At 41.5% G+C, this 288,358-nt stretch overlaps 12 protein-coding genes and 1 long non-coding RNA gene across 30 annotated transcripts in view; 4 read left to right on the top strand and 9 right to left on the bottom strand.

Moving 5' to 3' along the window:
• The window catches only part of LOC127352673 (NACHT, LRR and PYD domains-containing protein 12), a 42,460-nt gene extending 33,664 nt beyond the window's left edge, over positions 1-8,796 (bottom strand). Inside the window, exon 1 of the mRNA XM_051381256.1 lies at positions 8,667-8,796. The gene's annotated coding sequence lies outside the window, so the exon portion shown is untranslated. The remainder of the gene's footprint in view (positions 1-8,666) is intronic.
• LOC127352676 (NACHT, LRR and PYD domains-containing protein 3-like) overlaps positions 1-14,748 on the bottom strand; it is a 17,614-nt gene extending 2,866 nt beyond the window's left edge. The window contains 9 exon segments of the mRNA XM_051381261.1: positions 51-224; positions 665-838; positions 1,066-1,239; positions 1,606-2,834; positions 2,837-3,450; positions 8,060-8,122; positions 8,813-9,132; positions 11,976-12,207; positions 12,845-14,748. Coding sequence (XP_051237221.1) covers positions 51-224; positions 665-838; positions 1,066-1,239; positions 1,606-2,834; positions 2,837-3,450; positions 8,060-8,122; positions 8,813-9,101 — 2,717 coding nt within the window. The 5' untranslated portion in view covers positions 9,102-9,132; positions 11,976-12,207; positions 12,845-14,748.
• A 468-nt stretch (positions 14,749-15,216) lies between these two features.
• On the top strand, positions 15,217-32,818 carry mark1 (MAP/microtubule affinity-regulating kinase 1). Of its 2 annotated transcripts, none has more exons than XM_051381279.1 (18): positions 15,217-15,644; positions 20,066-20,269; positions 22,139-22,192; positions 22,467-22,515; positions 22,868-22,933; positions 23,030-23,100; positions 23,488-23,544; positions 23,652-23,786; positions 24,707-24,808; positions 25,156-25,275; positions 25,620-25,719; positions 26,200-26,312; positions 26,513-26,654; positions 26,732-26,865; positions 27,758-27,843; positions 27,922-28,071; positions 28,148-28,414; positions 29,167-32,818. In XM_051381279.1, exons 1-18 carry the CDS (start codon positions 15,618-15,620, stop codon positions 29,507-29,509), a joined length of 2,220 nt encoding a protein of 739 aa, XP_051237239.1. In that variant the 5' UTR covers positions 15,217-15,617; the 3' UTR covers positions 29,510-32,818. The 2 variants fall into 2 exon arrangements, with proteins under 2 accessions (XP_051237239.1, XP_051237238.1); XM_051381278.1 differs by having other exon boundaries at positions 15,218-15,668.
• A 22-nt stretch (positions 32,819-32,840) lies between these two features.
• Positions 32,841-44,535, bottom strand: zgc:172076. The gene is made up of 9 exons (XM_051381319.1): positions 44,466-44,535; positions 43,654-43,700; positions 42,887-43,085; positions 42,359-42,516; positions 41,759-41,891; positions 40,510-40,672; positions 37,481-37,604; positions 35,689-35,890; positions 32,841-34,890 (listed from the first exon to the last, which is right to left on the bottom strand). Exons 1-9 carry the CDS (start codon positions 44,479-44,481, stop codon positions 34,730-34,732), a joined length of 1,203 nt encoding a protein of 400 aa, XP_051237279.1. The 5' UTR covers positions 44,482-44,535; the 3' UTR covers positions 32,841-34,729.
• Positions 44,536-47,296: 2,761 nt separating this feature from the next.
• LOC127352667 (NACHT, LRR and PYD domains-containing protein 12-like) lies at positions 47,297-207,949 on the top strand. 8 transcript variants are annotated; one of them, XM_051381229.1, is made up of 18 exons: positions 161,318-161,449; positions 161,631-161,688; positions 162,612-162,714; positions 187,652-187,762; positions 194,504-194,617; positions 194,802-194,880; positions 196,219-196,435; positions 196,513-198,310; positions 198,630-198,803; positions 199,809-199,982; positions 200,537-200,710; positions 201,170-201,343; positions 202,044-202,217; positions 202,701-202,874; positions 203,047-203,220; positions 203,372-203,545; positions 206,793-206,839; positions 207,065-207,949. In XM_051381229.1, exons 3-18 carry the CDS (start codon positions 162,626-162,628, stop codon positions 207,598-207,600), a joined length of 4,383 nt encoding a protein of 1,460 aa, XP_051237189.1. In that variant the 5' UTR covers positions 161,318-161,449; positions 161,631-161,688; positions 162,612-162,625; the 3' UTR covers positions 207,601-207,949. The 8 variants fall into 8 exon arrangements, with proteins under 8 accessions (XP_051237190.1, XP_051237191.1, XP_051237192.1 ...); XM_051381236.1 differs by lacking the exons at positions 187,652-187,762; positions 194,504-194,617; positions 194,802-194,880; positions 196,219-196,435; positions 196,513-198,310 and adding exons at positions 163,696-163,809; positions 163,945-164,023; positions 164,116-165,926; XM_051381234.1 differs by lacking the exons at positions 198,630-198,803; positions 199,809-199,982.
• On the bottom strand, positions 70,857-84,822 carry LOC127352691 (atlastin-2). Of its 2 annotated transcripts, XM_051381295.1 has the most exons (14): positions 84,686-84,822; positions 81,615-81,907; positions 79,687-79,821; positions 79,429-79,533; positions 78,794-78,844; positions 77,828-77,884; positions 77,578-77,670; positions 77,231-77,369; positions 76,263-76,390; positions 75,801-75,857; positions 75,025-75,096; positions 74,502-74,933; positions 74,047-74,061; positions 70,857-73,532 (listed from the first exon to the last, which is right to left on the bottom strand). In XM_051381295.1, the coding sequence occupies exons 1-14, from the start codon at positions 84,744-84,746 to the stop codon at positions 73,422-73,424; spliced, it is 1,749 nt and encodes a 582-aa protein (XP_051237255.1). In that variant the 5' UTR covers positions 84,747-84,822; the 3' UTR covers positions 70,857-73,421. The 2 variants fall into 2 exon arrangements, with proteins under 2 accessions (XP_051237255.1, XP_051237256.1); XM_051381296.1 differs by lacking the exon at positions 74,047-74,061.
• Positions 90,733-105,915, bottom strand: LOC127352696 (heterogeneous nuclear ribonucleoprotein L-like). 2 transcript variants are annotated; one of them, XM_051381305.1, is made up of 13 exons: positions 105,494-105,915; positions 99,425-99,543; positions 97,770-98,007; positions 97,286-97,373; positions 95,880-95,974; positions 95,677-95,749; positions 94,637-94,696; positions 94,264-94,361; positions 94,043-94,164; positions 93,017-93,215; positions 92,508-92,565; positions 92,229-92,327; positions 90,733-91,337 (listed from the first exon to the last, which is right to left on the bottom strand). In XM_051381305.1, the coding sequence occupies exons 1-13, from the start codon at positions 105,656-105,658 to the stop codon at positions 91,282-91,284; spliced, it is 1,470 nt and encodes a 489-aa protein (XP_051237265.1). In that variant the 5' UTR covers positions 105,659-105,915; the 3' UTR covers positions 90,733-91,281. The 2 variants fall into 2 exon arrangements, with proteins under 2 accessions (XP_051237265.1, XP_051237264.1); XM_051381304.1 differs by having other exon boundaries at positions 94,264-94,514.
• On the top strand, positions 110,589-122,763 carry slc22a7a (solute carrier family 22 member 7a). Of its 3 annotated transcripts, none has more exons than XM_051381298.1 (10): positions 110,589-111,065; positions 112,160-112,263; positions 113,836-113,990; positions 114,364-114,532; positions 114,619-114,742; positions 115,025-115,134; positions 115,232-115,446; positions 115,561-115,669; positions 121,164-121,370; positions 122,538-122,763. In XM_051381298.1, exons 1-10 carry the CDS (start codon positions 110,712-110,714, stop codon positions 122,668-122,670), a joined length of 1,680 nt encoding a protein of 559 aa, XP_051237258.1. In that variant the 5' UTR covers positions 110,589-110,711; the 3' UTR covers positions 122,671-122,763. The 3 variants fall into 3 exon arrangements, with proteins under 3 accessions (XP_051237258.1, XP_051237259.1, XP_051237260.1); XM_051381299.1 differs by having other exon boundaries at positions 114,619-114,736; XM_051381300.1 differs by lacking the exon at positions 122,538-122,763 and having other exon boundaries at positions 121,141-121,277.
• LOC127352736 (uncharacterized) lies at positions 124,089-126,548 on the bottom strand. The gene is made up of 2 exons (XR_007881172.1): positions 126,036-126,548; positions 124,089-124,836 (listed from the first exon to the last, which is right to left on the bottom strand). It is a non-coding gene; the product is annotated as an uncharacterized LOC127352736 (long non-coding RNA).
• LOC127352670 (NACHT, LRR and PYD domains-containing protein 12) lies at positions 131,027-146,829 on the bottom strand. 3 transcript variants are annotated; one of them, XM_051381239.1, is made up of 14 exons: positions 146,278-146,829; positions 143,043-143,325; positions 142,124-142,192; positions 138,947-140,807; positions 138,462-138,635; positions 137,596-137,769; positions 136,934-136,974; positions 136,645-136,751; positions 136,195-136,241; positions 134,780-134,994; positions 134,298-134,563; positions 133,668-133,787; positions 133,385-133,526; positions 131,027-132,766 (listed from the first exon to the last, which is right to left on the bottom strand). In XM_051381239.1, the coding sequence occupies exons 1-14, from the start codon at positions 146,320-146,322 to the stop codon at positions 132,450-132,452; spliced, it is 3,861 nt and encodes a 1,286-aa protein (XP_051237199.1). In that variant the 5' UTR covers positions 146,323-146,829; the 3' UTR covers positions 131,027-132,449. The 3 variants fall into 3 exon arrangements, 2 of the variants coding, with proteins under 2 accessions (XP_051237199.1, XP_051237200.1); XM_051381240.1 differs by having other exon boundaries at positions 146,241-146,829; XR_007881159.1 differs by lacking the exons at positions 131,027-132,766; positions 134,298-134,563 and having other exon boundaries at positions 133,387-133,526.
• LOC127352726 (uncharacterized) lies at positions 153,379-153,887 on the bottom strand. The gene is made up of 2 exons (XM_051381359.1): positions 153,574-153,887; positions 153,379-153,477 (listed from the first exon to the last, which is right to left on the bottom strand). Exons 1-2 carry the CDS (start codon positions 153,868-153,870, stop codon positions 153,397-153,399), a joined length of 378 nt encoding a protein of 125 aa, XP_051237319.1. The 5' UTR covers positions 153,871-153,887; the 3' UTR covers positions 153,379-153,396.
• Positions 207,950-210,637: 2,688 nt separating the features above from the next.
• LOC127352675 (NACHT, LRR and PYD domains-containing protein 12-like) lies at positions 210,638-224,334 on the top strand. 3 transcript variants are annotated; one of them, XM_051381260.1, is made up of 11 exons: positions 210,638-210,756; positions 211,317-211,637; positions 213,805-213,894; positions 214,858-216,724; positions 216,903-217,076; positions 217,318-217,491; positions 219,993-220,166; positions 221,257-221,430; positions 221,771-221,944; positions 223,263-223,309; positions 223,535-224,334. In XM_051381260.1, exons 2-11 carry the CDS (start codon positions 211,364-211,366, stop codon positions 224,116-224,118), a joined length of 3,732 nt encoding a protein of 1,243 aa, XP_051237220.1. In that variant the 5' UTR covers positions 210,638-210,756; positions 211,317-211,363; the 3' UTR covers positions 224,119-224,334. The 3 variants fall into 3 exon arrangements, with proteins under 3 accessions (XP_051237220.1, XP_051237218.1, XP_051237219.1); XM_051381258.1 differs by lacking the exon at positions 219,993-220,166; XM_051381259.1 differs by lacking the exons at positions 216,903-217,076; positions 217,318-217,491; positions 219,993-220,166.
• Positions 224,335-246,290: 21,956 nt separating this feature from the next.
• LOC127352672 (protein jagged-1a) lies at positions 246,291-272,577 on the bottom strand. 2 transcript variants are annotated; one of them, XM_051381243.1, is made up of 26 exons: positions 272,252-272,577; positions 270,402-270,704; positions 263,566-263,623; positions 260,229-260,486; positions 259,720-259,780; positions 259,436-259,566; positions 259,198-259,317; positions 258,647-258,760; positions 258,443-258,556; positions 257,006-257,119; positions 256,454-256,500; positions 255,640-255,813; positions 255,124-255,274; positions 254,337-254,501; positions 254,143-254,256; positions 253,944-254,057; positions 253,445-253,558; positions 253,244-253,360; positions 252,912-252,939; positions 252,374-252,459; positions 251,560-251,673; positions 251,239-251,348; positions 250,763-250,993; positions 249,953-250,084; positions 249,376-249,526; positions 246,291-248,875 (listed from the first exon to the last, which is right to left on the bottom strand). In XM_051381243.1, the coding sequence occupies exons 1-26, from the start codon at positions 272,312-272,314 to the stop codon at positions 248,361-248,363; spliced, it is 3,699 nt and encodes a 1,232-aa protein (XP_051237203.1). In that variant the 5' UTR covers positions 272,315-272,577; the 3' UTR covers positions 246,291-248,360. The 2 variants fall into 2 exon arrangements, with proteins under 2 accessions (XP_051237203.1, XP_051237204.1); XM_051381244.1 differs by lacking the exons at positions 270,402-270,704; positions 272,252-272,577 and adding an exon at positions 266,910-267,018.
• Positions 272,578-288,358: the final 15,781 nt, after the last annotated feature.

Here is a 288,358-nt window from a genome sequence, read left to right on the forward strand (position 1 = left end):
ATAGTCAGTGTGACAGAAACACTGTGTGAGCTCTGGTTGTCTGTTCATACCTGAGAGTGTCCAGTCTCCAGTGTGGATCCTCCAGTCCAGCAGTCAGCAGCTTCACTCCTGAGTCTCCTGGATGATTGTAGCTCAGGTCCAGCTCTCTCAGATGGGAGGGGTTGGATCTCAGAGCTGAGGCCAGAGAAGTACAGCCTTCATCTAAGATCATACAGCCTGACAGTCTGGACACACACACACACACACACACTTCTTTAATTTTTTTTCCTGTTCCACTATGTTCACCACCTAGTGTCTAACTGTGTGTGTCTGCTGTTTGCTGCTGGGCAGGTAGTGTACAGTGAGTTCATCAGAGCTGTTTGATGAAAACAGCTGCCTGCTGCTGCTGAAAAAGGCTCTGATGAGAGCAGTGAGAGTGAATCAAAACAGAAAAACATAATGAGCAGAAAGACTCCTCAGGATCTGAGGGGACGAGCAAAGTCGTGATAATTCTCTGTGTGTCTGTGACTATGAACAACAGCAGAATACATTATGAATCTTGATTCTTAGAACTGTTACTGCAGTGTTTTTATTTTCGATTCACGCATTGTAATTCTATATGGTACATTTTTCAATTATCACTTACTTGTTTGTCAACATTTAAACAGTCAAAGCTAAGCCTGACCTGAGAGTCTCCAGTTTACAACGTGAACTCTTCAGTCCAGCAGAGAGCAGCTTCACTCCTGAATCCTTCAGATTGTTGTTACTCAGATCCAGCTCTCTCAGAATAGAGGACTGGGAGCTGAGAACTGCTGAGAACTCCTGACAGCATTCCTCTGTAAGCCCGTTGTGATTTAACCTGATTAAAAACAAAACACCTTATATTTTTTACTTTAGCATCCCGTTTATGGTCAGTAATCAACAAATCAATCGGTAATCAAGTGAATTTGTGGAATATTTTTATCATCCAAAGTGCAGATAATGATTATCAACAACACAGTAGAAATCAAAGGAATTCATGTCTGTCTTATGTTTGTTTTACCAAAAAAGAAAAAAGTGTTAAACAAAAGATCAGTGTGATCTGACCTGAGTGTCTTCAGTGTACAGTGTGAACTCTTCAGTCCAGCAGAGAGCAGCTTCACTCCTGAATCCTTCAGATCGTTGTTACTCAGGTCCAGCTCCCTCAGACTAGAGGACTGGGATCTGAGAACTGAGGACAGAGCTTTACAGCTTCTCTCTGACAGATTACAGCCACTCAGCCTATAGAACAGTTAGAGAGGAAGACAAGCACTGATACTTTTGTTATCTACAATGTAAAAAAACATCAAGTTTCTATGGTTGCCCTTATTGACTTGATAAGTGAAACGATAATTTGTTAGGATCCCAAGAGACGAGAATGTGTCTTTGAATTAATGTTTTGAGTAAATTACTGGAAATTAAAGGCCATCTATCAAAAGTTTTAAAAAGAAATCTGAAATTACCTTCAGTGCTTTTTTTTACTTGCATATTCATCTGTACAGGAAACACTTTACAAGAAACAACTGGAAAGATTGTTTGAACAATCACCAAATTAATCAGCCCCATACATGTGACACATTTAGTATCTGCAGATATCTGTGCACTTACAGAGCTTTGTTGGAGGCTTTGACCACTGGCAAAGAGTATTTCTTCAGGTCAAACACATCCAGATCTGTTTCTGATGACAGTAAGATGAAGCCCAGAGCTGACCACAGAGCAGGAGACAGTTCATCTGTGGAGAGACTTCCTGAACTCAGGTACTGTTGGATCTCCTCCACTAGAGAACGATCATTCAGTTCATTCAGACAGTGGAACAGATTGATGTTTCTCTCTGGAGACAGATTCTTATTGATCTTCTTCTTGATGTACTCAACTGTTTTCTGATTGGTCTGTGAGCTTCTTCTCTCTTTCAGTAGGCCTTGAGGGAGTTTGGTCTGATTGGTTGGCAGAGAGAGACCCAGGAGGAAGCGGAGGAACAAGTCCAGGTGTCCATTTGGACTCTGTAAGGCCTTGTCAACAGCAAACCTGTGGACTGCTGTCACAGATTTTTTAAAAAATGCTCGCAGATGTTCACCAACAGTTTGTGCTACCTTAGACATCACATTCTTGTTTTTGTTGATGAGCGACATCTCCACATATAAAGCTGCCAGAAACTCCTGAACACTCAGATGGACGAAGCTAAACATCTTGTCTTCATCATTCTTCTTCCCATGTTCCTCTTTAAAGATCTCTGTGAACACTCCTGAGCACACTGAGGCTCCACTGACATCAATGCCGCTCTCTTTCAGATCTTTCTCGTAGAAGATCAGGTTGCCCTTTTCCAGCTGGTGGAAAGCGAGTTTTGCTAATGACTTAATGTACTGAATGCACTGTTCTTGGTCATACTTCTCTTTTGTCTGATGAATCTGAAACACCAGGAATTCTACATACATCTCAGTCAGGGTCTTGGGCAGCTCTCCTCCCTCTCTGGTCTTCAACACACCATCCAGAACTATAGCAGTGATCCAGCAGAAGACTGGGATGTGGCACATGATGTGGAGGCTTCGTGATGTCTTGATGTGGGAGATGATTCTGCTGGCCTGCTCCTCATCTTTGAACCTCTTCCTGAAGTACTCCTCCTTCTGTGGGTCAGTGAACCCTCTGACCTCTGTCACTATGTTAACAAAATCAGAATGGATCTGATTGGCTGCTGCAGGTCGTGTGGTTATCCAAAGGCGAGCAGAGGGAAGCAGATTCTTCTTGATGAGGTTTGACAGCAGCACATCCACTGAGGTTGACTTTGTCACATCAAAGTCTGTGTCCTGGGTTTTATTGGTAGAGCAGTCCAGTTGAAGTTGATGGACTGGCTCTCATCCAGTCCATCCAAAATAAACAGAAGTTTGTATTTACTTCTGTCATAGTTGGTGTTTCCTGATGACTGCAGTGTTGTAAAGATGTGATTCAGAGCTTCTTCTGGGATGTCTTTGGTCTCCCTGATACTTTTATGAATGAGCTCTGCCAAACAGAACTTTTTTCCCTTCAATAAATTCAGCTGGCGGAAGGTGAAGGGAAATATGAGATGAACATCTTGATTGGCTCTTCCTTCAGACCAGTCTGACACAAACTTGAGCACAAGAAATGTTTTGCCAATTCCTGCGATTCCCCTGGTCAGCACTGCTCTTATGGCTCTTGTTTTTCCAGAGGGGGGTTTGAATATGTCACTGGGTTTAATTGGTGTCTCTGTTTCTGCTGGCTTCCCCACCGCCTCAATCTGTCTGACCTCATGCTGTGTGTTGATGTGTATGTCACCTCCAGTTGTGATGTACAGTTCTGTGTAGATATCAAGCAGAGGTTGCTCATCCTTCATCTCCAACCACCCCTCTTGTGCACACATAAACCTATCTTTGAGGTTTGATTGAAGGTTTTGTTGGTAATGTGAGATGTGGCGTGGTTTTGGTACAGGAACAATCTCATCTGTGTGACATAAACAGAAAGTAAAAACAACTAAACTGCAGTCAAACTTTCAGTTGGAGCACATTGCCTGTGGACAGTATTCTATTAGTCAGTGATTTGTAAAGTTAAAGTTTATTTTCATTTTTATTTTTTATTTCATTGTCCTTAATTGATAGTGACAGCTGAAGACAGACAGGAAACGGTTACAGAGAGAGGGGATGACTAGGTAGGCAGGTAGGCCTTAGGGCTCTTTTGAGACTTCAGTCATCCTTCATGACAGATACATTTGTTCACTAAGTGTCACTACATCACAAAAAGGCTAGATGGCTACATATAGTTGTCAGTACACAGATACTGAGTACAGGTTCTGTTTGCTGTTTCTTGCAGGTCATGAATTTGGTGAGGAGTGGTGCTGGCTGGCTGCGGACGAGGAAGTAGGGCAATATATACATGTGCACATACACGTATATGAGAATGCATATCTATTCAGAGCTGTAATTCATGTCTTAGACTTTTTCACACAGCTATAGATCATTATTTTATGGTTTCATAATGACTGAGTCACCGTTACAACCAGTGAGTTTCAGCTCTAATGCTGCTACTGTCTGTAATATGTTTCTATTTAGATTATTTGTCAGGATATTTTGTTATTATTGTCCGAGTCTGGTTTTAACTAATGCTGGGCTTACACCAAAAGATTTTCACAGTCACAGACTAAAAACTGAAAGGGTAGCATGAGGGTTCTTCCCGTTAGTCTCGTCCCACCCCTAGTCATGACATAACTTCTGTTGTGATTTGACACTATAATGAATAAAGACTGATTGACTGATTGCTATAGCTGTCAGTTTTAGTCCTTGAGTTCATAGTTACATGCTTTATTTGTTAACTGCTATCAAGGAATATGACTCTCCTTTGTAGTATGCATGAGAGGAGATGCTGCGAGATTTGTGGACTTCTATGTAGTGACTGCTGATAATGTAGTGGGCTGGTCTCGACACAAAATGCCAGGGCTGAATTTTTGTCCCAGTCCACCCCTGCTTGAGGCCATGGTGAATTTCGAGGTGTGTTTAGGATCATTATCTTTATGTAGAAGCTTTCCTCTTTTCAGCTTTGGCGTTTTTACAGATGATGTGATGTTTTTCTTTCAGAATTTGCTTGATATTTAGTGGAATCCATCCACATGTGCAATGTTTCCTGTGCCAGTTGCTGCAACACAACCATGAAACATAACAGATCCACCCCCATGCTTAACAGTTGGGGAGGAGTTCTTTTTCATGAACTGCTGCTCCTTTTTTCTTCAAACATCCCTTTGCTGATTGTGGCCAAAGAGTTCTATTTTAACTGGACATCAGTCCACAGCAGTTGTTTCCAAACATATCAGGGTTCTGTAGATGTTCTGTTGCAAACTTCTAGCACTGGATTTAATGTTGTGGACATAGGTAAGGTTTTTTTTTCTACAGACTCTTTTATGAAAGTTTTGTTTGCACATGCAGCTCTAGACAGTGGAGTTCCTATCTGCTAAATCTTCCTGCAGGTTTTTTGTATTCCCATGTAGGTTCTGGTTTCTCTTTCTAACATATGAGCAGTAGGGGTGAGTATTGCCAAGAACCTCACGATACGATACGTATCACGATACTTTGGTCACGACACGATACGATACGTATCACGATATCACAATATAAATAGAGATGAAATATGCTGTATATGCACATCAGATGATATTGATCAGAGGACAAATTGAGTCAAAGCTATTTCATTCAAAACAGCCTCTCCCTTTTATTAATTTAACAGAACATGGACGCTACCAGTGCAGCAGCTGTGTTTTTATCGCTTGTGGATCATCTAAACAAGCTCAATGTGAAATAATAATGTTTTTCTACAGAAATATTTCAAGTAATTCCGTTATTGCAAGTCTTACATTTCAATAATATTTTGCCATTTTCGCCTATTTCAATTTCAACAAGTGCTGTGGCATTTGTCTCGAGCCACCAGGGGCCACCAGGGGCCTCCAGGGGCCACCAAGGGTAGTGGCAGGCTAGTGTTATTGTTAGCTACATTAGCCTATTTAGCAAACCACCTCGAAAACAAAACTTCACATTGTATTGCAGCACAGCAACACGGTGCAATGCATAAACTGGTGACCGGAGTAAAGCAGCAATGTAAACAGTGTGTAGGAGCACTTAAAATCGACATTAAAACGACCAACGTAGTCAAATACAAATAAAATACATCTCAATATGGGCACAGCCATCTTTGTTTTGCGAGTCGTACGTGTCCCCCCCATTTAGCTTGGTGCACTCTGAGGAGCCCTGAGTGGGACGGCTGAAATGAATTAATATCTCGGCGTGGTGTCTTGCTAGGTGAATTCGCAAGTTCGTTGTGTTCCCATAGTATTTCACGGCAGCGAGACAAGGCTTACAAACGGCATTATCTTTATCCAACTCGTTGTTCTTACTATCTTTTTTAACTTGGAAGCCAAAGTGCTTCCAAACGTCGGCTTTAAACTGCGGAGGCGTTGTTATTTTGATAGCCATTTTGGAAAGTCCTCAGCCACTCTCTCTAATACAGAAATACATCCGCCGCACAGCAGAGTCGCTCTTCGGCGCCATCTAGTGGAGGTACGGAAGTTATGCTGTATTCACAACGTGTCTAAACATGAATCATTATTCTTTAAAAAAATCGATCTTTGGAGTTGAAAAATCGATATTGTATCGGGCGGCAAAGTATCGCGATATATTGCAGTATCGATATTTTTACCCACCCCTAATGAGCAACTCACTCAGAGTCTCCTTGGTCTTCCTGATCTCATCTTGACTGCCACAGTTCCCTTAAATTGCCATCTCTTAATTACATTTCACACTGTGGAAACTGCAAGCTGACAATGCTTTGCTATCATATCAGTGGGCATCAATAACTTTCATTTTCAGTCTTACACAGCTTCTTAGAGGAACCCATGGTTGCTTAGTGTTCACGGACAATCTGGTGAAATGTTGATACTTTTTTTGTAATTCTTTTAATTTGTTTTTGTCTACAGAGTGCATTAATTGTTATTGTCTTATCTACAGTATATGTGTATTACAATGTGTCATAAAAACTGTGCGGACCTCAGGAAGAATAACGACTGTTATACATAACAATTGCACGAATGTTTGCTACAAATATTGTGTTTTATGTGTTTACATCTTTTCAATTAATAAAAACATGTATTCACTAAGTCTGTTTCCATTGCACTTTTCCTCCTTTTCCGTATTGAACTCTCTAAATCTTCATCTTTCATGAGCTGAGTAACAGTGTTTGCAGGCCCGATGTTGCTGACTGAAACTCCTTCAGCTCAATCCACTGTCACAACAATTAACTTAGGTTCATAGATATCTAATGTCTCCCGACAGCTGCAAACCACAGACAAAATACATTTTCATTCAATTTCTATTCTAGCCAAAAAAAATCCCCAAAATATTGTAGATGTTTGAAAATGAATGTAAGACCAGAAATAGCTTCTGTGGCCTTTTTTGAGAGATTTAAGATAGAATGCTTTCAAAGACTGAAGCTACTTCGACTAAATCTCATCACATTCTCATAGCTTTGCTTTCACTCAGTTATAATGAACCAACCAACAAACCAATGAAAGGTGTTGGGTCCACTGGGATGTTTTAAAAATTAATTTGTTCACCTTGGTGCAAGAAAGGAATACAGCATGGTACATGGACCTATCTTTCCCTTAAATGAGCCGAAGTTAGCGGCCATGGCTATAGACACACAGGAGTGACCCAAAGTATTAGCGCAGAGAGGTTAACTGCTAACTCAAGGACAATAGGAGTGAACCAGCAGCCTTGACACGCTGACACCGCACAGCAGAGACTTTCTGACATCGGAAACAGTGTTCGTGGCTAAGCATAGGACTGCTTAACTTCTGTTACTGTTCATGTACATGCAGTGTTTCCCGTTAATTACCTAAACTATGGCAGCCTACCATGGTCTAATTTGTCCCGCCATAGTTTCATAATGAACCGAAAATATTTTTATACAATAACAAGTAATGGCACAAAACATTCTCTCACTCCCATTAAGTATCCACAGTCATTTAACTAGTGGACAATCTCCCTCACTCTGCCCCTCCTGTACTGTATGGACCAGATAAAGCCAGAGCGAACAGCAGTAAACTCATCATATACATAGACTGTTTCTATTATTTTAGTATATAATACAATATATACTATAATATAAATATTATATTATTTGTTATCACACTGATGTATGCTGAATTGAATCGTTTCATGAGTTTCTTTTTAATTAGTGATTTGATGCTATTAATGGTAAATGGACTGCATTCACTGCATGTAGTGCCTTTTAGTCTTCAGACTGTAAGTAAGTGCCTTACACTATATGTCACATTTACTCACATTCATACACTACTGGCAGAGGGTGCCACCTGCCCATCAGAAACAGAAATGTGGGGTTCAGTAGCTTGCTCAAGGACACTTTGACGTGCAGCAGGTGGAGCTAGAGATCGAACCACCAACCTTCTGATTAGTGGACGACCTGCTCTACCTCCTGAGCCACAGACAGCCTATAAGAACTACACTTTGTCTTTCAGGGCTTCCATACATACCAGAGAAAACAGCAACTTTACCTTCACACTGAGAGGAGGAAGGTCCTCTGGTCTCTGAAGTTTCTGCAACATCACTGTTATCCACTGACAGAGAGATTGTGTTATATTTCAAATCTGAATGAAAACCTATGTATCACATTATAATTCATATAATGTCCTACAATTACAAGACTCTGAGAATATAATACTGAAACACTCAGTCTGTTGCTATAAGATATAACCCATTACATACGTCTCTGGATAAAGAAGATCATTACATTGTCATTTTGACTCAGATGAAACCACAGTAGTGTCCAAACATTGGTTTGTTTGTTCAGTTAAAGGCTGTGAATTAATCACTGTGCTCCATTCCCCTCAGTCCTCTGTATTATAATCACATTTATTGTGTTTTATTTAGATACCAAATGTTCCCGTAGTATTTAGATAGGGCCATAAATGTTATTGATGTATTTCTGATCACTGACTTTGTATCCATTCAATATCTCGTGTTTGTCTAGCTGCTCCTGAAGAAACAGATTGACTTCTTTCAGCCTGAATAATCCCAAAGATTGTAGATCTCTGTGCAATGTTCACATACTAACTGTTCATCATCACTCTGTGTCTAATACAAAAACTCTCCAACAACAACCTGCAGGATACTTCTGCTTTATTTTACGTCACATTTCACATTGGATAACATTTTCTCATAGTAACAGGCTATAATCAGACCGCCATTTGTTTTTCTTTGGTGAATACAGTGAGCTTCTGTATTTAACAATTGTGTTGTCAACCCACCCAAGTGTGACTGACCTTCTGGTCCTGAGCTGGTGTCTGGCAGACTCTTCACCAGATCGTTCCTGTTTATCTTTTCTAAAACCATCTTGGTCACTTTCAGAGCTCCGGGAAGTTTATAGTTGTTCACCATCAGGTCCACTGTGTCCCGCCTTTCTGCTGTCTCCAGCTTGGATTCTTTGATGGGTTTGTTGCCTTCCAGGATGACAGGCTGCTTCAGATACCATTTGAAGTCCTCGAATTCTTTAAATTTTAAATTCTCTAGAGTGTTCAAAAGGTCCTCTGCTGTCATTGTGGCTCCCTGTTAAAGTCAGACCATCAACCTGAAGGAAAACAGTTACACATATTTATCAGAGCAGCAACAGGAGTTCTGATTGGCCGACACACAAGCTGTGTTAGTGTAATTTGTGTGCATAATGAAATTTAAATTAAAAAAAAAATTAAGGGGGCGCCTGGTTAGCTCAGTGGGTAGAGCTGGCGACCCATGTACCGAGGCTGAGTCCTTGCTGCAGCGGCCCAGGGTTCGAATCCGACCTGCGGCCCTTTGCTGCGTGTCATCCCCCCCCTCTACTCCCCCTTCCTGTCTATCTTTAGCTGTATCTATCAAATAAAGGCAATAAAAGGCCAAAAAAAAAAAAAAAATTAAATACATAAATGTGTTATTAGATGTGTCATTAATTCATTCAAATAACGATTTTTTTTTTTTATGTAAAATACATATATAATTATCTCACTATTTATTTAATTATTTCATGGTCCTGCGTTGCAGTGCTTCATGAATTACTCTAATCTGTCAAACTGACCTATCAAAGTCAGTGGGTGGGGCTAACGTGAATCTAGTGTGATCCATTGCTTTGGTCTGAAGTAGAGTGCCTGGATAGAGACGATGGAGGATCGTCATGAACTTTCTAGGGCAGAGGTTGCTAACAGGCAGACCGTGGTCTGAGTCGGGACCCAGACGCCATCCTATGCGGACCCAGACCTATAATCAATTATTTATTGAGGGATTATAAAGCCCTTTCCTCAGGAATACGCGGCCTCACCCAATAAGATATCGTTGCTAAAGAAATCTTCGTAAACACGGCGTAGATTCCAGAAAGATCTGGTCCATACGACAAAGTATTTATCCGGATTCGTGAAAAACGTATTCGTGAGGACAGGCCCTACATTTTGATAGGGCGCTTCTATTTTAACCAGCACAGCTTTTTTAGTCTTTACGGCATTTGTTTATTGGATCAGGAAGCTTACAGACCAATCGCATGCGAGTTAAGCCATCCCACGTGATGCTGCTCAGCCAATCAAATCTGTGTAAACAACAGCGCGACTTTGAATACAGAGATGAGAGCGATGAGAGGCGAGTGACAGACGGAAAGAGAAGTTAGCGATACATGGAGAGGAAACAGAAAGATGAGTGAGCACAAGACAACAGAAGATTTATGGCGCTCTCTAAGAAGAGAAAAGTGGATAGAAAATAGAGCTTTTAATGGACAGATTCATTCTTCCCACTGGGAGCACATAACCAGTGTGTCTCATATGTTCAGAGACCGTGGCGCTGATTAAAAGTGCCAGTGTGAAACGCCACTATGAGACAAAACAAAGTTTTCATTAAACATACCCACTCAAGTCTGAACGATGTCACAGAAAATAAGCAGGCTCAGATCCCAATATGATCACTCAACCAGTATCCTGACCCATTCATTCACTGCCCAACAGGGGAGAGAGGTTAGAGCTCAATTCTCTCACTGAAGAACAGAAAGCTGCTGCTACACTTTATTTTTCTAAAGTTAAACACTTTATTTTATTTTTTAGACTTAGCAGAGGATGTGGAAGCAGGAGCTGCTGACCCAGAGCATGTAGCGAGTAAAGCAGAGGCACTTATTGAAGTTCTTGGAGTTATTTCCGCACTTTCTGACCGAGATATTGACCACAGAGTGACTGCAGATTTAGAAGAAGTAGTCCAATAGCGCCACCCAGTGTATTGGAATGTGTTCACTAGCTCTGCATCAATCCATTATCTGGAATTGATTTGCCTTGGCTTGATCAATCAGGCGTTAGGATCCGCCTTCCAACTTTGATGGGAGAGTTTGACAGATTAAAGTAATTCATGAAGCACTGCAACACAGGGCCATGAAGTACTTAAATAAATAGTGAAATAATTATATATGTGTTTTACATAAAATGCTGGTCTTATATTCACTGCTGTGTGTGTAGTTATGTACAGTCAGAGAATAAACAGCTGATCAAGTTTCAGTCAAAAGTAAGTAAGAAGGTAAATTTAATTTACAAAGCACATTTAAACACAGCATAAACTGACCAAAGTGCTGTACAGTGGATAACTAAAAAGACAAATAATAATAAAAAAAAACCACATTGGACCAATAGTCAATAATTCTATAAAACATGAATAAAAAGGAAACATTCAATATCAGAGCACACAACACAGAAATACATAGGATGAGCAGGAGTACAGGGTTAGGGAACAAGGAAGGCCAGGGAATAAAAGTGGGTTTTTAGCCTGGATTTGAAGGCAGAAATGGAGGGGGCAGATCAAATATCCAGGGGGAGCTGGTTCCACTGAGGTGGAGCAGCAACTGTAAAGGCTCTATCACCCCTCTGTTTGAGCCGTGAGTGTGGCACATGTAGAAGCCCTTTATTTGAGGATCTCAGGGACCTTTGAACAGAGTAGGGCTGTACAAGGTCAGCGATGTATATTGGGGCCAGCCCATTAAGTGCCTTAAAAACTAATAACTTTGAACTGAATCCTAAAATGGACTGGGAGCCAATGCAAGGAGGCCAGAATGGGGGTGATGTGCTCAATCCTCCTGGTGCCAGTCAGACCAGCTGTCAGACAAGTTCTCCCTGAGTTCTCAGCAGTGACGTCAGATCACATTATAATCTAACTTGTTTCCTGGTGCAGATTAAATCAGACTAAAGTGAACATTAAAAGGCTCATTTTGTCCAAAAAGTCACATATCAGAGAATAATCAGTGAATGAATTCATGAATATTCAGACCTACAAACAGTAAATAACAATGCTGAAAGAATTCATCACTGCTCTCATCTACAAGTTTATTATGTAGCCCCAAAATATAACCAATGACAGCAGAGTTCCTTCATCAAAGCTTTGTCATGTTAAAGTCCAGATGAGCTCAAAGAGACTTTCTACCTTCGTATGCAGACGCTGACAGTCGCTGCTGGTGTCTGTGTTCATCTGACAGCCGTCACACCCTCATTCCTTTAAACCAGAGTCCAGAAACGTCAGTCTGACGTCAGAGCAGAAACCCAGTCTGAGCTGTAGTGCTGCCAGTCAGCAGCAGGGGTCACTGAAAGGTCTTATGGGAGAGTAACAGCAGCTTGAGACACTGACAGAGCTCCAAAAAGTCCAAACTGCAGGAAGACTGAAGCCCCAAAAAGAGGAGAAAGAAAAACAGGTAAATGGTTGAATGTGAGAGGGAGAACAGTCTGTAAACTCAACACAAACTGGATCAACAGAGAGACCGAGAGGTTGACTGACACTAACCAACAGACAGCTGACACACACTGAAACTCTCAAAGATTTATGATCCTTCAGAACACAACTGCACTGTAATAAATGGAGGACAAAGTCCACAGTCCTCATTCTGTGTAAAGATGTCTCATAAAGTTCAGCTGAAGATAAGATGAGATTGAGTCACACAGGTGAACTGGAGACCTACAGTCCGTTTTAGAAGAAATGATTAACTAGAAAAATATTTTTATGGTTTTAACATCAGTTTACTCTCTTTTGGTTTCCAGTCGTGGAAAGTAACTAACAACATTTTCTCAAAAACAATTGAGGTACTATCATACAAAATAATCAACAGATCAATCTTGGTGTATAATTATTAGGGAAGGGGACTCTGCCTTTACCAGCTGCAACATTAAAGTGATGAACACAAGACTGCATCGATAATTATAATTCAATAATATATTCTGCAATGGGCCATTCTGCTTAATGAGTACTTTTACTTTTGGTACTTTAAGTATATTTTGATAGAAATACTTGTGAAGTGGAACCTTATTCTCAGTCTCCTTGGGTTCCGTCTGATCAACCAGGTTCGGGTAAGGAGATCGGCAGTAGCACTGAAGCACGAGAGCAATTGATCCCCAGCCCACATAACACACAACACAGAATGTGGTATAAATGTATATATTCAAATATTCACACCAACAACATTACACTCAGTAAATGAAATGCAGTTCTTTCCACATAAATTAAATTCACAGTATGAAATAAAATGAAAAATAAAATTAGCTGACCCAGGTAAGTACCAATATAGAAAACAAATATAAAAACCTGTTTCTTTCCCTCCTGTAATGGGTTCAATTGTCCTTATTCTTTCCTGTTTTCCGTTGTCTGTCTTCCAGGGTTCTCCAAGGAGAAAACTGTTCCTTAGGTTCCTTTGTCAGTTTGTTTTTTAACAAAAGATAAAACTAAATAAACTAAAAATACTGAGACTGAGCGTTGTCCTACCACACTGATGTCCACACTGCGGTCCGATGAACCAAGAGTCTCCATGCAGCATGGCGGGTGATATGGATCACAGTTGGTAAACGGTAAATGGACCTGTACTTGTATAGCACCTTTCTAGTCTTCCACTCAAAGCGCTTTTACACTACGTGCCACATTCACCCTTTCACACACATTCACTCAGTGATGGCAAAGTCCATCGAACACAAACTAATCATACACACTCACACACGGCATCGGGAGCAATTTGGGGTTCAGTATCTTGAGAAGCTCGAGGAAACTCTCAGTCGGAGTCGCTCCGTCATCGACTACCTTCCACAGGTAAGTATCTCCTCACACTCCCTTTCTAACGACAGTTCATCGGTTGGTCGCCGAATGAGGTTTCTCTCTTTTCCTTTTTTTCTTGTCACTCACCTTCTGAGACACACCGAGAGCTGCAGGTGATGCATTCAGGTAAGCTCAGAAGTTCCATTGCCAGACGAGAAACAACTAAGACGCATTCAAAGGTTCTGTAAATTACAGTACGATAAAACTGACCAGGGTTACATGAGCATGTAGCTGAGAGCTGTCAATCAAAGTCTTTTGAGTGTAGATGAAGGAGGAGGAGCCTAATTAAAAGTCTGTAGTAACTAGACTTTCAAGGACATTTGGAAAACTGTGAAGGAAATGGGAACAATCTGCTGCCTTATTGAGAAAATATGTTTCACTTTCACTGATAATGAAAATAATAGTTATTTGTCGCTATTACCCACTACCAAATAAAGAACCTTTAGTACTTCAAAAAACACATAATGTATGTGAAGAACCATCCACTGAGTAAAGAGGTTCTTCCGTTGGTGATGGTTCTTTGAAGAACCTTTTCAGAACCTTTTTTTTTTATCTATTTCTTTTTATAACCTTCATCATTAAAGGACCACTGTGTAGGATTTAGTGGCATCTAGTGGTGAAGTGGCAGATTGCAACTAATTAAATAACCTCAACAAATCTAGAACAAGTGTTTGTTTTGTCCGTTCTCCACCAGAAGAGAACCCACTCCCATATTTTTGAGGTACAGGAACTAAAATTATTGCGCACAAGAGTTAAAGTTTCTTTAATCTGAAAGAATGAACAGAAGTGAACAGACCACCAGATGGCAGCAGACTACAAAGTAAAAACTAATTTATTGCCTGAATGACTGAAGTGTAATCTACAATCATCTTTATAATGCTAAATCATATTATAAAGGGTACAGTCTAGACCAGCAACCCAACCCGTCTCCTTAAGGGAGTCCTCATCGGTCACTGAGTAAACTGTCCACATTCAACACAGAACCGCTGATTAACTGCACAATGAAGATTTGGAAGAATTTTAAGCATTTGTTTGAGATTATTTTCCTGTAAATACGTCATCAAAGATCCATTTTTCTGATATTTTCACTATTTCTTTTTTAATTTTTTCGTAATCATACAGACTTAACTGCCTCCTTTTTTAATACATTCAGTGTTTTCTTCTCCCTGATACTGGGTCATTGTTCTAATAAAGCTTGTGTTCATGTGATCACAGGTTAGGTATTAAATAATACGCTAAACAAACCAGAAAAACTGTTGAATTGATTTACATTGAAAGTCACACAAACTCAATTTTGTAAGTTAAAAAACATTTTTTACTAGTTTTTTTCACACTACAAACACAAATGAGTCCGTATATATATATATATATATATATATATATATATATATATATAAAGTAATAATATAATTTACAGTTCTAACTGTTTGCTTCCGTTAAAAGGCTCAAACGTTACAAAATAAAAGACTTCCGGGTGACATCACTATAATCCCATCCAGAGCGTGGTGTGTTTCAGAGGAAGCAGCTGAGGATGCTGGGATATTTTTAGGATGACGATGATGAAGATGATGATGACGGGGAGGAGCTCTGACGTCACGGTTTTTTCAGGCGCAGTGCTGCTGTTTGAGTCGAGAATCCACCGGAAGCTGCGGGAAACATTGTTACACTCTTCTTTCTGCTCACCGTCTTCCTCCTTTTCTTCCTCTCTCTCTGTCTCTCTCTTTCTATCTCCCGCTCTCTCTCTCCCTCTCTCTCCCCCTCTCTCTCTCTCTCTCTTTGTCTCCATGCGGGTCTCTCTCCCGCTCCAGCGCGAACACCGGGCCTTCCCGTAGCCACCGCCCCGGCCTCCCTCTCCCTCCGGCCGGCGGAGCCTCCCGGCTGAGCCCCGCTGAGGTGGCCTGGTTCTCGGGGAGAGATGCTGTAGAGCAGCCGGCGGAGGAGATGCTTCTTCCGGACTGAGGCGAGCAGACAGCCGCGGAGGGAAGCAGGAAGATGTCCGGCAGGATGCCTCTGACCCCGGTGAGCGAGAGAGAGTCCGAACAGGTAATGCTTCGATTATTGATTATTGATGGAGTTGATTGTGTTATTAATGGAGCCGTTTTTGTCATGGATTGTGAGTAAAGGTACAACGCAGGCTGTTATTAATGGAGTTGAATGGTTGTAATGACACTGATAAAGTGGCGTTATTATTGATTATTGATTAGGGCTTCAGAAGGTCAGTGCCTTGCTCAGAGGCAGCAGACTGCTTTAACTCTGAGAGGAGGCTGTTAAAGGGCCCCCCAGGTGTGGGCCCCTACCGACCCCCCTTTATCCAGATCTCTGTGAGAACCTCTGGGGGCCTTACGATGGTTGTCAGTCCTATAAGACTGTTAAAGAAAAAGGGCCCGAGGAATCATCTTTTACTGTCTCATTACCCACAATGCAACTCTGACAGCCTGGTGGGACACTGGGGTGTTTTATGCTATTAGCTGCTTTTTTTTTTTTTTTTTAATGAATTAGTGCTTTACAAATCAAACTGAACTGAATGTAAAACAATGATCTATAAATCCAGGTGAACTCTGCTATAATACAATAATCAGACTTACATTTACAGCAGAGTGCTGTTATTATTGGATTGTTATTATTTGAATGTGAATGTTAAAAGTTCTAGAAGTGTAATAAAAGTCATTATCTGTGAGATTACAGTAATTATTGCTGTTTACACTGATAACAACTGTATTTGGACAGTTTACCAATGCTTATACACTGATAAACAACATTTATTCAACTTCCATCATTATACAACATATCTGTCTGTTCACTAACTAATACATTAAAATTACACAACTAATACTTTATTTACTGTTAAGTGTAAACAGTATTAAACTTGAATTGAACAGTTTAATCTATTAAATAAACAGTAAATATCTACGTTATACAAAATGTATTTGACTTTTTATTTGAAAAAAGGACATTTTCCTGTAAGTTTACAGATTGTTTTACAGTGTACATGCATACAGCCTTTTAATGATGTGTTTTAGTGGTTGATAAATACAATATAACCTAATTTCCTCTCTAATAAAATCAATTCTACTTGATTCATTGATTTGAAGGTAATTGTAGAGACCGCAGCAGGACAAACCTTAATGCTTTAATCCACAGAGACACTGGAACTACTTCTACAGAAGAAATAGTCCCAGTTCCACAGTGCTTTACTGGCTGTTAGCACACAGAGACTGAAACGTTTCTGTCCAGAGCACTCAAATCTCCCAGTCACCCTGAACTACCCACCTGGTTGTTTTTACACACCCGAGTGAGTGACAGACTCATGTGTGATTGAAAACCTTTGGCTAGCTTTAGCTTTTAATGCTAACTCAAACTCAGCTGAGTCAGTGAACATGTGACCATGTTTGTCTCTGTCGTCTTACAACCATCAGTTTTGTGCAGGTTAAATGTGGGAGGAGTAATCCCCTCCGTTCAGTGCTGCAGGAGGGGGCGAGGAGGCGGGTATAGTGCTCACTGTACTGTACCTGCCTGAGGACGAGGGGACAGTGAGGGACACTGTTGGTTGTGCTATAGATAGAGGACTGAAGATCAGCGGGGCGACGTGGTGGTTGTCTTTGTGTCTTTGAATCTTTTACCCTTCAGTCCTGCCCGACGTACGGACGCTCCTCCCGCCTCCTCCCGCCTCCTCCCGGCTCCTCCCGCCTCCTCCCGGCTCCTGCTGTCTGTTCACGATTGATTTTTCCCAGAATACAGTGCAGCATGTGATATCCGGAGCACACGGTCTTCTAGAAGTCACATTTAAAATGTCGTCATGTGATCTGTGTGAAAACTCTTCAACCCCCTCCCCCGGTGCGTGGCGTGACCTTTGACCCCGGTCACTGTGTCGGTGTGCAGTCCATCACAGTGGGAGTATAAAGAGACACTGAGCGTCTCACTTGGTGAATCACTGTGAAATCAGCTGCTGGAGGCTTTCTCTGTCACCATGGCAACGGATAGGCTTACTATGGGATTCCCCCAGTGGGGGTGGAAACCCCCTCCACCCACCCGCCCAACATGAAGCCACACAGAGAAGCCACCTCCACCCTGCTGAAGAGACGCTGACACAGAGTCCCCACCACACCCTGACCTCTGACCTCTGACCTCGCTGTCGGGGTCAAAGACACACTGGCAGGATAACAATCCTCCTGACACATCCTGGTTAGCACAGTGGCTAACCAATGCTAGTTAATCATCAAGGTCTGTTTCAGGCTCCATATTCAAGAGATTCAAGTTCCTTTGTTGTCAAACTTAGAAATGACCCTAAAGAGAAATCACAGTGTGTCCTGTTGTTTGAACGTTAGACGTTTGAACCAACAGGACACTGTCTCTGCGCTCCCGTCTGACTCTGCCTCCGAGCTGGAACCAACCAACCACAGGCAGACCTCTGCAGCTGCTGTAATCTGTAACCTGAGCCATCAATAAAGCAGTTCCTGTTTTAAACTGCTGCTCTGTTCTCCTCTGAGGAGGAGCCGGTCGCATTCAGACAGCAGGCAGTGAGGACAGACAGGAGCCAACCAACTATCTGTTCACCTGTAGTCAAAATCTGCAACTTTGATGAACTTTGACCTCTGACTTGCGCCGTTGGATGACAGCAATAGAGCTGAGCTTTGAGCTAACAGAGAGTCCAAAGCAGATGAAGCTAGCGTAGCTCATTAGCTGTGTCACCGTCCAGTTTCATTTCAATCTGCATAATATCAATATAGTCCAGGATAAGTGGAAAATCCCAGCTCAATTCATTCATTTGTTGTTTTGAACAACAATGAGGATATGAAAATAGATAGAAACTTCTGTCTGCTTTTTTATTTTCCTAAGTATGATGTTAGTAGTGGAAATATTCAGAATATTGTGCTTTCTTGTGGAACATTGAGGAGATCACAATACCAGCAGTGACCCCGAGTGGGTTTAAGTTTGCGACCCTTGGTGAGTCTGTTCACGCCATCGTCCACCAAGACGAAAGCCCCAGTGCGTCCTCTCCTCGCCAACATGGCGGCGAGGTGTTTCTGACAGTAGACATGGCGTGCTCAGACCAGGAGCTGCTCTTTAGCACAGAGAAAGTAAGCTGGATTTCCATACAAAACAAACATTGTCATACAAACATCGCCCGGGCACACAGACATGTGGAGGCGGCTGTGGCTCAGAGGCAGAGCGGGCCGTTCCTTAATCGGAAGGTTGTGGGTTCGATCCCCGGCTCCTGGTGCCACATGTCGAAGTATGAACCCCAAATTGCTTCCGATGCCATGTGTGTGAGTGTGTATGATTAGTTTCTGTTCGATGGACTTTGCCATCACTGAGTGAATGTGTGTGAAAGGGTGAATGTGGCATGTAGTGTAAAAGCGCTTTGAGGTGTCTTTTTTCATCTTTGGAATTAGGCTGACTGTTTGTTATTCATGTTATTTTTATTTGTAGTTTTTATACTGATGTTCCATCAGTCTCTTCACTTCCCAGACCTTTAAACAGCAGAGTAATTGTACCGTGAAGTAATTTTCTTTTGTTAAAATTAGTTTTTATAAAATTGGTATTATAAAATTCAGGAACCGAAACCCAGGCCTAGTGAAGATGCACTGATGAATTTCAGTGGGACACATAGTGTGGTCCTTTAGCAGCAGAACGGCCCGTTGTTCCAGAGCGAATGTGACTCACTGTAACTGGCTGTTGTTCGGTCGGTGTTGAGTGTCAGCAGCGGTGCCGTGTGATGTCATGGTGTAACAGTAGAGGTGTTTGTCTCCTCAGTGTCGACTCCTCCAGCTGGTTCAGACGCTGTCAGACTGGTTTCTGTCAGCTCTGGTTCCTCTGGCAGCAGATAATACAGTTCACTCCGTCATTATTGTCCTGGACTGAAACCACAGTGACAGTCCGCCATGTAACCCCCATAAAATAATGAATTTCTCTTTTTGTACTGATTAAAGAAACAGCCAACCAGCAGCTGACCGTAGCGTCACATTCACAGCACAGACATGAGAGTGGAATCAATCTGAAGGTGTAACTCTCAGAAACAAAGCAAATAGTGTTCCTTGATCATCATACCTGATCATATCAACTCTATTTTGGTTTGTCCTCAGAGGAACCCCAACATCACGTCCTCCCATTACATACCATTAAGAACACCTGAAAATACCTAAACAATGACTTTGTGGCCTTTTTGGGACAGATATTGGAAGACAGGAGATGTATAGAACAAGACATATGAGATAAAAACACTTTAACATCCATTTTGACTTCATGGGATCTTTTAAGGTTTGCTGACAACGGACTAAAGAACAGCTATGTCAGAAGGTCGTTCTTGTGTATTCCAAACAGTAAAGATCCAATCTTGTCTTCCCTGAGCCACAACGTACCTGCACAGGGTAAAGCTGGATAGTTAACATGCTGACAGAAATATTCATAATGAATCTATTCATGTATGTTGTCTCTTTCAGCCAAAGACTTCAGACGGCCTCCCCGAACCCCCGATCCCACCCACTAAATCATCCAGCCGCCACAGTCTGCCGCCATGTCGCAGCTCTGTGACGTCAGCCACAGACGAACAGCCGCACGTCGGCAACTACCGCCTGTTAAAGACCATCGGCAAGGGCAACTTCGCCAAAGTCAAACTGGCCAGACACACACTGACCGGCCGAGAGGTGAGAACACAACGCAGGCTTTAGACTCAAGCGGGAAGACTTTTACCGGTCAATAAGGCGCTGTTAGAACAGGAAGTCAGTTATTATAGTTTGACTGCTTATCGGTCAGCAGGTGGCGATGTAGCAGAGACCGATCATTGAGCTAAATAAGGCATTTGAAGGATAATTTCACTATTTTTCAATCTGGGCTGTACATCCACTCAAAGTTGTTTTTACCACTGATGGGCTCAGATTATGGAAAGGATCCAGATACAGAGACAAACTGTTTGTCAAAGAGTAAGCTCCTGTTATATCAGTCTGTTCAAAGCCGCCAGACCCCATTCATAAAAACTGTAATTTCACAGATATCCAGTCACTCCTCTGCCAATAGTCACACATCGATAATATTAATGCTTAAATGTAGGGGCCACAAATAGAGTAAGAGTAAGTAAAAAGATAATCATGAAGTAAGTGGTTCTTTTGTTCAGTAATCAGGCCTCACTCGGCCCTCTCCGCTCTGTCCAACAGCGTCATAAGAGAGGAAGCGTTTAATTGGACCCAGCATTAGTACACGCCCCCGACTGCAGGATGAGTCATCAACTACTTTATATTGATTATAAAGAAAATACCTTTAAGAACACCTGAAAATAACTAGAACCTGTAATTGTCGGACACATACTGCAGGACAGGAGACGTACAGCACAAAGACAAATTAGATAAAAAACACATAAACCTCAATGCTGACTTCATGGAGACTTTAATCATTAGCTATGCTATAAAATTTGAATCAAAAGAATTTAATTTGTTTCCTGGTAACTACTCAGACCTTTGCGTCCCTTATTGTAAAGTGTTGGTGATGGGACAGTGCAGGATTATTGCTGCTTTTATTTGTCTCATATTTTGAACGAGTCACTTTTGAACCCAGCTTGAGACCCTTCCTCATCCTTTCCTCAGTCAGAGGGATAAATCTGAAACGTAGCCACTCGCGGCGGCTTCAGAATGAATAATTGATGCTGCGGACGTCAGCAGCTCCGAGCTGATTGGTTAGAAGATCAAACGGTGTGTGTGTGTGTGTGTGTGTGAGATGTTTTATTTTAAGGTTCGTTTTCTGAGAGGAGCCGTCCAATCAGCTGCTGTCCCTCTCTGGAGACGTCAGACTGTGCAGGAGGTTTCCAGCTCTCCACATTCTTCTGCCAGCCGATGTCCTGTGTTTCCACGCGTCTCTGCTGCAGTCGATTTTAATCTCATTGATCATCTTTAAAGCATTTTTTGGACTCGAGCCTGAACACAACTCTGAGCCTTTATCCTGCTGACTCAGTTTTTTCCCACAAAGCACTTTTCAATCGGTCTGCAGTCAGTCAATCTTTGTATGAATTCTTCTGTGCATTTAACACTGTTTGTATTTCAGTTCTGTTCTGTGTGTTTGATACCAACTCAGCGTACATGTTAAATTACAGATTGAACGTCTACGTACATTGACTGTTGATCCAGTCTGAAGCCACATTGTTACCATCCACTGTTTAGATCTTGGTGCTTTTTAACTCTAGATTTGAACCGGATGAAGGATTTTAGTCATCGGACGTCTGGATCTTAAGTTATCAGAGAAACAAGCTGAGCTAACGTTAGCAGCAGCTCGGCTCAGTCCGTTAGCATCATATCATAACCTGGGACCTGTTAGCTTTAGCCTCATTCTGTTAGCATGATACCATAACCTGGGACCTGTTAGCTTTAGCCTCATTCTGTTAGCATGATACCATAACCTGGGACCTGTTAGCTTTAGCCTGATTCTGATTCAGTGTCATCATATAGAGGTCCAACACAACCCGGCCAGAGTTAAATGTGGTTATCAACCTGGGAGTTTTGATGTTTCTGTGTCGTCTCTTCCGGCAGGTCGCCATCAAGATCATTGACAAAACTCAGCTGAACCCCACCAGTCTGCAGAAGGTACGCTGACCTCTGACCTCTAACCTCTAACCTCTGACCTCTGTCTGTTGATGCTCCACATCACTTTCTTTGGGATTTTAGAATTGGAAGTGGCACAGATCAGATTCCATGTGATTTGTGCTCTTCACCAAGTCACAGTGGACACCGGTCAGACCAAATAATGATCCATAGAGTTCCTCTCTGTGAAAATGTGTTCATGACAATATTACATCATAAACTGTGCAGATGTTGAGATGATGAACGATGAAGTCTCTGAAAGTCTGTGTCTCTTCAGCTCTTCAGGGAGGTCAGTGTGATGAAGATCCTCAACCACCCGAACATCGGTGAGTCTGCACTTTATCCTCCTCTTCCTCTCCTTTGTCTTTCACCTGATTCATCAGAGGGATTACTACCAAAGAGACAACAGATAATGTCACCATCTGATGAAAGGAATGATAGAAATAAAATATATAAAATATAGAGCTCAATATTCGGCAGTAATAGAGTTCAGTGTTTGGCAGTCAGAGAGTTCAGAGCTCAGTATTTGGCAGCAGTGGAGCTCAGTATTTGGCAGCAGTGGAGCTCAGTATTTGGCAGCAGTGGAGCTCAGTATTTGGCAGCACTGGAGCTCAGTATTTGGCAGCAGTGGAGCTCAGTATTTGGCAGCGGTAATATATTTCTCCTGCTGTTTTTCAGTGAAGCTGTTTGAGGTGATCGAGACAGAGAAAACTCTGTACCTGGTGATGGAATACGCCAGCGGAGGTAAGACCAGGTCACCTGTCTGTCCACCTGTCTGTCAGCAGGAACACTTCCACCTCTGACTGCATGAGTAGTGACGTCTGTCTGTCTGTGTTCAAGGTGAAGTCTTTGACTACCTGGTTGCTCACGGACGAATGAAGGAGAAGGAGGCAAGAGCCAAGTTTCGCCAGGTGAGATGATCTCCGAGACTATCTGGTCCTCAATATCCCATAATCCTTGTCTTCTAGTTGCGAGCAGCAAAAGCTTTGCAGATGTTTTCCCATAATGCCCTGTAGTATTGTGTCTGTCGAGCAGCTCCAGGATGCTCATCCTCCATGTAGGGGTCAGACAACAACACCCCCCCAACCCACAGTCTGCATTAGTGTAACCGCTGATGAAACACATCAGTTTCATTATGGTCCATTAGCGCAGTGGCTAACAAACTGCGGGCTACTGCTGGTTTGAGCCACTCCAGTGTTTTCACTGAATTCCTTCTGAAGGCCTCACTGGTGAGAACAGCTTTTATTACTATATTCTGTGTCTATTTTTACTGATTTCCTGTGTGCTGTTTGTGTCAGATTGTGTCAGCAGTGGAGTACTGTCACCAGAAGAGGATAGTACACCGAGACCTCAAGGTACACAGAGACACACCGGTATCCCTGTCTGACGTTACTGTCCACAAACATGTGAACATGATACATGATAACAGTAAAACCAGTGAAGTGTCTTGTCTGTGTCTCAGGCGGAGAACCTGCTGCTGGACGCCGACATGAACATTAAAATAGCCGACTTTGGCTTCAGCAATGAGTTCACGCTGGGCAATAAGCTGGACACGTTCTGTGGATCTCCTCCGTACGCTGCTCCCGAACTCTTCCAGGTCAGTCTGTCCGCCACCAAGAATTGTTTGGATAATTATGACAGAATTTCACACGGATGATTGGTGGGATACAGCAGTGACTGGAACAATTGTTTTCCTGTGGTACTGCTCGTCTAGAGCTGATATTCCCAACCAAAGCTTGGAGTCATGGCATTCATCAATGTCACTCTTGGCCCGACAGCCAATCAAAGCAAGCAGTAGGCGGGCTTTACTACTTTACCGCTGCCTTCCTGTTTTGATGCTGGTAAATAAGTGTGTACCCTATAAAACACTAGAGTATAATTCCTTCAGATTTACAGAGAGAGGGGAACAAAGTGCAGACTCCCGACCTCTGAAGAGGTCATACCGTACCGTACGGTCTGTGTCTGTTCCTCCATCATTTATACTCCTTTATAGTCCGTAAGGGTCCACCATCCAAAGAATCAAAGGATTTCATTCAAATGAATCCGAGTCTAAACATTATCATGTGAAGTCCACTACTCACTGTCTGTACGCTGGTTGCAGTAAAACGACGATGATGTTCAAGTGTCAGAGAGAGTGAAGAGAGAAAAGAGTCTGTGCTCAAGGAATCAAAGCACATAAAGGCAACGAGAGCTCAATGATCGAAGTAAATATTAGAAGTTTTACGGTACTTCCTCCTTTTCCAACATGTCAGATTTAATTTGTTTATGAGGATTTATTCACTGAGTTTGTGTATAAGTTTATTGTTCATTTCATTTAAATATTTTTTTGTCTTGTTTTCTGTTCTTCCTTCTGTTAAATGTTGTATGTAATAAATAAAGAGTGACGGGAAGAGTTTAAATTCTCTGTAATTGTTAAAATGAAAGAAGTGATAAAACTGTATTCGCTCTGTAAACTGTGTGTGTCAGTGTGTTATGAAGCAGTGGGCTGCTGGGTAATGTAGTTTTGTAACCCTGCAGGGGAAGAAGTACGACGGGCCGGAGGTGGACGTCTGGAGCCTGGGAGTGATCCTGTACACGCTGGTCAGCGGCTCGCTGCCCTTCGATGGACAGAACCTAAAGGTACGTCAGAGCGTGGACGAAATAACAGAAACACCTGTCAATAATGTAAAACTACATCTACCGTCACAAGTGGTTGGAAGTGTTTGGACTCAAAGTCAACGTCCAGAGAGTCTTTATGTCTGTTATCGGTAGATTATCAGTTAATCTGCTCAAATAATCAAAGAAAATAGTTGATAAATCCAATTTAAACCCCCAAATATTCCCTGTGTGTGTGTGTGTGTGTGTGTGTGTGTGTGTGTGTGTGTGTGTGTGTGTGTGTGTGTGTGTGTGTGTGTGTGTGTGTGTGTGTGTGTGTGTGTGTGTGTGTGTGTGTGTGTGTGTGTGTGTGTGTGTGTGTGTGTGTGTAGGAGCTGAGGGAGCGTGTTCTCAGAGGAAAGTACCGGATTCCTTTCTACATGTCGACCGACTGTGAGAACCTGCTGAAGAAACTGCTGGTGCTCAACCCGGGAAAACGAGGCAGTCTGCAGGTAAAGTGATATTAATAATAATGATGATAATAACTTTATTTATCTTTTCTTAACAGTGTGACAACATGCTTCACAAAATGATAAAATTCTATTAAAAAAAAAGACAAGGAAGGAGGGGGATCCGCCCCCAGTCACTAACAAACCAAACTCTACAACGGTGTGTTCAGAATGAAGCGAGTTACAGTCGATTACAGTCTGAACCTCTCAGTATGCGAACTAACTGACCGACCTCCAATATGGCGGCCGTGCAGACGCATAGCGGCGGCACACAGCAGCGGCCAATGAGGTATCTCCGTTTCTGTATCAGCGCTCCCAGTTGTTCATGTTGTTTGTCTGTTTCTCAGCAAATCATGAAGGATCGATGGATGAATGTCGGCTACGAGGACAAAGAACTGAAGTCATACAACGAACCAGAACAAGACTTTAACGACGTCAAACGCATCGGTCAGACACACACACACACACACACTAACACACACTAACACACACTAACCCCATCGCACACACTCACACCATCACACACATGCACCCTCTTCCATTTTATTTGATTTGTATGGCTTCTATTCTGCTCTCATTATGGTACTTTTATTGTTTATTATATTTAATCACATTTCATGGCTCATCACTTTGCTTTATCTGGTAGACCACTTTGAACTCTGGTTTGAAAAGGTGCTATATAAATAAGAAAAAAGACAAAATATTTTTTTACAGTTCCCTCCTAAATGTCTCAAAGTTAAGCCTCAGGGGAGTGTATGTCGTTGTCCATGGGTCAGTCCACGCCAGAACTATAACGACAGTGGCGACGAGTCACCGTTGATTAGTGCGGTCGCTCACGTCGCCATCGTTCTCGCTGTGGACGGCCCTTTAAGTCTTGTTTCTGCACCAACCAACGCTGAGCATGCTGTGTGTTTTCTGACCAATCAGAGCTGATGGGGGCGATGGGATTCCCTCAGGAGGAAGTGATGAAGGCGCTGGACGGTCCGAAGTACAACGAGGTGACGGCAATATACCTGCTGCTGGGGAGGAAACCTGCTGAGGTTTGTTCACTGAAATCCTCTTGATTTCTAAGGTATCAGATTCATCTCTCAGTCTAGTACAGATCAGGATGTGTTTAGCCTAGCTTAGCACAAAAACTTAAACCAAGGGGAAACTGCTAGCCTAGCTCCGTCGACTGAGGATTTGTCCTCATCTCACCAGAATCCACCGAAACCCCCTCTGTTGTGTCTCTCTCCACCAGTTTGAAGGCAGTGCATCTTTGTCCAGCAGTAACCTGCTTCAGAGGACACGACCTAGCAGCGAGCTCAACGGCTCCGGTCAGTCCCCCGCCCACCCTCGCAATGTATCAGCCAATCAGAAGCAGCGGCGTTTCAGTGACCACGGTGAGTTTCTGTCCACGCAGCATTTACACTCACATATCAGGAGAAAGTCTTTGAATGCCCTCTGTCTTGTTTCTTAGTGGCACCCTCTATTCCCCCACCTGTCTCCTACACCAAGCGTTCCCACGCCAACAGTGTGGAGAGCGACAGGAAGGAAGAGCCGGCTTCACCAATGGGAGCTCCAGACCGCAGGAGGTCAGCCACAGCCTCGGGGGTGAGAGTATTCAGATTCTGGTTTAAACCAGGTCCTGGTATGGATCCCATGTTTCCGTCAGGGTTAAAGGTCAAACAGCACACACATATAGAATCAACACTTTCTCACCTCCACCTCTTCCATATGGACAGATGAGTATGAATCTGCTCACTGTTGGACACCTTCAGGCACCCAGAGGACCTTCAGACTGTAATTAGCAACGTTATTTGTACATTTCGTACACCTGGCCCTCACTTCATCGTACACTTCATAAACCTCAGTGTTGATAGATCAACCTACGCCAGATTCCGATCTATAAAAGCATGCAGAGCACACCAACAGTTTGACCTGCTGCTTCTAATTTTTACATTATATTTAGTTAGAGGTGCCAGCCAGGTCTCTCTCCTTAAAAGGTTTTTAATCAAACTGCCCTTAACACAAACACAAAAGTCAAAATCGAAGTTATCTTTTTCAAGATTTTGACAAAATAACCCAGAAATCCAAAAACAGAAATAATCCAACTCAAAGTTCCACTACGAGTTTATTTTGCAGTCCATTTCTCCCAGTGTCCTCCCACAATCACCCATAAATATCTCATGAATATGCCGACGTGTTTACGGAGCCTTTGTTGGACTCTCAAAGAGGGAAAGCCGAAGCTGTTTAATATTACCGGAAGGTTGGCATATTCTTTCCAGCAGTTTAAAAGGAGCTTCCAGCCGCTGCATCTACAGCTGGCTTCTAAAGCTCTTTTTATAGCTGGATATAACTTGTAGCATCTTTAAATATGGATGAGGACAGTGAAAGTGAGTTACTTGCTACAGTTGCATTTTATTGATGAAATGGCCAACACGAGGTACCAGTACAGAGTCCCGGCACTTCTGTTTTTTGACTTGTTGCTGCTGCTGTGTTACAGAGCATAACTCGGAGGAACACATACGTTAATGAGAGGACGAGTACTGAGCGCCACTCGGCTGCTGTTCCCAACGGGAAGGACAGCAGGTGAGAAGAATTCTGGGAGTATTCATTCATCACAGGTTGTTACTCTCCAAATCAATAACTAATCCATTTCTGTTTCAGTCTACCTGAGGTACCTGCAGCATCCCCCTCCCCATCGCCGGGAGCAACTGTCTCCTCCACGCGCCCCCGTCATGTCAAGTCCATGTCAGCGTCGGGACATCCCATGAAGTCCTGCCTGCCCCCCATCGATGACAACGTAGAGTATCAGAGGTGAGTCAGAGGACCGCCACTTTCTTTCTCCTAAAGCTTTAATGCTCTGTTAACATCCCCCTCTCCCCCACCTCAGCTCCCCCCAGCAGCCTCCGTCGTCACCCTCAGCCTTCAGCATCACCAGCAGCAGCAGCGCAACGCCTGACCGAACCCGTTTCCCCCGCGGTTCTTCCAGCCGCTCTACCTTCCATGGCGCTCAGCTTAGAGACCGGCGACCCGCCACCTACAATGGCCCGCCGGCCTCACCCAGCCTGTCGCAGCACGCCACAGGATCGCTGGCTTCGCCACGCCGTGGCACCTCTACTTCCCTCATCGGCAAGATCACCTCTAAGTTTGTACGCAGGTCAGTAAAAGCTCAGGGAGTCCTTCAGATCCAGTGTTTTTGATTTGAAGTCACTTACTTGATGGGGTTCCACATGAACTGGCCAAACATTCCAGTATTGGGTTTATACAGATATACACAGATATAGAAAGGTAGATACCGCGTTCTCGATTGGTTATAAATGTGAGGAATTGAATGCTTTGGGCCGACTCTAGAGATGGTTAATCTTGGATGCAGCTCAGCACAACTCGCCACGTTTAAACCAAGCCTTGCAGAAAGAGTGCCGGCCTTTGAGGCCAGTGTGACATAGCGGATGAACCGTGTAATGACAGCAGTGGTGTCACGTGATGCACACTGATCCAAAAAGACTTGTTCCCATAAGGTTGCATTGTGAAACAAGTGATTGTAAAACAGTGGATACAGTTTTTGAGCATCGACACCGTTTGGAATGACTTGTTTCACTGTCATAATTTCAACCATTCGGTCAGATAACATTTGGAAAGTTTAGAAGAGCCGCACAACTAAATAATCGTATCCCCATTCCAGTTAGTGGAGGGCTTAACAGGAAGCGAGCAGCTCAGCCTCTAGTGTGAGCCGCATGATGCAGGCGATCCAGGTAATTGGTCAAATTTGTCTGGCTTGATGCGCCACTGAGCAGCTTCCATAAGAATGAAGGTGGTTTAAACAGGTAATGGAAACACAAAGAGTGCAGCATGGTTGGACTGGATGAATATCTGTTAATGCTGTCAATTTGTTGGGTCTATTTCCTCCAGGAGTTTATCAGGTGAGCCCAAAGACGAGGGCCGGGACTCCAAGCCTCGTTCCCTGCGCTTCACCTGGAGCATGAAGACCACGTCCTCCATGGAGCCCGGGGACATGATGAAGGAGATCCGGAGGATCCTGGACGCCAACAACTGTGACTACGAGCAGCGCGAGCGCTACTCGCTGTTCTGCGTGCACGGCGACGCCCGGCAGGACAGTCTGGTCCAGTGGGAGATCGAGGTGTGCAAGCTGCCCCGCCTCTCACTCAACGGCGTGCGGTTTAAAAGGATCTCAGGCACGTCAATCGCCTTCAAAAACATCGCCTCCAAAGTGGCCAATGAGCTCAGGCTGTGAACGACTTCCAGTTATTCTGAAAATATCTTCAAACACTGCGAGGAGAATATCTCTGCTCCTCGTCTTCGCAGAATGACGCCTCACATAGTGATGGCGGCCATTTGGTGTCCAGCACTACTCCTCGCTAACTGCTGTATGACTCAGAGAAAATACACCTTATTATACTCAACACACTTACTATTTAATGTTATCACTAAGTGTTTGCCAGTTAAAAACCAAATATTAAAGCGTGACGGCGCAGATATTCAGCCGGTGGTGGTCCCTGAGTGATCCACCGACCCAGAACAGACACCTAGTGAGTGTGAGACATTAAAATCCGTCTGTCACTACCTACTGACTTTATGTTGGTTTATCACTGTTTACATGCACTTCAGATTTTACAAAATCTAGGTAAGTTTGAAACACTGACATGGAAACTTGATATCAGGTCGAGGGGATTAAAGCTGATTTGCACAGGTATATGTTTGGGAGGACTAATCAGTTTGCTTAAGAAAGCCAGAATAAGAAAGTAGCTGTATGCAGCAATATGTTGGGAGAAATATGAACAAGCTGCATGTAAACTGACTTATACTATTATTCCAGTGCATATTATCCAATGTTTTGCTTTAACCTAATTGCTAATCTGGTCTATGGAGTGCAAGTAAACAGTCAGTGAAACATTACCTCTGCTCTACCTGTGCAGCTCTAATGCTCCAACAGCGAGCTTATGTAGCATTATGTAGCTACAATATTCATCAAACATTAACCTGCTCATTGCTTCACGATGGTGTAAAATGTGTTCAATTTGTTGCCTCAATCTCCAAGCTAGTTTGCTTGCTAGCCAGTTAGCTTAATTGTTCATCTTAAACATACAGTCTGTAATTTCTGCCACTAGGGGGACTCTCACATCAAAACAACAAAAGATGAAATTTGATGAGGTGGTGAAGCAGCGTGGGATCATGGGAGTTGTTGTCTTCACCACCATTGGTGTCATTGCAGTCAGCTTCTCCCGGTTAGGATTCCTTCAGTGTTCATGGTTCAGGAGGTTTCTACCGGGAGCCCAATGATCCACAGAGGTCTCCTCCTCTCCAACACAAACAGACCCGCTGATTAAAACCACTAAACACACTGAATAAAGCAGTTCCACCTTAAACACACTGAATAAAGCAGTTCCACCTTAACAATCACTGCTTCTCCCACACTGTTGGACAGACAAAGGACGTCCCGGAGGGGCTGCGAGCCGAGCTGCTGCTAACGTTAGCTCAGCTTGTTTCTCTGATTCAAAATCAGGGAATCATCCGGTTCAAATCTAGAGTTAAAAAGCACCAAAATTTAAACAGTGGATGGTAACAATGTGGCTTCAGTCTGGATCAACAGTCAATGTGTGACAGTCTGCTGCGGTGCCATTGCATAAATTCAGTGCTAAGACGTGAAGACAGCCCACTGAGGACAAGATATATTTGCTCAAGTTGAAACTGTTTCAATTTCATTTTTTTTACTCCAAAAAAGCTGCACAGCTCCCAGTGGAGGTAATGAGTCACGGTGTATGATGAACAATCAAGTAGTGAAACATGATGCCTGTGACCTCTGACCTCCTGAAGCAGCGAGCCCTTTTACTCCCCCTGCTGGCTGATGTTGATATTGCAATAATACTGGAGCTCTTGGGAATGATGTCAGTACTCAACAACTGTTTCAGGTGGTTCAAACACAAACTGTAAAGCTCCTTAAATCTTTTTACACATTTACAGCTGACAGAACCGAATGTGTTTTTATTTTATTCTTTGCTGACTTATTGTTGCGGTATGAAACGATATCTGTCCAGGTGAATCTGTGCAGGTATAGTATAGATTAGTTTGTGTACAGTTTTTATTTGGTCTACACTGTGTACATTCTTTGTTTGTTTTCCCCTACTGGAATTTATTTTTGTCTTATTTCTCAAAACTTTTAGCAGTGAGATAAAACCAGAGCTGCAACTTGTGTTTTTTTTTATTTCCTGTCACATTCAAACTTAAAGGACCAGTCTGGTGTTTTTCTATCTTTATCACTACCATCCCTGTGCTTATCTGTAACTCCAAGCCCACTGGTTCCTACAGAGGACACATCTTTAAAAAACATCTCACAGACATAAAGTCATTTTTTTCTACGTCTCTCAAACATGAAGAAATAGTGCATTTGTTTGGGACTATTTTCAGTGACGGATGAATCTACATTTGGTCCTCTGGTACGGTGACCAGGCGTCCCAGTTTGGGTGTTCCCAGTCCCAACAAAAATCACTACAATGAGATTTATACAAACAAATAGTTTGGAGTAAAGCAGCCATCAGTTGGCAGCAGAAATGAATGAATATGTCTCATTGATCTGTTTCTGACACAATGGGGCTCTGTGGCACTGAGGAAGGAGATGTATCAGGCTTCCGTACACACTACCTGTTAGTCCACTGTTAGTTTGAGTCTCAAGAAGAGAAATATAGAAAATCACCAGACTTTCCCTTTAAAATTGCCCTTTGAGCCTGTTTGTTGTTTCCTCAACCTCAACCACTCAATGCCTTCTCAGTGTACTGCTTTGTATTTCTGGTGCCAGAGGAAATGAGCAGTTTGTGGTTTTTCTTTTTCTGTATATTTTGACTTGTGTTCCCACTAATTTTTGGCTGTACATCAGTAGAGCATCTCACCAGCTCTGCTCTAATAGTGTCGAGGTCCCAAGGGTTCACCGTGCAATGGTTCTCCATCGTTACTGAAACCCGAGAACGCTTTGTACTGTATGTTGTAGCACTTAAAACCAGGAAGGGAACAAACAATGCAAACGTTTCCCCTCTGGCGGAGACAAATGAGAGAGGTCACCCCAAATTCCACCGGGCGCAGCTGTCTTTGATGTCGCATTTAAAATTTGAGGTTTTGTGTTTTGTTTGTTTTTACATTGTGATCTATTTTGCGACCCACCCTCGTCGAGCAGCACCGAGCAGATCACGACGTAGAGGTTCCGCTCAATTTTTAACATAAAATCCTCCGTGCAGACTGCACAAGTCGATGCTGCTGGGCAGGAAGACGCTCTGAAGACGCTTCGCTCCTCAAATGCTCTCGCTGGGGTCCACGTCATAAAGCCGCACCCGGTGGAATTTCTGGTTTAGAAGGTGTGAATATTGGCGTTGCCTTCATGTCCCGAGGGAAAGACTGTAAATCTGAGCCTCTTACTTGAAAATAGCCTTCACCTCAGCTCTCAGATAGAAACTTGTACCAGGTGACTGACCCCGATGCGTCACCAACAAGAAAGTAGCAGAAGTCCAGTGTAGCCATGACGGATTCATTTTAAATAAAAATCACACAAATTAAACATTTCAGCCATTTGTGTCATTTTGTCATCACAGCAGTTCAATTTCAGTTTATTTCAGACACATATGTACGTCCATGTTAGCGTAAACAACCAAATACAATACGAGGACAACATAGACAATTACTGTCATTGCAGTTCACAATTCTTATCAAAATCATAATATGGCCAAATGCAATATCCAAATCACAGAAGCTGCAATTTTTTGCTAAAAGGTAAAATATTATATATTAAGTATATAGCAGTATTGGCCAATATAATAAAACACTCAGATATAAAAAACAAACCTAATTACTAACATTAGTTGGTGATTCCTAGCTAAATAACCCGCTGCCAGATCAATGTATCTGGTTTATTGCTTTCAATCTTATCCAACATATTGATGCGTGACCTGGTGTATTCTGTTGGGGTACATCCAGGTTACTGCCGCTGTTCTCTGTACATAAACCGATCTTTTTTGTCAATTAAAATCGGACGTAGGACCATTGAACCTTTGCTGATAGCTATGTGACATTTTTAGATCTGGCCCTTGGACTCTGATGATACAATCTATAACTGATTGTGTGTTCGCACCAAACACAAGTACAATTATTTCCGTAAGTATATTATGTACAGAGTCAATGCAGACGTTTGTGCTGGGTGACACAAAGTGAACATGATATAGGATCCCACTTCATATTGATACAGAGAGCGGACGGAAAAGCAGATTGTTGGACAAAAGGAAGAGAGGAAGATGGAAAATATGTCTGTTATTTGATTCCAGCTGTCAGTTTTACTTCACCATAAACTAAGTTAGCATAGCTCTGATCAACCAAACTCCATTCAGAAAACAAGCATTTTGAAAGTTGTTTGCTCGTCGTCTTCCAGACAGACTTCAGACTTTTTACAAATTGAATTTGTTGTGATGTATTTATTTCACCATCTTTTTGGTCTCTTTATTGACATTAAATCACAGTTTAATAGGTTTATTTTGGGCTCATACTGCTAGGGTTAACCAGATTAAAGGGCGACTATTCACCTCGTTTCGCCTGCGCTTTACTAGTGCAAATGATCCCATCAGTAACATGAGGCACTTTGCCTTTGGTGGAAATGCACGCATGCATTACACCCAAACACATAACGTGAGTAAATATTCTGCCTTTAATCTGGCTTCCTGCTGTAGTATAAACCGAAAATAAACCTATTTAGCTGTGATTTAATTGCAATAAACAGATTAAAGGGATGCCGAAATAACTAATCATGAGCCCGATTTGTATTTTATCTGGTCTGTCTGCAAGACGACAACAAAAATGCTTTGGTTTGGTTTGATTCTCCTTTTCTCCAACAATCTCCTTTTTTGTACGATCTCTGTATACATTTGAAGAAGTTTCATAGAGCTCTTGTTGCACACAGACCAATACAAGATAATTCCGCTTTTTAATCCCTAAAGATAAAAAACAGTGTAAATGTCAGAGCAGAATCCGGTGTGACTGGGTGTTTGCTCCTCCAGAAGCACCGACAGAGCGGCCCAGGTTAGGCTCTCTGTGGGCATCAGCAGCTCTGTCTCTCACTCCTCCACATGCAGCACTACAAAAGCCCCGACATTCACACACACTTTGTACCATTTATTTGTCACATTTTTGTTTATTATTTCACTCACACAAACTGAAATTCCTGTCGCCTGGCGCAAATTTGCATCTATTCACATCTTTGCATTGACTTTGTATGAAATCACATCGAGCTGAATATTTATTTCACTTCTCATGAAATTCTGAATAATGGGCTGAGAAACCGATGAGGCAGAAAGAACACATTTAAAAACTGCATGATCCCATCCAGTACCTGTAAAGGCTGTTGGATTCAGGTAGCAAACCCAGAACAGATCACTGTGGCTGTCTGACTGGGCTCCTCGGGTCAGCAAATCATCATCCAGATCTACTTCTGTGTAGGAACCAGCTCGTCGATGTCACGGCCTGCCTCCAGCCTCTTCTCCATAGAGATGAGCAGTTTCACCCCGTCCACCACCAGCTGGGTCAGTCTCACCTCACTCACGCCGAATGTCGCCATGTTGCTCACTTCATACAGTGTTGGGGATTCTGGGAAATGAAAAGGCAATTTTGAAACTCAAGCTGAAGCCTTCTGAACTGTGATTGGTTAGTTGTGGAGGAAAAAAATATATAAATAGTAATAAGAGATTTTATAATGTCTACCTAAATCGAATCAGTGTAAGTGATACTGTGGGTCAGCTGTGATATGTAACATTTCCTCATTAAACAGTCTATAAACTCTAGAGCTATGTTCTATATATAGTTGAGTTGTGTACTTACATTATCCCATACATTGTCATTTTATTCAGGTAACGCTGCGTTTCACCGGTCGCCTGTCGATGGCGTCATACCCCCTTTGTGCCTGTGTCAGTGGTTGTCTGCCAGAAGCTGTCATACATTGACTGTTTATCCAGTCTGAAGCCACATTGTTACCATCCACTGTTTAGATCTTGGTGCTTTTTAACTCTAGATTTGAACCGGATGAAGGATTTTAGTCATCGGACGTCTGGATCTTAAGTTATCAGAGAAACAAGCTGAGCTAACGTTAGCAGCAGCTCGGCCTTGCAGCCCCTCCGGCACACCTAAAGAAGCAGTGATTTTTAAGGTGGAACTGCTTTATTCAGTGTTTTTAGCGGTAAAACCTCCTGAGCCATGAACACTGAAGGAATCCTAACCGGGAGAAGTTGACTGCAATGACGGCAATGGTGGTGAAGATAACAACTCCCATGATCCCACGCTGCTTCACTACCTCATTAAACTTCATCATTTCTTATTGTTTGGATGTGAGAACTGAAAAGTAAAACACAAACTGACCTGCAGTTCTACAGACAAATCACATCCCGTTACCTGGTGAAACATCCGGTCTGTCCATGCGGATCCTCAGTCTCTTCAGGACGTCCTGCAGCCGTATATGTTTGGGCAGGTGGTGCAGTCTCAGATGGACTCTGATCCTCAGTCCCGTCCCTACGTCGGCCGGAGAGCTTGTCACCCATCCCAGCTGCTGCTTCAAGATGAACGGGTGTCTGAGCTCTCTGTAGAATTCCTCCAGCTGGAGACACAGAGACGAACAAACAATCAAAGACTGAAAGCTCCTGAAGGTCAAAGGTCAAAGACACTTATCCACTGTCAAGAACTGAAGCTAACTTTTGCTATGTTAGCTAGTTAAAAGCACAATCAGACAATATATTCCACAAGCTTTGCAGTAATGTTTGACTTTGGACTTTGTGTTGTGGTGGGTGTCGGACAATAGCGGACTCCATTTAAAAGCTAACGTTAGTTAGTGTTTGCACACTGTAGGGAAGCGGAGAGAGAAGGCACTAAAGGTCACATCCTTTGACCCTCATCCCTACACAGAAACACATGTACAAAAAATGTAAAATGCTTCATAATGTTAAATATTGAACCTTTAATTTTTTAATAGAAACAATCTTGATATGAATGAAAGTATATTCAGAGTGGGACATTTTACAGTGTAAAATCTGAATAGTTAAGCCAACGCAGAAGTGTCTTAAAACCTATATTCTGTGTAAAGGCCAGCTCCATTGGATGCAATAACACATATCCTTCACTCTAATGGAGAAATGAGCCGACTTCTCAGTTGATTTACGAGCTCAGTAAACAGTTTCCTGATGAATTTGTAGTCTCAGTGTCTAGTTTCAGTCTTCTTCCATACAGCATGATGTTCATTTAGTAACTGATGGTCCCATTTAGAGTAAAACAGACCATAAAGCAGGGTATGCTTTAGGACGGGGCTACCTTGTGATTGACAGGTCATTCTCAGTGAGTCCGTCCAGCTCAACGCACCAAACTCAGATCAAACTGTCAAACTAGGCAATGCTGATCAGATATGGATCCAGATTCTGTTACTGCATTGAAAAATATTTTTTATACAAGATTGTGTGTGAGCAGGCGACCCGCCATTGTTTCCTTCTATGGACGAGTTAAAACTGTGCAGCCAGTGAGCGTAGATCAACTCCCAGTACGTCACCTCTGCTGACTCATGCTGGCTCCATCTAACTACCATGGCGCAGCCAAAAAGCTAAATTCGAGGCTTCAAAACGATTCTCCACAACCCAATGGGTGACGATAGGTTCACACTTGACATAAACAGAGAAAGGATACATCTGCAATAAGATAATATCGGTAGATATATATTCAGTCAGTCTGTTGGTCCAATTCTACAGGACACTGTCAGTACTGCGTTCCTCCGGATGATACGACCTGAGAGTTATATTAAAAGAAATCTGTACATTTATTGTGATGATGATAAATGTTTTCTTCATACATGCATGATAGTTGCTTTGTCTTGATAAATTCCAGTCTGACCAGTTAAAGACACTGGACATGACTGTGTGCTTGGAATGTGAGTACATTTAAGGTCTTGCTCATGGTGGTACTGTTGGTCTCTGTAAATAATGTTATAAGGAGTTCGGTCTAGACCTGCTCTATTTGAAAAGTGTCCTGAGATAACTTCTGTTATGAATTGGCGCTATACAAATAAAATTTAGGTCTGAGAGTTTTTATAATGTTAGAAATGTATTAAGTTTTAGTTAGAGTAGGAGCAAACATTGTTTATAAAGGATGCATTGATTATCATTTAATATAAAAAATCGTTCTGAGAATCTGACCAATCACTGACCTTCTGCAGGTTGAGGCAGATGCATTTAAAGGCCTCAGCAATGTTGGTGTCATCTCGTGTGGACACAAGTCGGAGGTGGTCCTCTATGTTGACCCAGACGACTAGGCTGCCATCTTTACTCACCCTAAAACAAGAAATCATGGGACATTATCAATAGGTGACTAAAATATTTTACTTAGATCAGCCAACAGAGCTCTATTGTGAACCCAGAAATGTTGAGTACCCCAAACCCCAAAGTTAGAAAAGAAAATACAGTTGGTATATATATACGGTCCCCAGCATTGTGCCCTACCAGATGCTAACTTGGATATGTTGGGCAATTAGCACAATTACAATGATTAAGCATAATCGGCTATACGGATAATATTTCAGCAACTTTTTGGCAGGCTTGGATAACATAGGACTGTTTTTATTATTATTTTTTATATGTTGCTAAATCCATAGCTGACATTTTCAACCGGTTAGTTTGATTTTGTGGTCATTTATATACTTAAAACATTACCAAAGCGGCAAAGTGATCATTTGCAGTCAGGGCCGGCCCAAGGCATAAGCAAACTAAGCAGCTGCTTAGGGCCCCATGACCACTAGGGGCCCCCAAGAGCAATTAACTTAAAAAAGAAAAAAGTAATTAATTATTTTTTTCCATGTGTGAGTGATGATGATTCATATATTATCAAATGTACATTCTTGTCCATAAAAAGCCAACAACAATATGATGTTAACAGAGTGTAGTTTCCTACTGACTCTCTGCTCCAACTGTCAGAGCTCCGTTAGTAACGTGTGCAGAGCTCCCAACCGTACAGTGCCGTGTGCACTGAGCATCCAGGAGCTAGGAGCAGGTGAATGATGTCACAATAAAGGACCTAATGTTACCTTCAGGGGCAGAAAGAGGAAGAGGAAGGAAGAGGAAGAGGAAGGAAGAGGAAGAGGAGAAACAACGATAAAGGTATGTCTTGGTAATGTTACATTTGGTGTCAAGGAGATTTTGAAAAGTTCCCTGAAATTAGGAAAGTCCTTAATTATTGTTGATACTTTGTTCCAAATACATTAGCCTATAATAGCAAATTTGCTAGCTAACATTAGAAAAACGTCTTACTACTTATGGGTCGGTTAGATAGGATTATATAGGATTATATAGGTTAGATAGGATTATATAGGATTATATAGGTAAAATAGGATTATATAGGTTAGATAGGATTATATAGGTTAGATAGGATTATATAGGTAAAATAGGATTATATAGGTTAGATAGGATTATATAGCATTATATAGGTTAGATAGGATTATATAGGTAAAATAGGATTATATAGGTTAGATAGGATTATATAGGATTATATGGGTTAGATAGGATTATATAGGTAAAATAGGATTATATAGGTTAGATAGGATTATATAGGATTATATAGGTTAGATAGGATTATATAGGTTAGATAGGGTTATATAGCATTATATAGGTTAGATAGGATTATATAGGTAAAATAGGATTATATAGGTTAGATAGGATTATATAGGATTATATGGGTTAGATAGGATTATATAGGTAAAATAGGATTATATAGGTTAGATAGGATTATATAGGATTATATAGGTTAGATAGGATTATATAGGATTATATGGGTTAGATAATTTACTATTCAAGCTAACATTGTTGTGTTTGTGTAATACTTTGAATAAGTTGATTCTCAGTGTATATATATTATTCTGGGTCGCTTTTTGGCATCAAAACAACCTTTTTGATAACAACGTTTGATAGCAAATGTTTAATAACTAACGTTAATTACAAACGCGGTGACGTTTGCTAGCAATATGGTTTTACATTAATGAATTCATTTAGTTAACTTATAGTTTGAGGTATGTTGTTTGCAATCGTTTGCTGCAGACCACAGTAATTTATGTGAGTAAATAAACATATTCCTTTTACATCAACTCCCTATTGTGCTCAAACGTTATATGAAACTTCCCCAGGAGCACTGTTAAAGTTTTTAGGAGGAGGCACTGACTCAGCCCAGGAGCAATCCACCTCCTCAGGAGCAGCCAAGGCTGATGAATCAGGTGATCAAACACTGTCACCATATATATTTAATTTCTAGTCAAATGATCTCATTAAGATATACTAATATAAGATATAATCATATGACAAGGGACGTGTTTTTCATCTCAGGTCCATCTCTATCCTCTGCTCCATCCACTGTGCCCACTGTCCTCTCTGCAACCTCAACTGTACCTGGTAAGTTAACAACAAAACAGCCTTTAATTGCTCAGTGCACTGCAGAACATACTGAGATGAATTTTTTAAATATAAGATAGAAGATATAATCATATGACAAGGGACATGATTTTAGACAAATCCATATTATTTAAAAACTTCTCAAGCAATTTTCAGTTGTTCCACTGGCAGTTTGTTTTCTTATTACAAGCTATAGCTGTACTTTTTATTTAGAAAATAAGATGCATCATTTTCAAGTGTAATATAACTATAACATGGCAAACTTTTGTATTTCTTGTTTTTCATCTCAGGTCCATCTCTATCCTCTGCTCCATCCTCTGTGCCCACTGTCCCTACTGTGTACCTGGTAAGTTAACAACAAAACAGCCTTTATAATTGCTCAGTGTACTGCAGAATATTCTGAGATGAATCATTTTGTCCAAAAATATTATTTTAATTTCCCTATAGGTCCTTCATCTTTGGTCATGGAGATTGATGTGTCTTCTTCAGCATCCAGTTTGGAGCAGGGATCAGCAGCTCCGCCAGTTGAGAAAGGACTGAACAGGTATTAAGAGGGCCACTGCCTATAAAGGACACATTCACATTCCCAAAAGACACATGGCAGTAATAGAGGGCCCCAAAATCAAATTTTACTAAGGGCCCCATGGAGGCTTGGGCCAGCCCTGCTTGCAGCATTGACATTGAGCTTTTGTGCCTGCTGAAGGACAGTTTAAGCCACATGACCACCTGAGCCATTCTCTAGCCAGAAGAAACCCTGTAAATAAAGAGTAATTGGAGGAAAACCAGACTGTTTTAGACTGACCAGACTGCCCTGGCATCAGGCCAGTCCCGGGCCACACCGGTACGGAGCTGGGAGGAAGAGGGAAGGTTCAGGTTCAGATTTAGCTCCCTCTGCTGCTCCTGGTTCAGCTCCTCCAGCAAGAGGAGTCGACCTGGCAGCTCGTTCTCGTCCAGACGCTGCAGAGCTGAGAGAAAGGAGGAGGTGCTGGTTTTCAACAACTGGTCACACTCAGGCCATTGTAACACTGCCCCTGCTGGTTATTATTACTACTGCACAAGAGCTTCAGACCAACAGCTGGACCAAAGTAATCACATTTTAAGAAGAGCAGCTCCCAGATTCACAGAAACGGCATAGAGAATGCAGTCAATTAGTAAGTAAAATACCCCGTACATACTCTGGATCCAATTTCACACTGCGGCACCAGGTTTGACAGTGGACAAACACACCATTATGTTTCAATTTTATGGACAAAATACACAACAGCATCGTGACACTTCTGAAAGCAGCTGAGACACTGAAGAGTGGACAGCAGGAAACAAAAATGTGATCTTAAAAGAATAACACACCTTTGATTCTGGCAATGTATCTTATGTGGAAGAAAGAGGCTTGCTTAACATTTGCTGCTAAAGGATGAATTTTTCCAGAAATTCTGTCAGGGCCAGTGACCAGGACAACTGTTTGTTGGAGGAAGTTGTCTTAATGGCTTATATCTTGCAGGGTAAAGAGCTTAAAGAGGTTGTTTGAATTGTTTGAGGTTGTCTTAAATTGACTAAATGAGGAACCTAAATATAGAAGCCACTCTGTGGTTGTGTGTTGTGATACTCTAATCTCTCTATAAAAGCAAGAAATCTCTGTCTGTCTGTCTGTCTGCAGATCAGGATCAGACTGACCTGAGAGTTTCAACATGGCTGCTGTGTGGTTTAAGGGTGTGCAACGTCGGCTTTGTTTGGACTACAAAGATACTGTTAATAAATTATCAGTAGTTCAGCTAATTTTATGGATCGTAAAAACCTGACTGCTGACTGAACGGTCTATTTTAGCAAGTATATGTTGAATTTGTTTGGAGTTGTCTTAGCATGTCTGCTGTCTAGGTGAGTTGAGGAAGTGACCTTGTTTGACCTGGATATTTATGTGTTGCATGGTTGGATTAACTATATATATATTTTTTTATGACTACATTATTCATAGTTTATTAAAAAAAATTACCCTGGGTTACAAAAGCATTGGGTTCCATAATCACACGGGTTCTGAAAAACAGACAGTACGCTACCTCTCCTGGCCAGTGTGAGGAGCTGTCTGCGCTCTCCCCGGCTGCAGTGTGTTGGGAAGCAGAAGTCTTCAACACCTCGGACAGCACTCACCTCACAACGTACAGCGTATGACCTGTCCAAGTCATCACCCCCCTTCACACACACACAAACAAGCAGCATTTACTGCTCTGTGAGCTCTCACATTTGTTTCTTTAAACTTCCTTGTTCTTTGAATTAAGAGCGATCGGCACCAAATGCTTGATGGTTTTCTCTGTTTTCCCGACTGACTTCAATAAGAGGGATGGAAAGGTGGTTCATCCAATCAGGTGGCCTGTATTTTTTGAAAGTGTCTTCCCTTTTCCAAACAATTTCCAACTATGACTTTCCAGATGGTTCTGTGTTACAAACCATCTGTCAAAGTTAGACTCCCCTTTCCTGGGAAAACACAAATTGCCCCACTCAATCTGTCATCTTGGCTTTGTTATTAAATCATTAAAGTGCATCAAGCTGTACCTCAGTTATCTGCATTTGGGTCTTACTGTATTCCTGAACATTTTCTGTACATAATTACTCGGCAATTAAATCATCATGAGTAAACATCGCTCAGTCTGACTCACTACCTTCAAGTTGTCGTAGTTGAAGTCGCTCTCTGGCGTCTGGCTGGTGATCTTGTGCTCATGATGTGCCTCGATGACTCGGTCGAAGAAGTCGCAGAACAGGATGTAGGACTGGGCGTCACCTGCGACACATCCCACGGATACGGGACCTGACAAATCACCTTCAGACACAAACATTGATGGATACAAGCAATCATTATTATTTTACTGACTGTGTATTTCTTTCACTTTAAGGTCCAGAGTGTACGATTTAGGGACAAACACAGTTTAATACAACAAAAGAAGAAATACATGACAAAACATTGTCGTACATCAGCAACCGTAATAATAACTGTTACAATCTAAAATATATCCAAATGTAAACTTAATACTTGACTTCCATAATTTAATGGAGCCAGCCTCTATTGGCCATTAGAGGAACTGCATATTTAAATTAATATGTAAGTTTCGAGTTTCGTTAAAATAATTACTGCTTGAATGTCCATTAATTCTTTGACAGCCAGCATCACTCTGACATCATCCTGACATCACCTGGTTCCTCGAGGCCTGGGCGAATTATATCATCGAAGATGACTCCGCTTTGGGTGCAACGGTTGAACTGTCGGTGGTACATTGCCGGCGTGAGGATCTGTCCCATCCAGGTATAGTTCCTGCAGAGGTCAGGAAACTCCTCGTCAGGAGAACCCCTCCTCAGGTGGAACTGGGACATGGGGTCAGGGGGAACCAAATTCTGAGCAACAGGAAGTTGTCATGGAAACAGGAAGAGCTTTTAGTCCGAATGATGCCACCAAGGTTGGAGATTTTAAAATGTGCGACTTTGGTTCATCAAAGACACTGGTGGGTTGAGATGGAAAGTTCGGTTTGCTTTGCGAACGTTGGGTAAAATGTTTAATTTCAGTATGATGAGCACAGAGCTTCTTTAAATGTTCCGTTACAATAATTTCCTTATGATTACTAAAATGATTGCAATAATTAAAGGACCAGTGTGTAGGACAGTGGCTGCGACACATGCAAAAACGTGAACTCCTCTTTCTAGGCCACTATAGAATAATGGTGGATCAACATGGTGGAAGGCGACCCGTGTCAATTGAATATTATATCCAATTCTGCCAATAGATCCTACTGAATGTTACATACTGGACATTATTAAATAAATAAATACATTTATTATTGTATTAATAATGCTTGCAACCAGGCTTGGGAGTTACAAATTACATGTAACTGAGTTATGTAATCAAGATTTTAAAAAAAGCTATGACAGTAACACTAACTGTTTCATGCTGAATCGGAATTATTACCTCTAAAATGGGCCGGTACCTTGTCTCCATAGGAAACACAACTGGAGCTGCAACAGAAAGCAAAATGCTCAACATATCACGTGGATGACAATGTGTTTCTACAGGGCTGCTTTAAAAATCTTGAAAAAAAGGTGTAATATGATGTCCCCTCTATGTTTAATATATTATTTAATTTCAAAATTCACATGAACAATTATAGGCATGTGATGGATGAGCTGATAAATAAATGGTGTCTGTAGCTGATTTTGCAGGGCTACAGGCTACAACATCCAAAAATTCCAAAAAATCTAAAAATATACATAAATTGTCTAAGAAATGGTAACAGATGCAAAGATATAACCAATATTCACTTGAAAAAATGGTAATTGATTATCTAGCAGTGAAAACATGTCTTTCTTATCTTATCTCAGTGTTTCGTTCATTTCTCAGAAGTAAACAAAATTCAGAAGAAAACCAAATTAAATTGTTTTTCTTTAAGTTTATTTAGGTTAGATAAGATGTATGATAATACAGGCAGTATAGTTTTTTCTTGCATAAATAGTTACTAAAAATATCAAGAAAACTCATCTTTGATCAATATTCACAGGAAATAATCTGCTCAAAATTAATCAGAACGGCTAATTTTACACAAGCTTACTGCAGTTGTTCTGTTATTGTCATGCGATAATCAAATGTAAAATTAATCTGATGTTGAGAAGGAGACATTAAGGACTAAGACCCACAGTAATCAGTAATCACCTAACAGACCTGGAATCAGTGCGATGAGTTAGTTTACTGCGTGAAAAACAGAGGCATGCAGTGAAAACACTCACGTTTGACCTTCCACATGTCGTCAACGGGATGGCAGACGGCCGTCAGCAAAACAAAAGGTCTAAGAATAGTAGTGTTGGTCCTGAGCAGCTCATTTGGCAGCATGCAGGAGTCCAGTTACAGGCTTTTTATAACCACACGCAGCAGCTCTGCTGTGGACGTTCATGCTCTCATCCGACCTGTTTCCACCCCGCCCCCATTAGACCGGACTGCACGGATAGTTTAATTCTATGTGGAGTTCAGGCCGATTGAACTTCTAATGCTCTCTATTTGTTCAGACATTTTAAAGAAAGAATTGTCTGTTTATGTTCTTAACTGCAGATGATCATGTTGGGAAAAGTTGGTCATGATTAAAATAAAATTTGTGACATCCGTAGGCTGAATTTTTGTCACATTATGTCACATTGTAAATTGAATTAAAAGTAAATATATTATCATTATGGACACTGTTATCCTCATCTGACTGAGATCATAAACTACAGCAGTATTCTATACGTTACAGGAACTTGTGGAGAATACACACATTAATGCAACATAGTTTATAAAAATAATAACATGCAAACAAAAAATAGACAGTAAATCTTAATATTCAGGCATAAATAAGAAACCATGAGGAGCAAGAATCTGAAAAACAAAACAAAAGTGGGTCATAAAACAAACAGCAAAAAGCGTAAAATATTCCCACAAACCTTCTGTGCTATTTTACTACAGTGGTTCCCAACCTGGGGGTCTGGACCCCCGCTAGGAGTCACCATGGCTTCATGGGGGCTTATATTGGATTGGAGGCCTATATCTCAGTTCTAGGAAGAAAAGTAAATGTAGACTAAAATTTTAATTAAATAGAAGAATGGAAATCAGGGACAATAAAACACTGAATCTGACCTAAAAAAAGGAGCCTATGAAGATTGTGTGATGACTAAAAAAAATACATAATACAGACGAATTGTATAAAGAGTTCCTTAAACAGGAAATAATCTGCTCAAAATTTTTCAAATCACTCATGTCAGAGATAGATTTTTAAAAATTAAATAAATATAATTTAAATTGTCTGCATAAAATACATGGAGCTATTTGTTTAACTGTGGAGGGATACTGTGGGTAGCTGTGCTATTGTTTATTTCCACTTTACAACACCAGAACCCTGCTGGGCCTGGTGTAGAATACTGCAAAAAAAAATGCTCTAGTCTAAAACTGTGAGCCTCTCTCAGCTGTGATGTTCTTATATCAAAAAACCACCACTGTCCTGGTTCCCAAGATGTCAACTCTCTGCCTGACACCCAGTGGCACATACTGTGTGCTCTCAACAGTCAGACAAAACTCCAAATCCCCCCCAAAAATACTCACTGGACCCACAAGAGTCTCCATACAGACAGGTCAACAGATGACACCATCTCTATAGACCTCCACTGCCCTCACACACCAGGACCAGAAGAACACATATGTGAGAATTCTGTTCGTCGACTACAGTTCAGCATTCAACGTTCAATTATTTTCGAGTTTTATTTGTATATCACCACATCGGAACAAAACGTATTGCAGGACACTTCAAATAGAGCAGGTCTAGACTGTACCTCTATTAAAATTATTTACAGAGACCCAACAGTCCCCACCATGAGCAAGACTTTGGCGGCAGCGGCAAGGAAAAACTTCCTTTTAAGAGGCAGAATCCTTGAGCAGAACCTGGCTCTAGGTGGACTGCTGTCTACCTCCTAGCTCATCATCAAGTTCAGAGATCTGGGACTGAGTTCCTCGCTGTCCAGAAGGCTGTCTGGACTTCCTCACCGGCAGACTCCAGGTTGTGCAGATAGGCACCACCACCTCCACCACACTGCCTCTCAACACTGGAGCCCCCCAAGGTTGTGTGCTCACCCCACTTCTGTACTCCCTGTTAACACACAACTGTGTAGTAGTGCGTAGTGCGACATCTAGTGACCACACATGGCAGGCTTTTTCTTCTCCTTCAAGGATTGCAAATGCTGCAGCTGTCTATTTTATTATCTATAATGTAAAGTTCTTTTAGTTAAATGTCCTAAACAGTATGGATGTGTTGTTCTTAGCTAAAATCTAGCGCTGATAAGACACTGGACAGCTTGTTGTTTGTTTGTTTCACCCGTGGTCGTTCTGAAGACAGGACCGTGACATCTGCCTGCTCTCATCTACTGATCACTCCCAACATTACCTTTCAAAAACTCCATGAAGCTCCTCCAGATATTTTCAAAGACTTCCAGCTTTACTTCAGCAGTGTTTGTTCATGTTTCCAACACATGATGATAGATCCTTAATATAATGACTCAGATTTGGTCTGTTGACACACACACAAACACAGACAGAAATAACATGAGAGACTTCAGAGGTGGATTCAGAGTCACATTAAAACCTGTTGAGAAGTCAGTTTGTTGCACTTTCTGTCAGGTTAATGAAGCTTTTAATCTCAACTGATGGATGGATTAAAAACACTGTGCAGCAGCTGAGAAACATTATTGAAAAAGACTCTTTATTTTACTGAATGGTTGGATGCAGGTATCTGTATTCTGTTTAAAATAAGCTTTTAGATGACTCATATTAAATAGTTGATGTAATGATAACTGCATATTATAATAATGTAATAACTCATTGAGAGGCAGACTTACCATAGGGCCCAAGCTACTAAGGGCCCCAAAAAACACCTAAAAAACTGATGGTTAAGAAAGTTTTTTAAAACTTTTTTTTAGTTAATTATGTCCTAAGAAAAGTTCATTCATGATTGTCCCAGTCCCCTAAGTAAGAGATCCACACTGTTTCTTTCTGGGAACCAAACTCTACATGCACATTTCCTCTTTTCAGAACTCTTCGTCATGAAGAGATTCAACTGTCAGTCTGAAGAGAATCAACAAGATTTAGTCAGGGGAAAGACGGTGAGTGTTAAATGCATTTCTATTTCTTCTTCAGTTGCAGAATATATATGTATATATACTGTACATATATATGTATACATGAATATGATGGTACGTAGGCTGTATAGCTACTGGGACACACAGACAAACCCCTCCTCACACACACAAATCGTCACGGGCGTTTGCAGATTGCACAAGTGAAGCAAAAGTCACAGTTAACAAGAGTCAATTGAGAGTTGTGCCTGAGTTGTAACTGATGAATTGTCTGTATTTCCAGCTCTTGGAGCAAATACTTAGACTGCTCTGTCATTAATATGATTGTCTGCATTTACAGATGTGTGTAAACATTACCAGAAAATGGGAACTGATTATAGCAAACAGGAACTTTAGTCAGTTTCTAATTAACATTTATAATGAAAGTAAGAGAAAAGAGAAAAGCAGCAAAAAAACACACACAAGGGTTGTCTGTTAAAAGAGGTGAACACAGATTGTGTTTCAAACACACACAACAACAGTATGTTAAGAAATGAAAATCTTCTGTAAGAACAGTGAAAATTTATTTAGGAGGACTGAATCTGTTCTTACAAACACACTTAAGGAAGGAAGGAAGGAATTACAACTCAGCATACATATGATATATGAATATTTGATAGAAACTTAAACATATTTGAGCCTATCCTTTTAGATCAAGAACCAGTTCAAACTAGACAGCTCAAACTTCCTCTATGATGAAACTCTTTCCTGTGTGAAACAGAAGTCATTACCACACTTCATGGTGACACAGCATATTGTCTGCCTTCAATCAGTCGCATATTTTTCTGTTCTCAAAGACTTAGATTAAACTTTTTTTTAGAGCTGAATATATTTATAATACTTGTTCAATTTCAGAATTTCTATACTGAGTGTGTGTGTGTGTGTGTGTGGGGGGGGGCAGTTAGCAGTTAGCAATTCAGTGCTAATGTGCTTTGTTGCTCCTCTAGAGTCAGTTAGTCAAGTTACATTAGTTGAGTTATCATAATATATTCTCCTGAGTTGATAAGTCATGTTTTATGTATGTGTGTATATGTACGTGTATATATACATATGTATATATATTTTGTGCTTTGCATAGATATGTATATGAACACTGCTTTCTTCTACTATGCATTATTATGCATTTTTGTGCATTGCCTCTGTAAAGCACTTTGTGATTTATGTCTGTGAAAAGCGCTATATAAACTTCACTTACATGTGTAATGTAGTGTTATTCTGATGAACATACTTTTATTCAGTAGAAATACAGACCGACAGGCAAAAACACAACTGTTACACAACTGTCCACAACAACCAGTATTCTCTGATTTTACCAGGGAGCAACAATGACAAAGGAGGTCCTCTTGAACACTCTGGACGACCTCGGAGAAGATGATTTTAAGCGATTCAAGTGGTTCCTGAAATATGAACGACTGAAAGACTCCTCAACCATCCCAAGGAACAAGCTGGGAAAGGCAAAGACGTGGGAGACAGTTGATCTGATGATCCAGACCTATACACTTCCTGGAGCTGTGGAGGTGACCAAGCGGGTTTTAAAGAAGATCAACAAGAATGATCTACTGCAGAATTTGGAACCAAAAGGTTAGTGACAGGAAGAGAAGAACATTAAAAGACAAAGTCATGAAAAACAAAAAGATAGTATGGAAATATATCCGTTTCCCAGACTATTGCCCCTAGTCCTTTTTCTAAAATATGAATATTTTGAATTCCTAAATATAAATTTCTCATTCAAACAATTGTTATTTTTTATATTATATTATTATATTATATTTATTAAATTATATTATTATATTATATTTATTAAATTATATTATTATATTATATTTATTAAATTATATTAATATATTATATTTATTAAATTATATTATTATATTATATTTATTATATTATACAATTGTTTTTCATGGCCTTTGGAGCAGTCAGTCAGAAAGTTCCAAATGTGTGAGAAAGTGGCCAGAACGAGCTAAATGTCGTTGAAAGCAAGGCAAGAGTGCGTTCAGATGGGGCACTGGGATGGCTCGCCTATCAAAAGTAGTCCAAAGAAGGAAAAGAATCGGAGACAGGGTCATGGGGGGCCAAGGCTCATTGATGCTCGTGGTGAGTGAAGGTTGGCCCGTTCGGTCCGATCCAACAGACGAGCTACTGTAGCTCAAACTGCTGAAACAGTTAATGCTTGTTCTGATAGAAAGGGGTCAGAACAGTCAATGCAGATCTGCTGTTAGCATAACGCTGACCAGATCCGGGACATTGACACTCACTGTGGCTTCCGTGTGTGTTAGGCTTTAGACTGAGTAAGCTTACAAGTGGTCGAAAACACTGCTGTCAAAGTCTGCAAAAGGTCTCATGTAACACCAATATATAATAATTCTGATGTCTTTACATTGGCTTCCCATCAAATTCAGTATCCAGTTCATGTTTAGAGACTGGCTTTCAAAAACCTTGATAATGAATTTTTTGGGGTTTCTGTACTAAACAAGATTTGTAGGCTGTAGCATCTCTTTAGAACTACAGCACTCCATTTTAAAGCTGTCTGTCACACGATTTGGATCTTGCACTTATGCCTGCCTTATTGTGATTTCAGGAATATTTCGATGAAATGTGCAGCTCTACATTAAATATAATACCAGTAGGGATCTGAGGCATTTACTTACCTGAACGCACTCTTGTCAATATTTTTTTCCCCCCTTTATTAGATAGTGTAAGAACCCATGGCTCTTCCAAGTACTGACCTCTGCAGACCGTGAACACCCCACAAGAGCTGCAAGGGTTTGGAGATGCTCTGACCCAGTCGTCCATCACAATGTGGTTCTTGTCAAAGTGGCTCAGATCCTCAAGCTGCCCATTTTTCCTGCTTCTAACACATCAACACTGAGCACCAAATGCTCACTGTCTGCCTGATATTTTGTAAGCCAATCATGTTGTGAGGCCATCATTGGTTGAGTAGTTGCAGGCTCACAGTTTTCTGCTCAGTTTGGAGACTCTCAAACTGCGGGAGTTTGTTTCTCTCCAGGCAGCTTTCATGTCATTAAATGTAATAACAGTACATCCTTTTTGGTTATGTCCTGTTACTGTTTATAATAATTACTGAAACATCAGTAATTTATCAGTTATAGGAGTTTAAATGAAGTTATAGTCATAATAACTTGTTTTATAGTTGATCACATTCTTTTGATCAATGATTTCATTTGTTCACTCTAACTAATCAGCTACCCAAGTTGAAATTATATGACATAAGCACATAACACAGAAAGATTTAAAACCACATGGAAGTCTGAAGTAATTGACAAGCTAACTTATTGGTACATGATTAGTAATTAGTCAAATGGAAAGTATAACACATAATCTTTCTCTCTTTCTCAGGGTCAGTGGATGTCAGTGATGTTGGAGAGACTTCAGAGAACAGAGGACCTCCCTCCTCTCAAAGTGAAGGTAAAGCTGCTGTATTCTCTGGTATGTATGGAAGCCCTGAAAGACCATATCTAGTTTTTATATTTGAAAAAATCTAATGTAAGTAAGTTTTACTTTCTATGTGAGACACTGTGTCTCTATTACAACTGATTCAAATATTATCTGCCCATTAAATTGCTGTTATCAGTCGTTGTGATGCTGAGTTTGTTTGACCCATCAATCCACCCCAAACCTTATACTGCACCCTACTGAGTCATTCATGAGGTAGAGTACTACTCATAGTACCTCACATCTATGCTCCTGATGACAACTGATAATGGCCATTTACTTGGCGGTTAACATTTAAAAGTGAAAGCAACGATAAGAGAACATAATCAGATTTAGTTGCAGCAGTAACAGTCTGAAAGTCATAAAAAGCCTTAAATTTAGTTCCTTCAAAAAAAAGCCATAGAAGAAATTTAAAAGTCCTACATTCTTTTGCACCCAAATCACTGCAGGGAAAGTACCTTCATCGCAACAGCCCTATTGTCTGTGGCAATAGCCCCTAGTAGGGTAAATTAATTCAGACTGACTCCAAGCTCAGTGCGTGGTTTTCAGCAGATCGGTATCTGGGGCTGACCCGGACGTGGAGTGGGGTGTTTCATACTGTGGGAAACACATGGAGTGATATTGGAAAGGTAGCTGAGCTGACCTATGGTTCCGGTAACACATCCTTTTCTGGGACTGAAAACCAAAGAAATCAGGTCAATTTTAGTAGCTGGTATGACCATAAAGCTCAGTGGAAATTAAATTCCCTAGACCTAAAAACAAATCACTTAACCAGTACCAGCCATGACAATGGAAATGTTCAATCATTTGCATTTTCCTTTGCAGCTTTTCTGAAAAAGTTTTACTACATTTGGATGCAAACATAATACAGATGCAAGCTAAACAACAGTTTAGCAGCATCAGCCCTGACCTGTCGAGGACTCCACTAGACCTCTGAAGGTGTGCTGTGGTATCTGGCACCAACACGTTAGCAGCAGATCATTTATTTAGAGTCCTGTAAGTCGTGAGATGGGACCTCCATGGATTGCACTTGTTTGTCCAGCACATACCACAGATGCTGGATTGGATTGAGATCTGGGGAATTTGGAGGCCAAGTCAACACCTTGAACTCGTTGTGTTCCTCAAACCATTCCTGAACCATTTTTGCTTTGTGGCACATTATCCTGCTGAAAGAGGCCATCGGGGAACACTGTTTCCATGAAAGAGTGGACATGGTCTGCAACACTGCTTAGGTAGGTGGTACATGTCACATCCACATGAATGGCAGGACCCAAGGTTTCCCAGCAGAACATGGCCCAAAGCACTGGCTTGCCTTCTTCCCATAATGCATCCTGGTGCCATGTGTACCCCAGGTAAGCGACGCACTACCCAGCCATCCAAAACCATGGTCCAGTTCTGATGTTCACATGCTCATTGTAGGGGCTTTCTGCAGGGGACAGGGGTCAACGTGAGCCCTCTGACTGGCCTGCAGCTACGCAGCCCCATACACAAAGGCAACTTTTTATTAGCAATTTGAGTAGCTTGTCTGTTGCTACACAGGCCAGCCTTCACTCCCCACATGCATCAATGAGCCTTGGTTTATGACCCTGTGATGAACAGTTTGATGTCTTACTGATAAGACATTCTTCACTCCAAGCAGTGAACAGGAAAGCAAAGCAGTAAAAAGTAAAAACCGTTGGGTCCAACAAATGCAATAAAGACAAAACGTTGATTTTGATCCATTATTATTTTTGGAGCATTGAGAGTTTATTCCAAAAAACATTTTAACCATAGGTCCCAAAACGGTCCTTCATAAAAGTGCAATAAAATGTAATACATAATTTTTCTTTTTAACTCACTGCATCAAATCTTTTCAACAACTTCAGACCAAACCATTGATATAAGGTTTTTTTTCATTTTTTAATATTTTTTTATGATTTCATGCCCTTTTTGTCATAAGATGTCGTGTTTTGTCATGTGCGTGTGTTCACAATTCAAGGCATAAACCACAGATCACTCTGAGGTGCATTTTACATTCATGTGCTCCATATTTGGTGCACTGGTTCCACACTTTTCTGCGCCGCGGGCGAAAGACACACTGCCTTTGCTTTCTGGAGGGCTCTGGCTATGGTTCCTCCTCTTCCTCTTCCTCCTCCTCTTCCTCCTCCTGACCATGGTCCTGGCCCTGGGCTTGTCTTCTGGGCAAATGGCAGGGACTCTTCATGTGTGGGAGACCACAGGATTTCCCCATTTCTTGATCTCCATGGAGAGGTGTTATCCTCTATTGCCTCTTCCTCTTTTGGTGCAGAGACAGAGTAAGTCGTCCCCTAATCAGAAGGTTGTTGGTTCGATCACTAGCTCCTCCCGCCACATGTCAATCCTTGAGCAAGATACTGAACTCCAAATTGCTCCAGATGCTGTGCATCGGTGTGTGAATGCGTATGAATGTATTCGTTTCTGTTCGATGGTCTTTGCCATTGCTGTGTGAAGGGGCGAATGTGGCATGTTGTGTGGTCGGAAGACTACAAAGGCGCTATACAAATACAGGTCCATTTACCATTCACCATTTTCCTATTCCTCCTCCTCCTCCGAGCTGCAGGGCTCCTCTGTGCCTGGCAGGAATTCCTCCCTTGATCCCTCCTGGCTCTCAGATGAATCCTCACTCTCCTCAGATGACTGCAAGACTGCAGCAAGAGCCTCCCCTAGTTTCAAGCTTCTCTTCATGGCTGTCTGCTGGAAAAATGACCAGCCGGGCAAGGCTGCGTCTGTGGCTCAGAGGTAGAGCGGGTTGTCCACTAATCAGAAGGTTGTCGGTTTGATCCCCAGCTCCTCCCGTTGCAAGTATCCTTGAGGAAGATACTGAACCCTGAATTGCTCCTGATGCCGTGCATCAGTGTATGTTAGAGTTAGTTTCTGTTCAATGGGCTTTGCCACGTGTGTATGTGTGTCAAAGGGAGAATGTGGCATGCAGTACAGTCTCCTGCGACCCTACGTCCTCTTATGAACAAATTTTTTTTATAGTAAATAAAGTCCTGATCTCCTAATCAGGAGAACAGGAGTCTCAGGAGGGTAAAAGCGCTTTCAGTGGTCGGAAGGCTAGAAAGGCACTATACAAGTACAGGTCCATTTACCATTTATCATTCCAACTATTCTCGCAGACTTCTAACATGCACCTGCATAAACAGGCTATACCAAGCATCCAATATGAGAGAGGAGGCTCTCTCTAGATCAAGAAAAAACATAAACAGAGCCTATTTGGCCTTTGATTTTGAATTTCACAAACACACACACACACACACACACACACACACACACACTCTTTTATATCAATCCCAACATACCAAGACCATGTTTATGACTGAGATATTGAGAATCAAAAAAATTAAGTAAGCATTGGTGCTTCTAACATATCATTTCTCCATTACAGTGGACACCAGCAACACCAGAAGCTGTTTAGTGTTGACCAGTCACAGGCTGTAGTTGTATTGGAAAGCTCCCAGTGGTATATCTATATGTTGTAAAGCTGGGGTGTATAAAAGAGAATAATGTGTTAAACCTAAACTTCAACTGTATGCAATTACTAATCACTGAATAATAGAATACTGTCCACCGGCAATCTGCTCCAACTGAAACTGCAAAATTCAATTTGAATACAGTTTAGTTGTTTTTTGTTTCTATTTATGTCACACAGATGAGATTGTTCCAGTACCAGAACCACGACACATCTCACATTACCAACACTTGCTTCAATCAAACCTCCAGGATAAGTTTATGTGTGCACAAGAGGGGTGGATGGAGAAGAAGGATGAGCAACCTCTGGTCGATTTCTACACAGAACTGTACATCACAGCTGGAGGTGACATACACATCAACAAACAGCATGAGGTCAGACAGATTGAGGCGGTGGGGAAGCCAGCAGAAACAGAGACACCAATTAAACCCAGAGACATATTCAAACCCCCCTCTGGAAAAACAAGAGCCATAAGAACAGTGCTGACCAGAGGAATCGCAGGAATTGGCAAAACATTTCTTGTGCACAAGTTTGTGTCAGACTGGTCTGAAGGAAGAGCCAATCAAGATATTCATCTCATATTCCCCTTCAGCTTCCGCCAGCTGAATTCATGGAAGGGAAAAAAGTTCTGTTTGGCAGAGCTCATTCATGAATTTATCACAGAAACCAAAGACATCCCAGAAGAAGCTTTTAATCACATCTTTACAACTCTTCAGTCATCAGGAAACCCCAACTATGACAGAAGTAAATTCAAACTCCTGTTTGTTTTGGATGGACTGGATGAGAGCCGCCTTCAACTGGACTGCTCTACCAATAACAACCAGGCAGTTAAGTTTGATGTTACAAAGTCAACCTCAGTGGATGTGCTGCTGTCAAACCTTATCATTGGGAAACTGTTTCCCTCTGCTCGCCTCTGGATAACCACACGACCTGCAGCAGCCAATCAGATCCATTCTGATTTTGTAAACATAGTGACAGAGGTCAGAGGGTTCACTGACCCACAGAAGGAGGAGTACTTCAGGAAGAGGTTCACAGATGAGGAGCAGGCCAGCAGAATCATTTCCCACATCAAGACATCACGAAGCCTCCACATCATGTGCCACATCCCAGTCTTCTGCTGGATCACTGCTATAGTTCTGGAGGGTGTGTTGAAGACCAGAGAGGGAGGAGAGCTGCCCAAGACCCTGACTGAGATGTATGCAAAATTTCTGGTGTTTCAGATTCATCAGACAAAAGAGAAGTATGACCAAGAACAGTGCGTTCAGTACATTAAGTCATTAGCAAAACTGGCTTTCCACCAGCTGGAAAAGGGCAACCTGATCTTCTACGAGAAAGATCTGAAAGAGGGTGGCATTGATGTCAGTGGAGCCTCAGTGTGCTCAGGAGTGTTCACAGAGATCTTTAAAGAGGAACATGGGAAGAAGAAGGATGAAGACAAGATGTTTAGTTTCATCCATCTGAGTGTTCAGGAGTTTTTGGCAGCTTTATATGTGGAGATGTCGCTCATCAACAGAAACAAGAATGTGATGTCTAAACTAGCGCAAACTGTTGGTGACCATCTGCAAGCCTTTTTTAAAACATCAATGACAGCAGTCCACAGGTTTGCTGTTGACAAGGCCTTACAGAGTCCAAATGGACACCTGGACTTGTTCCTCCGCTTCCTCCTGGGTCTCTCTCTGCCAACCAATCAGACCAAACTTCCTCAAGGCCTACTGAAAGAAACAAGGAGCTCAGAGACCAATCAGAAAACTGTTGAGTACATCAAGAAGAAGATCAGTGAGAATCTGTCTCCAGAGAGAAACATCAATCTGTTCCACTGTCTGAATGAACTGAATGATCGTTCTCTAGTGGAGGAGATCCAACAGTACCTGAGTTCAGGAAGACTCTCCACAGATGAACTGTCTCCTGCTCAGTGGTCAGCTCTGGTCTTCATCTTACTGTCATCAGAAAAAGATCTGGATGTGTTTGACCTGAAGAAATACTTTGGTTCAGAGGAGGTTCTTCTGAGGCTGCTGCCAGTGGTCAAAGCCTCGAACCAAGCTCTGTAAGTACACAGATAACAGCAGACACTAACTGTAGGGTGTAGGGTTTTTCTCATATAATGATAGTATTAGTCAACTAATAAGATCTTACAACTGATATCATTCTTGATTCATTAAACAATCTTTTAAATTAATTATTTTACCTCGTCAGACAAAAATGCAGTACAGTTATTTTGTTTTCAATTAAATTAATTTCCATAAATGATTTTAATCCCAGGGATAAGTTTGTAGGTTTTGAAATTTTGATAAGTGCTTTTAGTCTCCAGTTTTAAACTCAAAAAACACAAATTGTCTAAGTATATATTTTTTGTTTTTTGGGATCCTAATGAATGATTGAACCACTCATTATAGAAATGTGAAGTATTTTACATTGTAAACAACAGAAGTATCAGTGTTTGTCTTTATCTCTAACTCTTCTTCAGGCTGAGTGGCTGTAATCTGTCAGAGATAAGCTGTGAAGCTCTGTCCTCGGTTCTCAGCTCCCAGTCCTCTAGTCTGAAAGAGCTGGACCTGAGTAACAACAACCTGCAGGATTCAGGAATGAAGCAGCTGTCTTCAGGACTGAAGAGCTCAAACTGTACACTCGAGAGACTTAGGTCAGATTACAATCTGTGGCTTTTGTTTGTTGTGTACTTAAAACATTAAATGCTTTATGGCAGGGGTTGTCATTATTTGTGGGGAGCAGCCATCTCGCAAGAGTCTCACTGACTAGTGAATTACTTTTAAAGATCTTTTCCAGACATGTTCAAACACATAAAAATAATTAAAAACTCTCCTACTTCAGTGAAAAGTCCACTGTGTGCTGGAGGCTTAAAAACAAAAATGCTGCATATACATTTTTTAATGAGGAGGGACCTTATGGTATAGTAAATGCTTTTAGTAAAACTTTTAAAGAATTGATGAAGAACATTTTAATCAATTTAATTCTATTTAAAAAGTTACTTTTTTGTAAACTTAGTGTTTTTTCGATGGTTTAATTTGTCAGAAGCACAAATTAAGTTTTATAACCAGGTTCGGGAACAAAGACCACGCCTTGCACTCATTTAATTTCAGCTCAAAACGAACTTAAGCACACTTTATCCGTTCACTCCCTCCTCGACTCCTTTCCACATGATTGGCGTCAGACAAGAAACCCAAAAACGAATACCTTGAACCATGGAGAACGAGCTCATCCTCAACCCTTCAGAAAGCGACATGTTTTGAAGATGAATGGCAAACTCCCAAAATCTCTGAGTCCTCTTTTCTGCCTACCATTGCTTCTCGTCAGCCACCTCTGCTCCGCTCAACAATCCACGTCCAACGACGCTCCCAGCCTTCATCCACCGACAACTCCAACACCATCGAGCCTTTGCCCCCCAACAGGTCCAGGGGAGTCTTAGGTCTTCGGCTTCCGAAGGACATCCCTCCTTCCAGCCGCCTCGGGCGAAGCCACCGTAACCTGATTTCAACTCATCGTCTCTACGTCGCTTTCTCTTCAGCCCTCTCAGACGGCCAGGCCGTATCGAACCCGGTATCTGCCATTTCAGCTTCTCATCCATCTTCTTCTTTACCACAGACTTTACAAACAACCCAGCACATGCATCCTTTCATCTCAGCATCCTTTTCCCTTCTCTCATTTCTAACTTCCCCGTCCTGACTTCTTTGGCTGCCTCCGCTCCTCCCATTCCAACACCTTCTCAGCCACACAGAGCATGCCCACAAATACAATCCATGGCGAGCTACCAGCCAAAAACCCTCGTCTCCCTCCCGTTTCTTCTTACGTAGCTGGTGTTTCTTTTTCTTCATTTAACGCACCTCCTTTTCACAGGTCCCCAAATTTCCACCCATCCTCCCATGCATAATAATTTCACCCTTGCCCCCATGTCACCCACTCTGGGACAACAGATTCTCGCCTCTCATTATGTCGACCTCGCCCATTTATTTCTCTACGCTGAATTTACCTTCTCTCCTTTCGGCCCATCAGGACCTGGTCCTCCCTTTGTTTCCAGGGTCTCCTCTCCATCCCTGTTAATATTTATTTTACGATAATTAATCATCTTTGGCAAATTCTTAAAATGTACATGTCATATATTTTATATGTAGTTTGTTTTAAATACCGGTTTGCCTCTTAGTCCAGGTAAGCAAGGAAGCCCTGCAACAGTTAGTTTTATTTCAGAGTCATCATTGTAACATTAGTTTACATGCGTATATGCGTCGACCTCGCCCATTTAATACATCCGTCCACATACCCTCGTATCCCCAGAGTACTTTAAACCGCACTCGGTCCAATAGAATGCAAACAGCCACGTCTACCCGCTCATTGCAGTAGAATTCACCTTCTCATTCCGCCCGTATCGTGACATAATTCATCCAGCCTTCCCTGACTGCAGGTCAGAGCTGGATGGTTACATGTCTCTGATACATGACCCGGTTCAGTTCATTCTACACATACCATATTCCATTTGCATCCAAAGTTGCAGATTGCCTGCAACAATTCAATCAGGGAACTTACGGGGGCTCATTAGATCCAGAACTCTACCGTTGTGTTCTCGCAGCTTGCTCTTCCCTGAATCGTGATCAACGCGGCACTGCGCTCCAGATCGACAGTTCTAACTACCTCATACAAAGATTTACACATGGTTTTCACCTAGGTTTACAGGTCACGCCAGATTCGTCCTTCTGCCATCTGCGAAACGTACTCAGTAACCATAGCAGCTATTCTTTGGGGTCACAAATGGTCCAAAAATATCACCACTACCATCCGACACCATAAACAAGGGACCAGTCCCACTGTCTTGATATAATGCAGTTTATACGGAAGCTCATCCTAGCTTCAGCCCAATATCAATTCATTATCCCAGCCTCTCACATCCCAGGTTGCAATAACAGAATCGCCGACGCACTCTCTTGCTTCTCGTTACAGAAATTCAGACAATTGGCCCTAGCCTTCAACGCCACTCTGACTCCAGTCCCACCGTCTTCAGCCACCATCTTCTACCGACTCCCCAGATGGATAATCTGGTCGCCGTTTGCTTTCACTTGATGTCCTTGCACCCCTCAGCTTCATCCTGTTCGGCCGTTCCATCGTTAAGATTATCATACCCACATGAAATCGGTTTCGTCACTTCCGGCAATTCGCATCCAAATCAGGAATGTCTCCAGAGCCGTACTCGGGGCGTTCCCTCTGCATCCGAGCCACCTTCACTGCTCCCAGGCAGGGAGTCCCAGATAGCATCCCTAAACTCTTCTTCTCAAGCATATCTCACGTACATCCGTAACGACCTGAACAGCATCAAATGTCATGCTTATGAGTCGATACGAAGTTACTTTGGGGGTTCTCTACAAGAGATACGAAGAGAGGGTTCCCCCACTTAGAGTCGCACTACCCACTCGGTTCCCTCTTATCATCTCGCCGAACCCCTCTGTCTATTCATCCATCCGCCAACAAAACCACCTTTCTTCCATCCGTTCATCCCTCACCCTTCCTTCCAAACCTTTCATCCCTCAACCTTCAACCCTCCTTCTCTTCTTCACTCATCCCTTAATCCCTTCATCCCTCGACCCTCATCCCTTCATTCCTCCTACAGTACACCACATCGGTTTACATTTATTCATTTATTACAATATTTATTCATATATTAATATTATTTTATATTCATTCATTACAATAAATTATCATTACTTCTAACTTCCATACGTTCATTGGCGTGGTCTTTGTTAGTGAAACAACATTGAGCATGGACAGAAGTAGAGAAATGTGCCAATTCAGTTTTTACTGCAGTGCTGATATACAGTGGGTCAACACTCAGGTTTGATCCTCAGCAAAAAATATGAGAGGATGATAAACTGAATTCATTCATATTCATTATCATTCCTAATCATGTGGCCTTCACTGATTTATTATTTCTCCAGTGTTCCTTTGTTTCTTATTGTGTGTAAACTAACGTATTTCAGACTTCTGCTGTAATAAACCATACTAAATGAGACCAGGATCAATAGAAAATGTTATTTATTGACTGAAAAAGTGAATTTAGTGTTAAGTTATTGGTCAAAGCAAGAAAATATAGTTATATAGAAATTCAATTGTGTGAAATCTAAACATACGTTATCTGAGGACACTTATACACTTATAGTGCCGATCTAGACCTTACTCCTAATGAAACTATAAAATATATATTTTTAAACAGCCTGTTCTGCTCATTGACACAATTTTAGGATGCTAAACTGGAACATAGAAGTAAATATTTTTGTTTTCATTGATTTTTATCAGGTTAAATCAAACCAGCCTCACCAAGAAATGCTGTCTGGAGTTTTCAGCAATTCTCAGTGCTCAGTCCTCTAGTCTGAGAGAGCTGGACCTGAGTAACAACAACCTAAAGGATTCAGGAGTGAAGCTGCTCTCAGCTGGACTGGAGAGTCCACACTGTAGACTGGAGATTCTCAGGTCAGATCTTGCTGTGATTGTCTGTGTAATGCTTTATTTCCCTGTTTGTAAAACAAACATTTGACAGACATGAATTCCTTTGGTTTCTACTATGTTGTTGATAATCATATGTCTGCACTTTGAATCAAAAGAATGTTCCAAAAATTCACTTGATTACTGATTGCTGGATTGATTACTAAACATATATGGTACAAAAAGGTAAACAATAAAACAAAAGGTGATTTATTTTGTTTTTAATCAGGTTAAATCAAACCAGTCTCACAGAGGAATGCTGTCAGGAATTTTCAGCCATTCTCAGCATCAAGTTCTGTACTCTGAGAGAGCTGGACCTGAGTTACAACAACCTAAAGGATTTAGGAGTGAAGCTCCTCTCTGCTGGACTGGAGAGTCCACACTGTAGACTGGAGATTCTCAGGTCATATCACTCTGTGATTGTCTATGTAATGCTTTATTTCCCTGTTTGTAAAACAAACATTTGACAGACATGAACTCCTTTGGTTTCTACTGTTTTGCTAAAAATCATATGACTTCACTTTGGATCGAAAGAATGTCCCACAAATTCAGTTGCTTACTGATTGCTGGATTGATTTCTGAACATATTTGGGAAAAATAAAATAAAATGTGTTTTATTTTGTTTTTAATCAGGTTAAATGAAACCAGGCTCACAGAGGAATGCTGTCAAGAGTTCTCAGCTGTTCTCAGCTCCCAGTCTTCTAGTCTGAGAGAGCTGGACCTGAGTGATAACAACCTGCAGAATTCAGGAGTGAAGCTGCTCTCTGCTGGACTGAAGAGTCCACACTGTAAACTGGAGACTCTCAGGTCAGGATTCAGCTTTTATTTCACATATTACTCTTTAAATGTTGACTTCCAAGTTAAAGATTATTGAAAAACATACCTTATGTCAAAGGATTGTACTGTATAGATAATTATATATTATAATTAAAAACACTGCAATTCTAATTACACTACCAGTCAAAAGTTTGGACACACCTTCTCATTTAAAGGTTTTTTATTTTCATGACTATTTACATTGTAGATTCTCACTGAAGGCATCAAAACTATGAATGAACACATATGGAATTATGTAGTAAACAAAAAAGTGTGAAATAACTCAAAACATGTTTTATATTTTAGATTCTTCAAAATAGCCACCCTTTGCTTTGATTACTGCTTTGCACACTCTTGGCATTCTCTCGATGAGCTGCATGAGGTAGTCACCTGAAATGGTTTTCTAACAGTCTTGAAGGAGTTCCCAGAGATGCTGAGCAGTTGTTGGCCCTTTTGCCTTCACTCTGCGGTCCATCTCATCCCAACCCATGGGTTTAGGTCAGGTGACTGTGGAGGCCAGATCATCTGGTGCAGCACTCCATCACTCTCCTTTTTGGTCAAATAGCCGTTACATAGCTGGATGGGATGGCATAATGCCGCAGGATGCTGTGGTAGCCATGCTGGTTCAGTGTGCCTTCAATTTTGAATCAATCCCCAACAGTGTCACCAGCAAAGCACCCCCAGACCATCACACCTCCTCCTCCATGCTTCACGGTGGGAACCATGCATGTAGAGACCATCCGTTTACCTTTTCTGCGTCGCACAAAGACACGGTGGGTGGAACCAAAGATCAAATTTGGACTCATCAGACCGAAGCACAGATTTTCACTGGTCTAATGTCCATTCCTTGTGTTTCTTGGCCCAAAAAAATATCTGCTTGTTGCTTTTCCTTAGTAGTGTTTTTTTAGCAGCTATTTGACCATGAAGGCCTGATTCGCGCAGTCTCCTCTGTGCAGTTGATGTAGAGATGTGTCTGCTACTAGAACTCTGTGTGGCATTCATCTGGGCTCTAATCTGAGGTGCTGTTAGCTTGCGATTTCTGAGGCTGGTGACTCGGATGAACTTATCCTCAGCAGCAGAGGTGACTCTTGGTCTTCCTTTCCTGGGGCGGTCCTCATGTGAGCCAGTTTCGTCATATCACTTGATGGTTTTTGCGACTGCACTTGGGGACACATTCAAAGTTTTTGCAATTTCCCGGACTGACTGACCTTCAGTTCTTAAAGTAATGATGGACTGTCGTTTCTCTTTACTTCGCTGATTGGTTCTTGCCATAATATGAATTCTAACAGTTGTCAAATAGGGCTGTCAGCTGTGTACCAACCTGACTTCTGCACAACACAACTGATGGCCCCAACCCCATTAAGAAGGCAAGAAATTCCACAAATGAACCCTGACAAGGCACACCTGTGAAGTGAAAACCATTTCAGGTGACTACATCATGAAGCTCATTGAGAGAAGGCCAAGGGTTTGCAGTGCTGTCAACAAAGCAAAGGGTGGCTACTTTGAGGAATCTAAAATATGAAACATATTCAAAGTTATTTCACACTTTTTTGTTTACTACATAATTCCATGTGTTCATTCATAGTTCTGATGCCTTCAGTGAGAATCTACAATGTAAATAGTCATGAAAATAAAGAAAAAACATTAAATGAGAAGGTGTGTCCAAACTTTTAAAAATATAAATAAATAAAGATAAAAAGGCTGTACAGAAGACAGGAGGGCATTAATGTAATGAATATATACAGGGTGGGTATGAGAGTCAGTGACAGTGGGGGTCCGGCCTTGTTAATGAGGCAGCGTACCAGATGGTGATGGAAGAGGTGAGGATGGACTCGATGATGGCGGTGTAGAAGTGCACTATCATCGTCTTTGGTAGGTTGAACTTCTTCAGCTGCCGTAGGAAGTAGCGGAAGTAGGTAGTAGTGGAATGTAAACACTGACCAGAATGAATGAAACAAACTCACAGGGGGAGTAACAAGGTTTGCAGTTTATGATATAATATTCCAGAGTAGAAGAGCAGTGCTGTTGGATCACTGTCACATCATTACACCAGCTACTGTTGGTGTAAAAACAGATTCCTCCACCCATTGTTTTACCGGAGAGTTCCGTGTGATCCGCTCTGAAGAGTTGGAAGCCTGCCAGCTGCAGAGTCCGGTACCGATCCACACAGCCACGTCTCCGTGAAGCATAAAACAGAGGATGAAGAAAAGTTGGAGAGGAATATCCCAGGTAACAGTGTGCGATGTCCGCGCTGGCGGAGACGCACAAGCGCACAAGCACGTCTCCCTCTCCTCGTGCGTTTCACTGCGTGAAACAATGTCCAATAACTCCACGGAAGGAAGAAGAAAAGTGGGAAAAAGATCAGCTGGAGTTGTTCCCCTGATGTTCATGAGCTTTTCTCTAGTGAAAGAGCTCCGGGTATCACAGCCGAACCAACACACCGAGGCGACCGTCCGTGGCGCATCTGAGGTTAATAATATACTTTCATTAGTGTATACTCACCTGGAATGAAGAATGGTTGTGTTTTCGTTACCTGAGAATGTATGAATTATGTAGGCAGGGGGTCCTCTTCGATGGAGTCCGCCCAGCTAAACTGTTTCTTCAGTCGAGCTAAGAAAGCTAAGATATTCGTAACATCAGCATCATAAAATGTTAATAAGTGTTGCATTTTACATCTTATTGTTCTGCTGTGATTGTCGAAAATAAATTCATTCAGTTGTGGGTTAAAATACTTTGTTGATTTTGTGTTCTGTGTTATTTGACTGTATAGTAACGATATATTTCAAAACTGGATTGATCAGAAAATTTAATTTAGCTAATTTAAATCAGTGTGTTTATATCAAAAAGTCAAGAAAAGATGGAAATAAATGAAATATCATGTGTTTGTTTGTGTGTGTGTCTTCAGGCTGTCATTCTGCATGATCACAGAGGAAGGCTGTACTTCTCTGGCCTCAGCTCTGAGATCCAACCCCTCCCATCTGAGAGAGCTGGACCTGAACTACAATCATCCAGGAGACTCAGGAGTGAAGCTGCTGACTGCTGGACTAGAGGATCCACACTGGAGACTGGACACTCTCAGGTATGATCAGACGACCTGAGCTCACACACTGTTTCCCACAGACCTCCTAACTGATATCAGACCAGGATCTGGTGTTGATCATTAATTGACGACTACAGCACACATTCTTTTTGATAAATAAAATCAAGTGTTTATCAACCAGAATACAAACAAAGAGGTTCAAAGATTAGAAAGCTGTTCTGCAGCTTTCAGTCACATTAAGATAAGATAAGATATTCCTTTATTGATCCTGCATTGGAGAAATTCAAGTTAGGCAAAGCAGCACAGGGGAAATGTATTGCAAACAGCAAATATAATATAATATAATATAAGAATTGAATATATAAAATATATACACTATTTACAATAAAGTTGAATATGGTCCAGATGGATAACTGGAGTGGATAACTGTACATATGCAGTGTTACAGGGGTATTGTGCAACACAAAGGGAAAAAACGTAATTCGTAACAGGTTAATAATCAATCAGCGAAGAGGGAGGTACTGGGTGCTTTGGCGTCACACTGAAGGACCTGAGCCTCCTCATTCAACAGTCTGCTCTCTTCTTTCCTGTAAAGGGTTTGTCCAGTCCAGTTTATTGTTAAACTGCACCCCCACAAACTTGTAGGTGTCCACTATCTCTAGCTGACAATGGAGGAGTCATCCGAGAACTTCTCAGTAGGTGGCTCACTCCGGAGTTGAAGCACAAGTGAGAGGTGTAGTACAGGACAGAAACCATGACAGTACAATTCCTTGGGGTGTGCCTGTGTTTCTTGTCACCATGTCCGAAAAACAGCCAGCCAGACTATCAATGAGGTAGTCTGTGATCACTACCTGATGACACTCTGGTTAAAGTTGTCGGGTCCTCTGGCTTTGTTGATCCAGGTCCTGGTGAGCTTCTGTCTCACCTGGCTTGTTGTGATGACTGGGGTGGTTTGTGGAGGTGATGGGGGTGTGACAGTCCCCTGGTCTGGGCAGTACAGTTCCCTTATCCTGTTGGGCGTAGGTGAAGGAGAGAGAGGTGGGGTAGGATAAGATAAGACAGACTATATTGATCCCACACTGGGAAAATTCACTTGCGGCTATAAACCACCACTTCAGACACACAGTCCTGAAGCCTCACATACTGCAGTCTATGGGTGAGGTAGTTGATGGTCCATGCAGCCAGGTGGCCCCCTGAGCAGTGATGACAGTATTGTGTTGAAAGCACTGGAAAAGTCAAAGAACAAGCCTCTCCCAGTGCTCCCAGTGCTCCCAGTGATCTCCAGGTGTCTGTGCATAAGGTAGAAGACAGCGTCATCCACCCCAATGCCCGGTTGGTAAGCAAACTGCAGGGGGTCTAGCTTTGAGCTCACCAGGGGTTGCAGATGGTTCAGAATGATCCTCTCCATCTTCATCAGGTGAGAAGTCAAGGCAACCAGTCTGATATGGATGGGCTCCCTGGGGTGCACAGTTTTTGTAACTGGAACCACACAGGAGGTTTTTCACAGGACCAGAACTCTCTCCAGACAGAGGCTCAGGTTGAAGATGTGCAGAACAACCTCACTGAGCTGATCTGCACAGTCTTTAAGCAGTCTGGAGCTGATACCATCCGGGCCTGTGGCCTTTCTGTCCTTGATCTTCCTCAGTTCCTTCTTCACCTGGTCCGCTGTTAAGGAGAGATTGGAGGGAGGAGTTGTAGGTGTCCCCTGTTGTGTATCTTGCATGAGTGTGGAGTGGAGGGCAGAGGAGAGGTGTGGGAATGGAGGTGTTGATTTCTCAGCTGCCCTGTGGGGGGAGGAAAGTATTTGGTGTGGCCAGAGAGGAAGAGGAAGTGGCTGAAGATGAGAAGGGGTTAAAATGAAATTCCAGATGAAGCTGGAAGCAGCGGTGATCAGTCCCTTGTGGTCCACGCCCATTGGGGCGTGCTGCGGTCACGTGGAAATGTAACGTAATTTAGCCATTCAAGGCTTACTCCCTGTTTCAAGTAGTGGGTGCTATGACTGTGACTTAATGTTGGCTTATAAATGTGTTCTCTTATGAAACATTTCAAGTTTAGGGCAGATTGGACAATCTACAGTGAGTTTAGAACACTTTCCTGTTTCCTGCCAAACGTTTCAATGTGTCACCACTGACCAAATTTTAAGTCGATCGTATCATTTCTCTAGGAGGAGTTTGTCAAACTACAATGCATGCAAATTGTCAAACATGATCATTAAATTTAAAATGGACTTCCTGTTGGGTTTGGACTATGGGTCCAAGAGGCTTTTTTGTACCTGGACATGATACATGCGTAATGTTGCAGCTGTGGCTCAGAGGTAGAGCAGGTCCCTTAACCCTAAGCCTAATCCTAGGATGGAAGGAGAGATTAACTTGACAGAGAAATGGCCTCACTCTGGAGATGTTCTTCAAATGTTAAAATGCTGGTTTTGTGACACATGAAATTAAACTCAGAGTCAAACATCACTCCCAGATTTCTTGCTGTTTTAGTTGTGAGGCCAGTTTGTCTCTCTGAGCCTTTGGACCAATGATCAGTTCTTCTGTCTATGGATATAGACACTGCACAGCACCATCTACAGGCAGAGGAACAGCTTCAGTGACAGGCTGCTGTCACTGTCCTGCTCCACCGAAAGACTGAGGAGATCGTTCCTCCCCCAGGCCATGAGGCTCGTCAACTCCACCCAGGAGAGGAAAACCGAAAAACTCTAAACTCCAAAATGTCTGCCCTGTATTTAACTATACCACCTGACGCAGTGCACCCTGCATTATGTGACCACCTACTTATACACCTTAGGGTTTACCCAATGCTCGTTATTTAGCTATTTATTCTACTTATTAGTTCTTTTAAATTTGACCTCCTGTTGTTGTTGTTGTTGTTGTTATTATTATTATTATTATTATCAGTTTGTGGATACTGCTGGAAACTGTGAATTTCCCCTTGGGGATGAATAAAGTATCTATCTAATCTAATCTAATCATTGATGAGGAAACGTCTGAAGGTTCACTGTGATGTTTCTTCCTCCAGGGTGGAACACGGTGGAGAGCAGTGGCTGAAACCTGGTCTGAGGAAGTGTAAGTGTGTGTTCACTTTGATTCATGAAAACATGTTAAAGTAGTTTTAATCAAAAGCTTGTGAATCTGCATTCAACTATCAGTTTGAAAGAAGATCCAAACAGATGAGTCATTGTGAAGTTTTGATCTAATTAACAGTCAGTCTGTTAATAAAGCAACAAATAAAGCCATCAGCTGTGTTAGATGATAAACTGCTGCTGTATTGAGTCTTGTTCTCTCCATCAGGGGCCTGTGAACTCACAGTGGACACAAACACAATGAACAGAAACCTCAAACTGTCTGACAACAACAGGAAGGTGACGTTAGTGGTAGAGGAGCAGCCATATCCTGATCATCCAGAGAGATTTGACTTCTGCCCTCAGCTGCTGTGTAGAAATGGTCTGACTGGTCGCTGTTACTGGGAGGTCGAGTGGAGAGGAAGGGTTGATATATCAGTGAGTTACAGAGGAATGAGAAGGAAAGGATACAATGCTGACAGCTGGTTTGGAGGAAATAATCAGTCCTGGAGTCTTTACTGCTCTGATTATAGTGGTTACTCTGTCTGGCACAATAACAGAAAAATACCCCTTGCCTCTGCCTCTTCCTCCTCCTCCTCCTCCTCTGTCTCTAACAGAGTAGCAGTGTATGTGGACTGTCCTGCTGGCACTCTGTCCTTCTACAGAGTCTCCTCTGACACACTGATCCACCTCCACACCTTCAACACCACATTCACTGAACCTCTTTATCCTGGGTTTGGTTTTGGATTTGTGTCCTCTGGTACCTCAGTGTCTCTGTGTTCAGTGTAGGAGGAAGAGTAACCTCCTGTTAGAGAAACACTGCTGACAAACACACACAAACACCTGAGCCTTGTTTCTGTTGGAGTCGATATTTCTTTACATGTTGGTGAATCTGCGCCATGAAAAGTCGCTGCATTTGCTAAGTTCTAAGTTTCTCTTTATGAGTTCCAAGCAGAGTTTTTATACTGGAGGGGCGTTGAGACCTCTGTTAATAATATATCTGTACAACTGCAAGATATATATAGGACAAGGTGCAGGTGGTGGAAAATGTTTGAGATGTTGTCAGACCTCTGACCTGTATCTACCGCGCCAACCATTGCCCTGTATCCATAGCATCAACCTATACCCTGTATATACAGCACTGACCTCTGTAATTTAGTATTATTGTCAAATGGACTCAATCAAATCTTTATAAACTGTCTCTGAAAGACAATTACTTTCAATTATCAGATTTCCCTAAAACTTATGAAATAAGACTGGTCTACTAACCCCACCATACCTCTACAGGAAGGGCCAAAGCCGACTCTATCTGCTGAGGTCCTTGGCCCGTGGCCATCAAACTCTTTAACTCCTCCCTCGTGTGTCCAAACTCAGTCATTAGTCATTTAAATGATTGCTTGTAATGTCTCTGGTTAATACTGGTTCACTTTGCAATACACTGGATTATTATGCTCATGGATCCTGGTGGAGCCTCCTGCCAGGGTCCTGCTGATATCATGGATATTATTATTACTATTATTCTACAGTTGTATTATTACTATAATACTCTCATTTCCCCCCTTTTTTTCTCCCCCCTTTTTCTGTCATTCTGTCTTTACCTGTTCCCTCTCTCTCTCTCTGTGTCTCTCTCTCCCACCCACCTAGAGTCGTGGTTTGTCCGAGGTTTCTGCCTCTTAAAAGAAAGTTTTTCCTTGCCCTTGTCTCCAAGGTCTTGCTCATGGTGGTACTGTTGGGTCTCTGTAAATAATGTTATAAAGAGTTTGGTCTAGACCTGCTCTATTTGAAAAGTGTCCTGAGATAACTTCTGTTATGAATTGGCGCTATACAAATAAAATTGAATTGAATGATGCCATTCTTTGTAATAATTTGTAACTTCTGCAAAAACTCACTATTACTCATTTCATTTCTGTCAGGCACACACTGTGGCATACATTACTTTGTATATATTATCATATAGTGTATATATTTGTATTATTATAACTGTAAGATACATAAGCTGATTATATTTCTATTTCCATTTTTTACTTATATTTAAATACCTATATATACATTTCTATTCTATATATACTGAGTTAGATAGTAAAAATTTCCTTTAACATTGTGAGCACCTTGAACAACTGTAAACAAAAATGTCCCCCTGGGATCAATAACAGACAGCGTATCTCTGAATGGGAGGAAACCCTCAATCCAACCGATATTAATCAGAATGATATCCTCATTTTTATAACCAGCCCGTCAACTGAACTACGCTCATCATTATAATGCAGGTTGTAACTGCTACTGAGAACTGTGTCTTTATTAATAATAGTACAGTTCAGGTGTGCAGACACAAACTCCACCAACAGTCTCTACAGCTGTTAAAGCCGACTGACAGCGGTCAGATCAGATCATCAGCTGTCGCTTCAGAGGAAACAAAGTCTCAATTCTCTAAAAGCACATTTCCTCATTTACTTAATTATTTTCTGCATGGAAAAGACGCACCCAGTCACATGTTGGGTTATCTAATGTAAGCGAAACACTAGCTAACTAACAATTAAGTAAATGAGCTAGTTAGCGTGTTGCTGTGATATTGACCTGTGTTTAGTTGAGACAGTGTGTGCTCCACCCCGGTGAGGATCTTGGAGTACGGGAGCCTGTAGGTCGTCTGCAGAGTGACAGAAACCCGTCTGCAGCAGCTCTGTTAGGCTTCCAAACCTTTCGTGCTAGTTTGTCCTTGTTGTAGATAGTTGGAGCTGTAGTGGTTAACTGCCATCTTTAGGGATCCAGGTTTAGTAAATGTATTTTGTTATGTTTTCACGTAGGTTGAGTCAGCAGTTCTTTGAGGAGATAAATCCTGCTGTGATAATCGTTTTTTGGCCTCGGCCTCAAATATGTTGTTTTGTCCACAACCAAAATACATTCAGTTTACTGTCAGAGAAACCAGAAAACATTCACATTTGAGAAGCTGAAATTAAAGAATTTGGCCATTTTGTTATTGAAAAAGGTCTCAAAGGGGTTTAATGATCATTAAACTACCTAAGTTTATTAGTTTAGTTGACAAATTGATAAATCGACTAATCCTTCTAGCTCTACTGTAGGGTCTAAAATGTCTTACCAGATATCGGCATAACAATAGGACATTTAAGAAAGGAGGACACTGCTGTGTGTGTTGTAGGAGTTTGGTTTAATATTGTACTGAAAAATAAATTAACGAAAATAACTTTAAAATGCAACAAAAGACAAAAAAGGGGAAAAGAAGATCCAGATTATAAACATTCTTTGCCAGCAGGGGGTGGAATCGCAGTGCTCATGTCAGATTAAATTTACAAATATATATATAAAAAAGGAATTTATTAGACATATCCACAAATCACGAAAGCATTCCTTTACATCCAGTGAGCTGAATCTGGTCTACCACCCAAACCGTTGTTCTTCCAGCTACAAAAAGGTCTAGAAAATTTATATTTATATATGTATATATTTCATACACATGCCCTATGTGTGGATGAGGCTGTAAAAAACTAAACTGTACAAAAACAAAAAGCACACAGTGGTGATTTTGTGGATGGAATGATGATTAAAAGAAAGAAAATATGACTGCAAAACGACAACTTGATGGCGTCCGACCCCCGAACGGCGGTCAACGTTTGGAATGAACCTTTCATTCGTCCGATTCTCGGATTTTGGCTTTAAAAACGGAAAAGCGGAGTGTTCGTAGTGTGTGACACGATTCTTAGTGTTTTACTAAAACGGCTTCTGGTGCTTTAAAAACAGGAGGAGGTGGTTCAGTCTTCAGATTTGTCAAGAGGAAGAGGAAGAGGAAGAGGAGGAATCAAAGAGAAGGAATAACACTCGAGTTAAATTATTAAATATTATCTACAGGTCTCAGTCAAACTGGAGGAAAACATTAAAAAGCTTCATTTGTCAGGCAGTCAGATCAAGAGGACTGAGGATCATCATCACGAACTACCAGGTTAAATATGGAGAGACGTCTCATGTCCCTAAACAATACCGGAGACAGTTAAAGACTTCAAACTTTAAAGAAAACGTGCATTTACTTTTTTGGACATTAGAGATCAACATCACTCTCATGTGCATTAAATACACAGCTGGAGCCGTGGTGGAAGGATACACTGTTTGTCAAGAAATAGTTCCTAAGTCCCCAACTCCAGCTCTGCACTTCAAAATGATTGAAAGTAAATGAAGTCAATACTGAAGTCATGATGTCGTCATTACTGAGAATTACAAAATAAGAAAATAATCAAGTCGTGATGTGGTCTAAAATTAACCAACTACACACGTTTCTGTTGGTCAGCACCACATCTGTCTGTAAGTCCGTCCACTCAGCGTGTGACCAACTGACACTTCGATGGCTACTTCAGGGCTCAGAGGGTTTTGGGGAAATTCAGCTCATCACACTCACACTTCTACTTCCCCAGACAAACTCATGGAAGCCTGGTTTGGAACCGTAAAGGCCTTTGCACACCAACTCCGCCCTTTCATTAAGGGTTGTTCTGAAGGAGGAAGTTACTTCATTAAAACACTTTGCTGGACTTTGTGAAGACCAAGAAGTCCAAGACAAGAATGAGACAAGAGGAAAAGTCTTGAGTCCGGTCTACGGCACTGCTTGATGACCGTCTCGTATAGTGAATTTTAAAACAAAGCGTATCGGACTCTGTGGGTAACAATTTCTATTGGATGACGGATTTTAAAAACGCATAAGTAACTTGATGTGCAAAGGCCTTCACTGTCTGCAGGAGAACGTTTAGAGAACTTCTCGAATATTCGAATCCTGTATATGTATTTACGATTGGTGGATTTAAATAAAGCAATAAACATGTCGAGTTGAGCTCAGTCTTCTGCTGTGGTTTCTTAGTCAAGCTGGAATCACGATCAACGTCATCCAAAGCCATGCTAGCACTTCAGAAAAATCCTGGAGTGACTGGAAATGATGCTCGAGGTTACCTACAGCATCAGAGTTTGAAGCGCAGGGCCAGTTAACCATAGTACGGTCCCTTCACTCCAGGAAGAGCTATGTGAATATTTACCACGGATATGTGCTGGAGAATGAATCTCAACGCTTAAGCACGTATTTGTTGTTCCCTCCAATTTCCAGACAGATCTGTGGAGTTTTTGATTCAGACATTAAGATCAAACGAGATCAACCTGCGCAGGAATGTAGAAACACAAATGTGACTTTAGGATTCTGGGATTTCCCTGAAACCGAGCTGTTCCCAGAAGTCTTAAACACCTTGTCAGTCCGCTCAGAGAGTCTCTAAGAGTAAAGCTGTAAACTTTGGTTGTGACTCCTCCTCGTGAAGCCGCCCAGCGACAGAAACGAACCTGACCGAGACGACAGGAAGGAGGAGAGGAGGGAAACCGTGAGGAGGGTCAGCGGTCATGCTCTTCATTCATACATTCACATAAATGGGAATCATTAATGTCGAGTTGTCGTCATCCTACAGGTGAACGCATACCTGGGATGACACTCAGTGATAGAATAATGGCCCCTCCCACCAATAAATACCTATACCCCGCCCACTGACAAATAATAAAATACATCACACTGCTTCGTCCGGGTCTACAGCGAGTCCTTAAACCTACCGCCAGCACGGCGAGGAACCATTATCTACAGTCAGAGAACAAAAACGGATTTACACATTTCAAACCGTCCTAAAAACGCCGTTTGAAAACCGAGCTGAGGGAGGGGGGGGGCACGTATGAATGCTGCTAGTTTTTCTTCTTGACGTTGTTGTTCGAGGCGAGCCGTGGTCGCGGCGCCGGGATGAGGCTTCCCAACGGGACTCGACTCCGGGCCACTTCGAAGAGTTTGGAGAAAACCTGGAGGAAGAGGAGAAGGAGGTGGTCAGATAAAGTGAGTGCGAGGTCCTTTATACTCGACGAACAGCCGTCAGCTTTTAACTGGTTGCAGTAGGGATGTCTCAAATGTTTATTCTTTTTACCCGAGTTTAAAAACCATTTTTCGAGCTGTAAACTGAATTATACAACTGTATTGTGACCAAACTGCTGTTAATATTCACATTATTACCAAAGTTTAAAATGTCTCAACACGCCCTCTACTGTTTTAAATCAGTCCAATGCTGACAAAGAGTGGACAGTTTGGGACGACCTTACATCAGATATTTCTATAAAACCAGTGTAAACGCCCTCTAATGAGAGGAGGGCCTTCCTTATCGACACCATAACTGATCCAGTGCATCGATCAATGGACTTCTAATGTGAATCCTCACAGGTTTGATACCGACAAGTGAAGCTGAGCAGCTGATGTCACACAACTGCACCAAACACAATAACCTACAGAGACACTCAGAACGTTTGGAGGGGTTGCGCTCACCTTTCGAGGAGTCCTCTGGAGGCATAGAGAGAGGAAATAAAGAGGAAGGATTAGAGGAAGATGACGATGAAAGGGAGGATGGGGATGGCGATTTCTGTTTGCGTTTTGAAACAGTAGAGCATGGGAAAAACAGTCAGACTGTCTAGAGAGTGTGTACCATGAATCATATGGTCCAGTGTGTATGATTTTACAAGCGCAGGGGAGAAATTACAGTGGCCATGAAACACTACATGGCAGCTCAACATGTAACTAAAATGAATATTATATTCTGACAACAGACCCTCCTCAATGTCACACACTGGACCTGTAAGTAAACTGTACTTTTAGCTGTCCCTGCTCATCAAGCTGCTGCTATAAGAAAAGAAGATTGAGGGACAGTGAAGAGAAACTGTGGGAATGTTAATTCACCAGAGACAAAGACAGACCGGGCGGGTATACAGAACCCGTCCTCTCACCTGTTCCCAGAGGGTTTCAGCCACCTGGTCGATGACTCCTCCGACCTCGCGGAACTCTCCGGAGTATTTGACGTAAGCCCAGATGCAGAGCGCCGTGAGAGCCACACCCATCACCAGGTTACATAGCGTGGCCACAGAGTTGATGCCCACGAAGCCGGTGACCAGCGACACCACGTACATGATGAACATGACGGCGAACAGCGTGGCGGGCGTTCGCGCGGCGTAGAAGATGTTCTTGCCGTCGTTGTGCTTGCTGAAGTTGGCGTAGGCCTCGTCAAGTTCCGCCTCCAGCTGCTCCTGGTAGCGCCGGCAGAAGTCCTCGCCGCCCATCTTCTTGACGGAGCGGAAGTGTCGCACCGACGCCAGTCGCAGCTCTGTGTGACGGCGCTCCAGCTCAGTTGGGGACATGTAGGGTTTGTCTCCACCGCAGACCTGCCAACGCGACACATGGCGAGTTAACACATGGTCTTATTGAAACCAGAAAGTTAACTATATCAAACAAATCCAGGAAGTGATGCGTTACCTGCTCCATGCTTTTGTTGTACAAGTCTTTGGCTCCCGCTACAGCTGCAAGGTTATTAGCTTCAGCTGTTGCCTTGGTAACAGATGACAAAACGTGTGTTCAACATTACTGATCTGATGGACACGCTGATGTTAATGTTCATCTGCTGTAGACACAGGATGTATCACAATACTAATAAGACAAACATTCATAAATGTTTCATTAAATGGTTTGAATACAGCTCAGAGTGAGGCCGCACATTAAATCTCAATATGGCTGAGTGCAATCTCCAGATGGAAGAAAACATGGTTGATACAGAGCCCAAATGATTTTGTTCACTTAGTTTTTTAATGAAAATGTAATTTGTGATGCAAAAATGATCATTCCCACTTATTGTGTGGCATTGTGGTGTTTGAACTATATCGAGAGGACAATCAGTCTCAGGAAAACTTGGGAAGATGGTAGTAATGTATGTGTCTGGGGGAAGCTTGGTACAAAGATTTGAGCTCTGTTGGTGCACTGAGAGGCAAACTCACAGCTCAAACTACTGAGCAGCTCTGGAAATACATTAACACTCACCAAGGAAACAAGTTTAAGCTTTAAAGTTCATTTTAGAGTTAAAAAAGCTGTTTATTCAGCTGTGTTCAAACAGACGGATGTACACCATCAGTGAGGTGTTTTAGATCGAAGTTCATGGTGTACACTGTCCAGCAGGTGGAGCTGTTGAGTAGTGAGATTACATGAAGTACATTGTGTGTGTGTGTGTGTGTGTGTGTGTGTGTGTGAGCTGTACTGACCTGCAGCATTGACTTGGGGTGAGGAAGCTCCTCTCCCTGGTAGATCTTCATGTAAGCCTGAAAACACACAGACAGCAATACAAAGGAGAAAGCATGAGTCACATGAACATTTATAAATATAGTTATTATCACATTACCTGAGCTTCTATGTGAGTTACAACCACTTTAACCACCAATGAGAACAGCAGCACCTTCTGACTGAGTCCAGTGAAGTTGGGAATTTAAAGTCGAGATGAAATAAAACATCTTTGATCATACTGTAGCTCTATTTAACTTTCTCCAATAATCTGGTAATGTTTGTTTGATCTGTTCAGAGCATTTAAAGTTATAGGAAAACTCCACTCATTCTTTGTGGGGAACTTATTTTGACATTATGGTTCCAGAAACTGAATGTTAGCTTGCTGTTGACACACTGCTGTCACTGAATGAAAGGCCATGGCGGGCAGAGGAATAGAAACTCACTTTGAAGTAGTGCAGCAGGTCCCTGCAGGTGATTTTGACTCCTCCGATCTCTTTTTCCACCAGGTTCTCTGGAGAGAGCAGCGTCGGAACGAGGTTCACCAGCTCCTTCTTAAAGTCTTCATCGATATCTGAGACACACAAACACACGTCGTCACAGCTCAACCTCGTACGCAGTAAGAGCAGCACTGAGGATGATAAACTAATAAATAAACAGTGCAGTGTTTCCTCTATGTTGATTTTGGAGCGACGGCCCGCTGCTGTTAAATTTCTGCCTCCGCGGTATCAGAAATGGGGCAGACGCACAATGTAGTCCCGGTTGCCTTTTAAATGATTGTGCAGACATAATGCCCCCCCGCTGGCTGCCGCTCACATTGCAGTTTAACAACAAGTAGAACTATTCAGAGGTTATTGGGGCTGTCCACTTTAACTCCACATACTGTTGTGTTGATGGAGCTGATTGTCAAAACGTTCGCTTTCTTCCAAGTCGACTATTAAACTAACAGCTCCACCAAAACCGTCACCGCGGTGGGTCCGTTTTAATTGGACAACGTTCAACTTGTCAGTTCTCAGCTCAACGTCCTGATATCAAACATCTGGAAACATTAAAACGGTAAATATATTTGTTTGTGTCGCAGCAAGTGTCACTTCGGTTTCATACGAAAAACGTTTGCCGGCGTGACGGGAAGGGGGGGGGGGACTGTTCGGACAGGCCTGCCCCCACTGCTAAAAAAAATCCTAGAGGAAACACTGCAGCTACAATGAGCAGACAGAAAGCCATGAACCAGGTAGTTACTTTAATACCGTCACACATTATAGACGGTTAACGGTGCAATGAGTCGCTGTTCACTGTGTCTGCGGGTGTCTGAGCCACCAAACAGCACTTATTGAGAAATCTTACAGATGAAATGGTTCATTGTTTTTAAGCCACGCTGCACTGATGACGACTGCTTGTTGTGTCTGTGTCTGACCTCTGAGCCGTCCGTCGAAGTGCGGGTTGGTGGCCACCTTGAGGCCGGGGTGAGGCAGCAGGAAGCAGCCGATGTTGGAGAAGCACGAGTGGATGTGTTTCCTGACGTTCTGCAGCTCCTCGTGTTGATTCTGCTTCACCTGAACACGGACGTCAAACACACATTAACGCATTAAAGTCTGGAGATAATCTTCCTCTATGAGTAACATGTCCTCATTAAACTCTGTTCTATATGGAGTTGATTCAATCAATAATCTATATGTGTTTAATGAGGTTTGCTTTCAATAAACAATAATCAGAAGCTTCTTCGTTATTGATCCAGATAAGAGGCCGACTGGTGACTCTAACCTGCAGCCGTTTCTCCAGGAAGCTCTGTCCTCCCTCCAGACCGTACGGATGTTCGTAGGGGTAACTCCAGTCTCTGATCAGGAACATCAGAGTCTGAACAGAGGGGAACATTCGGATTACTGATCCAGAATAGATAACTGATCGGAGGTCATTAAGGGACAATATATTCAAGTACAGCTTTAGATTTACTCGTGCTTCAAACTGAAAAGAATCTCTGAACATTGAAGCCAACGTGGCTGGAGGATCACACCTGGAAGGGTTTCTCATAGACTTCCTCCATGGCCAGTCGTCCGTACTCGGTGAAGAGCTGAGGAGAGGAAACAACCGGTCAGCTTCAAATCCAATTAAACCGCCACAGCGCAGTCATAAAGCTCAATCAGCATAGGAACAAATGTGTGCATATCTGATGGTTGCAACGGCTTTATCCGCTCCATGAAAGCTTTTCCATTTACTGCTCTAAACACTCAGTGCCTAAAAACCCTTTAATGCCGCAGCAAGAGATTACATTCACTGTTGTTTGGAATAAAAAGAGAAACTGGGTCGAAGTCGGCCTGAATGAAGTTGGCCCCGCCCTCACTGTTTGACTGGCAGGTGATCTGAGGTGCAGCAATGAGCAGCGATGAGCAGCTTTGGACCAAAGATGGAAGAGAACTTTCCACTGAGAGATTTCTGCCTCATAAGGCTGCCTGCTGGGTCGGGCTCAGAGGTTAATCCTGCCCCGGACTCCTCATGAACACACCTGATAAGGAGCTCCTCACTCAAACAGTGTGCGTCTTTCTGCTTACAGCCACCAGGGGGCACGCAAACCTCAAATGCTAAGAGTGTAACATGTATGCAGTTTCCATAGCTTAGCATAACTTAGCTTTACCCCACAGCTATCGATTCATTATGTAATCGAGTAAGAAACACTTTATTAAAGCAATAGTAGAGATAGGCAATATCAGACAGGCAAGGGATTCTGGGTAACGCGTTTCAGAGCTGCGCTGCTGGAAGCCGCACACAATATTACTTATTAAGGTCTCATGATTTTTATCTGTGGATAAACAATGACTTGTAGCTGCTAGCTAACTAGCTTTTCCCAGTGAAGCACTGGTGTTGTGTTATTAGTTCAGTCTTAGAACAGTCACTGCACACAGTTTTCATTTTGATTATGTGGATTTCTAGTGATGGAGTAACTCCGCCCTGCTGATTGTTGTCTGGCTGGGCTGATACTGACCTGGAGGTGCTGGAGGTCGTCCTCCTGGACATTCTGAGACAGGTTGTACACCTGAAACACACAGCACATACAAACAGTTTTAAATCAAAGTGTAACTGCACCATTTATTTCTGCTAGCCTCCGGCTCAGCCTCCGTTGTAGCTGCGCTCGTTCAGTGGGAGGAGACAGAGAGGCGGAAGTACTGGTTAGTGGATCAGATACACACACAGAATTAAACACAAACTAGCTGTTAATTCACAGTCTAACATGAGAGTACCAGTGTTTTTCTGGCTGTTACCAAAGTAACTAGCAGTTTGCTGGAGAGAGAGGCTACCTGTGTCGGCTCTCACTGGATGTAGCTCGAGCTGTAAACTGGATGATATGACTGTACTCTGAACAAACACTTGATGCTGCCGTTAAAAGACCATTATTACCAGATTTATGAATCTGCAGTTTGTGGGTTGAAAATGTGTCGACTCGTCCGTTGTTTTAAATCAGCCTGAACCTCGTGAGTCCACTGCTGACAGAGTGCTCAGTTTGGGACTACTTGACGTGCTTTAGACGCTGTAGAAGCACCGGACTGCAATCTGTGCCTTGATCCCACACTGACAGCCCCCCCACAGACACACACACACGATAACCAACAGACAGCTGACCTGGACAGAGCTGGTCATGGTGCTCAGGGCGAACAGCGTGGCGCAGTCCTTGATGGTGGACTGGCTGTCAAACGCCCCCTGTGTGTCAATTAGTAGAACTGCAACCTGCAAGAACATCAACACACATACTAACTGTACTTCAAACAGTTCTCACTGCAGTTACATTATTAATTAGTTGCGAGTGCCCAGCCTGCACCCCCCCGCCAAACATGAGGTAGAGAGTTCAGGAGAAGCCTCGGTGTCTGCCTGTAAACTGACCTTGCAGCCGTCTGGTTTCTCCACCACGAACACCTCGCTCCAGGCCAGGATGCCCGTGGTCTCCCTCTCGCAGCCGCCTCGCCAGGTGAAGCCGGTCAGAGGCTCCTCCTCCCCGCCGACCCACGAACCAGGTGACTGCACAGAGGCAAGAGGAGGTTGGACAGGTTTAATATAACACATCAGCATATCTGGACCAACATTGTGCATCCCTAATATTTTAAAAAAATGATTTAAATTTGACCGAATATGTCGTGCTACAGTCCAAAACAGATGTCTCAGCTATCACACGTACCTTATCTTTATAAATGGGCATAAAACCAAATTAGGACTCTACTGTCTCACAGTGGACAAAACCTTCTTAGAAATTAAAAGTATTTTAAAGTCTCCCCACTGATCTGTCCAGTACTGCAATGAATCAGTGTGACTCACATGTGAAAGGGACAGTTTCTATGGTACAAACGGAATAAAAAAAGAATAATTCCGTTGCCAAAATGTGTCTCTCTCACAGCGTATATCATCGTGGTTGTGTGTAATGTAACAGACACAGAATATGTAGTTAAAACATGAAAAAAGCGTCAGTATGGTTCTTTTCAGGAGCTTCACACAGTCCAATCCCTCGTTCCAAACTCATTGTTTGAGACCTGTGCAGGTGGCGTGTAAAAAGCAACCCCACGGTGACCTGACCTGTGTGGACGGGGCTTATTCTATGCATAAAGATGGCCTTTATGTGTGAAATAAGCTGCAGTGAGCTCTGGGGAGGCCCAGCCACAGAGCAGGCATTGTGCCGGGCTAAAATCCCTCCAGAATGTTCCTCAGTGCTTACCGTAGATTAACACGGCCAAAAGGTCGGCTCACAGATCGACAAATACGCTCAGTTTCCTCTGAAACCCATGAGCTGGACTGCTTCCTGCTTCAGGGTGTGATACTAACAACAGCTGACAGGACGTTATCTGGAAAAATATTTGCTTCCCAGCCAAAAGAGTTCCACATAAAGGATGAATACTGTGTTCCATAAAAATCTCCAATGACACACTTCCACCACTGCTGTGCTTCTAAAACCCCACCGGACAGATCATCTCATTAACCCCAAAAAGCCCTCAAGCTCAAACAAAAGGCAGATTTTTTTTATTGTTCCTGAAAACCTGGCAGTCTCCATCTTCTCCAGCCAAAACAAAGGGACAGAAAGTAAATAAAACGAACCAAAACCGTCTGCGTTAGTCCTTCCAACCATCACACACGCTGGTTAGGTCAAAATAATGGAATCAGATGTGAAAATGTTCAGGAAAACGGCTGCACTGTAAGCTAACATCAATCCTTGGAGACAAATGCGCCTCTCAAAGTAAGTAGTAAGTGTCTGACAGCGTTATGGAAAGGATCCCTACAGAGACAGACCTTTAGGCTATGTTCACACTGCAGACAAAGTGGCCCAAATCTCAATTTTATGCCCAAATCTGATGTTTTTCAAAGCGACCTCAGTAGCAGGAGTCGGTCATGTAACATTTTATCCAACTTTTACATCACTGAAGTGAGACAGACGTCACAGCTGATTGATAGCGGGCTGCCTGTGACGTCACGTCTTCATTTCGTGGCCGTAGACTGTTCCCACTGGAGTCTGATGGCGGTCGCATTTGAATCATAATGTGAACAACCACGCAAAAAAATATCAGATCTCAGCATAAAACCAGAATTGAGCATTAAGACCTGACGAAGCTTTTAGTTTAACCACAAACAGCCGTGATATCACCGTCACTCTCCACCAAACCTTCAGATCATCGTAACTAAATGACACTCCTGGAAAACACCAGTAGCGGGAGCTGTGATGAACTCTGAACTCTGACTCACGTTGCACATTGTAAGTGATCGTTAAAACCAAAACCATAAGAACACTGAAGTTCTTTGTGTTTCTCAGTGGAACCAGAAAGCGGTACCTGTTTGTACATGAAGCGCAGCATGAAGTCCAGCAGGAAGGACTTGCCCTTGCGGAAAGCTCCGGCCACCGAGACGACGACCACGTGGAGGTCCCGCACCTCCTCCTGCAGCAGCAGACGCTCCAGCGCCTCCTCCTGCAGCGAGAACGAGTGCTCCTCCTCGTCCGCCACCACGATCTGCACCGGCCTGGCCATGCCCAGATCTTCCTCCTCTTCCTCCTCCAGCAAGTCGTCGTCGTCCTCCTCCTCCTCGCGCCTCATCTGGGATGCGTCTGATTTAAACCCACGTCCACCTGAGAGGGAAAGGTGAGGTTAAAGGTCGATGTGGTTAGCACAGAGCTGTAAAAACTACCTTAAAAAAAACCTTAAATCTGCTGACATCAGGTGTAGCCAGCCGGTCTCTACCATTAAAACTAATCCTCTCCATCCGGACAATATTTATATCAGTGTGTTAACGGGTTTAAAATCACCGTTTTATGGTGGTGTAGTTGTCATGACAACAGAGAGACAAAGATCGTGCGGTCCTCTCAACTGAAACTATTTGATCAGGTCAGTGAAATCTGTGAATCCTCTTCCTCTTCAGTCTGACGGCGACCATGACGGCAGAGCAGAAGGTTTCCTCCAGTCAGTGAAGCTTTACAGGAGCTCGGCCAGCAGGACGGCTGAAGGGAATCACTGCTATTATGGGCTGGCTGTGGGTTTACAGTAAATAGACCGAGCCCTCAGCTCTCCTTGTACGGCAGCTTTTACACGCGGCCGATGTGCAGCTCTGGTTGCGTTGGCCTTCGTCTGCTGGGTCACACAGTGGCCTGGAACCAGAGTCTCACTGTGTGTCCGTTCTGGGGGATCAGATTTGTGATCCCACAGCTAACCGAGCGGGTCGGGCCGTGTGAGAGCTCTGCAGGCAGCGAACGCCTCACGGGTTAAAACGGCCACATCATCCCGGGGGAAGAGCTAAACAACGTAGCGGTCCACAGGACGGCGTTCAGACGACGGCGTGTGCTGTGAGGCTTTTAGAGAAGGCCGGTGATCCGGTTAATTCAGTGTCTCGGTGCGATCTGTGTGTTTCTTTTTGATTTGATCTGCCCCAGTAATGATCGCGCCTCTCTACTGTTTGTAGTTTATATGTTTTGGTCGTCATTAACACCAGAGTGAAAGCAGCGGCCCTGTGTTTCAGTGTGGACGAGGGAAAGTGAGCCCTGTCCTCCGTCTGTGTGTCCGTACAGTTGATCACACAGTGCACACTCCCCCTGTTGGGGACATCTACAACAACAACCTGTCCAATGTCTCCGCTGCCTGTGGTCCGCAATAATGAGCCGTACTCATCACTGAACCATCTGATGGTGTTCCTGTCTCACATTGTAAGTCACACACACACACACACACACACACACGGAACAGGAGGTTTATAGGATGAGCAAACAGGTCAAACTGGCCAGTGGATTCCTGTCCGTCACTTCACAGTAAACTTCCTCATAGTTCGCCTGTCTGCTGAACCCCCCCCTTCCATCAGCCACTCTATCATTACATCATTACATCGTCACGAGAGAGTGTGTGTGTGTGTGTCTGCATTCACAGCAGACAGACACTGCTGACCTCCAGGAGACACTCACAGGGAGACTTAAAGACATAAAGGACACACAGCTGAACTCTTTAAAAGAATAAATATCCCAGAACACGTCCAGATGTGTTAATGTACATAATTCATTCCAAACACACTATAAACCGACCTTTAATGCTGATGTGCTGCTCTGAAAACCACTGGAACCACTCCAGCAGTAGCCGAGCACATCTGGACCTACCAGCAGTGGCCGAGCACATCTGGACCTACCAGCAGTGGCCGAGCACATCTGGACCTACCAGCAGTGGCCGAGCACATCTGGACCTACCAGCAGTCCCTCCTCCTGCTGCAGCTCTCGGCGCCCGGGTGGAGAGAGCTGAACACTTCAAAGTGTGAGCTAAGAGGATAACTACACCAGTACAGTTATGTACACATCACATGACCCACGGCTCCGTTTCTGCCCCACTTTGGTCTGAGCTCCCAGTGTGCAGCTCTCCACCCGGGGGGGGGACATATTCCAGCACTGAGTTCATAACGTTTGAGTCGTCACGCTGACAAAGCACTGATAACAAACAGATAAAGGTTTCATCATCATCTGACAGACACAACCAGCGCCTGTAGGGGGGGGGGCTGATGATGATGATGATGATGATGATATATGCACTGAAACAACTATCACATTAAGATGATGGGACATTTGTTGGAGTCTGTAGCAAAGAAAACATCTCTGCAGCTTCTGTGATTATATTGTAATTCCTGCAACCACACAGGGAAACTACATTATCTTATTATTTCAGATCCAAACACAAACTCTATCCCTCTCTGACAAACACACCATAATACTGAGATTACATTAAAACAGGTTAGAATTATCAGATGAAACTAATCTGTGATCGATATTTACAGGAAATAATCAGATTGAACCCAACCTCCCTGCAGTGACTGATCAACAGTTTATAGATCAATATGAAATATATCTGTAACATTATATCAGTTTGCTCAGCGATAGTAAAGGTTAACGGGAGGCTAACCGCTAGCGTTAGCAGCTAATAGCAGCTAGCGTTAGCAGCTAGCCGCCAGCTGTTGGAACAATGGAGAATTAGCTAGAAGAGGCTAGCCGCTGTGTTAGCTCCTCGGCTAACAACAAACACACATTGAGCTGAAGGTTGAGGACGGCGGCTCATCCGGACCGGCTGCTCCCGGACAGCAGGCTCTCACAGCGGGAGGAGAGGACGCCCTGCTCGCGGGCCCCTGTCACCGGGGATAAGGAGCCATGTTTTCGGAGATATTCAGCGGCTCGGTCGCGGCGGGTCGCGGCGGGTCGCGGTCACTCGCAGCGGGAGGAGAAGCGACCGGAGACGCGGTTATTGGCCGCAGCGGAGCGCGCTCCCTGCGGCGTCATTTCGTCACGTTTATCGTCCACAAAGCACGCGTCGGTGGCGGCCACGTTGTGTTAAAACCCCCCGCTGTCTCCGTGACACCGCTCGGCCCTCGGTGTGTGTTTAATTACCTTCTTTGAAGATGCTGTTTTTGTGATTCCGCTGCTTCAACCTGCTCTCCTCCGCCGCCATCTTTACTGACCTGCTGATAGCAGCAGACTGACGTCACAGAGCCCGACGCCGCGGTGGTTTCCGCTGGGTCCTAAAGTCCGGAGGCGAGCCCCGCCCACTGTAGCCCAGCGGTTCCCAGCCTCTCCCTGTGGAGGCACACACACTATACACACATATACTGTATTTATACAGACATATTCAAACTGTACAGGGAACTCTCTGTACTTTTATTAGTATAAAATATATATTAATTATTGATTTTTACATTATTAACAATCATACAGACCCTTTTTTTTAAATATTATATGGGGGACGAGGATGTTTATCAGACAGTGAAAGCTCTGGGGATTTAGCATGTGTTCAGTTTATATCTTAAATAATAATTTTAAAAATAAGAAGAAAAATAAGGAAAGAAAAGAAAAGAAAATAAGAAGGCCTCAAGACCCCCCTGTGAAGCTTTGGCGACCCTTAGTGGAGGTCCCGACCTTCAGGTTGAGAACCACTGTTCTACCCTCAATCAGAGACTTTCGTTTGTTTATCAGTAACAATAACAATAATAATAACAAACACATTTATTTTCCATACATGTATTTCTTTATTATGAAAATAAATATATAAATAAAATAAAACAACTTCACATAAAGGCGAGTCTATAGAAATGGGTTTTAGGAGGTGATTTTAAAGAAGTCACTGCAAACCTGAACTCCTCAGGCAGGTCGTTCCACAGCCGAGGGGTCCTGATGGAAAAAGTCCCCTTTAGATTTAAGCCTCGACTTCAGAACAGCCAGAAGGGCCCCATAGGTTCATAAGGGGTCAACAGTTCTGCTATGTAGCCTGGGGCCAGACCCAGACCCAGTAGGGCCGGAGCCCGACTTACATCTGAACAGAGTGTGTAACATTCAGGAGGATATAATAGTCACAGCTCTGTCTTTATTAGTGTTTAATCACTTGATTATAAGTTGAGTTTTACCTTAATGAGCCTTTTATTTGCATCAGTATGACTTTATTTATTTTTAAAGTAGCGTCCTCTCATCCAACAGTTTTAATCATTCCAGAGATTCTGATTCACTCACACTGGGACCAAACCAGACCTAATCCAGCCTGAATGTCAGAACTTGTTTTTCAAACCTTGTGACTGTTGTATAGAAAATGCATTTGAGTGGAGACGATCAGCTGATTTCCTCCCTCAGTGCATGCTGGGAACAGTGGAGGCAGCTGTGTCACACACATTCAAACTTTGACCTGGTTTGCTCTGTGTCGTGCGCCACAGGGCATCTTCTGCAGCTTCTGTTGGATCAGATTACAATCTGTCTTCACACCTGGATGTTAGTGTGAGTGTGTGGTTGAGTGTTATCTGATGACAGGCCGGTCAGACTGGCTCTGTGCTGTCTGTTCGCCGCCTGCACTAAAGCGCAGCAGGCTGATAATAACATGAGCTGCACTTATTCAACCGTCACTTACTCAGACGAGCTTTTTGAAAGCAACCTGCAAGCTTTTTGGGCTGCGTTGGCTAATCGCATCAACACAACACAACTGAAACAGGGCTCTGTTTTCCAGCCACAGGCAGCAACAACTCGTGCTTATCTTTAAAAGTCAAATAAAAGTCAGAGACAGGCTCTGAGCTGCAGATACAGCTGGAATGTAAAGTTAGCTGCTGTTCTGAGGAGAACACTGTAAAACAACATGTATTTCTGTATTTTTTAAATACATAGACATCAATAAAACTACAAAAATAGTGAATGTCAAGAAAATGTTATTTTTCTCACATAAAATGTGAGACAAGTCTGTTTTTTAATCGCAGATATTTGCTGATTATTAAATAGATTAAACTGTTAAATGCAAGTGATTTTACATTTATTACATGGATTAGTCAGTTAACTGACAGTTATCTTGTGTAAATATGGAAGTTGAATAAATGTTGTTTATCAGTGTATAAGCTTTGGTAAACTGTCCAAATACAGTTTTTATCAGTGTAAACAGCAATAATTACTGTAATCTCACATTACATTATTACAGTTCTATAACTTTTAACATTCAGATTAAAATATGATATTGTAATATTATAGCAGTGTTTGCCTGTATTTATAGCTCATTTCATTGGTTTTACAGTGTAGATATCTTTAATTAAACATTAAAAAGAGATTTTATGGCAACTTAAAGCTAGAAACTGTATTTTAATGATAAAAAATCTGTTGTTTTTGTTTGGTTCCCCAGCTGCTGGAATATTACAGGGTTTTTTTACAGTGTGGATCAGGATGAAGGCTGAGAGTCTTCACAGAGGATTCTGATCTGAAATCATTTAAGTCTATGAATTATTGATGAAAACACTGAAGCAGCTGCAGTCTCTTGGATAATCAGCGATGATTAGAGTCGGATCCTCTTCCTGCTTTCTGTGTCTGAGACTCTGCAGAACATTTCCACCTGGTTGTTTTCATGCTGTGAACATCGTCAGTTTTAATACCTGTACAGAGCAGTCAGAGGTAAAAGACTGAACAGCATTAAGGAACCATTAACTGCTAAAGATCATGTCACAGTTTAGTTTCATAGAACAGACGAATATAAAGAAAACCAACAAATAAAGTAACCTGAACCTGACACTTACACAGACGTTAAAACACAATAAAAAAGAGGTGAAGATTCAAATTGTTGAGATGGAAACTCAATTGTGTTTACACAGCAGAGAGCATTATCTACTTTTGACTTTGCCTTTTGGATGTGCACTATCACAGTTATTACCTCAGAAATAAAGAGGGATTCTATAATTTACAAAGTAAATATATTTTGTAGATAAAGGAATATTTATCATTCATAAATTGTTTTCAATCTCATTTTGTTAAAAGAAATCAAACCCTGAACCCAGTATCGAGTTTTCAATACAATAAGACGACATCACATACGGACGTAACTTTTATTACCGTCAACATCCACAGGTACAGAAAGCTGGTTTGTGATTGGCTGTCAGCTGTCTTTTAAAATCATATATAAGTACACCTCAACATAGTTCTGTTGAACAGTTCATCCATTTAAAATCCGTCCTCAAGATATTTAAAAGAAATGACACACACACACACAGTTATTATTTGTGCATTAGAACCAGAACAAACAGATTCAAGAACAGCTTCTTCCCAAAAGCAATAACCACCCTGAACTCTCACATGCAATGCTCTTAGTTCAACCACCCCAACCCTCATACTCTCTTCAGTCACTATTAAACACTGATAGTTACTGTGCAATACCATTCAATGTGCAATATTACACACCATAAATGGGCTATATATATAATATATAATATATAATGTGCAATATATATATATATATATATATATATATATATATATATATATATATATATCTTACACTGTATATAGCACCGTATTTATTTGCAAATGCACACACTCCTCAGGCCTGCACACCCTTCCTCCCTCTGTTGTAATTATTACTTCATGTCCTGTGTTTATATTGTATATATTTGGAAATGTACACACTCCTCAGGACTGCATACCCTACCTCCCTTTTGTATTATCTCTTCATGTCCTGTGTTTATATTGTATATACTTTGATAATTGTACTGTTTTTGGCACTGCCATTGTAGTTGGCTATTTAATCTCATCGTACATGTGTACAGTGACAATGAAGGCATTCTATTCTATTCTATTCTATTCTATTCCCTCTGGTATCAGTCCACATATATACATATAAAATATATGACATATAAAAGATGGACGTCTCCACTTCCTCCCACTGTACAAAAATTAAGCCAGAATATCAACTGCTGCAATCTATCCCTATGTCTGTGCAGTAGTGATAGAGGTCGGGGCATATATGCCTGGCCGACTCAATGGCAAGCAGGGCTCAGCTGTCAATCATGATGTCAAACTCCCTTTTTATATCTTCAAATTACTTATTAAAACCAAACTGATGATAAAAAATAAACACAGTTGTTATCACGCTGACAAACGTCATGACCTAAATGACAGAAACCATCTTTGGAAAACATTTATTTAAATTTGATTTTGTAGTTTGTCCCATCTGCTAACATGGAGGCTTTATAAGCTAGAGAGAGAGAGTCTATACTGCAGTCAGCCACCAGGGAGAGATAGAGAGAGAGAGAGTCTATACTGCAGTCAGCCACCAGGGGGAGATAGAGAGAGAGTCTATACTGCAGTCAGCCACCAGGGGGAGATAGAGAGAGAGAGAGTCTATACTGCAGTCAGCCACCCACCAGGGGGAGATAGAGAGAGAGAGTCTATACTGCAGTCAGCCACCAGGGGGAGATAGAGAGAGTTTATACTGCAGTCAGCCACCAGGGGGGAGAGAGAGAGAGAGAGAGAGAGAGAGTCTATACTGCAGTCAGCCACCAGGGGGAGAGAGAGAGAGAGAGAGAGAGAGAGTCTATACTGCAGTCAGCCACCAGGGGGAGATAGAGAGAGAGAGTCTATACTGCAGTCAGCCACCAGGGGGAGATGAGAGAGAGAGAGAGAGAGTCTATATTGCAGTCAGCCACCAGGGGGAGATAGAGAGCGCTTCTCCTTCGGAGAGCAGATAGTTTTGGTTTTATCGGTCGAGGTTTGGAGTCTCTAAACTCCGTCCATTGTGTTGGGATAGGAGCATAAATCTGCGCTGCTCACGGCTTTAGAAGAATAGGATTTAAAAAATGGAATAGCTTCTCTGCTTTTCCAGTTGCTCAGAACAGACTCACAAAATTGTAACCTTTAAAAATATACTTGGCAATTAATTTTTCATTCGATCAATTCATTGTCCAGCTCAGGATAACTGCAGAAGAAAAAGTTCCCATGAAAATGACTATGAGTTTGTTTGATTATGTGATTATCTAGCTTTCTAAATTCAGGATCCTAATATGCTAACATGCTAACATTAGCATCCCAACATCAACATGTTCAACGTGTATGTAAATACTGTAAAGCTCAAGTCTTATAAATATGGAAGTTATTGTTATTCTACAGTCAATCTGTTTGAAAGGCTTTTCAAAGTGTATAACATGTATGTAATATAACATTCATAGGTATGTGTCCATTCGTGTATAATCACCTGAAAATGAGAATTGTTCTGTTTTGGTTACCTTAGAATGTTTTTATCTACAGAGGAAGCAGGTCCTCTTCTGGCGGAGTCCGCCATGTTTCTACAGTAGCCTAGAAGTGACAAACCAAACACTGGCTCTAAATAGGGGTGTTTTGCAGCCACTGTAGTTTCTCCTTCACACTTGGAATAGTACCGCTAGATGCCACCAAATACTACATGATGGACCTTTAAAAAGTTGTTTTATTATCAGTTCATTCTGAGTCATGCGAGCGATTTGTCACTTTGGGACAAAACTATCCGCATCACAAATTTAACTTTCCTTTCAAGACAAAGACCTCCACCGTGTTTTACAGCAATAGACACAGAGCAGAGTCGTGTTTGCGTCCACCTGATGTGGACGTTGGCAGCTGTATACTGACATGTTCATCCTATCTACTAAAAGGGTGACGATATGTCAGATGTGGTGTTCACAGCTTGTTTCTGCAAGTGGACAAAGAAAATCAATTAATGCAAGTCAGTCATGATACCGACAAAGACCAAATAGATGGTTTTACTCTTTTTTAGATGCAGAAACTGCTGACTGACGTCAATAAATCGTCCCTCCAGGAAGTTGAACACAAATTTAACTTATTGTCAATTTTGTGTGACCTTTCTATTTTGTCCAGTCACTAAAGCTTTGACCAATTGTTGTAGTTTCCTGTCAGTTTCACCGATCATAGTAGTTTCCCGAGATTTCATTGCAAAAAAAACCCTAAAAACGTGTGTCGCAATTTTTTTTTTACATTTTAGGCTGCAACAATCCCCAAAAAAGACCCCAAAATCCTGGAGGGACTGAATAATACGAAGAATTATTTGGATGTGTAATTGAGCTTTTGATGTTTAATAAACTGAAATAATAACAAAAAATGAAGCTATGCGGCTAGAATAAAATAATTATATAATTATAATTAAAATTCTCCTTCAACAGTTCATTTTTGAGTTGGGTTTAATTCGTGTGAATGAGTGACTCCCATTTGTTTGGAGGATTCATTTATGTCAGATGTGTTGTCAGGTTTTACAGTGTGACTTTAAATGTAAACAAAACAAAATGACACATACATTTGTTTTTACTGTAACACCCTGTTACAGATCCTCCACCCTGTGAGGCTGCTTTGCTGTGAATAATTCTTCTTACAGCTGATATCTTCAGAATTCTCTTCAGGGCCTTTTTGTGGAGGATGAAGTCATTTATTGATTTGATTTTTCATGTGTGATGTAATGAACTGGGTGAGTTGGGAGAAGATTTCCTCTCAGGCTGCTGACGTCATCTAGTTTTGAAGGAGGTGGTTCAGTCCTCGCTGTGACTGATGTAGTCCACTGTGGTCTTTAAGGTGCTTTTATTCTTCGTGGCTCCATCACTTCCTGCTGTGACAAACACAGTCCATCCATTAAGAATCTTTTGTCCATCTGTTTCTCTTCTTGTGAGGAACAAACTTCCTCTCCTCTGGGCGCCCGTGGCGGCCATCTCTTTTGTGTCTCACAGATGGGAGGAGGTGGAGAAGCAGAGTTTGAGGGTGAAGGGATTGGAGCTGTCTGCAGGGCAGAGGAGGAGAACAAGTTCACTTTACACAGACATAAAGGCGGCGCACAGTCTGCGTGAAGTCTTTCAGTCCAGTATAATTAACATAATGAATCTTTATAACAGCATGTCAGTGCTCAACCTTCCTCCCAGCACTGTTGTTGTTTTTGTTGTTTATTAAATCTGTGTAAATTCTGACATCTGGTGGTGAATGCAGGCAGTGACTTGTCTGTCTGCCGATAGTGCTCGATCACAGGGATATGTAGTAATAGATTACATCAGTAATTCTCAGTCGCTGAGAAGAGTCTAACGGCTCGTCCCTGACTGGTCCCAGACCAACAGACTGCTCTGCACTGTGTGTTCTGACCCCTTTCTATCACAACCAGCATTAACTGTTTCAGAAGTTTGAGCTACAGTAGCTCGTCTGTTGGATCGGATCACACAGGCCAGCCTTCACTCCCCACAGGCATCAATGAGCCTTGGGTGAACATGACCCTGTCTCTGGTTCTGTTCCTTCCTTGGACCACTTTTGATCGGTACTGACCTCTGCAGACCGGGAACCCCCCACAAGAGCTGCAGGTTTGAAGATGTTCTGACCCAGTCGTCCACACAATGTGGTTCTTGTCAAAGTTACTCAAATCCTCATGCTGCCCATTGTTCCTACTTAAAACACATCAACTCAGGACCAAATTCAGATTTCTTGCATTTATCCCCATCATAAACAAAAACTTCTAGTACTTGATAAAAGCTCCTTGTGGTTTCTCAGTTTAACCGATTTGTGCAACCGTAATCAGCACAAAAAAGGCAATATATATATATATATATCTGCAGCCACAGAAAACAGTGACATGACTTCATGTGCAAACAAGCTCTCACTAGTGTGTCAGGGACAGTTGAGTACTTACTGGGTATTCTGATCTGGTGGTGGTTGAGGACGGTCAGAGCCTCCACAGCTTCAGTTTTGCTGTCAAACTCCAGCAGACCAGACAGGGTCTTAGAGCTGGCTGCTTGGACGAAGAGGAGGAGGAAAATGATGAAGAAGCAAAAAGAAGGAGACAGGAAAAGATGTCTGAGTTGAAAGAGTCAGATTTAGATATCATTTTAAAATTGTATTTATAACTTTGAGCTATAGTTCGATGTGTTTAGTGTAGCTCCTCTTCTGCTGTGAGAATGGTTAAACTCACGTTTGGCATCAAAGACCTTGAACTTGGTGAAGGCGGGAACGTTGTGTTCAGTACAGAGCTGCAGACGAGACAGAGAGGAGAGAGGTCAGACTGTTTCATTAGGAGTTTCTGCTTTCTCTTCTCTCCTTTTAAAGGATAATTCCAGTTTATTGTGGCTCCAAGGGTTGTGATAACTTTGCACTCCTTTGTGGAGTTTCAGGGAAATTTTTCTTAAAATTTGTTTTACTTATTTCATGATTAAAAATGCCATAAATTCAGTGATGGATTTTAAACACTTGAAACACACCATACATACAGTGATGAAGTGTCTCAATGTCTAAAAAACTATCTAAACTTTGCACCCAAAACATTACAAGATGCTCTAAAAGCCAAATGCATCACTGATGGTGTCTCACAGAGCTTCATACCTGGCCCCATTATCTTCTCAGTTTACATCTCTTCAGAAAGCTCTCTCAGTCATCCAACTAAAACTAATCTTCCTCCAGTAAAAGTCTCAGGTTTGACCTCACCTTGAGCAGCTGGTGTTGGCTGAGGGTGGGCGGGGCATTGTAGAAGTGCAGGACAGCGGCGGGCGGCTGGATGATGTTCCTGTTGTTCTGTGCACTGCTGAAGCGGTTGTTTCTGGTCAGACTGAAGTCCAGGTAGCTGCTGCTGCCGTCAGGCAGCTCAAACACCTGACTGGGAATCACCGCCTTCTGCTTGGACACACTGAGAGGTGACGGAGGGAGGTAGGAAGGGAGGGGGTGGATGGATCCATGGATGGATGATAAACAAAGGCATGTAGGCACAGAGGGATGGGAGGGAGCAAACAGAGAGAAGAAAGTAGGCAGTTAGGGTACTGAATGGGACGAAAGTGTAAAGCTCATGTTAAAGTCATCATCTGAGGGATCCGGAATATCAAGAGTATCATTCCAGTTCATCTTTCCAAGTGTGAAGGAGAACCTACAGAGACACACTGGACCTTTAAAATTAGAAAGCAAGCGTTTAATTTTGAAATCTTTTAAAACAGATCATTAAAGTATATGTGTTGATTAAAATTTTTTATAACGTTATTTTTAAAATGTATCTAAATTAATGTGTTAAATTTGACACCACACCAGGGTGGCCGGCCATTTTTGCCATCCCTGACCGTCAGGGAAAGAAAACACTGAATTTGTTAAAAAAAAAAAAAAGAAGCCTTTTAAGTCTGTATGATGATTTAACATTTTTAAAAATACATAATACAGACTTAAGAATTACAGAATTAAATCTTAATGTCAGGAAAACGGTTCTCTGATCAATAGTCACAGGAAATAATCTGCTCAGAATTAATCCAAATCTCAAACACTTCCTGCAGTTACTGAGTTTGGGTTCATTATATAGATTAGTTATATTTAACAACAATCAGCTGTTCTCTACAGTTATTGTTATTATTGTATATAATATGAAATATCCATAAAATATACTCAATGGTAGAGTAGTGTAATGGACCTTTGTCTCCACCTGACCCCCAACCTTGGTTACAGCTCCTAAACGTGGCAGTTATCAGCGCTCACCAGACGTTGAGTTTTTTGCCGAACACCTTGATGCTGTTGAGGTGAGTGACGGCTCGATCCACAGCGTACTCATCTCCCATCTCCACCAACGCCGTGCCAGGAACGCTCTTCATGAACTTCACCTGCAAACACAACAGAAGCTTCCAGATGACTGACCGGTGGCAGACTGGGACACAATGTTTACTCCTGCAACACCCCCCCCTCTCTGGGTCAGCACACACCTTCTCCACGTTGCCGTAGAGACAGAAGAGGTTGAAGATACAGCTGCAGTTCATCTTGGCGGGATGGAGGCCGCTCACCATAGCAACTGAGCTGGAGGCTGCGAGGCCCAGGAAGGAGGAGGAGGAGGAGGAGGAGGAGGAGGAGGAGGTTTTAGGGAGGAGAAGAGGGTAGGAGACCATGTCCTGCACCTCCTCACTGCTCCTCCTGTACCTGCTGTTAGCAGGCAGAGGCAGCAGGGGGCAGTGTGGGCCTGCAGAGACACAAACAGTACACTGAAGTTAGAACTGAGACAGCTGGAAGAGAGAGATGACAGACAGACAGACAGACAGACAGACAGACAGACAGACAGACAGATAGATAGACAGACAGTACCGTAGCCATTGGATGGATGCTCTCCCAAGATGGCCTGACGCTGCCTTCCCTTTCCCGGCTCTGCAACACACACAAACACAGAAATCTAAGCCAAGTAAGAGCTGACAGGAAGCTCTTATTGTTGCTATTGGCACTGTCACTCACACAGACACACATACACACACACACACACACACACACACACACACACACACACACACACACACACACACACACACACACACAGTTAAGTGCAACAGTCTTGGTGTAATAGTCAGGGGTTAGCAAAGTCTGACCCACATAAGGTCGGAGCAGCGGGAGGTGAAAGTGAGCGCTCGCTCCTCAGCAGAAGAATCTATTTTCAGCCTCCGCAGCAGCTTCAGCAGCTTCAGCAGCCGTCTCCAGGCTGCAGTTTAACCTGTGAGTCTCCAGGCAGAGCTCACTGAGCTCTTCCCTATTTCACCTTCAAACCAGGAACATCTTGGTACAGTATTTATTATAAAACACCAAAATCCTACTTAGACTGTCAGTGTCTGCCAGTGTGTGACAACCATTGATAAAGAGAACTGGATACAGCACTGAAGGCTGCTAGAGATAAAATGTTATCAGACTGAATGGATCAAATTCTGATAGTGAAACAAATCATACTGCGGTTGTTGTTGCAACTTCGCCTTCTCCAACAATGTCTTTTTGGGCCAGCATCACGTTAAATATAAAGCTTTTCCAAAATGGTTGATTTAATCCAAGAGCAAGATTGTGCTGGGTTGCTTCCAAGCATCTAACTAGTTAGGGATAAGTCATAAACATGGATACAACACACACACACGCACACTCACACACACACATTTACACACACACACTGTTTTTGAACTAAACTGACAAATAAATGCAACGACAAACAGAAATATTGACTTACTGAATGATTAAAGATTTTAACCATTTCTTTGCATTAATAAAACTGAGGAAAATATATTCCGAATTTGATTTGAATAATTTCAAATCAAATCAGTGCAACGTGTGTGGGTGTGTGTGTGTGTGTGTGTGTGTGTGTGGCATCCTACCTCGCTGCAGGAGGAACGGTTTGGTGTAATCCCAGCTGCTGTTGTCATTGCGGACGACGTTCAGTCTGTTGGGCTGCAGGGGGCGACAGAGCACAGCACCTCTGGGTGGGTGTGTGTGCGTGGGCATAAGAGCGACGGTGTGTATGTGTGCATGCACCTGAGTGTGTGTTTGTCCAGAGCACTGTGTTTGTGTGTGTGTTTACCCGAGCGTATTCGATCTTGAGCGTGCAGCAGCCGGAGTAGATGTCCGCTCCGTTCAGAGCCAGTTTGGCCTTCTGAGCATCCTCCACTGACTCAAATGTTAACAAGCTCGTTAAGGGTGACTCATAACGAAACACAACCACCACTGTCCTCAAGGAGCTCTACTGTCATCTTTAATTAACCTAAATTTGATCTTAAAAGATTTTCCTGTTTTCAAGAGCAACAACAGGTTCTTTAATTAAGTGATTACAGCTCGTCATCATGTTGCATCTACAGCCGTAAAATTGAAGTTCAATCCTCTATTAACCTCTAAACTGCGGCTTTAATGGATTCCAGTGGTGGAATGTACTTAAGTACAATTTTACTTTACTTTAGTATTTCCATTTTATGCTACTTTCACTAAATTCCATTTATTTCACAACATTAGTTACTCTTCAGATTCAGATTATTAATCAAAAATAACATAAATCTACTAATAAATGATTACGTATTGTTATAGATTGAACTACACAGCAGTGAAGTAATGAATGCCATAAAAATTATAATCCAATAATGTAGTATATATTATTCTGAAATTACCCATTCTGCATGTTGAGTACTTTTGATACTTTAAATGTATTTTGATGCTGATGCTTTGACTTGAAGAGAAAAGATATGCTGAAATATTAATATTGCACAATTATGAATAATTGCTGAGAGGTTTTTCCTTGCCACTGTTGCCAGTGCTTGCTCATGGTGGGAACTGTTGGGTCTCTGTAAATCATTTTATAAGGAGTAAGGTCTATTTGAAAGGTATCCTGAGATAACCTATGTTATGAATTGGCACTATACAAATAAAACTGAATTGAAAAATTGCATAGTATGCCTCACACGGGGCACCATTCATTGGGGTAGTAATGGTTTAAAGGGACACCACACTGTTGAATGTCAATCAAATTTGGATCAAATCAACTCAACAGTCCTAAAAATGAATAAATAATGACTTGAAATAATATTAAAGGTCATTGGGACGCCACCCTTAAAGAAGGGTAACCATAGGCAATAATCAATTTGAATTTCTGATTAATATTTAAATTAATAACTATAACCTAAATCACCATATTATTACCTGAAAATAAGAATTGTTGTGTTATCTTCGAATGAGACATTTTGATATACAGAGCGGGTGAGTCCACTGTTTTTCTACAGTAGCCCAGAATGGACAAACCCAACACTTGCTCCAGATAGGGGTGTTCACATTTCTGGTTCATTTCTTGGCCCATGTAGTTTCTCATACACACTTGAAAGGCTGAGCTGTATTCAGTTGGTGGCAATCTGCAACTTCACCACTAGATGGCACTAAATCCCACAAACTGGTCCTTTAAGTCAAAGATCTTCTAAATCTTCTACTACACACACACGTAAGGATATTCCACCATGGCCTGGATGCCGTTGCGCTTGAAGATGACGATTCGTAGGACGTTACCGATGGGGTTACAGACTGTGTACAGAACATCCTGAGAGAGAGAGAGAGAGAGAGAGAGAGAGAGAGAGAGGCCACAGTGATGACTGGCAGTAAGGACAGATGGTCAATCCCTCCAGGATTTTGAGGGCTTTTTGAAATGCCTGATTTCATGACAGCTTTTTCCCATGATCATTCAGAATTCACAGGTATTGGTTGAATTTGGAGGTTCAGCTGAGGTAAAGGAAGTCTAATGTGTTTTAACGTATGTAATGTACTGTTTTATATTGTTTTACTAATTGATGTTCTTGTATTCTTCTTATATTGTACAGTGTCTTTGAGTATTCAGAAAAGCGCTTTTTAAATAAAATGTATTATTATTATCATTAAATTCCAACAGACACAAAACATTTAAAGGATGTTTTAATAAAGGAGGTTCTGCTGGTCTTACAGTGGTGATGGGGTACAGTGGGTTCTGGATGGACAGCAGGAGGACTTTGTTTCCACTGGTGGGGTCGTCAGAGTTGGTGGGTCTGGTGATTCTTTGGCTGGTGGAGAAGTTGAAGAAGGCCTGCTGCTCTGCGATGCAGACGGCCTCTCTCGTTCCACAAGACACGCAGCGCTCCGCACTCTCCACGCTGTCAAACTCCACCAGAGCCTGACGCTTAAACGGCATCATCATCACATAACTGCACACAGAGCAAACAGCTGTTTTAGATTAGTGTACCACTTGGGTTTCTTTGGGTTCTTTGGAGTACTGCAGGGGGTACAAAACCTACAAAAAAATGTTACTCAAGTTACTTAAGTAACTCTTAAGTAACTTCTCATTGTTCGATCAGCTCTTTGGTTGACTGTACTTTTCTAATGCAGGACGAATCTGTTTATCAGAGAGTGAAAGCTCTGTCTTCACCGTCCCCTTTTCCTGATCTTAATACAGCGAATCAGTCATGCATTAGTACATCATGTGGTTTCCATAGGTATTATATCAAAAGTTACTTTCTGCTAACCAGCTAGTGTTAGATGTTTGTCATCTGTCCATTTCAACAATATATTTTTCTTTGCACAGAAAGTAAGAATACATAGAGGTCTCTTAGGTTGTGTGTCTGTTAGTCCAATCAATAGACATGTAGGGTCCTTGATCAATGTAATGTCAAGAATTAGTCCATCTACTATGTTTTCCAGTATTAATCTATAAATAAGCATAAAACTCCCAGCCTCAGCATTACACTTCCTACACAGCTGGGAAACATTGCTTTAACCTATAACTGATTATGATGATTGTTCTGAAAGTTACTGGAGGAGGTGTCTGATGATCAATGATCAATGATCAATGTAATGCTGAATGGCAATGATTAACCCATAAATGAATTATCACAGACATCAGTTATGTTTCAGCCTTAGAAACATTTCTTAATACTGATCCTAGCTCTGGTGACTTCATGAGGACAGCGTTCATCTGTCGAATATTTACATCCCACAGCTCGCAGGAAACTGCTGTTTTTTTATATAATGCTCTTCACTCTGCCTCGTGTTAATGTTGGTATCGTCATCACTTTGAACGTCCTCTCAGCTCTTTCTATGATCTGTTTGACAAAATAAATATCTGTGATGATCGCTGTAAGAACTGTTTTTAGCTCCCTCACAGTAACATACTCACACTCTGTCTGATCTGAATCATAGTGGTTATACTGCTAAGAGTAATGAAACAAGAGTCACTGATGGAGGAAACTTCACTGTGATCAGACTGATTTGTCTCATAAAGACAGACCAGATGAAGTGCTGCTGCTGAGATGCATAGAAACTAGATTAGCTGCAGGGAGAGCAGCAGTGGCTGCTGGGATGTTTGTTGTGGTGAATGTTTCCAAATCGTGTTGTTCTGATCGGACATGAGAAACGCATCTCACTGCACACGATGCACCAGAATAACAGCAGTTACACTGCAAAATGAGCTTCAGTGTAAATGGTTCAACCCTCAGTACTGCAGAGCGTCCAATATTTAAGTCTCACCTTAATCAACACTGACAGGTTCGAGCCGTGTGTGATAGAACATGTACAGTCAGTATTGTAAAGGTACATGCAGTCAGTATTTTGAAGGTAAAATGTTACCAGATGTTGCCGAACTTGTCAAGCGCCTCCACCAGATCAGCCTCCACCACAGCATCACAGAGCCCTCGGACGTGGACGACCGGGGACGGGGGGATGCGGTGACTCTCCTCCACGCCGTCCTACAGAGAGGAGAGAACTCAGAATCTCTAAGACAATAAAAACTTTTGTTTGTACTGTAAACAACAACAACACACACACACACACACACACACACACACACACACACACACACACACTTCTGATGTAAAACACAACAAGATCTAAGAAGTCAGGACAGGAAGACAGAACAGCTATTATCACTTCATCTCTGTGCAGCCACAAACATTCAAACTAAGATATAGCCACAGCTCTGCTCAGACCTGGTATCATGTTTGCCACAGAGCAGCTGAAGACACAGGGTGAATTATATGTGTGTATTCTGTCCTCTAATGTGAATGTGAATCAATGAAAAAGACTCGTAGGTTTGTTGACAATAAAGTTATTTAAACTTTGGTTCAGAATGAAACGTCTCCATCTGTATAGCCTGTATGACTATACAGATAATCTTTAATGTAGAGTTTGGGTAAATTACATATAGTTACATATAGGGCGTTCAAAACATATGTGGGTAGTTTTTTTCGCCCCTTTTTAAAAACCTTTTATACAAAACTTGAAGGAAAGTATCTAATTCATTGTTCATAAAATTCAATTCCGTTTTATTTGTATTTTCTCATGGAGCAGGTCGAGACCGTACTCGCACCATGAGCAAGACCTTGATGCAGAAACCTTGGTAGGCTGTAGGTGGGTGGCCTCAACTGCTTAGAAGTTGGCACATGAACTATTTAAAAGAGGGAAAATTTAAAATGTATACGCTCAATGATACAGGCTGGAAATTGGAGAATAAAGGTCATATTTAAAAAAATACATAGAGAGCCTGGATACATTAGAAAATCGTAGTTAATTCATTTTTCCAAAGCATTATATGTGCTTGCCCATTTAAGTGTTAAACTTTCTTGTTGTTCCTACAGTGTGATGTGTGTGCGGAGTTGGATGTTTTCACATTCACTTACTGGAAGTGGAAACTATATTCTTTTCAGCCTTTAAAATGTCACATCCTGTTCACAGAAATGTCTTCAGGAGCTTAAATCTTAAACCTGGGGCCCTGTAGGATGTTGGGATCCACGGGGGAGTTCTAATGTTCTGCAGATGAACCGTTGCAGATTTCAGGGTGTTGTGGCAGGAGATGTGTCGATGTCAGTGCAGACCGACACCAGTGAGATTAAATCATGGCAGTTACAATCGGAAAATCTTTTCAAACTGACAAGAAGCGACAAAAACATGTTGACAGTTTTTCTCAGGAAGAGGTTGAGTAAGCGCTGTGCTGCATCTTTGCAGCCTGACCTGTTTTCTGCAACCGATGGAGGCTGCAGCGCTGCAGGAAGCGCGCTCTGATTGGGGTTGTTTGGGGTTTTGACCTCTAGATGAACCGATCTCAGATCTGACTTACATTATCAGTCCGACACTTTGGACTGGTTTAGCTCAAAAACTGTGGGGGGGGGGTATAAAACTGCTTTCTGTAGATTGGAGACATTTCCACTGATCTCCACTAACATGGTGATTAAAAATAAATGTATGTATTTAAATCTAATCAGGTGACAGGCCACCATTATTCGCCTGGCAGCCATTGTAATCGCTAAATGTCCTCACCTTTTGCATTTTTTTATTTCTTTGGGGCAATAATAACAACAGTCAAAGTTGTCTCGCTGCAAGGTAAAAGTAAGAATGAAGAATAGTACTGTTATAACAACTTTTTCATCACATATGTAATGCAATTACATCAAATATATGATACTTACAACACTGAATGTTGTAGCAGACCCACTAGCTGACTCTGTCAGAGTGGGAGCTCCCAGTGCACAATGCGTCCAGACCAGGACCGAGCAGCCGGAGGACGTCAGAGGGAAAACCAGACAATATCTCTCCGTAAAATCTGATCCTTCACCGTAATCTCTGATAAAGTTGAGTTTGATCAGCGAGCTCCGCTAGCGAGTCATGCTGTTAGCTAGCTAGCTCACTAACTTTGCTCTGTGTCAGTTCATACTTACATAAACACGAGTCAGATTTTGTTTTACAGGAAGACACAATGATTGGATTTTGATATAAAAAAAGTGTTTTCACACTCAGATCTCAAAGTGTTAAAGGGATTTTTTATTTCACCTGGACTTTAACCTCAAACAACCTTCAGCATGTGAGAAAACAGGCGATGTGAGAAATGTTTGCACAGACTGCGGTCTGTGGAGCACCCCCGCCTGCACCCACGCTGGGCTCGGTTACTATAGCGACGGTCACTTTGAAGAGGACAGAAAGGTGTGACTGAGGTACTCGTGAGTCAACAATGAAACAATGCAGAGATGGAAATGTTTGCGTCTGTACGAGTGATGCAGTTTGGTTACCACGGATACCTCATAGTTATCGTCAATATCAATAGTAAGTTTGGAACTTCGTCAGCACAGAGGAGGGGCAGCTCACAGGGCCCGGTTGCTACGGCGACTGAGCCACCTCAGCTTTTTTGGTGACTGTGTGTCTTTATTTAGTGTGTGTGTGTGTGTGTGTGTGTGTGTGTGTGTGTGTGTTTGAGACTGAGGCGTTCAGTGACATGTTACTTCCTTCCTGTCAGGCCTATGTATCATTACAGCTCAGTCTGACTCTGTGGCCTCAGCACACCCTCCTCCTCCTCCTCCTCCTCCTCCTGCATCTTCATCCCTCCACCTACCTTCATCTTCCTCACCTCCTCTGTAATTAGCTGTGTCAGCCGCTGAGCTAATGAGCTTTTAGCGCAGCTAACGAGGCCAGATGATTCATCATTTAGAAACTCCATCACACAACACAGCCCGGATACCCTTCATCAGGAGGAAATACAGTGTGTGTGTGTGTGTGTGTGTGTGTGTGTGGAGGACACTGAGGAGGATCTATTGTCAGGAACCCTAACCCAAACCCGTAGGCCAGGGCCGACCACACTGAGCTGGGTAACATCACTTCCACGTATAATTACACAGCTTCACAGCTAACTGATGCATGACATCATGGTTCACACCTGACTGCGTGAATGACTCATTTTGAATTTGTACTTGTTCTCAGAATCCGATTTTCTATTCACTGAAGGCCTCCGGTCAGTTGTTCACCTCCACTGGTGCTTTGATGTCGGCTGGAGACGAGTCACAGCCTCTGAATATAATCCGCTGCAGCACGGCGGGCGATTCCGTCGCTGCTTACCTAACATGCAAATCATCGGGAGGACGGGTTGCTGAAGTGAAGAGCTGGGTTTGATTTGGAGCTGAACTTTAATTGGTGGTTTAATTATTTTAATTTTTAATCTTGTGCGGCCTGTCTGAGAGCACTTAGCTCCATCAGAGAGGAGACTAATTAAAAAGACAGAAGCTGTGAGATTTAAATAATTCAAATGTAGAAGTGGTCAGAAGCGTTGAGATGGAGACTAGAGTCTGTCAGCAGGAAGTGGTCTGTCCACAAACAGCTTCAAACCCACTTCAGCCTCTATCGGCCTGTTCACTGTCTGACAGACCGATGCTTCTCATCTGCCTTGTTTCCCATGATGCTCTCTGTCTGCAGAGCGTTGACTGATCTGTCGAGGAGGGAAGAGGCTGCAGTCTGACTGTTTCATCAGAACTCTCTCACACTAACACACGAAGGACCGGAGTGTGACGGACTCACAGCAGCTTCAACACATTCAAATCAGGATTTAAACATCGCCCTCCTGACAGAGTTAAAATCGTCTGACAGCCTCCTCAGTGACTCTAAAACATCATAAAACATCCATTAAAAGGTCCATCGGTAACACTGAGGAGGATCTCTTGTCAGAAATGTAATATTATATTCACAGGTTTCCATTAGAGTATAAGCACCTGAATAAAGGAATCATTACCTCAGAATGAGAATATCTACACTACCTAGGGCTCATAATCATGATTATTTGGGTCAAAATTGAAATCACGATCATTCAAACGATTATTTTTTTAAACTTCAGAAACATGCTGCATTTATTGGACATTTGTCAAAAACACTTTGCAAGGAAGTCCTCAGTTACACTTTCCTTTCCCCATAAACATTTGTAAGTTCAGGTGGTGAAAACACTGGGACGCCTTTATCTCTGACCTCAAGATATCTGAATGTAAATGGGTTCTTTGGGTACCCATGAGTCTCCCCTTTGCAGACATTGTAAATGGACTGTACTTATATAGCATCTTTCACACACTACATGCCACATTCACCCATTCACAAACACTCACACACTGATGGACAGCATCTGGAGTACTTTGGGGTTCAGTGTCTTGCTCAACATGCATGGAGAGGAGCCGGGGATCAAACCGCCAGCCTTCTGATTACAGCCTCCCGACTTTAGTCTTATTGTTGCAGTGTGTTTGAATATTTCTGCACTCTGGATCCATAAACAGTGTCCGACTGCATAAACTGGGAACGAGGCTGAGACACATTCTCATTAGCAGGCAAAGTTAGCACTGAAAAAATAAGTGTCTCCAGCAGCTTCGTCACACAGCTACAGTGCTGTCAGCATCACACTGATCTGAGGTCAGTACACACACATTGTTCAGTGTAGGCTAATTAGGCTGTATCTACTGTATCTGCTGTATCTACTGTATCTACTGTATCTGCTGTATTTACTGTATCTACTGTATCTGCTGTATTTACTGTATCTACTGTATCTACTGTATCTGTATTTACTGTATCTACTGTATCTACTGTATCTGCTGTATCTGCTGTATTTACTGTATCTACTGTATCTACTGTATCTACTGTATCTACTGTATCTGCTGTATTTACTGTATCTGCTGTATTTACTGTATCTGCTGTATCTGCTGTATCTACTGTATCTACTGTATCTGCTGTATCTACTGTATCTACTGTATCTACTGTATCTACTGTATTTACTGTATCTACTGTATCTGCTGTATTTACTGTATCTACTGTATCTGCTGTATTTTACTGTATTACTGTATCTACTGTATCTAACGTTATGGGCTCACACTCGTGTATCGTGGATGGTGTACTGTGTGCTAGATGCCTGTCGCTGTGGTGAACAACGCTATGGTTATTTTCATTTTAAACTTGCTCTGAGTTCAGTCTGTGTGTTGGTCAAATCTAATTCTGGGGTTGAGATCCTCTGTGTACCTCTGCTACAGCTTATAGACACACCAACTCCTTTATCACCTCTCTGAGCTCCTCCTCTCTGAACTCCTCCTCTGTGAGCTCCTCCTCTGAGCTCCTCCTCTGTGAGCTCCTCTCTGAGCTCCTCCTCTGAGCTCCTCCTCTGAGCTCCTCCTCTGTGAGCTCCTCTCTGAGCTCCTCCTCTCTGAGCTCCTCCTCTGAGCTCCTCTCTGAGCTCCTCCTCTGTGAGCTCCTCCTCTGAGCTCCTCCTCTTGCTCGACCTCCTCTTGAGCTCCTCCTCTGAGCTCCTCCTCTGAGCTCCTCTGAGCTCCTCTGTGAGCTCCTCTGTGAGCTCCTCTCTGAGCTCCTCCTCTCTGAGCTCCTCCTCTCTGAGCTCCTCCTCTGTGAGCGCCTCGTGCCTGCCACTGCTGCTGCATGGAGTTTATCAACCTACCATGGACTCTTACCAGTGTTGGACTACTTACTCATAAAATGTAATAAATAACTCATTACTCTCTGAAAAAGTAATCTTATTACTGTACTCTATGCTAACAGTAATGAGTTACACTACTAGTTAAATTACTTTATGCTACTCCCCATACAATTGCTAATGGTGTCCTTCCTCCATAAAATTCAGACTGACGAAGATTAAAATCTGATTTTGTTTGTTAGAATCAAAGTAATGGAGTATTTCCAGCTGAATACAAACTACTCTCCTCCACGATTACAAAACTGAATCCAAGGATGTGATTGGATTGTATTCAGTAGAGAGTGACAACAAAAGTAGAGTAACTGTAATGGTAGTAATTAGTTACACTACCAGCTACTGGGAGAAGTAATCTTATTACTAGTGATGAGTTAGTGGCCAGCAGTGGGCTTCACTCAGTGATTGACAGTCAGGTGTGAGTGTACCTTCCCTCCGCTCCTTCGGCTCCTGCGCTCGGTGCCTCCGCTCCCCGCAGCCTCCTCTCCGGCAGAGTCCTCCTCCTCCTCCCCGTCCTCCAGCTCCTCCTCCGTCCGCAGCCGCTTGGCTGCCCGGTGGTACCCTCCTCCTCCTCGGTCTTCTCTCTCCTCCATCACAGACAGAATGAAGACAGATGAAGATATTCGCTACGGAGGAAGAGACGATGAGACCCGACAGGACTGAACCTCTCTCTCTCTCTCTCTCTCTCTCTCTCTGTCTGTTGGCTCCAAAGATTGCAAAAAAAACAACAACAACACAGACGTCTCACTCTGCCACAATTTGAGGGAACGAAACGCTGACCGAGGTTCAGCCTCATTATCACCACAGTGACTTTCCCTCTTTATGCCAGCAGACAGCAGCCACAGTGTGTATCTGATGGAGGGATGATTTTAACACCACATAGAAAGCTGTTACACCTACAGAATGTCCTTTCTGCCACTAGGGGCTCTCTCATCATCAAAACCACCTTCAAAATGTATCTTTAAGTGTTTTTATCACACACCTTGTGCTTTATGTCACCCTATCAATGACAGAAAACTCTTTATTTATATACATACATACATATATATATATAACTCTCTCTCTATATATATATATATATATATATATGTATGTATGTATGTATATATTGGGCTTTTATTGCTTTAATTGAGATTGACAGCTGAAGAGCTACAAGAAGGGGGAGACAGAGAGAGAGAGAGAGAGATGGGGGAGTCAAACTCATAGTTTCTGGACTCAGCCTTGTCACACGTGGCGCCCACTCTACCAGGTGCGTCCCAGAAAAGTCCTGTTCCAGGTGTTTTCAGGTGTTCTTAAAGGTATTTTAGAGTTTCCTGAAAAACAATAAAGTATTTGATGACTCATCCTGTACTCGGGGGCGTGTACTAACACTGCGTCCAATGAGCGGAGTGTTTCTGAGGGACATCTGTGGCCTCACTGAGTACTGTACAAACACCACTTTATAACTGGACTCAGTGATTTTGGTGAAACTGGTTTTCCCTCTGACGTCCTCCGGCTTCAACTCTCTGTGATTGACAGAGTTTCCTGATGGACTGGCTGCTATTTGCTGCTGTAAATGCCAATCAAATCAGTGATTAGTCCCTCCCTAACTGCGGCTAACCTCTCTCTGCTTCCTGGTTCACTGGGAGGCCCGTCCACAGAAATGGCCCCTGTGACTTAAACACATACATGTAAACTGATACCAGAGTAGATACACTCGCTGAGCCCACATTGACTCCTGATCCAGGTCCCACATCAATCAGACTTTAGAGAGAAGACAAGGGAGTCAAACTAGGACAGAGACGGTTGTCTCTCTGCAGCTGCTTCCTCTACATGGAGGTCAGGTTACCATGGCAACAGCGCACCTGTCTAACAGCTGCAGCTCAGCATCTGAAGACCTGCACCAACTTCACTGGTGTCCCCGTCACTTTCCCCTTCAAAGGTATAAAGGAATATAAATCTCCAGTGACAGTACTCAGTACTCCGATCCTTTACTTAAGTAGAAGTACTCAACTACTTACAGGTAAAGGTCTTGCATTCAAAATCATACTTAAGTAAAACTACTAGTTCCATCAAAATAAAAGCTACCTAAACATAAAATATATCTTTCTGCTAGGGGAGAGGAGAACGTTCCCACCTCCACCACGTCGAGTTATTGCTCACTCGTTTTGTCTCCTCTTCCCACTGACTCCGTTTCACTTCCTCCGCTCACGAGGCACCGAGTATTCAGATGCTGCTGCTCCAAACACGTGACCAACAGACCAAAGTGAAGGGTGGTAAAATAAGGTTGTGGAAAGTTCACGAAGGGGCTGATCTTCTGGTCATGTGTCTCCTGGGATTTATGTTTACTACTAACTTCCGTTAGTTCATTTTCACGCTGTCATCAGGCTCTTGTAAAGAGTTTAATCGCTTTAGTGAAGTATGAACTGCGGTCCAGAGTTCCTCAACCTTTTTGTTTTCAGTTCACAAACTGACCCTGGAGAAATGGATTATGCAGAGATAACAATATATTCCCAACAAGTATCGGCCATCATTCATAGAAATCTCCTCTGTCCATCAGCTGACCTCTGAGACGACCTGAGATCTTACATTGCTGACAAACTCTAAGTGACTGTCATTGTTCTCCGTTATCTCCTCCAACACGTATCTTTTACATCTCTTCCTGTTCTGCTTTTCATGCAGCAGCTGACAGATCTGTATGTATGTCAACAGCATGTTTCCTTTCACACATAAAAGGTTTCTCAACCTTTTTGTTGCCAAGTTCACAATTCTCATGATTCCAACAAACCCTTCATATATATTCAGTTAGCAGCGTAGCAGACAAAGCTTTTTTTGTTTGTTGTGTAACTGCATTTCGGATTTGCTGGGGAAAACAGATGTTGCAAACGTGACTGTGAGAATATGTTTAGAAGTTTTTGATTATATTTTAATTCAAATGTACTATGATGCAACTGGAATTAATGAAACTGTAGGAAGGGCATAAAGGAAATGACAACTGTTTTCAGTGAAATGTGTTTGTGTAAAATAAAAAGCAAAAGAAACCAACAGAACACGTCAGTATTGTGATTTTGTTCCCAGTGGGACAATAAATAACTGAATGATTTAAAAACAGGTAATGAACTTATTATGCATACTGCATCTTTTAGAAGTAGCAGAAAGCAACTTGCATCTAATTAACAGTAATTTTATGTCATGTTTTTAGGTTTTGAACAAATATTGAGCAGTTTTTAAAATAGTCCCAAGTCAAGAAGTAGTAAGTACAAAAGGAGATTGATTCATCAGAGGACTACAACTGACCTTACAAACTGAGACATGGAGGAAACTTATGAAAAATAATGACACAATAATATCAAAGAAATAATGACGAAAGTCAATAAACAATATAAGCGTACTTATACATTCTTTAACAAGTATAATTTTAGTATAATAAAGGAGTATGTGAACATCTTTACTAAGTGACTAAGGTGTCACTCAAATTCCTCGACTCCAAACTGTGACCGTGGAGGATCAGGATCTTTGGACTCCACGATCATCTCTGCTCCTCTCTCGATGTTCCGCTGCATCAGTTCAGGCCTCTCAGAGTGAAATCAAATCCACCTTCCTCTTCGTAGCTCGGCAGCAGTATCATAATCAGCTACATTCAGACTCATGTTTCCATGCTAATGAAATTCATTCCGGTTGTTAGTTTGTTCTGGTTTCATTTCAAGCTTATTGGGACAGATATAAGGAACGGTAAATGAATGCAATACCTCACTTGAGCCACCCCAGTCAAAAAAAGTCTGGACACATTCCTGCTGGTCCTTTCAGTGTAAAAAGTGCAGATGTAAAGTCGAAAAGTATCAAGACGTAACTGTAAAGTATCAACAATAGGCACATAGCACAAGCTGTATTTTTGTTGTTATGTAATGATTGAGTGAAAGAATATATCAGTTTTAGCAATGATTTGAGAATCATTTGCCTCTCAATTCCCTTCATTAACGCAGGTGGACACGGTTTTATTTTTGTCTCCTTTTTAAAGATCGACAACTTTTGGGCAACTTCTGAGCTTTTATGTGGTAAGTCATCGACTATTAAGGGACAACTCTATGTATTTCTGTTGTAAAATTGGGAATTTTAATATGCCGTCTTTATGATGATTGACTGCCTTCTGGAGCCAGTCTCAAGTGGCCATTAGAGGAACTCAAACAGGAAACTATGTATTTGCCAGATTGGAGGTATCCAGCAGCTCAGAATGTTTTTACAAATATAGAATAAAAGACAACAGGCGTAAAATGGGTTGAAAAACAGACAAAGAATAAATGAATAAATACGTAAGATAGATAAGATGATGAATAAAAGTGCCAATAAAACTGTCCTTTAAGTAGTATCGCACAGTCCCTTGATCGAAAAGTCACCAAATCACAATATCTTACTTCCCTTAGTAAAAAAATCCAGAGAGACAGAGCCAGCAGCACACAAGTCAAAGATCCTACAGACTCCAATATGTAACCCTGGCTGTGAGGTCTGTAGTCAGATTATTGTTTCTGTAAAGAGAAGAGAAATGGTGAGACAAGCAACGAGTAATGTGCTTCCCTCTTCACTTCCAGCCACACAAGCTGTCTCACTAGGGAGGCGGTGCCCCCTTGTGGCAAAAATCAGTAACATCAATGTACATAAAGTGAAAAAAATAAGGTTGTGACTGTACCACATTAAATTACATAATGTGACCACACATTTCCATGTGTCACAAATACAAATACAAACATTAACAGGAACCAGTGTGGCTTGTTGGGAGGAGGAGGTGAGTTACACCCCACAGAGCATGTCGGCTCAATATACAGTCCAGTGTCTAGTGGAGGATTTATCATGACCAGAGTCAGAAAATCATTGGCCATTTTTGGCCATTTTTGGCCATTTGTGCATATTGTATTTAAATGAACTCCTTCAAGGGAATTGATCGGATCAATTTGGTCAGTGGAATCTAAAGACCATCAGGATCAAAAGTGGCACTCTTTGTAACTGTGCACCCAACAAATGTATTTGTTTCGCCATGAAAAAGAACGTTGTCGTAACCTTTGTGTACTTTATCCAATTTGCACCAAACTTCACATGTTTGATAAGAGTCCTGCCCTGAACACATTTAAATATTCCAATATTCAGTAATAGTCATAGTGGAAAAGTAAGTGGGTGTGAAAGTCATTATCTAACTTGTGACGCGACAGCAGCTCAACCAAAACACATGAACTGCGGCCTGATCATTGCTGCTGGCAGCTTTAATTTATGTTATTTTAATATAAATGTGATTATTTGTTCTATGTGAATAGCATGAAGAGACTGCAGACTTTATTATAATGATGTAAAGTACATTTCCTTGATGAAACTTACACAAAACCATCAACAGTCATTCACATTCTCCATCAGTCCTGTGACACAACCGAGAAATCATTTACACACACACACACACACACACACACACACACACACAGAGAGTGAGAGTAATAACTCCCTCCCTGCTCATACTAAACCTCTCGCTCCTTCGAGGACACTTCTCAGAGCGCCTCCCTCCCATTGTGAGGTCTGTCTTCACAGACAGACGGAGAGAGAGACACAGAGAAGCATTAGAGGACGAGTAGACAGAGAGTTGAGACGGTCCTCTGTTAGACAGATCTCAGCATCCATCTTGCCACCATGAGGTTTGAGGAGATCCTGGATGATGTAGGTGGCTTCTCCAGGTTCCAGTTCCTGCTCCTGTGCATCCTGTGCCTACCCCGCGCCATCCTCCCCCTCCACTTTCTCCTGCACAACTTTGTCTCTGCGACACCTCCTCACCGCTGCGCCCTCAGGAGCCCGGAGGACGGTGTGCCGCTGAGCTACGACCCTGCGGCCCTCAGGATCCCCCGTCAGGACGACGGCTCTTTCAGCTCCTGCAGAGTCTATGACACCCTGCTGACCTTCGACCTCGACCAAGGAAACAGGACTGCACCATGTCCACATGGCTGGGTCTACAACCAATCACAGTTCAGCTCCACGACTGCCACCGAGGTAAGAGGTAGTAAAAGGAAGGAAGAGGAGGCTCGTCACACACCAAAGAAACTCTGAAATTGAAAAGTATTTAGTATTTTCTTCTCTACTGGCTGCAACCGAAGTGTCTGAGGTCAGACTGTGTTATCTGATGCTCGACAAAATTAAATCATGTGAGAGAAAAAGGTTAATGAAAGGGAAATGTTCAGACATTGACCTTCATCAGGCATCAACACAATCACATTTATTTAAAAAAGTTTTCTTTGTCTACATTCATTCGCAGTATATTCTACAGATTTATATCATTCTAGTGTTGTTGTTGATGTAGGGCAGTTTGAGATTTCTGGTGGTTTTTAGAGAAAGATGTTGTTGTTTCAAATTGTGGATTTGATGCCTGACGAAGGTCCACAACTGAAACATTGTGTGTCTATTAAATTAGGGCTGCCCCTGAATAAAGACTTTCCTATTCAACAAGCAGCAAGGAGACTGAACCTTTAGTTAATTTATTCCAACACAGTGTAACATCACACAGTCTGGTTGTTCAACACACAGAATAAATAACTTCCAGCTTCACTGAAACTGATCCTGACTGATCGATACGATGGATGATAATATGAATCAGTCCCTTCAGGATTTCGACATATATTTTGGGATCGTTGCACCTTAATGTTCCCGATTTCACAGCAGATTTTCTAAAACAATTCCAATGCATGTTGCAATGTTTTAATCATTTTTTTCTTTTGGCAACAAAATTGCAGGAGAAATTAAAACTGCAAAAGTAGTGGCGATTTTTATTTATTTTTTTATAATTCATAAAAAATTTAAATCAACTTGTTCCAGTGAGAATACAATTGAATTGTGTACAGGGTAAATGTGGCTCATGGTTTCGTCCAGTACACTACAGTGAGTAGTAGAAACGAAGCATGGACACACATCACTCGGGGAATTAACTACATGATGAGTTTCTCAAACTTTTTACAGCGTGTACAAAATATCAGGCTCTCTGAATACAAGCATTATGTAATTTTCCCTCTGCTTACTATCTCACCATCACATTTTAGCTTGTAACTAATCCCCAAGGCTTTGTGTGTTTTTCCCTGTCTGTCGCTCTGCAGTGGGATCTGGTGTGTGACGACAAACAGCTGAATCAAGCTCTGGCTACTTACTTCTTCCTTGGGGTCACGTTTGGAGCCGTTCTGTTCGGTCAGCTTTCTGACAAGTGAGTTCTTATATTTTAAACCCTCACAGTTGCCCTGAGCCTCAGGCGATGAATTAATACTTTTATCAACTCTGTCTGCAGATTTACTTCCAATCAGTGGTGGAAAAAACACTCCATTACAAAAGTAAATGGGACTTATTAGCTGAATGTACTTGTAGTGTGAAAAGTATCTCGTTAAGTTTGTTCAGCTGAAGTTCAGATCAGCCATAAATAGAATAAAAAGTAAGGTTTGAATTCAGGAAAATCTAAATGATTCTAACTTTAAGATTTAAAATTATAAAACAGTTACAGTTATAGTGATCACATTAAAAGAGACCTTTCCTGTCACATGTGCCTCTGAGCAAGGCAGCTGCTCCTGAACAACCTCACTGTTCCTCTATTCACTGTATTATTGGGTGAGTTCGTTTGTACTGCACCTTTTAACAACTAGGGAATTTCAAAGTGCTTTTCAGCAACAAAGTCAGCTGCTGCTCTGCTGATACAAAAGTGTGTGCATGTGTGTGTGTGCCTGTGTGTGTGCGTGTGTGTGCGTGTGTGGTAACAACTGCAGGTTCTCCATGTGACTGTATATTAAATAAGCCCCAAAATGTCAGTTACCTAATAAGGCTATGTCATTGATTACCAACACAGACCACTGTCTCCATAGAATCACACACACACACACACACACACACACACACACACACACACACACACACACACACACACACACACAGTAATAACAATACTTCTTCCCTGCTCATTGAGTTTTGGATGAACTGAATACATTTGAGTGGCTCAGTCTGACCTGTGGGAGGTTCAGATACATGAAGAGGATCATGTGAGGCCTCTGGATACAGTTTTATTATATCATGGTCTGTGTGAACTGAACTGGATTCTGGTGTCCATTAATTCCTGATGTAGGAAGCCTATTAAGTAGTTTGAGTGAAATTTAAATGCTGAATGAAAACAACATGAAACTGTTATTGACAAATGAGGTCCATTCAGTAGCTGTTAATCTGGTTTGTTACCAAGAACCATCTGGGAAGTCTTTGTTGGAAACAATACTTTCAGAAAATACTTGTCATGTGATTGGACGAACCATCTGTCTGTAACCGTCTTTTATGAGCAAACTTCAACCAATCCGATCAATGAACCATATATCAAACTCTTACTGAAGCCAGTCAGGAGAAGAGAGAAAACATCATTATCATGGAGAAAAGTCTTCTTTCCTCTTCGTTCAATAAAGAAATACCCTCCAGTTCTGATATAACTGCTGCTAGCAGCATCTATGCTAACCTCTTTAGCAGCCGCCATCATTGTCAGTTCACACAAACGTCCTCACACACACCAACGTTAAACCACATCCGTAGCTCATGTTGTAGCTGCCAGTAGTTCCAGCTGCCTTGCAAGTTTATGATATCATGTTATCAGCAAATAAAAAAGTTCAGGAATGAACTCTGAAGCTCTCCGGTCAACTTAAGGAGACCTCAAAGTGCTCAAAAAGAAATTGACCAAGTGAGCAATCTGCAGATGAAGATCCTGGGGTTTGATCAAAAGCTCCAGACCAGCTACTAAAGCAATGTGTTGCAGGTTTGGTCGTAAGTCGATGCTCCTGTTGGCTCTAATCGCCTCCACTGTGCTAGGAGTCGCCTCGGCCTTCTCCAGCTCCTATGTCATGTTTGCCGTCTGCAGAGCGCTCTGCGGCGTGGCCCTCAGCGGGCTGTCGATCATCGGTGTGGTTCTCGGTAAGAAATCAAGGACACAAAGCAAAGACACATTCACTCCCACGATAAGTAAATACAGTAAAGCTAAAGTTTCACAGTTCTTATTACGGTCTTATAGACGCCTTCAACTGGCGTTACTCAGTTTGAAGTACTTTCAATGGCTTTCTTATAGCTCGTTTCCTTTTCTCTGTGCTAGTTGGTGGCTCTCTGTAAATAATTTAGTAAGGTCTAGACCTGCTCTATTTGAAAAGTGTCCTTAGATAACTTGTGTTATGATTGGGTGCTCTTCCATCATATTCTGCATAAATTATTATTATTATTATCTATTATATTTTGAAAAAATTGTGTGAATATCAGTGACACTGCATGCTGTTATCACTCACTTCCTGTTTAGGCATCGAGTGGACGGATGTGAAGCACCGGACCTTCACTGGTACCATCATGAGTTTGTCGTGGAGCGTGGGGAACATGCTCCTGGCCCTGATGGCCTACTTCATACGAGACTGGAGACACCTGACCCTGGCGGTGACGGCACCCTGCGTCGCTGCCATCGTCTCCTGGTGGTAAGGTGGATGTCAGGAGCAGTTTCCATTCTCCACGCTGACAGTATGTATCACACTGTGTCTGTGTTTCCTCTGGATGTGCTCAGGTGGCTGCCGGAGTCGGCTCGCTGGCTGCTGGCCAATGGCAAAGCCAAGGAAGCCCAGAAGTACCTGGTTCAGTGCGCTAAAATGAACCGGAGGAACACATCCAAACTGGACACTGAGGTAGAGGTGACTGACTCAATATGAACATCCAGTGTAAAGTCTCATAATCTATATCTTTGTCACGCTGACACAGTGAATTCAGGATGATAAAACAAATCAGGTGATGATTGCCATACAAGACTTTCTTCCTTCATATCTCATGCAAGTGCTGACAGTCACTGTTATATCTGCAGCAAGCTGAAGTGAGTTAATTAATGAATGAATGAGTGAAAGAATGAATGAATGAGTAGCTCAAGCTCTACTTTAAGTGAGCTGCAGTCTCATTGTTTGACTGTGAGCTTGTTTCAGGTCTTGGGGAAGGTGACCGTGTCCGAGGTGGCCAAGAAGAACCACTCCTACCTGGATCTGGTCAAAACACCCGAGCTAAGGAAGATCACCCTCTGCTCCGGCTTGTTCTGGTGCTGAATCATCCTCTGACCTTTGACCTTGTAGTCCGCTGTGCAGCCCTCTAAATTGCTCTGTGTGTGTTTACTGGCTGTGCTTCCGTACCTGCAGGTTCGCTGTGGCCTTCCTGTACTACGGGATCAGCTTCAAGATCTCAGGTTTCGGTGTCAGTATCTACCTCACACAGTTCATCTACGGAGCTATCGAAGTTCCCGCCAAAATCCTGACCTTCTTCGCCTTGGACTGGATTGGCCGGCGGAACGGCCAGGCGTGGTTTCTGATCACAACGGGAGCTCTGATTGGAATAAACACGGCCATACCTTTAGGTGACAACACATCTCTACGTGTCATTAAATAGTTTGCATTATCTTGTGTGTTGTGTATCTGATCCTGTCTTTAATTAAAAAGATATTGTCTTCAATAACCTGAATCTCTTTCAGAGTATTCTGTGCTGCGAACGTGCATCGCTGTGGTGGCAAAGGGTTTCTCAGAGGCGGCGTTCACCACAGCGTTCCTTTACTCAGCTGAACTCTTCCCAACTGTTCTCAGGTAAACCCAGAACCTGGAAGCATTAGTGTCGTCCTGAAGGAATCTGACTGATGTTACTTATATTTACAGTACACTTACGGCTTTCAATTCAATTCAATTTTATTTGTATAGTGCCAATTCATAACAGAAGTTATCTCAGGACACTTTTCATAGATAGATTTCAATAGAGCAGGTCTAGACCGAACTCTTTAAAACATTAATTACAGAGACCCAACAGTACCACCATGAGCAAGCACTTAATTCATTATTCATTTTATTTGTATAGGCCAATTCATAACAGAGTTATCTCAGGACACTTTTCAAATAGAGCAGGTCTAGACCGAACTCTTTAACATTAATTACAGAGACCCAACAGTACCACCATGAGCAAGCACTTGGCGACAAGGGCAAGGAAAAACTGCCTGTTAAAAGGCAGAAACCTAGGACAGATCCTCCGGCTCTAGGTGGGTGGTCGTCTGTCTCGACCAGTTGGGGTGAGAGAGAGAGAGAGAGAGAGAGAGAGAGAGAGAGAGAGAGAGACAGACAGACAGGTGCACAGCAACAACAGTATTGGCAATGGCAGTCAAGCAGGACCATGGCAGGAGGCTCCACCAGGATCCATGAGAACCTGCGAGCGGAAGCACAAGAACTCCGGGGAAGAAGTGGAGTTAGTAACATGCATTAAAGGGACATGAATGGTGCAGAAAGAGAGAGGAAGAGAGTAGCTCAGTGCACCATGGGAAATCCCCGATAGTCTAGGCCTATAGAGCATAACTAAGGGATGGTTCAGGACTCACCTGATCCAGCCCTAACTATAGCTTTATAAGAGGAATGTCTTAAGCCTACTCTTGAAAGTGGTGAGGGTGTCTGCCTCCCGAACCACAACTGGAAGCTGGTTCCACAGGGAGGAGCTTGGTAACTGAAGGCTCTGGCTCCTGTTCTACTTTTAGAGACTATAGGAACCACAAGTAGCCCGCATTCAGGACGTAGTGTTCTAGTGGGGTAATAGGGTACTATGAGCTCTTTAAGATATGAAGGGGCCTGACCATGAAGAGCTTTATAGGTGAGGAGGGTATTTTAAATTATTCTACATTTTATAGGGGCCAATGCAGAGTAGCTAGTCGAGAGATGTGATTCTTTTTCTAGTTCCTGTCAGTACTGTGCTGAGCGTTCTGAATTAATTGGAGCGTTTTAATGGACTTATTGGGGCAACCTGATAATAAAGAGTTGCAGTAATCCAGCCTTGAAGTACAAATGCATGGATTAGTTTTTCTGCATCTGTCTGTGATAGTATGTGTCTAATTTTTCTAATATTACGTAATGAAGAGGCAGTCCTAGAGGTCTGCTTTATGTGGGAGTTAAATGACAAATCCTGATCAAGATAACTCCAAGATTCCTGACAGTGGTGCTAGAGGCCAAGTTATGCCATCTAGAGTGACTATATCTTTAGACAATGAGTCTCTAGGTTTTGGGGCCAAGAACAAGTTTCGGTTTTTCTGAGTTTAACATCGAAAATTGCAGGTATCGGATTTTATGTCCTTAAGACATGTTTGTAATTTAGATAATTGATTAATTTCATTGGGTTTGTTGATAGATATAACTGCGTATCATCTGCATAACAGTGAAAGTTAATGGAGTGATTCCTAATAATGTTGCCTAAAGGGAGCATATATAAAGTAAATAGTATTGGTCCAGTACAGAACCTTGTGGAACTCCATGACTAACTTTAGTATTTATGGAGGATTCATCGTTAACATGTACAAACTGAGTACGATCTGATAAGTATGACTTAAACCAGGTTAGGGCGTCCTTTAATGAATTTGATGCTCAAGTCTCTGTAAAGAATATCATGGTCAATGGTGTCAAATGCAGCACTAAGATCTAATAATACAAGTACAGAGACAAGTCCATTGTCGAAGCAGTCAGAAGGTCATTATTAACTTTAACCAGAGCTGTCTCTGTGTATGATGAACTCTAAATCCTGACTGAAAATCCTCAAATAAACTATTGTTATGTAGAAAGTCACACAACTCTTTGGCGACTACTTTCTCCAGAATCTTAGAGAGGAACGGGAGGTTAGAAATCGGTCTATAGTTGGCTAAAACCCCTGGGTAGAGTAGACTTTTAGAAGGGGTTTATTACAGCTACTTTAAAGGACTGTGGTACATATCCTGATAATAAAGAAAGATTAATCATATCCAGTAGAAGTGCCAATTAGGGAACAATTCTTTAAGCAGCCTAGTTGGGATCGGGTTAACAGACAGGTTGATGGCTTCGATGAAGAAATGATTGAAGTTAACTGATGAAGATCGATAGCAGAAAAACAGTCTAAATATACATCTAAGTTTACATTGACAGAAGTCCCTGAACTTGGAGAGCCACTGATAACTGTTGATGGCAGTTGGTGATTAATTTTTTCTAATAGTAATAATTTTATTATAGAAGAAGCTATGAAGTCATTGCTACTTAAGTTTATGGGGATATGTGGCTCGATAGAGCTGTGACTCTCTGTCAGCCTGGCTACGTGCTGAAGAGGAACCTAGGGTTGTTCTTATTTTTTCTATTAGTGCTGAGTATAGGCTCCTCTGGCATTACGGAGGGCCTTTCTATAAATCTTAAGATCATCTTGCCAATTTGAGCGATATTCTGATAATTTGGAAGAGCGCCATTCTTTCAGATTTCTAGTATTTGCTTTAACTGGCGGGTTTGGTGGTTATACCAGGTGTAGTCTCCTATGTTTTAATAATTTCCTTTTATAGGAGCGATAGAGTCTAATGTTGATCGTAGTGAGCCTGTAGCACTATCGACAAGATTATATTTCAGAGGGACTAAAGTTGTTATAGGACTCTGTTAAATTCAGACATGGCATTGAATTGAACACTGAAGGAATCTCCTCCTTAAATTTAGCTACAGCACTGTCAGATAGACATCTGCTGTAGGAAGTTTTGCCTAATGGCTTATAATCTAATAGTATGAATTCAAAGTTACTAAATAATGGTCAGATAGGAAGGATTATGTGGGAAGACTATTAAATGTTCATATCATGCCATATGATAAAACAAGGTCAGAGTGTGATTAAAACAATGAGTTGGTTTATTTACACTCTGACAAGCCATTGAGTCTATTAATGATATAAATGATTACTAAGGCTGTCATTGTCACATCCACATGAATATTAAAATCACCTACATAATTACTTTATCTGATTTAAGGACTAAGCTTGATAGAAACTCTGAAAATTCAGATATAAAATCAGAGTACGGTCCAGGAGCACGGTACACTTAACAAATAGAACTGGCTGCAGTGTTTTCCAGTTTGGGTGAGAAAGACTAAGAACAAGGCTTTCAAATGAATTATAATTTAGTTTAGGTTTAGGGTCCATTAAAACGCTCGAATCTATATAGCTGCTACTCCACCCCTCGGCCTGTGCCTCGAGGAATGTGAGTATTATATGACTGGGGGGTGGATTCATTTAGGCTAACATACTATCGTGGGACAACCAGGTCTCAGTAAGACAAAGTAAATCAATATCATAATCTGATATTAATTCATTCACTGACGCTTTAGAGGACGAGACCTGATATTTAACAGCCCACATTTCATTTCTTATTTTGTGCTACTGAGGAGTTGGTTTTAATTTTTATTAGATTTTTATGTTGAACTCCTCTTGTTTTTATTTTTTAAATAATTTAGGTGGTGGGGACAGACACAGTCTCTTGGGGTTTTGGGTGGGTGACTGTTCTAGAAAGCGCAGGAGTGTGTAGAAGCAGCTCTGCTTCCTGGTCCTAACTCTGACTGTCGGTTTTGAAATAAACTTCGCCATATTTCTAGATAAGAGAGCCGCTCCATCAAAGTGGGATGGATGCCGTCTCTCCTAATCAGACCGGTTTTCCCAAAGGCTTCCGTTTCATGAAGCCAATCTTTGCTGGACACCACCTCGACAGCCGCGGTGGAATGACGACATGCGGCTATACATGTCATCACTGGTCACATTGGGAGGGGTCCGAGAAACTACGGTGTCCACATTGTTTTAGCATAATTACACACCGACTCCACATTAATCTTAGTGACCTCCGATTGCGTAACGGGTGTCGTTAGCCGACGTGGATAACAATCTTACTGTATTTACTTTATCTTTAGCCGCAGTTTTAATTTGATTCATGTCGCCCGCTCTGGCCCCAGGGATACATTTAACTATGGCCGCTGGCTTCGCTAACTTACGTTTCTGACTATGGAGTGCCAATAACCAGAGTTGGTTCCTCGCGGGTGTTCGCTAGTGGGGAAATGTATTAGAAACATGGCGGTTGGTGGTACCTGTGGGCTTCGCCGTTCTGTCTCCTTCGCGTCCCCAGCCTCCTGTCTTCCCGGTGTCGGAACTACCGGGGATCTACGCTAACAGAAGCTACCTTCGGTCGGACCGCACCGGCTACTGGGGGCTGGCTAACTATAGGGTAAGATATCTCGTGGTGCGGTGCCGTTCCTCTAACTACTAGCCTCGCCTCCGCGCGTAAATAAACTACATTTAATACAGGTACCATTATCATTAGGAGGCAGAGGAATAACTGAACATCTCACACTGGCGGACGGAGCCATAGCTAACTGCTAATGCTAATGAAACTGGTGTATGAACTTTGGTAGTAAGTCCCTAAAAGAGGGAGAAACTCCAAGTGTTTAAGTAGAACTAGTCTACTTTAAATGTTGCGGTAATAACCGCTGTAAGTAAAACTATTTATATTTGGTTCCGCAGAGACAAGGGCAAGGAAAAACTGCCTAAAAGGCAGAAACCTAGGACAGATCCTTCGGCTCTAGGTGGGTGGTCGTCTGTCTCGACCAGTTGGGGTGAGAGAGAGAGAGAGAGAGAGAGAGAGAGAGAGAGAGAGAGAGAGAGAGAGAGAGAGAGAGAGAGAGAGACAGACAGACAGGTGCACAGCAACAACAGTATTGGCAATGGCAATCTAGCAGGACCATGGCAGGAGGCTCCACCAGGATCGATAAGAACCTGCGAGACGACGGCTTTAATAAAGATATAACATGTAACATTTCTGCATTGTAATGTCTATAAACTCTAGAGCTATGTTGTATGTGTTGTTGAGTTGTGTATATCAGTATCCCAAATGTTTCCAACATTGTTCAAACCCAGAAAAATCTGCTCATAAATTGAGTTGAAACTAGTTTGAAGCCACATTGTTACCATCCTCTGTTTAGATCTTGGTGCTTTTTAACTCTAGATTAGTCATCGGACGTCTGGATCTTAAGTTATCAGAGAAACAAGCTGAGCTAACGTTAGCAGCAGCTCGGCTCGCAGCCCCTCCGGGACGTCCTTTGTTCTCCATTAAGACATCCATGGGGTGGAATCAAACACTTATATTTAGAAATGGTGAATATTTCTAGATCTGGACCAAAATGTTGGACCCACATTGGTGTCCTCTGCTGAAAATGAAGGACACTTTTTATCAGTGCAGCTCAGGAACATGTACTCATTCAAACTGAAGCTCCTGGTCGTGTTGTTGGACAGGCAGTGTGGCTTAGGCTACACCTCGTGTCTCGGTCGGATCGGGAGTTCCCTGGCTCCGATGATCATGCTTCTGGAAGACGTCTGGCTTCTTCTGCCACCGCTCATCTTCGCTGGGACGGGGATTGTCAGCGGGAGCTTGGTCTTCATGCTCCCAGAGACGCTCAACGTCCATCTGCCTGAAAACATCTTCGATGTGGAGGAGGGAAGGTAGGGCACCCTACTTGTTCTTTAATGTTTGTCTTTTTACTACTTCATCTCTGTGCTCTGGTCAAGTCACCGATCAAATAGCAGCAATGTTGTGAACCTTAACCAGGGTTGACATTCTAGATGAGTGAGTACACTATTATCCAGTCCCTCCAGAATTTCTTGGGTGTTTTTTGGTGTTGTTACAGCCTTAAATGCCTGATTTCACGACAGTTTTGAAAAAATAACTGTAATTCATGTTGTGATGAGGCATTTTTTAACTAAGAAATTGTGTGACAACGTAATAGTTTTAAAAAATAATTCATAAGTAGTTTATTACTTTGGTGATGTATGACTTAATGTTTTGGCTCTGATGTGCTTTATGAAAAACAACAATTGGTCAAATTTGTGGAAAAGTTGCTGTGATTGGATGAAACTTCAATGTTGCACAGACTTTATGGCGATTGGATGAATTTGCAATAATTATTGTAATTTTATGTTTTTGTAGTCTGACTAATTTAATTCATAATCATTTTAAAGGTTGACCCCCACCTTTAAGTTATGTTATATATGTATCCTTAGATATATACAGGGTTGCTGTAAATTAATTACATTGTTCCTTTAATAAAGTAAATTTGTTGTTTCCACATTAACTTATGATCAATCAGAGCCCCCAGGAATTTTATCTAAAAAAATATTTGATGTATATTTAAATTTATATCTCCATCAGTCTTTTTGCTTTCCAAAAACCATAAATATAAAGTTTTCTTAATAACACTCCCCAAACATAATCCTTTTTCCTTTAAGATTTCTGCCATAAAAAATAAATAAAATGGCCTTTATAATATAAGTGCTGGATTCACTGTCAGAATGACTCTGTTAGTCTCTCTGAGCAGTGGGGGTGTAACACAGACTCAGAGATATTGGCTGCTGTAAATACCAACTGAGACCCTACAACCCCGTTTTTTTTTTTTTTTTTTTTTTTTTTTACAGAAAACATAAATATGAGGAAGCAAACAGCACTCTGCTTCCTGTTTCATGGACCCTTAAAGGAAAAATATTCTTTAAAATCTCTCCAGTTGAACAGAGAGGCTAAAGTCTCCAGATTTACATTTTATAACTGCTTGCTGGTAAATTAATTTAATTAGCAAATGTAAAATAACTTCCGTACTTGTCTTTCTTTCTGTTTAGACACAGATGTGGTGCAAATGGAGATGCAAAGACTGAGCTGAAGAAAATAAACAGAACAGCCCCTCAGGACAGCAGTGGAGATGAGGATGTGGATGGATCGGTGCTTTTTAAATGTATCGTAGAGCAGAAATGAATTGTGTGTTTGGGACAACGGAGCTGATTTTCTTAGTGTTTTGACACAATGTCAAATTAATAATATAAAAATAAAATGTTTGTGTCTGTTAAAGTCTTTTTTCTCACATTCAAAGGTCCAGTATAAAATAATCATGTATATGTTTTCATTAGTGTAGAAATAAATAAATGAAATCGAACTGCCATGTTCCTATAGTAGCCCAGAGGGGACAAACCCTGCTGTAGAGCGGGGCTGTGAGTTTTGTGACCACTGTAGTTTCTCCTACACACACAGAATGCAACCACACCAATAGATGCCACTAAAGCCTACACAGTGGACTTGACCTTTGAGTTTGTCCTCATTTACGCTGATGTTGGGTTACAAAAAAGTTCAAACGAAAAAGGAAACAGATGAAAAAAATAAAATGTGTTGAAGGTTTTTACATCAGACAACAAAATCCCAGTTTTACAACATTGTTGTTAAAAGAAAGACATTTTCCTCACATACTTTATTCTTCTTTATCGTTAAATAAATTCACACTGGGGGTTGGTGGGTCTCTACGTTATCAACATACAGTTTTGGTTTTGTGGCACATTTTCTGTCTGGTTCAGTCTCCAGCAGCAACGCCGCTCTCATCAGAAAACAAAACCCACCAAAGCAACCAGACTCTACTTAAAGTAGACCCCGGCAGGATGAGCAGAGTGAACTGAATTCCCTCCCCCTCTTCATTGGCTCCTTGATGAGGAGATCAGCCCTACCTGAGAGAAGAGCAGAAACACAGACACTGTCCGACCAGCAGGGGGAGCATGTGACAGCGGCACATAAAGCAGTGAATAGAAATATCTAAATGTGACATTAGAAATCAATAAATCTTTTTATTTACAAATCTTTAGACATTTTCCAAAATACATGTATTTTTTTCATTGAACTTTATTGAGTCCATGTGTCCAGAACAGATTTCTTAAATTAATTCGTTTTTTAAGATGCTGTTATTTTAAATGAATCTAAATTTAAATGTTAAATTGATTGACAGTGTATATGATGGACAGGGCTGCTGGGTCTGTGAAGTGTCTTAAAGGGGACATATTATGCAAAATGCGCTTTTTTAGTGTTTAATGCACATTTGGGTATTTGAGTGTCCTTCCAACTCAGAAACTGTGAAGAGAATCAACCCAGTCCATTTTGTGGTCTTCCTATTTCAGAAGACCTGAGCTTCAACGAGCCGTTCAGACTTTGCTCCTCTTCCTCGTTGCAGACACAGGCTGAAAAGAGGTTGCTTGCAGCTGTAGGCAGTATGAGAAAATACTTATTTAACATTAAAACATCTACACCTATTCACACACAAAATAAACATATGAACCTGAACATGATAATATGTCTCCTTTAAATCTGCATTCTGAGGGGCAGCTCCATTGGCTGCAATAAAAAAGCATTGAGTCTTATGTAGAACTTGATTTATTTATCTCAGTCTCTCGTTTCAGTCTTCTTCCATACAGCATGATGTTCATTTAGTAACTGATGGTCCCATTGAGAGTAAAACAGACCATAAAGCAGGGCATGCTTTAGGGCGGGGTCATTGTTTCCTGCTTACACAAACAACAAAGACTTTCTGCCGTGAATACTTTAGACCTCGTCCAGTTGGAGCTCCATTGTGACTGGAAAGTGTTTAATCAATCAATCAATCAATCAACTTTTATTTCCAGACTCAAGGTCCAATAAATACACATAATATACAAAATACATAATATCTCGTGTGTTACTGTTATTGTGCTAGCTGTGGTAGCATCATTAGCATTCATAACTTTATAATCGTACCATCGACGGGTTCATGGTACATTTAGGTCGATCCAGAGGTCTGTGTACCGATGTAGTCGCATCTATAACATTAAAACTGATTTCTGACTCGTATCAATAAATCTTTACACCACTAGTCTACATCCATGCTAGCAGTTATGTGAGACTGTACTTTGAGCTAAATGCTAACATTAGAGTCCAAAATGCTTCATCATTTATCCTGCTGACTGGATAATGATCCTTCAAGTGTTCACAGTGCGGAGCGTCTTTCAATGCTGAAGGCAGTGCATCAGGAACTGATGGCCTCTCATCGCTCTCCAATCAGTTCCTGATGCAGTATCATCAACATCAGGAAACCTGTCCGTCGCTGCACAGCTGGATATGCAGTTCTACCTGTACATGAACACACAGAGACACACAATATTACAGCTGCCGTACATTGAAGAGTTACTTAAAGGTCCAGTGTGTTGGACTAACTGGCATCTAGGAGCGTAGTCACCTGACGTCTGTCGATAATCCACAGATTAATCAACAGTGAAAATGATGTTATGTGCAGCCCAGAAAGAAATCAAAATGTTTTCCTCATGTATAAAATAAAATTGACTGAATGTCTTTAATGTTTCCTTGAATAAAAGATTTTAGCCACAACCCTCAAAACTGTGTAGACTACAAAATACATCTGAAAAGTTGTAAACAAAAACTAAAGTTCACTGAAATGTTTCCCCATGTGCCCAGCAGCTTGCCTTATTTTTAAACTGACCCTTTTTTTTTTACCTGAAATATTTGAACAGAAACTACTGCGTTATACTTTTCTTTCTTTTTGTTCCCACAGCGCCCCCTTGAGGCTGTCCTGGCCCTCTGGTAGGAAGTGACGGTGCTGCATTCAGGTGAACCTCAGCCGGGTCTGTGAGACGCTCAAAGCTCACAGTTGCCAGCTGAGATTAAACTGGATCCCAGCTGTTTCCTGTAAACACACCAACCTCTGGATTTCCTCTGACACAGACTGTGATACCTTTTTATATCGAGCTCATCAGACGAAGACAAAAACATCAAGTCTTTTCATTCTTTTCCGTCTAGTAAAAGATTGAACTCACTGACGGCAGGATATCGGCCACCAGGAGGCGCCAACCAGCCACTGTTACCCAGTGGTTGAAGAAATACTCAGTATACTTTATGTGTAGATACACAAGAACAAAAGTATGAGCATGAAAATATACTTAAAGTACAAAATGTACTCATTATGTAAAATGGTCTATTTGTAATTATACTTTAATGTGATAAAGGCGGTATTAACTTTAAATATGTTGCTATTAATTGTTAAAAAATGTATAAAAAATCTGTTTCTTTGTAATTCATTTCTAAATCCAATATTTTTTCTTCCTGTAATACAAAACGTGATGAGTGCTTTATGAGCTCACCAGTTTTAACCAATAATATCATGACAGTCACCCGTCAATCAATGTGTTTCTGGGGGGCCGGACCTCCCTGGTTACTGTACAAAAACACAAGCTACACACACAACAACAACAACAACAACAACAACAACAACAAACTTTAAGCCCAGTACTCAAGTAAATATACTTAATACTTACTCATAACTTTCCACCACTGCTGTTACAGCCTCCTGATCCAGCAGTGAGTCTGTTATTGATCGATCAGCAGGGCGACTGGATCATCTCTGCAGGTGGTTGTGAGGGAAATGTGACATCACAGTTGCCTGCAGAGATTAACGAGTCGACCTGAGGAAACACACACACACACACACACACACACACACACACACACACACACACACACAGAGAGAGATGTAACCACGGAGACAGGGAGGGATCCCCTCCTCAGTCTTGTTGTCTGGGAGGTGTCTGGGTTCCCTCGGCCTGCAGAGGGCGCTGCGCTCCCTTGCTCCCTGCTGTCTGGGTGAAAGAGATGATCTGCATGTCCTCACACTGCTACACATCCTGTAGACTTCAGTCCTCTATACAAACAAGTCGTCAAATACTGCCGCCATCAGCGCTCCGGCTGAATATATGACCCTGCTGTACATATATTCTACATTGTTTATGATGTTCTCCCTACAAGTAAATTAAATCTTATTTGGAAGATTACGTGCATGGGTTTTTCTTCCTTCGGGAACATCATGTTCAGTGTCTTTTGTGTGTGTGTGTGTGTGTGTGTGTGTGTGTGACCTCTGAGGCCACCGTAGCTGGTGTTCTGCCTAATTGAACTGTCCTTGTTTCCCAGCTGCAGCTCTCTCTCTGTGTTTGCTGTCTCACTGTACAATGCAAGAACCAATGTCAATCAGCAGCTGCTAACGACTTCCTCCGCTGCACTGATGAAGTCTCCAACCATCACATATTCTTATTACTGTTACATTTAAATAATTAAACCAAAAAAGCATCTATTTTTTCAACAATTTCACTGCATAAAGACTGCTTACAAACACACATTGCAGCTTTAGCGCTGTGAAATCAGACATTATTATGAAATCCTGGAGCAACTGATAAACACACTGTGACACACACAGTTGGAGCAGACCTGAGTGCAGATGACACATTGGATTTGTTCCGGCCTGCAGGCTCTGCGGGCTCTAACGAGGCGAGACGCAGTCGGACAAAGCATCAATTAGAGCCGAGGGGTGTCAGAGTGGCGGACGGGGGACTGTGAACGTGGACCCCCTCGGCCTCCCCATTGTCCCGCCACGGAAAACAGAAAAATAAAGACAATGTGATTTGGTTCTGCTGAGGTGCACTCCAAAAGAGTTAAAAAGTGCTCGCTGTCGTCTTCAAAGCGGAGGCGACCTCCACGTCTGCGGCCGGCAGATGTGTGTCTGCGTGTGGACCCCTCGCTGTGCTCCAAACACAGACTGTTTCTGGTCCAACAGCATAAACACTGTGACAGAAGTTTCCTGTCAATAAATAATCATGTAAAAGTGTAAAAACATTAACTGTTAGAGCGAGAAGCATTTAGCCCGTATAATGTCAGAGAAGCAAAAACAAGAAGCCTGTAAAAGATGATGTAACGAATGCCAGCCTGGTATCATCAAATAGTGTTTGAATAACAATGACTTAAAGGACCAATGTGTAGGAGTGAGCGGGACCTAGCAGTGAAGCCCAGCTAATCCAAAAGCCTACTTACTGAAAACCGCCACCTGTGACGGCACCAACCTGACGCTCAAAGCCGCCACGCCCTCAGTTATGCTTAACTTAAAGCCAGTTGTCAAGAACGGGGAAATTAGCTATGCTTAAAGACCAAAAGTGTTTTTGGCACCAGGCTGTAAACATGTTTATTTCTGCTGTAAAGTTGGAAATATGACACATAATATGGGGCCTTATGGAGACTGACTCACTGCTGGAGCCAGCCTCTAGTGGCCGTGAGAGGAGCTGCAGGTTTTATTACTTCACTGTTGGATTGTTTTGGATTGTGGTTGCTGCTTAAAGGTCCAGTGTGTAACACTGAGGAGGATCTGGAATAAAATATTCACCACCAGCGTCTCCTGCACACTTCACAGCCTAGCTTAGCTTTAGCTCAGCTTGTTTCTCTGATAACTTAAGATCCAGACGTCCGATGACTAAAATCAGTGGATGGTAACAATGTGGCTTCAGACTGGATAAACAGTCAATGTAGGACAGCTTCTGGCAGACAACCACAACGCTGACGCAGCCACAAAGGGGATATGACGCCATCGACAGGCGACCGGTGAAACGCAGCGTTACCTGAATACAATGACAATGTATGGGATAATGTAAGAACTCAACTACATATAGAACATAGCTCTAGTTTATACACTGTTAAATGATAAGACAGTTATTGGATGCATACAGTATACATCACATGTTTTAGTAAAGCATCATAAATACAAGTCACAAGTAAAAACCCGAATTTAATCTCTGAGCTGTGACATTTTGAGTCTATTACAGAAGAATGAATTCTGCTGTAACTACCACGAACGGGAGAACAAAGAGAATATATCCTGCCCGGTGTCTCCATATGTCAACCAGATTTAAGGACCTAAGGGAAGGCATTTCTAGCCTTTAAAATCTACCCAAACTAGTACCTCCGATTGCAGGACATGAAAATGAATTTTTTTCCTGCGTTATGAATTCCTAGTTTAAAGAAACGTCTGTGAAATATTCATTCTAGTTTAAAAAATGTGAGTTTAACAGGTGAAAACATTTCAAAGTAAAACCAGAAACAGACTCTCTGAGCACGTGCTTTCACCCTCAGTGAACTGAGCTGCAGTTCAGCTCAGAAACACAACACACACTCACCCACTGTCGCCAGGACGGTCCAAATATACAGATATATGATGGTAACGTGGTATTTCAAAATAAAAGTTCTTCTTACCTCAGAGATAAACACCCGCGTGCAGCCAGCCAGGCTGAGGAGAGATGTGAGAGTCAGTACGGTAGCACCACGCTGACCCCAGCACACACACACACACACACACACACACACACACACACCCCCCTCCCTGCTGCTCTTCAACCAACATTTCTCTTCATAAAAGAAGTTTGATCTTAAACTCAGAACTGTAGATAATTATTCTAACTTTATAATGTATATAATTAATTATTATTATTTTATTTGTTTAGGTGGTAATACTTATTATATATTCACATTTTATTTTATACACACTTCATGTTTTATCTTATAATACACACTGATTACAATACTATACCTGTACCGTGCAATTATATATTAATATAATTATATAAATATATATATATATATATATATATATATATATTATAATACACAATGTTAAGACTGTACAATACCTTTACTGTGAAATTATATATATGAATATATGCTACACTCAGTGAGAGTTTTGTCGACATAAATAACATGGAAAAACTGGTTGGAACAAGTTAATCTTTATGAGTAGCCTAATCAACTTAAAAATGTGTGTTTATGCTTATTTTTCAATTTTCTTTTTTATTTAATGTTTGTTTTCTTATATTTTGTGTTGTATGATGAGCTGCTGTAACAGTGGGGGATCAATATTTGTTTCATCTGTGCAGCATTTGAACCTGTGTCTGAGGTTTAGTGCCTCTATGAGAGTCTGACCACCATCATGGACGTGAGCTTGGGGGCTGGGACGTGATATGAACTGCATGCAGCTCGTTCAGTGTGTGTATTTCAAGTGATTTGAGGAACAGGAGCATTGTTCATTGTTCAGACACAAATCACCACACATAGTAAACGTAGTCAAAAGACCTATTGAGCCTATTGAGTTGTTACTGATGACGGGTCTTGTATTTGCAGCCATTAAAGCTCCAGTGTGAAACACTGAGGAGGATCTATTGTCAGAAATGCAATATAATACTCTTTACTATATATACTGATACAATAATTAACTGAAGCCACCGTAGTTTCTGTAGTCAAATACAGACACGAGTGGTGTTCAATAAATGTGTTTATTTTAACTGCCCCCCCCCAATCTGTTACATCCCTGCTGCATCAGGAGATTTTTATTTTCTCACCTGAAAACAACGTGGTTGTGTACTTGATCATTTTAATGCATTAGTTGCACAAACTGCACCAGTTCCAGTTCTCTTGTGTGCCTGTATCTGTGTATCTGCTGTGTATGTTTGTTAAGTAACGCTGAGTTTTGTGTATTTTTGGGCCCTAAACTGCTCCATCTCAAGGGGCTATCCCTTCATTAAACTAATGTCCATTTACCACAAACACAGCCAGCAGAGCTTCACGTTTGCATGTGGAGGACTGAGTGCCGTTAGTCATTCATTAACTGCTTTCTTGCTGCTACATGTCAGCGCAGCCTTGATGTCGGTGTGTTTTTCTTATCAGGCAGCCGCCGGCCTTCCCACCTTCAGATCTCTGCCGTGTGTGTGCTTTTTTTCCTTCAGTTGCAGCACCTGACGCCTTCCCATGCACTGACAAAAACAGTCTGTAACTGCTCCTGTGAATCCCTCCTAACAGATAATGAATGACTGACATTACATTATGAAATGGTTGTACGCAGGGGCGTTTCCAGACTTCTGTAATTCAGGGGCACCAGTGAGGCACTGACTTATGCAGCGGTGTCTCAGCTTTCCAGTCATTCCCAATTTATGCAATTCTAACCCTGTTTATGGAGCCCAGTATGCAGACATATTCAAAAAGAACATGTTTATACCACATCCAAAGAACTGCATGGGATTAGCATAGTGTCTGCAGAGGCAGGGATTGTGGGTTCCCATAGTACCCATTTTTATTCAGGTATCTTGAGGTCAGAGTTCATCTCTTGGAAAATGACCATGCCAGTATTTAGCCCCCTTCCCGACACAGTGACATCTGGTGGATTTGTTTAGTAGACATGAACTGAGTGAGCACAAAGAGCACCAAGAGAAATGGTTGAGAAGGTTGTTGTGAAAGCTTTTATTATGTTTGCTCCCTTATGTTGTTGAACAGAATATATATATACGTATATAATATCTGGGTCCTAAAGCCTAGGGATTGTAAAATAGTGACCGAAATATCAGACAAAACCACCAGGACAAGTTTGTAAAATGTTTGTTAAATGTAAGAAGAAAATAATAACCAATAATACTACCCCGATCCCCAAACCAACAACAGACACGGGTTAAACAATAAAGTGAAGTGATTTATTTACAAATGGGGAAAAGGTGCAACAAAAACCAGGAACAACCTTCAGGGTGAACCGAGGCCAAAACAACATACAACAAACAAAACAGATCTAACTCTGAAACAAAATGCTGACTGCCGTAAAACTTCCAATAAAAGCAGGGTCCCTAATAGACGCAGGTCTCTTTTAAAAGCCTGGTGTGGCTACACGTTTTGACAAATAAACGCATGTCTCCAATAGAGGCCTGGTCTGGATTTTATAGAAATGATCGCGATGTATAAAACCTCTTAAAACCCACCAGGTCGCCTGATTGAGCGAGTTTTAAGTCGTTTCAATTTCCTACACAAATATAAATGTTTAAACTTCTGTCAACATGTCCATAATGAACATCATTAGATCAGTTATAGATTCTCCACAATTCAATCGTTCACTATATTTTACAAAAACTATCAACAACAAAGTATAACGTTAATTAATTCTGAATTACCGGTAACACAGTAAACAAGAGAGACGGAAAAAAACCTCTGAAGCATCATAATAATCATGTTAGTTGTTAAATTTGCTGAACAAACCTCAAGAGAAGCAGCAGTTAGTTTAGTTTTGTGCTAAAGGTATTAAAGGCCTGTCCCCAATAAAGGCCTGTCCCCAATAAAGGCAGGGGGAGTTCAGTGATTTAAGCAAATAAATGCCCGGGCTATTATTAGAAGTTTTACGGTAATCCCTGTTTAACATACGAGTAAAACAAAAGACATTCACCAACCCTACCTCCCTAACCAAATGAAAAACAGGACAAAAACAGTACAAAAGAAAATGGCAGTTCACCCCTACAACACCCACTATATACAACCATACAAAAAAACAATATAATACTAACTCCACAACTCGTGAACCACAACGCTATTACAAAACACACTCTTAACGGACCAAGGATGGAACGATGCTGCTGCTAGGTTTTTCTGTCAACGATTGCTGTGAGGCCCGATGTTTTAAACACGATGGATGTTGCGGAGGTCACATGGAGAACCAACCAGCAGTCGACACTCCACCAGCCGAGCCTAAGCCATTAACCAGTCAGTGAGGAGACCTACGGGTTGCGTTCAGAGATCTCCCGCAAGACAGGCGGCACACTCCTGTAGAAAAACAGGGACAAAATACAAAGCACACCACAGACGAAAACAATACCAAACAATATGTTCGTATATAGGTTTTATAAAGCTAAAACAGCCTGGGGTCACATTGACATCAAACAACTCTAATGAGTATAAATTGTGTATGTGGAAAATATATCATCATGTTAATGTTATCTTTACCCAGTTTCAGAAATATCATTACATATAAGGCACAAACAATTATGTCAATCTTTTATTTACAGATGTTAAACACTGAAGGTTTGTAGTTCATACAGTTTCTTGCTTTGGCTTCACATTAATTTCAGCTCTTTGGAGAGGCATGGATCCACCTCACAGAGAGCCGCGATCAGGACTGAGCTGGCTTCAGATCCCTTTTTTCGCGCCATGTCGTTGACATCTCGCGCTCTCTCTGCTCTGACTTTTGATTTGGCTGACTCCATTTCATCATCATTTATAATGCGCTGGTGGAAGAGTTTATCCAGGAGCCGGTTCAGAACAGGTTCAGACACTCTTACTACAAACTGTGGCCGAATGGAACGCACCCTCTCTTCCGCTGAGACCCTGTCCTCTACTGATACCTTCCTCTGTTGATTTTCCCTCCTTAGACCTAGAAGACAACCAGGGAGAAGACATTTGTTTACTAACAATCACTTTTTGTGTTTCTTTCTGGTTTCTTATCGAACCTGGACGTCTTGTTGAACGAGCCACCAAACAAACAAGAACTGGGGTTTTAGAAGTGACCTTCTAACGTCAGTTTGCAGGTTATATAGCTAATTAACACTCTTAGCACGCTCTCCTTCCTGTATCCTTTATTACAATTTTGAACATTTTCTATTATTCAATTAAATTCAGTTTATCATCAGCTACTAGTTAATCTATCAGCTGTTGTATTCAAGCTGACTTTTTTTGAAGATATGGAAAGTAAACTTAATTTTCTTTGAGGAGGACGGATAAAGACATGCTGAGTGAGAGGTTGCTCACAGCGAGGACGTAAGAAAGAAAAACCCAGGTTGCTTTTATAAATGTCATTATTTGTAATTTCATAAAATTCCCCTTCTCAAATTCAAACCTTCAAAATACTTCAGCATTCCCAGTGGTGGATTTGTATTAATTTGCTAAATACTTATAGCCTAAATAAAGAATGAAATGATATGGAGCAAATGTGAAGGTTACTGAATGTGCAGAGTCTATTACATTTGCTGCTGCAGTAGGGTGAAGCATTTACCTGTCAGATACACAACATGTTTAAGCACTTCTTTCTTCTCTTGGTCCTGGACCATCAGAGTGAGTTTCTGTGGGTTTGTCAGCAGGAAAACTTCAAATGTTGGACTGAAAGTCGGTCCACACTCTGTGTGAAATGGAGCACGCTGAAAACCAGAAGCAACGCATCATTTTTGTTGGAAAATCAGTTTTCTTACTGAACGTGGATGTTTTCAACATGCAGCCAAGATTGTATTCATGATCATTCGGTTTAAAACCACTAGAAATGTAGAAGTGACTTGACTTACATCAGGCTTTATTGTGGAGCCCTCAGGTTCACAACAGACACGGTACGTTTCACCAAAGTTGAGATGACAGAAAGTTGAGAAGATCCTGATGTTCTCAGCATCTCCTTGTTGGGCGGCAACCTTCAGTAACAGGACATTTTGTTTACAGACTTCATGCTCAAACAGTTATCAGTTTTATTTATACACATTTAAAAACAACAGATGTGATTCACAGAAAGAGTTAAGATCAAATAAAGACACAGACATAATTAAGGAGACATAATTTTAAAAACCCTAGAATAAGTGTAACAGTATGTGGGCAGTCATATCTTTCGCAAAGATTACTGAAAGGTTCATAAGGATTTATAAAATTTAGTTGGGTGCTAATAAATATTTGTATACATTATATAAAATAATATTATTTTATCTACAGAAGGAGCAAACCAAACTCTGGCTCTGGCAGGTGGCTCACATTGTTAAAGAGTTATGCATCTGTGTAGGTTTCTCCTAAATGTTTGTAGGGTAGTGTGATGCGAGGGGTATGCAATCTGCAATCTCACTGCTATATGCCACTAAATCCATACTGGACCTTTAACCAGGGCAGTATCTTGTGAGTTTAGACTGATGGCCAACAATGACAGATAGCTTTACCTCATGCAGAGGGATGTTGCCTTGCAGCAGGAATACGTCGAGTACTGGGTGTTCTATGTCCAGAGGTCGGATGGACAGCAGAACTTGGCCAATTACTGGCAGTGAGGTGTTCAGAAACCTTTTAACGTAATCCCAGATGAGGCCAAAGGCAGAGAGGTGAGGGACCTTCACAACCACATGAGTGTCTGTAATGTCCAGTGGCTTTAAGAAGCTCATCCCATCATCAGTGATGTGGAGGACAGAAAACAGGCCATCAACAAGCAGTGCTGAAAAAAGCAAAGAGCTGTTAACCTTTTGTCTTACTGCTGAAACAGGTTCCTCTCTGACTAATTAATGAGTTCAGAGAGTTCAAATGAATCTATTGTCATTAACTCTGGAGAATCCCAAGGATGCAGCAAATTTTAACAAAGTGCTCCACACTCATATAAATCCTGTCAATTTTACTTGTTCATTGTTATCATTGAAAATAGCTGTGTCTTTACCATCTGTTGTTTCACAGTGTGGGAGGTGGAGCTGACAGACAGCATTTTCAGAACACTGGATTTTGAACAGCGGCCCTGCAGCCATCTTGCCCACTGATTGGAGGAGGCTCTCATCCCATTGGACAGTCTTGTACAGCAGCTCAGCCTCCTGAGCCATAACAAACACCAGTTCCGTGAAAGCACACTTGAACACACCTGGACCAGGACACCTGAACCTGTAGGAGACAGGAGAAGGGCTCAATTAATATAACAAGTATTTTTCAACCTGGACCTTATTCGATGTTTCAAGGTGACAAATGGGAACAGCAAGTTTTGAATGTAGTCCAGTATTGAGTGAGAAGGCTGCAGCCTGAAGTCACAAAACGGGCTACAATGTAGCTACACAGAAGGAAGAATTAGTTCATTCGTCTATGGTCTGGGGCATCAAAAACCTCATATTCGTCTGATTCAGTGGGCACCTAGGTTGCAAGAGTTCTTGTTCCCAGTTGAGTATTGGAAAGGGATATTCAATTTAGTTCCTGATGTCCTGTCTGGAACTCATGTGAATACAGCAACCTGTCAGTTTCCCACTTGTGCAGAAAGAAATATCCAAGGATTTCCGAGCATTGGATGAGGCCATCTGGAAAGCTCAGCCGATCACACCGATCTCCAAAAGAACAATATGTTTATCACTGTTCATAAGGGATTTGCATTGTGTTTTCATTCATGGTTAATTGTGGGATTGCAGTAGGTGGATTATGAGGAACTTCAATGGGAACGTTTTCAAGTTGATAGGGATTTTTGTGAGGAACATTTATGCACACACAGTTAAAGTTAATAAATGTAGTGGTGGTTTGAGAAGTTCACCTGACAGCCTCTGCTGTTGGGATGGTGACTGGTAAGATGGTGGCAGATCCAAGTGTGCTGGTTCTTTTGTGAACATACTTCATTGTTCTAAAGATTAGAAGTTACCAAGATTGCTATGAGTGTCCCGTATCTAAAACTGAATCTACAGCAATTTCTGTGGCCAACCACCAAACATTTTGGTGAGTGCTCGTTGTTCATCAACAAACATGCGCAGGAAAAAACTAGCAGTGATAAGTTGATTACAACTCTGTGCCTTCTGTTATCAAGAGATATTCTTCAGTACCCGGGGACTCTTTCAGCTCTGCTCCTCTCTTCAGCAGCACAATCTCTCTAAAGATCTCTCTAAATTAGCATGATGGTATGTAACAGTCAAGGAATTGTGTGTTTTCCACAAACATGGTTGGATTCCCCCAGTGGTAAAGAAACTGAAAATGATGTGAATTTCATGTGGAGGCTGAGTATGCGTTTATATTATTTCTTTTAATAGCAGACTGACAATCATTAGCTGTTTAGAATCACAAACTCAATGAATCATGAAAGAAGTTGGAAAAGTAATTTTATAATAATACCTGTATGAAGATTCAGCTGTGTGTTCAGGTGAGAACGATAATGGAGTCTGGAATTAAAAAGTCACAAAAGAGTTATTTTAACAGAAATGTCCAAATTTTCCGACAGTGTTTATAAAGTGATGAAATACTTTACCCACACTGTCCATTCCACTCAAGCACATTGTACGGATCAGAGAACATATGGTATCAACGGGGTGACAGTGTTAAAGTGTGTTAGAAAAGGCTACGCAGGGGTCCAACTTTGTGAAGTTAGAGGGTCTCAATAAATGTGCAAAAACACTGATTTACTCAGGCAGTAGCTTATTACGTAGTCAGTTGCTGGACTGATCCTGGTTCTACCAGCAATCTATATTAGCTTAAGCTGCAGCTGAACTCCACATGAGAAAAGATTATCTATCTATCATATTGCTGTCTTAAGACTATTTAAAAAAAAAAAAAAAATCCAAGTACCATCTTGTCATAACTGGAGGACTTCACACTGTCCAGCGGCTCCTGTCTTGTCTCAGTGTCTTTGTCGGGCAGGTTTTCTTTCACATCCAGTTTGACATCAGAGTTGTCTTTTAAAAAGAAAGAACGATGATGGAAAAAATAGTCACCAAAATGCTTCACAATTTACAAACAGTTCTAACATAATGGAGCTGCAAAATATTTTTGTTGTACTATGAACATGTGCTAATTTTAAGTTCAGATTTTAACATACAATAGTTCAAGGAATGGGGAACTTTGTTTCAATACTCACGTTTTCTTGGTTTGTCAGTTGGGATCAACGTGTTATCGATGCTGCAAAGATCAACACAATCCCAAAAGTTATTGATTAAGTTTACATTGATTGTTCATCCTTTGAGCTAGCCAGCTTCCAAGTCCTGACACAGTCCAACTGATCAAATGCTTTGCGTTGCATATCTTCACTGCAAAGACTACAACTAACTGCTAACACTCATGTTCTCTGTCTGCATTTATAAAAAATAACTAGTCATTAATTTAGATCACTCTGCCCATATGTCTGATAAAGTTACAACTGACTGTAAAAAGGCTGCTGTGCCTTACATTGAAAGCCTGTATTTGAATGCTTGTGGAAGAATAAAAGAACACAGAGAAGAAATCAAACACAAGATAAAAAAGGATGAACTGCCTTCAGTGGTCAAATCACTGAGTTTCTGTTCTAGGCTACATCTGGGCAGAAGGCAGGAACCCAAAGCTCAAATCCCAATATCCCTCTATATAGTTGGCTGTGAGGGTTCTCGTCCTTGTTGCTACACTACAGACTCCTACTGGTTTGTTGGGATGCTCTCATAATTGAAGGCTGAACTGGATGGCTATCTAATAGTAATCAATTTACCTCCCTGTGTTTAGTACACTATTGCTGAAACCAGGATGGACTGAGTCGGACCCCCAACTGACCTCAGAGTCTCCAGTCTGCAATGTGGACTCTTCAAAAGATCAGACAGCAGCTTAACTCCTGAATCCCGCAGCTTGTTGTTACTCAGGTCCAGCTCTCTCAGATGGGAGGGGTTGGACTTCAGAGCTGAGGCCAGAGAAGAACAGCTGATCTCTGACAACCTGCAGCCCCTCAATCTGAAAAGAATAAAAGATGGAGATAAAAATAATTTATAATCCAATCAGTTGTGTTCAGGTTTGTGTAACTCAACATTACTATGTCCTAAAATGAGTTGAGGGACTTCATCGTTATCATCGTGGATAATCCAAATGCCACTACAACTTATAAATATAGTATTTGCAGGGGAAAAAACCCCAGAAATAATTCTATTTTAGAAAGTAACTTGCAGTCCCTCCAGGATTTCACAGGCTTGTTTTGTAATTGTTGCAGCCTGAAAGTCCTGCTTTCCCAAAAATTATTTAGTTTGTGTGTGTAATTAATTAAAAATAGAAAAAATAGAAAAAAAGAACTGAGTTTAGTGACGTATGGCTCAACGCTTTGTGAAGAAAACTACAACTACATAGCAAGGTCACACAGAATTCAAAGGGGTTGGTTGAATTTGCATCAAAACATTTCCAGAGGGACTGTTTATCTGCTTGAAACAAATATTAGATCAGAGGATCTTCTGGAAACTAAAGATATACTTATCCAAACATGGTCAAAGTTAATGGACACTTAACAAGCCTGAGACACAATTCTGTATCACATGGTTTGGATTTTCAATTCTTTCAGCAATGAAGATTATTTATGTTTCATGCAATACAAATATAGAGCATTAAATGCTTTATGTCCCCCAACATTACACAAAAGCATCACAGTGTGAGCTGACCTGAGAGTCTCCAGTTTACAGTGTGGATTCTCCAGTGCTGAACAGAGCAGCTTCACTCCTGAATCCTGCAGGTTGTTGTCACTCAGGTCCAGCTCTCTCAGACTGGAGGACTGGGAGCTGAGAACTGAGGACAGAGCTTCACAGCTTCTCTTCGACAGATTGCAGCCACTCAGCCTGAAGGAGAGTTAGTGATAAAGACAAACACTGATACTGTTTCTGTTGTACACATACCGTATATCTATGGTCTCCCTCTTTAAGTTGACGAGTTATCATGCATGATTCTCAGTTGACATTTTAACATTTTGGATAATCACTGGCTTTTATTGTATTTATGACTGGAAACAGTTATTTCACAAAATGTCAAATACAATGTCTTATCTGTGGCATCAGTGACATTTAGCTTTACATAAACTAAACTGTATTTTTTCTAGGTAGTGTCTAGTAGCTGGCTAGTGTTAGTTATCTTCAGATATCTGTGCACTTACAGAGCTTTGTTGGAGGCTTTGACCACTGGCAGCAGCCTCAGAAGAGCCTCCTCTGAAGCAGAGTATTTCTTCAGGTCAAACACATCCAGATCTGTTTCTGATGACAGTAAGATGAAGACCAGAGCTGACCACTGAGCAGGAGACAGTTCATCTGTGGAGAGACTTCCTGAACTCAGGTACTGTTGGATCTCCTCCACTAGAGAATGATCATTCAGTTCATTCAGACAGTGGAACAGATTGATGTTTCTCTCTGGAGACAGATTCTCACTGATCTTCTTCTTAATGTACACAACTGTTTCCTGATTGGTCTCAGAGCTTCTTCTCTCTTTCAGTAGGCCTTGAGGGAGTTTGGTCTGATTGGTTGGCAGAGAGAGACCCAGGAGGAAGCGGAGGAACAAGTCCAGGTGTCCATTTGGACTCTGTAAGGCCTTGTCAATTGCAAACTTGTGGACTGCTGTCACTGACGTTTTGCTGAAAACCATTCGCACATGTTCGCCAACAGTTTGCGCTGGCTCAGACATCACATTCTTGTTTCTGTTGATGAGTGACATCTCCACATATAAAGCTGCCAAAAACTCCTGAACACTCAGATAGACAAAGCTGAAGACCTTGTGCTGGTACAGTACACTCTCCTCTTTAAAGATCTCTGTGAACACTCCTGAGCACACTGAGGCTCCTCTGACATCAATGCCGCTCTCTTTCAGATCTTTCTCGTAGAAGATCAGATTGCCCTTTTCCAGCTGGTGGAAAGCCAGTTTTGCTAATGACTTAATGTACTGAACGCACTGTTCTTGGCCGTACTTCTCTTTTGTCTGATGAATCTGAAACACCAGGAATTCTACGTACATCTCAGTCAGGGTTTTGGGGAGCTCTCCTCCCTCTCTGGTCTTCAACACACCCTCCAGACCTGTGGCAGTGATCCAGCAGAAGACTGGGATGTGGCACATGATGTGGACGCTTCGTAATGTCTTGATGTGGGAGATGATCCTGCTGGCCTGCTCCTCATCTGTGAACCTCTTCCTGAAGTACTCCTCCTTCTGTGGGTCAGTGAACCCTCTGACCTCTGTCATTTTGTCAATAAAATCAGAATGGATCTGATTGGCTGCTGCAGGTCGTGTGGTTATCCAGAGGCGAGCAGACGGAAGCAGATTACCTCTGATGAGGTTTGACAGCAGCACATCCACTGAGGTCGACTTTGTCACATCGAAGTCTGTGTTCAGGGTTTTATTGGTAGAGCAGTCCAGTTGAAGGCGGCTCTCATCCAGTCCATCCAAAACAAACAGAAGTTTGAATTTACTTCTGTCATAGTTGGTGTTTCCTGATGACTGCAGTGTTGTAAAGATGTGATTCAGAGCTTCTTCTGGGATGTGTTTGGTCTCCCTGATACATTTATGAATGAGCTTTGCCAAACAGAACTTTTCACCCTTCCACGAATTCAGCTGGCGGAAGGTGAAGGGAAATATGAGATGAACATCTTGATTGGCTCTTCCTTCAGACCAGTCCAACACAAACTTGAGCACAAGAAATGTTTTGCCAATTCCTGCGATTCCCCTGGTCAGCACTGTTCTTATGGCTCTTGTTTTTCCAGAGGGGGGTTTGAATATGTCACTGGGTTTAATTGGTGTCTCTGTTTCTAAAGACTTTCCCACCGCCTCAATCTGTCTGACCTCATGCTGTTTGTTGATGTGTGTGCCAACTCCAGCTGTGATGTACAGCTCTGTGTAGATATCAACCAAAAGTTGCTCATCCTTCCTCTCTATCCACCCATCTTCTGCGCACATAAATTTATCCTGTAGGTCTGATTGAAGCAAGTGTTGGTAATGGGAGATGTGTCGTGGTTTTGGTACTGGAACAATCTCATCTGTGTGACATAAATAGAAACAACAAACTAAACTGCAGTCAAACTGAATTTGCAGTTTCAGTTGGAGCAAGGTGCCTGTCAGAACTTTGTTATGGTGTAACAGATAAAAAAGGAACCCTGTCTATGAAGACTTTATACACAGTATTTAATTGCTTAAATCACATGCCTTTATTGGGGACAGGCGTCTATATGGGACTGGCGTTTAATTATTTTAGCAAAAAACTCTTGCCCTGCACTGATGGAAATACTCTCTAACTGCTACTTCTTCTGAGTTTTGTTCAACAAACTTGACAAAAAACAGCTTACGGTAAATTTGTCTTACTTTTTCTGGGCGTGATGACACTTGAATGACGGAAGCCAAAGATTTACAGCAGCCAACATACAGACAGTAAGCAACGGACTTTAAATGACAATATTCACAACTTGGACTAATTTTAATGAAACCCTTTGATTTGTTTTGATTTTTGGTGGACCCTTACGGACTAAAGGAATATAAATAATAAAATAATGGACTTAGGAGCTAAGTTCTATATGTAGTTGATTCAATCAATAACCTATAATCATTAAACAGTTTATAAACTCTAGAGTTATGTTCTATATGTAGTTGATTCAATCAATAACCTATAATCATTAAACAGTTTATAAACTCTGGAGTTATGTTCTATATCAACCTACATCAACGTTACATCCTAGCAGGAGAGCATCCAGCATCTCGTGTCTTTCACGTTTCTTAGAATGGATTTCACTCACTATCTGAAGGCGGTTAGACTCCTTGTGGCAAAAAATTGTTGGCATATCATTTGATTTTTGTCTCCACTTATAACCAGCAGCTGTGGTTGCATCAAGTGCATCAGGAGAGAAAAGGTGAGAGCACAGACATGGGTCTTTACGAAATTGTATTTGGCCACACCTTTCTCCTCTTCCTTAAAGGAAAGCTGTGAAGACTTACATCACTTCCTTTGTTGCCCCTTTGAAAGGACAGTACAACCAAAAGCAGCACGGTCTGGCATTGTATGGCTGCTTTCTCTACTGTGGATTGGTAAAAAGTCATGGCAGCCTCCATAGGTCAAAATTAAATTAAACATTGTGGATTTTTGAAGTAAAGAAAATATTTCATGTGTTTCTAACAATCTATTTTAGTAGGAGAGGGTAACTATAGCATATTAAGGCCTACAAGTCTTCATAGTCAGGGTTCCATTTAAAGTTCAGGTTTGAATACATAATTATATTTTATACACCCCAGCATAACAACTACAGCTGCCACCTAATAGTGGACGTAACCATTAGTCGCTGAGAAGAGAATACAGCAGCTTTACCTTCACACTGAGAGGAGGAAGGTCCTCTGTTCTCTGAAGTCTCTCCAACATATTTGACATCCACTGATCCTGAGAGAGAGAGAGAGATTATATGTTATACTTTCAATTTGATTTATTACTTATCATGTATCATTAGGTCAATCATAGGAGGGTCGTCACTTATATAATTTCATCTTGCTAATTAGTTAGAGTGTGATCTCAACTCCACTGAATCTTAATTTGTAGGTACAACTATTCTGGGCTCTTTACGTGGGGTTTTTAAAAAAGGGAATACATGAGTAAATCAAACTACAAAATAATAATGGATGAGATCAATGACAAGTTATTATATTTATAACTTTATTTGAATTCCTATCATCATAAACAGAAATAGCACTCAATAGGATGTACTGGTATTAAATATACTGGGGGAAAAAATACTGCTCACAGTCAGTTAACAATCTGTGATCAACTGCATTACTCTCATCTAACACACAGTTAGTAAAACCTAAACTTTTAACCATATCCACACTGCTCTTAACCCTTAGTTGTACTCACACATTAACACAGGAAGTAATCTTGTCTGTGTCACTACAGATAACAGCATGAACAATATATTTGCACATCAGCCAAATGACTGGACACACTTACAGTGTTTTGACCAAAATGTTCATCAGCCATTGGTGAATGTCGAAAACAATGTACCAATATATGTACAATATATTTAAGTAATAATGAATTATAGTACCGCAGTATAGTAGTAGTCTTGAAGGTCCTATGTTTGCTGCTGGTCTGTTAAAAGCTCTGTAACACGATGAAATGATTCCAAGATCAGACAATCAAGGAGCTTCTATACTAAGACCCTGTTCCTTTACAAGTATTATGTTATCAACCCACTCTTTTTACCTGAAGATTGAAATAAAAGAAAAGTGTGACTGACCTTCTGGTCCTGAGCTGGTGTCTGACAGACTCTGCACCAGATCGCCCCTACTCATCTTCTGTAAAACCTTCATGGTCACCTTCAGAGCCCCGTGAAGTTTATAGGTGTTCACCATCACATCCACTGTGTCCAGCCTTTCTGCCCACTCCAGTTTGGACACTCTGATGGTCGAGTACCCTTCCAGGATGTCAGGCTGCCGCAGATACCATTTGAAGGCCTTGAATTCATCGGCTCTTAAATCCTCCAGAGTGTTCAAAAGGTCTACTTTCGTCATCGTGGCTCCCTGTTAAAATCAGACAGTATCATCAACCAGAAGAAAAACTGGAACAGAAACGTGTCAGAGCAGCAACAGGAGTTCTGATCGGCCGACACACGAGCTGCCACTAGAGTCAATGTTAGGATGAGGGACTGATATTTCTTGTAATTTCTTATGTTAAAATATACGTTTTGTTTTACATCACAGTTTAATTCTAAAAAAACCCAAAAAACTTTGACTTTGGAGAGAGGCACTCAGGAGCTTTCAGTCTCCTCTTCAACCTCTGCAAGTCTTCATTACATCCATTCAAACTTCACATCAGCACAACACAAAATATAAACAACACAAACTTTTGTTGGTCCATCATGTATGAAAACTACATCACAAAGAAACGCCATCAGAAATGAATCTGTTCCAAGTTTAATTTCCCAGATCTGTGCATTTCACATACAGCGGAACAGGAAGGTGCAACACAACGTTTTATTTTGTAATTTAGTTTCTGAGTTTAATGTCTGTGGTTCTCCAACTATAAATAAATCATTCTTGAAGCTCCATCATATACAGTCTTTTTGTATTTGGCACCAATATAATCCATGAATATCAACGTTTTGACAATTTTGTCTCCTCAACTTGCTACAGCCTCCATTGTAAGGTGAAGAAGACTGTGTGAATGAGAGGCAGTTTCATTATTTCTCACTAAAATAGGTGCTGGCTGGTGGATCAAATATATTCTGAATTAAACACAGACTGTTAATTTACTGTCTATTATGTGTGTGTGTCAGTATTTGAGTTATTATTTCTTCAGCCTTTATCCAATATCTGCCTGTGTCAAAGTGAAACGTCGTTGAGGAATGGATTGGATGGGCACCTATGAAGCACTAATCAAACAGCTACTCAACATGACATACATGTGTAAACCGATCCCTCATTGGTGTGAAACGCCTCTTTTATACGTCACAGGGACCAAAAAACATAAAGACTTCCATCCATCATAGCTTTATAAGGTGTAACATGTGGGTTCCTACGAGGACTTCATGGTGCCTTCAGGTGCACCTTGTCAACTCTGTAATCTGTACTCAAATGGCCACAAGGTGACATCGTTCAGTGTGTTTTTTTTTTTTTAATTCATGTGTTTCCTATTTTATTTTCTGCTATCCTTTCCCTCTCATTTCAGATCCCTTCACTTCCTGTCCTTGTGTGTTTGCCGCCAGTTGTAATTGTTTGCCCCCCTGTAATCACCTGTAATTGTCCCTGATTAACCCCACACCTGTGTAATATATAGTATCTGTGTTTTCTCCTGTCTGTGCCAGTTTCTTTGTCTGTTTAGTCAAGTGTTCCAGCGTTCTCTCTCGTGGTACTTGTACTTTGGTTTTTAGATTCTTTGCCTGTTTTTTGCCTTTGCCCCTTGGACTTGTTGCCTGTTATTGGATCTCCTGTGTACCGAACTTTGCTAGTAAATTAACTATTATCTATTCACTGAATCCCTGTATGTTGAGTTGTGCAATTAAGTCCAGTTTTCTTGGTCTGGTCATAACACAAGGGTTGTTTAGAACGAGACACTTCTTATTTGTTTCTTATTTTCTTTTGTTAAAATGTATCTTTCATTACTTTCTTGTTCTTTCACTACAGAAATGTAAAAAGTCAGATTCTAAAAACAACAATAGCCCATTCAGTTCTACATAGGCAGATTTGGATTTTGAATTATTTTATAGTGTATAGTGTAGTAATCTTACTACAGGTGTAGTTTCTGTTATTGTTTTTTAATGATCTCTGATTTTATACTTTTGGCTGGCTTTGGGAGAACCAAGAGTTTTTGATCTGGACATCTAATCAATTCATGAATAATTCGAAATATTCAGATCGTTTATTGATATCAAATGCTCATTTCTATATATTCCAATATCATCATAAAACATGCATATTTTCTGTATGCATATTTGGCATGACTTAAGCATGAAATTATAACACAAATAATGCAGTAAAACAACCTGATATTCAACTCAGTGATGCATGGGAACAAAGTTTATGAATTGTTGAATCAGTGCAGTAAATCAACATGAACAGGGGATATGTTGAACAGGAATCTGGTAGAGTTTGCTGACAAAAGTTTTATTTTATTTTTTAGATGCATTTCAAAAATATCCACATACCCATGTAGCACTGCAGTAATATTGGACATGAGTTTAGCATGTAATTATTAAAAGATTATGCAATGAAACAACATGAAAAGCAACACAGGGGTACCTGGAGAGATGCTGAAAAAACAATGTGGCAGAGTTTCCTGAAATAGGTGTGATTTTATTTTTAAGAACTTTCAAATTCTGTAGAGCTGAATATGATATTATGATTTTAGCATCTAGCCATTAATAAATAAGAAAAAAACCCAACTTTTTTAAACAACTCTCGTGGCCACAGATTACAGAGTTTACAAGGTGCACACGAATGCACCATGAAGCATGTGTGAACCATGTGACCCCAGTGGTTACTTTCCACTCTTCCAGACACAGAACTCAATCGACAAGCCAAAGGGCTTCATTACCCATCTTCCAAACAGCTGCTGGGCTTTGATTCACTGCATGGAGTGTAGTTGTGTACAGTCAGAGAATAAACTGATCAAGTTTCAGTCAAAGGCTGTCAGACCAGTTCTCCCTCAGATGTCAGCAGTGACGTCAACTCAGATTATAATCTCATTTGTTTCCTGGTGCAGATTAAATCCGACTAAAGTGAACATGAAAAGGGTCATTTTGTCCAAAAAGTCACACATCATAAAATAATTAGTGAATTAATTCATGAATATTCAGAGCTACAAACAGTTAATAACAGTGTTGAAAGAATTCATCACTGCTCTCATCTACAAGTTTATTGTGTAGTCCCAAAATATAACCAATGACAGCAGAGTTCCTTAATCAAAGCTGTGTCATGTTACCTGTCAGGGTTCTCACCTGTTAAAGTCCAGATGAGCTCAAAGAGACTTTCTACCTTCGTATGCAGACGCTGACAGTCGCTGCTGGTGTCTGTGTTCATCTGAAGGACAGCCGTCACACCCTCATTCCTTCAAATCAGAGTCCAGAAACGTCAGTCTGACGTCAGAGCAGAAACCCAGTCTGAGCTGTAGTGCTGCCAGTCAGCAGCAGGGGTCACTGAAAGGTCTTATGGGAGAGTAACAGCAGCTTGAGACACTGACAGAGCTCCAAAAAGTCCAAACTGCAGGAAGACTGAAGCCCCAAAAAGAGGAAGAGAAAGACAAACAGGTTATTGGTTGAATGTGAGAGGGAGAACAGTCTGTAAACTCATCAACAGAGAGACAGAGAGGTTGACTGACACTAACCAACAGATAGCTGACACACTTACACTGAAACTATCAAAGATTTATGATCCTTCAGAACACAACTGCACTGTAATAAATGGAGGACAAAGTCCACAGTCCTCATTCTGTATAAAGATGTCTTGTAAAGTTCAGCTGAAGATAAGATGAGTGTGAGTCACATAGACCAACTGGAGGTCATAAATGTCACAGTCCTGTGAGCCCCTGTGTGTGTGTGTATTTTATTACTATTTTCACACCATTTCAGTCTGATTGCTGTGTGCCTAGTATGTTTTGGTCTTTGGTTCTCGCTCTTGGTATTCTAAAAGCAAAGCACGTCAGATGTAGAATATTCAATTCAATTCAATTTTATTTGTATAGCGCCAATTCATAACAGAAGTTATCTCAGGACACTTTTCAAATAGAGCAGGTCTAGACCGAACTCTTTAACATTAATTACAGAGACCCAACAGTACCACCATGAGCAAGCACTTGGCGACAAGGGCAAGGAAAAACTGCCTGTTAAAAGGCAGAAACCTAGGACAGATCCTCCGGCTCTAGGTGGGTGGTCGTCTGTCTCGACCAGTTGGGGTGAGAGAGAGACAGAGAGAGAGAGAGAGAGAGAGAGAGAGAGAGAGAGAGAGAGAGAGAGAGAGGCAGAGAGAGAGAGCGAGAGACAGACAGACAGACAGGTGCACAGCAACAACAGTATTGGCAATGGCAGTCAAGCAGGACCATGGCAGGAGGCTCCACCAGGATCCATGAGAACCTGCGAGACGAGAAAGCACAAGAACTCCGGGGAAGAAGTGGAGTTAGTAACATGCATTAATGGGACATGAATGAGTGCAGAAAGAGAGAGGAAGAGAGTAGCTCAGTGCACCATGGGAAATCCCCCGATAGTCTAGGCCTATAGCAGCATAACTAAGGGATGGTTCAGGACTCACCTGATCCAGCCCTAACTATAAGCTTTATCAAAGAGGAATGTCTTAAGCCTACTCTTAAATGTGGTGAGGGTGTCTGCCTCCCGAACCACAACTGGAAGCTGGTTCCACAGGAGAGGAGCTTGGTAACTGAAGGCTCTGGCTCCTGTTCTTCTTTTAGAGACTATAGGAACCACAAGTAGCCCTGCATTCAGAGAACGTAATGTTCTAGTGGGGTAATAGGGTACTATGAGCTCTTTAAGATATGAAGGGGCCTGACCATGAAGAGCTTTATAGGTGAGGAGGAGTATTTTAAATTCAATTCTACATTTTACAGGGAGCCAATGCAGAGTAGCTAGTACAGGAGAGATGTGATCTCTTTTTCTAGTTCCTGTCAGTACTCGTGCTGCAGCGTTCTGAATTAATTGGAGCGTTTTAATGGACTTATTGGGGCAACCTGATAATAAAGAGTTGCAGTAATCCAGCCTTGAAGTAACAAATGCATGGATTAGTTTTTCTGCATCTGTCTGTGATAGGATGTGTCTAATTTTTCTAATATTACGTAAATAAAAGAAGGCGGTCCTAGAGGTCTGCTTTATGTGGGAGTTAAATGACAAATCCTGATCAAAGATAACTCCAAGATTCCTGACAGTGGTGCTAGAGGCCAAGTTAATGCCATCTAGAGTGACTATATCTTTAGACAGTGAGTCTCTAAGGTTTTTGGGGCCAAGAACAAGAATTTCAGTTTTTTCTGAGTTTAACATCAGAAAATTGCAGGTCATCCAGGATTTTATGTCCGTAAGACATGTTTGTAATTTAGATAATTGATTAATTTCATTGGGTTTGATTGATAGATATAACTGCGTATCATCTGCATAACAGTGAAAGTTAATGGAGTGATTCCTAATAATGTTGCCTAAAGGGAGCATATATAAAGTAAATAGTATTGGTCCAAGTACAGAACCTTGTGGAACTCCATGACTAACTTTAGTATTTATGGAGGATTCATCGTTAACATGTACAAACTGAGAACGATCTGATAAGTATGACTTAAACCAGCTTAGTGCGGTTCCTTTAATGCCAATTTGATGCTCAAGTCTCTGTAAAAGAATATCATGGTCAATGGTGTCAAATGCAGCACTAAGATCTAATAATACAAGTACAGAGACAAGTCCATTGTCAGAAGCAGTCAGAAGGTCATTATTAACTTTAACCAGAGCTGTCTCTGTGCTATGATGAACTCTAAATCCTGACTGAAAATCCTCAAATAAACTATTGTTATGTAGAAAGTCACACAACTCTTTGGCGACTACTTTCTCCAGAATCTTAGAGAGGAAGGGGAGGTTAGAAATCGGTCTATAGTTGGCTAAAACCCCTGGGTCAAGAGTGGACTTTTTAAGAAGGGGTTTAATTACAGCTACTTTAAAGGACTGTGGTACATATCCTGATAATAAAGAAAGATTAATCATATCCAGTAAAGAAGTGCCAATTAAGGGAACAACTTCTTTAAGCAGCCTAGTTGGGATCGGGTCTAATAGACAGGTTGATGGCTTCGATGAAGAAATGATTGAAGTTAACTGATGAAGATCGATAGCAGAAAAACAGTCTAAATATATATCTAAGTTTACATTGACAGAAGTCCCTGAACTTGGAGAGCCACTGATAACTGTTGATGGCAGTTGGTGATTAATCTTTTCTCTAATAGTAATAATTTTATTATAGAAGAAGCTCATGAAGTCATTGCTACTTAAGTTTATGGGGATATGCGGCTCGATAGAGCTGTGACTCTCTGTCAGCCTGGCTACAGTGCTGAAGAGGAACCTAGGGTTGTTCTTATTTTCTTCTATTAGTGCTGAGTAATAGGCTCCTCTGGCATTACGGAGGGCCTTTCTATAAATTTTAAGATTATCTTGCCAAATTGAACGATATTCTGATAATTTGGAAGAGCGCCATTTCCTTTCAGATTTTCTAGCTATTTGTTTTAACTGGGGGTTTGGTGGTTGTACCAAGGTGCTAGTCTCCTATGTTTTAATAATTTCCTTTTTATAGGAGCGATAGAGTCTAATGTTGATCGTAGTGAGCCTGCAGCACTATCAACAAGATTATCAATTTCAGAGGGACTAAAGTCGTTATAGGACTCTGTTAAATTCAGACATGGCATTGAATTAAACACTGAAGGAATCTCCTCCTTAAATTTAGCTACAGCACTGTCAGATAGACATCTGCTGTAGGAAGTTTTGCCTAATGGCTTATAATCTAATAGTATGAATTCAAAAGTTATTAAATAATGGTCAGATAGGAAAGGATTATGTGGGAAGACTATTAAATGTTCAATATCAATGCCATATGATAGAACAAGGTCAAGAGTGTGATTAAAACAATGAGTTGGTTTATTTACACTCTGACAGAAGCCAATTGAGTCTATTAATGATATAAATGCGTTACTAAGGCTGTCATTGTCAACATCCACATGAATATTAAAATCACCTACAATAATTACTTTATCTGATTTAAGGACTAAACTTGATAGAAACTCTGAAAATTCAGATATAAAATCAGAGTACGGTCCAGGAGCGCGGTACACTATAACAAATAGAACTGGCTGCAGTGTTTTCCAGATTGGGTGAGAAAGACTAAGAACAAGACTTTCAAATGAATTATAATTTAGTTTAGGTTTAGGGTCCATTAAAACGCTCGAATCATATATGGCTGCTACTCCACCTCCTCGGCCAGTGCCTCGAGGAATGTGAGTATTAATATGACTGGGGGGGGTGGATTCATTTAGGCTAACATACTCCGCGTGGGACAACCAGGTCTCAGTAAGACAAAGTAAATCAATATCATAATCTGATATTAGTTCATTCACTAAAACAGCTTTAGAGGACAGAGACCTGATATTTAACAGCCCACATTTCATTCTCTTATTTTGTGCTACTGAGGAGTTGGTTTTAATTTTTATTAGATTTTTATGTTGAACTCCTCTTGTTTTTATTTCTTTAAATAGTTTAGGTGGTCGGGGGACAGACACAGTCTCTATGGGGTTTTGGGTGGGTGACTGTTCTAAAGAAAGCGCAGAGAAGAGTCTAAGACAGCAGCTCTGCTTCCTGGTCCCAACTCTGGACTGTCAGGTTTTAGAAATAAACTTCGCCATATTTCTAGATAAGAGAGCCGCTCCATCCAAAGTGGGATGGATGCCGTCTCTCCTAATCAGACCAGGTTTTCCCCAAAAAGGCTTCCAGTTATCAATGAAGCCCACATCATTTTCTTCACGTTTCTGACTATGGAGCTGCCAATAACCAGAGTTGGTTCCTCAGCGGGTGTATCGCTGAGTGGGGAAAATGTATTAGAAACGTGAATCGGTTGGTGGTGAACTGTGGGCTTCGCCGTTCTAGTCTTCCTTCGCTCAGTCACCCAGCCTCCCTGTCTTCCCGGCTGCTCGGGAACTACCGGGGGAACTACCGGGGGAACTACCGGAGGAACTACCGGGGGAACTACCGAGCTAACAGAAGCTACCTTCGGTCGGACCGCACCGGCTACTGGGGGCTGGCTAACTATAGCGGCTAAAGATATCTCTGTGGTGCGGTGCCGTTCCTCTAACTCACTAAGCCTCGCCTCCAGCGCAGTTAATAAACTACATTTAATACAGGTACCAGAGGGCAGAGGAATAACTGAACATCTGACACACTGAGCAGGACAGAGGAGAGGGAGAGGGAGAAGCCATAGCTAACTGCTAATGCTAATGAAACTAGAGTGTATGAAAAACTTTGAAAGTAGTGAAAAGTCACTAAAAGAGGGAGAAACTCCGAGTGTTTAAGTAGAACTAGTCTACGTTTAAATGTTAACGAGTAAAACTAATGTATATTTAGCGTTCACTGACAGAGCTACAGCACCAAACAGTGTACACAGAGCAGGAAGTGAACCGGGAATGAGTGAGTAGGCTTACCGTAGCACGTGACTCTGAAGACCAGTTCACGCTATAATATAAATACTATTAATACAATACAATTATAAAATACAAGTTCTATCTTTGTATTTTGGACATCTTGTGAGAAAATTAAATTCACATTAGGTACAAATTCTCTTTGTTCTTTCTAGCCATTCTCTCTTTTGGTGATCAGTTTCAATAGTGAGTTTACGGTCACTGAGTCTATATCTGGTTAGGGATTGTTTTTTTTATTTAAATATTGGGCTAAATAAAATTCTCTGTCCGGTATATTATAGCATTCTAGTTTATGCATTGATTGAATTTCTGTGCCTGAAATATATTAAACTATTATCTTTTTATATTTGTTTTACTTTTTGTAGTTTTGTAATATTTTTTACGTGGACAAATATGTTAAACCCAGGTGAAGTCTGAACGTGACACTACTGTTGCAAAATCTACTTGTTGCCCTGTGTGAAACACTTTGTAACTTGTATATATAAAAATGATTATATAAAAATGAGCAAAGTCAAGTTTATATGACGTAGCGTATTCTTCCTAACCCTAACCCATAAAACATGTAGGTTATACAGTATCTAAAATATGCTTATTGAAGTTGTAGCGTAGTGTAGTTTCACTGCAACAGACAGATGCACATCAATATATGCACATCTATAACAAGATGGCGCCTCATCTATAACAAGATGGCGCCTCATCTATAACAAGATGGCGCCACGTACGGCCGCCTCGGTGTGTTGGTGCACTTTGTTTTTTCTTGTTTTGTTTGTTAACGTACCGGAACCCTAACCCGAACGATTTTCATGCTAATATTCGATATGAATTCCCTTTAACTACTAAGTTAAATGATCATGTAATGGTTTCGGTTGATTTTAAGGTGCTAAAGTAAAGACGAACTTCTTACCTTTCTAACCGTGTATCGTTTTAAACATTTACTTTTGCGCGGTCTTTACTAGAGTCGGTAAAAGGATGCTAACACCGGTGATTTAGCCGTGAGCTGCCGGTGTCCTGAGTCAAACGGCAGCGTCCGCCCGCTGTAAACATTGAACACTGCCGGTGTTATTATATTATTAAGTTGTTCCTGAGACTGACAAACTAACATCAACTCATCTGGGATCGTACTTTCCCCCTTCAAAATAAGATACAATGCTTTAAGAACTCTAATTTATGCAGTTATACCGCTATACCGCCACCTACTGGATATTTTGTTAAACACTTCTCATTTAAAATACAAGCTGATGCATTTAATTTAGCAATTACAGACACATATGCTGTATGCTCATATAACAATTACCTGTAATGGACTCAGTGCAGAGTTAGTATGTAGCATAATATAACAAATAAATGTTCATGCATACAATTATATTATTTAATCAAAAGACAAATGATACGACAAAAAATATTTTACTAAATTGAAAAACAGCAATATTTACAATATATACAATATTTACAATATATACAAACAAATAGACAACAGATAATCAAATTAAAAACAAACTAAATAACAAACTTATCAAACAAATTCAGACACCAAAAACACCAAAATTCATCTTTGTCCAGCTCCTCCCAGCCGACACAAATGGTGTGAAACCATTTTGCGCATTTGTTGCACTGGACCCACGGCACCAATCCCTCCGAGCAGGCGCCCGGAGGGTCAGGTTCCCTGCACTGGCCACACAGATCTTCCATATTGGTGTGACCTACTCATAGAAAAAATGTATTTAAGAACATGTTTTGAATATCATGGGATGGCACACAAAGACTGTTAATGTTAAATACAATACCAGTGGATGCCGTGGGTCCAGCAGACGGCTGGGAGGAGCTGGACAATGGCGCAGCTGTCTGTCTGCAGGCTGTATAAACAAGATGACATGTGTTGTTTACTCATCATCATCCCTAATATCACCAGCATCTTAGGACATTGCTTGTTTTTATCAATGATATAAAGCATTTACATTGGGAGGGAGAGGAAGACAATCTGGACCCTCGGAGGCCGAAGGCAGATGTTGATGGCTCTAAAAGAAAAATCATATTTTAGTATTACAACAAAATTATTTCCCAAAGCTGTATTAAAATTGCAGAGGAAATAATAAAAAAAACATGTGCTTTACCATCCAGTAGCCAGCCAGGTGCAGGCAGGCTAAGTGGGGATGTTCCGCTAGGGGCAGGCAGCTGGTGACCGTGGGAGGCACTAGAGGGGGCCTAGCGGGTTGAGGGACCGGCGATGGAAAGGCCGGAGCTGGAGGCCGAGGCAGCCCCGGGGGATGCTGTTCTGCGGCTGGGACGGGAGCCACCAGGCAGGGTAGAGGAAGTGGCTGTCGGGCCGTTGTTTTCGGCCCGCCGCTGCTCTCTGGCCAGAGCTTGGGCCTCCCGCCTTGCAGCACGGTCCTCCGCCTCCTCGATGGCATCAGACATCTCCTGAGCCGTCAGTATCCTGGCCTTGGTGGTATTCCTCCTGCCCTTGGTGGTATTATAACACACCTCAGGCAGGAGGTGGGCCAGGTCTACTGAGATCCTGCCTGATGTTACCAGGGGATGGGTAGAGTAGGGATTGGGTGGACAAGGGACAGGGGGTGGACAAGAGACAGGGGGTGGACAAGAGACAGGGGGTGGACTAGGGACAGGGGGTGGACTCTGGTGTGTGTGTGTGGGGGGGGGGTGTTGGGATGGGGGGGTAACATCAGGCATGACCCAGGAAGATGCTGATGGGGTTGGAAACCAAGAAGGAGTGGCTCATTACCGACAGATCTCCTGTAATTCCAGAGAAATCTGCCTTCAAGGGTCCAAAGAAACTCATATCCAGAGGCTGCAGGATGTGAGATGTGTGTGGTGGAAGGCACAGGAGAATGACCTCCTCCCTCTGTGCCACCCGGACCAGCTCTGGATCCAGGTGGGATTTGTGCCCATCAAAAACAAGCAGCAGCGGGCGCTCCTGCGCGGCGAACTTCAGGAAATGCCTGACAAACCACTTCCTGAACAGCTCACTGTCCATGTACCCTGCCGGTGACTTCCCGTAGAGGGCGTCGGGGACCCCCTCCTTGTTATAGGGCCCCCCGGGATATCCCCCCTTGTAAATTATGAAAGGGGGGATATCCTCCCCAGCCGCATTGAGGCAGGCCAGGACGCTGACAGTTTTCGGCTGTGATACCCAGAACTCTTTCACTAGAGAAGAGCTCATGAACATCAGGGGAACAACTCCAGCTGATCTCTTTCCCACTTTTCTTATTTCTTCCGTGAAATTATTGGACATTGTGGTCCAAGGTGCGCTCACCTTTGCTCACGCAGTGAAACGCAGGAGGAGAGGGAACGTGCTGGTCCGCTTGTGCGTCTCTGCCAGCGCGGACATCGTACACCGTTACCTGGAATATTCCTCTCCAACGTGCGCTCACTGTGCAACAAAATGGACGAACTTCAGCTACTTCTGGGGAAAAACAGTGACTTTTCTTCATCCTCTGTTTTATGCTTCACGGAGACGTGGCTATGTGGATCGATACCGGACTCTGCACTGCAGCTGGCAGGCTTCCAACTCCTCAGAGCGGATCGTGACACGGAACTCTCCGGCAAAACAAAGGGTGGAGGTATCTGTTTTTATACCAACAGTAGCTGGTGCAATGATGTCACAGTGATCCAACAGCACTGCTCTTCTACTCTGGAATATTTCTTCATAAACTGTAAACCTTTTTACTCCCCCTGTGAGTTTGTTTCATTCATTCTGGTCGGTGTTTACATTCCACCGCAGGCCAATGTGCAGGACGCACAGCGCATGCTCGCCGACCAGATACTGAGTGTGGAGCGGACTAACCCGGACTCTTTAGTTATTGTCCTCGGTGACTTTAACAAAGGAAACCTCAGTCACGAACTTCCAAAATATAAACAGTTTATTAAATGCCCGACCAGAGAGAAGAACATACTGGATCACTGTTACACTACAGTCAGTGGAGCTTATCACGCCATCCCCCACGCCGCACTGGGCCTCTCCGACCATGTCATGGTCCACCTGATTCCCTCATACAGGCAGAAATTAAAGCTCTGCAAACCTGTTTTGAGGACATCAAAGCAGTGGACCAGTGAAGCTGTGGAGGATCTCCAGGCGTGCTTGGACTCTACTGACTGGGATGTGTTCAGGACTGCTACTAACAGTCTGGATGAGTACACAGAGGCTGTGACATCATATATCAGCTTCTGTGAGGACTGCTGTGTACCATCACGCACCAGGGTGAGTTACAACAACGACAAACCCTGGTTCACAGCCAAACTCATTCAACTACGGTTGCAGAAAGAGCAAGCGTTCAGGAGTGGGGACAGGGACAAGTTTAAGGAGTCTAAGTACAAGTTTAGCAAGGCGGTGAGAGAAGCTAAACGTCAGTACTCTGAGAAACTTCAACACCAGTTCTCAGCCAACGACTCTGGTTCTGTCTGGAAGGGGCTCAGACAGATAATAAACTACAAGCCCAAAACCCCTCACTCCATCAATGATCTGTGCCTGGCAAACGAGCTGAATGAGTTCTACTGCCGCTTCGACAGACAAAGGAGCAGTCCTGACACCATCCCCCGTGACACCCCTCACCAGCCCCACCTCACCAGTCCCTCCCCCCCCCAGCCCAGCAGGAGCTGGGGCCACTTCACAGCTTCACACCTCTGTGAATCCCTCCTCCTCCACCACAGTGATGACTCTCTGCCTCCAAGAGAGGGACGTCAACAGACTCTTCAAGAGGCAGAACCCCCGCAAAGCAGCCGGACCAGATTCTGTCTCTCCATCCACCCTGAAGCACTGTGCTGACCAGCTGTCTCCGGTGTTCACTGACATCTTCAACACCTCTTTGGAGATATGTCATGTGCCAGCCTGCTTCAAAGCATCCACCATCATCCCTGTCCCCAAGAAAGCAAGGACCACAGGACTAAATGACTACAGACCTGTTGCCCTCACCTCTGTGGTCATGAAGTCTTTTGAGCGCCTTGTGCTCTCCCATCTGAAAGCCATAACGGACCCTCTCCTGGACCCCCTGCAGTTTGCCTACAGAGCCAACAGGTCTGTAGACGACGCAGTAAACATGGCCCTGCACTTCACTCTCCAGCATCTGTACTCCCCAGGAACCTACGCCAGGATCCTGTTTGTGGACTTCAGCTCTGCGTTCAACACCATCATCCCTGCTCTGCTACAGGACAAGCTCTCCCAGCTCACTGTGCCTCACTCCACCTGCAGGTGGATCACAGACTTCCTGTCTGACAGGAAACAGCAGGTGAAGCTGGGGAAAAATGTCTCTGACTCCCAGACCATCAGCACTGGATCCCCTCAGGGCTGTGTTCTTTCTCCTCTACTCTTCTCCCTGTATACTAACAGCTGCACCTCCAGTCACCAGTCCGTCAGGCTCCTGAAGTTCGCGGATGACACCTCCCTCATTGGGCTCATCTCCGGTGGAGATGAGTCCGCCTACAGATGGGAGATTGACCATCTGGTGACCTGGTGCAGCCAGAACAACCTGGAGCTAAACGCTCTAAAAACAGTGGAGATGGTTGTAGACTTTAGGAAGAACCCAGCCCCACCCACCCCCATCATCCTGTGTGACTCCCCAGTTGACTCTGTGGAGTCCTTCCGCTTTCTGGGTACCATCATCACCCAGGACCCAGGAGTGGGAGCTGAACATCAGCTCCCACTCTAAGAAAGCCCAGCAAAGGATGTACTTCCTGCGGCAGCTGAAGAAGTTCAACCTGCCAAAGACGATGATGGTGCACTTCTACACTGCCATCATCGAGTCCATCCTCACCTCATCTATCACCATCTGGTACGCTGCGGCCACTGCCAAGGACAAGGGCAGACTGCAGCGTATCATTCGATCAGCTGAGAAGGTGATCGGCTGCAATCTGCCATCCCTCCAGCACCTGTACGCTTCTAGGACCAGGAAGCGTGCAGGTAAGATTGCGGCTGACCCCTCCCACCCCGGTCACAATCTCTTTGAGACACTTCCCTCTGGCAGGAGGCTGCGGTCCATCAGGACTAAAACGTCTCGCCATAAAAACAGTTTCTTCCCGTCGGCAGCTGGCCTCCTTAACAAGGCCCGGATTACCCACTGTTATTGACTCTTATACCCACCCTGTATATAAAGTATGCATTACATTAATGCACCCACGTTCTTCTGCACAGCTTTCTCTTTCTCTTCTTATCTTTATCTATTTATTTTTTGAAAGTACTTTATTTTTCTGTGTGATTTCTGTGTGATTTCTGTGTGAGTTGAATTTGAATAATTGTATATTTGTATATTTGTATTTGTATATGTATATATTTTTATGCTCCACCTGCACCAGGTCACATTCCTCGTAGGCATAAAAACCTACTTGGCAATAAACAAATTCTGATTCTGACTTCTGCCAATGGTTAAATAAGTAGTGTAGTAAAGCAGCACGGTTGTCTTTTCCTCAAGTCCTTATGAATTCTTCTTCAGGTTTTTTTAACCTCATGATGTTTTCCATCGAGGTCAAGAAAAAGTGTTTAGGATAGGACGAATTAGTTGCTTATTTTGATTGCAACATCACAATTTCCAGGAGGGACTGAGTCTGTGGTCTATGGCAGACCCATACATACAGAGTTCTGCTGTCTCCAAATAAAATACTCTAACTCTTCAGACCTTGTGCTGATGATCGAGGGTCATGGCTCAGTCGATGCAGGAAATTTGGTAATGATTGATTAAAGTGGGCATGACTTATTACAACAAATCCAAATAACAAAGACATTTCACATAATCAAACTTCATAAACGTAAACAACAGTTTGCCTCAATGCAATCTGTGGCTAATTCAGAAGTCAGACGCTCTATATTTTTCAAAACTGTCCGTGTAAGAGCAGTCGAGGTTGACAGGATCAACCGCTCAGCTCTTGTGTTTTTTGGCAGAAGACGTATGAATCACTGAAAGCTGGGTTCATTATTACCAGTCAGTAATCAGTATGAAATTTTATTTATTGTTACAGTCGTTTGAAAATAATCGAAATGAAGACAAACAGAGTTGATTACCTTAAAGATCAAAACACAGGAGCACTGTCTGTCCACCATGTCTGACTATATTATGAAGCTTGTGTGTTTGGCATTATGGCTGTTGTTGTTTTGGTTTTTTTGAGCCAGCAATGAACTTATTTGGACGAGAGGGCGGAGCCTATTCTTCCTGATTGGATCTGAGCAACTTGTCAATCACAAGGTAGCCCCGCCCTAAAGCATACCCTGCTTTATGGTCTATTTTACTTCAAATGGGACCATCAGTTACTAAATGAACATCATGCTGTATGGAAGAAGACTGAAACTAGAGACTGAGACCAGAAACTCATCAGGAAACTGTTTACTGAGCTGATACATTATCTAAGAAGTCGGGTATCTTTCTTGTTAGGTTAACTGCAATCAGATCCACGGAGGGGGCATGAAGTTCCCATTGCCATTAGAAAGAATTCAGGACACCTCTGCATTGACTTCCCTTTTCAGACCTGGAGGTTTTATATACAGGCTGTGGATGGTCTGTCTCTGTGCTGCACTGCTCTTCAGCTCTGTGAACATGTGTGGTAATGTGCTCTATCTAGTGGACTGATAGAAGAACTACATCAGCTGATCTGTGGTTTACCTTCCTCAGACTGGGTTTCTGACTGCAGCTACAACATGTTCTAACTAACCTCAGTGGGTCAATGTCTGATGTTGTGATGGCATGTTTTTCATTATTTTATTTGGGGTCTCTGTTCTTCATCTTCTGTTCTCCACAAAAAGTCAAACACTAATTACACCCACTACTCAGACATGTAAAACCCATTGACCTTAAGGTGGCGCTGTAATAATCAAGTTTATGTTTGAGTCATTAGGTCAACAGCAGCTTTGCCTACTCTTTAATCATTTTGTTTTCTAAAATAATTTCCATCTTTGCTACATTAAACTTGAGAGTTTTTCTCAGTTTTCTTTAAAACCTCTTTTAGACATCTCATCAGAAACTGCAGGGCCAATCATCCCAACACTAAGTCAGGAACATCTATGTACTTTGCTGATCTTAGGTTGTTTCCATTTTACAAGCCAATATTTTTTAATCAAAATAGCTCATTAAAAAAGATTACAATAAGTCATTAATGCATTGAGATATCAAGGCTGAAACTCAAGACGTGTTCAGGACTAATCACAAAGTTTACGTATTGAAGTACATTGAATTCACCTCAAGGGGGCGCCACAGATGTGAAGTGATCAGCAGTGCCTGGTTTCCTCCTGACATGACCCTTGGCATTCACACCAAAGAGTTCAAACTTTTTTTCATCAGACCAGAGAATTTTGTTTCTCATTGTCTGAGAGTCCTTCAGGTGCCTTTTGGCAAACTTAAGGTGGACTCTCATGTGCCTTTTACTGAGGAGTGGCATCTGTCTGTCCACTCTTTCATACAGGCCTCATTGGTGTTTTGCTGCAGAGATGGCTTTCCTTCTGGAAGGTTCTCCTCTCTCCACAGAGCAACGTGGAGAGACCAGGTTCTTGGTCACCTTCCTGACTAAGGCCCTTCTCCCCCTATCGCTCAGTTTGGCCGGGCGGCTCTAGGAAAAGTCCTTGTGGTTCCAAACTTCTTCCATTTACGGATAATGGAGGCCACTGTGCTCACTGGGACCTTCAAAGCTGCAGAACATTTTCTGTACCCTTCCCCACATCTGTGCCTCGATTACAATCCTGTCTCAGAGGTCAACAGACAATTCCTTGGACTTTATGGCTTGGTTTGTGCTCTGACATGCACTGTCAACCTTATATAGACAGGTGTGTGCCTTTCCAAATCATGTCCAATGTGGGGTATTGTGTGAAGAAGAAGAAAATTGATTTAATCCATTTTGGAATAAGGCTGTAACATAACAAAATGTGGAAAAAGTGAAGCACTGTGAATACTTTCTCACTGTTTTATATATCTCTGGTACTTTTGTAATGTATGTACGTATTATATTATATTTTATTGTTCTTGTAGAACTAGTTGAAGCACTATACTGATGACATTGGACACTCATTTGTTGTAACCTGCCCAGGGTCTTTAGCTTATTAGCTAACTGTGGTACATTTACATTGAAATGTAAACTGCTGATTAATGTGCATTGTCCCTGGGAAATGAACAAATACATATATATAAATAAACCTGTTTGTTGAGACATTCTTCAGGCTATTAGAATCAGAGCAGGAAGTAGAAATCATTTCTCTGGGTTGGACTGTTACTGGACAGATAGTTTGAGCTGTTATGATCCTGTTTATTGTTTTATTGAGGTCTCTGTTGGACAAACAGGTCTGAAGGTCAGTTGTTAGATTTTTCAGATAAATGAATAACTATAGTGATATTTTTATGGTTTTAACATCAGTTTATTCTCTTCAGGTTTCCAGTTGTGGAAAGTAAATAACAACATTAAAGTACAATTCTTTTTTTACTTGAGTATTTTCATTTACTGCTACTTTGTACTTCTACTCCACTTTGGAGGCAAATATTGTACTGATTCAGGTTAATAAAAAATATATAGTAAACAAAAAAAATATGATGTTATATTATGGGTATAAGATATGAGATAAGATTTAATGATCCTGGGGAAATTCATATGTTATAAAGTTATTAAAATGAGATCCACCTTTACCAACATGTAAGTGATGAACACATGACAGCATCGACAATTATAATTCAATAATATATTGTAAGAAGGACATTCTGCATAATGAGTACTTTAAGTATATTTTGATACTAATACTTCGGTACTAATTTAGAATATTTGTCTGAGCATGTAGCAGAGAGCTGTCAATCAAAGTATTTTGACTGTAGATGACGGAGGAGGAGCCTAATTAAAAGTCTGTAGTTTTACAGTCTCAGAGTTCAGTTTTCACCAACTGGTGGACGTTTGTCAAACATTTACTTTCTGTCCAAAAGACAGAAACATTAAACAGCACTTTGGTCGACAGATGAACTGTGTAGGTATAAAGAGAAAGAGAAGTGGCTGAAGAACATGATTAAATAGAAACAGGTATGTAGTCGACAGGGTTAAAGACATCTTTTGTTAAAGTCATAATAAAACAGTAAAAGCTGAACTTTGTCCCGTGCTGCAGGTTCAGACTGGTTTATAGTGTTTTTTTTACTGCTGGGTGGTGGTTTTACTGAAGCATTTGGTCACACTGAGATCAGTCTAACAATCTTTTCCTCCACAGACCTGAGCAGGACACAAGTGAGCTGCTGGACTGACGGACATTCATGGACATAAGTTGAGTAAGTGAAACTCTGTTGGATCTGAATTCTCTTCGCTATCAGAGCTTTTCTGTATTTATAATGTTTCTTTGTAGCATCAATATTTATTCAAAGTGTGACAACACTAAACTGACCCAAAATTTGTATGTTATAAAATGTTTGAGTTCAGATAAATATTTGATGATGACAGTGTAATGAAGGAGAACAAACTGATCTGGGCTTGTGGATGCTGCTGTGTTCTGTCACAGAGGGTGAACTACTGTTCAAAGGTTATCATCAAATACACAACAATCACAGGCAACAAACAAAGTGACATCTGAGGATTTTAAACATTAGTTAAAACAATTAAATATTAAATATTAAAGTGAATGAAATAGTGTAAACAGTTCCTTATAACATTTGAGGGAGAGAGGTGCAGAACGTGAAATGTTCAGGCGCTCTGAGAATAACGGGAAGGTAGTGTGTGTAGTTTGTCTTCTTATTGACAGTCAACAGCTGCAGCAGCAGAGGCTGCGAGCCTCATAGAGGCCATTCAGATACTTGAAATAAAAACAGAAGCCATTGTTGATGCAAGAACACAAGAAGATCACAGCTGAGAGAGATTTAACTAAAATATAAAATACAATGTGCCCATATAATGTGTTTTATAATACAAAATATGGGGTATGTATATATGTGATGTACAGTAATGTGTATGAAGTGTGTATAAAATGTGCATATATAATGTGTGTATCTGTGCACTGAGCTGCTCTGTAGTTCACTGGAGATTACTGAGGACATCTAGTGGACTGATAGCAGAACTACACCAGCTGCTCTGTGATTCTCTGACATTTTTGTGAATGTAGTTTCCTCCAGTCAGAGCTCTGTATGTCTGTCATGTGACTGACAGGAAGGATGTTAATAATGTGTGAGCTCTGACAGCATGTTGTTGTGTCTGTGTGAAGGTGTGGGCTCTGCTATGAATCAGTGTGAGGAGACTGAGGAGGGTGTCCCTCCCTCTAAAAGCACTCTGTGTGAGGAACATGACACAAGGACCAAAGCTCAGAGGTGAGATGAGGACCTCGAACTGTCCATAACAACGTTTTATTTGTAACATTCACACAATGTTTTACTGATGTTTATCATTTCAGAGAACACTCCTGTAATGTTCTCCACCTCCTCTTATTTCATCGTGTCTGATTTTAAAAAGGGTCGTAGCTTAAAACTGAACCAAAAACATGACGTTATTAATATAAACTGTTTATCAAACTAATATAATGAACTTTGTTTGTTGTCCCAAACCTGATAATTCAGCTGTCGTGCGTCCCTCTCGGATTTTCCTCATCTTTGAATTCTCAACATCCAGGGTCAGTTTAATCTTAAACACCATCCCCTCATGGCCCACTTTGGCTCATGCAGTCATCAGGAAACCCCATTATTATCATACTGCTCTCCTCTTGTTTTGTCTCACTGCTTATGTCAAGTAACAGTCCAACACAGAGACCTATCCAAACAATTAGGAATGATATAGACCAATTAGCGAAGATAAGGCAAAATAAAGGTTTAAAGCTTCCTGAAGCCTGTAGCTTTGTGACCAAAATGTTGAATTTATGATATAGAAAACTAATTCACAGTGTTTATTCAAGTATCCATCATCACAAACTCACTTAATGTTCTGAGTGATGAAATAAGAGTGTAACAGCATCAACAGGAATCCTATCAGAATGAAACAAAGAATTCAAATACATTTTTCAATTTTACTTCTATAGCACCAAATCATAATAAAGATTTACATCTGTGGACACCTTTCAAATGGAGTTATGGATTATTTACAGAGACATAACAATTAAAATACAACTATAATCAGCATTCTTATATACAGTATTTAGTGTGGTAAACTGTCCCTGAACTGTACACTGTGTGATTCCGTGGTTGCCATGATAACAAGCAAACAATGAAGAATTGAAAAAGTTAAATATTCAAACAAAGTTTGCTTTTTAAACGTTCAACCATCGATATCCAGTTGGTTTGTCTGTCTGTTTCTATCAGTGTTCACCAGCGGAGAGCAGACCCTCCTGAACCCAGCTGTGTGTCCATGAAGAGTGACAACTCCAGGTTTGAACCTATTGAATTTAAAGCTGAACACCACCCTACTGAAGAAAGGTAAGAATTTAAAAGACATAAGTACATGTGTCTGTGGACCAATCTGTGCACAAAATTAGTCTGGAAACTGGACCCTGCTACATCCCAGCAGGCAAATAGGTATTTCTTAATTCATCATACTTTTTGTTTTCTCAGAGTTAAGCAGCAAAGGTCAGATGTTTATGGTGGTCAGTCTGTCCAGCAGCTTTCAACGAACCTGAACTCCATATTTGTGGTGTGTAAATGTCCAACAACAATAACTTTTAATGCAGCTTCAATAAAATAAACATGTAATTCTTATTTTTATTATTTAATTCTTTTCTGAAGCATCCTGAGGAGAACATTGTCACTTTGAAATCTTGCCAACGTCAATTCAAGTCTAACCTGAAGGAGAAGTTCCAGTGTGTGTTTGAGGGGATTGCTAAAGCAGGAAACCAAACCTTTCTGAACCAGATCTACACAGAGCTCTACATCACAGAGGGAGGGACTGCAGAGGTCAATAATGAACATGAGGTCAGACAGATTCAAACAGCATCCAGGAAACCACACAGACCAGAAACAACAATCAGACAAGAAGACCTCTTTAAAGCCTCACCTGGAAGAGATGGACCAATCAGAACAGTGATGACAAAGGGAGTGGCTGGCATTGGGAAAACAGTCTTAACACAGAAGTTCACTCTGGACTGGGCTGAAGACAAAGCCAACCAGGACATACAGTTCACATTTCCATTCACTTTCAGAGAGCTGAATGTGCTGAAAGAGAAAAGGTACAGCTTGGTGGAACTTGTTCATCACTTCTTTACTGAAACCAAAGAAGCAAGAATCTGCAGGTTTGAGGAGTTCCAGGTTGTGTTCATCTTTGATGGTCTGGATGAGTGTCGACTTGCTCTGGACTTCCACAACACTGAGATCCTGACTGATGTTACAGAGTCAACCTCAGTGGATGTGCTGCTGACCAACCTCATCAGGGGGAAACTGCTTCCCTCTGCTCGCCTCTGGATAACCTCACGACCTGCAGCAGCCAATCAGATCCCTCCTGAGTGTGTTGACATGGTGACAGAGGTCAGAGGGTTCACTGACCCACTCAAGGAAGAGTACTTCAATAAGAGATTCAGAGATGAAGAGCAGGCCAGCAGAATCATCTCCCACATCAAGACATCTCGAAGCGTCCACATCATGTGCCACATCCCAATCTTCTGCTGGATTACTGCTACAGTTCTGGAGGATGTGTTGAAGACCAGAAAGAGACGAGAGCTGCCCAAGACCCTGACTGAGATGTACATTCACTTCCTGGTGGTTCAGTCCAAACTGAAGAATGTCAAGTATGATGGAGGAACTGAGACAAATACACACTGGAATAAAAAGAGCAGGAAGATGATTGAATCTCTGGGAAAACTGGCTTTTGAGGAGCTGCAGAAAGGCAACCTGATCTTCTATGAATCAGACCTGACAGAGTGTGGCATCGATATCAGAGCAGCCTCAGTGTACTCAGGAGTGTTCACACAGATCTTTAAAGAGGAGGGAGGACTCTACCAGGACAAGGTCTTCTGCTTCGTCCATCTGAGTGTTCAGGAGTTTCTGGCTGCTCTTCATGTCCATCTGACATTCATCAACTCTGGAGTCAATCTGCTGGCAGAAGAACAAGCAACATCCTGGTGGAATTGGTTCAGAAACAAATCTGCAGCTTTCTATCAGAGTGCTGTGGACAAGGCCTTACAGAGTCCACATGGGCACCTGGACTTGTTCCTCCGTTTCCTCCTGGGTCTTTCACTGGAGACCAATCAGACTCTCCTACGAGGTCTGCTGAAACAGACAGGAAGTAGCTCACAGACCAATCAGGAAACAGTCCAGTACATCAAGAAGAAGATCGAAGAAACTTCCTCTGCAGAGAGAACCATCAATCTATTCCACTGTCTGAATGAACTGAATGATCGTTCTCTAGTGGAGGAGATCCAACAGTCCCTGAGTTCAGGAAGTCTCTCCACAGATAAACTGTCTCCTGCTCAGTGGTCAGCTCTGGTCTTCATCTTACTGTCATCAGAAAAAGATCTGGACGTGTTTGACCTGAAGAAATACTCCGCTTCAGAGGAGGTTCTTCTGAGGCTGCTGCCAGTGGTCAAAGCCTCCAACAAAGCTCTGTAAGTGCACAGATTTTTTTTTTTTTTTTGTGATTTGAACAATAACGACTCATGCTTTCTGATTGGCCTCATTTAAGATGCTAATTTAAGCATTTAATGATTAATCAACAAAGGGCAATTTTAAAATCGTCTACAACAGAAACAGTCACAGTGTTTGTCTTTATCTCTAACTCTCCATCAGGCTGAGTAGCTGTAATCTGTCAGAGAGAAGTTGTGAAGCTCTGTCCTCAGTTCTCACCTCCCAGTCCTCTAGTCTGAGAGAGCTGGACCTGAGTAACAACAACCTGCAGGATTCAGGAGTGAAGCTGCTGTCTGCTGGACTGAAGAGTTCACACTGTAGACTGGAAAAACTCAGGTCAGGATTCAGGTTCTGTTGAACAGTTGACCATTTAATTGTTCTTTAACATATAGTGTATTTGTTTGCCCTAAAGGTAAGGACATTTTTTTTCGTGAAGCAAATCCAGAATTTAAATGAGATTTTTCCACAGACTTTCTTCCTATATTTGCTTTTCTATGCTGTGCTAGCTTCAGGAGGTTGCAACAGAAGTAGGCAACTGTTTCCGAATTCATTTGTGATATTAACTTTTATACAGTGTTTATATATCAGTGTTGTGTTTTATAGCTTGTTGTGCTGCCCGGAGTGATTAAAAAAAGGTGTAAGCAGATTTATATTGAATTACTTCGTTGAAGATGTTTTCTGGTGTCATTTGACTTTATAGTAACAATTAACTCCAACAGTGGACTGATGAGAATATTTAACATTAAGCTAATTTTGATCAAATAATTCACACTAAGAAGGAGACAATAGATTGAAATAAATACAACATTATTCTGTGTGTGTGTTGTGTGTGTGTGTGTGTGTGTGTGTGTGTGTGTGTCTCCAGACTGTCAGGCTGTATGATCTCAGAGGAAGGCTGTACTTCTCTGGCCTCAGCTCTGAGATCCAACCCCTCCCATCTGAGAGAGCTGGACCTGAGCTACAATCATCCAGGAGACTCAGGAGTGACGCTGCTGACTGCTGGACTAGAGGATCCACACTGGAGACTGGACACTCTCAGGTATGAACAGACAACCAGAGCTCACACAGTGTTTCTGTCACACTGACAATCTGAGGACTGTTGGTTCACAGTCTGTACCAGCAGCACTGCTGATAACAGTGAAGACAGGAACTGATGTGCTGAGAGTCCCTGTCCCCACAGAGACTGACCTCCTGACTGATATCGGACCAGGATCTGGTGCTGATCATTTAAAGATGACTACAATACATATTCCTTTTTTTATGTTATGATGTTTTTATTAATGAAAATACAGGCAAGGTGAAATTGTTATGTAACTCAGTGGGACAGATACGTCAGTCACTGCTGATTGGTTAAAGCACAATAACAAACAGAAAACAGCTGACATGAACACGATGTCACACTGAACAATCAGAGAAATAAAATGGACATTCATTAGACTGAGAAGATCTGCGACTTTATTCAACATGAATCAAAATGTTCTTGCGGAATTCTCTCCCATTTTTCCCATTATACAGTTTTTTGGGGAGTCTAAGAATAGAGGCTGTCACATCCAGATTGTGAAGCCTGTAGAAGCAAATTTTGGATTTGTGATATTGGACTTTAAAAGAAAATGACCTGAAGAGTTGTTGGATTAACAACATAAATTGTTTTTTAACATTTTTTGTTTATTGTCTCCCGTTTGTCTGACCTTTTTATTATTTTGTTGTTTTCTTCTGAATATTTGATGTAAAGTTGAATTGAGTCTGTGTATGAAATATGTTTTATGAATGCAGCTCTTTGTCTTAATGTTGGACCTGAGGGATGATTTATGGAGATCATTGATGAGGAAGCTTCTGAAGCTTCACTGTGACTCTGTTTCTTCCTCCAGGGTGGAACACGGTGGAGAGCAGAGGCTGAAACCTGGTGTGAGGAAGTGTAAGTGTGTGTTCACTTTGATTCATGAAAACATGTTAAAGTAGTTTTAATCAAAAGCTTGTGTATCTGCATTCAACTGTCAGTTTGAAAGAAGATCCAAACAGATGAGTCATTGTGAAGTTTTGATCTAATTAACAGTCAGTCTGTTAATAAAGCAACAAATAAAGCCATCAGCTGTGTTAGATGATAAACTGCTGCTGTATTGAGTCTTGTTCTCTCCATCAGATTCCTGTGAACTCACAGTGGACACAAACACAATGAACAGAAACCTTGAACTGTCTGACAACAACAGGAAGGTGACGTTAGTGGTAGAGGAGCAGCCATATCCTGATCATCCAGAGAGATTTGACTTCTGGCCTCAGCTGCTGTGTAGAAATGGTCTCACTGGTTGCTGTTACTGGGAGGTCGAGTGGAGAGGAAGAGTTTTAATATCAGTGAGTTACAGAGGAATCAGCAGGAAAGGATACAATGCTGACAGCAGGTTTGGAGGAAATGATCAGTCCTGGACTCTGGAGTGCTCTGATGATGGTGGTTACTCTGTCTGGCACAATGACAAAACAACAGACCTCCCCTCCCTCTCTTCCTCCTCCTCCTCCTCCTCCTCTGTCTCTAACAGAGTAGCAGTGTATGTGGACTGTCCTGCTGGCACTCTGTCCTTCTACAGAGTCTCCTCTGATACACTGATCCACCTCCGCACCTTCAACACCACATTCACTGAACCTCTTTATCCTGGGTTCAGGTTCTGGTTTGGTTCCTCAGTGTCTCTGTGTTCCCTGTAGGAGAGAGAGTCTCCTTCTGTTAGAAACACTGCTGACAAACACTGTATGTAAGTCATACTGAATCAAAATGACAATTCAATTCTTGATGAGTGCAGTGTACAGCCATGGTTTTAAATGCCTCCAAATATGTTTAATTCAGGCTTTAGGGAAAATGTTAATATTTTAGTTACTGTACTTTGCCATCAGACTTTCATTTTCATGTAAATAATCATGTGTATAAACAAATCTGGTTCCACACACATATGTAAATAATCCAAAATATAATTTTGCAATTTTGATGTTGTTTATTTGTAATTGATCATTGGAAGGTGTAAATCTGCGTATTGTGAGTTATTTCCACAGTAAATGTCTGTATATGAATGAACAGAGGTGAGTGTCAGTGTTCCGGGGATGGAAGAACCATGTTGATGAGACTATTATTGCTGATATTGTAAAACATATAAAGGTCATTTTCATGGATTTTGTGGCTCCTGTCTGCTTCTGTTGTTTTTATTTTATCTTATTTTAATTTGGGATGAATAATAAGTTCAGTTATTTTAGCACTACACTTCCCATAATTAAAACCATTACAAACACTGAATGAAGCAGTTGCACCTTAAAAATCTCTGCTTTTCTACACAACCACAAAATACAAAACACAACAACAAAATACAAAACACAACAACAAATCACAAATCAAATTAACAAAAGAGACACCACAACAACATTACAGAAAGATAGTAAAAGCTAGAAATAACAATAATGACATCAAAAAGATTAAATCTTATACAAAATAAATATATTAAACTAAAACAGTAGAATGTCGTTAATAAAATAAAACAAAATGAAATAAATAATGATATTAAATAAAAAAGAATGAATATTAAAATTATAAAACACTACATAAAAGCCAGACTGAAAAGATTAGTTTTTAGTTTTGTTTAAATAAATCAATATTTTCAGCTCCGAAAGCAAAAAACCAAAAGAACTTCACAACTGAAGAAACTGAGACAATAGCGTCCGGGGGGGAAGCCAGAAACGGTCAAACCTATCTGAATGGTTAATTTTATAAGGAGTATGGTCTAAACCTGAGGGCTTACTATGAAGTAAGGAAACTCGTACTACAAAAGGATTACCCGAGGTATGTTGTCATGATAATTTACTCCCCACGTCCAAACTGCTCCAAGCAAGTTATCTTCATGGTTACCTCAATGTTACCCTATGAACCATCTCTCCTCCACCCACAATCTTGTGGAGAAAAATGTAAGTGCATTTGGAAGACTTTGGTGACGCATTGAGAGAGGCTTACTGTGGAGGGTGAGGGAGTTAAGAGACCTTCAGAACCCTGTACTTTACCCTGATGATGTTCTGAAAGATGTTATGAAATGTTATGAAAGACATCGATTCTCATCCCATGGACTTCAATGGCCAGAATGCATTTGTTATGTTGCCATATAATACAGAACACTTTATTTCCAGAGGAATCCAGAGGATGATTGGTGCGAATGATTGTAAACTTATTTTAACAGTAGAAATACATTCACAGGAAGCCATTCTGCCTTGCTGCTTTAGGGAGTAGATTTTAATTCAGGTCTTAAAGTTCTCAAGCACCATGCCTGATTTCCTGAGATAACTTCTGTTATGAATTGGCGCTATACAAATAAAATTGAATTGAATTGAATTGAATTTCAGATTCACTGGTCAGGCTCACTTTCTTGCTTTAATCCCTGTTAACTAATTAATGAGTCAATTTCAAATATTTTTTTTGTGAATCTACCAATCTAATCTTTTAATGTTATACATTTACCGCTGTCATAATCAATTACCATAAGAGTCCATAAGAGAAGAATAGTGTGGGGAATCAGAGTTTGTCAATCCAGACTTTCCTTGATGACCCCAAGTTAAATGTGAATAGGATAAATTCACTTAGTAGTACAGACTTCGGGACTGTAGATACATGGAAAAGGACAGCGCTCTAGATACAGTGCATAGGTCAGTGCTGTTGATACAGGACAGAGGTCAATGCATCAAACCTGTTACACAAGTGCCCCATGGAGATGTGCTGAAAATTAAAGCATGTATACAATAGCCACCGTTTCAAGTTGTGGATCCTGTTTCTGTTTTCAAATCAAGTTAACTTTATTTATACAGCCCAATATCATTAATCAAAATATAATTTATAGTCTGTACAGCATATACATTATATATCATTTGACCCTCTATTCAGATCAGGAAAAACTGTGAGAAAGACCAACATTGAAGTGATCACTCTTCCAGGATCCCATCCATATATTTTCACCTGCTTATCTGGGGTCGGATTACAGTGGCAGCAGGGAGAGAGAAACAAGAGGAGAGGCTGAAGACCTTGCAGCCAGCGGACTTCTCTTTAACTTTGGGGACAGACAGGAGCCCTGTCAATACAATACAATAGCTTATTTGAGGATTTTCAGTCAGGATTTAGAGTTCATCATAGCACAGAGACAGCTCTGGTTAAAGTTAATAATGACCTTTTGATTGCTTCCGACAATGGACTTGTCTCTGTACTTGTATTATTAGATCTTAGTGCTGCATTTGACACCATTGACCATGATATTCTTTTACAGAGACTAGAGCATCAAATTGGCATTAAAGGAACCGCACTAAGCTGGTTTAAGTCATATTTATCAGATCGTTCACAGTTTGTACATGTTAACGATGAATCTTCAATAAATACTACAGTTAGTCATGGAGTTCCACAAGGTTCTGTACTTGGACCAATACTATTTACTTTATATATGCTCCCTTTAGGCAACATTATTAGGAATCACTCCATTAACTTTCACTGTTATGCAGATAATACGCAGTTATATCTATCAATCAAGCCCGATGAAATTAATCAATTATCTAAATTACAAACATGTCTTAAGGACATAAAATCCTGGATGAGCTGCAATTTTCTGATGTTAAACTCAGAAAAAAACAAAATTCTTCTTCTTGGCCCCAAAAACCTTAGAGACTCACTGTCTAAAGATATAGTTACTCTAGATGGCATTACCTTGGCCTCTAGCACCACTGTCAGGAATCTTGGAGTTATTTTTGATCAGGATTTGTCATTTAACTCCCACATAAAGCAAACCTCCAGGACTGCCTTCTTTCATTTACGTAATATTACAAAAATTAGACACATACTATCACAGACAGATGCAGAAACACAAATTCATGCATTTGTTACTTCAAGGCTGGATTACTGCAACTCTTTATTATCAGGTTGCCCCAATAAGTCCATTAAAACGCTCCAATTAATTCAGAACGCTGCAGCACGAGTACTGACAGGAACTAGAGAAAGAGATCACATCTCTCCTGTACTAGCTTCACTGCACTGACTCCCTGTAAAATGTAGAATAGAATTTAAAATCCTCCTCCTCACCTATAAAGCTCTTCATGGTCAGGCCCCTTCATATCTTAAAGAGCTCATAGTACCCTATTACCCCACTAGAACACTACGTTCTCTGAATGCTGGGCTACTTGTGGTTCCTATAGTCTCTAAAAGTAGAACAGGAGCCAGAGCCTTCAGTTACCAAGCTCCTCTCCTGTGGAACCAGCCAGAAACGGTCAAACCTATCTGAATGGTTAATTTTATAAGGAGTATGGTCTAAACCTGAGGGCTTACTATGAAGTAAGGAAACTCGTACTACAAAAGGATTACCCGAGGTATGTTGTCATGATAATTTACTCCCCACGTCCAAACTGCTCCAAGCAAGTTATCTTCATGGTTACCTCAATGTTACCCTATGAACCATCTCTCCTCCACCCACAATCTTGTGGAGAAAAATGTAAGTGAATTTGGAAGACTTTGGTGACGCATTGAGAGAGGCTTACTGTGGAGGGTGAGGGAGTTAAGAGACCTTCAGAACCCTGTACTTTACCCTGATGATGTTCTGAAAGATGTTATGAAATGTTATGAAAGACATCGATTCTCATCCCATGGACTTCAATGGCCAGAATGCATTTGTTATGTTGCCATATAATACAGAACACTTTATTTCCAGAGGAATCCAGAGGATGATTGGTGCGAATGATTGTAAACTTATTTTAACAGTAGAAATACATTCACAGGAAGCCATTCTGCCTTGCTGCTTTAGGGAGTAGATTTTAATTCAGGTCTTAAAGTTCTCAAGCACCATGCCTGATTTCCTGAGATAACTTCTGTTATGAATTGGCGCTATACAAATAAAATTGAATTGAATTGAATTGAATTTCAGATTCACTGGTCAGGCTCACTTTCTTGCTTTAATCCCTGTTAACTAATTAATGAGTCAATTTCAAATATTTTTTTTGTGAATCTACCAATCTAATCTTTTAATGTTATACATTTACCGCTGTCATAATCAATTACCATAAGAGTCCATAAGAGAAGAATAGTGTGGGGAATCAGAGTTTGTCAATCCAGACTTTCCTTGATGACCCCAAGTTAAATGTGAATAGGATAAATTCACTTAGTAGTACAGACTTCGGGACTGTAGATACATGGAAAAGGACAGCGCTCTAGATACAGTGCATAGGTCAGTGCTGTTGATACAGGACAGAGGTCAATGCATCAAACCTGTTACACAAGTGCCCCATGGAGATGTGCTGAACATTAAAGCATGTATACAATAGCCACCGTTTCAAGTTGTGGATCCTGTTTCTGTTTTCAAATCAAGTTAACTTTATTTATACAGCCCAATATCATTAATCAAAATATAATTTATAGTCTGTACAGCATATACATTATATATCATTTGACCCTCTATTCAGATCAGGAAAAACTGTGAGAAAGACCAACATTGAAGTGATCACTCTTCCAGGATCCCATCCATATATTTTCACCTGCTTATCTGGGGTCGGATTACAGTGGCAGCAGGGAGAGAGAAACAAGAGGAGAGGCTGAAGACCTTGCAGCCAGCGGACTTCTCTTTAACTTTGGGGACAGACAGGAGCCCTGTCAATACAATACAATAGCTTATTTGAGGATTTTCAGTCAGGATTTAGAGTTCATCATAGCACAGAGACAGCTCTGGTTAAAGTTAATAATGACCTTTTGATTGCTTCCGACAATGGACGTGTCTCTGTACTTGTATTATTAGATCTTAGTGCTGCATTTGACACCATTGACCATGATATTCTTTTACAGAGACTAGAGCATCAAATTGGCATTAAAGGAACCGCACTAAGCTGGTTTAAGTCATATTTATCAGATCGTTCACAGTTTGTACATGTTAACGATGAATCTTCAATAAATACTACAGTTAGTCATGGAGTTCCACAAGGTTCTGTACTTGGACCAATACTATTTACTTTATATATGCTCCCTTTAGGCAACATTATTAGGAATCACTCCATTAACTTTCACTGTTATGCAGATAATACGCAGTTATATCTATCAATCAAGCCCGATGAAATTAATCAATTATCTAAATTACAAACATGTCTTAAGGACATAAAATCCTGGATGAGCTGCAATTTTCTGATGTTAAACTCAGAAAAAAACAAAATTCTTCTTCTTGGCCCCAAAAACCTTAGAGACTCACTGTCTAAAGATATAGTTACTCTAGATGGCATTACCTTGGCCTCTAGCACCACTGTCAGGAATCTTGGAGTTATTTTTGATCAGGATTTGTCATTTAACTCCCACATAAAGCAAACCTCCAGGACTGCCTTCTTTCATTTACGTAATATTACAAAAATTAGACACATACTATCACAGACAGATGCAGAAACACAAATTCATGCATTTGTTACTTCAAGGCTGGATTACTGCAACTCTTTATTATCAGGTTGCCCCAATAAGTCCATTAAAACGCTCCAATTAATTCAGAACGCTGCAGCACGAGTACTGACAGGAACTAGAGAAAGAGATCACATCTCTCCTGTACTAGCTTCACTGCACTGACTCCCTGTAAAATGTAGAATAGAATTTAAAATCCTCCTCCTCACCTATAAAGCTCTTCATGGTCAGGCCCCTTCATATCTTAAAGAGCTCATAGTACCCTATTACCCCACTAGAACACTACGTTCTCTGAATGCTGGGCTACTTGTGGTTCCTATAGTCTCTAAAAGTAGAACAGGAGCCAGAGCCTTCAGTTACCAAGCTCCTCTCCTGTGGAACCAGCTTCCAGTTGTGGTTCGGGAGGCAGACACCCTCACCACATTCAAGAGTAGGCTTAAGACATTCCTCTTTGATAAAGCTTATAGTTAGGGCTGGATCAGGTGAGTCCTGAACCATCCCTTAGTTATGCTGCTATAGGCCTAGACTATCGGGGGATTTCCCATGGTGCAGTGAGCTCCTCTCTTCCTCTCTCTTTCTGCACTCATTCATGTTCCATTAATGCATGTAACTAACTTCACTTCTTCCCCGGAGTTCTTGTGCTTTGTTGTCTCGCAGGTTCTTATCGATCCTGGTTGAGCCTCCTGCCATGGTCCTGCTAGATTGCCATTGCCAATACTGTTGTTGCTGTGCACCTGCCTGTCTTCTCTCTCTCTCTCTCTCTCTCTCTCTCTCTCTCTCTCTCTCTGTCTCTCTCTCACCCCAACTGGTCGAGACAGACGACCACCCACCTAGAGCCGAAGGATCTGTCCTAGGTTTCTGCCTTTTAACAGGCAGTTTTTCCTTGCCCTTGTTGCCAAGTGCTTGCTCATGGTGGTACTATTGGGTCTCTGTAAATAATGTTTTAAAGAGTTCGGTCTAGACCTGCTCTATTTGAAAAGTGTCCTGAGATAACTTCTGTTATGAATTGGCGCTATACAAATAAAAATTGAATTGAATTGAATTGAATTGAATCAGTCACTAAACTAACTAGTGATTTTATTCTCATTGGAACAAAGAATATTGCAACTATTTGTGTTATTTTCACTTTCTCCCTCAATTTCATTCTAAAAAATACCTAAAAACATTGCAACATGCATCACAAATGTTTAGAAAAGCTACAGTACAAACTAAAACTAAAAGCAAACTATAACAAACTGCATGAGATCTTGAAATGGGTGGGCTCTGATATAACCCTCTCCAAACATTTCCTAACATGTGGCATCAGTTGGTAGTCAGTCGTGAAGCTCCCAGACAGGTTTTCATGGGGGACTGGAACTATACATGATGTTTTCTACAGCACTGGTATTGTAGATACAGAAAGTAAGAAGTGGTGAAACAAATCACAGAGCTGATGAGAGTGTGTTTTAAGGAACAGCACCTAGGCTGCAGTCACTTCAAAGAATATAAGACAGGCTAACTGACCTCTACAGTGGGCTGATGTTTAACCAGTCAAGTCAAATACATCATAGGTCCCTCATTATTCCAACATTTGAACTCCTTTTTTCTGTTTTCCGTTTGACCCTTTATTACCTCACTGTATCCCTGCAGTGTTGGTTAGCACATTGTAACTGTGAAATATGTTGTATCATATTTACTTCATAGGTTCAGTGTTGTTAACACCATGTTTCTCAAACTTCAGTTTTCTTCCTGTACTGAATCCCAAAGGTACAAAGATCCTTGTTCCTTCTGTGGTCTTGTTTTCTGCCACTTTACTTACAGTAAAGAACCAGCAGGAGCCGCTGAGTGTTTATTAAACTGTCAGGAGACAATAACTCATAAACTGGAATCGTCTACCCACTGAACTAAGAGAGTGCACTAATTACCTGACTTTTAAACACAAACTTAAGACATGGCTTCAGGCAGACCAAAGTTGCAGCCAATATTAGTCTTACCACCTCATCTCTGGTTCTGCCCTTACTTCTGTAATGTACGCAACGTATTATATTGTACTGTTTTTGTTGAAGCACTTTACTGATGACATTGGACACTCAGGCCACATTTACACATAGCCGGGTATTTGGAGAAACAAAAATCCCCCCCCCTGTTTTCAATAATATCATCGTGCACACAACATCGTTTTCAAAAAAGTTGTAATTTACATCAACCCACATAAATACGCCGTCGAGCGCCATCATAACTATGCCAAACTTATGGGCGGCAGTGTAGGGAGAAGGATAAAGCCATGCAAGCCAATCAGAATCCTCAGAATTGACAACAACGAATAACACAAGCCACTTCCTGTTCCTTTCAAAACAATTCATAATGTGACGTTTGAGAACCTAAAACCCTGTTTCTCCCAGTTGACACAGCAACACATAACCGGCATTATCAGAAATCTCCACTTTGGCTGGAGTTTTTAGAAATAATCGCTTTCTGTGATAAAAACGGGGTTTTCGTGTAAATGAAAGGCCAAACCTCAGGGAAATATCTGCGTCTTCCCTTTGTGTAAACGGGGCCTCATTTGTTATAACCTGCCCAGGGTCTAGGGATGAGAATTAGCTTATTAGACAACGCTGGTACATTTACATTGAAATGTAAACTGCTGATTAATCTAATAAATCAGTTTATCCTCTTTACATTTCCATTTGTGTAAAGTAACTAACAACATTTTCCAAAGAACAATTCTGAGGAACTTTTACTTGAGTATTCCGATTTTCTGCTCCACTTTGGAGGGAAAGATTGTACTGATTCAGGTTAAAATTACAAAATATAATTGTAGCAAGTCTCGCTACTACGGATTTTTCTCTCAGAACTCAGACCAACAACAGAGAGTAATAAACAAGACAACTTTATTTCTTTGTCAGCCACACACACCATCAATACAACTTAGCCTGCTTCAAAAGTCCAAGAAGATTTGCTCCGGCTATCCATTCTGTTGTGTGTCAGCCCTCCCAGTTCCAGCACACTACTGCATTAAGAGAGGTGAGAGTGACTACTCAATAAGTACCAGCTGAGGTAATCAACTTGCCTGGTGCTGCTCTAAAGGCCAGGACACACCAACCCGACGGCCGACCGTCGGCAGAAAAGCAGTCGGACAGATCAGTTGGCTCCCATCTCCCCGAGTCGGTCAAAAAAGTGCCTCCGAACACACCAAACCGACGCCGACTGGAGCATACGTTCTGAACGTGCGCAAGGCGTAATACGTCCCCATACTCCGACTGACGACGGCACGGGACACACCGAACCGACTCGAGTCACCGACCTTGCCCGACTGTTCGACGGCGTCCGATGGCTGGGTTGGTGTGTCCTGGCCTTAACAAGCCTTCCCCACACCTCTCTCCTGCAGCTGAGTGTAAACCACACACACCTACACATACCCCCACTGCCCCACTATGGCCGGGGAGTCATCCTGTCTATGGATCACTCTGAACTTACACAGATACCATCAAGTAATCTGGGCGTTGGCATCTTTCATGCGGTGGAGCCACTGCATCAAATTGTGCTATACCGTGACTCTCCGACAGCTTCTGACTGCTGTAATAGCACTGGGCGGTCGATTCCCTGCACATGCTGAGACAGACAGGCCCCCAGCCCCCTGTTTGAAGCAACAGTCTGCAGGATAAGAGGGAGAGAGAAGTTAGGTGTGTGTAGGAGAGGCTTCCCACAGAGGGTTTGTTTCACCCTCTCAAATGCCAGCTGACACTGCTCCGTCCACTGGAACGGATCTGAGGCACCTTTTCGAGTGAGTCTGCAAAGTTAGGAATGAACCGCCGGTAATAACCTGCCAGCCCAAAGAGCCCCAAGTGCACAGAGACACTGCTTCCGGATATCGAGTTGCATAATCCACTAGGACTGGTGAAATGGCCCGATGAGGTCCATTCCAATATCCTCAAATGGAACCTCAATTAGTGGTAATGGCTGCAAAGGTTCTTTTGGGATGGTCGGTTGGTTAACCAACTGACATTCAGGACAAGACCAAATAACCAACCAAAATAATGCTGTATGCATGTCTCATACATGTTGTGCTATAACCAAGCATACAGTATATATAGCAAGACACTTTACAGTTTGATTGAATAAACTGAAAATGACACATGTAAACACAATAATCAATTATACCTTCACAGCAGATAAACGGCCAACTAACCTCATTATATATCATGCAGAGTACATAAGTTAACTTATAGATGGATAGATAGATAGATAGATAGATAGATAGATAGATAGATAGATAGATAGATAGATAGATAGATAGATAGATAGATAGATAGATAGATAGATAGATAGATACTTCATTTATCCCGAGGGAAATTCAAGTATCCAGTAGCATATGAAAAACAATTGCAACATGATTCTGCGATCAGGTTAATATTGTAGTGATGGACGTTTCTGTAAGCATCTACAAGTGTCGCGGATGGGTTTACATTAAAGTCAATAAAAAGCCTGGTGCGGTATTGTCACGAGACTGCTCCAGTGGAAAATCTTCCACAGAGTGCAACCTGGGAACCAGTGGTTGACAGATGAACTGTGTGGGTATAAAGAGAAAGAGAAGTGACTGAAGAACATGATTAAATACAAACATGTCTGTAGTCGACGGTGTTAAAGACATCTTTTGATGAGGTCATAATAAAACAGTAAAAGTTTAACTTTGTCCTGTGCTGCAGGTTCAGACTGGTTTATAGTGTTTTTTTACTGCTGGGTGGTGTTTTTATTGGAGCATTTGGTCGCACTGAGATCAGTCTAACATCTTTTCCTCCACAGACCTGATCAGGACACAAGTGAGTTGCCGGACTGACAGACATTCATGGACATAAGTTGAGTAAGTGGAACTCTGCTGGATCTGAATTCCCTTCACTATCAGAGCTTTTCTGTTTTTAAAATGTTCCTGTGTGACATCATTATTTATCTAAAGTGTGACAAACTATAATAGATGGCAGTCATCCTTTCAAACAGAAATCTAAACTTGTGAACTTTTTCTGTCATTGGACATTACATACATAAATATGTATAAAAACTATTTGTATAATACATCGTATTATTAAGAAAAGTGTCTTGCAGTTTGTTCTAATTGGAATTTGAAGATAAAACTGAAAAGAAACTACCTCCAACACTGAAAAAATAGGATTTAAGTCCGTCCCCACTGATGTTAAAAACTATTACCTGTTACTAAAAATTCTAAATCTTTCAAATCTTGTAAATAATATATAAATAGCCTGAGATGCATGTTGAAAAGTTCGATGTGTTTTACTGAATATGGTGCAGTGAATGGATGTGGTGAGTTTAATTTTCTGAAGTTACAACATGCACTGACCCAAAAGTTATACTTTATAAAATGTTTGAGTTCAGATGAATATTTGATGATGACAGTATGATGAAGGCAAACAAACTGATCTGGCCTTGTGGATGCCGCTGTGTTCTTTCAGAGGGTGAACTACTATTCAAAGCTTATTGATTTTTATCAAACACATAACAAATTAAGCACAGCGTCAAGCTCAGCTCTCAATTCCAGCTACATCAGCTGATCACAGCTAGTCGTAAACACACATCAGCTGATGGCTCAGCTGATTCCCTCCTAAGCTTCCTATTGGAAAACTATACACAGTCAGCTGACAGCTCAGCTGATCTGCAAGCATCCAACTGGCAAATATCATTCAGGGTGCCTTATTTAAGCTGCTTTAGTCTGCCTGTCTTTGCTGCTTTCTCTGCAAGCCATTTTGCAACCGTTTTGCAACCCACCTCCACCCCAGCTCCTCCTTTTATGTTGTATCTAATTAATCAATGATGTTTTCTGATTGCCATTGATGCTTTCTCTGTTCTGTACCCTGGGGGGTCTCTGCTGCTGCTCTCCTTGTTTTAAACTTGTCCATGTATGGATACATGGAAGGGCAAGAACAGAGCCATACCACCAAATGTAACATTCTGCTTTGAAATAAAAGTTATTTTGCCAAAAGTGGTCCTGACTGAATTACAGTCCTGGCAGTCAGTGCTGGTAATAAAATACTGCACTTTAAAGTGACATCTGAGGATTTTATAAATGTGTTAAAACAATAAAATATTAAATATTAAATGAGTGAAATAGTGTAAAGAGTTCCTTGTAACATTGGAGGGAGAGACGGGAAAGACGGGAAACTTTCAGGTGCTCTGAGATTAACGGGAAGTTAGTGTTTGTAGTTTGTCTTCTTATCGACAGTCAACAGCTGCAGCAGCAGAGGCTGCAACGCCTCATAGAGGCCATTCAGATACTTGAAATAAAAACAGAAGCCCTTTTTGATGCAAGAACATTACAGCTGAGAGAGGCTCACAGTTTCAGACTATAAAAAGCTCTTAACTCAGAGTAATCGATTTTACCACTAAAAGCAGCTCCTGAGAGAAGTTGGAGGTGCAGAAGAGGGCAAAATCACTGACAGCTGCTCACAGTCTGTCAGCTGCTACAGGCCATGAGCCTCAACACATCCCAGTTTTAGAGAAATACAACCATAATGAACTTTTTGAAGCCTATTCTGATGGCGGGCGAGTTAATAAGCATCCAACAAGCTCAAATACCAGAGATGATGGTCTGTACCACTCTACTACTGTGACTCTGGAAAATGTATTTAGTAGCTCTAAAAACTTGGAAATCTGCTGTCTGTCAGAATTATTCATCAAACCAAAAATATGCTCTTCAATTATTCAATTCAATTTTATTTGTATAGCCAATTCATAACAGAAGTTATCTCAGGACACTTTTCAAATAGAGCAGGTCTAGACCGAACTCTTTAACATTAATTACAGAGACCCAACAGTACCACCATGAGCAAGCACTTGGCGACAAGGGCAAGGAAAAACTGCCTGTTAAAAGGCAGAAACCTAGGACAGATCCTCCGGCTCTATGGGTGGTCGTCTGTCTCGACCAGTTGGGGTGAGAGAGAGAGAGAGAGAGAGAGAGAGAGAGAGAGCGACAGACAGACAGACAGGTGCACAGCAACAACAGTATTGGCAATGGCAGTCAAGCAGGACCATGGCAGGAGGCTCCACCAGGATCCATGAGAACCTGCGAGACGAGAAGCACAAGAACTCCGGGGAAGAAGTGGAGTTAGTAACATGCATTAAAGGGACATGAATGAGTGCAGAAAGAGAAGGAAGGAGTAGCTCAGTGCACCATGGGAAATCCCCGATAGTCTAGGCCTATAGCAGCATAACTAAGGGATGGTTCAGGACTCACCTGATCCAGCCCTAACTATAAGCTTTATCAAGAGGAATGTCTTAAGCCTACTCTTGAATATGGTGAGGTGTCTGCCTCCCGAACCACAACTGGAAGCCGGTTCCACAGGAGAGGAGCTTGGTAACTGAAGGCTCTGGCTCCTGTTCTACTTTTAGAGACTATAGGAACCACAAGTAGCCCAGCATTCAGAGAACGTAGTGTTCTAGTGGGGTAATAGGGTACTTGAGCTCTTTAAGATTGAAGGGGCCTGACCATGAAGAGCTTTATAGGTGAGGAGGAGTATTTTAAATTCAATTCTACATTTTATAGGGAGCCAATGCAGAGTAGCTAGTACAGGAGAGATGTGATCTCTTTTCTAGTTCCTGTCAGTACTGTGCTGCAGCGTTCTGAATTAATTGGAGCGTTTTAATGGACTTATTGGGGCAACCTGATAATAAAGAGTTGCAGTAATCCAGCCTTGAAGTAACAAATGCATGGATTAGTTTTCTGCATCTGTCTGTGATAGTATGTGTCTAATTTTTCTAATATTACGTAATGAAAGAAGGCAGCCTAGAGGTCTGCTTTATGTGGGAGTTAAATGACAAATCCTGATCAAAGAGAACTCCAAGATTCCTGACAGTGGTGCTAGAGGCCAAGTTAATGCCATCTAGAGTGACTATATCTTTAGACAATGAGTCTCTAAGGTTTTTGGGGCCAGAACAAGAATTTCGTTTTTCTGAGTTTAACATCGAAAATTGCAGGTCATCCAGGATTTTATGTCCTTAAGACATGTTTGTAATTTAGATAATTGATTAATTTCATTGGGTTTGATTGATAGATATAACTGCGTATCATCTGCATAACAGTGAAAGTTAATGGAGTGATTCCTAATAATGTTGCCTAAAGGGAGCATATATAAAGTAAATAGTATTGGTCCAGTACAGAACCTTGTGGAACTCCATGACTAACTTTAGTATTTATGGAGGATTCATCGTTAACATGTACAAACTGAGTACGATCTGATAAGTATGACTTAAACCAGGTTAGGGCAGTTCCTTTAATGCCAATTTGATGCTCAAGTCTCTGTAAAAGAATATCATGGTCAATGGTGTCAAATGCAGCACTAAGATCTAATAATACAAGTACAGAGACAAGTCCATTGTCAGAAGCAGTCAGAAGGTCATTATTAACTTTAACCAGAGCTGTCTCTGTGCTATGATGAACTCTAAATCCTGACTGAAAATCCTCAAATAAACTATTGTTATGTAGAAAGTCACACAACTCTTTGGCGACTACTTTCTCCAGAATCTTAGAGAGGAACGGGAGGTTAGAAATCGGTCTATAGTTGGCTAAAACCCCTGGGTCAGAGTAGACTTTTAAGAAGGGGTTTAATTACAGCTACTTTAAAGGACTGTGGTACATATCCTGATAATAAAGAAAGATTAATCATATCCAGTAAAGAAGTGCCAATTAAGGGAACAACTTCTTTAAGCAGCCTAGTTGGGATCGGGTCTAACAGACAGGTTGATGGCTTCATGAAGAAATGATTGAAGTTAACTGATGAAGATCGATAGCAGAAAACAGTCTAAATATACATCTAAGTTTACATTGACAGAAGTCCCTGAACTTGAGAGCCACTGATAACTGTTGATGGCAGTTGGTGATTAATTTTTCTAATAGTAATAATTTTATTATAGAGAAGCTCATGAAGTCATTGCTACTTAAGTTTATGGGGATATGTGGCTCGATAGAGCTGTGACTCTCTGTCAGCCTGGCTACAGTGCTGAAGGGAACCTAGGTTGTTCTTATTTTCTTCTATTAGTGCTGAGTAATAGGCTCCTCTGGCATTACGGAGGGCCTTTCTATAAATCTTAAGATCATCTTGCCAATTTGAGCGATATTCTGATAATTTGAAGAGCGCCATTTCCTTTCAGATTTCTAGCTATTTGCTTTAACTGGCGGGTTTGGTGGTTATACCAAGGTGCTAGTCTCCTATGTTTTAATAATTTCCTTTTATAGGAGCGATAGAGTCTAATGTTGATCGAGTGAGCCTGTAGCACTATCGACAAGATTATCAATTTCAGAGGGACTAAAGTTGTTATAGGACTCTGTTAAATTCAGACATGGCATTGAATTAAACACTGAAGGAATCTCCTCCTTAAATTTAGCTACAGCACTGTCAATAAACATCTGCTGTAGGAAGTTTTGCCTAATGGCTTATAATCTAATAGTATGAATTCAAAGTTATTAAATAATGGTCAGATAGGAAAGGATTATGTAAGACTATTAAATGTTCAATATCAATGCCATATGATAAACAAGGTCAAGAGTGTGATTAAAACAATGAGTTGGTTTATTTACACTCTGACAGAAGCCAATTGAGTCTATTAATGATATAAATGCATTACTAAGGCTGTCATTGTCAACATCCACATGAATATTAAAATCACCTACAATAATTACTTTATCTGATTTAAGGACTAAACTTGATAGAAACTCTGAAAATTCAGATATAAAATCAGAGTACGGTCCAGGAGCACGGTACACTATAACAAATAGAACTGGCTGCAGTGTTTTCCAGTTTGGGTGAGAAAGACTAAGAACAAGGCTTTCAAATGAATTATAATTTAGTTTAGGTTTAGGGTCCATTAAAACGCTCGAATCATATATAGCTGCTACTCCACCTCCTCGGCCTGTGCCTCAGGAATGTGAGTATTAATATGACTGGGGGTGGATTCATTTAGGCTAACATACTCCTCGTGGGACAACCAGGTCTCAGTAAGACAAAGTAAATCAATATCATAATCTGATATTAATTCATTCACTAGAACAGCTTTAGAGGACAGAGACCTGATATTTAACAGCCCACATTTCATTCTCTTATTTTGTGCTACTGAGGAGTTAGTTTTAATTTTTATTAGATTTTTATGTTGAACTCCTCTTGTTTTTATTTCTTTAAATAGTTTAGGTGGTCGGGGGACAGACACAGTCTCTATGGGGTTTTGGGTGGGTGACTGTTCTAAAGAAAGCGCGAGGAGTGTGTAAGACAGCAGCTCTGCTTCCTGGTCCTAACTCTGGACTGTCAGGTTTTAGAAATAAACTTCGCCATATTTCTAGATAAGAGAGCCGCTCCATCCAAAGTGGGATGGATGCCGTCTCTCCTAATCAGACCAGGTTTTCCCCAAAAGGCTTCCAGTTATCAATGAAGCCCACATCGTTTGCTGGACACCACCTCACAGCCAGCGGTGGATGACGACATGCGGCATTGAATTATACATGTCATCACTGGTCACATTGGGGAGGGGTCAGAAAACTACGGTGTCCGAATTGTCTTAGCATAGTTCACCCGACTCCACATTAATCTTAGTGACCTCCGATTGGCGTAAACGGGTGTCGTTACCGCCGAGGGGGAAAAAAAATTTTTTTTTTTTAAATTTTTTTTTTAACAAAAATTTTTTATTTTAATAAAAACCCCCCCCCCCCCCCCCCGAGGGATATTTAATTAACCGGCCGCCGTTTCTTCTTTTTTTTTTTTTTAAAATAGGGGCCAACAAAAAAAGGGGTTTTTCCCCGGGGGGGTGTTAAAGAGGAAAAAAAAAAAAAAAAAAAAAAAAGGAGGGGGGGGGGGGGGGGTGGGGGTGTCCTCGTTCTTCTCCTCCCCCCCCCCCCCCCCCCCCCCCCCCCCCCCCCCCCGGCGCGCCAACAACGAGCGGGAGAACGGGGGGGGAACAACAGGGGACAACCGGGAAAAAAAAAAAAAAAAAAAAAACCCCCCCCCCCCCCGCCCCCGGGCCCGGGGCCGGCTAACGATAAAAAAAAAAAAAAAATAACGGTGCCGGTGCCCTACCTCCCAACCCCTCACCCCCCCCCCCCCCCAAAAAAAAAAAAAAAAAAAAAAAAAAATTAAAAAAAAAAAAAAAAAAAAAAAAAAAAAAAAAAAAAAAAAAAAAAAAAAAAAAGAAAGAGGAAGAGGAAAAAAAAAAAAAAAACCAAAAAAAAAAAAAAAAAAAAAAAAAAAAAAAAAAAAAAAAAAAAAAAAAAAAAAAAAAAAAAAAAAAAAAAAAAAAAAAAAAAAAAAAAAAAAAAAAAAAAAAAATAAATAAAAAAATAAAAAAAAAAAAAAAAAAAAAAAAAAAAAAAAAAAAAAAAAAAAAAAAAAAAAAAAAAAAAAAAAAAAAAAAAAAAAAAAAAAAAAAAAAAAAAAAAAAAAAAAAAAAAAAAAAAAAAAACAAAAAAAAAAAAAAAAAAAAAAAAAAAACTTCAGACCCCAGTTGTTGGAAATTTGTTGAATTAAACCGATTTATTTAGTCAATATTAAATTAGTTTAGTGTCTGAAATCTGTTCTAGTTTCTACATCTAACATGTCCATAATGAATTCTATCTGTTGATCGTACTGGTTTCACTTCAAATTCACTGATGCAGACCGGTCACCTGTCAACCAATCACTGTCAAGGTAACAAGTGTTTTTATTAGAAGAACAAGTCATCCTAACAGGGTCAGCCTACTCCTCTCTAAGAACCACTCTCAGTGAGATAAGATTCTCCTCCTCCAGACATTTATATAAGAGATAAGATCGACTTTATTGATCCCACACTGCGGAGATTCACTTGTTCCAGCAGAACAGAAGGAGTGTAGTTGCACAGTGTAAATATAATTTAGATAAAATATAGGCAATATATTTAATATACAATGTGTCTATATAAAGTGTATTATAAGAAAAAATATGGGGTATGTATATATGTTATGTTCAGTAATGTATATGAAGTGTGTATAAAATGTGCTTATATAATGTGTGTATCTGTGTACTGAGCTGCTCTGTAGTTCACTGGAGATTACTGAGGACATCTAGTGGACTGATAGCAGAACTACACCAGCTGCTCTGTGATTCTCTGACTGTTTTTGTGAATGTAGTTTCCTCCAGTCAGAGCTCTGTATGTCTGTCATGTGACTGACAGGAAGGATGTTAATAATGTTTGAGCTCTGACAGCATGTTGTTGTGTCTGTGTGAAGGTGTGGGCTCTGCTATGAATCAGTGTGAGGAGACCGAGGAGGGAGTCCCTCCCTCTAAAAGCACTCTGTGTGAGGAACATGACACAAGGACCAAAGCTCAGAGGTGAGATGAGGACCTCGAACTGTCCATGACAACGTTTCATTTGTAACATTCACACAATGTTTAACTGTCGTTTATCATTTCAGAGAATACTCCTGTAATGTTCTCCACCTCCTTTTATCTCATCATGTCTGATTTCAAAAAGGGTCGTAGCTCAAAACTGAACCAATAACATGACAAGATTAATATAACTAGTTTATCTAACTAATATAATGACCTTTGTTAATTGTCCCAAACCTGATAATTCAACTCTCTAAAGCTCAGTGTGCTTTACAGTACAGACAACAGAAGAGCAGACAGTTTAAACAACAGATAAAATATTAAAACACACTGAATAATAAGAGAGAGGATAAGTTTTATTTTGCAGCTGCAAATTGTTCTGGGGCCGGGTTCTTGAAGCAGTGTTCAACTCAGTCTGGCTTTCTTTGGGTTTCCAACATCAATCTGGTCTTTGTGACTAAAATGTTGCATTTATGATACAGGAACTAATTCACAGTGTTTTTTCGAATAAAAGACAAGTATACTTTCTATTTACCATCATCACAAACTCACTTAATGTTCTGAGTGATGAAATAAGAGTGTAACAGCATCAACAGGAATCCTATCAGAATGAAAAAAATGGAGCACAATTCAATTCAAATCAATTTATCAATTTTACTTGTATAGCACCAAATCAAACAGAAGTTTGCGTCTGTGGAGACTTTTCAAATGGAGCTGGTGTAGACCGTTCTCCGTTATTTACAGAGACATAACAAATAAAATACAACTATAATCAGCATTCTTATGTACAGTAATTTGTGTGGTAAACTGTCCCTGAACTGCACGCTGAGTGGTCCTGTGGTTGCCATGGTAAAAAACTAAGCCACAATGAAGAGTTGAAAGAGTTCAATGTTCAAATAAATTTAGTTTTTTTAAACCATTAATATGCAGTTGGAGTTTTGAGAGGTTTGTTGGTTTGTCTGTCTGTTTCTATCAGTGTTCACCAGCAGAGAGCAGGCTCTCCTGAACCCAGCTGTGTGTCCATTAAGAGTGACAACTCCATGATTGAACTTTATAACTTAAGAGATGGACTCCACTCTAAACAAAGGTAAGAATTTGAACAAGATTACTTTGTTATTCTGCAGCTCTCTGAAATGAACTATCAAATCATGACACAAAATGTTCTACCAGTTGGTCTCAGCTTTCATAATCCAGAGTTGTTGTCATGGTAATGTTACTGTAAGTATTTTACAAAGTCAGCTATTTCTATCTCCAATTCTTCCATCTATGGTTCAAAATGCTTATTAGGTGTCATGATATGTTCAACAGCTTGGTAGTTTTATCACAGATGAAATATTAGATATTTAAGACAAGAAAGTGACAGCTCTAATTCACTATCAGATACTATGAGATGGTCCATTCCGTCCATGTCCTATAGTTTATCTGGATCCCAGTCACAGAACAGTGCCTAAACCACTTCAACTGACTCCTTTCGTTCCAAACAGCCATGGTTCTATTACAAGGTCTTTTTGGATGTCTGAGCTCTGCACACTGTCTAAATAGGTTGAACGTAGACCAACCAGAACATGAACAGTCTGCTATAGCTTCTGAAGTGGCTCCAATCTGCCTGTTAATCTCACAGTCCTGAGGTGACCATACTAGAGACTTTGTACACCTAGGCTGTGCCTGTAGTTTGTTTACAAAAGAAATTCAATAGTTTCATTTTCCAGAATCAGGACAAGAACAAAATTGGCAGAGGCCAACATCCACTAATAAAGTATCTGATCTCCAAGAATGGAGATACTGACCTCAATGTGGTAATACATGGACAGAATGACTCATTGTAATGGCTTCAGTATCTAATAGTCTTGCATTATCCCCTACAAGATACCACTGGGGACAGGAAAGATAGATATTCCTTTATTTGTCCCACAATGGGGAAATTCCAAACTAAGTCACAGTGTGAAGAATATTTGTTTCAAATAATAGGCAAGTACATTTTCTATTTACCATCATCACAACCTCTATTAAAATCTGATGAAATAATAGTGTATGTTATGTTAAACAGAGTAACCCACAAGCAGAACACAAACTCAGTTGGTTACAATTTCCAAAGACAGGCTTTATTGAGATCCAGCGGATGAAATGGTGATGTGAAGCTCCTGCTGGCAGTGGTGAGTGGATATGGCGGAGACCCTAGGTTTGAGCAGTCAGACAGGTGAGCAGGTAATCAGGGAGAGTGGGAGGAGTCCAGACACTCAGAGAGAGAAAGAGAGACACAGGGAAACCAGGGAGATTAAGGGGATGTCTCAAGAGGAAAGCCAAACCTTTTGACCTGGTTTGTAGGCAGGAGCGGGATTCCAGCGACGATTAGCAATTTCATGTTTACGGTCTCTGCATCTCTCCAAATCTTCTGACAGCGACGAATATGAGCCTGGACAGAAGGAACTGCAATCTCCTCCTGAACAGAGATCAGAGGGGGCTTATAGCCCAATGAACACTGAAATGGGGAATGGGAATATTCCACCCAGGCGAGTTGTGTGCTCTTGTTCCGTTTGTCCATTGGTCTGGGGATGAAAGAAGAAAGACTCCCAAAGGATTCCATGTAGGTGGAACAGATGAGAGAGCCACAAAATGGACAGCTTTGGAGAATTGATCCACAATAGTTAAAATGACTGTGTTACTTTGTGAGGGAGGCAGGCCTGTGACAAAGTCCAGAGCTATATTGGTCCAGGGACATCCTGTATGGGCAATGGACTGAGCAAACCAGCTGGAGCCTGATGGGAGGCTTTTCCACACACACAGTACAGGTTTCCATGGTAGGCCACCAGAAATGTTGCTTAAGGAGGGCCAGAGTACGGATTATGCCAGGATGGCAGGCAAACCTGGAAGTGGGCCCCCACTGAAGCACCTGAGAACGGACAGAGTCGGGAACAGAAAGTCTATTAGGTGGACCGTTACCTGGGTCTGTTTGTACCTGCTCGGCCTCCCTCACCAAGGACTCCACCTCCCAAGTCACTGCAGCAATCACACAGGAGGATGGAAGAATGGAGTCTGGCCTAGAGGGAACCTCTCCTGTGGGAAACTGTCGGGAGAGAGCATCAGTATTCTTAGAACCAGGACGGTAGGTTAGAGTAAAGTTGAACCGACCAAAAAACAGGGCCCAGCTGGCCTGGCGAGAGTTCAGCCACCTAGCAGTTTGTTTGTAGGCCAAATTCTTATGGTCGGTCCCAACGATGAAAGGGTGTTCTGCTCCCTCTAGCTAGTGTCTCCACTCCTCCAAGGCCAGTTTAACTGCCAACAATTCCCTGTTACCAACATCATAGTGTCGCTCTGCCAGAGACGACGAGAGAAAAAGGCACAGGGATGCAGCTTTTGGTCTGGAATAGAGCGCTGGGACAACACCGCCCCGACTCCAGTGTCGGAAGCATCCACCTACAAAATGAACTGACGATTGGGGTCAGGCTGAACCAAAATAGGGGCTGAGGTGAATCTGTGAATGCAGCCTCAGCTTCAGGGGTCCAAGAGAAGGAGAAGGAAGATGAGGTGAGCTGGGTGAGTGGTACAGCTACCCGACTGTAGTCGGATGAAACAGCGGTAAAAGTTAGCAAAACCAAGAAACCGTTGTAGTTTCAGGTTAGTTGGTTTAGGCCACTCTGCAAATGCCTTGACTTTCTTGGGATCTGTCCTCACCTGCCCGCTCTCCACAATGAAGCCCAAAAAACTTATTGAGCTGGTGGGAGTTTTCTGGACTTCTCTGTCTTGAGAAACAGCTAGTTCTCCAGGAGCCTTTGCAGCACTTGCCGGACATGGAGAGTGTGTTCCTGGAGATTCTGGGAGAGGATGAGAATGTCATCTAGGAAGACAAACACAAAATGGTTAAGGAAGTCTCTGAAAACATCATTCACCAATGCCTGAAACACTGCAGGGGCATTGGTTAGGCTGAAAGGCTAACCAAGTATTCAAAATGTCTCAGTGGGGTGTTGAATGCAGTCTTCCAATCAGCCCCCTCCCTAATCTTAACCAAGTGATATACGTTCCTCAGGTCCAGCTTTGAGAAGACAATGGCACCGTGAAAAGGTTCAAAAGCTGAATTTATAAATGGCAGAGGGTACTTGTTTTTAGTTACAGTTATGTTATTCAGGCCCTGGTAATCAATACATGGACGAAGGGTTTATCTTTCTTGGAGACAAAGAAGAACCCTGCACCAACAGAAGAAGAAGAGGGACGAATGATCCCTGCATCAACCGAGTTGTTTATGTACTTTTCCATTGCCTCCCTTTCAGGACGAGACAGGTTGTATAACCGGCTAGTAGGTAGAGTGGATCCTGGAAGGAGGTCAATGGCGCAGCCATAGGGACAATGTGGTGGCATGGATAGGGCTTTCTCCTTGCTGAAGACCTCCCCCAAATCATGATACTCAGCTGGGACACAGGACAAATCTGGTGGCTCAGAGACTGGTTGGATGGCAGCTGCATCTGGTGGGGGGAGAGCAGATTACAAACAAGAGTTATGGCAAAATGTATTCCAACTCACCACCTTACCAGTAGTCCAGTCCAGATGAGGGTTGTGTTTGATTACCAGGCGTGTCCAAGGATCAGCGGTACATTGGGTGATGGTAGGACGTAGAACTGAATCTGTTCACGGTGGTTCCCAGAGAGATACAGAAGCACAGGAGCGGTTTGGTGGGTTACTTTAGCCAAAAGCCTTCCATCAAGAGCGTTAGCTGTTAGGGGTGAGACGAGTGCAGTCATCTCAATGCCTGCCTGGAGAGCAAATTCCGGCCCATAAAGTTCTCATCTGCTCCAGAATCCACAAAAGGTGACAGAGACGAAGATTCATTATTACAAAGAAGAGTGGCAGGCAACTGCATACAATGTTGGGGGACAGACAAAGTTTGGCTCACCAGTATCCCCACATCTACTGATGAGCCCTTCCTTTTGGCCGAAGGGGGCAAGAGGCAAGGAAATGACCACAGTATATGCACTCACCCGTTCTTATCCGACGGAGGCGTTCGGCTGGGAACAGAAAGGCTCGCCCCAGTTGCATAGGCTCCTCTTCAGGGGAGACAGGTGACTAACAGGGAGAATCTAGATGATGACTAAGATAAGGGTCGGGTTGCCCTCTCTGTGCGCCTCTCAAGGAAGTGATTATCTAATCTTATGGCTAAGGAAATGAGAGAATCTAGACTAGTGGTCTCATCTCTGGCAGCCAACTCATCTCTAACCTGATCCTTTTAAAAAAAAACACTCTGAAGTGCATCATCATTCCACCCCGAAACTACAGCCAATGTGCAGAATTCAATGGAAAACTCAGCTACACTGCGGGACACCTGGAGGAGGAAAAAGAGACGACTACCAGCATCCCTTCCCTGAAATGGCTGATCAAAAACCTTCCTCATCTAAAAATAAAGCGGTCAAAAGATGAACTAATTGCTGGCTGATTATCCCACATGGCGGTAGGCCAGCCTAATGCACTCCCTCTAAGAAGACCCACTAATAAGGTTATTTTGGCACTATCATTACCAAAGGCAGATGGCTGCTTTTGAAACACTAGTGAGCATTGGAGAAGGAAAGCACTACATTTACCTAGATGTCCAGAGTAGGGCTCAGGAAGTGGCAGATGAGGCTCTCTAGGCTACGCTAGGGAATGGGTGGTGTAGGGGTGGCGGAAACAGGCGGGTTAGGTTGGTCTCCAGAGTGTTGTCTGGGGGAGAGCTGGCTGAGTCTAGAAAAGACTTGGTCTACCTGACCTCCGTGATGGTCTGAATGCCCTGCCACAGGCTCCATGTGTCTCTGCTGTCATTGAAGTGGCAGGTTATCTTTTTAGTGTAGTCCTGTTTTGCTTTCCTGATGCCACGGGACAGGTTGGCTCGCTGTTCTCAGGCCATTTTCATCCCCGGCTCTGAAGGCTGATGGACAGCTCCTGTCAGCCATGGCTTCTGGTTAGCCCGAGTGATGATGGACTTTGTGTGGGTCACATCATCAGTGCACTTATGGATGTAAGAGGTAACAGTGTCTGTGAACTCCTCAATGTCTGTGTGGTTGTTGTATGTAGCTTCTTGCCTGAACACATCCCAGTCTGTTGTTGCAAAGCAGTCCTGAAGAGCAGACATTGCCTCCTCTGGCCACACACGTACCTCCTTCCGACCCGGTTTTGCAACTTTCCCTCTGGGCCTGCTGGCATTAGCATAACAGTGATGTGATCAGAGAGTCCGATGTGGGGGAGCGGGGAGGCCTTGTATGCTCCTTTGTGAGAGGTGTAGACCAAATCCAAGGTGTTTTCCCCTCTTGTTGGGAAATTGACATGGTGGCTTCCCCGGAGTTCTTGTGCTTTCTCGTCTCGCAGGTTCTTGTCGATCCTGGTGGAGCCTCCTGCCATGGTCCTGCTGGATTGCCATTGCCAAGACTGTTGTTGCTGTGCACCTGTCTGTCTGTCTCTCGCTCTCTCTCTCTCTGCCTCTCTCTCTCTCTCTCTCTCTCTCTCTCTCTCTCTCTCTCTCACCCCAACTGGTCGAGACAGACGACCACCCACCTAGAGCCGGAGGATCTGTCCTAGGTTTCTGCCTTTTAACAGGCAGTTTTTCCTTGCCCTTGTCGCCAAGTGCTTGCTCATGGTGGTACCGTTGGGTCTCTGTAAATAATGTTTTAAAGAGTTCGGTCTAGACCTGCTCTATTTGAAAAGTGTCCTGAGATAACTTCTGTTATGAATTGGCGCTATACAAATAAAATTGAACTGAATTGAATTGAATTGAATTGAATTGAATTGAATTGAATTGGTAGAGTTTTGGGAGGACAGTCTTAAGATCAGCATGATTAAAATCTCCAGCGAGGTTGGTAAATACATCTGGGTGTGCTGTCTGTTGTTCATTGAAGTTCACAAAGTGCCGCATTCCTGTCACTGCTGTTGGACGTTGGAGGGATGTATACCGCGACTAGCAAAACCGCAGTAAACTCCCTCGGCAGATAGAAAGGATGGCACCTTATGATCATAAACTCCCCCAGTGGTGAACAGTGTTTGCATACTACCACAGCGTCCCGGCACCACGCATCACGGATGTAAACACACACTCCGCCGCCACACTGCTTACCTCCGTTTACGAGGGCTCTGTCCGCTCGATAGCATGTTAGCTGCTCCAGTTGTACTGCAGAGTCTGGGATGTTGTCATTTAGCCATTTCTCAGTGAAAACAAGCACACAGCAGTTACTCACTGTCCGATTCGCTGACCTCAGCAGTCGTATGTGATCCATTTTGTATCGTACATTTGCCAGGATGATGGATGGTATGACTGGGCGAGATGGACTAGCAGCTAGCCTAGCCCGGATACCTCCGCGTTTGCCCCTCTTCTGCTTCCTCGCACATGGCTTTCGACGTCTCTGTTTTGGGGGAGGAGTGGCAGTCAAGTCTGGTGTGATCGCAGGCCGGCGAAGTAATCTGAGCTCCAGTAGTGTCAGTGTCCAAAACGTTGTGAAACTTGCTCTTGCAGATATCTAGCAGAGCCTGTTGACTGTACTTATATTCCCATGTAGACAGACGAGACGAACACAACAGACTTTCAGACAAACACTTATTAAACAAACAAAACACTGCATTCTTGGGCAAGCGAGGGGCCGCTGCGAGGGGCCACTGCATCTACTCGCGCCGCCATCTGTGACAGTATTTAGTGTAGTAAACTGTCCCTGAACTGTACACTGTGTGATCCTGTGGTTGCCATGGTGACAAAGTAAGCCCCAATGAAGAGCTGAAAAAGTTCCATGTTCAAATGAAATTAGTTTTTTTTTATGATTAACCATCGATATGCAGTTGAAGGTTTGAGGGGTTTGTTGATTTGTTTGTCTGTTTCTATCAGTCTTCACCAGCAGAGAGCAGACTCTCCTGATCCCAGCTGTGTGTCCATTAAGAGTGACATCTCCATGATTGAACCTTACAACTTTAGGGATGGACTCCACTCTGCCGAAGAAAGGTAAGAATTTAAAAGGGATAAGTACGTATGTCTGTCCACAAAATTAGCCCAGAAACAGGACCCTGCTACTTTCTAGCAGTGGGAGGTGACAGGGTGTCATTGTATCACCTAATTCTTGAAATGTCCCCAAAAATATGTCCTAAAATGTACATTTGTTAAATCATCATACTTTTTGTTTTCTCAGAGTTCAGCAGCAAAGGTCAGATATTTGTGGTGGTCAGTCGGTCCAGAAGCTTCCAAAAGACCTGGACTCCATATTTATGGTGTGTAAATGGTCCGTGTATGTTTTGGTCATTGGATTTTCCTTTCAGAAACGGGTATTAAAAATTTTCGTTTTAAAATACAAAAATTAAAATTGAAATACAAGGCGTTTTTCTTTTTCATGGTCAAAAAGGGATGAGCGAAATTTAAAAAATGATTCGATTTTCATTTTCTATTTCATATAACAAAAATTAAAGTCACTAGAAAACAGAAACAGAAAAAAGGCCTGTTTTTTCATATTCTGAGTTCGGATGTTGTCATTTACAGGACGGTGCTGTGGAGAAGAAACAGTAGGCTAGTAGACTGCGGTCAATCCAGCCGTGAGTCCGATCTCCGTGGTCAAATCAGCCGCACTTAAATTTAGAGTGTACAAGTATTCTCAGCATTATGGTAAATGCGGAGAAACGCCGTATTTACTTCCGGTTTTCAAAATAAAGGTATTTAGAGCCATAAGCTATAATTAAAATATGTTACATTAAAGTGTTTCATGCGCCCCTGATGAATAAAAAAACACTTTATATCAAGTATCTTTACTGCACCAGTGTGGAGAAATGCCAAAATAAAAGCCTCATATTTATGCCTCCAGAGATTGCATATTTGACCATATTTGAGGTACTGTAAAAACACTTTGCTCAATAATTCAAAAATAAGAAGAATGTGGACTGGCATTGCATTTTGTGTGAAAAGTAAACAAATTAGAATTGTGTAGGATTTTGTGTTTAGTGTTTAGTGTTTATATTATCAAGATGTTATTAAACATTTGTGTGAAATTTTGTCATGATTACTGCAGCATTATTGAAGTATAATGAAAATGCTTCACCCATAGCCAGGAAATATTGAGCAATATGTTTTTACAGTAGCTCAAAAATATAAGAAAATACGGAATCTGGAAGTATAAATATGGGACTTTTATTCTTCAATTTCTCCAAATTGGTAAAGTAAAAATGCTTGATATTAAGTATACTTGTAGTCTTAGATGTGTAGAAGTCAAATATACCATCCATAGCCAGGAATTATTGAGCAAAGTGTTTTTACAGTAGCTCAAATATATGAAAATATGCCACATGGAGGTACAAATATGCACTTTTATTGTTGAATTTCTCCAAATTGGTACAGTAAAAATGCTTCATATTAAGTATGTTTGTAGTCTCATATGTGTAAAAGTCAAATATACCATCAGTAGCCAGGAAGCACTGAGCAATATGTTTTTACAGTACCTCAAACCTTTTCTGTTTTTTAATACCTGTTTCTGAAAAAAAAATCCACTGACCAAAACATACACGGACCGTAAATGTCCAACAACAACTTTTACACACAAATTGTATTTTACTCTTTTCCAGCATCTTCAGGAGAACATTGTCAGTTTTGTGAAGAATGAGCTTAAAAGGTTACAGGGGGTTCTGAGTCCAGATTACCAAAAATGCATAGATAGCGAGGATGAAGAGGTTCTGGATGATGAGGAGGAAGAGAAAAGGAACAAAGAGTCATTTCTGAAGATCACACTGGACTTTCTGAGGAGAATGAAGCAGGAGGATATGGCCGACTGTCTGCAAAGTAGTAAGAGGATTTTCCACCCTCAACTTTCCTCATATTAACACTAACATCCACTCACAGATTGTTGTGTTTTCATTCAGGAATGGCTGCTACAGTGTGCCGACGTCAACTCAAATCTAACCTGAAGAAGAAGTTCCAGTGTGTGTTTGAGGGGATTGCTAAAGCAGGAAACCCAACCCTTCTGAACCAGATCTACACAGAGCTCTACATCACAGAGGGAGGGACTGCAGAGGTCAATAATGAACATGAGGTCAGACAGATTGAAGCATCATCCAGGAAACCACACAGACCAGAAACAACAGTCAGACAAGAAGACCTCTTTAAACCCTCACCTGGAAGAGATGGACCAATCAGAACAGTGATGACAAAGGGAGTGGCTGGCATTGGGAAAACAGTCTTAACACAGAAGTTCACTCTGGACTGGGCTGAAGACAAAGCCAACCAGGACATACAGTTCACATTTCCATTCACTTTCAGAGAGCTGAATGTGCTGAAAGAGAAAAAGTACAGCTTGGTGGAACTTGTTCATCTCTTCTTTACTGAAACCAAAGAAGCAAGAATCTGCAGGTTTGAGGAGTTCCAGGTTGTGTTCATCTTTGATGGTCTGGATGAGTGTCGACTTGCTCTGGACTTCCACAACACTGAGATCCTGACTGATGTTACAGAGTCCACCTCAGTGGATGTGCTGCTGACCAACCTCATCAGGGGGAAACTGCTTCCCTCTGCTCGCCTCTGGATAACCACACGACATGCAGCAGCCAATCAGATCCCTCCTGAGTGTATTGACATAGTGACAGAGGTCAGAGGGTTCACTGACCCACAGAAGGAAGAGTACTTCAGGAAGAGGTTCAGAGATGAGGAGCAGGCCAGCGGAATCATCTCCTACATCAAGAAATCTCGGAGCCTCCACATCATGTGCCACATCCCAGTCTTCTGCTGGATCACTGCTACAGTTCTGGAGGATGTGCTGAAGACCAGAAAGAGAGGATGGCTGCCCAAGACCCTGACTGAGATGTTCATCCACTTCCTGGTGGTTCAGTCCAAACTGAAGAACATCAAGTATGATAGAGTAGCTGAGACGGATCAACACTGGAGTCCAGAGAGCAGGAAGATGATTAAGTCTCTGGGAAAACTGGCTTTTGAGCAGCTGCAGAAAGGTAACCTGATCTTCTATGAATCAGACCTGACAGAGTGTGGCATCGATATCAGAGCAGCCTCAGTGTACTCAGGGGTGTTCACACAGATCTTTAAAGAGGAGAGTGGACTGTACCAGGATAAGGTCTTCTGCTTCATCCATCTGAGTGTTCAGGAGTTTTTGGCTGCTCTTCATGTCCATCTGACATTCATCCGCTCTGGAGTTAATCTGCTGGCAGAAGAACAAACCACATCCAGGTGGAATTGGTTCAGAAACATATCTGAACTAACCTTCTACCAGAGTGCTGTGGACAAGGCCTTACAGAGTCCAAATGGACACCTGGACTTGTTCCTCCGCTTCGTCCTCGGTCTTTCACTGCACACCAATCAGAATCTCCTAGTAGGTCGTGTGACAAAAACAGGAAGTAGCTCTGAGACCAATCAGAAAACAGTTGAGTACATCAAGAAGAAAATCAGTGAGAATCTGTCTCCAGAGAGAAACATCAATCTGTTCCACTGTCTGAATGAACTGAATGATCGTTCTCTAGTGGAGGAGATCCAACAGTCCCTGAGTTCAGGACGTCTCTCCACAGATGAACTGTCTCCTGCTCAGTGGTCAGCTCTGGTCTTCATCTTACTGTCATCAGAAACAGATCTGGATGTGTTTGACCTGAAGAAATACTCTGCTTCAGAGGAGGCTCTTCTGAGGCTGCTGCCAGTGGTCAAAGCCTCCAACAAAGCTCTGTAAGTACAAAGATAACTGCAGATACTAACTGTATCACATGTAGACTTACATTCATCTGGGTTAATTTCAACTGATAAATGTAACCATTTAAACATTTCTTACAATCTGGTTATATATTATACATGATGAGAATATATTTGATATGTTTTGATTTGAGAAATCCTAATTACTAATGTTTATTGATTAATCTCGTCCAAAATGTTAATTTTAACATTTTATAATTAATGAACCAAGAGAGGCAATTTTAAAACTGTGATGTATTTTACATTGTATACAACAGTAACAGTGACAGTGTCTTTATCTCTAACTCTCCTTCAGGCTGAGTGGCTGTAATCTGTCAGAGAGAAGCTGTGAAGCTCTGTCCTCAGTTTTCAGCTCCAAGTCCTCTAGTCTGAGAGAGCTGGACCTGAGTAACAATGACCTGCAGGATTCAGGAGTGAAGCTGTTGTCTGCTGGACTGAAGAGTTCACACTGTACACTGGAGAGACTCAGGTCAGGATTCAGGTTCTGTTTAATAGATAGCCAATTAAATGTTGCTTGACATAGAGGTACAGCTGTCTGCCAGGAAAGGAAGTTCTTTCTTGGAGCAAATTCATTGTTTAAATCTGAGGTTTCCAAATACTTGCTGCATTTGCTTTTCTCTGTTTCACTAGCTTCAGTAGGCTGTAGAATAAGTAGGCAACTTTTATGTAGTAAGTATGTAAGGTGTTAATATATTGTAAAACACATTGTGTTTTAGAGCTTGTTACAAATGCAAAATACACAAATGCTGATTTAAATCAAATTAGTTGTTTTATGACATTTTCTGGTTCCATTTGACTGTATAGTAACAGTGAATTTCAAGAAACTGTTAACATAAGAGAACATTTAAAGGGGAATTTGGCAACTATTTCAACTTAATAAACCCATTTAGAAATCATTTGGATGGTTAAATGGCCTATTCTGGTGTTAATGGTGACTTTCCCCGCTCCCCCTAGCGTCCCCAGGCGGAAAACCAACCTTGCAACTTTGGGACTACCGTCCCGTTAAGTTGGAAATAGAAAGTATCTTGAGAAGCGAGAACGAGCAAGAAACACGAACTGCTTTACGGCAATTCCACATAAACGCAATGTTCTATGATACTGTGCATAATGTATTACCCACCTCGGTAGACATTGTTCCACACGAAAAAGTTGCCCGGCAACAAATGCACATCATCAGTGGTAGAAAGGGGGAGGAGGGTGCCGCAACTGAGTTTTTTTATGACAGTTTTGTGAAATATACGTCCCAGAGCTGTAGGGGGATTTCGTTGAGAAAACATGCAACGACAAAAGTGAAAACCAGCGAAGAAATGGCTAGAGTTGCCAAGTCCCCATTTAATTATTAGCTAATTTTGATCAGTGAATTCGAACTGAGGAGAGAAAATAATAAAATAAACATTATTCTGTTTGTGTCTGTATGTGTGTGTGTGTGTGTGTGTGTGTGTGTGTGTGTGTGTGTGTGTGTGTGTGTCTCCAGACTGTCAGGCTGTATGATCTTAGATGAAGGCTGTACTTATCTGGCCTCAGCTCTGAGATCCAACCCCTCCCAACTGAGAGAGCTGGACCTGAGCTACAATCATCCAGGAGACTCAGGAGTGAAGCTGCTTACTGCTGGACTGGAGGATCCACAATGGAGACTGGACACTCTCAGGTATGAACAGACAACCAGAGCTCACACGAGCTTAAGAGGTTCAAAGTTTATTCTTGACCTTGGAATCAGCTGTTGACACAATAATCTCTGTGTAGTGGCTGGTCTGGAGCTTTCAGTCACATTACTTGGTCTTCATGAGTCAATGGAGTTTTATTCATTGTTTTTGAAAATATTTTTGTATCATGTGTAGGGTTGTCATCAACTGTTGGAATCAGCTGATAGTGTCACTGAAATATCTACCCATTTGTTTCCTTAATATGCATTCATTTGCATTAATTTTCTCTGATAAATGTAACCATGCAAACATTTCTTACAATCTGGTTTATTTTATAGATAACCAAAATATACTTAAAATTGTTCTGATTTGAGAAATGCAACTATAATATTTTACAGCAATAGCAAACACTTTCTGATTAACCTCTTTCAAGTTACTAATTTAAGCATTCAACAATTATTTAACCAAGAGAAAGTAATTCTAAAATGATGGTGTTGTTTTACATTGTTTATAACAGTAACAGTGACAGTGTTTGTCTTGATCACTAACTCTCCATCAGGCTGAGTGGCTGTAATCTGTCAGAGAGAAGCTGTGAAGCTCTGTCCTCAGTTCTCAGCTCCCAGTCCTCTAGTCTGAGAGAGCTGGACCTGAGTAACAACGACCTGCAGGATTCAGGAGTGAAGCTGTTGTCTGCTGGACTGAAGAGTCCACACTGTACACTGGAGAGACTCAGGTCAGGATTCAGGTTCTGTTTAATAGATAGACATTTAAATGTTGCTTGACATAAAGGTGCAGCTGTCTGCGCAGAAAGGAAGTGTTATCCTTGAGCAAATTCAACATTTAAATCTGATGTTTCCAGATACTTTGTTGCTGCATTTGCTTTTCGCTGTTGCCCTCGCTTCGGCAGGTTGGAGCAGAAGTAGACAACTATTTGCAAATCCATTTGTGATAACAACTTTTATAAGGTGTTAATATGTCAGTGTTGTGCGGCCCTTAGTGATTTCAAAATACATGAATGCTTCTTGCTTGGTTCATGGCATTTTCTGGTGTCATTTGACTGTATGGTAGCAATGAATTTTAACAGTTAACTTGATCAATAAATTCACGCAAAGAAGGAGGGAAAAGAATAAAATAGAATAAACATTATTTTGTTTGTGTGTGTGTGTGTGTGTGTGTGTGTGTGTCTCTCCAGACTGTCAGGCTGTATGATCTCAGAGGAAGGCTGTACATCTCTGGCCTCAGCTCTGAGATCCAACCCCTCCCATCTGAGAGAGCTGGACCTGAACTACAATCATCCAGGAGACTCAGGAGTGAAGCTGCTGACTGCTGGACTGGATGATCCACTCTGGAGACTGGACATTCTCAGGTATGAACAGACGACCAGAGCTCACACAGTGTTTCTGTTACACTGACAACCTGAGGACTGTTGGTTCACAGTCTGTACCAGCAGCACTCCTGATAACAGTGAGGGCAGTAAATGGTATGCTGAAAGTCCCTGTCCCCACTGAAAGAAGGCATACTCACAAAACTTGAAAAGTCCTTTGCACCTTACCTTTATACATCCCAATCAATGTCAAATTAACCGCGTGTGAACGACCCATAAATTACTATATAAATGACTATAAATACACCACATTTGATTCTATAACCTAGTCTTCATCAGCAGATGTAGCTCTGTAGGATTTTTCCTTGATTTTTAAAAATATTTTTTGTATCATGTGCAGGGTTGTCATCAACTGATGAAATCAGCTAATGGTGTCACTGAAAGATCTACCCAAATGTTTCTTTAGTGTGCATACATCTGCATTCATTTCAACTGATAAATGTAACCATGGAAACATTTCTTACAATCTGGTTATACGTGAAATGATTGTTAAATGAAAAATGCAACTATAATCTTTTACAGTAATAGCAAACACTTTTTGATTAACCTCGTCCAAGATGCTAATTTAAGCATTTAACAATTGTTTAACCAAGAGAATGTAACTTTAAAATTGGCATTATTTTTACATTGTATACAACAGAAACAGTATGAGTGTTTGTCTTCATCTCTAACTCTCCTTCAGGCTGAGTGGCTGTAATCTGTCAGAGAGAAGCTGTGAAGCTCTGTCCTCAGTTCTCAGCACCCAGTCCTCTAGTCTGAGAGAGCTGGACCTGAGTAACAGCGATCTGCAGGATTCAGGAGTGAAGTCGCTCTCTACTGGACTGAAAAGTTCAAACTGTAAACTGGAAAGACTCAGGTCAGGATTAAGGTTCTGTTTAACAGATAGATATTAAATGTTGCTTGACATAAAGGTGCAACTGTTTGTCTGGAAAGGAAGTTTCTTTTCCTGGAGCAAATTCAATGTTTAAATCTCATGTTTCCACAGACATCCATCAATTTACTTTTATCTGTTGCACTAGCTTCGTCATGTTGCAGCAGAAGGGAGCATCTGTTTGCAAATCTTTTTGCAATGTGAACTTTTATAAGTTGTTAATATGTCAGTGTTGTGTTTTACAGCTCGATGTGCTGCACTGTCTGTTTACAAAATACATGAATGCTGATTTAAATCAAATTAGTTGGTTTATGACATTTTCCAGTGTCATTTGACTGAATAGTAATAGTGAATTTCAAGATTTAGCTAATTATGATAAGTGAATTCAAACTGAGAAGGAGAGAAAAGTTGAAAAGAAACTTAACATTGTTTGTGTGTGTCCGTGTCCGTGTGTGTGTGTATCTCCAGACTGTCAGGCTGTATGATCTCAGAGGAAGGCTGTACTTATCTGGCCTCAGCTCTGAGATCCAACCCCTCCCATCTGAGAGAGCTGGACCTGAGCTACAATCATCCAGGAGAACCAGGAGTGAAGCTGCTGAGTGCTGGACTGAAGGATCCACACTGGAGACTGGGCACTCTCAGGTATGAACAGACTAATGACTGATGCTTTCTGATTATTCTCGTCCAAAATGTTAATTTAAGCATTTAATGACAAATCAACCAAGAGATGGCAATTTTAAAACTGTAATGTTTCTTACATTGTATAGAAGAGAAACAGTCACAGTGTTTGTCTTTATCTCTAACTCTCCTTCAGACTGAGTGGCTGTAATCTGTCAGAGAGAAGCTGTGAAGCTCTGTCCTCAGTTCTCAGCTCTAAGTCCTCTAGTCTGAGAGAGCTGGACCTGAGTAACAACGATCTGCAGGATTCAGGAGTGATGCTGCTCTCTGCTGGACTGAAGAGTTCACACTGTAGACTGGAGAGACTCAGGTCAGGATTCAGGTTCATTTTAACAGATAACCATTTAAATGTACACATAGATTAGAGAATAGATGAAAATAAATTAAACATTATGCTGTGTGTGTGTGTGTGTGTGTGTGTGTGTGTGTCTGTGTGTGTGTGTGTGTGTGTATGTGAACAGGCTGTCAGGCTGTATGATCACAGAGGAAGGCTGTACTTCTCTGGCCTCAGCTTTGAGATCCAACCCCTCCCATCTGAGAGAGCTGGACCTGAGCTACAATCATCCAGGAGACTCAGGAGTGAAGCAGCTGACTGCTGGACTGGAGGATCCACACTGGAGACTGGACACTCTCAGGTATGAACAGACAACCAGAGCTCACACAGTGTTTCTGTCACACTGACAATCTGAGGACTGTTGGTTCACAGTCTGTACCAGCAGCACTGCTGATAACAGTGAAGACAGGAACTGATGTGCTGAGAGTCCCTGACCCCACTGAAAGAAGGCATACTCACAAAACTTGAAAAGTCCTGTGCACCTTACCTTTATATATCCCAATCCCAAATTAATCGCATGTGAACGACCCATAAATTACTGTGTAAATGACTATAAATACACCTCTGTTTTATTTGATGGTTTGTCTTAATTAATAATAATCTTAATTAAAGCTGAAAGCAGCGCTGGACGGGACCTCGGACTCCACGCAACTCGGGGAGTGCTGCGTCCGCGTCGCGTGTCGCCGTAACACGTGCGGACCACAACATGAAAATCTCACGTAAATTAGCTCAAAATCACCACGCAGCGCTTACTTCCCGTTGCCAGTAGGTGGCGCTATCACTATGTTTGAATGTTGTCATGTAGACATGTTCAAGGCGAGAGTCTTATCAAACACGTGAAGTTTCATTGAGATTGGACCACGTACGCTGAAGTTATGAGTGCTGTTTTATGGCGAATCGGCTGAATTCGACAAGTTGTCACTGGCACGCGGTTTGATGTACAGTCACAAATAGCTCATCTTTTCAATCAGTTTGTATGACCACAGAATTCAAAATGGCTGACTTTGATGCCACGCCACGGACACGCCCTTAAATGTACATGCACAAATAGCACAACTTTTAGTCAGCACCATTTTTTGACTGTATTGACTGTATTAACCCTTACCCCATTTTCACCAGGCCTGACAACTTTGCCAAATAAAATTTAGTTTTCGTATATGTTCAGGGGGGCAAAAATGCAGTCAAAGGGGGCTAAAAATAATAATAAGAAACATAGCAAATACAATAGGGACAGATCAGAATACTTTAATAATCCCAGGGGGAAATTATTTTCATTACAACACTCCAGATATACAAACAACATATTATACAAACAACATATATATATACAACATTCAGCACAAAAAATATAAATATATATATATAACTATATATATATATACAAGATCAAATGTACAGTATAAGTGCAAAAGTGCAAAAGAATAATTGTCTACGTTTTGAGTTCAGAATTACATTAAATTTAATTAAACAGTTGCGTATGGTTTTACAATGACTAGGTCAAAGGGTCTGATGCTGTCTATCTGTGTTTAAATGTGTGTGAATACCCTTAGTTTCTGTTTCTGATGAGCAGTTGGCACCTTGTATGGTAGCCGCTGCCATCAGTGTATGAATGTATGTGGATGGTGGAGTGTGGCATGTAGTGTACAGCGCTTTGAGTGGTCCAAAGACTAGAAAGATGCTATATAAGTACAGTCTATTTACCATCCCTCTTAGATAGGATGACTTATGGATGGTGGGAAAATTAAATTTTCTTCATATTGGTCTTTCTGATGTTAAACATTATCGACAGAAATGTTCAAACTATCATGGTGTATCAGTGGACATAATCATGTGGGAAACTTTATATAGAAACATCTGTTTCAGTGAGTTTCAGTGCACTGACGTTTTAAATTGCCAAATTACAGAGCCAGACAAGAGTTTGTGGCACGGCACGCACATTCTTACATCACATAAATTTTAACAGCCCACATGTGCATGAAAACCAGCGTATGCATCTTTTATACAAGGCCCTTGGTGTTGATCACTTATTGACGATTATGACACATTCTTTTTGACCTTATAAACCAGAAGACAAGCTTATCAAGCGGTTCAGAGTTTATTCTTGACCTTGGAAAAAGGTTGTATTAGTAATGCCTGGGAACGCTGTAGAGTGAGGAGCTACTGCAGATAATCCGTCCAGCGGACTTCGTCCATGAAATGTTTTTAATAAGAACTTTTTGGATATGGCCAGGTTTTGAGAGATGAAAGGATGGTAAGCTAATCAAACCAAAGAACCAGGATTCAGCTTTTCTTGGAACTCTTAGATTTTCCCTGTTCAGTCATCACATCCCTGCCAGTGTGGTAGGCTATCTGCAACAAGAGACTCATAATGATCACATGTCACCAGTTTACTTGCTCAACCAGCACATTCCCATTCCCCTATAAATTCATCCCTTGGACAATTTCCCTGGTGCTGTAGTTCTGTGGATGAGTGCTGATTATGTGTGTCTTTAGTTGTTGGAAAACTGGTATATTTTGGTTATTACTTTCACTCATGTGGTTGAGATAAAAATGTAATACTGATACTTAATCTGTCTCTAGTTCTCTGGAGATCAGATCGAATTGATAAAGAGCCTTTTAAAAAAAGATATTCATGGAAGATTGAAAGAGTAAAACAAAAATTTGTATGGCCAGGTTTTCTTATTTCTAATTCATTTCTAAAAAATTCTAAAATTAGTTTTCATTTAATACTGTGTAATTATTCCTCCGAATTCTAATTTAGTCTTCTGATATTCCACCTTTTTAGTTAATCACCAATTATTAATTACAGTAAAGATGTGCTACACTACAGGCTTCAAATAAACACGGTGATCAGTTATTGGCCTCAAAAACCCTGATCGGAGCACCCTTACATCCATCAGGGATTTTCTATATAAAGCCCTGATGTTTGCAGCTGTTCAGGCTTCTGTCAGCTTACAGAAATGAACTCTGAAATCAACATGGTTTTAGGACCAAGATGACAAACACTAAAGGTCCAGTGTGTAACACTGAGGAGGATCTATGGTCAGAAAATAAATATAATATTCATAGATATGTTTTCATTAATGTGTAATCAGTTGAAAATAAGAATTGTGTTTTTGTTACCTTAGAATGAGCTGAGTCCACCATATTGAACCACCATGTTTCTACAGTATCCCAGAACGGACAAACCAAATACTGGCTCTCGATGGGGCTTTCCCAGTTTTTGCGAGTTTTGTGACCACAGTAGTTTCTCCTACAAATTTCACAGCTCATTCTCATTCACTGACTGAGTTTTTAGATCTACAGTATAAATTGTATTTTTACCTTTTAGTATTTTTTGTCTTAATTGTTTTAATGTTTCCCGTTTGTCTGTCTTTTTATTATTTTGCTGTTTTCTTCTAAATATTTAATGTAAAGTTGAATCTGTGTATGAAATATGTTTTATGAATGCAGCTCTTTGTCTTAATGTTGGACCTGAGTGAAAGTTTATGGAGATCATTGATAAGGAACCCTCTGAAGGTTCACTGTGACTTTGTTTCTTCCTCCAGGGTGGAACACGGTGGAGAGCAGAGGCTGAAACCTGGTCTGAGGAAGTGTAAGTGTGTGTTCACTTTAATTCATGAAAACATGTTAAAGTAGTTTCAATCAAAAGCTTGTGTATCTGCATTCAACTATCAGTTTGAAAGAAGATCCAAACAGATGAGTCATTGTGAAGTTTTGATCTAATTAACAGTCAGTCTGTTAATAAAGCAACAAATAAAGCCATCAGCTGTGTTAGATGATAAACTGCTGCTGTATTGAGTCTTGTTCTCTCCATCAGATTCCTGTGAACTCACAGTGGACACAAACACAGTGAACAGAAACCTCAAACTGTCTGACAACAACAGGAAGGTGACATCAGTGAGAGAGGAGCAGCCATATCCTGATCATCCAGAGAGATTTGACTACTGGTTTCAGCTGTTGTGTAGAAATGGTCTGACTGGTCGCTGTTACTGGGAGGTCGAGAGGAGAGGATGGGTTCATATATCAGTGAGTTACAGACGAATCACAAGGAAAGGAAACAGTGATGACAGCAGGTTTGGACGAAAGAAACAGTCCTGGAGTCTGGGGTGCTCTGATGATGTTGGTTACTCTGTCTGGCACAATAACAGAAGAACATCCATCTCCTCCTCCTCCTCTGTCTCTAACAGAGTAGCAGCGTATGTGGACTGTCCTGCTGGCACTCTGTCCTTCTACAGAGTCTCCTCTGACACACTGATCCACCTCCACACCTTCAACACCACATTCACTGAACCTCTTTATCCTGGGTTTATGTTATTAACACATGGTTCCTCAGTGTCTCTGTGTTCACCGTAGGAGGGAGAAGAGAGAAACACACTGCTGACAAAAACACCCAAAACACACTGACTCAAAATCACAAGAACAGGTATTTAAATATCTTTAAATATGTTTTTGGAAAGGTTTTGGGGAAAATGTTAAAGTTTTAGTTTTAGGTGTTCTGTACTTAAGATGTTTTTCTCCTCTAAATAATCATGTAAATATGATAAATGAATCTAAATCAGACTTTTTTTTTTAATAGTTTATTTGTCATTGATCATTGGAAGGTGTAAATATGCGTAATGTGAGTTATTTCCACAGTAAATGTCTGTATATGAATGAACAGAGGTGAGTGTCAGTGTGATGAAAGAACCATGATGATGAGATATTGTAAAACATATAAAGGTCATTTTCATGGATTTTGTCGCTTCTCTTTGTTTCTGTTGGTTTTCTTTAATCTTCTTTCAATCATGGATGAATAATAAGTTCAGTGTTCTTAGAACTACACTTCCCATCATTCACTGGGTGATGTAAACAGGATGTGTAGTGTAGTAAATCAGTCAGTGAGCTGTGAGCTATCCCAGAGCCCTGTTTCTGCTTTTTCAAGTCAGTCAATTTGATCAATTTAACTGAATATCACAACCACTAGTTTGCCTCCAGGAGCCTCTTAATCTGTCCAGCATTACACCTTCTAAAAAGACCTTCGATTCAGATAGATTGTAAACATATATGAAGAATGTGGATATGGAAGAATGTTGAGTTACAGGTCTGTAAATTTCGGCAGAGGTCTCCAACTCTCCGCTGACAGACGGACACAGACAGACTTTGGACACTTTATCTCACATCTCAAATGTTGTTCAGATTGGTCAAACGGTTAATCCACAGCAGTGGCGTGCAAAGGGGGGGGCACCCCCCCTCGTGGCCCAATTGTTGAAAAATGCGTGCTAAAGTGCTCTTGGGAGCCAAAACTCGCTAAGTGTCCTCTTGGGAGCCAAAACGTGTGCTAAAGTGCCCTCTTGGGAGGAAAAAACATTCAACTGCCCTCTTCTAAGTTCTATTATTAGGTAGAGATGCCTATTGCATGTTTAAGGAGGAGCTACCTCACTACGTCTTGTGGGAATAGCTTTTCAAAGCTAGCAAGTAAAGTTAAAAGTTGGGTTAGCATTGCATATCAGCACTGACAAGTGCAAGGTCCCTATTGTTCCACTAAGAATTATTATTTTGTGCCCCTTCGACATCATATTTGGCGGCCGCAACATGCTCGAAAAGTCATGGAAAATTGCACAAAATTCAAACGTAGCGAACATACCGGTATGCAATTGTCCCCGTGCACGGGCGCTGCCAAATGGCTAAGCCGCATCCCCCAGAATCAGCCCCTAAGACATGCAAGGCCCACATGTACAAAAACTGGTACGCCTGTGTATCATGATAAAAGAAGCAGGACCCATACCTCAAACCCAACAGGAAGTCAGCCATTTTGGATTTTGTGGCAATTTTTTGCGATTTGCACACGTATTTGAACCAACTCCTCCTAGGGAATTGATTGGATCGACTTCAGATTTGGACACAGCCATCTAAACACATTCACCATTAAAAGTTGTGCTATTTACGTTATTCCGTTGAACAGCTTGCCCGTCCCGTGGCGTGGAATTATAACGATTCGCCATGAAAGAGGGATTTGTCATAACGTCTGCATACATGATCTGATCTCAACAAAACTTCACATGTTTGATAAGAGTCCCGCCCTGAACACGTCTATGTGATAATATTCAGTAATAGTGAGAGCGCCATCTAGTGGTGAAAGGAAATGTCATTTTTTATACTTTCATGTTCTACTCCTAGTAGGATGACCAGATCAAGCTGAAATCTAGTCAGAAAATGCAAAACATGTTGTTGATGATATTTCATGATTGTGGTGAGTTTTTGTTACATGAAATCATTCTAACACAGTAGCATAACATTCACACAGGTAGCCCTTCAGCTTCTGTGCTTTATACATGTACAATTTAATTCAGGGCTTAAAGTTCTCACGCACCATGCTGGATTTCAGGCAGAGAGCAGTTTTACAATCAAACAATACATTATTCAATGCATTGTACATATTTCCTCCTTCTGGGGGACAAATATGGAGCTCAAGCCATTATGGAAAAAACTCTTCCTGCGCTGCTTAACATGTTCTAACCACACTTGGTCAATTAGCTTTAGTTTTTAAGGTTGGGTTAAATTATTTAAGTTCAGGTGGGTTCTTGTGGGCTTTTTTTTTTTTTGGTGTCTTCACTGTAAACTAGTTTACTGTCTACATGGTCCATTCCTTTTTCATAAAAATGGGAACATATAACAGATCTGACTGTTAACACTGTTTCAGGTGATGCTAGGGCTTCACAGATATTGTGATATGATTTGCGATAATGTGGGAATGATCATTTTTACATCATAAATTAAATTTTCACTGAAAAAGTTTTTTTTAGTGGTATGTACCAAACAAACATGTATTCTTACATCTGGAGAATATTTGTAGACCAGGGCATCCAATCAACCCTAACACTTTGAGCACTGACAGTGAATAAAACTGATTATCTGGTTATCATGGCTCCTGTCAGTGGGGGGATATATCAGGCAGCAAGTGAACATTTCGTCCTCAGAGTTGATGTGTTAGAAGCAGGAACAATGGGCAGTGTGAGGATTTGAGTGACTTTGACAAGGGCCACATTGTGATGGACGACTGGGTCAGAACATCTCCAAACCTGCAGCTCTTGTGGTGTGTTCCCAGTCTGCAGAGGTCTGTACCTATCAAAAGGGGTCCAAGGAAGGAACAGAACCCGAGACAGGGTCATCAAACTGCTGAAACAGTTAATGCTGGTTCTGATAGAAAGGGGTCAGAACACAGTGCAGAGCAGTCTGCTGGTATGGGGCTGCAGAACATTATGACCACAAGGGTGCCCATGTGGTCATAATGTAATGGCTGATAGTCGATGCTGTGTTGATGTAACAGCGGGCAATGTAAGATGGATATTTACAGGAACTCACATTAAAAAGAGGAACCTGAAAAGGCGGAAGTTGGAATTTCACTTCACTATATTAACGGTCTGTTGTGTACTTCCTCATTCTTCGTTTCATTAAAACTTACTTGACTTAAATGCAGCAGATTGACTTGTGTTCGGCACCTTCTGATATTCTTCAAACCTTCAGAGACCGGTAAGAGTCTTGTGTCATTATCTAGGATACTTTGCAGATAGATTTGTCATGTGATGTGAAGCTTATGGTCTACTTTAAGCCTTTCATGTCATCAGATGCAGTTGGGGCTTTTTTGTTGTCTTGTGTTTCATTCAGCTTTTGTCACCTAAGAAGCTAAACGTTAATTCTGTGAACTCTACTGCATCCTACCTTACCTATATGATGTAACATAAAAATAGTAGCATTTTCTCAGAATCTTGGCCTCTTTTTAGAAAGCAGGAGAGAAAATGAGTCATCGTCAACATTTGTTATGGTTTCTTAATAATTACGACATTTGAAAAGCAGTTGGTTACAAAATATGTTAAAGGCTCTACAGGGTGATTATTTTCCTGGGCAACTATCATATGTTTCCCAAATTATCTCAAATGGCTTGAAAAGTAGTGCATCTAGCTGCCCTGGTGGAGCATGCCCCGGACTCTGGTTTGGGCTAAGCCCTGAACATCTGGCTCCACCACTGAACATACAGCTCTTGTATCAGAACTCTTGCTGCTGCTCTGATACATTTTACATTTGTTTTCCAGTTTTCCTTCAGGTTGACAACCCTATTGGATTTTTGCAGGAAGCCACGATGACACCAGAGGACCTTTTGAAGACTCTGGAGGATTTAACAGCCGATGAATTCAGGGACTTCAAATGGTATCTGCGGCATCCTGACATCCTGGAAGGGTACCAAACCATCAAAGTGTCCAAACTAGAGACAGCAGAAAGGCGGGACACAGTGGATCTGATGGTGAACAACTATACACTTCCCAGAGCTCTGATGGTGACCAGAAAGGTTTTAGAGAAGATAAACAGGAACAATCTGGTGCAGAGTCTGTCAGGCACCAGCTCAGGACCAGAAGGTCAGTCCCACTGTTTTCTTTCATTGATATGTTCATGTGGGTTGACAACACAATACTTGTAAAGTACAGAAGCTCACTGTATGTACCCCCCCCCAAAAAAATGCTGGCCTGATCTCATATTATGAGTAAAGGTTTAAGTTATCAGTCATTGTTATTTGAGAGGATGGAGATGACTCTGATTTAAAGGTCCAGTGTGTAGCATTTCAGAGGATCTTAGAACACCTGTTATCCTAAATAGGTCACAGTGACTCTACCAAAGTCAGATTTGGCCAGGTTAAAAGTGAGAGAGGCTTTCTTTAACCTCTCGAAAATTGTCCTTGGGGTTTTGGTATGTGCGGACCAAGTGGTTGAGTAGGCCACTATGTCATCAAGATAAACTACACCATTTTTCACACCAGCTAGGACTATGTGCATGAGACGTTAGAACATGGCGGGTGCATTTTGGAGACCAAATGGCATAACTGTATATTGAAGGAAATTGACGGGCGTAACAAAAGCAGAGATTTCAGATGCACGGGGAATTAAAGAGACTTGCATATAGCCCTTTAATAAGTCCAGTTTGGTGATAAATTGTGCTGAACAAACCCTGTCCACACAATCCTTCATTTGAACTAGAGGATATGAATCCGCTTTTTGTGACACCATTCACTTGTGTCTGCGCAAAAACGTGTTGTTTTATCAGCTTTGGGCACCAGAAGACACAGGGAACTCCACACACTGGAGCTTGAGACAGCTAAGCTGTTTACCAGCAGGTAGGTGTCCTCCTGCTGAAAAAGTGCACGTTTTGTTGGATTAACGTGGTAAGCGTGCTGCTGAATCGGGGAATGGTCATCCACATCAAATACTGTTCTAGTCCAACATTTCTTTCATACGTTATTTTGGTTACTCCTTCAGAATCAGAGCTACCACCTCGGCCACCTGCAATGGCATCCCTGAGCACGTAATACAAATAAAACTTATTTCTGTAACATTCGTTCAAATCTCAAACTCATCTTAAGTAAATGGAAGCTTTGGGGGTCCGTTGTACCCAGGTACAACGGCGGATTCCACAAACAAGCTCCCTCACAACACAATGGCATCAGACAGATTCAGCATAATGCATATTTTTCGTTCTGTTAATAAATTCTTTAAGCATATACTGTTGATGGTGTGGTCCTTGCTAGTGAAACAGTCTCTCTAAGACAGAGCACTTAATCGTCATCTTAATATAAGTGAAAATTTAAATTGTAGAAAATTTAAATGTTCAAAATAATAGAAACAAAAAACTGAGATTTGGTTCTACTGTCTGGTCCAGTTCACACATTGTTATACAATTAGCTTTGACCATACAATGTAAACAGAATACCCAGCTAATCAACATTTTAAATTCAATGGGCTATTTAATCAATAGTCAATGTCAGACAATTGCGGAACATCTTGCATCTTCAGAGTTGTAACTGAACTTTGACTAAAAGACAAGATAATCATTATTGCAAATTTGCAAGGCCCTATGTAGTGTGCATATAGGGTGGACCGGCTCTGCTCCAAGACTTTGCAGGCTTTGGGATTGTTGCTACCTTAAATGCCTGATTTCAGGGCAAAATTTTTTGTATACAAATCTAAGGCAACTTAGAAGTTAGAATGAAATGTTTAGTTTGGTGACGTATGGCTCAGCTTTTTGCATGAGGGACTGCTATGACTGGTGAAAGCCACAGGAAACTACACTGATTGGTCAGCTTTGTGGTGATTGGACAGAAGGTTGTGCAGAATTCACAGGGATAAATTTAATTTCCATTAATTGTTGTGATTGCATCATAGCAACTTCCTGGAGTAACGAGCATCATTCTATCTAACTTTACCTAATTTATAATCACCATTTCTTTCATATCTCTATGTCGGAAGGTAGTTGGACCCTTTTCAAATGAACAGCTATTCAGTTAAAAAAAAAAGAATGATTTTGAGTTTCCCCTATTTTTGATTACCAACTACTACTACTACTACTACTACTACTACTACTACTACATGCGGTGAAGCCATTATTGCCAAAGCAGTGGCAGGCTTACACTTTTCAGGGATTCCATGTGACTTTAATCTAAGGGTTAAGTTTAATGTGGATGAAGTCAAACGTTTATAATCTCTCTCTCTCTCTCTCTCTCTCTCTCTCTCTCTCTCTCTCTCTCTCTCTCAGGATCAGTGAATGTCAATGATGTTGGAGAGACGTCACAGAACAGAGTACCTTCCTCCACTCAGAGTGAAAGTAAAGCTTCTGTATTCTCAGGTATGTATGGAAGCCCCAAAAGATCAAGTAGTTCTTAAGTTTGAAAAGGTTAAATGTAAGTAAATTTGACATTCTGTATTATAGCTCCATTATAACACAGTGAAAGTATAGACAGGAGAACTTGATGAGATTTAGTCAAAGCAGCAGTAGAGTATCTGCAGGTCTTAAAGTCTTTAAGCTCCATTGGTACAACAATTCGGAGGATTAATTGTAAGAAACTAAATATAATATTCCGAGGTATGTTTTTATTACTGTATAATCACCTGAAAATAAGAACTGTTGTGTTTACGCCATTTTGAACTTAGTGGTCATTTTTGGTGATTTACATGCCTTGTTCTTGTACAAACTCTTTCTAGAGAATTGAACAGATTGACTTAAAATTTGGTCAGTGCAGTCTAAATACATTTACAATGAAAAGTGATCACAAGCCCGTGGCCTGGTGTAGAAATGTGACGTTTCGTATATATTATGCAATCTGCACCAAACTCAAGAGTCGGTGCCTGAGCACACCTACATGCAAATATTCAGTCATAGTGATAGCGCCCCCTACTGGCAGCAGGAAATTATATCTTTTATACTGTCATGTACAACTCATACTGTATTGACCAGATCCAGCTGAAATTTGGTCAGAAGACCCTTCAAACTTTTTTTCGCTCAATGGTGTGTCCATGGCGTGGTGTCACATTTTGATGTACCACCATGAAACAGGAAGTTGTTCTAACTTGACTGTACATGGTCCAATATATTCATATGGTTTAGTCCCTGCTTGAATACATCTTCATGCCAATATTTGGTCATAGGCATAGCACCACCTGCATCTGATTTACATGTAATTTTCATGGGGTGGTCTGCACATGATATGCTGGCACATAACGTGACCACAGCACTCCCTGACTGTGAGGGCATGTTCATCGCTGCATGCCGCTTTAGTTAGATGTTGTTTTTTCTATTTATGTCAAACAGATGAGATTATTCCAGTACCAACGCCACACCCCATCTCATATTACCAACACTTGCTTCAGTCAAACCTCCAGAATAAATTTATGTGTGCACAAGAGGGGTGGATGGAGAAGAAGGATGAGCAACCTCTGGTCGATATCTACACAGAACTGTACATCACAGCTGGAGGTGACATACACATCAACACACAGCATGAGGTCAGACAGATTGAGGCAGTGGGGAAGTCATCAGAAACAGAGACACCAATTAAACCCAGTGACATATTCAAACCCCCCTCTGGAAAAACAAGAGCCATAAGAGCAGTGCTGACCAGGGGATTTGCAGGAATTGGCAAAACGTTTCTTGTGGGCAAGTTTGTGTTGGACTGGTCTGAAGGAAGAGCCAATCAAGATGTGCATCTCATATTCCCCTTCAGCTTCCGCCAGATGAATTTATGGAAGGGAGAAAAGTTCTGTTTGGCAGAGCTCATTCATAAAAGTATCAGGGAGACCAAAGACATCCCAGAAGAAGCTCTGAATCACATCTTTACAACTTTGCAGTCATCAGGAAACACCAACTATGACAGAAGTAAATTCAAACTTCTATTTGTTTTGGATGGACTGGATGAGAGCCGCCTTCAACTGGACTGCTCTACCAGTAAAACCCAGAACACAGACTTTGATGTGACAAAGTCGACCTCAGTGGATACGCTGCTGAAGAACCTCATCAGAGGTAATCTGCTTCCCTCTGCTCGCCTTTGGATAACCACACGACCTGCAGCAGCCAATCAGATCCATTCTGATTTTATTGACATAGTGACAGAGGTCAGAGGGTTCACTGACCCACAGAAGGAGGAGTACTTCAGGAAGAGGTTCACAGATGAGGAGCAGGCCAGCAGAATTATCTCCCATATCAAGACATCAAGAAGCCTCCACATCATGTGCCACATCCCAGTCTTCTGCTGGATCACTACTATAGTTCTGGAGGGTGTGTTGAAGACCAGAGAGGGAGGAGAGCTGCCCGAGACCCTGACTGAGATGTATGTAGAATTCCTGGTGTTTCAGATTCATCAGACAAAAGAGAAGTATGACCAAGAACAGTGTGTTCAGTACATTAAGTCATTAGCTGAACTGGCTTTCCACCAGCTGGAAAAGGGCAACCTGATCTTCTACGAGAAAGATCTGAAAGAGAGCGGCATTGATGTCAGTGGAGCCTCAGTGTGCTCAGGAGTGTTCACAGAGATCTTTAAAGAGGAACATGGGAAGAAGACTGATGAAGACAAGATGTTTAGCTTCGTCCATCTGAGTGTTCAGGAGTTTTTGGCAGCTTTATATGTGGAGATGTCGCTCATCAACAAAAACAAGAATGTGATGTCTGAGCCAGCGCAAACTGTTGGCGAACATGTTCGAATGGTTTTCAGCAAAACATCAGTGACAGCAGTCCACAGGTTTGCTGTTGACAAGGCCTTAGAGAGTCCAAATGGATACCTGGACTTGTTCCTCCGCTTCCTCCTGGGTCTCTCTCTGCCAACAAATCAGACCAAACTCCCTCAGGGCCTACTGAAAGAAACAAGAAGCTCACAGACCAATCAAAAAACAGTCAAGTACATCAAGAAGAAGATCAGTAAGAATATGTCTCCAGAGAGAACCATCAATCTGTTCCACTGTCTGAATGAACTGAATGATCGTTCTCTAGTGGAGGAGATCCAACAGTACCTGAGTTCGGGAAGTCTCTCCACAGATGAACTGTCTCCTGCTCAGTGGTCAGCTCTGGTCTTCATCTTACTGTCATCAGAAACAGATCTGGATGTGTTTGACCTGAAGAAATACTCTGCTTCAGAGGAGGCTCTTCTGAGGCTGCTGCCAGTGGTCAAAGCCTCCAACAAAGCTCTGTAAGTGCACAGATATCTGCAGATACTAACTAAGATAAGTAATTGCAGTTACTAGCTATTAGACCCTAATATTTGATTGTCCAAATCATCAACATAATAAGGGCGATCATAGAAATATGATGTTTTTTATAGTAGTAAATAGTCACAGTGTTTGTCGTTATCTCTAACTCTTCTTCAGGCTGAGTGGCTGTAATCTGTCAGAGAGAAGCTGTGAAGCTCTGTCCTCAGTTCTCAGCTCCCAGTCCTCTAGTCTGAGGGAGCTGGACCTGAGTGACAACAAACTGCAGGATTCAGGACTTAATCTGTTTTCTGCTGGACTGAAGAATTCAAGCTGTAGACTGGAAAGACTAAGGTTTAATTACTTTTTTGTAACACTGTTTACCTGTAACCAAATAAGCATATGACAGACATGTATTACTTTGGTCTCTACTGTGTTTCTGATGATTATGTCTGCATTTTAAATAAAAAGAACATTCCACAAATGTACTTGATAAATATACTATATATATACTATATATAATTTACTGACACAGAACATATTTGGCATATTAAAGTAAACATAAAAGTAAATGTTCTATTTTGTTTTTAATCAGATTAAATCAAACCAGGCTCACAGAGAAATGCTGTCAAGAGTTCTCAGCAGTTCTCAGCTCCCAGTCCTCTAGTCTGAGAGAGCTGGACCTGAGTGACAACAACCTGCAGGATTCAGGAGTGAACCTGCTCTCTAAAGGACTAAAGAATCCACACTGTAGACTGGAGACTCTCAGGTCAGATCACACTGTGAAACCCCTGTGTGTTGTACTTCAAACATGAAATGCTTTATGACTGTTCTCAACCTTTTTACAGTTGTGACCAAAATTATTAGCCCCCCTTATGAAATTAGACAAAACTCTTGATTTCTCCATGGAAATGGCCATTAACAACACGTGTTTGTTATTTTGGAAACAAATACACTACAAAGACAAAAGTTGACAAGTTTGATTAGGATATTTTATTGATACAGTGAGTTAAAACAAAAAAGGGCAAAAATGAGAAATCCAAAATTATTAGCCCCCTGGCCATTAATAGTCAATAGTGTACCCTTTCTGAGCCACAACTGACAACAACTTCTTAGAGTAGTTCTTTACTAGGTTGGCACAGGTCTCCTGAGGGATTTTGGCCCATTCTTTCATTGCAAATTGTTCCAGCTGGTCCAAATTGCGTGGTTTCCGAGCATGGACATTCACTTTGAGCATCCGCCACAGATTCTCAATAGGATTGAGGTCTGGGCTCTGTGCAGGCCACTCCAGGACCTTGGTTTTGGTATCCTTCAGAAACTGTTGGACCAATTTCGATGTATGCTTAGGGTCATTGCCTTGTTGGAAGCCCCAGTGATGACCTAAGGATAGACTACGAGCAGATTTCTGCATTTTATCCCTCAAAATGTCAACATCATTTTCTTTTTTCATGATGCAATGCACCCAAATAAGGCTCCCTGTGCCTGAGGCTGCAAAACAGCCCCACAGCATGATGCTCCCACCACCATGTTTAACTGTGGGAACTGTGTTCTTAGGGTTCAAGGCTTCTCCCTTTCTTCACCAAACATAAGCAAGATCCAATTCCAGTTTAGTCTCATCAGACTAAAGCACAGACTTCCAAAACTCATCTTTACCTTTCAAATGTTCACGGGCAAACCTCAGTCTGGCTTTGAAGGGCCGCTCTTTGAGTAAAGGGGTTCTTCTTGGACGATGGCCCTGAAGCCCACCACGATGGAGAGCCCTCACAACTGTGCTCCTTGAAACATCAACTCCAGAAGAGGCCAGGTCAGCAACAATCATCTTGGCAGATGTCCGGGGATTCTTGCTGACATCTCTGACAATTTTCCTCTCAAGAGTTCTTGAAATCTTGAGCTTACGACCACGCCCAGGTTTGTTTCTTACAGAATTTGTCTCCTTGTGCTTGGCAATGATGCAACGTACAGCGGTTCTAGACACTGAAACACTTGGAAATGGCAGTATAGCCTTCCCCTTATCATGAGCCTCCACTTCTTTCTGAGCTCAAGACTGATTTCCTTTGTCTTTGGCATGGCACCCATGGACACTTACACAGGCGCATATGCAACACACCGCTGTACCCCCCCCCAATCCCACACCTTTGCCTCTTTTTACCCCCAGTGAGACAAGCGGGGTTCCGCTGGCTGCGCTGAAGCTGGCAGCACTGAAGCTGGCTGCACTGAAGCTGGCTGTGCCGTGGCTGCCTGTCTGCGCTGGTACGTCTCCAGCCCCTTTCCCTCCTCCCCCGGTGCAAGTTGTTTTGAGTTCTTATGTTGCAAAGTGTGCTCATATGTGCTTATGTTGCTGAGGTTTTTTCCCAGTCGCACACTGTACTCCCCCACAGGAGCATAGTCTGGGAGCAGCTTTTTTCTCCTCCCCTCTCCTCTTGTTTCTCCCCCTTTTCTCCCCTCCTAAAAGTAATTTCCCCCCGGGGATTATTAAAGTATTTCTGATTCTGATTCTGATTTATGCTGATTGAATGTTCAGGTGTCGTTAGGAAGCCAATTGACTGCACAGGTGTGGTTTGAAAACTGATTGGTTAATTAGGTGTGTTTTTGAAGGCACAAATTCACATGGGGGGAAATATTATTGACCACCCCATTATGGGGGCTAATATTTTTGACATCCCCATTTTTCTCTATATTTGATATAAAGCAAGCCTAAAATGTTATTTTATATTCCAAAATGTACCAAAAGCAAAAAAAAAAGCACTGGTGAATGTTTGATTATATCGAGTTTTATCAATGCTGCAAACATTGGGAAGAATTTTAGGAAAATGTTCCATAATTCCTGGGGGGCTAATAATTTTGGTCACAACTGTAAATGTGTGAACAGGCACGCTAGCAAAGAGTGGTCCCACAGACTTTAAGAAATAGGTACATTATGTGAGCTAACTCTTCTCTTGGCTTCTAGCCATGTCTAAGCCAATGTGTTTCAGATGTTTTAATTCCACAATCTTACATCTAACGGCCACTGTGAATCCAAAAAAACATAACTACATACTGCAGGTAACTCTGTTCTGAACATCTATACCCAAAAAAGTGGATTAAGTGTTAAGTTACTCTTTAGATGTTGACCATGTTTGAATAACAATACTGTTTGTTTTCAGTTTGAATCATATGGAACTGCTTATTAAATAGTTTTATAATGCTGAAGTGAAACATAAGAGAAAAATGTATCATTATTATTATTATTATTATTATTATTATTATTATTATTATTATTATTATTATCAGGTTAAATGAAACCAGTCTCACTAAGATAAGCTGCCAGGAGTTCTCCTCAGTTCTCAGCTCCCAATCCTTTTGTCTGAGAGAGCTGGACCTGAGTAACAACAACCTGCAAGATTCAGGAGTGAAGCTGCTCTCTGCTGGACTTGGGAGTCCACACTGTACACTGGAGACTCTCAGGTCAGATTACACTGTGATGCTTTTGTATAAAACTGTTTCCCATTGGTGAAAAAAATGTGGATTTTTTTCTGACAAACTCTACATGACAAACAAATGCTCATTTGGTTGCTACTGTGTTGTCAATATTGATACGTTTGCATTTTCTACCATAAGAACAATCCAGAAAATAGTAAACTCTTTCCACTGACACTGAACATATCTGGGATTTTAAAGCAAAATATAAAGGAAAATGTGCTTTATTTGGTTTAAATCAGGTTGCATCAAACCAGGCTCACAGAGAAATGCTGTCAGGACTTCTCTTCAGTTCTCAGCTCTCAGTCCTCTAGTCTGAGAGAGCTGGACCTGAGTAACAATGATCTGCAGGATTCAGGAATGAAGTTGTTCTCTGTTGGACTGGAGAGTCCCCACTGTGTACTGGAAATTCTCAGGTAAGATTACCCTGCAACACTACTTTACTAACTTTATTGTCAAACAGACACTGTTTCTGAAAGACAATTAGTGTCAAATTATTGGACTTCACAAGAACATATGAAATAATGTTAATATCAATAATCTTGTTATTGTTACTTAGCACAGACCTCTGCCCTGTTTCTACAGAACTGACAAACAATGACTGACCGAACATTAAAGATTTTTCTTTTTATATTGATTATTATCAGGTTGAATCAATCCAGCTTCACAGTGAAATGCTGTGATGAGTTCTCAGCAGTTCTCAGCTCCCAGTCCTCTAGTCTGAGAGAGCTGGACCTGAGTAACAACAACCTGCAGGATTCAGGAGGGAAGCTACTCTCTGCTGGACTGAAGAGTTCAAATTGTACACTGGAGACTCTCAGGTCAGCTCACACTGTAAAACTTTTGTGTAGTGCTGTGTTTCCCCCCATTTTACATGGTTCCTGTTTTAAAATGAAACAGCTGGTGATGGAGTTCTCATCCAATTCGCAGTGTTTTAGAATTCACAATCTATATTTGTAGGAAGGAAAAAAAGTTATTTTTTTATTCCTTCTATGCAAAATAACTAACTATGATTACTGTTAAAATTGCAATATTGAAAACATGTCAGTGTTTGTCTTTATCTCTAACTCTCCTTCAGGCTGAGTAGCTGTAATCTGTCAGAGAGAAGCTGTGAAGCTCTGTCCTCAGTTCTCAGCTCCCAGTCCTCTAGTCTGAGAGAGCTGGACCTGAGTAACAACAACCTGCAGGATTCAGGAGTGAAGCTGCTCTCTACTGGACTCGAGAGTCCACACTGTACACTGGAGACACTCAGGTCAGGGTGCAGATCGTTCAGCCATTTAAATGTTGCTGGACATACTGTCAATGATGATAACCAAGGTCAGAAGGATTTTACTGTGTAGAGTATAAGGAGAAACACTGAGGTAACAACTCTCTGCAAGATTTCCATAATTGCCAGTTTTTGAAAAAAATAGAAAATATAGCTTTTCTCTTTAATTCTCAGGCAAATTCATTCAGTTGATGATGTATTCTGGTGTAATTCACACAGGCATAATGAGGAACTTTAACATGACTTCTCATTATTAAAGAAAATGGACACCTAGTGACACACAACAAATGATGTTTGTGTGTCTGTGTATAATATGTGTCTCCAGACTGTCAGGCTGTATGACCTCAGAGGAAGGCTGTACTTCTCTGGCCTCAGCTCTGAGATCCAACCCCTCCCATCTGAGAGAGCTGGACCTGAGCTACAACCATCCAGGAGACTCAGGAGTGAAGCTGCTGACTGCTGGACTGGACGATCCACACTGGAGACTGGACACTCTCAGGTATGAACAGACAACCAGACTGTTGAATCACAGTCTGAACCAGCAGCACTGCTGATAGACAGCAATTGATGTGCTGAGAGTCCCTGTCCCCACTGAGACTGACCTCCTAACTGGTCTAATACCAGATCAATATTCACTGGTGATTGTACAACAAGTACAACATACGGGATAGTTTCACAGTAAAAGAGAACTTGGAAAACTGTCTTTCAAATGACATCAGTTGTTCCTATTAACACCTCACAAATACAACAAGAACCATATAATTTATGTCCAAAACAGTACAAGGTCTACAAGGTTGGACAACTGTATTGAACTTTACATTGGTCTTTGTAAAAAAAAACTCTACAGCTCATTAGCAGCGGTCCTGTAGTAGTAAATTTGTTGAATCCAAGACCAGAACTAGGCAAGACTGAGTTAAGACAGAGTCCAAAACGGTTCAAGTTTTTTTTTTTCATTCAAGAGTTTTATCATTGCCAATGAGATGGGTTTTGGCAACCAGGCATATGACTGTTGTTTTCTGAACAAGCACGCTCCATCAGTAGTTGTGTTTGGAAGATGTTGCAGTCGGAAATTGCTTCAGAAAAAAAAACATATATTGCTGGAGTTGGTTGTGGCTAAGTACAATATTGGGCTAGACCAAAGGTCAAGTCCGACCCAAGTTCAAGTGCAAATACCAACAAGTCCAAGCCAATACACGTACACAGTGTCCCAGATTTTACAAGGTTTCTCCATGGGGAATTGTTAGCTGAACTAGACGACGCACTCAGTTACCTGTTTTAGTCCAGCTAGCTAACCCAGCAGGCCTGCAATAAGATGTGTGTGCAGTTTATATTGAGTATTGATGTGTTTCTTGCTGCCATTTAACTGCATTACTTTTACCTTTACTCATATAAATGAAGTGGACAGCATAAAAACAAAAAACAGCCAATAACAAGAATAAAAAACTGACTCTTGCTCTGTGAGGCTGTAGTTATGTACAGCAATGCTTTGATCTAAATGCCAACATTAATATGCTAACATGCTCACAATGACCATGCCACCTTAATAATGTTCAATCTTTATCATATTTTATCTTATCGAGTTGGCCATGCTACCAACCGGGGACCAAACAGGACTGGTGGTAGTTTTGAGGCTCTGGGCATTTTTAGGCTAGAATACTGGACAGCTGAATATCTATGGTGCTGGGTAACAGAGTTTCTGTGCAGCTGGGCAGTTAAGGCCAAATGGTCAGGCAATGCACTCAAGAATGTCAGGGTTTATGGAGATCATTGATGAGGAAGCTTCTGAAGGTTCATTCTGACTCTGTTTCTTCCTCCAGGGTGGAACACGGTGGAGAGCAGAGGCTGAAACCTGGTCTGAGGAAGTGTAAGTGTGTGTTCACTTTGATTCCTGAAAACATGTTAAAGTAGTTTAAATCAAAAGCTTGTGTATCTGCATTCAACTGTCAGTTTGAAAGAAGATCCAAACAGATGAGTCATTGTGAAGTTTTGATCTAATTAACAGTCAGTCTGTTAATAAAGCAACAAATAAAGCCATCAGCTGTGTTAGATGATAAACTGCTGCTGTATTGAGTCTTGTTCTCTCCATCAGATTCCTGTGAACTCACAGTGGACACAAACACAGTGAACAGAAACATCAAACTGTCTGACAACAACAGGAAGGTGACAATAGTGAAAGAGGAGCAGCCATATCCTGATCATCCAGAGAGATTTGACTATTGGTTTCAGCTGCTGTGTAGAAATTGTCTCACTGGTCGCTGTTACTGGGAGGTCGAGTGGAGAGGAAGAGTTCACGTATCAGTGAGTTACAGAGGAATCAGAAGGAAAGCAAACAGTGCTGACTGCTGGTTTGGACGGAATAATCAGTCCTGGAGTCTGCTCTGCTCTGATGTTGGTTGTTACTATGTCAGGCATAATAGGACAAAGACAGACATCCCTGCCTCCTCCTCCTCCTCCTCCTCCTCCTCCTCCTCCTCCTCCTCCTCTTCCTCTGTCTGTAACAGAGTAGCAGTGTATGTGGACTGTCCTGCTGGCACTCTGTCCTTCTACAGAGTCTTGTCTGACACACTGATCCACCTCCACACCTTCAACACCACATTCACTGAACCTCTTTATCCTGGGTTTGGGTTTGGGATATTCTCATATGGATCCTCAGTGTCTCTGTGTTCACTGTAGGAGGAAGAGTCTCTGCTGACAAACAACACATGCACATTCACAAACTGTCTGTTTTTCCTCTCTGTTGAATGTGCTGCATGGCCTTGATTTTAAACGCGACAAGTTATGAAGATGTTTTAGATTTTCTTTTTATTTCTTTCACACAAAAATTTTGTAGAAATATGATTTCATACTGGTTATCATTAATGTCATTGATCATTAAAGGCTGAGACATTGTTTTTTTGCATTGTTTTTTGTTATTTCCAGCACATGTCTGTATATGAATGGATAGAAAAGAGTCAGGGTTATAACACTGTAAATTTACTATAAACATTCTAGTTCTGTCAAAAACTCAGACTGATAAGTACACTGTGTTCCAAATTATTATGCAAATATGATTTCAATTAAAAAACATTACATTTTTTTGGTTTTTCAATGAAAATTTTCAATTGTGCTGCTTCCCATGTCTGTTTAGATCACTGACATCAATCTCAGACAGGTTTGTCTTTATTAGTTTGCCAGGTGAGCCTAATTAATGAGAAACTACTTAAGGATGTTGTTCCACATTATTAGGCAAGTCACAGGTTTCATGCAATATAGGGGGAAAAAATATCTTTCTGCAAATGAAAAGTGTGAAATAGTGCAGTATCTTATCGTATGAAACCACTGGATATCTGACCAAATATTAAGAAAGATCATCTTCCTATGAAAAGATTTGTGTCTGATTCAGAGCGCAGACGCTTCGTTCGGATAAAGACGTGTTAAGGAAAGCTTCTGTCAGGCTAATTCATCGTATTAAGTGAGCAGCTGTGAAAAAGCCACTGATGATAGTAAACAGGTATTTGAAGCTGCTGGTGCCTCTGGAGTCCCAAGATCCTCTCGATGCAGGATCCTCCAGAGGCTTGCTGATGTGCATAAAGCTGTATTTCAACCACCCTTAAACAATGCCCACAAGGAGACATGATTGCAGTGGGCTCAGAAATACATGAAGACTAATTGTCTAACAGTTTTATTCACTGATGAATGTTGTGCTACACTGGATGGTCCAGATGGATGGAGTTCTACACTGGATGGTCCAGATGGATGGAGTTCTGGAAGGCCACCATGTCCCAACAAGGCTGCGACGTCAGCAAGGAGGTGGTGGAGGACGTTTTGGGCTGGAATCATGGGAAGTTGGTAGCCCCGTTAAGGTGCCTGAAGGTGTCAAAATTACCTCTGCAAAATATGTGGAGTTCCTAACTGCCCATTTCCTGCCATGTTATAAAAAGAAAAATGCTGCAACAAATACCATTGAGGCCTAGGCTGCTATGGGCATTAAGGGAGAAAGAATCACGGTGTGGCCACCATCATCTCCTGACCTCAACCCTACTGAGAACCTGTGGAGCATCCTTAAAAGGAAGCTCTATGAGGGCAGGGGGCAGTTTACCTCAAACAGCAGCTCTGGGATGAAACTCTGGAATCCTCAAAGGAAATACAGGCAGAAACTGTACATGGACTTACAGGTTCAATGGATGATAGAGTTGTTAATGTGGTATCAAAGAAGGGCTCCTATGTTAATATATAACTCCATCTTTAAGGATGTTTTTGATTTAAATAGCTTTGATTTGAGAAAAATCATCCTCTAATGCAAAACATACAACAGATTTCTGTTTTCAATCCTTTAGAAACTATTTAGTGAATTGAAACTCTGTTTTGCATAATAATTTGGAACACTGCATTTTGAGTTATTTAGCAAAAAAATACCATTGTCATCATTGGTAATTGTGTTTAATAAAATCTAGATTACGATATAATTGTTGAGGAATAAAAAATCCTATTGACAATTATATCGACTATTTAGTAAGAAAAAGAACAAAAACAGTATATGCATAATAATTTGGAACACAGTGTAAAGAATAAAAGGTAAAATGGTGTGTACTGCTCAGTACATAGTTTGACACCATGGACAACAACGTACGTATATACACTCATACATACATAAACACACACCCATGCATAATGAAGGAATGTGTGTGACTTTGTGTGTCTGAGAATGTGTGTATGTGGGTCAATGACAAAAACATCTGCACAACAGTGTTTTTAAAACTGATGATATATATATTTTGAGTCTGGAACAAAGTGTTTTAACACAATTAGTTTGTTAAATAACTTTTTTATTTTCTATGTATCCCTGTGTCTTACTGATTTTTCTTTAATTCAATTCAGTTTAATTTGTATAGCGCCAATTCATAACAGAAGTTATCTCAGGACACTTTTCAAATAGAGCAGGTCTAGACCGAACTCTTTAACATTAATTACAGAGACCCAACAGTACCACCATGAGCAAGACCTTGGAGACAAGGGCAAGGAAAAATTGCCTGTTAAAAGGCAGAAACCTAGGACAGATCCTTCGGCTCTAGGTGGGTGGGAGAGAGAGACAGAGAGAGAGACAGACAGACAGACAGACAGACAGACAGACAGACAGACAGACAAGTGCACAGCAACAACAGTAGCAACAACTACACTCAGTGCTCGAACTATACCGCGGCTTTCGGGGGGAGCTCACTTATATTGGGGGACAGGGGCTTGCGCTTGCCTCAGAGCAAGGACTTACTCAAAACACATCCATTATTAAAAGCCTGTACGCCTACTTGCCTTATGTCAGCACATATAAGCACATGTCACATCCATCCTTTTAGACATGATGACTGCAAAACATGGCAGTAAATACAATTCAGCACTGAAATTGAGCGGCTCCAGCGGGTCCAGCGCAAATGATCCAGAGCTTTTTTTTGTTTCCCGTGTCTGATTTAAAGTGACGTTTAAGACATAGCGCCCCCACGCTTCAATGGTGAGGACAGGAATTGCATGCAGGCCGGTATCTTTATTAAAGTGAAATAGTGATGTGAAATGCGGAAATCATACATTAAAAATGGCCTAATTTTACACATGATCCATGATTATGACAATACAAAAAAACAAAAAACAAAACAAAAAGGAAATGCATGGGAAAAAACAGCATTTTGCCAATATTTTAGAGACCCCCCCAAAATTTCACAAATTATGTTTTCAGGGGAGCTCATGTCTCATTAACGGGGGCTGAGACCCCCCTGGCTCCCCCGTAGTTCGCACCCTGACTGCACTAATAGTAGTGACTGATGATGATGAAAATGATGACGATGACGATGATGGGGGACAATGAGCAGTGATTATAGTAATAATAGTAACTGTAGTAATAATTAAAGCTGCAAGCAGCGTTGGGCGGGACCTCGCCATCAACCCATGATGGGCCTGCACGGCGGACGCCCGCCGCAGCCGCGCCACACCAAGTTGGCCATTTTTGATTTTTTTTCGGTGAATTTTTTGTCTTGTATTTGAATGAACTCCTCCTAGGGAATTAATCGTTGTGCTATTTGTGACTGTGCATTGAACGGCGTGCCGTGGCGTGCTGTCAAATTTGGCCATGTTAAATTTCACAGTGATTTTCTGTGGTGTTTTTTTTGTGTTTTATTTGAACAATTCAGTCACTGCAATCTAGACACATTGGTGATCAAAAGTTAATCAAATATTTACCTTGCGTCAAACAGTGTGTCCGTGGCGTGGTGCTGAATGTCCACGGTTCCATTTACACTGCTGGGTCAAACTCGAATTTCTCCCACAGGGATCAATAAAGGAACATCTCATCTTAAATTAAAAAACATAAAACTTTAAAAAAAAGTTTTCTTTTTTAAAACATAAATACAATCATTCAAACGCATTTACCCACACTGTATATACATACATATACAGTATATACTGTCATATAATGTATATACTGTATATGTATATATAATGTATATGCTGTAAATACAGTATATAGTTTAAGTCTATGTGGTTGACCCTGTGTATTTATGCTGTTAGTTTATATTATCTTATATGAGCACTGACTGAATCTGAACATAAACTTCCTTTTATAAATATCACATTTATTTAAAATAATGAACACATGAATATAATGTTCATTACTGGAGACTCGCAGCCTGAAAAGGCAAAACTTTTTTTTTTTTTTTTTTTTTTTTAAGCTTTATTGAAAAAGTACAAAGAAATAAACAATAAACAATTCTGGCACTTTTCATAGTACATACACTTCACTTTGTAAAGAGAATGCCCGGTGAACATCATCCAACATTAGTGCAAGCCAACTCACAATAACAACAGGCATGTTAGTGCTTCAATACAATAAATTCGGAGCAAACATCTCAAAATAAATAGTCAAAAATAAAATATATATAAAATAGAATAAACATTGCTTTCATAAGGGGGATTCAAATCAATTTTAACTATCCATTTCAGTTTGAAAGTTCTTTAAGTTATCATATAATTTTTGTGCCTTCAGTTCTGTTAGAAGTTTTAAAGATTTCATGTACAATTTAAATTCATTCATGAAGACAATAAATTTGGGTGATGACTTCATAACTCTATTCTTGTGGATGAAAAATTTGGCTAGACAAAGGATAACATTGCAACAGAGTTCATCATTTTTGTTTTGCAAGATCATACTGAAAGTGACATCATCTCTAGAGATAGCAGCTGGAAATAAAACTATTTTAGTTTGATCCAATTGTGAATGTTAACCCAGAATGTTTGTATTATATCACATGAGAAGAAGATATGGTCCGCGGTTTCAATGTCATTTTCACAGAATGTGCATAAACTGTCAGCGATATTAAAGCGTAGTCTAAGTAATTCTTTAGAAGGATAAATGTTGTTATCATTTTAAAGTGTGTTTCTTTGGTTTTGGGGGGTATCGGAAATTTTAGGCACATTGTTCTTTGTTTATCAATTGATTTATTATCAAATGTATGTAGGATATTATTTTTGTTTTGTCTACGGGGGAACAATGTTTCAGTGAGGCAGTTTCTTATAAAATGATTGTTACATTTTTTGTCCATGATTAAAATCCCCTGTATTGACAATGGGCCCAGTTGTGGTATTATAGGTTGGTGGGCCAATATATTTTTTGTTAGAAATATAAATCCATGAGGAAGTGCTTTTTGTAATTTAATAAAGTCTGATTTGGAAGGGTTGAATTTATGTTTAGTGCAAAATTGTTGATAATCTAAGAGATTGCCATTGGCATCCAGTCAATCAAGTCAACTACACTCTAACAAATGATGTGCTGGCTCAACGTAAAAAATTGATGTAACAATTTGCATGGACATTTTTAAGTTATTTCAACTTAGCTACTATTGAGTACATGCCACAAAACTTCTCTAGTTAGGCTAACTCAATTACTTTATTACAAGCAACATGACTTGCCTTGTCCTATACAAGCTTATTTAAGTTGAACCAACTTAATGACTCCTATTAGTTATTCTAACTTATAGCTTTTCCTTTCATTCTACTCAGAAATATCCATGCAAATTGTTACCTTAATTTTTTTTAGTACAAGAACTTATTTATCTAAGTCAGAATTAATCACACATTGAAATTCCAGTTTTATGATCTAACTGTTTATTCAACACCAGTCAGCATCTCACTTACAGTTACAGGACTGAGTGTATATTGACATTTTAATAGTACACAAAAATGTAGCCTTCATAAAATAAATTAGGAAACTTACAACATAAAATAGCCCTGTAAAACTCTCAGAAAGATTGAACATTTTTACAGTCATGCTCTTGAGACTGATTTGAGTTCTTTTGTATAAAAGTAGATTACTTTGAACTAGGTGTAGTTAATAAACTCAACAGTACACCTACTATACAGTATGTAAACAACACATTGCAAATAACAGTGCAACATTTCCTCTTTAATTTGAGGACAGCTTAAATGTCTCTTTAACTCCTCACATTTTTTTTTAGCACAGCAGTTTATTTTTTGGCAACATTACCTTAGGACTTGCTTTCAGATCATCCAACTCGAGGAATGTCTTTTGAAACACTTCAGAAGTATTTTTCAGTTCTTTTGGGTAGCTGAGGTTGAGTGCGTATATCAGACCCATTATCAAGGCACAGACTCTGGGAATATCCACATCCGTTAGGACCTCTGTTCCCTCCAGGACCATCTTTGCACGGGCTGCAGGTATGCCACCTCGTGTTGTGACAATCTTCATCAGTTCGCCCGTAATATCCCCGTCACCATCCTGGTAGGTCAGAATCAATATAAATGTTTTCAGGGTTTGTAGTGTGAAAATTCCACATAGACACAGTTCTTTTATGTAAACACACCCCCGCTATTTTTTGTTTAATTGTAGAACACATTACACAGCACCACAGTTATCTACTAAAGACATTCACATTTATGTCGACGGGGTTTTTAGACTGCACTTGCTGCTCCAATGGTTGACTAACAAACTGAATGTGGGCTCAGTCACCTACAACGACCTAACCTTGAAGCTATTGCTGCTCAAACCTTCAGCACTACTACAAATTTTAAATAAATTTGATAGAAACAAAGTTAAACTACTGAAAACCAGTGCCAATTAAAACCTGCCACCATAAAACAAAACTTAACAAACACTAATGTCAGACCGAATTATTACCATTACTGCTGGCTTACACATTACCACTGCTGACCCAGAAAAAGCATCTAGTGTTGTGTAAAACGATTTCTTGTACTGTCTGCTGATGCAGTTATTAGCTGTTGTGAATAAAATGAGTCAAAATTGTATTCACCGAGCTGTAAAGTTTGCAAACGGCGTTTCTCCAACTCTGTGCTCTGCTCAGTCGTGTCATGGACTGTTCGCACCAAACATGTCCGAGCAGGTCAGCCTTGTACTCGGCTTTTAACAAACATGGACACGATTTTTAAGTTAAGGCAGAAATATCTGTTGAAAATTCATGTATTATTGAGTTAAGACTATTTTATTTATTTTCATTTAGACCAATTTATTAAATTAAGTTATAAACTCATTATAATGTATACACATAACAAACTTATTTTTTTATGCAGAAAAAGCTCTTGATTTTGAGCTATCCTTACTAACCCCATGAACAGACCATATATTCCTCTCATACCAATCCTGATAATATAATGATTTATTTCAGTATAAAACATATCTATTATTCCAAAGCATAGTAGTGTGAGGTGAAAAGTTATGCACATATAGCATTTTCCAATATAATAGAATTTGTTTATGAAACTCTGACAATGGTATAGGTCATTTATCGATGTTGAAGTCTGCCATAAGAAGACATTTTAAACCTCCAATCTTATTGAATAAGGAATTTGGGACACAGTACCAAAATGAGTTGCTATGTTTGAATCAAGATTTCAGCCAATTCATTTTTAAGGTTCCATTGAGGCAATCAAAATCAATAACTTTTAAACCACCATCTTTAATTTCTTTAACCATGTTGGTTTTTTTCATATAGTGTGGCTTGTTTCTCCAAATAAAATTCAGATTAATTTGGTTAATAGATTTGATTAGTTTATTTGAAATGGCATTAGAGCAGGCTGGGTAAATGCACCTTGATAAACGTTCCATCTATTGAGAGCTCTCTTTGGAGCCATACATTTAATTTGGCTTTACTCTCTTTTATTTTTTTTTCTACATTCAAGTATTGACTTTGTTTTTGGTCTTTTGTAAAGTGTACTCCAAGGTATTTAATTTCTGACTTGATAGGGATGTTACAGATGTCTTTTAGAGTTGTATCATGAATTGTAAATAGTTCACATTTGTTTAAGTTCAGAGTTAACCCTTGAAGCTTTGGAGAATTCTTTTATTTTTTCGATTGTTATTGGAATTTGGTGTCTGTCTTGTACAAAAAGTGTTGAGTCATCATTCATTCATTTCATTACAATGTTTAATGTAAATTGCTAACATTTCTGTGACTAATATGAATAAATATGGTGAGATGGGACAACCTTGTGGAATTCCCACATTAACATTAAAACTGGGGGTGGTGCCACAAGGTAGCATGACACAGCTGTTATTATATATTATATATATTATATATATTCTGATATAATCCACCAACTAAATCCCTAAATTTGACTCCAAAACCTAAATGTTGAAGAACTTGGAAGATAAATGGGCGCTCTACGGAATCGAACGCTTTATAGAAATCTAAAAAGAAAAGAAAACCATCATGTTCAATTTGATTTCTATAATCAATAATGTCCATTACCAGCCTTATATTGTTGTGGATTGATGTTCCCTTTAAGAAACCCGACTGTGTTTCTGCTGTTTAAAGTTATCTTCTTCTTGGGGAATATATGTTCTGTCTCCTTATAGAATGTTTGAGAGTCTTCATCAGAGAGTTCAGAGCTGTTTACAGAACCAGAGAGGAGTTTTTCCTCCTCTTTCTTTTTACTCTGATCTAATGAAATACATTTCAGCCTGAAAAGGCAAAACTTGGAGAGAAACCCCACCGGCTCCTGTAGAGTCACGTGACCGACGTAGGCTCCCACACGGTTGCCTGACTGCAATAAATAACTCATTCTGGACTTTTCTTGAAATGTTTAAGTAAATAAATATTATATAATGTTTATGTAGATCAATGTTATATAATAGGTTCCATATCGTTTGTAAACCGTTGGGATATTAACTTTAACCGGCACTCTTTGTTTAAAAGCTCAAACCGTTCAGGCAGCTGGTGGGTCGCCTTACTTCCGGGCGTGCGCACGATGGTCGGCGCCGCACGAGAGACAGCTGAGCTCTGAAGGTGAGACAGGTTCATCAGCGCAGGGTCGTCTGTGGTTTCTGATCGTGATCGATTCCTGCTGATCAGCTCAACAGATAATCGATGAGTGTGATCGGGCAGCAGTTAGCAGCGGATGCTAACAGCTAGCTGTTTACTGTAGGTGTTTGTTGTTGTTGTTGTTGTTGTTGTTGTTTCCAGATGCTCAGTGATATATCAGGACATTATTTTGTACATTAACGAAGGTTGTCACCCGGCTTGGGGAGTAATAGATTACATGTGACAGCAATGACGTAATCAGCATACAAAGAGTGGTACCAGTAATCCATTACAACTGTAATCTATTACAACAGTAATCCATTACAACTGTAATCCATTACAACTGTAATCCATTACAACTGTAATCCATTACAACTGTAATCTATTACAGTTACAGGAAATAATCAGTAATCGATCAGCTGTTATTTAAACTCGTTAATGTGACCTTCATTGATTACTCTAACTCTAACTGTAACTGTAACTAACTCTAACTGTAACTAACTAACTGTAACTGTAACTAACTCTAACTGTAACTGTAACTAACTCTAACTGTAACTGTAACTAACTCTAACTCTAACTGTAACTGTAACTAACTCTAACTGTAACTGTAACTAACTGTAACTTAACTAACTCTAACTGTAACTCTAACTAACTCTAACTGTAACTGTAACTAACTCTAACTGTAACTGTAACTAACTGTAACTGTAACTGTAACTAACTCTAACTGTAACTGTAACTAACTCTAACTGTAACTAACTCTAACTGTAACTCTAACTAACTAACTCTAACTAACTCTAACTGTAACTAACTCTAACTAACTCTCTAACTAACTCTAACTGTAACTAACTCTAACTAACTAACTCTAACTAACTGTAACTGTAACTAACTCTAACTGTAACTAACTCTAACTGTAACTGTAACTAACTCTAACTGTAACTCTAACTAACTCTAACTGTAACTAACTCTAACTAACTAACTCTAACTAACTGTAACTGTAACTAACTCTAACTGTAACTAACTGTAACTAACTCTAACTGTAACTAACTCTAACTGTAACTGTAACCTAACTGTAACTGTAACTGTAACTCTAACTGTAACTAACTGTAACTAACTCTAACTGTAACTCTAACTGTAACTAACTCTAACTGTAACTGTAACTGTAACTGTAACTGTAACTAACTCTAACTGTAAATCTAACTGTAACTAACTCTAACTGTAACTAACTCTAACTGTAACTGTAACTAACTGTAACTGTAACTGTAACTAACTGTAACTGATATGTGCAGTGTCTTTAGAGAGACGGTAGAAGCTGTCAGAGAGTTCTGGATGAGGGGCCGGTGTTGATCCTCTGTCGTGGTCCTCAGCTCGGGGCCGGTGTTGATCCTCTGTCGTGGTCCTCAGCTCGGGGCCGGTGTTGATCCTCTGTCGTGGTCCTCAGCTCGGGGCCGGTGTTGATCCTCTGTCGTGGTCCTCAGCTCGGGGCCGGTCAGTCATGGGCCTGCGGGACTTCTGGAAGAGCTACAAGGTGTTGATTGTGACGGGCTCGGGTCTGGGGCTGATCCACTTGGGCTGGTACAACCTGAAGGCAAACCCACTGCTGCACAAAGCCAGAGACAACTACATCCCTGAGCCCGGCATCGTCGCCTACGTCTCTGCTCCTCCTGCTGCTCCTGCTGCTCCTCCTCCTGCTCCTCCTGCTCCTCCTGCTGCTGCTGCCAAGAGCAAGTAACCCAGGCGGAGGTATGAGACTGTGTGTGTCCTTTAGAACCAGAAACCAGAAAGTTTCAGCTGTCAGAGCTGCAGTTCCTCTCATGTCCACTAGATGTTGCTCTGAGACAGCAGGAACCTAAAATACACACTGCAGGGACCCTTTCTGATCAATATACACTGTATCTTTATTGATTATTGATCAATATACACTGTATCTTTATTGATTATTGATCAGAATACACTGTATCTTTATGGATTATTGATCAGAATACACTGTATCTTTATTGATTATTGATCAGAATACACTGTATCTTTATGGATTATTGATCAGAATACACTGTATCTTTATGGATTATTGATCAGTATACACTGTATCTTTATGGATTATTGATCAGAATACACTGTATCTTTATTGATTATTGATCAGTATACACTGTATCTTTATGGATGATATTGATCAGTATACACTGTATCTTTATGGATGATATTGATCAGTATACACTGTATCTGTATGGATGATATTGATCAGTATACACTGTATCTTTATGGATGATATTGATCAGTATACACTGTATCTTTATGGATGATATTGATCCTGTATTGACAGTCAGACTGTGGACATATGACGGCCTTTAGCTCGTGTTTCTAGAGTTACGTGTTGTTACGAACACGTTAGGAATTGTTAAAATGTGATATTTCTTAAAGGGAGTTTGGTGCAGGGAGCTTTTAGTTGGATTCAAACTGCTAATATGGATCATTGTTAACGTTTAGTCTAACTGCTGGTCTGTCTGACAGTGTTAGTTTGATTAATCCTTTAATAAGTATTGATTACTGACGCTGGCTGATTGTACTTTCCTAATTAAACTTGATGTGTTTGTTCTTAATGACTCCTGATGAAATGTAGTTTCCGAGTCGGACCGGTTGTGAAAGATCCTGCAGTGTTTGTCCAAGTGTCCAATTTCAAGAGCAGAGCAGCTTCATGGTCACTGCCAGCTGCTTGGCAGGCAATGAAAAAGAGGGGCACAGGAAATAAGATTGTGTATACATTATTTATGATTATAAATCATATTGTGTAATAATACATATAATCAAAATCTTTGTATTTTCCTTCCATTAAAGCTGTGGCACTTTGACAACCAGAGAGCTGCTGCTCGGTACTTTAATTGTTCATAAAGTGATTTCTTTGTGCTTCTTCCCCTCCAGAGTCGGTATGAAGCCTCAGAGCTGGATCAGGAGGAACTGGCTGTGGGCGGCCGGCGGGGCGTTCGTCAGCATCCACCTGGCGACCTGGCTGATGCAGAAAGCCATGAAGACCTCAGTACGCTCTGAGGCCGCACTCAAACAGAAGACTGCAGAGCACAGACCGGACTGACTTTCACTGACAGATGGATGGACGGTGGTGTGTAACACAGCGGAGGACTGACACTGACAAACCATCAGTGTTTGTGTGACAGGATATTAAACTGCAGTGAAAAAGGCTGCTCCAGTGGACAGTTTGATTTAATGTTTGAGTTGAGATTTACTGTAAATAAATCAATAAATCAATAAAATGATCGAAAGCGTCATCAAATAATGAAAACGGTTGTCGGGACACTGAATACAAAAAGGATGTCACGATGTTAGAAATGTCGTAGTCGATACCGATACCTGTGAATGTCCACGATTCTTTATTTAACAGCACAGTGAAAAAGAGTAAATCCTAATCTAAGCAGAATATTGGAAACAATGGGGATTGTTCAGCAGGATTACAATAAAATAATAATAATAAAATACATCAATGTTTCTTTAAAAACAGCAGAAAACACATTGTTGATGCTAAAAATCTTCCATTTTCCATTTGTTTCTGTTTCCATTTGCTTTTCTACGATCACATTGTTCTGTTCAGTGAACAAACGCATCAATACTTCTTATTGATATTTCTTTCCTCTCGTCTTTATTTACATATTTGGTGTTGAGGTAATCCAAAGGTAATGGAAAGTATTCAAACTACTTTAATATTGTGATACTTTGATCGGGTTCTCCTGGTTATAATAATCCATCGAAATCATCTTATAAATTGTCATAATGTGGCAATTCTTTGTGTTTTTAATTATTTATCTACAAGAAATATCAGAAGTTAAAGTAATCTGTTAACAATAATAATAATGATGATGATGATGATGATGATGAGGGTCTGGCCTTAACTTCCATTTGATCTCTCTGTTAACTGTCACTGTATAAAATCAGTATATGATAATAAATGTGGTGATTGTGGCGCAGTAATGCTAGCAGTTTGTATTGTACAGTAGTTAGCATGAGCTAGCTAACGAGGACTTTTAGTAGATTGCCTGTTTTTGTATCTTTCCTGTAGCCCAACGTGATCTTTCTCACATCTCCACCAACAGTTTACCTTCGAGAGCAACGCAACGTTCTTCCATCACTATCTTTGTTATGATGTTAATGATTACCACGCAGAAGTTACACTGTTATATATATTGTTATAACGCTGTAACTCCAGAGCCTGAAGACTACCTTAACTCTCATTGAGTTGAATGTGCTGGCAGGGACGCAGCTAGCAGAATGTAGGGTTCGGCTCCTCTATAGAAAGAGTGGGGACCCTTATTTTGGCCCCTGATAGACCTCCACACTCTCTCAGACTTTGAGGCAGAGTTCCTGTGTTCGCCTAGATGATTGTGAGAGATCTTCTCAAAGGCCGTGAATATAATCCATCAGATTATGTTCCTCATGCTCCTCCGTGAGGTCGAGTCCGAGGATCACCACGATCCACAGCATTCATCCTCGGTGTATGCCCAATGGTGGATGATTTTGGTATTATTTCTTTTTACTAATGGTACTAGTATTAGTAATAGTATTAGTCATGATACCTATTGGTACACAAAACTGGTAGATCGGCCAGTTAGTCATGATTGATTCTGGGCTTGACCAATTACAGCCGAGGGCCGATGCCCCCTCCCTCTTGGGCCTGGGCTGTCAATCAATCAATCATACAGAGAGAGAGGAGATCACGAGAGTGGAGAACAGCAAGAAGCGGGAAAAAATTAGATCTAAAAAGAGACAAGCCCTTCAGGCAGATGCTGCCAAATGTGTTAAAATAACACCGATGTTTGCTGGTGGCTATGGCGGAGCTTCATCCTCAGCAGCAGCAGCATCCGAAGCAGCTGCAGGTAATGATGGCCGAGGTGGCCGTCAGGTGGATGAGGGGAAGGGGAGGCAGGAGGACAAGAGACCCGCGACCACCACTGTTGCGAGTGGAGGAGAATCTGATATAATTTAGACTGAATCAAATTAGGATTTGGCAGGAGATGTGATGCTGCTCATTAACATAAAAGTGGCATGGAGTTAAAAGTAACTACTTAAATGTATTTGTCTTTTACACATGAATATCCTCTTTATTCTAGATAAGTTGTGTTTTTATCTTATTCTCTTTTTTTACTAACATTTAACAGCAAACTCTTGTGGACATTAATTACCTGTATTTTATTATTTTTTTCCGGGCGTCCGGTTATCTCAGTCGGTAGAGCTGGCGACCCATATACGCAGCGGCCCGGGTGTGAATCCGACCTGCGGCCCCCCTTTCCTGTCTCTCTCTAGCCATCTCTGTTAAGAAAGGCACAACAGGCCAAAAAAATAACACTTAAAAAACTAATTACCTGTATTTTTTTGTGTGGACAAATATTTTTCAGTCAAATGTTCTTGTGGGCCTTGGCTAATTTCTCAGGAAAAAGTGTGGGCCTTGAGGTTAACTATGATATGGCATGAGTATGGTATGGGGCCACCAGGAGGTTAACTAGACCAAGCAGCCTTTTGGTTTTCGCTAAGTAGGCTACTGTATAGAATAATGGCACTGGGAGGATGGTGTAGGTTTAAGTTTATTAGACAAGTATATATACACCAACAAGACAGTGTACAAGAATTGTCACAAGAAAGTTTGTTTTCATTCATAGGCTTCACTGTCTTTCCATCAACACCTGGTGGGCCGGTCTCGGCTCAAAATGCCCGGGCTGATTTTTTGTCCCAGTCCAGCCCTGCTGTGGACTGTGAGTTTATGTTGAAAGAGTCACATCAGCGCTTCCAGTAGCTGCTCTAAGAGTCTGCACCAACATGGAGCAGTTTGAAGTTGTTCAAACTGTTCTCAACTTATTCTCCAGATCAATAAGTTAACGAGGTCCCGTAATCACACTGTAGAAATCAATGGCTCATTATCATTTAGAAGCGTCCAGAGAGGCATTGATCGCAGACGTGCACTATAATGTGGCTGTTATCTGTATGCAGTGTGTTGTTCACATAGAGCCCTGAGACATGTTTTTCAATTTAAAATACTTTATTTGAGGCAAACGAGTGCAAACAGAACAACGGTTCATCCACACACACAAAATATTAACAATAATACAACTATGACGTGTTAGACAAGGGTTCAAATAGTGTTCAAGTGCGTCTGTCAGTCTCTACACAAGGTAAACTGAACATTACTTGTACTGTATTCACAGATCACACACACACACCTGTCCGCAGTCTCCTCCTTCTAAAAACACACAAGGATTATTAGTACTGTTTATGTTTTGTTTTTGCCATCAAAAGAAACAGTTTTACCACATCAAAATATCCCATGAACGCTCTGACTTTATTTATATTTAAAATAGTGTAAAACTAAAGGTTTTCCCTTAAGATATCACAGTGTTTTACTGATACAGAAACTTTATTTAACCTATTTAGAGTTTATAAAATATAAATAATGTAAAAATATATCAGAAACAGCAAAAATAACAAATACCAAGAAATATAAACCTTCACAAACCCGATATTGTATTAGCTCCTACAGTAGTTATTAACAAATGATGCAGTAAAAATCATGAAAACAATTTTTTAATGAATAAATCTGCCTATGTAGAACTGAATGGGGTATTGTATTGTACTATATTGTACTGTACTGATTTTAGGATCTAACTATTAAAAAAACTGTAGTGAAAGAACAAGAAAGAATTGACAAAATAAGAACAAATAGAAAGTGTCCCGTTTTAAACAACCCTTGTGGCCATTCGAGCACAGAGTTTATGAGGTGCACCTGAATGCACCTTTTTAAGATATCTGAGAGCAGACTCGTGGTAAGTTCTGGGGAGAGGATGAGAACAAATGATGTGTCGGTTGATTCAGCAGAAATATATCAAACTGTCTGTTCCTCTCTGAGTTTATTAACCAAACGTTCCTCCCTGATCCGCTTCAAACCCAGCAGCAGTAATTAGTCCCAAAGACCGGTTTGATTTGATATCGATCAGCTGGAGTCTGTTTGCTCTCTGAGGGAGGCAGTTATAGTGGCGCCATCAAAGGCTTTAATTCCAGGTCTTTCCCTGTGAAGGCAGTAGCTGTGGCAACATGAACCTTTAATATATGTTTGTATATCTGTTTGGGTTCATTGTTTATCAGCTGTTCTCTGCTGTTCTTGTTATTGATCAATATAATATGAAATATACATAAAATATAGTCCGTTTACTCACTGATGATGGTTGGGATGATGGGTTTTTTTTTTTTGTAATTCAAGTTTTTATTGAATTTAAATGGGTTGGTACAACATAACATAGCTACCTTCCAGGTGAGACATTTCAACAGCCACTACAATAAAATCCATTGACTGTAGAACAAGGAGATCCGCCCAAGAGAAGGTAAGGCACAGTTAGCAATCACTCCCAAAAATGATTCAATAAAGAGATTATTAAATAAGTAAGAATATTAATAATAGGAAAAAACAAACAAAAGCAAACAATAACAGAGTGAGCTACAACTGCAATAATAGTGAAAATAATAACCTAAAGAATATGCAGATAGGTAAAAATAAATAAATAAAGAAGGTAACATTTAATGAGAGATAGACAGAACCACAGTTATGAGTTTGGGTTTTCGGCCAGAGATACATGACTCCAAAAAGCCCCCCATGTTGGTCCCTTAGTGTGGTTTCCATCATTCCTCCTGATCAACATGGATTCGTATGAGGCAGTTTTTGGTAAACAGTGTTTTTAAAGGACAGTGTGTACGATGCAGTGTCATCTAGTGGTAAAGTTGCAGATTGCAACCATCTGAATCCAGCTCAACCTTCAAAGTGTGAAGAAGAAAGTCCGGTAGCCGCTGTTGGGGGACCATCCGACCGTCTGCTGACTCTGTATGTTACTGGTAGCAGAAGAGTTGGTTGTGGCCATTCGTCTTTCCTGAAATCCCGTCTGAAGCATTTTGTTGATGCGCTGCCTTGTAGGTGATGGACGGATTGTACAGTCTGACCCGCTGACTTTATGGTTGTCTCTCTAACCACCAGACCACCCTGCTAACTGCCTGCCCTCGTGTTGAGCTCGTAATGCTAATTTCCATTTTCAGACTTTGATCCCGACTTCGCCGTAACCGTTCCACTTCCCTTTCTCAACCGCAGCTCATTCAGAAAACCACAGTTCGTTCCACCAAAACGCCGCTAATGCAGTCAGTGTCAAACTCACTCACATTTCTGCTCGGAGGATGTGGCTTGGCGGCCCCCGCAGTCCGCTCTCCCACGTGGCTTTCCTCCAGGTTCACGGTCCCTGAGGCTGGCGAGCAACACCGCAGATGTTTACCCAAAAACCAAAGCAGAGACACTGCATCCCAAGCTGTACTTTTCCTGTCAGCGCTGCCCACTGGTCCGTTTGGGAACCGTGAACCAGGGTGAACTCGGAGCGGTGGGTTTGCATCTCTGCCCTGGTCCCTCACCTGGTTGAGTCCTCGCCACAGCGTCCCCGGGTTCGATTCCAACCCGCGGCCCTTTGCTGCACGTCATCCCCACTTTCCTGTCACTCCTCAGCTGCTGCCGTCCAATAAAGGACCACCCAAACCGGAGTCCATTCAAGTCACAAGAGCAAGACCTAGTAGGTTTAATAAAGCCACCAAATCCACTGGCAGCAGACGGTTTAACAATGACTCATCTCAGCTGCTGAAGTTTGAATTGTGTTGTTCTTCATCATGTGGCTTTGGAGATGCACATGCTTCAAAATTCAGCCATTATCTCATGAGTCAGACTGGAAACAAGCACTCAGGTCGACACACAGCAGCATGTGGTAGTCATTACAGTCCCCGCACTATCACAACACGCACACTCTGGGACGGGAATCTGCGGTATGTGCGACCGCCTCTGCTCTGGGTTCAGATTTAGAGTTTGAACGATGATCTGGCTTCAGGTCAGCTGGAACAAAACTGACACTCGAGTTTAAATTGTTAGGAATTTTAATAACCTGCAAAAGAGCAATCCTTGTGTTTGTACTTTAGATATCAGGAGAAATAGTAGAATCAGGGCTGGGCCTAACAATAAAGATTAAATTATTAAGCTCCACTAGTGTCCCCTAGTGGCTGCAGTGGTTGCTACAGCCAAAATCTATCAATCAAAGTGTTGACAGATTCAACAGCCTACTGATCATTTAAAGTCCTGATGAAATGAAAAAACTGCCTTTTTAACCCATGTATGCCGAGGAATTTACTAAATGTATCACATTTTTTTATGAAAATCCAGTAATTGTGTCTTCCTGTAAAATTAAATGTGACGCGTGCTTACGTCAGCATGAACTAACTGATTTCAACCAATAATATCCTGACATTCACCCGTCAATCAATCTGCAACTTTTAAGGAAGATTCATTTGTTAGCTAGCAACACTGAATTTTGATATAAAAATATAAAGAACCAATATTCTCATGCTCATACACAACAAAAGAAAAGGTTCAATGTTAATTCAATAGAATTACATTTCAGCTCTCAGTAACAAGGAATCCCCTCAGTTTGTATGAATAAAGGTTTAACTTTCAGTCCAGGATGATGTGACGTCTCCGCTGAAACGAGCAGAAACAACCAAACTGCTGCATGTAGAAGAAAGACCAGTTCAGGGGGAGTTTTTGCCTTTAATGAGTTGAACTGTGGGAGGTTTTTCAGACTTTCCTCTGTTTGCAGATTTGATTGTGTGAGAAATTGAGTCAAGATGTTGGAACCTTTTTCTTTTCTTTTTTTTTTCAGAAAACACAGCGGACAGAAACGGAGAGAACAAGAGAGCGACAATAAAACATGTGAGGAATCGTGATGGGATCCTGTCGGGATGAATCACTGTTGTTTCATTTACTCCGCTGTGTTCAGCCTGGGGGAGTTGACGTCAGTCCCTTTCTCCTCGCTGTCTCCAGACTCCTGCAGTTCCCACAACTGTTTCTGCACAGCTGAGTCATACTGCCCCACACACACACACACACACACACACACACACACACACACACACAAACTTCAACCACACCCCCTTACAGAGCAATTTGTGAAAACACTGAGTTCTTAAATTACAAGAGCCATAACAACCAGACTGGAGTTGAATCGATTCTCTTGGGGTGGAAACGCTTACAGCTCCACATCTGCTCACATTATTAGTGCAGTTGGTCACAGCGGGCATCGAACCCCCAACCCCTTGGCAGTGTTAGTGCCTTGCTCCGCAGAGGCCTGTAGCATCCACTCTGCTCTCCACGTCTCGGCTAAAACAAAGCGTCTGCCGGTGCTCGACTTGAAGGCCGACTCGGGTTTCTCAGATGGATTAGCGGAGCGCTGTGGAGGCGGGCAGGCAGTGGAGATCCTAACGATCATGTTAGCGCTGCTGTGCCGAACGCTTTGAAGCAGCGAGAGAGAGCAGAGGTTCAGATTTCATGACTCGGACCATTAAAAACACCAAAAAAAACCGAAGGGGCACTGTATTGTGTTTGGTGACTGTGTGTGTGGTAACAGTAAAGACAGTAACCATTACAGTTTCTGAGTGCCAAGAGCTACTGGCTGGTTGGTTTGTGCCAGATTTAGTATCAAACCAGTGTTGTTGAATGCTTCAGCTCATTAACTACAAATAACATGTGTTTTACATTACTGACCATTTTAAATGTGTTTTTCCAGTCTTCCAATATTGTTTTGATTTGCATTTACTTTATAACACGACGAAAACCTCGACCCTCCATTCAAAAATATGTTTTTCTTCTTGTTCCTACAGTTGGGCAGTTGGAGCTTCAATGTGCAGAGTGATGTTTGTGCAGAGTTTGACCAAGCAGCAACCTCTGTGGCTGCAAATGAAGCCAACACTGAAGCATCAAAACCTGCAGTTCCTCTAACAGCCACTAGAGGCTGGCTCCAGCAGTGAGTCAGTCTCAATTAGAGGCCAGGTCTGGATTTTATTCTTTGGATGTATAAAAACCTCTTAAAACCACCCGGTCGCCTGCTTGAGTGATTTCTAAGCTGCTTAGATCGTCTACACAAATATAAATGTTTCAAGGTGTGATTTGTGACATCACAAACAGTTAGAAAGTCCTGGTCCAGTCTGCAGCTTCTACAGTGAGATCCAGCCGTGCTCATACACTGAAAATGGACCTCAGGGAAGGAGGAGACATCTTGTGTCCAACAGGAAAACATTAGAAATGAACAAAATGTGCAAATTCATAGATTCTGAAATATCTAACGGTAGGTAGAAGGAGTAGACTTTTTAAGGATTTTAATGTGGAAATTATACTTTTTTTTTAGCAGTAAACACACATTAGACACACATTATTGTTTGTTTATGTTGTAATATATTCCACCCGTTTCTCCACCCGGTGAGGCCTTAGGACGCTGCTGTAAGTCCAGAGCAAGATGTCTCGACTACTGCTGTCCAGATTTCCATGAAATCAGCTGCGGATGTTCAGACGATGGATACGGTAAGGCTTTAAGTTGCGTTCTGACAGCCAGTTCCATTTTGGTTTTGTTTTGTTTATTTATTTATGTGCATGTCTTCTGCTTGGCAGCTTGAACTCTAGACCCAGAGACTGAGACCATAAACTCACCAGAGAGCTCATAAACTAACCGAGAAGTCGGCTCATTTCTCCATAAGACTGAATGGTATCAGTGTTTTATTGCAGCCAATGGAGCTGCCCCCTGCTGGCCGTTACATTGAACACAGGTTGAACTTACACTTACTCTGTTCATTATATATTCTGTCAATGTGTAGAAAATACATAATTTGAATTAAATCGGTTAAAACATGCAAAAAACGTCTTCTGAATTAATTTTTTTCCATCAGAGAAATGTAGAAAGAAAGAGACAGTGAGAGTCTGAGAGTGGAAGTTGTGGTCTGGACCAAGGCAAGACCATAATGGCAGAGGGAGAGGAAGGGGGTGAAAGGGGGGAGATTGGCATTGCTTCGTAACGCTTTCGTCCGTCCCACCAAACCTTGCTCTTATCCGCTGAGTGTCTCTCTTTGCTTATCAGTCTCTGATTGAAAATCACAAAGTTTTGCATAACTTCAAAAAAATGCACATAAACACCACCTTCCCCTCTGAGTCGACCGCTGGAGCAGGGCTGTGGCTCCGCTCTCCGTCTGTTACGATGAAAGCTTGAGGCAGAGATTCCTGCAGGAACAGCATTTATTCAAAATGTCCCACGTTGTTTATCTGTGAGGGACGGTCGGTTTGTACGGGTCTTTATAAACGCTCTCACATGTCTACAGAGGACAGTGTGCGATAGAGATGAAGACCAGAGGACGGCTGGTAAACGGAGACAAAGCTTCCTCTGTTCGCTGCCTCCGATAAATGCCCTCATTAGGCGAGATGTCTGGGTCAAAAGAGCAACAAACCGTAACCTTCAGCCCACATCAACCAAACACATGCATGAACAAAATTAATAAGACTAAGACTCTTTGTCCAAATGTCTGGAAGGACATCAGTGACTCCTTCACAGAGTGAGCTCAGTATTGTCACTGGCTGACAGTGTCCAGACATGAGTATGTATTACATGTATTGTAGTATTTGTACTTGGGTTGGGAAATATGTTCACATTTTCCTGACGGTGGCCAGTTGGAAAATGAGTCTGTCCACTGTTCCAACAATCACCAACTCTGCTAACAATCTAACAGAGTTACATGTGAAAATATTCTGGCTCTACGCTGTTGCTGTCTCTCTGATGCCCCCGACCTCCCTCGCTCCTCTACCCGCTTCATACCTCGTCTCCTGTCCCTGCCGTACCCTCGTCTTCCCTGGAGTCAGAGTCCTCTGCAAATCACCTTGCTACTATATTTCCTGTCGTCAAACCAGTGGAAATAAACCCTGATTCCCTGCAGTTAGATGTGAAGATACCCAACATCTGTCCTCTGAGCGACCCTCATTCTTCGCACCATTAAAGTAGCAAAGAAATTACACCCAAAAAACAACCAGCCAATAGCCAATGTATTCATCCAATCACCCAACCCACATTTGTGCTACAATCTAAACTTCATTACATAAGTTTAGGGTTGGAGTAGAGAGCCTTTAATCAAGTCTTAATCCAGTAGCAAACATTCTATTCAGTTTTATTTGTATAGCATCAATTCATAACAGAAGTTATCTCAGGACACTTTTCAAATAGAGCAGGTCTAGACCGAACTCTTTATAACATTATTTACAGAGACCCAACAGTTCCCACCATGAGCAAGACCTGGGCGACAGCGGCAAGGAAAACGTCAGTGGGCCTTTTTCTCAGCATTTGTGTGAAGAAAGCTTAAAGTTTAAATTATTATTTAAAAAAGATATATAGATAAGGTAGAAGACATGAAACTTTTAAAAATCTCACAGTATAAGGGCAGAGTGAAAATATTTTTAAAATACATAATAAAGAGAATTGCATAAAAAGTTATTTAAAAATATCAGTTCATCAGTTGTTTTCTACTGTTATTGTTATGCATTTGAATATGAAATATCCATAAAATATGTCCCTTATACAGTTTACTCAATGATAGAAAAGGAAAAAGGTCGTTTAGGGTGTTTAAAGTAATACCACATATTTAGTAAATACAACTTTCTTCAAATAAATAAATAAAACATTGTTGCTACTGGCAAGACTTTTATTTCTCAAGGTCCAAAAAACACTAAAGTGAAATGTACAAGAAAAATATCATTTAAAAAAAATAAAAAATCCATCATAAACAAAAAAAAAGGCTGACGACTTAGTTTATCCCCCAATCAACAATAGGAAACATGTCACATGACCTCTATACAGTGTTTTGTTGAAGTCTCTCTTCAAGTACCTCCTTTAAAGGTTCCCTGTGGAGTTTCAGACCTCTAGTAGCGCCTTGTTTTAATGAGTGGGTCCTTGTTGTCACACTACTCAACTGCTGAACAGGTGGCGGCACCTCGTGAAGAAAAGCAGTAATGCTCCTACAAGGACTGGGAAGAAGAAAACCGCTATCTAGTAAACATGGATGTAAACAGGATTTAAAATACGAAGGAAAAAAAAGGAAGAAAATGCATTGACACCTTTTGTTTAGACCTCAAGAATACACACAGTGAGTTTTTGTTCGAACACTGAATCTAAACAAGAAAACTCCACAGGGCCCCTTTAAATTGATGCTTCCTAAGTCCCGCCCCTTTTTGCTCTGTGCTCCAATAAAAGTTGAGCTAGCTTCCTCCTTTCCTGTACTTAGTTATGCTATGTGCTAAGCTAATCTATATTGAAAAGACAACCATATTTTGAAGATGGTTAAAAGATAAAAGCGACGTATAAATAGTCACATCTTAAGTTAGCTAATGTAAGCAAAACGTTAGCTAACTAACTAAATCTACATCAGTGGTTAACTAGCTAGTTAGCTAACTATCTAGGTAACTAGCTAGTTAACAACCAGGGTTGGGAGGGTTACTTTAAAAATGTAGTCCGATACAATAACTAATTACCTGTTAAAACATTTAGTCAGTAACCTACGGGTTAGGGTTAGATTGCATTTTGAAATTGTAATCCTTTTTATGAAATGTAACTGTAATCTAATTGCGTATTGTTTTCTGCAACTGTAATAGATTACAGGTAGCTAGCTAGTTGGCTGGATAGTTTGCTAGCACTTTGCAAACATTAGCTAACGAAAGATATGATATGACTATGACTTTCAACATAGATTAGCCTAGCATAGCATGTCTAAGTACAGGAAAGGAGGAAGTTGACCAAAGGTCCAAAAAGGGGCGGGGCTTAGGAAGGATAAATTATGCAGGTTTCAATTGGATTGTTACAAATACATGGAAACAGGAACCAAAGCCTGTTCTCAACTCTTATTTTTACACTGTACAAAATATACAAATTACTACAAACAATGTTGCGTCCCTTGATTTCTTCAGTAGCAAAAGCAATATGTCTGCCACCATGTTGGTTTGTGTATAAAGACCCCTCCCTTTTCACGGACATGTAAAGTACTTACAACAGAACATCCTGGCAAACATACCAACACAACGGTATCAGATAAAGTACAAAACATTTAGTTGAGGCACAAAAATGCCCAAATCCAAAAGGCTAAAAATAAACTATTCTTTCAAGAAACACTTTTGGCGAAAAATATAGAAAAATATTTCCATCAAGAAGTCAACGGCTTACAAAGCTGTCAAACCTTCGACTCCAAATAATACTCATAAATAAAAAAAAAGCAATATCTTAAGGCTCTTGACGATTAAGTTAATAAATCAAATATACACAATGATTAATTAAAAAAATATTTACACATCTATACAGAAACATTGTACATGGACAATTCTTCATATTGACTAAAAATTCCCCCCCCCAAAAAACAAAATAAATATGTTTTTTTTTCCAAATTCATCAGTTGCTGCGGTGCAACGAGGCAGCAGCGCATTCAAATACGGAACTTATTCTCGAATGAAAGATGCATCGAAAGATGATCGTGCACATGAGGCTTTTAGGAACACTTCACACGTCCGAAGTCTGGTGTTTACAAAAGCGTCCACAAAATCGGAGATCCAGCCAACCGCAGTGGACCGTTCAGACCAGTCTCAGTCAAAACATAAATTAAAAACAGCAAAAATCCATCTAGAATTCAACTCTGAACAAAAAAAAGAACATAAAAGTAAACAAAACGCCCACTCGAGGTCACGTCAGTCACTTTGACCCCCGTTGGTTATACAATATACTCCATCCTGTTTACACTTTGGGTCTGCAGTTGCCTGTTGTCCTGTTTGCTAGTCCAGTGTGGGGGTCGTTCCTCCCAGTCCACCAGCGAGTACGCTGGAGGCGCCCGGGGGAACCTTGCCTTCTGCAGCCTTTTGTCCATTTCGTCCTCGTCCGATTGGCTCCCGGTGTCCGACTTCCTAATCTTGGCGTTGACGGAGTTCTTGTCCTCGCGGAGGTGGTGGTGGTGGTGGAGGAGGAGGTGGTGTTGATGGTGGTTCGGTGGGTTTTTCTCGATGGGGTTCTTAATATGGTTGAGCTGCTCGCGGGCGGCGCTGACGCTGTTGTGGAGGGCGTTGTTGTCCTCGGCTGCAGGCACCAAAGACGACGGCGGTGGCGGTTGCGTGCTGACCCCCGTGTGGGCGCTCTGCTTCCTCCGCCTCCTCATGCACCACAGCAACATCGAGGTGATCGCCAACGCCCAGACGACAATCACCACGGACACCAGAAGGGGCACGAGATGGTCTGCCGGACAGAGAGAAAGTGGAGGTCACTGAACAACTCAAGACATTTGATTTACAAACCTCAACTAGGACCGAGACGCTTTGGACAAACATTAAATGAATAAAGGTAAAGAAACACATAGAAATTTGGGGAATTTGTTTGCTGCTTTATAGTCTCGTGATACAGGACGATCAAAGATCTGAGCGCCTACTGATCATCTGAGGATTTCCAAATGCAAAGTGAATGAAGTGAAGAGTTGCCTTAAATTATACCATTTTATGGTCGAAAAAAATAGTTCTGGCTGGTAAAATGTGTCAGTTTATCTGCTATTGGTCTTATCTCTGTAAAATCTGGACCTTGACATCAATTTCAAACCACATCTCATTGATCAGCTCTCTCCGTTTTCACAGAGACAGATCAGTCGGCATCACATTTGGATTATTCAGTCAAACTACAATTCCCAAAGTCCAGAGGGAAGTTTCACACTCAACACATGAGAGAGTTCAAAAGTGCTGACTCACCGTTGGAGTTGTGGCTCTGTCGTTTCTGGACGCGAATCTCGGCGATGGCGCTGATGATGCTGCTGTTGGCGCTCCTCTTGCTCACCAGATCCATGATCTTATCCGTGATTTCCTTGACGAAGGTCATGCTTCTCCTCTGGTCGTCTGTCGACTGATACGTTCAACAGAAAAACTCCATTATGGTCTGTCTGTGGCATTTCAGTCTAAATGAATGCTCATTTTGGTGCCCTCTAATTACCGATCGATGCACAATAGGTCGTGAAAGCTTTTCCATTCCTAAGAAAACTCATCTGGATGCACTTCATTTTTCTGTGGTTTGAAACTGTTTAATCTTTCAAACTTTAAGCATTCTAGTTGTGGCAGCGACAGCGTTTATACCCTGTTGTTGCTCTTATCTCAGTTCTTCCTCCTTTTCCATTTTATAATTCCAGACTTTTGGTAAATGTTAATGTTTTGTACTGGAAGTCCCAACCGGATTATATCAGCTGCTGACAAAAGCTCCATAATTATCACATTACACCGTCAACTCTGAAACTTTTCACAAACTAAAAATCATTGATTTTCAGACATGACTCACGATGGCTACGTGGATCTCGTTGTTGGCGCCGAGGGACAGCTCACAGGTCATGGAGACGAAGGAGTCGGAGGACAGATTCTTGACGACATAGAGGCTCCTGAGCTCGCGGCAAACCTGATCCACCGTCACACCCTGTAACACCACAGCAGAGCAACTCCATCAACAAATTACATCAGCGTGTTAAAAACACCAAAATCCTCAACAAACTACAAGACATCACATAGAGAGATCACATCACCCCCGTCCTCCAATCCTCCACTGGACCCTCATTCAACAAAGAATCCAGATCAAAAAATAAAATCTAAATTTGTAATTTTTGTTGTGCAAAAATCAAAAAATACTTTCTTCTTTACGACTTGAAAATACTTTATACTTGAACCAAACATTTATTACATTCAATCTGATTTTCTTATTGTTTCATGTGTAAAACGTTGAAATAGATTAGTATTTAAGAATTTAAGAATTGTGACCCTATGACACATTTACTTTAATTAGCACAGCAATCCCCTTGTCCTGTCTAGCTAGCTAGCATTAGCACATTAATATCTGAACTATGTATCTGGTACAATCAGCTCAGCTCATAATACACACATAAAGTCAGTAAGAGTTCCCACTGGAGAACATGAAGATTCCCTTTGTTTTAATTCCTACATTGTCCTGAAATAGTCTAGAATTCAGGATTTACAGACACTGAATGGATGATTAAGAAGGTGTTTGACTATTTAAGTAACAAAGTAGGTAGAGTAGTAGTAGAGTAACAAAATGAAAGTCAGACGGAGAGAATGGGAAGAACCTCCGGAGGCGACTGACCCTTGTCATGATGTCTTTGTTGAAGGTGAAGGTGACATTGGTGCAGCTGCTCTCCGGGTGACACCTGGCCGCTGGCGGGGACCGGTTGGCGGGGCCCCAGCACTCCCCCTGGCTGGGGCAGGGCTTGACGAAGCAGCGCTCATCCCTGACGGCCACGCAGGTCTGACCGGCCGGACACTCAGAGCCACGAGTCTTGCGGTGGAGGCTGCAGGGTTTAGGTCCACACCAAAGCTGTCGGAGACACAAGGCGGAAAAGGAGGTTAGACTTTCAGCGATGATATTGCAACCAACTCGCCTCACCCTCCTACAGTGGCTGTGGAGTTAAGGTAGAATCTCCCATGTTGCTCAAAACGTTTACAGTAAAAATCTAAATGTTTCTTTTTATTCTTACGTAGCTTTTCTAGAAATGTAATGAGAAACAAATCGAGCTGCATGAATCCATCTTGAACGCCAAATGCGATAAGCGCCAGTTCTACCTTCGTGCAGCTGATTCTCCCATTGTGACAGCCGCAGGTGTTGCAGTCTTCGTCCCATCTGCTTCCATCCAGAGCCACCAGCCCTTCGACCACACAGGACCGCCCCGACGCTGCAGCACAAAAACCACCAGCCGCACCGTCAGGGCATTCGTTTCATGATTCATTAGTTGGTGATTTGAATTTGAGTTTGATTAATGCTTTAATAATGTGAGTATTGATTAACTGTTTCAAACTGAACAGTTAATTTTGGATAAATAAGATGGCTGCAGTGAAGATTGTGTCTCAGAACTATTACAGTTACAGAACACACTCAGGTTTTACCTTCTTGGCAGCGCGGGCCGGTTCTTCCTGGCGGACAGACGCAGCGATAACCGTTGATTTCATCCACACAGGTGGCGCCGAAGGAGCAGGGCGACGACTGGCACTCATTGATGTCTGGAGGAGGGGAGCGACAGTTATTAGGTTTGTCCACTGAAATAATAATTACATTTATCTGTCTTCAGTAACATGAGCCAGGTCTTCAGGTCTTCTTCTTGTTTCCGTCCACTGCTGTCGTGAAGTGTCAAGTCGGCTCCAAATTCTCCAGCCAATAGAGCCTCGTTGAGCACCTCAAAGTTTTATGTTAGAAATGTACAGTATGGTCCAGTATTTAGAAACTGCTGGATGTTGGACAATTAGCATAATTAGCATTAAAAATAATAATGATATATCAGCAACTGTTTGGCTGATGGTGGGTGGGGGGGGTTACACTAAATCTATTCCAGACATTTTCAAAATGGCTGATTAAACAGGAAGCGTTCATATTTCAACTCCCGGGATGATTCTGATTTTTGAGTTTATTTTGAAGTTATTTATAGGATTAATCACCACAGTTTGAAGACATATTACGTTTTAATATTTGCCCCAATGACACTGAGCTCTCTTGATTCCAATGTGCATATAAATAACCTCAAAATAAACTAAAAGATTCATCAAAATCAGCCCGCTGGCAGTTGAAATATTTAACTAATCGATTAATGGAGACGTGATCGGCTCTCTGAGCTGCTGAAGTTTGGAAGAGATTAAACAAAAAGGAATAAGGGGGAGGCCGAAAATGAGAGAGACAGAAAGAGCAGGGTCAAAGGTCAATACTCACTGATCCTGCAGTCAGGGCCGGCGAACCCCGGAGCGCATTCACATCGATACCAGTTGTCTCCGTCGACGCAAGTCCCGCTGTTATAACTGCAGGACAGAGAATGATGTTTAACACTAAACTACAGCAGCTCGTCCTGTCAGGACAAAAACAATCTGAATTCAGCTGATAATCAATAACCCTGATCTCACTGAGCTGGAGCCTCGAGCCTGACCCTAATCTTAATTATAGGCAGGAAATATTTGAGTTTTCTGATCAGTGTGTTTCAGAGATACGAGCAGTCTCTAACTCTGTGGCTTGGAGAGACGAGTGGGAGATAAAAAGTGAAACTGGCAGCAGCGGAGTGGTTTTATTCCAGATTCGATTCAGTGAAAGGAAAGTTGACGAGGAGGCGGCCAGAAAGGAGAATTTAATGTAGCTCCTGACGGTTTATCACTTAAAATGGCAAACCTTACGCTGTGAACTCAGAGGATTTTTTAAATCTTGAGCTTTGAAAAATGTCAGAAATACTGTGACCTGTGTGTGTGTGAATGAGACTTACCAGGGATGAGGACTGCAGTCGTTGGCATCTGGAAAAGGAAAGAAAATGTAAGCAAGGGAAGCAAATTTTACGCATTAATGAGATTATCTTCAATGTCAATACAAAGACGGGCTGCAAATTCGCCCCACAGTCAGCTTCAGATTTACAAATTCAAATTAAATATCATAAACGTTTGACGACTACTCAACTGTTGGCTTTATCTAACAACTACTAGTCGGCTAGAAACATCTTTACTCAGGAGCAGCCCTACAGTTCAGTAACAAGCTCAAATAATGCAACAATCCTCCATGACGGACTCTAGTTGAGGTCTAACGTGTAGTGCAGTGACTCACTGTGGCTGCAGGTGGCGCCCTCCCAGCCCTCCTTACAGACGCAGCTGAAGGAGTCCCCGTCCACCACACAGGTTCCTCCGTTCTCGCAGGGACTTGGCAGACAGCTGCTGTTCTTCGCTGGAGACACAAACGTGACCGTTAGCCGCCAAACTGACACGGAAACACTGTTTTTTTAAAGAAATAACCCGCCGTCATACTGACCGATGTTACAGGTGGCTCCCTCCCAGCCGGCGGCACACAGACACTTGAAGGCGTCTCCTTTGTCGTAGCATGTCCCTCCGTTGTTACAGGTCGCCTCGTCACACTGACTCTCTCCTGGAAGCAAAAACAGACTTCAGTGAGCAGAAACTCCAACTGAGCAAGACAGAAAATTCCTTCAGCATCTGGAACACCTGGAAAAGTGTGCAGGGTTTACACAACGCACATATTCACAGGGTCACGTTATGTCTCTAACGGCTGGGGTCGCGAGCTCCTCGAAGCTCACACTGGACCCGATAACGGGTCCAGCTCCGTGCACGGTCGCTCATCGAGGCAAACTGTAAAGGGCTTTAGATCAAACTGGAATATAGTGGAAGATACAGCAGCCGGTAGCTCCTTTTAATGGACTACGTATTGGTTTTAACCTGTATTGACCATGAGGTGGTGAAGCAGCATGGACTCATGGGAGTTGTTGTCTCCACCTCCATCCGCACACACTTACTGGAGTGACAGGTCTTTCCCTTCCAGCCGTTGGTGCACTCGCAGTAGAAATCGTTGACCAGATCTCGACAGACGCCTCGGTTCTGACAGGGGGCGGAGCTGCAGTCATCGATGTCTGCGCCACAAAAAACAAAACAAACGTCAAAGCACGTCTCTACTGCTGCAGCTGTGGGTGAAGAGTGAGGAAGAGGAGCACTCACTGTTCTGGCAGGTAGGTCCGTCCCAGCCGTCAGCACAGATGCACTGATACTGGCTGACTTTATCGATACAGGTTCCTCCATTCAGACAGGGGGCGCTCTCACAGTCATTTATATCTGAGAAGAGAAAGAAATAATGTTACTACATTTTATAATCGGTCATCAGTTCAGTTAAAGCAGCACATTCATGTACGCACTCTCGTGGCAGTACGTCCCGGTGAATCCCTCCTCACACTCGCAGCTGAACTGTCCACCGGCGTGACTCCGACACCGCCCGTGAGGGCCGCACACGTTGGACGAAATCAAACGCACCCCGCCCGGTGTGCTGTTGGACGCCACCGCCACTGTGCAGCTGTCAATCACTGGAGTGGAGGAGGAGACAAAGAGAGGGTAAGAGGGCTGACTGTGGACCTAGTGAACAGTAATGCGAGCTGGTCTGTGAAAGGGGGTTTGTATCAGACTAATTCCTGGCTGTTTAATTCCGTTCAAACGGAGGCGGTTTAATAATGGCACACTCAAAGTTTCACCATTTGCACCACTCTTTATCTGATTTGAACGCACCTCCAGTGAGTTTAATCAGGATGCTCAAAGACTATTTGAGTTGGGAGCAAATATGTGATAGACCACGCCCACTTTCACTAATCAATAAGGCATTTGTGGCAAACCCTATGGGTTGAGCACAAACCTGCTGGCGTCGACTTCTTCCCAATCACAACCTGACAAGGCGAGCATGGACATTCACAACACTGGCTCTAGATGAGGCCTTTTGCATTAAACACACATTTGTTGCACATTTTGCGGCCACCGTAGTTTTTCGTACGCAGCTGGAAGGCCGAGCTGTATTCAAACAGTTACAATCTTGTTAGATGCCACTAAATCCTACAAACTGGTCTTTTAGTTAATTGAACACGTACCAGATTATATAATCCTTTCCAAGATCCTAGCTATGAATTTAAATTCTGAATAAATGAACCCAAGCCGAACCTTTGCAGGGTGTGGTGCGGCAGTGGTCCTTCAGGCGTGAGCAGTTCTTGCCCTCATAGTCTTCAGGACACGTGCAGACGTAGTCAGCCGCCAGGTTGAAACACTGGCCGCCGTTTTGACACGGACTGTGGAGGCAGTAATCGATATCCAGCTGCGGACAGAGAGAACAATCCATCAGTGAAAAATGACACTCAAGAGTTTTACTGTTCCTATGACGCCTGTACGTCACCATGGTAACCAGCCACATCGCCAACACGCCTTTGAGAGTATGTCAGAGCCTTGAACTAAAACATGAATATCAATATAGTGTATTTATAAAACGATATGTAGCTCAGATCCTCGCCACAGAGACAGACAGAGGAGTAAAGTTACACATAGCATATAGAATACAGATGTTTATAGACATTAAAAGCAGAAATGTTACATATTACAGCTTTAAGTGATCATTGGACAGGAAGTCGTGTTCCTGGTAAAATACACTTTGCGTTAACGTTTAGCGGGTTAGCGTCGGCTCACCTGACAGCGACTTCCAGAGAAACCAGGCGGACACAGGCAGTGGAAGCCGTTAACTTCGTCGTAGCAGCGACCGCCGTTGAGGCACGGCCCGCTGGAGCACTCGTCCACGTCTTTCTCGCAGAGTTCGCCGGTGAAACCCGGAGCGCACACGCAGTTATACCCGTTCACCAGGTCCTGGATGAGAGAGAAATGAAGTTAAAACCCATTTTCATAGACTTGCCTTTATGTGATGTCTTTTTACTTTGTTCTTTGGCCATTGTTGGGTCAGATACTCGAGTATCTGTGACGTTCGATCAGTTTTGACTTCATGGGGACGTTAAATTCCATCATTAAGGACGCACTGATTCTGATATTCTATATATTGTATAATTTGTAATTTGTAATTTCACCTTCTGTAAAACCTGTCTTCAGTTATTGTTGCTTTCTGGATTTGTGAGCACACTGAACCATAAACTGTGTAAATCAAACTGAGCTGACAGATAATGCTGCTGATGTAATGGAATCTGCGTCAGTAAACACTAAACCATTGTGAGGAGAAGAATGGCCGAACAAAAAAAAAACTTAGCAATCAGCGTTTGAAAAGAACGAAGACAGACTGTTTATCTTCAGTTGGGAAACCAGAACGTTTGGAGAAATCTGATCTGCTGTAGTCATGGCACACACACACAACACACACACACACACACACACACACACACACACACACACACACACAGTCTCTGCCCTACATGCATGGCTCAGTGTTCGCTGTTTATAGCTCTGGTGAAGAAAACGTGTGTGTGTGAAAGAAAAAGGCCTGAAAACAGCGTGTTACCTTGCACGTTGCTCCGTTCCGGCACTGACCCCGACAGTCATTGATATCTGCACAAACAATTCACAACAAGTTTAATAAAAATCATAAAGATTAGTTGCTGGGTGGGTTGTTGAGCAGGATGTTGATTTCATAGATACTTTATATTTCTATTCTGATGGGATGATTCCAGACTAACAAAACTTCAGTCAGTTTAATAAATTGGAGTTGTTTCGGACTTTCACACATCACAGCACTGATTCAAAACACAGCCATTCTTATTTTCAGCTGATTATACACTAATGAACACATATGTATGGATATTATATTTCTGACAATAGATCATCCTCAATGTTACATACTGGACCTTTAAATGACTGAACATCAGCAGCCATTGATAGTTAATAAACTGTGGGTATTAATTAAGCATTTGATGAAAAATCAACGTCAGAGCTCAAAGCAATTTCAAAACAAAAGCCTTTGCAAATATTTTCTATACAAATAAAGATTATTGTTATCGTTGCTGGGGGGTTGAATGTTTTGGCGCCACGTCTGCGTCCACATCGTCTTACTCACTGGTGTCGCAGTTCTGCCCTGTCCAACCCGGGAGGCACTCGCAGAAGTATCCTCCGATCAGATTTCGGCAGGAGTTGGCGTTAACGCAGGGGTTGTCGTCACACTCGTTGGCATCTGAAAGACAGAAAGACAAAAACAGAAGAAACTAATCAGAGAGAGAAAGAGCGGCGTTCACAATGTGAGTGGTTTCATTAAAGCTCCTCCCAGAAATCAGTTCTCTGAGCTCATTGATCATCTGATTTTAAGGGCAGGGGCCTAAAGCATGATTTGTGACATCACAAATAGTCAGGAAGTCACTCCTGGTCCAGTGCGCAGCTTCAACAGTGAGATCCAGCAGTGCTCAGACACTGAGGATGGACTTTAAAGTGAGGGAGGAGACATCTTGTGTCCAGCTGAAAAATTATATTACGTATTTCATAGATTATGGAATCTTTTAATGAGTGATAAGGAGTAAATTATTGAAGCTACAGTTATTATTTATTTTATATATATTTTCATATTTAATTATATTTTGTCTAACTGTCTCTCTGTTGTCATATCGCCTTCTGAGTATCCTGTTCTTGCTTTGTCTGTTGAAGCACTTTGTAAACTCAAAGGTGCTGTATAAGTAAAGTTATTATTATCATTATTATTATCCTGTAAATGCCACTTAAGGGCTCATTTTCAGCAAACGTTACATAGTTTTGCTTTAGTGACGCTTCATTAGCTTTCATCAATGAATACACATCCAGGCATACAGATGTCAAAGGTCAGGAGTAACAGCACTCTTGCGATAGAGGGACATCCTCTGTCGCTGGAATAATGAAATGTAAACAGTGTTAATGGGTTTATCTGGAGGACTAGGTTGTTATTGTGGATTTCAGTCAGTGGCAGTAACGACTGAAAGCAGTAGATGTGTCTAAAATCTTTCAGGGGTGGAAAACAGGCTCCACAATGGGGGCTGGCAGACCAGACTAACCAGCCACAGATAAAGGTTGAGGCACATGTGGCTGGCGGTTGGTGGTGGATTAGCACTGCGGTGAGGTGATCGGGGGCTCTAAGCCTCCAAACCACAACCATTGCTCCAGGGATCATCCTGGAGATTAGGAAAAAAAGACTCAGGAGTCCCAGCGGGAGGAAGCGAAGTACGGCGCTCCGTCCTGCAGGGTTGCAAACACCCGAGGAGGAAGCTGATGAGAGGATTTATTTGTACATTAAACGGATGAAAGGTCTCCATAATGGAAGAGATGAATCATAACTTCACCAAAAAGTTTCCTAAAAACCTACCTCTAAAAACCAATTCTACATTTCTCACCAAAAGCAACAGTTCTGGTTCTTATGTCGACTTCACAATACGTGATTTTAACTCCGTACATCAAATCAGAGGCAAATCAGCAAGACCCCAGATTACAGACAGGTAGTTGTGTAGTGTGAATAAGGCATGAAAGCAGCACTGACCGATGAGGCAGGTCTTTCCAGTCCACTGAGGGGGACAGGTACACTTGAATCCATGAACCAGGTCCTGACAGGTCCCTCCATGGCTGCAGGGGTTCACCAGACACTCGTCCACATCTGAGACAGGAAAAGAAAGTCCATCAGTTTGTGAAGCCTAACAAGAGGAGGTTCAAAGAGGATCTGTTAAAGGGTTTCCGCAGGTCTTACTCATGGAGCAGGAGGGTCCAGTCCAACCGGGGGCACAGCGGCACTCAAAACCCTGACTGGTTTCCACGCAGCTTCCTCTGTTCAAACAGGGGTTGGACAGACAGGCACGGTCCGCTGAGACAGACAGAAACAGGAGGAATCAACTCACTAGTTTGGAACTGGAAAGTTTGTTGGACTTAACGCCTGTCCTCTGACCCCTGACCTGACTTCTCCACAGCTCCTCACCACATGATGGAGATCAACCTGCCAAAGGCTTTTTAGGTTGTTTTTTCCAGAGTGAAATCTGTCAGTACTGAACAATTAAATGTTGTTCTGTCTGTATCCTTTGTTATAATAAACTAGTTATTATTATATTAATATAACTAGTTATTTAGTCAGGACATAATATCTCAACAAAAGCTGAAAAGTGTTAAAGGCCTATTTTATGAATCATATCCATTCTTTTCATTGTGTTATCGTTTGGTTTTGGTGTCACTCTTATTCCCAATTGTTTTGTGATATATGTGATATTTTCCTTTCTGGGTCGTGGAACTGAACCTCGGACCTCTCACCTCTCTGACAGTTGACCCCAGAGAAGCCGTCGGGACAGGAGCAGTGGTATTTGTCTGGTCCCGTGTTGCTGCAGGTTCCTGCATTCAAACACGGCTGCAGCGTCGCACACGTGTTCAGATCTGCAGCACAAAGACGCAAACGAACACTTTAGACAGTCAGCCACAGAAAACAATCGTTTTATCTGACAGGGCATCAGGAGGCGTTCAGGTCGGCATTTTCCTTCAAATGTGTGTGTACCTTTGTCACATAGCTGTCCTCCATAGTTGGTGTCACAGAGACACTGCCAGGGCTCCACACAGCTGCCGTGGACACATCCAGGATGAGGGATACACTGGTCACAGTACTCGCCCTGCCAGCCATACAGACACCTGAGAGACACACACACACACACACACACACAGTTACAATTACCTGTAAGAAACAAATAAAACCGACACAGAACATAGAGCTCTCATAGTTGTCTCACTGTTTTACATACATAGGGAGCTCCTTGTGGGTGTTTTTAGTGTGGTGGTTCTTACTTGCACTCTCCAGGAACTTTACAGGACCCGTGTTCTGTGCTGCAGCCCTGCCTACAGATCGCTGCAGAGAGACGGAGAGAAACTGTAAGCAAACGTAGATGCGGCTGAAAGAACAACATGAATTTACACTCAGCAGCCGACTCTGTTGTCTCTGACATTTTCTTTAAAAAGATGCTGTGAAATCAGGCATTTTAGGCCACAACAAACCTAAAAAAAAGCCCACCAAATCCTGGAGGGACTGAGTAATGAAGTAGCCCAGTTTTTAATGCCACGTTCCTGTTGATCGTGTGTAACATTTAAATAACTAAATAATAATAAATGAAACATAATCGTATGTTTGTTAAATAAATGCATATTAGTTCCAAATATATGTCAAATCAATTAAAAACTGTTGATATGATTTGGAGATTATGCAAAAGTTGTATTTAATGGGCTGAAACAGTCAGAATCACCAGTATAGTTCTTTAGCAAACAGACCCATACATCAATACAACCCTTAGAGCACTCACCAGTGTTGCAGTCTGGACCAGACCAACCCTCCAGGCACGTCTTGTTGCCATTTTGGTCACACTCGTAGTGGCCAAAGAAGTCGTCTCTCGGGCGGCAGAACTTGTTGCAGCCGAAGCCGTAGTAGTGCTCGTCGCAGCTGAGGCGGACCTGAAAATGGAACTGAGCCACGGGACCGTTGTGCTTCAGGCTCTGCCACTGCCGGCTGGGGTTGATCATCCCAGAGTGAACTGCCTTCTCGATCACCGTCCCGCCGACGCCTGTAAATGACACAGTTTTGTCCGTCAAAACAAAACAAAAACAAGGCAGAGAGAAAAAGAGAGGCATCCTTGAGTTAGCTTGAAATGCTAATTTGTTGGGTACTTGTTGTTTTATAGAGATCTGAGAACAATGAGAGCCTCCTGGAAGGAGAGGCTGAAGCGAGTGAGTTGAGATATGCAACTGCACCGCTAGATGCAACTAAATCCTACATACTGGACCTTTCAAATTTGCATTGGGAATGCAATTCAATGCAAAGTTTTAGGGCAGTTTTCTGTTCAATCAATTTGAAAGTACCTAAAACCAGTTCTTCCAACATCAGTGCGTGCGAGAGGGACATCTAAGGTTAGGTAGTTACTGGATTGAAATGAAGAGAATGAGATGAGACAGGACCATGGTTGTGGATGCACCTGGGGCATATAAAACGATGTCATCTGCAAAAAAATAACGTTTAAAGTATTTATTAGGAGTAATTGTGTTTTTTATGTACAAGGTAAACAGCAAAAGAACAAGGATAGACCCCTGTGGCATCCCATTTCTGGTGGTACGATGGCTTGACTGATTGTTGCAAGTAGGTGGGATAAACGAGTGTGTATCTGAAGCTTTATGGGAAGTCGTAAACTATCTTCAACTGACGACAGGACAAACTGAAACGTTACTCTGCTGGTCTGTCTGAGAGGACTGCAGGTAGTTGTAGGTGCTGAGGGAGGCTGGAATATTCCAGAGAGTTTGAAAATGCTGAGCTGCTCTGTGGTATTTCACCGGCAGGGTGGAAAGTGTGGTCGGGGTGAGGTGACGGTATCTGTTTAACCGACAAGCAGCTGGGCCGAAAGAGCAGAAAAGAAACTCTGCATGAATCCTGAAACCTCTGAGCAAGGTAACACCGTCGGCCTGGGAGCAAACTGTGACACTTCACATCACGATGGGGAATAAAAAAGGTGCAAAAAATGGCACAGAGGTAGCAGATTTGAAAAATAGTTAACCTCACAAAAGGCTGGATCCGTTCCGTCCAGGATATTTGAGCAAATATTCAAACCTGGCACTTCATTGATGAATACCGCCTGAGCTTTCGAGCCAACACCTGCCTGAGAGCTGCGACTGAAACTCAGAAAGCTGGACAGAAGAAAACCCTTTTTTTGCCGTTGATAATGTCCTCCACATGTTTCCGAAGGGACAGTGTGAGACCTGGACTTTACTGCTTACTGCCATCTTTGTTTTCAGTTTAGCCTTTGTTACAGACGGCAGCAGAGAGCTGACAACGAAGGTCGTTCATGGTGGTATCTTAACCCCAGAGCCACTGAAGGAAGATACAACTGTAGATTTATTGAGCAAGCAAATTTCATTTCATCATACCACTGGATACGTGTTTCTTTTAGCTGATTTTGGTCTCTACCGACTCCTGAGGGAAATATCAGTCTCTTTAGCTGCTAAACGCTCCACCAGCTAGTAGGGCTGCACAGTTAATTATTATTATCAAAATTGCAATACGGCCAAGTGCAATTACCAAATATGTAACAAAAACATTATAATGAAGTACTGTAGTGCTGCAGTTTCCTGGCCTACAAATCATATTCTCCAAATGTATGAAAGCATTGTTTCTTTGGTATAAAACAATTTTTTTTCAGTGAAATGTAAATCTGTGATGCAAAAATGATCATCCTCACAAATTCTGTCTAAAAAATTGCAATATGATTTTTTTTACCATATCATGGAGTCCTACCAGCACGTCTCTAGCTGTGTCTTTCTGCTGCTGAGCGGGCAGTGTACTAGGGATGTCAGAAAACATCGATATTGAACATATTTTGTTTTGTGATACAGATTATGATTGATTCTCAAAAACTCGATCGAAGGGCTATGAAGTTGGATGTTACAGCGACACCCTTTGTTCTGATACAGATTTTAGGCAGAAGGCGGTGTTTTCCTTATACTTTTCCTAAAATTAGAAATTAAATTTGAAAAAAAAACCCAGCAATATATCACCTTGCTTACTGTATCAAAATACGTTATCATCGTGTCATGATATGTATCATATCACAAGTTCTTGCCAATACACAGCCCTACGGTGTAAACTGGGTCTATCAGAGCTCGATTAATGAAAACAGCTGTCTGCTGCTGTATAATCATGGTTATCATGATGAACAAAATGAGGAGGTTGGCTGCTACCTGAGCTGAATCAACAGAATGAGGCAGGTGTTCATTACAGGCCACGTGCCGGGGGGCACTTAGCTTGTTGATGCTAAACTGAGAGGGTCAATATTTGTTCTGTCCTCATTTGGTTTGACAGTAGTTTCAGCTTCAACCTGTCAGCTCTGTTTGTCTGCTGTAGGTTTTGGAACAAACCCTCCAAATGTCACACAGAGCTTCATCATTGTAACTCAACTTTCTGGTTCCATGTTTGGACTAAAAACTCGAATGAACTGGACTACCCATCCCCACCACCCCCCGTCCTCGCTGCCTGCACCGGAGCCCACCTGCACCGAGGTCAGTCGACTTCACACCGGGCCTATAATGGTTCCCTGTGGGACGCCAAATACAGCACCGAGCCAACACTCTCGCTCCAACTGCCTCGCTGACCGCTGGGTGATAAACAGACGCTCAAACTGAAGTTGCCAGCTTCACTCTCTCTTCACACACTCTTTACAACCAGTTTTCTGAATGGGACTCATCCAGGGCATGTAAACACCTCCACAGGTTGCTGTAAGGGGGGGGCTATTTAATTGCTGTAATAAACAAGAGGAGAGGGAACTTGAGAACTCCACGAGGGACAGAAAGAAGAATAATTTATCATTATTTATTAAAATCATTATTATCAATATATATTTTTTCAGTCTCTTCACCCTTTTGTGTTTGTTTTTCTATTCTACTGAAGTGTGTAATGGGACATTTTGTTCAAAGAAGCCAATCGGCTCATTTGCACTTTTTTATTTTATTTTATTTCAGACATGACGTCTTTATGGAATCATTTTTCACGACCTGCACAGCACAACACTCTCAGGTCAAAGGTCGAGTTAGTTTCAGTTGGAGGGGGACGAAACAGAGCAGAGAGGAATGAAAGCAGGATGAATGATGACGAGTACTCACTGCCAGAGGAAGAGTCGTTGTTGAAGTCCAAGGCCTCCACGATCAATGTGTACGACCTCTGCATACAGACAGACAGACAGACAGACAGACAGATAATTAATCAATGGAAACTAACCATTTAACATGATATCAAGAGAAATTCACCAGCTTATAATATGTGATGATTTACTTTTTTTGTTTGTGGTTTGAATAAATTGGATATTTTTGATACTTAAACAATTAATGTCAAAAACAATGGAACATACTCAAAACTTGCAGATAACTGCACAAATCTCATGATTCAAAATTCTTCAAATTCTTTAAGATTCAGTTACATCAGATAAATATTAATATTAAATAAATATTGGAAAAAAACAATCTCTGAATTTATGGTGGGAAATGTCTTATTTCACTTGGTAAGTAAAAAAATGAAATTGCTTAAATTTCACATTTTAGGCTTCATACTAAAAACATCCTACTGTTCTGCACCAAAACAGGGAGGGAAAATTGCATTGCATGTGTGTGTGTGTGTGTGTGTGTGTGTGTGTGTGTGTGTGTGTGTGTGTGGTGTGTTTGAGTCGCATTATTTCGTCTCCACTTTGAAACTCTTTGTCCCTCTTAAGGCCACTGTCGCTCTCACCGCTATCGAATGACAGACAGACCAGAGCCAGAGTGTGTGTGCGTATGTGTGTGTGTGTGTGTGTGTGTGTTATTGTGGTTTGAGTCTCTCTCTCTGTAGTAACACTCTCTCACATTCACACCATCCAAACTCAGAGCTCGACATCAACAAGACGGCAGAAATAAGAGTAGGGAGTCACAAAGATTGAAGAGTCTGTGGGTGCTTTGAGGGACTGGTTCCAGATTTAAACCAGAAGAGTGACGATAACTTTGTAAACTGGACCCTGCTGTAAAATGAATGCTGACAGAAACAACAGCATGGCTAATAGTAGCTTGTTATACAGCTATTGCTTCAGTGGAGATGTCATAAGTAACAAGAAACTGCACTGCAGCAGTGGAGAAATCATAGTTTTTAAGTCACAAGTAAATCTCAAGTCAGTCCAGAGACAAGTCCTACATCAAGTCCAGAGTAAAAACTCACCAAGTCCCAAGTCCTAGTCTAGGGCCATAATGTATCATCTACACAGTAATGGAAGTTAATGGAGTGATGCCTAATAGTGTCAACCAATGGAAGCATATATAAGGTGAAAAGAATCGGTCCAAGCACAGAACCTTGTGGAACTCCACGTGTCTCTGTAATAGGATGTGATGCTCAACAAATGCAGCACTAAGATCTATAAGTACAGAGTTAAAACCAACAGGAAGCAAGTCCACCAACAAGTCCAAGTCAAGGGCCTTCTTACGTATCAGCTGTGGATCAGTGGGTAGAGCAGTGTCGCGGTTTGAACCCCCAGTTCCCCCTTCCCATGCGTCGAGGGGGTCCTTATGCAAGACACTGAACCCTGAGTGGCTCCCTGGGCGCCCAGGGTTTAGATGATGATCAAATGCAGAGGACAAACTTTGTTTCTATGTATGAAAATGCTGTGAAAGGGATTTTATGTCCTTAAGGCATGCTTGTAATTTAGCTAATTTAGAAAATCTTTAGTCGGGGGCAGCCCTTGTTTCCAGGCTGTTTTCACCACAGCAGATGTGCACAGGAACAAAATCAGTTACCACAAATCATTGAAGTCTCTAAGTCACTAATATCAGCCCTGTGTGAGAGAGCTCGGCACTAACACCCGACCACCATCCAAACCACTGTGGGAAAACTTCCACAGAGCCGACCAAGCCAGAGTGGAAACACTAGAAACCTGGTGACATGACTCGATGGTTTCCTAGGTTGGTTGTGGCGTTGATGTCGTATCAGACTCTTCAAACTTCAACCTAGGTGGTCTTACATCATCCTGTCCACATTTACCAAACCCTGCTGATGTTGGCGTAGATCCACAGCAGCTAGATAAACTCTCCCCGACCAACACTCCGCTCTGCAGGAAACCACAGTCAGTCCGTGTAGTTTACAGATTAGTGGTTAGCTTGGGCTGTGATGTCAGGTTATCGAGCGCAAAGAGCTGCTGACAGGATTATTGGAGCATAATGAGCCATAACAAACACCACACAGGGGATTTGTGCATGTCTTATATAGGTTTCCTCTCTGATTCCATACATGCTTGCAGCCATGTAGCCGGATGTGACAAAATGTCCATACCGACAGATTTACGCCACAGAAAACAGTGTTCAATAGGTTTCACTGTGAGAGACACATATTTCTGCGTTTTGCAGCTGGTTTCAGTGATTCCACTGTTTTCACAGCAGATATTAACCATTTGTTAATAGGGTTAGGGTTGTCAACAAATGGTGCCCCAGTGCATCTTAAGCCTTGATAACACTACATTACACACACAACCTCCTGTCTGCCTGACTGATCATTAATTTCATCATCAATCAAACTAATACCATCAGAAAACCTTCTCAGACTTTAGCAGTTAGCTAGTGTTTCTGTAGTGGAGACTAAACGTTAACAATGATCCATATTAGCAGTTTGAATCCAACTAAAAGCTCCCTGCACCAAACTCCCTTTAAGAAATATCACATTTTAACAATTCCTAACGTGTTTGTAACAACACGTAACTCTAGAAACACAAGCTAAAGGCCGTCATATGTCCACAGTCTGACTGTCAATACAGGATCAATATCATCCATAAAGATACAGTGTATACTGATCAATATCATCCATAAAGATACAGTGTATTCTGATCAATAATCAATAAAGATACAGTGTATACTGATCAATATCATCTATAAAGATACAGTGTATACTGATCAATATCATCCATAAAGATACAGTGTATACTGATCAATATCATCTATAAAGATACAGTGTATACTGATCAATATCATCTATAAAGATACAGTGTATACTGATCAATATCATCTATAAAGATACAGTGTATACTGATCAATATCATCCATAAAGAAAAGAAAAAAAACATTTCTTGCTGAGAAGAAACAGGATTCAATAAGAATCTAAAAGTAGAATAAATAAAATCTCAAACCAGGCCTTTAAATCTGAGCGTGTCACGTCTGCAGTGTACCACAGAGCTGTTTACCCCAACGCCACATAACTGTCACCAATGCAGAACCGAGCTAACGCGCCAAAGCTGTGACTGAAAGCCTTCTGAACAACTCTTGCAACATCCTTGCGTCACCTCTCTGGCTGAAACACGATCTGGGCGTCGGGACTGATGCCTCCTGACCCCGGAGGAAAAATAAACGCATTGCCCACCAAACGCAGTGGGTGGCACCTCGAAATGATTTTAGCTTTTTAGAGCTAATTAGATTTTGAGAGCGAGAGTCTGACAGCTGGTTACCTGCCAACAGGTTCCACTCACTTCTTGCCAGAACATCTACCAGCATTCATCTGGTGATTTCCCATCACTCCCCGTCCCTTTGATTGTTTGATTGAGGAGGTGGAACTGCTTTCTCTGGCGGCAGGCTCAGTGTGGGAAAATAGTTAGAGAGCATGCAGAGCCAGGCGACATGTGGAGGCAGGTTCAGGGCAGGGAGGAGGGAGGTGGAGAGCTCACTCCAAACTGCAGCCTCTGTTTATAATCTGTTTGGTGGTTTATCTGACGCCTTGTCCAAGGCCGGCTGTCAACACGAGATTCAGTTCTCAGAGTGAAAATCGAGCAAATCAGCTGCTGCTACAAGCCCCTCCCCATCTGCCAGTCTTTACAGGAAACACATAAATATGAGGAAGCAAACAGCTCTCTGACTTCTGTTTCATGGAGACTTCAATCAATTAGTCATTTGTCAACATTTTTGATAATCCATTAATCTTTTGAGTCTGTTTGTTTTCCTCTGTTTTATATCATATTAAACTGAATATTTGTCTGTCCAGGTCCAGCGTGTAACATCTGGGAGGATCTATTGTCAGAAAATGCAACATAATATTCATCCTTTCATTATTCCTTTCAAGTGTTTAATCGCTTGAAAATAAGAAGCTTTGTGTTTTTGTTACCTGAGAATGAGACGTTATTATCTACAGAGGGAGCGGGTCTTCTTCTGGCGGAGTCCGCCATGTTGAACCGCCATGTTTTTACAGCAGCCCAGAATGGACAAACCAAACACTGGAGCTAGATAGCGGCTGGAGCTAGATAGCGGCATCTGTGTTTCTCCTTCACACTTAGAAAGTGCGGGTGAAGCGAGGGGGTTGCGACCTACACACTGGACCTTTAAAACTAAACTCTTTATTTGTGTGCCAATTTTTGTACTACAGGAACAAGAATGTTACATCGAGTAGGCAGAATCTGGTCTCGTTTAATTTCTATTAGAAATCAACGTGCAGAGACTTCCTTCATCCATCACTCTCGTCTACTGTTGACACGTCCTTACTGTGAGGTTCTGTGGATGAAAGCGGGACTGGTTGATTGTTTTGATTGTTTAGTCTGGAGCGTTTTAGCACTCGATGATAAAACTGATCGAAATCGCACGACTTTCAGTTTGACGAATCACCACGAAAACGAAAGTAAATGTCAGCAGCTTCATACGAAAGGAAGTGATGAGGGAAGGAAAGAGGGACAGAAGCAAGGATGGGAAAACAGTCACAGAGCAACTGGATGTTTCCAGCTTCCGTCAGCAGTGGGACGCTGGTCATCAGATATGTCCATGTTTGGTCGACCAGTGGAGCCACATCATGAACTCCTCTGGGCCTGGCACAGGATCCCCCTCTGCCCATAATTCACTGGGGCAGTTATCGGTTGGAAAAATGCTGGCAGGCTGAGCTTCACTTTCTCTCCATCCCTCCGTCACTCTTTGTAATGTCTTAACTGTTTCTGTGACTAGAGACTGGAGGGCTCGAACTGTCGCTGTCACAGCAGGACCGATAAAGACGGACGGCTCCTCTGGTTTGACATTCGTGGTTTTTGCATATCTATTTTTTTGACTGTGCATACTGCCTCTCCTTTATTCCTGTTGTGCTATGTGCCATTGCACCGTAATTTCATTTTGATACAAATCCAAATGACAAATAAAGTCTGTCTTAGTCTAAGTCTAAACGTCAATAAAACATGTCTGGCAAATTTACAGCGGCAAAACATTTACATGTGCTCGCCCATTTAAGGGTTAATGTGATATCCTCTTCAGACTTATTCTGAAAGGTTCTTCTCTTCTGACTCACTGAATCACTTAAATACCACCAATGTTCTGAAATCTACAGCATAAACAAATGTTCTTCTGTTTCATTAGTTAATGGATGTTCCACTGCTGGATAGGGTAAACTGGTTTATTAGTTTGTAATGTGCATGGAATAATGGAAATATATTACTTTCCTTTGTTTTGATATCAGCATTATATATGCTCTATAACCAGTGGTTCCCCACCTGAGGGTAGGGGCCCCCACTAGGGGTCGACAAAGCTTCACAGGGGGGTCGCAAGGCCTTTTTGATTTTATGGGGTGTAGGAACTTAAAAATAAGCCGATATTTCAGCGTTTGATTCTTTTTTTGTGAATAAAACTTAATGAATTTAATGAATATAATGTGAAAAATCCATTAAATATGTCAGGCGGGGGTCGTCAGTTCACTGAAAAGGTTGGGAACTACTACTGTAAACACAGTCCTGCAAGAGGGAAAGGACTTTAGAAACAGGAGTTGGGTGAAACGTATAAAAACTACAGAAGGACAGAGAGCAGGAGGGTGGATGAGTCTCGGGTGAAATCCTGCAGGTCTGGCACAACTTAACACATCTCGAGCCGCCGTCACAGCTCCAATAAACAGGACTGACGCACAGAGAGAGGCGGTCTGGGTCGTGCCTGCCAGTTTAGACTGAGGAGACAAAAAAGGGGGAACAACAACAACAGAAACGTCATCCTGCCCGACGACCACGACAGTTTCATTTAACACGCCAGTTACCAGGGTCAACGGCAGGAATGCCCCTCCAACAGCCTTTATGCACAGCGACGCAGGAGAAAGAGGAAGGCCCGCTGGTGTCCGAGTCGAGCGCTCCATCCTTGTTTGTGGCTCCGGGCAGGAAACCGGCAGCAGCCACTGATGAGCACATGAAACCGCAGCCAGTCTGCACAGATCTGGACTGAAACCAGATCGACCCTGAGGCGAGAAACCAAGCAGCTCGATCCCACCGGGAACATAAACAGGAGGCCGAAATGAAAAGCCTCCAAGAGCTTATAATTATCAGTCCAACCTCAATCAATCAAAACTATTACATAATTATTACTCATAAGCGGAATTTATGACTCAGAAAGTCATAATTACAACTTAGAAACTCATCGAACGGTATAATTATGAAATTTAATAGGTTTTTAGGTTTATTCTTGTAGCTTGTATCAGTAGAAATGTTACATAAAGAGGAATGTAACACCACAACTTACAAATTACAGGAATAAACCACTACAGAGGTGCAGTACGTCCTTCCTCCCACTGGGGGGCGCCTCACATCAAAACAATAATAAAGACAAAGTTTTCGTGTAGTAGCCACTGCCACTACTGCCGTTAGCTTCTCCCAGTTCTTAATTCTTTCTTTCTAATTCCTGGACTGATTATATGTAAATAATTAGTCCATTAGCTCAATGCTAACACATAAAGGGAATTACCTTTACCGCGCTAATATTACCTTTAACGGTCCATGTGGGGACGTCATTGACCCAAAGAGCTTCAAATATCTAGAGCAGTTTCACTGTTGAGGGGAACACGAGGGAGCAAGAGACTGAACATCAGACCAAAACCAAGAACATCATCCGGATGATTCAGTTCTGATTCAGATCTTTGGTCTTTGGTCGAAGAAGCAACAGAAGAACAACCAAACCTTCTCAACACCAATGACGAGCTGTAGAACGTCTGAACTCACCGGCCACGCGAAGCTGAACGGCAGCACGATCCTGGCTTTGTCGCTCTTGGCGCCACGTAAAGAAAAGGTATTCCCACCGAGGACCGGCGTGGAGGCGGTGCCGAAGCTGCAGGGCCCGGCCGAGGAAACCTTCAGCTGGTACTCCTTCAGACACACTCGGAAGTAGGTGTCGCACTCGTCCACCGTGCACCGCCGATCCGTGGCGTCCCGGGAACCGTCGCAGCAGGAACCGGTCTGCAGCTGCCCGTTAGCGTTCTGCATCGACAAAATCTGGAGCTCAAAGTGTCCTGAAGCCGAAGAAACCTGCAGAGAGGACGGACAACAAACAGGAGAGTCGGTTGTTTGAAAGGCAGTTATTGAGTTAATCGAAGACAGTTTCCTAATCGATGAATAAATGATCAACAGAAGAGTCAAATGTTTGCTGGTTCCAGATTCCTAAATGAGACCATTTGCTGCTTTTATCGTCATCGTATCAGCTGCAGCTCCTGGAAGTGTCTCAAGAGAAAATATAAAACAATTTCAAGGTTCACACTCTATTTAACAAATCACTTTCCAGGACCTTTTCCAGGACTTTTTGTTTTTTGAACACTACAGGACAGCACTTGCCTACAAACGCTCATAAAAGCTGCGGTTTCATAAGTGACAACATTAATTCAAGCACAGCTCATCAGTAACAGTTCACATCCAGTCCAATTTATTCTATCTTACAGAAAATGCATCTTCTACAAAGTTAAAAGTGTTTAAGTCCCGTACAGTCAACATCAGTGTGCATGTACTTATAAACCACAGCAACAAGAGATGTGATGGTTACAGCTCTGCAAGTCACAAACATCTCCAGGACAACAGATTATTTCCAGCGTATTTGCTCATTTCAATCAATTTCCAGGTGTTTCCACGACTGGAAAACCAGACTGTGCGTCGGGGCTGCGTGGGAACAGCCTGCGGTTTGACTGGAGGAAAACCAGGTGAAGAGCGGTGTCACAGAGTTCAGTCCGCCTGCCTCCTTCGTGTTCCGGACACTTTTACTTTCCCCTGCAGGATCTGATCACAGCGAAGGATCCCGATCGATGCTGCGAGTCCAACAGTCTGTGGCCTGAGAGCTCCAAACGCCGGCCCCGTGAGCCAACGCTGACCAAAACCAAAAGGAATCCATGTCCCCACAAGAGTCCCATTAAAACACGACTGATTCCTGCACACAGCTGTAAATATTAACTACTGCTCCCAATTTAGAGTTAGAACTGCAACATCTGCTTTAGTTTTAACCCCTCGAACTCCCTGATTGTGTGCGAGGGGAAGAATTTAAAGAATGTTTGAGGTTGATTAATAATTAACTTAAAGGATTCGGATCATTACAGCAGAACTTTATCAACATCAGGATATAAAATATATTAACAGGTGAAATCGAATGATTCTATAGTTTCATCTAGAAATAGATTTTGTGTTTGGCTCGTTACTCAAAAAATGTAATTTCTTACTCATTACTCTTCAATAGTAATATTATTACTTTACTTAATACTCCCCAACAATAGTAACTAGTTTGAACGGATTATTAATCAATCAGAACCTAATAATAGGTAATTACTGATTAATAACAATCCAGTAATATTGGATATTAGTTAATATTATAATTGTCATTAGTTAGTAATTAGTTACACTACTAGTTACTGGGTAAAGTGTATATATATATATATATATATATATATATATATATATATAGTGTGTCAGGAGTTGAACAGGAACTTTTCGGAAACTTTCCTGAAGGTTTCAGTCTGTAAATCCACATTTTATCCCGAACATTCGTTTCGAAGGAAAAGTTAAATAAGACAAATAAGAGCGGGACCCTGGCGTACCTGGATGCGGGCAGAGAGCAGCAGGATGAAGGGGAGGAGGACGGAGCTCCGTGTGAGGGGCATGCCGGCGGCGGGCTGCTGCCGGCGGCGGGCTGCTGCCTGGCGGCTCTCGGGGCTCAGTGTTAGTCGGTGCGACCCTCCGCTCCCGGTTTATAACCCCCCGGATGGGACATGCACCGAGCTGCAGCTATTCTCTCCCACAGAGTCCTCCACAGAGTCCCGGTCCGACCCGATCCGTCCTGCACCGGAGCCTTTTGTCTGCTATTGTCCGGGTTTCTGTCACCAGCTCCGGCTGAACGTCCACACACTGACTGACTGCAGCTGGAGCGCGGACTGCACTTGGATCGGCCCCCGGAGCAGGCTGGGTAATATCAACCAGCACTGGGGGGCGGGGCCTGTGCACAGACCACGCCCACTGCTGCATATTAATGAGCAGCGGTTTGTTTACAGTCAGTTCACATGGAGGTGCAGAAGTGCTTTCACACATGGAGGCTAAGAACCTCCGAAACCGACCTGAGAGCGGTTTCATATGGAGGCACATGTGACAGAAAAAAGACTCAAGTATCGATAATATATTAACTCAATATATTATATGAATTATATTAATATATATTAATATATTGAGAAAGTTTCTCATTATAATCACTTACCATCACATTGGCACAGATGAGCTTCCACAGTTTAACGTCTGATCTAGAGTCGGTGTTTGTTTTGTTCGGTACGTTTTGGCTCTTTAAAAATCATTCACAAACACAAACAATACGTTTATAAAACTAATGAGCAAAAATGTTTATTTGCTTAACCCTTTCAAAATAAGAGGCTTTGGTAGTGTAACAGGTCATCCACACATTCCTGCAGTGACTGTCACAATGACCACCTGATGATGTCACATCACCCCCTTCATCACCATCATCATCATCATCATCATTGCAGACTTATACAAATACAGCACATTTTCTATAATTAAAATACAGTTTTAGCTTTAATTTGACATTTTTGGCTACTTTTGGCTTTTTAATAATTACATTTTAAAACAATGATCTATAAATCCAGGTGAACTCTGCTATAATACAATAATCAGACTTTCATTTCCAGCAGAGTGCTGTTATTATTGGATTGTTATTATTTTAATGTGATGTTAAAAGTTATAGAAGTGTAATAAAAGTCATTATCTGTGAGATTACAGTAATTATTGCTGTTTACACTGATAACAACTGTATTTGGACAGTTTACCTTATACACTGATAAACAACATTTATTCAACGTCCATCATTATACAACATATCTGTCAGTTAACTAACTAATACATTAAAGTTACACAACTAATACTTTTTACTGTTAATGTAACAAATGTTTCATAATTTTAGAAATGTATTAACAGTATTAGAGTTGAATTTAACAGTTTAATCTATTAAATAAGTTAAACAGTAAATATATGTGAAAAAAATTATAGATTTGCAAAATGTATTGTAATCTTTTTATGTGAAAAAGGGAAATTTTCTTTAAATAATCTGTAATTTTATATCACATTATTTTACATTTAACGTAAATTCACAGGATATTTTGTAATTTAATTAATATTTCCATCTATTTAAATACAGAAATAAAATAATATAAAATATAAAATAAATGTGAATAACCCTGTAAACTCACAGATTTTCTTTGAGAGCGTATTAATTCAGCAGAAAGGTAAAACAAACAGATTTATGTACAAAACTATACGTTTAAATCCGTCAGCACCAATGAAAACGCTGTACAATATAAAACATGGGAATAAGAGTAAAGATTATGTAAATCCAGAGCAAAAGATATCTGAATGTGCCCAAACTGGGGAGTGGAGGAATGAAAGGAGGCGGTGACGGGAGGAGTGGGGGGAGGGGCTGATGGGAGGAGGGGGGAGGCGGTTGAGGAGGTTGATGTTTCTTCATGAAATCGAGCTGAGCGACAGAACAAAGGTGGCCTCCTCTTTATTCTCACATTAGAGCAGCTGGGCTCTTTTCCCTCGAGGAGCGCCATGAATAGATTATTGGACTGCTATCACTGAAAGGGAGACAAAACACTCCCCCCTCCCTCACCCAGACCACCAGCCCCACCTCCAACCCCCCAACACCGAAATCACAAGGACCTGATGTGGACCAGGTTTGAGGTCCATCTGTAAAATCTGTAACTTTATGGGGTTTTTCACGTTTATTTTACATTTTATTTCTATATTCTGTATTTAAATAGATGGAAATATTAATAAAATTACAGAATTATCTTGAATTGAATTTACATGTTCAATGTAACATAACATGAAGAATCTGTAAATAATCTGTAAATGACTGATTATTTAAAGAAATGTTCCCTTTTTTCACATAAAGTTAATTATTAATTAGGTAATTCATAAACTTAAAACGCATATATTTTCCCCTTATTTAAATTAAATAAGAAATAAATTAAATTTAAAAAACTGTTAATACATTTATAAAATTATGTAAAATTAGTGACACTTATTAAAAATTTTTTTTTGTTGTTTGTTTAACTGACAGATATGTTGTATAATGATGGAAGTAGAATAAATGTTGTTTATCAGTGTATAAGCATATAAGGTAAACTGTCCAAATACAGTTGTTATCAGTGTAAACAGCAATAATTACTGTAATCTCACAGATAATGACTTTATTACACTTCTATAACTTTTAACATTCACATTAAAATAATAACAATCCAATAATAACAGCACTCTGCTGTAAATGTAACCTGATTATTGTATTATATTGAATTTAAAGGTAATATCTAAAACTGTAATTATAAAAAATTACTGTATTTTTACGAGTCTTTTCTGTTCTTTTACAGTATGGGGGTCTCGCCCATACGGCCGGCCGACTCAGACAATGGAAAAACTGGATATTTTCAAAGGGATTCCATGACCTCTGACCTCTGACCTTAGGATATCTGAAATGGAAAATGAGTTTTTTGCATGCAGCAAGTATTATTAGGGTCCATAAACAGTCCTGGAATTATCTGACAGTGTGTATTTCTACAAGGAGCAATGATCCATTAATGACCTTAATGAAGCGTCAACCATCAGTCGTCTCCCACTTCAACACTCCTCCCATCCCGCTGTGCAGTGCTGCTTACTCAGAGCGCCTCGTCAGACCTCTCATACCGTCACCAAGACAGACACTCACAACCAAACCTTTCCAAACTGTGAATCATAAAACTGTTTAATCTTTCACATTGGAACTTTTTACCTGGTTCATCTGGTGTTCGTCGTGTTGTGAGTCACAGATGGAAAGCAGACAGTTGTTCTGATATCAGGCGAGCTAGTTAGTAGCATGGAGCTAACGGTCCAAATAAAATATAAGAACATTGCAGATAGTAACGTTATTCTAAATATGATTGTCAGTTATTGTACAGCGTTCAGTGTTTGACGCCCAGGATGACGCTCGCTGACGCCTACGGACTGTGTACGAGCAACAGGACGCTGACTGCAGTTCACTGAACGGCCACTGGTGGCGCTGTTAACTACAGTTTAATGACAGTTACATAGAGAAGCTTTAAAGGTTATACCTGATTCCTTCTTCTCCTGTGAGTGTTTCTTAAAGTAATCTACATCTATACCATACTGAGCCTGTGCTGTGACCTTTGACCCTGGACCTTTTTCTGCTTGTGTTGGTTAATGAACTAGAGCTCGCCCAGCTGTCTCCCTCCCTCTATGCTCCTCTGTACTGTAAACCCACATTACGAGGACACGCTGTGAATGAATAACCCGCTCTGCTCCTCGTTCTGTGTGAAAACTTCCCACTCTTTCTTTCTGCGCTCCTCCGTCTCTGACCTCGGGGTCGACGGCGTGGGGGAGGCGCCGAGTGTTTCGAAACAAACTTGACGCTGAAACCTCGAAACAACCACAAAGGTTAATCAGCGGCCAGAAGCTCGGCTCTGCTGCTCCACCAACATGACTCGTCTGATTTAACCACAGCTAGCTGAAGTACTGTGTGTGTCCTCTGTCCCATAGAGCCCCATTGTGTCCAAATACTATTACAAACACATCAGTGAGCCGCACTGTTGTTCCTCCATTACCATTAACACACAGTTTATTCTGACTCCGACATACACCGTCCTGCTGCCCCAAATACTCACTAAAGCACCGAATGTGGATTAATCCTCTGCTGACAATAGTCCCCAACAAATTCACTATTTCCTCTGGTAGTAGCATTTCAACACTTCCAGTTCCCTCGTGTTAAAGTCAATGGGTTGAACGAGATCTGTTTATATGCCTGAAATAAGGAGGAATTTAGCCGAAAATGGTGCCGATACGTCATTTTCTCCAGTTTTATCAGAAAGCTGTTTTAGACAATGTTTATTTTGATAGGCGAGTTGTTTTTATTGTTTTATGTGTTTTATTTATGATCATTTGACAGATTATTTAATACTTAAACACATCCTGAGGTTTAAAATGTCTGAGTTTCCAGTATGGAGGTTTTACCGCCATAAGTAACAGTAACAACAAGGATTTCTATCAACGAGTAACAACGAACAACTTCCGTTCAAAGTCAAATTTAACCAAAGTTGTTCCACATTAGTTCAAAATATTATTGTATATATATATTAATAGAACATGTGTGAGTCTTTCTGTAACATTATCTTATAAAATGAGTTTTACTACTTATTTACTTTACTACTTTTGCGAATGTTAGAAGAAGCTCTTATGCGTCTACTCAGAAAGGTTTTGTGGAGAAATGTGTTCATACTGGCACTGAGACTGAAAAATGACCAGTCCAATAATCCCAGTTGAGGACAACGGCAGTAAAACCCTGCAGACTGAAGCATCTCGTCCTCTGTTTACTGACAGATGCCTTACTGTCTTCGGTCTGTTTGAGGGAAATGTAATTAGATGAAGCTGCTCTTTGCTTTGTGAAATGAAGCAGCTCTGTAAACACTTGATGCACTGATGTTAATGTGAGTTCAAAACCCAGCCCGAGCCTGAACATGAAGGAGTGAATCAGCCTGTTTTAGGGCAACAGAGTAAAGACTCTATATATGTATATGTAAATGTCTTAAATATGTGTCTGTATGACTGAAAACAAATTCCATTCATATTCCAACACTAACCACTGATATCAGCATTTTAAAACATTCACATTCGTTCGATCCAGTCGATACGATGCCTGAACCTTCTAATAATTTGAAAAAAATAAAAATATGTATACAGAACTTCTGTTTTATAAGAACTTGGATAGAAAAAAGTCTAATATTAACGTACATTAAGTTTACATCAGAAACTATGTGATCAAAGAATAAATGAACAAACACATTAGAGCTGTAAAGATTCAACGACCAGAGTCATCTGTACGCATACCCCTGCATGGATCTAAATGTACCATAAACAGGCCGATGGTCCGATTATAAAGGTCCAGTGTGAAGGATTTAGTGAGATCTAGCGGTGTTGTTGCAGATTGCAACTTCCCCATTGCACCCTCCCCTTTCAAGAACAGAAGAGAAACTACAGTGGTTGCACCAACTATTAGCTACTGTAGAAACATGGCAGTTCAACACGGCGGACTCCGTAGAAGAGGACCCGCTCTCTCTGTAGATAAAATATCTCATATTAAACACTAATGAAAACATACGTATGCATATTATAATTCATTCCTGACAATAGATGTTTGTTGAACCACACGTCCACGTCACCTGACTTTGGCGGCAGAGGCGGAGGTGTCCATCAAATGACGCTACAGGGATACCAACAGCGGCACAGTTTGAAGCGTTCAACAGTCACCAGTTGATCTTTGTGTTCATACAGACTGCAAACAAAGATCGGTTAGCAAGGGACTTTTTTTAAACAAGGTTTTACGATGTTTTGAAATTCACCATCATGACAGCGATTAGTTTCCCTCCTCAGTGAAAACTGCCGGTCTGATGGTTGAATTTTTTACCATTTTGGTTTATTTTGGGGCTTTTTTTAAAGTGCAGCTGTGGTTTGTGTCAGTTGCTGTTTTCTTCATATTGCCACAATCTTGCACATCAGCTCCCATAAATCATCCTACGGTGGTCTGCAGGGCACAATTGGCACATGTTTTTTTTTCCAACTCAGCATGTTCTTAAGAGCAGTGAAGCCCATTTTAATTAAAGATATTCTGGTGTAGTTTCACGTGTAAATCTTGATGTGAAGCTACAAAGATTTCTTGTGTAAACTGACTTTAACAGTGCGTATATATAAAAAGCCCTCCTCTCTCACCACCGGCTCGGATCAGCTGATGTTGACTTTCGCGGTTTGATGCAGTCGTATCAGGAATTTTCTCAGCGTGCGAAGTGGAAAACTTGGCAAAGCTCCATCGTCGGTTCGTCTCCATTTTCAGGCTTTCTGCGGCGTCTCAAAAGCAAACAGTCGCCGAGGCTCGGAGCTGTGGCTGCAGCAGTATCTGTGTCAGCACACAGCAGGAGGCCACGAGTCACAGAAAGCCTTTCTTCTCAGCTCTTCTCTGACCTGTTGATCAGCTGCTGTTTTCCTTTTAGGTTTGTTTCTGCAACAATGTTGTGATTTGTATCTTTCTTTTTAAAGTTAAAACAGGTTTTCTATGTCATAGTAAAACGTTTTTGTCATCAGTTCTGACTTTTTACTCACCATGTTAAAGCTGCAGTAGGTAACTTTTATAAAAATAACTTTTTTTTAATATTTGCTGAAACTTTCACTATATCCTGACAGTAGAACATGAGACAGATAATCTGTGAAAAATCTGGTTCCTCTGGCTCCTCCGAGTGCTCCTGGTGGGATCTGCAAGAATCCAGTGGGCCCGAACGAAAACAACCAATCAGAGCTGAGAAAGATAGTTGATTGTTGATCTCATTCACAGATTGTCAAAAATCCAACAGCAATACCGACCGTTGTTCTCAAAGAACATGAACTAAACTGTCAGCTAATGTTAGCTGAACAAGCTAACTATCAAACAGCATCTAACATTACCATTAGCTGCTCTTAGTAACAAGTCCATCTGGAAACTCCATAAATCACCTCGGTACCGCTGTCGTCAAACTGTCCTCTGTCTGTCTGAGGGTGTGTCCACTGGGAGGCTGCTGAGCCCCGTTCAGTCGCACACTAACGGCAGCTACATTAGCAGTTAGTTTTTATACGAGCGATAAAGTTCTGTTTCGAGGTTTGCTCTTATGTCAGCACATGTCAGATTTTGTTTTACTGGAACAAAAAAATCAAAGTGATTACACTTATTAATGCTAATTATGCTAATTGCCCAACATATGCAAATTAGTAACTGGTTTCTAAATGCTGGGGACCCAAACTGTACATTTCTAACATAAAACTTTGGGGTAATCAACATCTCTGGGTTCCCGCTGCAGGCGATAATGTCCTGAAGGAGTTTCAGGTGCGAACACGAGTGATCTGTGACCTCAGATAACCCCAAACTCTCCGTGCAGAGGAGACGTCGAACTGAAGAACGGGTTGGTTTCGTACCACAAACGCAGACATGCTGGAGATAAAGTTATCAGTTGACAATCAGCTGTTTGTTGGCTTCATTTTACTTCCTGAATCAGAACTAAAACTGTCTTTGAGGTTCCCACCGGCACTCACACACACACCTTCCTGACTCCTCCAGTATGCTGGAGATGAGCGAAGGGATAAAAATGTTAACTTAATAAAAGAGGGAGAATCGACCTTCTGTCCTCCCTAAGGATGCATATCCTTCCCAGAATGCACTGTGGCTGCAGACACAAGCCCTCTCTCTGTGTCGGCGTTCCCACCGTCAGGAATCACATGATGGATGACTGCGTGGGAACTGAGAGCTGCAGACGCATGAATAACCTGAACACAGACAGCCTCAGTGTTATGGGTCTGCTGCCGAGGTGCCCTTCAGCAAGGCACCTCGCTGCTGGAACCTTACAGAGAACCTCCTCTGTCAACAAACACACAGGTTGTCTGGGGTCGGGAGAACCTTTTTTTCCTGTTCTTCATCCTGTCTCGTCTACCTCTACTGCAGATGTCCTACGTTTCCCAGAATGCCTTTCAAAACCCTCAGAGAACATAGCTGAACGTTTTGCAGTCAGTTCTGTCTGAGGAACACACAGAGTTCTGAAAGGAACCCAAACCCGATTCTGATTGGATCATCAGGACACGATTCATCATCACCAGCAACAAGACGAGATGACAGCGAGAAACCCAAAGAGAGAACGAGAGAGAGAACCAGAAATAAAACCAGAGAACAGGGGGAGACAGAACAGGAGAGAGAACCAGAGAGAACGAGCGATCTGATTATTGAGTATCAAAAGTTGTTGTTCATTAGAAGGAAAATGCAAGCAAATTGACCAAAACATTGCACAACACAAGTTCTTCTGTTCTTCTTAGAATATTGTCACCACTTTATCTCTCCCTTCCTATCTCTCTCTTCAAAGCCACCAGACTCCTTTGATAAAAACAGTCATTTTACCTCACAGAATAAAGGAGTTCCGGGTTCACGGCTGCCCCTGTCAGTCAGTTTGTGTCCATTATTGTGGGAATTTGGTGTTTTTAACACGTTCATTTGGATCTGACCTGATGTTTGTTGCTGCAGATTGAGGCAGCGGTAGACCCGAAACTCAGGTGTTCTGTGAGGTAAAATGACTCCTTTTTGTCAAAGGAGTCTGGTGGCTTTGAAGAGAGCCGTGTGACGACGCCAGTTCCCCATCAGAAAGAGCAATTCAGCTGAAAAATCACGTCCAACATATGTTGATTTTCTCTTTGTACCTTTTTCTCTAATATGATTTAAAGAAGCTCATCTCATCCATTTTCTCTTCCTGCCCTCTGTCTGAATTTCACTGCAAACAACTTATTAGAAACATTACGCCCTCTTTGCACCAGAAAACCCCACTTTTTCCTGTTTTCCACAGAGACTCACAGCAGAATGAACGGGATCGTCTGCAGCGAGTTCTGCTAATTACCACCAGATGTTTGGCTTCTGAAATCTGCACAACTCACACACACACACACACACACACACACACACACACACACACACACTCTTAGTAATGTGTGTCACAGACAATCACTTAACAGGCCACTGTGTTCACATCCAGGAAAAGAAAACTCACAGACGAAGACATCCGTTGTGTAAATGTCAGACGGTTACCAGAGGCTGCTCGCTTGTTCTGCTGCCATTTTTATTTGGGTCGAGGAGTTGGACCCGCCTCGTGTACCCACTGGGTTAAAAATCCACACTGGACAGCATATTTTTCCTCTGCAGGTCAGTGGTTCCAACACTTTTTGGATTGTGACCCCTTTAAAATGAGACCTGATCACAGCCTCAGACATCAGTCTCCTGTGCAGGATTTGCAGAGACCTGAAGAGGAGTCAACATCCAGTATTTCATGAGTAAAAAACACAGTATGATGTCCAGATTCAAGGGACCAACACTGGCCCAAAGATGGGACCAGCTCTGATGCTGCCTACGCCCAAACACCTCACCAAACCTGGCACAGTCCACATTTGATCCTCTGAAGCTCACAGCTGGGGCCTGGGGAGGCCACCCCGTTGTCCTTACCTCTTCCACTCCATATTTAAGCTAGAGTGGTTTCATGTGAGACCAGAGGACGCATCCATCGGTACCAACTGTGTCATGCTAGCATGTTGGGAAGAGTGCTAAATAATGCTTCAAAGTTAGGCTAAAGGTTGCTGATGGAGAAACAGGCCACAAGGGAGCTCTCTGACCTCTGACCTCTATGTTGTATGTATGTTAATCTCATGCAGTTTTTGCTTGTGATATAAATATGTTATTTTCGCTGTGTGTATTGGAGTTGTTCCACATACTGGGGTCCCTATTACAGTACTGGAATTACATACAGTACATTGGGAATGATGGAAAGCGGAGACACATGTATCAGCCCAGACTGAGTGGAAGAAGGACTCAGATGTTTTAGTCCACATTCACACTGCAGGAAAAAGTGACCTGATTAACAGCAGCAATCACATGGAATAGGGTCGAGTCTCGATGGTGGGAAGGCGTGCAATGATGTGACAACTAATAACAATCATTAAAACTGAAGCACTGTTTTAAACTCTGAGGATTAAACATGAGAAGTTGTCAGCAATCAGAAGTAAAGAACCAACAGAGAAACTGTGTCTTTGTGTGTTTACATATAAATAAACTGATCATTTCACTCACTGTGGAAAATAAGTTACAACAACAGAGACTGTTTCTAAAACTGGATCTTTGGATAAATGGTGTGTTGCAGAAAGTGCAGGTTTGGAGTTCACATGACATTTTAGCTGTTTAGCCAACACCCTAAAAAAACTAGAGGAACACACACAGCTGTTTCCTGGCTGGCCCGGCTGAGTGAGGCATCGAGTCAAATGGCTGAAACATTACACACAGCAGTGTACATTTACGTTTAAAGCACTCCGACTGCGTTTTAGAGCCTTAAACTGCACAGAGACGAAAAGCAGAAAAGACAAAAGACCGCTCGCCTCTTGTCCTGAAAAATCCTCAGTCACAAGGCCAACCAAAATATTTTGTGGGTATCATTTTCCCATTTTGGAGAAATACTCTAGAGAGAAATTTATGTGCAATGATTCACTCACTATATGAAAATAATCTTTTTTGGCAGGGGTTTTACAAGCTCCTTCATGTCTCTCGATCAGTACAGACTGGAACAATAAGGCACGCACAGTGGACTCTGGTCCCTGCAATATGTGGGGAAAGAAAAACAACAATCTGTGAATCGATAGCAGAACCACAATCTTCAAACATTCTCAAGCTCATAAACTATATTCTTGCAGACCGCGTTTGCTGGTTTACAAAACGCACAACATAAATCACGCTGTGCGTACGAGCGTACAGAGTTTGAGCCTGCAGCCAAACTAAACACTTTAAGGTCCACATGAAACAGGAACCGGAGAGCTGTTTGCTTCCTCATGTCTACGTATTTCCTTCAGAGACAGGCAGTTAGGGAGGGACGCGTCACGGTAGCTCCCAGTGGACAGCAGGCGACAGTTGGTGGGTTTATACTGGGTTTGACTCCTGGCACCTCAGGGCTGAGTCAGCTAATGTTAGCCGCACAAGCTAACTCGCTAACGTCATCTAACCTTACTGTAACGCTGTCGTCCAACTGTCCTCTGTCTGTCTGTCTCTGAGGTTCACCGGGAGGCTGCTGAGCCCCGTTCAGTCGCACGCTAACGGCAGCTACATTAGCAGTTAGCTTACAGTCGCTACATAAGCAGTCGGAGGAGAAAACCAGACAATATCGTCTCCATAAAATCTGATCCAGTCTCACCGTAATCTCTGACAGCGATCAGGGAGCTCCGCTACCTAGCCATGCTGTTAGCTAGATAGCTAACTAATGAATCTTTGCCAAAAGTTGCGGATTGATTGACGGGTGAATGTCAGGATGTTATTGGTTGAAATCAGATTTTTAGTTTCACAGGAAGACACAATGATTGGATTTGTACATTGTTGAATAAAGCTTCAATGTGACTGAAGATGTGATATTAAAGGCTTTAAGGACGACTCTATTTCACATGACAGACATTATTTCCAGCCTTTGCTGAATTCTCCACTCATGAGTAGATTCTTTTTGTACAGCTGCACATCTTGATCACATTTTTCTTTCTGCCGCCAGACTAAACAGAAAAGGGGATATTGGGCATCCCTGCCTTGTACCGCAGCCAATCTCCAACTCTAATTGGAGGAGATTGCTGGGGGACTGTAGCAGCAGCATTCCTGCATGATAGAAATGTATTACAGGGTTGGGACAAGGCCTGGGAATAGAGCCAAAGGTTTTGGGTGGTGCTAGTGGTGGTGACTGGTGGAGGGGGGGTTCAACATTCATTATAACATGCTCAATCTCAAACAGCGTACGGAGCGATTCTCTCACATTATGCAGCTGCATTACAGGCACAGTGACAAAGCACTGCTGTCAGACACACAGCACATTTACAGCCTGTTCACAGCACAATTAGCAAAGACTGACGGATATAACGTTCACTTTCTCACTGACTTTTAATGCATTATAGAGCTCGTCATGCGATGGGATTTTAAGACGTTCCAAGGGCCCAATAAGTGTCATGCAACTCAGTCAACACATCAATGATCATGTCCGCTTTTATTTTGTGGAGGGAAAAAGTGAAACCACAATATTGCAGTTAGGTGGTTTTTCCACGACAACAGCAAACAGCGTAATGACAGAGGGTTGGGAGCCTGGCATCATAACACCGATCCCCAGAGAGCAGGATAGAGCCGTTATTGTCTGAATAGACTTTAAATTATTCATCAGGCTGATCCATGAGACTGCAGAGACCCCCGCCCCATTCCTCAGCGTCTCATCATGCTTCTTCTCTCTTTTTCATCTTCTGTGCAGCTTATTTTATTTATCTATTATACTTACTTTCCTTGTTAGTGGTGGAAACCAGAGGATGCTCCGCCAGTAACTTCCATGAGTCGCTGCCACACTGCCATTAAATAATCCCGCACGGTTTTTACATTACTTTTATTTATATTTCTACGTCACAACTTGTAGTGGAACTGCTGATTTTCTTTGTTTCTCATCACCCTGTATTACAAAGGAACAAGCTAACTAGCTAACAGCAGCTAATCTTACTTTTACTTGTGTTACTGGGAGGCTGCTGAGCCCGGTTCCGTTGCACGCTTACAGCAGCTTGACGGAGTTGAGGTGGAGCCGCCGGAGGAAAACCAGACACAAAAATGATGACAGTGTAATAAAAGTGAGTTGTAATGTTGATGGCTCCATTAGGTCTCACTGTGTCCTGCGTGGTGTTGCAGTGAGTGAGTGTGGATTTCATTTTTTATCTTGTCACGTATTTGCATCGTCGCCTATTCGTCACGTTCACATAAAGGATTTAAAGCTTCTGCCTCCATTTCTCCTCCATTCTGTCTCTCACGTCTACCACTTTTATCAAAGTGTACTATTACATTTCTGCAGCTCTCCTTTCAGTCACAACTCTCCCTCAACTGGAAAAATGTCTTTCTACTCAACAGACTCATGTCCAAAGCTTTCTGGCAAATTCAGCCTGGAGATAAATTTGAGTCACAAATATATTATTGCTGCCTTTTTTTAAGGACACAGACCGTCACTTCAGACAACAGCAGCGTCTAGATATTACATTAAAAGGTCTGTCTCAGTGTCTGATTTTTATCAACATCAACCAGTTCTTTTCAAACCTTTACACAGCATGAAGCTGCATGCTAAAAAGGTCACAGATCCTCAGAGGACGTCGGATCAACCGACAGGAAGATGACTCGCTTTGACCCACTTAGACCAGAGTTTACTCAGGAGGATTCTGGGATAATAGTGAGTCGAGTCCAGTGATGAGCAGGTGTTTGTCAGACAGCTTGACCTGTATTTTTTACTGTGTTCAAGCACTCTTACTAATATTTTCCTTCCCGGTTTGCTGGACACAACCTTGAGAGAAACTCTTGTATTTAAACATAAAGTATTAGTGGTGAACCACGTAAATCACATGAAATCTGTAGATTTGGTTCCCCATTGATCTTCTGTTGGCTTGTTGTTGGTTTGGGGAAATTATTATCACTTTGAGGATGAGGATCCTCTAATCAAATCCTGGACGGATCTTGTTGGTTCTCTTTCATGTTGGCATTAAAAAACTCAAACGAAGTTTTCCTCTGGACCCTCCTGGTGAGTGCAGTCCTGAACACATCGAATGTCATTTAGTCACATTAAAATGTGACAATTAAGTCTCAACTTATGGAATTAAACAATACGAAAAAAAAATTGAAGGGAGAAAATGGTGTAACCTTTTGTACTTCATTTCGATATTCATCCAGCAACGCAAACTTTGAATTTATTGAAAGGAGATGAGATGTGGCATCTTATTTTCGAGGGGGGTCCTAAAGACACAAATACAAAACACATGTGAACAAAAACAGCATTACATAACAAACATTCACTGCAAATACACAGATACAGACAACTTGCTGACCCTTTCCCACCCACACTCCCAACCCAAAAGAAGAGATATATATACTGTATATTCACATAAAGTTAATTAACTACCTAGCTAATCTACATAAACTGTTAGCTAGCTAATTACCACCCTGCGGTGCTTTCTGGTCAGAGACAGAACAGTTGTCATATAGTCTGCTGAGGTTTATAAGGATGTTCTCAGTGGTGCAGCAGTATAAGTTCACCAGAATCCGAAGATACAGATGGACAGTCTTTAGTCTCCTCAGAAAGAAGAGACACTGGTGTGTCTTCTTGACCAAGGATCACAGTTTTGAAGGGTCCAAGAGAGGTCCTCTGAGATGAGGATATCCAGACTTTTAAAGTTGGTGACACACTCAACCTCTGTCTCATTAATTTGGATCTGTGTGTGTGTGTGTGTGTGTGTGTGTCTGTGTGTTGCAGTCCACAATGAGCTCTTTGGTCTTCCTGGTGTTGAGAGTCAGGTTGTTGTCGGCACACCACACCACCAGTTGTCGATCTTCCTCCCGGTTCGCCGATTCATCATTGTGTCGGCTAAAAATGTTCAAACTTGGACCAGAACAAGGTCTGGAAATCTTGCCAACAGTTGCTAAAAAACATCCTTAAAAATACTTATTGGAGTCAGGAAATGCTCTGGAGTCTGCAGAATCTGATGCATAAGAGTTTTATTGGAGTCAACACACAAACAAAACAATGAGTGTGGTCCTGGGACCAGACTAACCTTTCTGCATTCAAACACCCTGTCATGTATTGTATGATTCTGTTTTCCCAACATTGTCACTTTTCGACAGCCATATTTTTCCACAATTGTTGTTGATGAAGTCAACTTTTGTATCTTCTGCAAACTTGATAGCGTTACTCGAACCATGTACAGGTGTGTAGTTGTGTGTAGTTGACTGTTGGTTAGGAAGTTTCCAGTTACAGAAGGAGGTGTTGGTGCCAAGGTCACTGAGTTTGGTGAGAGCTCTCTGCAGTCACAGTGGACTCTACTGAAAGAAGAACGACTGAGAGGTGACCCTTAAAAGAACTGGATGTTTCACATTTTTTATATGAAAATATAAACTTAAGGTAAAAGTTGTTTTTTGTATTGAACCCCAACAGCTGCAACTCATACCGCCTGCCTCGTCTCCTGAACACGGAACACTTTGGACATTTCAGAGCAGAAAACCCATAAAACTGTGCAGCTGAAGTTTACAGTCCTCCCATGATGCCCCGGAGGGAACAATAAGGACCATAACGGAGCGTGGGCTTCAAAGACCTGCCAGCACAACCAGCAAGGTAATTACAAAGCTCCACTGCTTTTAAAAGCTGTTTGATCACTGCAGCTACCTGACGGCAAAATGCACAGAAAGTGGACAGATAACTTCCCTTTGAACCGCCTCATAAAACATACGTGTCTTAGATATTCAGTCATTTCCTTCATGATGTCCTTTTCATGATGAAACAAGAAGAGTGTTGTAGGTATAATGTGAGCGCCATCTTAATGTCTGCATGCTAACATTAGCTAATTAGCTGTAAACACAAAGTACAGCTGAGGCTGATGGGATATCATAAACCAAAGTATTGGCCAAATTATAATGTTGCCATCTTATCCATCTAACAGGAAATTTCACTCAAAACCACAAATGTTCAGTAGGATTCCTCCTCTGGGGACCATGAATGTTTGTACAACATTCAATAGAAATGTATTCAATATCTGTGTAGATTATTTCAGTATGGACCAGAGCAGTGGGCCAACCAACCTCCCAACGTTGCCATACATGGATGTCACATCTGTGTCCACTGGATGTGTTCAGTAAATGTCTGAAAGAAACAACAACCTGAACCCCGACTGTCTCCAGAAGGGAACAGGTCTACAGTTGAGTCTGCAAGTCACAGGGAAAATGTTACAGTCCTGTCCTACAAAGACACGTCTGGACCTGGGACAAGATAAACAATAATCTGAATATGTTATAACAGTTCACACAGGTAAGTCCAAGTAAAGACCACATCAAGAACTACAAGCTTAGAGTCAAGTCCCAAGTTAAGATGGATAAATCCCAAGTCTAGTCCATGTCAAGAACTAGCCCAGAGTCAAATACCACAACAAGACCAACACTTCCCTAGTAACGTCCAAGTCCTACACTTAGTGTTTCAGCTCCTCAGCAAGTCATTCTGCACCCATCACCAGACTGAATGCCATTA

Source organism: Dicentrarchus labrax, unplaced genomic scaffold, assembly GCF_905237075.1.
Source record: "Dicentrarchus labrax unplaced genomic scaffold, dlabrax2021, whole genome shotgun sequence".
NCBI lineage: Eukaryota > Metazoa > Chordata > Actinopteri > Moronidae > Dicentrarchus > Dicentrarchus labrax.

Bases quoted from the DNA above. Each gene is read 5' to 3' on its own strand.
- mark1 (XM_051381278.1), top strand. From the start codon at position 15,618: ATGTCCGGCAGGATGCCTCTGACCCCGGTGAGCGAGAGAGAGTCCGAA. The intron at 25,720-26,199 runs GTCAGACACACA...CTGACCAATCAG, and splicing joins TAACGACGTCAAACGCATCG to AGCTGATGGGGGCGATGGGA. The intron at 27,844-27,921 runs GTGAGAAGAATT...TTTCTGTTTCAG, and splicing joins CCCAACGGGAAGGACAGCAG to TCTACCTGAGGTACCTGCAG.
- zgc:172076 (XM_051381319.1), bottom strand. The intron at 42,517-42,886 runs GTGATGTCAGGA...TTGTGTCTGAAG, and splicing joins CCCAGGCCTCGAGGAACCAG to GTGATTTGTCAGGTCCCGTA. The intron at 35,891-37,480 runs GTCAGTGATTGG...CTGTGTCTCCAG, and splicing joins TCTGCCTCAACCTGCAGAAG to CTGGAGGAATTCTACAGAGA.
- LOC127352691 (XM_051381295.1), bottom strand. From the start codon at position 84,746: ATGGCGGCGGAGGAGAGCAGGTTGAAGCAGCGGAATCACAAAAACAGC. The intron at 75,858-76,262 runs GTGAGTTTCTAT...GTGTGTTTTCAG, and splicing joins ACCTGCTGCACTACTTCAAA to GCTTACATGAAGATCTACCA. The intron at 75,097-75,800 runs GTCAGTACAGCT...TCTGTTACCAAG, and splicing joins ACCCCAAGTCAATGCTGCAG to GCAACAGCTGAAGCTAATAA.
- LOC127352696 (XM_051381304.1), bottom strand. From the start codon at position 105,658: ATGGAGGAGAGAGAAGACCGAGGAGGAGGAGGGTACCACCGGGCAGCC. The intron at 95,975-97,285 runs ATCCTTACGTGT...GCTTGTTAACAT, and splicing joins CATCCAGGCCATGGTGGAAT to TTGAGTCAGTGGAGGATGCT. The intron at 91,338-92,228 runs GTAAGTACTCAA...TCTGCCCTGCAG, and splicing joins CCACCAGATCAGAATACCCA to ACAGCTCCAATCCCTTCACC.
- slc22a7a (XM_051381298.1), top strand. From the start codon at position 110,712: ATGAGGTTTGAGGAGATCCTGGATGATGTAGGTGGCTTCTCCAGGTTC. The intron at 115,447-115,560 runs GTGACAACACAT...AATCTCTTTCAG, and splicing joins AAACACGGCCATACCTTTAG to AGTATTCTGTGCTGCGAACG. The intron at 115,670-121,163 runs GTAAACCCAGAA...GTTGTTGGACAG, and splicing joins CTCTTCCCAACTGTTCTCAG to GCAGTGTGGCTTAGGCTACA.
- LOC127352670 (XM_051381239.1), bottom strand. From the start codon at position 146,322: ATGAACACAGACACCAGCAGCGACTGTCAGCGTCTGCATACGAAG. The intron at 138,636-138,946 runs GTAAGTGCACAG...ACTCTCCTTCAG, and splicing joins AAAGCCTCCAACAAAGCTCT to GCTGAGTGGCTGCAATCTGT. The intron at 136,975-137,595 runs GTCAGTTGGGGG...TGATCTTTGCAG, and splicing joins TGCAGACTGGAGACTCTGAG to CATCGATAACACGTTGATCC.
- LOC127352726 (XM_051381359.1), bottom strand. From the start codon at position 153,870: ATGCCATCGAGGAGGCGGAGGACCGTGCTGCAAGGCGGGAGGCCCAAG. The intron at 153,478-153,573 runs GTAAAGCACATG...TTTTTCTTTTAG, and splicing joins ACCTGGCTGGCTACTGGATG to AGCCATCAACATCTGCCTTC.
- LOC127352667 (XM_051381229.1), top strand. From the start codon at position 162,626: ATGAATCAGTGTGAGGAGACTGAGGAGGGTGTCCCTCCCTCTAAAAGC. The intron at 200,711-201,169 runs GTCAGGATTCAG...GTGTCTCTCCAG, and splicing joins TGTACACTGGAGAGACTCAG to ACTGTCAGGCTGTATGATCT. The intron at 203,221-203,371 runs GTCAGGATTCAG...GTATGTGAACAG, and splicing joins TGTAGACTGGAGAGACTCAG to GCTGTCAGGCTGTATGATCA.
- LOC127352675 (XM_051381260.1), top strand. From the start codon at position 211,364: ATGACACCAGAGGACCTTTTGAAGACTCTGGAGGATTTAACAGCCGAT. The intron at 213,895-214,857 runs GTATGTATGGAA...TATGTCAAACAG, and splicing joins TAAAGCTTCTGTATTCTCAG to ATGAGATTATTCCAGTACCA. The intron at 220,167-221,256 runs GTCAGATTACAC...ACTCTCCTTCAG, and splicing joins TGTACACTGGAGACTCTCAG to GCTGAGTAGCTGTAATCTGT.
- LOC127352672 (XM_051381243.1), bottom strand. From the start codon at position 272,314: ATGCCCCTCACACGGAGCTCCGTCCTCCTCCCCTTCATCCTGCTGCTC. The intron at 259,567-259,719 runs GTAAGAACCACC...TGTGTCTCTCAG, and splicing joins AAAGTTCCTGGAGAGTGCAA to GTGTCTGTATGGCTGGCAGG. The intron at 249,527-249,952 runs GTGAGTCATGTC...TGAACGTATCAG, and splicing joins ACGAGATCCACGTAGCCATC to TCGACAGACGACCAGAGGAG.